A 255,057-nucleotide genomic window follows, 5' to 3' on the forward strand; every position below is an offset into this window, starting at 1 on the left:
CGGAAAGAGATGGTCGAGGTGGAGACGACAAGCTACCGCAAAGGTTTTAAACTTAGCAGGTGGCTGACTTGACGTGAGTTCCCCCAACTCGACCTCAGTGTCATAACCACTTCGAGGATCACAGAGGAGATGTCCGTCGAAGCTTCCTGAGATCCGGACTCCGAAGCAAAAAGTGACGGCGACCTGTTCGATGATGATGAGGAGACCGGTGCTGGTGAGAGCCGCATGGAGACGGATCCTCCTGCCGAAGCCTCCAATAAGGGTGAGGAGCCCCGAAGTGACTAGATGCCTCTTTTCTTGGACCCCTTCTGTACAGCGAGCTTGGTGTACTGTAAAAATTTTTCCTTTTTTTTTTTTGTACTCGGCATGCCATATCAATGAAATACAAATATTTTTTGCAATCCTTGTGCAAGAATCTCTTTTTTTTTAAGTGTAGATAACTCCCGAATTGGCAAACTGAATCGAATAGTAGATTTCTAAGTGTCGGTTACCCCGAACTGTCGAGCAAACGAGCTGGACTGCGAATAGGGATAACTTCGCATCACTGTACACCAAGGTGGGCGGACACTGTAGGGTATATACCCGACCTGTCTGCACACGGGCTACTCGCTTAGGTGTCGGTTATCCCTTTGTGCTAAGCCATCGGTCCTGACTTCAAATGGGATCAACCTTTTGTTATATGCTGAGGTGGTCTAGACATAGTAGGGTTTGTACCTAAACTGTCTATGCCTCAAGCAGGAGAACTGGTTTGCCTATGCCGAAGAGGCGACTAGGACTTGTTTGCCTATGCCGAAGAGGCGACTAGGACTTGTTCGCCCATGTCGAAGAGGCGACTAGGACTTGTTCGGCCATGCCAAAGAGGTGACCGAGACTTATCTGCCTATGTCGAAGAGGCGACTAGGACTTGTCTGCACATGCCGAAGAGGCGACTAGGACTTATTTGTCTATGCCAAGGAGGCGACTTGGACTTATTGTAGTGTCGAGGTCTTATGTCAGCTCGACATCATGGCCCTTGGGCTTTTGGGAGTGACTCGCTGTCCTCTTTCCAGTTCGATGATCACAAGTAGTACCTTCTTAGGTTGTCGATGTTCCACGCTCGAGGTACTTGCTTCCCTTCTAGAGTCTCGAGCTCATACGTATCTTCCCTAAACACCCGTCTTACTCGGTACGGACCTTCCCAATTGGGCCCGAGCTTACCAACGCCTGGCTCAGCTACCATAACCTTCCGAAGAACTTGGTCACCGATGCGAAAGTGCCGCTTTGACCCGGGCGTTATAGTACCGAGCTACTCTCTGTTGGTAGGCTGCAGTCCGGATGTACGCCAGGTCTTGTACCTCTTCCACTAGCTCTAGGTTGGTACGGAGCTCGTCATCATTCATCTCTTTGTCATAGGCCTCCAAGCGTAGTGTAGGCACCTCGATTTTTGCTGGGATCACCGCTTCAGTGTCGTAAGTGAGGTTGAAAGGAGTCTCACCTGTGGCAGTCTTGATGGTAGTCCGGTCGGCCTAGAGTACATTGGGCAGTTCGTCTACCCACAACCCCTTGGCTCGAGCTAAGCGAGCTTTCAATCCGTGAAGTATGGCTCTGTTAGTGACTTCTACTTGCCCGTTCACCTGGGGGTGTGCCACCGAGGTGAAATTTTGTTGAATTCCCATTTCGGCACAACAATTCTAAAACATAATATCCTCGAACTGCTTCCCATTGTCAAAGATGAGTACCCGAGGTAGCCCGAAGTGAAATACTATGTTCTTCCAAAAGAAATTTTCTATGTTGCAGGCTGTGATTGTTGCCAGAGGTTCAGCTTCCACCCACTTCGTAAAGTAGTCTACTACTACAACCAAAAACTTCCTCTATCCTGTCGCTGGCGGGAATGGGCCAAGGATGTCGATTCCCCACTACGTGAAGAGCCATGGGCTAGTGAGGTATTTCAGATCAGCAGCAGGTCGGTGGTGGATGTTGGCGTGCCTCTAACACTTGTCGCACTTATTGACGAGCTCGAGTGCATCTACATTCACCGTGGGCTAGTAGTAGCCTTGCCGCAATGCCTTTTGTGCGAGAGCCCTGCCCCCCAAGTGTCCGCCGCACAAGCATTCATGGGTGTCACGGAGTACGTACTCGGCCTCTGAGGGTCGCAAGCAGCGTAAGTAGGGGAGTGTAAAGGACCTTCTGTATAGATGTCCGTCTATAAGGACGTACTTAGCTGACTGACGCTCTACCATTCAGGCCGCGTTGCGTTCTGCAGGGAGGGCCCCGTGAAGCAGGTAACTCACGAGTGGGTCGATCCAGCTCAGTTCTGCTTGTGCTATAGGAGCGACCTCTCGTGCCCCCCCCCCCCCCCCGAGATTGCTAGGCCTAGGTAAGTCTTGTATATACATGGTCCACATGGTGTTACTGCTTGTGCTGGCTAATTGGGACAAGGCATCGGCCTCAGCGTTCTCGGACCTCGGGATCTGTCTGATGAAGTAGGAAATGAAGCCGCACAAGTAAGCAACCATAGTGGGGTCGCGGGCTTCATACTCACCGATGACTTGGTTGACTAGGAGTTGTGAGTCGCTGCATATGATGAGGTGCTTTGCCTACATTTCCCTTGCTAGGGTGAGCCCGATAACCAATGCTTTGTACTCTACTTCGTTATTTGATGCCGCGAACCCAAACTGGAGTGTGTATTCCAGCTTCATACCGGATGTCGTACTCACTTAGTTCGATAGCCCACTTCGTCAATCTGCTAGACACCTCGTACTTGAGTAGAACCTGTCTCAGAGGTTTGTTGGTGAGGATGACGATGGTGTAGGCTTGGAAGTATGGACGAAACTTGCGAGCTGCTATGATTAGTGCGTACGCTAGTTTCTCGATCTCTGGGTACCTGGTTTCTACGTCCTTTAAAACTTTGCTAACATAGTAGATGGGTCGCTGGACCCGATCTACCTCTTTGATTAGTACCGAGCTGACCACCTCGTCACTCGCGGAGAGGTACAACTTTAATACATCCCCTTCCTTGGGTCGAGTCAGAAATGGGGTGCTAGCTAAGTACAGGGGTCAGAACTGGGTACCTGGTTTCTGCGTGCTTCTGCAGTCCACTCGAAGTCTCTACTCTTTTTTTTGGCTTTAAAATAGGATAGGCAGCGATCTGCCGACTTGGACATAAAGCGGCTCAGGGCGGCTATTCGGCCAGTCAGCCTCTGAACCTCTTTTATTTTGCGAGGTGGTCTCATATCTAAGATGGCCTTTATTTTTTTTGGGTTGGCTTCAATGCCACATTGGTTGACTATATAGCCCAGAAATTTACCCGAGGTGGCCCCGAAGACACACTTGTTGGGATTTAATTTCATATTATATTTTCGTAAAATTTGAAAAACGCTTTGTAAATCATCTAACAAAAATTTTGAATACAGAGTTTTCACAACCATGTCATCAACATATCATTCGATTTTATTGCCGATTAACGGCTCAAAAATTTTATTTACAAGGCGTTGAAAGGTTGCCCCGGCATTTTTTAGTTCGAAGGGCTTGACGTTGTAGCAATACAACTCGAGCTCAGTTATAAAGGTAGTTTTTACTTCATCAGCAAGGTCCATCCTAATGTGGTTGTAACTGGAATAGGCATCCAGGAAGCTCAACAACTCATGCCCTGAGGTTGCGTTCACTATGCGGTCGATCTTGGGCAGTAGGAAGCAGTCTTTCGGGCAAGCTCTATTCAGGTCGGTGTAATCGACGCACATGTGCCACTTGTCGTTGGCCTTTTTTACCAGAACTGGGTTAGCTACCCTGCTCGGGTAATGGACTTCCTTGGTGAAGTCTGCCGCTAGGAGCTTCCCGACCTCTTCATCGACTACCCTCTAGCATTCCGGGGCAAGGTTGCGCTTCTTCTGTCTAACTGGCCTGACTAAGGGGTCGGTATTTAATTTATGAGTTATAATCTTGGAGTCTATTGCGGGCATCTCTACCGCAAACCAGGCAAATACATCTAAGTTTTTAGTAAGAAGCTTACCAACTGAGAACGAAGTGGCTCATCGATCGAAGCGCCAATCTAGAGAGTCCTAGCCAGGTCATCAGTTGAGACCGGTATGTGGACCGTCTCCTTTGTTGGGGCAGCTCGCTCATTGGCATACTTTGCTGGTTGCTCGAGCTCGAAATCAGTTGCTGGCTTTGCTTTCCCCTTGAGGGCATCTACGTAGCACTTACGAGATTCAAGTTGGTCGCCTCGCACAACTCCTACTCCATAGTCCATTGGGAACTTCATTGCCAGATAGTAGGTGGATACTATCGCACGTAGGACGTGCGTAATGGGCCGACCTATTATGGCGTTATAGGGAGAGTGAGTCGCGACCACTAGAAATGTGTGCTCGAACCTTGCGATATTTGGCCACGTGCCGACCTTTACGAGTATTGTGACTCGCCCGAGAGGTCTGACCTCCTTGCCGCTGAAGCCTACCAGGGGAGTATCTGCCGGCTTTAGGTCATTTTTCTACAGCTGCAACTTGTCGAAAGTGTCCTTGAACAATATGTTTGCCGAGCTACCCGAGTCCACCAGGATGCGCTTGACTTCGAAGTCGTTGAGCCTCAGCTTTATCACTAGAGCGTCGTCGTGAGGATAATGGATCCCGCGTGCATCGTCCTCTATTAAGTAGATTGGTTCTTCAAGCCGAGGTCACTTTTGCGGGTTCTCCTCTTCATTTTGTAGTTCGTGGACTGAGGTTCGTCTGGCTGCCGATGTACACCCTACGATGATGGACCCGCTAGTAATCATATTGATTACCCCGTGGATCGGTCTCTCCTCGGGCAACTGTCGTGGTGGCTACTCATTCTGCCTGCTAGTCTCGAGGGCATTCCTTCTCTGGTCCCCCTGTCGGTTTGCTTGCCAATTTGTCTAGCCTCTCTCTTCTCACTGTACAAAGTTTTTTAAGTATCCACGGAGGATGAGCTCCTCGATCTCATCACGGAGGTTCCTACAGTTCTTCGTGCTACGCCCGTGGTCTCTGTGGAAATGACAGTAGACATTCCAGTTTCTTGTTATAGGATCTTCCCTCAACCTGTGAGGCCATTTGACGAAGGAGGAGTCCTTGATGGCCATTAGGATTTCTCCTCGCTTAACGTTGAGCGATGTATAGTTCGTCCTTTCAACAGGTGGGGTCCTGAAGCGTCGACCTGATTTGCGAGTTCGCGAGGGAGATCGGCTTCTGGATTTGTTTCTTCTCCTGCTCGGGGACTTGCTCTTTCTTCTTTTGTGTCCGCCATTACCTGTGTCGTCATTGTCTCTCTTTCTTTTTTCTGTCAGGTTGTCAGTCTTCTGGTTAATTTCCTCTTCGGTGCCGATGAATTGATCAGCTATCTTGAGGAATCCGGTGATGTCTTTCGGTTTTATTGGCCACCACATGCCATTTAAACTCCCTGTGAGTTATTCTCTTCTTAGCTGCCGTGAGTCTTACCGCCGGGTCTAAGTCTGGGATCTGCAGGCAGGTGTTGTTGAAGCGCTTGATGTAACTTCTAATCGACTCTCCTTCTCTCTAAACCACGTTGAGGAGGCTTTCCTGCGACCTCGAACACTTCTTGCTGGTAATGAAGTGAGGGGTAAACAAATTTGTGAACTGCGACCAGCTCTTGATCGATCCCGGCGCGAGGTTTCGATACCAAGTCCGAACTACCCCTTTAAAAGTGGTGGAGAAGACCACACACATACAAGACTCGTCAGCCCCGGCTAGGTGCATTTGGGAGTAGAAGGAGTCCACATGATCATTAGGATTGAAGGACTCGTCGTACTTGTCCAAGGGAGGCATATTGAAATCTTTGGACATCGGGGTCGCCAAGAGCTCGGGAGACAAGGGAGACGACCTGAAAAGTAGGGGAGGAGCGGCCTTTGTAGCTACCGAGCTCGCTTCTTCCTTACCTTTAGCATGCCCTTCTTGTTGGTTCGGTCTTGCTGGCTGGTTGTTCTGAGCTAAAGTACGGCGTGCCTTGCGACGTCTTCGCTGTTGCCTCTTTACCGGCTCGGCATTGGTGCTGCTGATTTCAATGTGTTCTAGCACCGTTCTGCCGCGAGGTAGCTTCTGGTTCCTTGTGTAATTCTGGGGCTGGCTATCCTGGACAAAGAGGCCCTGTCTTGAGTTCGCGCCCCGAACTGGTTACCATCAAGCGAACTGTCGTTTTCTTGCTGCAAACGCCGAGGTGCTGCTAGCCGACTTGCAAACACCGGTACTCAATCAGGCCGACCTGTGGTACCTCATCGGGCCACCTGGACCTCAATCACTACCAAAAGCTGAGTTTTCACCCAATTCTCTGAGCCTCAAGTAATTGCATCCTCAAGCAACAACAACAACGCTTGATCGAAAGAACCCCCCAGGGGGGCAGAATCAAAATGCCCAAATGAGTTCTCGCAGTCATGCCCAAACAGAATCTCCCTAACTATGAGGCCACCCCCATAGGTTGAGCCCTACGTGCTCTCTACAAGAGTTGGCAGCCAACAGAATGTGAGGCCACCCTGTAGGTCATGCCCTCCGTGGTTCTCGTGGGAGTTGATAGCCATCAAATTGTGAGGTCGCTCCGCAGGTCGAGCCCTCCATGCTCAACATGGGAGTTGATGGCCAGCAGGTTGTGGAGACACCCTCATAGGTCAATCCTGCCGAGGTGACGAGGTGTCTGTAGGTCGAGGTGCTAAGAGAAAAACTGGACCGTCAAAACTCCGCCGACTTGAAGACCTGGAGACCTGCCTCCGCTGACCTGATGACCTGGAGACCCGCCTCCGCCAACCTGGCAACCTGACGACCTGGAGACCTGTCACCGTTGACCTGGTGACCTACTTCCGCTGACCTGGCAACCTACTTCCACCAACCTGGCAATCTGCCTCTGCCGCCGACATGGAGACCTACCTTCGCCGACCTGGCGACGACATACTCAGCCCAAACGAGCCTTGCCAACCCTGTTCGCGAGATTGCCCCTACAGATCGAGCCCTTTGCGGCTTCCGTGGGAGTCAGCGGCTAGTAGACTGCAGTCACCCTTGCGGGTTGAGCCATTCAAGGTTCTCGTGTGAGTTGGCAACCTGCAATTAGAAGAGCTTGCCTCATAGGTTGAGCTCCATGTGGCTTATCGTAGGAGTAGATGACCAGCACCTCCGAGAACTAACACAGAACAGCCATGGCACCAACCCGCTATTCAAATGCCAATAGTGACACACGTATTACAAGAGGAAGCCAAACCTTGAAATATGTTGGTAGCAGGCCAAATGACCTACAATAAAGCTACTCCCTTCACTAAGCTAATCTCAACTCGGGAGTGGGGGGCAATTGACGAGGGCAGATTTGGCCCTCCATTGACATCATGACACATGGCATTGTAGAATAGTTGGATAGCATCCCAGCATCACTTAGGCGATGACTTGCCTTAGCCAAAATGATGGAGTCCCAGCTGGCGACTTGGTGACCTGCCTCTGTCGCCGACTTGGCGACCTGCCTTTGCTATCGACCTGGTGGAAATCTAGCTTGCGACCTCGTCTACAACTTAGGGCGGCTAGCAACAACTCGTCCAGGGCCGACCTATGGTACCTCATTAGTACCGGCCGAAGTGACTTCAATGTGAGGAGCGACCTCCCTCGAAGGCTTTCCGACCTGATTAAGGTCTAAGTGGCGACCTGCGAAACATGTTTGCCAACCAACTCTTCATGCATCCCGTCACTCTCGAGTCTCTCGGAAGTCAGTTCTTACACCGAATGTTCCGGAGGAAACCGAATAAGGCGCAAAAGCCGACCTACATGCACAACTACCTCCGAGGACTTCAGACCAATTAGGCACATCTTCCCAGAGATCTTGGACATGGTGCGTGATGCCCATGCCAAACAATGCATATATAAAGGCCTTACCTCCAACCTCAGAAGGTAGATACGCGCGATTTGTGCTTACTAGCTCTCTTGCATTCAAGCATTACCTCACTTACACAACTAGCCACTGACTTAAACATCGGAGTAACCACGCCAAGTTAACAACCTCGGGTTCTCTATGCTTTCTCTTCTTGCAGCTTGACTCGCCAGCCAAACAACGGACGTCCGAACTGTCATCTAGCTAGAAACTCTAGATCGTGCACCATTAGGGACCATTAGCCTGTCTAGGCTTACAAATTAAAGAAGAGATGAGGACTAAAATATCAGTCCCCCAATAGAGATCTTGTAGGCTAGAACTTGATGTAATGAATTGTTGGTATTGAAAGCACTCTCCAGTCTCCACCAAATCAAATGATATATAGATCATGGCTTCAGAAATCAGAATTTTTTGGGTTATCAAGAAAGTACTTCTTGAATTCTGAATAAGTTGAATGGGTTAGAGAAATTACAAAAATCAAAACCGATTAGCAACACGCCCAACTTTTCGACAAGGCCAAGGAAAGAATCAAATTAAAAGATAAGGAAATAGAAAGAATTAATGATGATAATTCTGTAGAATCTTTTGAACTTGTTTCATCTTCCACATTTGGGTATTGGAGTTAAATCGAATATATCAAGATGATCTCAAGACGACCCATGTTCACGGCAAGTCTCATTGTCGGCCGAAGCAGTAGCGCCGATCGAAGTCGATAACCACACCAGGAAAGGCCGGTGGTGCAACAGGGACAAGACCTTCAACTTTTTTGGATTTGATTGGACATATGCCACCACCATTGTTGGGTCTGTTTGTACATCCTGAACGTTCAAAAGGTGTCACTGGGCATTGCTGGAGGGATTGAAGCTGAAGCACTGTGTCTCCATCCGGAAGTCTTGTTGCCACAAGCGTCTGGAAAATTGAAAGCAAGATTATGAGAATGGTAGCAATTCTGAGGAGAGAGCTTCTACGAAAACCCAAACCCATATGTTTTCTAAACAAATAAGTTCAAGTCTTGGGTTGTTTGTAATGGGATTTTCTCGGTAAAAGAATGGGGCTCAATATCTGACAATTATTGAACGAAAGAACATAAAGAAAATAGAAAAAGTTTATTAGAGTATTTTGGTAATTTAACATCTTTCATAATGTCAGTTAATGACTAAAGGGGTATTTGTCATAATGTAAAAGTTAAGGGAGTCTTTATTACAAATTAAAATATAGGGGTCTGTGTCATTCAGACCTGTTCATGGGCCGGGCCGGGCTTTGACTTTTTATTAACAGAAAACTGTTAGGCCCGAGCCTGAGCCCGGCCCGACCAACGGGCCTACAATTTGGGCCCGAGCCCGGCCCTAATGAAAAGCCCGAAGCCCAAGCCCGAGCCCGAAGCCCGACCTAATAAAAGAAATTCAAAATTTTCTGACATTTTCTATTTTAATTTAAATGTTTTTTCCCCCTATTTAAATGAACAATGGATCTACAAGTGAATCAATGACCTCAAATCAAAAAATTTATTCAAATAGACATCACATAGGGTTTTTACTTAGGTTTAACTATAGGTCGGGCCGGATTTACTTAAGTTTAACTATAAGTCGGGCTCGGGCCGGGCTATTTTAGCAAAGCCCGAGCCCGGCTCGAATTTTATGCGGGCCGGACTTTTTGGCCCGAGGTTAAGCCCACGGGCCAAAAATCCTGTTCAAGCCCGTCCGGGAGTCGGGCCGGGCCGGGCCAGCCCGTCGGGCCACCCGGCCCATGAACAGGTCTAGTGCCATTGAACCTATAATCCTTGTAATTTACCGAGATAATTAGATTGCATCCACCTTAAAAATCTGAAATTATAATCTCCTCCTAATCCACTAGTAACCCTCCTATAAACCGCATTCTGTTTATGAATTTAACATGAATTTACGATCAGGATTCATCCAAAATAAAATTTTTAAGGATGGACTTAACAATAAAAACCCCTATTTTTAAACGGTGAATCCTTATCACTGTCAGGATCTAAACTTATCTATTTAGTATTTATTATTTAATAGGATTATTGTGTATGACAAGATCGGATAAATCCACTCCATTTTATGCATTTCCATTTCTTCAGAGGCTATTATGTATTGAGTATTGAATGAATCATGTTACGGTGTGGAATTTAATGGGATCAATGTTGGCTCAACCTCAATATATGAAATGATCATATTCGTATCTGCCATCATTCCTGGTCATTTCTTTATCGTGAAAGGGTGCTTCGCAATTTAGATCATAATCATATACCGTGATGGGTGACGGACCCACTACTGATTGGCGCTATTTTAAAAATAGGGTAAATTACATATGGGTATCTTATAATATGGGGTAGTGACAGGTAGGTACATGATTTTTCAATTATAACTCTCAAAAATAAACACCTGGGCCCATTTAATATTATTTTATTAATTAAATATTATATAATATTAAAAAATACTTTTTTCGTATATTCGAATGATCTGTAGAATGATCATTCGATTATTAATTGATGATTTAATTATGTAGAATGATCTAAAAATTACACAAAAAGGTAATTTAATACAAGATAATTATCTGTAATTTACCCATAAAAATATTTGGCCTTGGATTTGGGGCGGGATGCAATGTTGCATTCTTCAAAAGATGGGAGGGTATTCACGAATTGCAATTGAAAGTTTAGATACATATTTGTGATTACTCCAAATTACAGGTTACTTGTATGTAATTTATCGATAAGAGCAACATGGCACGATATGATTCATATATATTATTTATATTTATTATATATATATATATATATTTATAAAATATTATATAAATTATAATTATATAATAATATGTAATATATAATATATTAATAAAATAAATATTTTTTAATTTTATTATACTAATTTATTTAATTATTATATGTATAAACAATTTTATACACAAAAATTATATAAAATTAAAATTCTAAGTTTTTTATCAATTTTTTAAATAAATAGCGTTGGAGTCCACACGGGCGTAGGTCGTGTGCCGGGCCGTGCCGGCCCACTTTACACCTCTAATCGAAAGTTCGGTAGCGGAAGTTTGAACTTTGAACACGTCGTTTGCTTTTGCTTTGGTTCTTTCCTGCTTTCTTCGTCTGATGACGACGACGATGATGATGAATGACGACAGACGAAAAATCAAAGCAAAAACCCTATTAAAAAATAGTATAGTATTAATATTATAAATGGAAAGAAGGCGTCTGTGTTTCCTCTAATCTAGTAGAACAGGTGGGAGACGGAGAGAAAGCAAGATAGCAGTAAGAAAGAGGGAAAATGTCGAAGAAGAACGAGCCGGCGGTCGGTATCCCGGTACCGCACCCACAGCAACAGCAGCAGTGCTATTATGTGGGAGAGAACCCGTATCAGGCGGGAATGATCCCACCTAACGCCGTATACGACGATCCCAAGGGGATTCCGTTGCAACAGACCATCTTCAGGGATACCCCCGCTCCATTCTCCTGTGTCTATTGTGGCAGTTCCGGCCTCACCACCGTCAGGTCTTTTTCTCAATCCCTCCCTTCTCTCTTTCTACGCTTTTCCTTGTGGCAACCCCCACCTCTCTCTCTCACGATATAAATATTATTAATACGTATATGATTGATCGTCTTAACATTAGGATTAGCTTGGATCTCCAAACAAAATCTTTCGGATTGAATTGGTTAATTGAAACTGAAGGAATGACTCTCGATCAGTATCTGTATCTATTTTAGGAGTAATTGTGTAGATTCATAGTCGGAATTCTATATAAAGATTATGCTTAGCGTTCTCGATTGCGATCGAAGGTGTGCTGGTTATGATCATATATATGTGCTGAAAAACCTAGAGGGACAAACCAAACCGAGATAAAAACACTACAACCCAAAGGAAGGAAGCAGTCTAGTTAGGGGGACCTGCTCTCACCTATGTGCTCTGGCCTGATAAGGCAAGTGAACACCTAAGGCACAATTAAGCATCGTTTAGGAGACCAAAATACATAAGTATTATCTAGTATCCTGTTAATCATTAATCTGTCAAGTGTCAAACTGCAAGTCTTGTCTTTTTTTTTTTTCTGTAAACTGGATAAAAATATAACAAATTAAATGGTCAAAAGAAATTCCGTACAAATAATAAATTAAACGGCAATGATAGTGAGCGTGGAGTCATGTGTTTTAGGAATAAAATGAAATAATTTTCAAATAACTTCCTTGGTTCAGAGTAAAAGAAAGATCCCTAATTTCAAGGGCTAATTACACTTAGGATCCAAAAGCTCATACGAAATATAAAAGGGGGCAGAAATTACCTCACTAAAACCACATATTTTAATTAACGAAACAATTGCTGATAAAAAAAAAAGGTTATATCTGTAGCACTCGCCTAGCTGATGGTCCTCCAATATTGCCTAGTCATTTACATGGTTAATGCTTAGGTGGCCCTTTGCTGATCAAAAAAAAGTTTGGGTGGCCCTTTAACAACAATGGAACAAACACAAAGATAAGACAAGACCAAACTATTATAGAGGCTCTCCAATAAATGTGTCCTTAGATAATTGTCTCAGTATTAGAATTTTCTTGAAATTCAAAAGTTGACATTTCGGATTCAACCAATTAAAGAAACTGTGTAAGAGATGCAGTATTAGTTTAAGTGCATGCAGAGCTCTCAATTTGTTTCTGTTTACCAAAATGAAAAAATAAAAAACTGGATCATTGGTTGGTTGTTCATGCTCAAATGTATCTCAGTGTTCAGCCATGGTCATCTTATCAATAAGAGGAGGTACATTCATTTCTCCAATAAGAAGAGGTCTTGTCTCTGTTAATGCTATTCATGCAATGCAAATTGGGCAATGGCTATGTAACTAGAAGCAAATGGGCTGCATTTGGATCTTCGAAGAACACTCATTTGTGATAGTTGTTATTGTTTGCATGTGATGTCCTAAACTAATAACAAATGATACAGTTTGTGCTTAGGCTTTTCTATGGCATGTCATGGTTGTTTGTCTATGGAATGAGGAGAAGCTAGGTTCTGCAGTGTTTGCATAAGCACTTATTCCAGATACAGGAAGGCTGAATAACTTGACTTAGGTTTTTAGCATTCATGGAACCATTTGAACATATTTAGAGACAACCTTCATATTTCACCTCCCAAGATTATGGCAGGATACTCAAATGATGCAGCCCTAGATAGAACAGAATGATGGAACAGTACTTCTATATCCAGCCCTAATAATTGTGATAAGGCCTGGTTGAGTTTGAAAAGAGAAGTGGGTTGCATAGGTACTATGCTTTCAGCATCTGGAATAACTTTAACAATCCATATGATTCTTTCCCTTTTCTTGGAGGCAAAATATAGGATTTTTAAGAGAAGTATGAACAAACTTGGTTTTCAGATTGTACTCTGCATCATCTAATTATTAGAATCCATGGGGCAAAAATATAACAGGTAAAGGGATTACAGATGAGGACAAAAAACTAGTAATTGTCAATCGATAACAGTATTAAAAGAAGGAAAGTGGATAAATGAAGAGCACAAATTATTAATGGCCAAAAAGTACTTTGGAAACACAAAAATACTTGTATGTACTAACGTTTGTTGTAAATAGGGCACCTTTTGTCTAATGTTAAGAATTGGTTCCTGGATATCTGTGAAGAAGACTTCTATTGATATTGCTGTCTATTCTGTCTTAGATGGAGAAAATATATTTGTAATGTAGGTGGGGCACCTTTTCTGTAATTTGTATCATGTTGCTTGCTTTTGAGTGGGATTTATCTGTATACAGTCCCTCACTGTATTGATAGGAATGCCCCATTGAGCAAGTCATGCATGTATTGTCTATTCTTGTTATTAAAGAAAAAAGGGTACATTTTGTCCATTCACTGAGAATGTGGGATGTCCAAGTCAGCACTCCTGTGGAAAGCCCATCATTGATGTAATTTTATCCTATACTCATGGCAGTGTTTTCCTAAAGAATCAAATATCTATTTTAAATGGGGTGGAGAAAGAGGAAAATACTAACATGTTAGACGGGAAAAAGAGATAAAGGGCAAGGTCAGAAATTACAAAAATAGAGGGCAAATTGTGGGGGTGAAACTGTCCTTTCATTCAAGATAGTAGAAGTTATTGTGTTATTCATTAAATAGATAATTTATAAGATATAAGATATGTATGTTTTTTATGCACGTAGTCTTAGGAAAAATATCTTTTTAACAAAAGAAGTGTTGTCATTGTTTGTATATGAAGCTGAAGTCATCGCATTTGCAATTAATGATTTTTATTTGTAGCCTGTAAGAATTAATATAATAAGTTAGTTATATGAAAAATTTTCATGCACATTGTAATTATTTCTGTAGGCTTCTAAAATTTACTAGTGCGTCCAAGAGTTTCCATTTTAATCCACCACTATCTTACAATAAGAAAAAAGTGGTAATTCTATGAGATACTCTTGGAATCACCTAAAAGTAACATACTTAGAAGAGCTTAGGAACTTTCCCCACTTTCTGTCAAATGACTGGGTTTGTAATTTACCTACAGACCTTATACTGCAATCCCCATGATTGGTTTCCATTTTTTCTACAATGCATTGTTACACTGACTGCCTAAAGGACTGTTTTCTTGTTGTGCCCCATTATGCTTCTCACAGAAGAAATTTTGTACTTCTGTTTCTGGGTCCACCTTGGCTAGACATTCTTCTTCAACTTTCAGAGGTTAACTAGTTTAATCAGAAAGCAAGAGTAGTACTATGTCTCTTAATGGTTAATAAGCTTTTGTTTTTCATGCATTTAAACTGGAACTTGCATACCTTTTGGGATGTTTGGAGGTGGCAGTCACTGCTTCAACAATTATAATTTTCATGTTCTTTTTGGTTTCTGAAAATGTGAGATTTTTTTTGTCATGTAGATCAAAACCAAGTCTGGCAGCTGTTATAGGTTGCATGATGCCAATGATGCTTGGTGTATGCTTCCTTTGCCCTTCAATGGACTGCCTTTGGCACAAGTATCACTATTGTCCAAGCTGCAAAGAAAAGGTTTAGACATATTTCCAGTTTATCTTTTTCTTCATTTAATTCCATGTTTTCTGCAGCAATTACTGGCATCTTTTTTCTCTTTAGTTAAAGCTTCTAAAGTGAAAGTGTCTTCTCCATTGGGTGTTATAGGTTGCTGATTTTGAAAAATCAGATCCATGTGCTGTTGTTGATCCTTCACAATGGACCCAACCAAGTTTTGGGGTGCCTGCTTGAAGATTCATCCATTGGTTGTACGGTGGTGATGTATGGAGTTGTGTGGGCTATCTTTTCATTAGAACCAAAATGACTCTCTCGTAGTAGGGAGTGTGGATTGGATTAGCTGTATGAATACTTCTTCAAGCTGGGAAAATTTTAACCTCTCTGTAAAAACTCGTGGTTAGAGTCGTTTACACTGATGAACAAAGTTGTTGCATATTTAATTCAGTTAATGTATACCAGAGTTTTCTCAGAGTGATACATCAGCCGTGTTTTTACTTATCCAAGGACCAAGGAACTAGGATGGTTAATTACCTTTTTGTAAAAAAAGTTGCCTGCTCTGCCATAAAATCAAATAGTTAACTGACATTCCATTTTTCCATGCAGCTGCTTTATTCATGTTCATTGGGTACATTATCGTATATAAGAAATCTTTGGCTGTCCACACTCGATAAACGACAGCTCTCTCCATGTGACATGTCAGTGCAGTCATGCCTTCGGCACTGTTAGTGTTGCATGGGGTTAATATGCACTAACGAGTCAGCAGCACAGGCTGTCCAATGTAACAGTCATTAGTTCCATCCTGCACCGAGTTTGAGTTTGTGAACTAATGTAGCATTCATGCAGGGAGAACCCTGTTGACAGCCCGGGGTGCCAAATTTAGACAGCCAAATTTTTGGAAATTCTCGATCATAATTTAGAGGCTTGTGTTATTTGATTTTTTGACGTACCGATCATTCTTTCTAGACCTCATTTTCAATGATTGTGGTGCTCTTTGTGGCATTAATTCATTATTCATTTCGCATATGATTTTAGGCACCCTACACTTCTCTTTGGCGACGCTTCTTCCTGAAAGTATACCCCTCTATGGTACACATTTTAGACAAGTAAATGAAATTATACCCCCCTCCCCCCTTTCTCCCCTTTTTTGTGGATAAAAGTTTGATTCGGTGATTTTACTGGAATCAAACTCCAGGTTCTTGATTAGAAATGTAAATACAAATACCAGGAAGAAAATGCAGTTGGACCGCGGATCCTCTTATAGGTCTTGGTTTGAATAATTTAGATCAGATATAGAGTGCGTAGGGGAGGCTAGGTTTCAGGTTCCCTTGCCCCAACTTCTGGTCTCCTAACCAATGTGAATTGCTTTCTTATTGTAAGTTCCAAAAGCAAAACAAGATCAACTAGTTTGAAAATAAATTAGTTCTTAAGGCTGTGTTTGGAAATGATGCAAATAAGTGTGAATGCCAAATATGTAGAGTGTAAAGTGGTTCATATAAATTGCAAAATTGGGTTAGTTTTGCACTGACAAATTTACCTTCTTGCCATACAAACTTTTAGCTGTAATGGATGCAAACATGAATTCTAATAAAGCATATGCTTTTTTTATCAAAAGCCCACTTCTTTTTTATTGATGTATTTTTACATCTTATTATCAATGCAAATATGCATTGGTCTGTCATTTGTCAATGCATAAATGTAATGTTGCCAAACACATGCAAAAGTGAACCAGAGTTCAAATTTACCCTGAAACGGGATTTACATTCCATTTGCATCATTTCCAAACGCAGCCTAAAACAAAATTAAAAACATAGAAAACATGTTTTTGATCAAATATGTGTTTTTTGTTTTCAAAACTGAAATAAAAAAAAAACACATTATTGAATTTCTAATTTGAAAAGCATATTTTCATCTGCTTATTTAATATTATGTTCCATAAACTATATAGTTTCTATATTACAAAATTTGTTTTTATTTTAAAAGCCATGATTTCAAAAACTTGTTTTTGAAGTTCCATTTTGTTTTTGTTTACCACACACATAAAAACATGCTTTTCTTTTTTTCTTTTTTTTTTCTTTGGGACAGATATGACAGTTTCAAAAACAAATAAAAACAAAAACATTCATGTTGTAGAACATCCCCAATGTTTGAAGTTCCATCATTGCTCACGTCCATGTACTTAGTTGATTAATCCAGTTCAAGTGATCAACTAGTGGTAGGATACAATTGTCTCAGTAATGGGTTTTGATCCCTTTCTTTAACAGCTTCCAGACTTCCAGTATTCTGTTTTGTAAAGAAAAATAACATCAAGAGAATGGGAACTTATAAGCATATAACACAATACCCAATTGTTTGTTGCAGTTATGAACTTATAAGCATCATGGGTGGTACCACATAAAACAATTAAAGTAGAAATGTCCTCTATTATAAGAAACATCATGCATATAATCTTTTTAATGTTTCCTCCGCACTCCTTCGCACATAGCTCAATTTTATGTAAAAGGTGATAGAAACATTTGTAATTAAATCTATCCAACCAAATAAGGTCAATGCATATATGTACTTGGACTCTAAACTGTTCCAAACACATGATGAATGAAGGTACAACTAAGGAAGCGTGGAGGCCAACTTACCTGTATAGCACAAATGAATTATAAACAATTGAATTCTAAGCTACTTATTAGTTCCAGTGTGGCCATAATCTCCAAAGCATATAGCCAATGATGAAATGCCCATTTGGAAGGGTTGAAGTGCAGCAGCATCTAAATTTCTGAGGTGGGTCCTATGCGAACAGCCTTTAAGCTGTGTTTGGTTAAAATATCTAGAGAGCTGTTAGTAAGGTTTAAACTTTAAAATATCAGCACATTAAATACTAAAAGTTGCGTATCAAGTATTATGATCAACATGCAACATTTGAAAATTGAAACCATGTTGCAAGACTCAGCTCAGGACCGAACGGTCGGACCATGAAAATCAGGAACCAGTTGTCTTTACAGGTCCCAGTTAAATTACGGTTTTGGTGGCTTCTTACTCACCCAACGAGCAAACCATATGCCAGTTGACCAATAAAATCAGGAACCGTGGTGGCTTTTGACTTTCCAAGGTGGGCCCAGACAGATAGCTTTACAAGAAAATTCCGGATTGCAGCCAAAGCAGGTGAACCGTGAACTAGCCTAGCTGAATCTTCATCTCAGCTGAGCCCTTCCTAATGAGCCCTAACATACGAGTACGACAGTTCCAGAAAATCTCCATCCAATGAAGGGGGAGGAGAAAGATTCAGCCCTCCCGTGTTATATTCAGGAAATGGTACACGTCCAAGGGTATACCGTATACATGATCATTACTAAAGTTCCATCCATTCCATCTCTTCACTATTACCGGTTAAAACTTAAAAGATCGATACAAGTACAAATTGCACTGATATTAAACTCATGAATGATCACCCATGATGGCTCATGCCGATTCTCCATGTATAAGATATAGCCGTTGGGTTGGAGACGCAAACCTCTCAAGTCAATCACTAAGACACTAGCACGCTAACAGCTAAAGTTTAGAAATCTAAATACGTCTTAGATTCCGAAAATTTTCAATACGTCCGGACTCCTGAGTTTCTGAAAAGAAAACCAAAGAATAAAGATAGTTGGGAAATCGGGATTGTGGATTGTCAATGTCTTCAACCTTGATATCCAGCCTCCTAAAAGAACCACGCAGAAGTTTGGCCCTGCCCTGCAACCCATTTATAATACTCAACGCTTTTTCTTGCTTCCCTTTGCAGCACTTGATTTCGATGGAGTAACAATCAGATACACGAACAGGACTACAATGGATATCACCGAAACCAATGACCCGTACTTTGCCAATAGCCTCTGCACTTTAAAAACGATGAATAAGAAGATTTAAAAAAAAAAATGAAATCATTAAAAATCAACAGGCATGACTCTCACCTTTGCCTGAGAGTGCGCCGACCCCAACATGATACCATGAAAAACAATAGCAAATTGTCAGTCAATGCAACAAATAAAAAAGCAATTAAGAAATGATTTGATATAAATCACTTTATGAATTTACCCATTCGAACTTCTTTTCTGGAGGTCTGTCAGCAAGGATATCTAAAGGGAGTACTGGAGTTGAGAAAGCCTCCTAGAAAAACAAGTTATCATAGCCAAGAATTTATTAGGAATTTGTAACATGGAACGACGTCATAAAGGCATTCTGCAAATGCCAAACCTGTAGAGCAGCCTTTGTGGGGATGCGGAACTTGATGACAGCTGGTGCACCATGGAACATGCCCTTCACTTTGGACTCCAGAACAAACGAGTGAGAAACAAGAGAACCACTGCAAAATTACATATATTAATTCTCAGAGAGAGAGAGAGAGGATGGAAAAAGGAAAGAACTCAATTAGGACAGGTGGGTCACTAAAAGAATGACAAACTCACGCATCAAGCCTTTCCCATGACTTTGAAGTGTTACCACTGACCAGATCAAAGACATCTTGAGACCAACTATCATCGACTAAACTTACATCATATGCGGTCCTGAAAAGGGTTACAATGGAACAATAATATATTAGCTAATGTAAGTTCCTAAGCAAAAAAAAAATAATAATAATAACAACAAATATAAGATTTGAGAAAATTTGATGCCAAGCCATGATGCTTAGCCATGATGCTAAACCATGGTGACATTTTCAAATCAATAGCAATGATGCTAAGCCATGGCTACAAATGATTTTAGCCATATGGATCAACTACTTTGCGGGTGGTTCCATTCGGGCACCAGTTGTAAGTTTAAATAACAAAACTTAAGTAGGAAACTAGCCTACAAAAAGGGGTACAAGACACAACACAGCTGTACATCATTCTTTTAGTACTCTAATAAATTTTGATTGTTTACTGATCAAAGAAAAAAATTCCAGTGGACATGCCATTCAACAAATGAGGACCCTGTATCCTATTTATTTATTAAAATATGAACAGATAAGTCATTCAATTCAACCAATTCAGCAGTCAACAAGCATCCCCCAAGTATATTTAAGATTCAGTATAATGCTCAAAATATGAAGTTTTGTGGCGGATTAGCCACAACTTGGTGGAAACAAAGTGTCTCTGTGTGTGTGAGAGCACGTGCATGCACATGTGCAAGTCAAGATAGGTAAAGATTTAAGCATAAATAATCTTATATTATAGTAAGCAAGAAATCAATCCTTGACTTGCTTACTATAAGATTATTTATGCACATGCACATGTGCAATTCTTTCAAGCAAGAAATCAACTTAATCTCTTTGGTTGCAGGTGGTCTCCTCAAAGGATGTACAAAATATTTTTGAATGAAACTACTTCAACCCAAGAAGAAAAAGAGGTAAGATGATGTGAAGTGTAAGGGTAGCCACTCTTTGGATGATTTGGGAAAAAAGAACTGAGGAATTTTCAAAGGGGAAAGTAAAGCAAAGGAAATCTACAAGAAAACATTCTGATCAGGGTGGCAAACCGGCTAAAAACTTCTACTTTATTTGCAGATTTTACAGTAAATGATATGTAAGCGGGTGGAACCTCATAGCCGATTCCTCATCCATAGTTTGCTTACCTCTCTATGACTGGATTCCTTCTCCTATGACAATGCAAAGTTAAGAGTCACAGTACTTTGTTGTAAGGCAGAGCCTGCACTATAGGTATATGGATGGCCACAGGTACACCACCCGATACAGTAGTCCATATTGGTTTATTCCACACTAATGATTTGCAACAACACTTCAAACAAGCCTCCAAGGGGGTATAAGACTAGCCTTTTCCAGTCTCTTGAACATTGAAATCAAACTTGAAAGAATGGCTTCCATTGCTTACACCAGAAGCAAGTTTCAGTACAAAATCTACATTATGGAACCTCATCACTGCAACTAGATGGTTTACATAATGTTTAATCAGAAGTGGCTTCAACTGTACCACTAATTCCTCAAGGAAGGATTGCAGCCTCTTTTAGCAATTTTTATCAAGTACAAATTTTTGTGAAACCTATCAGGATATGGGCAAAGCTTAATGGATTTCCCCTTCTAAGTATAATCCACCCTGCAGGTATTAGTTATCTGGCTCCAGAAGTATAAATCAACAAAAAGTTGTTGAATATGCCCCTCATGTGTGCATTCTTTTCTTGAGGAGTGGAGAAAATACCATCCATTTTCTTTTGACTAGTCAGTATGCTACTCAGGCATGGAACCACTTTTTTCTTCTTTTCAAGAGTGTATGGCTATCACCATCCAATGTCTTGGACTTGTTTTTTTTGATAGATTCCAATGTCTTGGACTTGCTCATTACAAATTTAATTACATGCCACAGGAGGCAAAAAAGGCTATGGCATTGTACAAAAGCAGCAATTTTATAAGAATTGTGAGGGGAGAGGAATGCAAGAATCTTTGAAGACAAAAAGCCTGGGGTTGGCTCAGTGATAGATCTCACAATGGTAAGAATGGCACATTGGGCCTTGGCATATAAGGATTTGAACACATCAAGGGAGCTGCTATAAATAAAATATTAAAAGGACGGCAAATTGTAGCAGGATACCAAAAAGGAACCAACAAATAAGTGGGGAATGGAAGGCACCTAATGTGGGAAAGTTGAAACTCAATTTTGATGGATGTAGTCTTGGTAACCCAGGGGATTCAGGTTTAGAAGTGATAAGAGACCACAATACGAACATTATTCTCAGCATTTCAGGGGGCAAGATTGGGGGTTGTAAAGGAGAGTCTAGAATGGGGATTACCTGTGCTAGGAGTAAATTTGTAATTTCCTCGGTTTTGTCTTGCGTCTTGTGTATCTGGCATGTCACTCATAAATTGGGTCGTCAGGAGATTTTAAATTTATTAATACAATCACTTCTGTTACTTATCAACAACAACAACAATTCATATGCAGACTTCAAATTGAGTACCATGTCCGTGCTGTAAACTGTCTACAGCACCAGTAAGTGATCTTTTACACGTTGGAGTAGAGAAATGATTTAAGGGCCCATAGCTTAACAGTAAGCACTGAAATGTTTTAAAACACGGAGGTGTGACGCGAGGCATTCCACTACCTAGAGGCGTTAGGCGTAGTTCAGAATGCAAGAGGCGTAAACCTCCGAACACAAGGAGGCTTACGCCTCCTTAAGAGGAGGGGGGTTAGGAGGAGGAAGGGGGGATCTCATTTTTTCTTTATTTTTAATAAAAATCTTTTATTTTAAGAAGAATAAAGATGCATGACATTAGTTGAAAGGGGGGGGGTCTTGTCGAAGCGGAGCAAGACCCCCCCCCTAACTCAAAAAAAAAAAAAAAAAAAAACAAATTGGGCTGCATCGAAAAGGGGGCAGTGGGTTTGGGGGCGAAGCCCCCTAGCCGAAGGGGCAGGGGGCAAACCACTTTCTTTCCCCTTATCTTTTCTTCCCTTCCCTTTCCTTTTCTTTTCTTTCCTTTTCTATTTTTTTCCTTCTCTTTCTTTTTATTTCCCTTCCCTTTCTTTTCTTTTCCTTTCCTTTCCTTTTTTTTTCTTTTTTCTTTTCTTTTTCTGTCTTTTTATATACGATGTGCATGAGGCATACGCCTCTAGCATGACTAATGAAAAAAGCGCACGAGGCATACGCCTCAGAGGTGTCAGCGCCTCTGGCATACACCTCAGGGCGTTTTGGGAGCGCCTCGCCTAGAGGTGCGCCTCCAGGCGTATGCCTCCCATGCCTTTTAAAACACTGCACTAAACATAGTGGAATGACAACAGGATCCATGTAGCTGACCCCATATAATTGGGACAAAACTTAGTTGAGTTGAGTACATGTCAGAGGTATAAAGGTGACCTCTCTAGGAGGAGGGAATGAAACAAAGGTCTAAAGTTTCGAGAAGGAACAAGATTCAATCATCAAGGTGGTTGGAGATCTTTTGATAGAAAATGTAGATAAGAGTAGAAGTCAAAGACAAATTGAAGAGAGTATGCAATAATGCGATGATCTTTGGGGAGTTTGGTACTATAAATGAAAGGTTGGCTCATGAAGAAGCAGAAATGAAAGGTAATACAGATTTGACCAGGGGAGAAAAACCAAGGGGGAAAATAAGGTGGCAGCTGATAAGCAAGGTGTTGATAACCTTCTGGTGAACAACTGCAAAGTGCCTAATCAGGAAGATTTAAGCATCGCTTGTTATCAGAGTGATAGATGGAAAGTTGGTTGCTCAACCAAAGGCTCCTGGTGTGGTGCTAGGCTTCAAATAATCACAATTTCTGTTTACTTAAGAAGGTTGATATCATAGATTTCGGCATTGATGGACATTCTAAATGGGAGTCTGATAATGGAGTTGTAAATTGTAATCAGTAATTTGGGGGGTTGACTTGGAGTGGAGAAGGAATAATTATCAGGGTATAGTTTCAGAAACAATTCGGATTGGACTATGAGATTATGTTGAAATTTTTGCTGGACAGCTGGAGGGATAAGAATGTTGATTTGGGAAACAAATTAAGAGACAAAAACAACAGAGCCTGATTCATATTACAAAAATTTTCTACAGGATAAAATGTTGTTTCAGTGGTGTTGAGCCATGCAAAAAATTCAATGGGGCTTACAAGAGGATGAAGGGTAAGAATATTTCTCAGAGGAATAGTACTACCAATGATACTATACTGCAAGGTAGATAATGGTGGCTTTCTACAGGATAAAATGTTGTTTAAGTGGTGTTGAGCCATGCAAAAAAAACCAATGGGGCTTACAAGAGGATGAAGGGTAAGAATATTTCTCAGAGGAATAGTACTACCAATGATACTATACTGCAAGGTAGATATATGGTGGCTTTAGTTTAACTGTAGAGGGAAATAAAAAGAATGAATTAGTAAAGGGGGAAAGACTTAAATATGATCAAGACAAGATCACTAGCAATATTATCATTACTTAAAAGATAAGATGCCAGAGAAGCAGAAATGATTAGCAGGAAATGTTTTGAAGGAAAAAAAAAATAGTAGCGAACATGGCCACTCAATGAAAAGATGGATGTTTGGGTGAATGAGAATGGAGAAAATTCAGAAGATGACAAGAAAGTAGAGGAAAATGAAGACAAAGAGGATGTAGTAGGTAGTAGCAATTGGTAAAGTATTTAAAATTGACAAGGCAAATTTAAGTAGGATTGTAGAAAGAGAAGTTGAGATCAACAGGTAGCATTGGGAGGAGTTTGGGTGAGGAACTGTGGAGATGGTGTGAAGTGTGCATAACATGAAGAGATTATGAGTGAAGATGGAAGGATGGGGAGGGTATATTGTTGGAGGCAGAGCATCATTGTCTGGTTATTGTAAATGAAGGGGAGTGTCTACCTTATTAGGGTAAAGCCACATCTGTTTGTTTTCTTTTTGGTGATTTCTTATCTAGAATTCTTGTACTCTTCTTTTATTTTAATGAAAATTCTTCTTTACTTTCAAAAATAAGCACTCCATAATTTAGACTCCACCTAGATTTCAATGCAAAGGAATGTGGTCCTCTAAATAATTCTTTTGGCACCAAGAACATGCTACATATCAGAAAATAGCTGATTCAGCATAAATGCTGATCAATAGTATTGTAAATGTTATAAGTTATAAACAGTTAAAACTTTTAAGACAGGCCAGTGCTCTAGATAATGTAGGCTAGCTTGAGGACCAGATAGTTGGATATTTCCAATCCTAAACCATGTTCTGCACCTCTATTTGCTTTGAACTACCCCTCCCCAAATCCTCCTCCACCCTGAAATCCCATTAACACTTCCAGAAGAGATCCATTCCCCTTACAGCTATAGCCAAATGTCAGGATTCTTTGACCTCTCTACTACAGCTATGAATGCAACTTCTCCCTCATTTGGATCACAAAAAAGGTCTTGGGATGTATGCAAAAGCTTTTCAGTAAAAAACACTTCTAGGGGTCCCTTGGTTGTATTAGTATTACAATCCCCTCCGAAAAGGCTATAGAGAGATAAGTAAATAGGTAAACCATCTTTTCCCCAAAAGCTGTACAAATAATTTCCTAATAACCTTGTACAACTTCTTGTGTACAGTTTCTTATTAGCTTTAATATAATGTACTATGCACACACAGCTACTAAACAATGGATGTAGTTTACTAGGTAAACAATAGATTGATGCAGGCTGCAAGTTGAAGAAGGCAAAGAAGAGAGTACAAAGAAGGCTGCAAAATGAAATTCCAACCTAACAAAATGCTCATATTTCAGCGGAGTATACAAGGGCTTAACTCAGAGTATCATAATTAAATAAATGAATTATTCCAATAACCAATATTCCATATATGGAATTGTCAACAAAAGTTGTAGGCCTCACTTTTTGAAACCAAGCCCTTTAAGGATTTACTAGGCCACCATGGCAAATGTAAATAATGTATAATAAGACAAAATCAACAAATCCAGCTCAAATAATTTCAAGAAACAGGTAGTCAGCAGAATTGAGAATTCCACCTCTTCTATATGTTTTTCTTTCAGGCAGTCATCTCTCAATGATTTTACAGATGGTATAGACTTCATAATGCATGTCTAGGGAGATCTATAACAGCATTCCATTTCCCAGAGCCAAAGAGTGTTCAGAACCCTAGCTCCCATTTGCTTTTAAATAGGCAATTGAAGGGGCACAACGCTATCAAGGCGATAAGACTCCAGTAAACCCCTATTCCCTATGAAATACGGAACACTTGATGCAGCCCCAATAAACTAAGACCACCATACGAGAAAAGGAAAAAGGAAAAGTTAGGAAGAGAACAGAACCGAGATCGATTGCAAGAAGATGTTCACCGAAAGTTCGAAACAAGTGAAATTACCAGGAACAAACAAAGAAAAATGACAACGACTCAAGTGGTAAAAGATTAACAACCATGGAACCAAAAGTAACTAATACAAAAAAAGGAATAAAAATAACAGAAGCATTTTATCGTATTTACTTAAGAAATGCTCTTTTCCCAAAAGCCCCTCGAAAAAAAAAACTATTATCCTAAAACGGAGGATAAAAGATGAATGACGCCAGCAATTAGATTCATAAACCCTAGATCACGAGATGCACTGTAAACCAATTATTGCAGAACTTGAATTCAGAAGAATACTAAAGTGGAAAAACTGTAAAAATTTTAAAGCTCTTTTCTTTAGTGAGATAGTTCACATTTACAAATAAACAAAATGGACAAGAACAACAGAGAATTCACCATAGAAAAAAAAAAAAAAACATACAAGCCGACCAGATCTACAGAAAATGACGGATATTACTAGAGAAAGATCGAATTTAGGAAAAGAAGAAAAAAGGAGATTCTGAAAAAACATACGCAGATCCTCGGTTGTAGATGTCGATGGAGACAGAGACTCGTTCAGCACCCGATTTGAGCCTGGTGAGGCTGGCCTTCTTGCTGGCAACGATGAAAGGAGCGTCTGAGGTCGCAAGAGAAGACGAAATCAGGAAAAGAGCTATCAGAACAAAAAACATCAGAGATCGGCTCGCCATGGCAATTGCTTCTCTGGCTGAAATGAATCGGAACTCGGGTGGATCCTAAGGACACTGGGTAAACGGAACAGAACTGTTATAGCTCTGGTATGGTCTTGCAGATGCTCAGTCAAAGACTCGGAGTTGGAAGTCAGTTGTTAATTCACCACACCAGGATTCAGTAAACTACCCTATCACCTAAGTTTTAGAAAATGAACTTATACACCCTTACTTTACAAGATTGCTTTAAATTACCCTAAATTTTCTAACAACTAACTAAATCTGCCCCTATCGTTATAACACCATCATATTCCGTCCACATGTGATTAAACATTCAGTGTTAACTCTTTTTTTTTTTTTTCTCTGGAACTTTGATGGGTAATGAAATTTTTAATTAATGTAACTCAAGACCCGTTCTTCTTCTTCAAAGCTCCTCTATGGCGGATGGGTATTGACAAATCAAAACAAACATAGCCTAGGGATTCCTGGAGCCTTATCGTCCCGACAATCGACCATCTCACTGTCCTCAACTCAAATTGTTCAGAAATGAGATCAAATCCGTAGGAAAGAAGATAGAAAGGTTTGTTTTAATCCCAGTAAGCATCATGTTTTTACTACTAAAGCATTAATTTTAACTGGATACATTCAGAATTTCTTTTCTTCCATTCAGTCCAGATTGAATAGATCGCTTGGTTAAATGGCACTAATTTCTCTGTACCAGTTTCAATATCTAGCTACCCCATGGAAACTAAAACAGCACCTAATGGAAAAAGAGTTGCAGTACTCTCTGACCGGTCTTTTTCGAAGGATCACACAGATGACAATTTCAATCCCAACACTCTCCCTATTGTCTAAAGGGATTACGATCAAGAATGTGTGGGGACTGGAGAGTCCCAAGTTCAGTTGTAGTCAGCTGGGTTGTTTACGAGCGAGGTTTAAAGAATTCATCACTTACACAGATTTTTTTCTCTCCAATATCAAACTTTGTGGTGAGTTCCTCGCCATTTTCAGAACTGATTAGTAGTAAAAGTAAGACTGGTTCCTGTTTAGTTCTAACATCTCCTACACCTCTCCTCTCTCCACCATGGAGAGTGGTTACGGATGACACCAGAACGTAACCGGAACTAGTCTTCAAGCAATGATCAGTATGGGTTAATGGAATGACTGGTGGCTGCTGTTTAGAATTAAAATTTTGAAGAATAATGAATGATAAATTTAACATTTCAATCTTTAATTCTGTTAAATAGGAATAATTTAAGAGATTTTATAAACAATAGGTGTACAAGTCTATTTCCTAAAACATAGTGGTAATTTAAGAGATTTCTTCATACCTTATTTAAGGTAAATTATAAAAACCCCCCTCTATTATAGACTTAGTGACAATCACCCCCTTAAACTTTCATTTGTGACAAAAAAACCCTCCAAACTTTCACTTTGTGATAAATACCCCTCCACTAGAGTTCTTAACTTCAAAAAAAAAAAAAGATTTTCACTCAATTGTTTAAGATTTTTTAAATTCCCAAACTACCATTATCTTATTTATTTGAACAATTTATGATTGGATTGGTTTTCTAAATATAATATTGAAGTCCTCTTGATTGCCCTAATACATCCTTGTAGATTTCTAATTGGATATAATATTTCTATGAAACGGTAGAGGTCTTTTTTTTATAATTATAAATTTAAGGTTTCATTTGTTTTTTCTTAATTTATTGGAAAAAGGAGTAGATAACTTTTATATTATTTTAAGATGAAGAGAGACATTCATGTTATGATGTTAGTGAAATGAAACAAGAATTTAAAGAAATTTATTTTTCTATGTTAAAAAACGATTCTTGTTATTTAACTGGTTTCATTTAGAGAAAATAAAGGGAATGTATTTTTGAGTCAACAAGGGTTTAAGAGAAAAAGACAAAAAAAAAACAAAATTAGAAAAGTTCATTTGAGTATTTTGGTAATTTAATGTATTCAGTCATTTGACTTGACTGCCAACGGTATTTGGTGAAATTTCAGGGGTAATTGTCACTGACCCCATGGTACAAGAGGTCTTTGTAACTACCCATTTTTTTATTATCCCAACTTAATTTAACCTCGGCTCAGTTTAGAAAGAATACAAATACAAATATGTAGAGTGTAAAACCTTATGCTTTGTATTATTTTGTATGTATTTATATAGTCCATATTTGTATTGTACTTTTTCCAAACTGAGCCTTTGCGTCAAGACCACTCTGTTCGGTTTTCGGTAAGTTACTTATCCGGGTAAATACAGTTACCTGGGTAAGTTTTCCTGGGAAACACTTACCCGAATAAATGCATTTACCCATGTTCTTTTATTTATCATATAAATAAGGCAATGACCATTTTAGCCATAAAAATTTATTATTAAAAAGAGTATTTTTGTCCCGTTCAAGTGTTTGCAACTTTCCCCCTAGGTGGGAAAGTTATTTATCCACCTAGGAGGGGAAAGTTATTTACCCACTTAGGAAATGGGTATCACTTACCCGGGTAAGTAGTACCCAGGAAAATAAACTTTCCTTGGTCCCCACATAAATCTGAAAAAATAACATGGGATTCTTGGTCACAACTTTCCCTCCTCCTAGAATCCGAAAAAAGAACGCCCCCTTGATGTCAATATGCATGGTCCAATAAGAATTCTTTGAGAGATCTAAATTCGACTCAATATCGAAGGGATATATAAAATATAGATCCAAATTTGATTTGTTCACAAATGAAGATACATATAGATCTATATAAAATTAGAAATAAAACAATATATCTATACCATAAATGAAAATAGGTTTGTCTAAATCCAAAATCTCACTTAATAACTCTAAAACATTTTTTATATAGAAAATTGTCTTATATATACAATTGGATTGGATCAAGCAATATCCAAATTGGATCTGATTAATAAACAAATCATATATTTCAAATACGATTCAATATAATTATGGCCAAATGCATGTCTTAATCAAAGAGTTTGATTAAATTTGAGTTCGAATGAAATGAATTGGATTAAATTTAACCCATTTGTAACCCTATATAGTAGTAGGGATACAACTTGGGTTAGGTTGGACTGAGATAACCCCTAATCCAACCCAAGTTGTTAAACCTCTAACGCCAATCCTAAATCAACCCAACGATTGGATTGGGTTGCAAACCAATTTATTCACATCTTTTTGCTTAAAAAAAACAAAGAAAAGTCATGCCTGTGTGAAAATAAAGATAAAATGGTAAAAAGAAAGCTGGTTTAGATTTTGAATTCTTTTACTATATTTCTTTAAATATCTTAATCCAATAATTAAATTTAAAGATTAAAATATTTGGATAGCAACCCTTTGCAATCATTGATAATTAAAATATTCGATTGAGGTTAACTACATATAGTAACGAAGTTAAAAGTGATTTAGGGGAACCATAGTTAAATATGTATTTATGCAAAATAAATCTGGTTCAGTTTTGGTCAGGTCATAAAACTCCATAATGCTTTACCCACTAGAAGTAAATTCCATAAAATTTTTCATTTCTGTAATGACACATGCCCTTTTTGTGAGTCGGTTATAGAGATAATGGATCATTTATTTCTGCATTGCCAATTTTCTAGATTGGTTTGGTTTGGCTCCTCTATGAGCTTTAGGCCTGATTCATACCCCATACCCGGAGAGAAGCTTATCAGAATGGAATTTCTGTTTTCAGGTTGGGTGGGCTAGGATTGAGCATTTGTTAAATTTTGAAAGGGCCCACCAGCCAAATGTAATGAAAAATCTTCAAATCGCCCACTTGAAGGTTATATTAATTACAAACTTCCCAATGCCACCATGTAATGAAAAAATATCTTGTCACCTATTTTGTGTTCATGTAAAACATGATTTCAAGTATCACTTAAAAAAAAGGAAATGTGATTTCAAGTCCTTCACCAATAATAATAAGTTAGATTTACACAACACAAAATGTTATCCAAGTTACAACATTTGTAACAATATAATATAGGCGAGGAAAAAAAATATGTCAATGGGTTGGGTCTGGTGCGCTCAACCTGAACCTGATCCAATGGAGTTGGGCCAAGGTGGATCAATCATTTAACTAGACCAATTTATATATCCATATCTCCTTGTGTTGGCTCAAGTGACATTGGTTAGTTTTTACAACAGAATGATCATATCAAATATTCTTCACATGTTTAATCCTCCTATTTTTGAGGAAACAGGCAGTTAAATTTGTCCCCAAAAGAAAAGAAGACATTCAATTTACACTAAATTTAAGAAAATAAAAGTAGGATATATTGTTGCTCTTACATGCCAAAACATCCAAAAATCTTAAAAATCCTTGCTCATTTACAAGAATTATACTAAAACAATCTCAAAGGCTTCATTTCAGGAAGAGGTTTAGACTTAACGAACACTTTATAAACCTAAAATTGTTCATTAGATATGAGATTTAAGAAAAAATGGTAGTATTGTGGAAGAAATGAAGGTATTCTAGTTTTTCTGCACTAACTTTGTATTCAAGGCTCTGTTTGTTTGCACTTTGCACTAAATGCAATTTTATTTATACTAGGATAAATGCATGAGAATGCAAATTTGAGGCCACTTTTGCTTTAGGTTTTATTTCACTTTTCCTTCGGAATCAATTTTACTTCATCCACAATACAAACAAACAAAATAAAACAAAGGCTGAAGCAAAAACAAATCAGAATTTGCACTCCCATACTTTTGCACAAGTGCAAAGGAATCTGCATCGGAAACCAGATAGGCCTAAAAGAGTCTTGAGGTTGGATGGGCTTATTAAGAATGATATTTAATAGAATATCTAACTTAATTTGTATGCATATAGGTAATTTTTGCAACAAATATTAGAGGTTGAAAGTTGAAGACTTTAAAACTTTACCAAAGTTTTGTTGGGATGTGTTTTGTTGGCTGGAGATCCAGATTTGCACATTAGTTATATTTGGGAAAAAAAAAAAAGAAAAATAGATAAAGGGGAGGAATTAAACATTCTCACCCATCTTCCTTCCCTCTTTTTCTCCTTGAACTCTTTCTCTTTTTTCCCTTTTCTCTTTCTTACTTTCTCCTCAACTCTCTCCCCTTCCCTTTCTCCTATCCAATCCCTCACATTATGCCACATAAGCAAGTCTCACAACCAACATCAATCAATTCTCAAATCATGAAACAAAGAGAAACTTGCCAAAAACCAGTTAGGTATAGGTAAAAGGAATGATTTACTTCTTCCTTCTTTCCAAACCCTTCCCTTTCTAATATCACAGACCTTCCCTAAAGCTTCCCCTGTTACAGACTTCCCAATTCGTGAAGAAAGTTTTAGTTAGTCGGGTCGATAAAACCCACTTCTAAAATACTGGTGAAGAACATGAAGTAAACAGGTCATGCATGACCCTATAGTGTATGGTATACCATAGCTCGACCCATTTCTACTTAATTAATTTGTATTTATATAATTAGTTTATTAGTTACATGGTATATTAGCCAATTAATTAATTATTATAAATTACTCAAAATGTTATTACATTTCCAAAAATGTGACATTAATTTATTAGTTAAAACTTGTTTTTTTTTTCTAGAATTAAGAAAATAGAGTTCACAAAAAATGGTGATATATTATATAAATAATATACAAAAAATATTATATTAGTAATTAAATGTTTCAGTTATAAATAATTAATTGATAATTAATATAATAAAAATTTTATTTGATTTTAATATATTTAAGTTATTTAAAAAAGTCTTGGGTTGGGCCTGCATTTTGTGTCTAGGCCCAGAACTACACTAGACCTAGAAATTTCTGAGACGGAGCCCAATTCTACCTCTCTCTTCCTTATAGTTGAAGTTTGATTTAAGACACGAGACCAGATAAATTAATAACCAATCAACTCCCATCATAGAAGTAGTAACCAATCATGTTGGTTTTCATAAAATAAAATTCAATCATGGGGGGTTTTGATTGGTCTGCCTAGTATCATGTCTTATATATAGATTTTCCGTTGATTTAACTTTATCACAGAAAGTCATAAATTATCAATTAGAAATTTCTTTTTAAATAATTTGATATTTATTTTTTTAAATATCATAAACTTAAAAATGATTACTTGTATTCAAATTCGGATATTTATGAAATTGAATTAGATCATATTCAAATTTGAATTCAATTAATTTATTCAATATGAAAATTTCTGAATTCAATTAATTAAATATTCGAATTATTTAAATTTAATTCGATTATATTGAACCTCAAATTTGAAATCGGATTTTTAAATACCATTGACACTTATAAATAAGAATATGAAAAGTGAAAACAGTTCATGATAGCAGATCCGGAGTATCCCGACATGGGTCCAAACAGACGGTCCCAACAATCACTATGGGTTATGGCAGGATGTTCCCGACATAAGTTTGTGGACTGATTGCACAAACTTATGATGTTACATGTGGCGATTTAGGTGGAATCCCGAACATGGCCGTGCGCAGTTGAAATTCCAAAATGCATTGTAATGCATCCTGGAGCTGAATGATATTAACTTTACGACTCGGATCGGATCCAATTAGTTTACAAATTTGAAATTTGAACATGTAGCCAATGCTATTGCTATTGCAAACAGCTTTAGATGAGTCTGGATATCCTGCCCATGAGAATCCTGCCCACCCTTATCGTAATTATACATGGAGAACATCTCATGGGCAGGAGATCCGGAGTTGCTTTAGATTCGTCCAATTCATCGATGTGGCTAATAATGTCGCATTCAATGCAAATTTTACGCAGCCTTCTTTGACATCAACTCTGATCTCTCAGCCTTCTTTGGCATCAACTCTGATCTCTCTAACTAGGCATGTAGGTAGGTAGGTAAATGCTCCCTAGCTATTAGCAGCTTAAGAGTTAAGACATACGATCTGGGAACATCGATTTATAGATGGTGTTTAGTTTATATCATGGTTTCCAAAACTAGATCGGACCTGACGGTCGGACTGGAAAAACCGGGAATTGGTTACGTTCATTTGACCAGTTCCGTTTTTCCTCAAAACTATTTTTTTCTTAAAATCGTTGATTTTGGTCAGCAAACCGCTGAACCGGTTGGTTAATCATTCAAATCCTTTTGACCGTTTTTTTATTTTTTTAATTTTTTATTTTTTTTCAGAATAGTCCAACTGTTCGACCCCTAACCGGTAACCAGACCCCTGATCGATTCGGTTTTAAAAACCATGATTTATATTATCATCTTTAAACATGGTCTCTTTGCATCTTTCCCTATGGGTGCAGTTTCAAAGGAATTAAGGGTCCGTTTGGTTTACAGTTGGAATTGGAATAAAAAAAGTCTTTCCCATAGTCTGTTTGATTCAGATAGGAATGGAAATAAAAATGGGAGTGAATAGGAATGGGATTTCATTCCCAATGGAGGGACAGGGAATGAATATTTCCTTAAATGGGGAAATGCCATTCCAGCAAGAGTGAAAATGGGATTTTGATTCCGCCCAACCAAACGGCTGGAATCAGAATAGTCCATTCCAATTCGGATTCCAAACCCCTATTCCCATGAACCAAATGGAGTTTAAATATAATTTGTTTATGCAAAACACCAAAACCACAAAAAAAACGAAGACAGTACAGAGACAGTATGTACATGTATGTATGTCAATGCATTATACATTGCTGCTAAGAATAGGGATGCTTTTACGGAAAGAAAAGGGGTGCATGTTATGCAGGCTGGGCTGGGTTTAAATTCAACCCAGACCTAACCCTAAGAATTGGGTCTGAGGCCCCAAGCCTGAGGTCAAGTCTGAATTTTTCAACCTTAGCCCATTAAAAGTTGATACACTTGGGTTAGGTTCGGGTCCAGGTTATGTATGGGTTGGCCAATCAGTTCACACTAGAATTTGATATAAATGTATGCATACATGCATGCATAATGTATGTTGTACCATAAAAAAAGTATGCATATATGAATGTAAATGTGTCTATATATGCATATATGTATATATATAATCAGATTGGGCTCAGACCAGGTTTAGGCTATCTGAGAGTTAGGCCTGGGCTTGGACCCAGCCCAATGACTGAAAATCTAAACCTAAATTCATGTAAAATTGTAGGCTGGATCAATCTAGACTTAGATTATGCACACCTAACTAATAAGCAATCACTGAGTCTCACTTGAGTTTTACTTTACCAATTAAACAACTCATAAGCTAAAAAAAAATTAAGCATTTAAATGCTAACATATATGTGTCACACATGTACCTCTTATAAGGATTAGACAATGAGGCAGTAGTGCATGTGGGCTCTCTAACTATTTCAATCTTTCACCAAAGAAGAAAAAATCTAGTATGAGGGGCAAGAGGTTGTCAAGCTAGCCAAGGAGCTTGCCTATGAATGGCACAAAACCAGGGCTGGATTGAATTCCAATATTACATGATGAGAGACCCTAATTAGGAGGACATAGGCAAGTCATCCTTGGCTACCAAACAAGACTCTCATCTTCATATTAGACCTTTCTTCCTCTTATTACATCCTTCCAGCTTCGTCGTCCCTCCAAGGCTCCAATGGGATACATGCCAAAGCCCAATGGTACACCCCCCCCCCCCTCTCCTGTTAAATTTATAACCAAATAAGTGGTAGAGAGAGATGAGATTCCTATTCCTATAGCCACATACATTTGGCAATTTAGCATATACCTAACTCTTGTATCATCCACAACTTGTATTCACGCAATACAACCACTAATTATTATCAACTTTTGAAATCATCTGAGTGACTCTAATTAAAAGAATATATTCTCATGATATGTTGCAGGGACCATTTGCAGCCATGCTCATCTCAAATGTTTCAAGAGATAAAATCTGGATTGCAAAAGGAAAGAGACCAGCCATCCCACTTTAATTTCTGTTGTAATATTATTTAGTCCTCTAGTCTAAATTGCGCATTCAATCCCCTTTGTTTGTTGTGTACGTAATTGCAAGTAATGAATATGAACCATTTTTTTGCTCTTACATATAAACATGGATTATGTGTGTCTTTTAACTTATTCACATTTCTGCACTATTACTGGAAGGGTTACTAACTAATTAAGGAGGGAGACAAATTAAATAAAGCTGGTACAAAATTGGCTCGATATAACTTAAACTATTGTTAATAAGTGGGACGTCCAAGGGTAAAGTGGAAAAATGGTCGTCTGGACGTCAAGCCAACGCAAGTATGCAATTATGCATGGCAATATATGGTAATGATACAGAAACATCAACCCCCCAGACCCAATTTCACATGCCGATCGACCTCGATAATACATACTTTAACCCTTTGTAACAAACTTTTGATTTCTCCTCCCAAACTGTTAATGTGTCATTCTCATCATGCATGCATGTGTCCAAGCCATGGTTTAATCAAATTCCAACTCACCAATGGAGGCCGGCCGAAGCAAATGCCTTTCTCGATGTCGATGGGAATTGGGATTACTCTTAATTTGTTTGCCAAAGAATTGCCTCTTTCCTCCATCCTGATTCGAATCGAGGGTCCGTAGGGTGATTCCCAAACCTCTGTCAATATCCTGTTGGGGTGGCTTGCAGGACTGAGATGGGTCCCTCGAGCATTGTTGTCACCGTTCATGCAACATTAATTAATTGTTGTGCATTACTAATTAATTAATTAATTTTGTATTAATAGAGAAATTAAAACAATTATACTTGGACAATGATTTCCTACTTCACCGAACAATGTTCTTCTTAGTTTTGATTGAATGGATTTGCATTTGCCTAAAAGGCTTCAAAAAGAAAGAAAGAAACCACAACATACCCTCTATAGAATATTTTATAAGAGAAAGGCTTGGCTGTTTTAGACAAGTGCTTTCTCGACACCTTATCTCATTGAATCCCTTACTTTTTTTTATTATTATTATTATTATTTAAAAGAATATTGATTAAAATTACACTTTTACCCAATATTCTTGGTAACGTGTCATGCATAGGATGCTCACGATTTCGATAGCCATACCAGTGATTTGGAGGAGATCTCTCGAAAAGTATTTAGTGCCCATTTTGGTCAACTCTCCATCATCTTTCTTTGGCTGAGTGGCATGTATTTCCAATGGTGCCCGTTTTTCCAATTATGAAGCATGGCTAAGTGATCCTACTCATATTGGACCCAGCGCCCAGGTGGGGTTTGGCCAATAGTGGGCCAAGAAATATTGAATGGTGATGTGGGTGGAGGTTTCCGAGGAATACAAATAACCTCTGGTTTTTTTCAGATTTGGCGAGCATCTGGAATAACTAGTGAATTACAACTCTATTGTACCGCAATTGATGCATTGGTCTTTGCAGCGTTAATGTTTTTTGCTGGATGGTTCCATTATCACAAAGCTGCTTCGAAATTGGAATCGTCACAAGTTATGCATCTAAACTCTAGTGCAACCTCCAGTATCTATGTTTAAAGGGATTCTTTTCTCTAACCAAAACACAATGTTGTAATTTCAAGACACAACATTATGCCAAACTTCTTCGCTAAAATAAAAATTAAAAAAAAAAAAGCAAAGGAATCAAATAACACGAAGCTTTCCACGTTCCCATCTTTATATATCCTTCCGCCTACCACGGAATAAAGATAAAATGGCTACTTTTTAATCCAATATAAACAAATAAATAAAAGTGTTATATTTGTCGCAACTCGCAAGAGGATGCTTCCTCAACATTTTCCGTATGAGTCAGCATTGCTTTACGATTCCCCAATGAAACACGGATACATCAACTTTATAGAGCCTGCAGAGGTTTGATCTCTCATCTCGCCTCCTATTTGGAGGGGTGTCAAAAAATATTTGGATTATACGAAAAATTAATATTATCTTTAACGGTATTTTGGATTTTCAAACTGATTCAAATTCAACTCAGGAATTACTTTTACAATTTTGCTTATATGTAAAATCACAGGAAAATTAATCATTCTTTTTTTGCCTATGGTGGAATGTCTAGGAATTGAAGGAGGCAAAAAATGTTTGAAATCAGTGGAGGAAGCTGAACTTTTTACCATCTTTCAAGGGATTTTTGTTGTGCGTCAATTGGAGAAATCCAATATTTTGATTTGTTTATATTCTCAATTAGTTGTTCATGCACTTCAAAATAGAACTTCTTTACACGGTCGATTCTTTAGCTATTAATAGGAAATATAATGTTTTTGCACATCAAATAGCTAATTGAAGTAAACATATTGCACAGGATCAATTTTTGCTACCTCAGTATCCTCCATCTATATCCACTACACAAGACTTTGTATTTTGCTCCTTCTGTTAATACAATACTTTTAACTTTCAAAAAAAATTAATAAATAATAAACTATTAGGTTCCGCTAGGGGTGTAAATGGACCAGGTTTGGATTGAACCCCATCCAAATCAAAACTAATTTTATTGAATGGGTTGGACAGTCCAATAAAACATATTAAATTGGACCAATCTAGATATAATGGTCCAAAATACTTATTAGACTAGATTGAACATGATCCATCTATAATGGATTCATATTGAACCAGAGAGGGTTGGAACAATATCTGGTCCATTAACAACCCTAGCTCTCACTATTTATTCTAGGGCAAGGAAAACAAAAAGTTGCACAAAATGTTAGCATTCCTTTGATCGGGAAAAAAACACGTACAGATTTGTATGATTAACATTATCTAATTATTCTGCTTTTCTCGTGCAAGGGCCTCTCTTAAATGGGACTGCTTGTTGTTGGCCCTTGTTCTTATGGAATTCACATTGGTGAGTGGTGACCCACAAAGCACTCCCCTTGTTGTTGTACTTCTGCTTTTTCACAATGGATGATTCAGTTATACCTCTTATTTTGTTAAAAATTTTTGAATGTTAAATGAGGTGATTTGAGCATCCATCATGAAAAAGTGGAACTATGTACTTCTAAAATAGAGCAAAATAAAACTAAGTCCCACAGGAGCTCTAAAGCACATTATTGATGAGAATATCTCTCAATGACAAATAGGGAAGATGTTTCCAATGCACCTGTCTGTGGGGTGCCAATGTGAACTCGTTTTTTTCTGAAAATTCATGTGATAATCTCTTGTTCTAAGTTGTAACTACCAATTCCTGCATCTCCAGACCCAAAAACTTTATATCCATTTAAAAATATTAGGAAATGGTTTGAATTTGACACACAAAACCAAGAGTTGCAGTCTAATGGCAGAAAAATTACAAGGCCTAATTAATTACTTTTTCTGTTCTGCGAATCCGATTGAACAAAATTAATGACAACTGTTGACAAGACTAACTCTAGGGTTTATGATTCGGTTAATGTTTAAGATGGGATGCCACTCTCACCATAAAACAGATCAAAACTTTTCTTTTTTTTCTTTTTTTAAATGCGTTATGAGCTCCTTGATGACTGAGTATAAGTTGGATTTATTACTATATATTAAATAATTATTTTATCCACTATTTAAAAGACAAGGTTACACGTCATTCAGTTCAGTCACATAACCCGTGATCAAATGTCCCCTAATACAAATATCAGCTTGGACAAAAGTTGCAATCTTGACCCTACATTAGAGTAGAAAAAAGTTGTTCAGATGATGCCCAAATATATTGCTAGTTAAAGCCATTTTCTTTTGAAAACAAATATAATAGAGCACTAAAAATAAGAAGTTGCAGTGATAATGGCAAAATTAAAGCCATTTTGAACATTGTTTAAAGTTATCTTTGCACTACAAATTTGTATTTGTATTCCTTCCAAACTGATCCTATCAAATTTTTATATGGCGTAAACTTGATTCTTAAGCCTAGTTTATCGGTTGTATGAATTTTATTTTAAGGCATCTCATCAGAATGGAATAACAAGATGTCATCCTATGTCACCACCCTGTGGGCGACCATTTTTTTTGGTATTCAGTGCTATGCATCATTAATAACTTACCCCTGACCCAATTTTTCATAAAGTGCTAGTTGCGGGATTTGATTCTATATCAACTCTGTAACAAACCAGTTAACACACCAATGAGTCAGCCCTCAGTTGGTTTATATATACCAAATGAAGCTTTATTATATGATTAGCGGGGCCCAAGCAATGCATGGGATGGGGCACCCCTCCTTGTCCCTTGTCCCTTGTCCCTTGTCCCTGTAAGTCAAGACATTCTACTCCATCCCCACCCCGACCCCATTGGTGGGGCAGGTTCGGGGCAAGGCACCCATTCCTCGTTAGGGATGGGGAATTCCTAAATTTTCCCCACCCTGAGACAACCACCTAAAAAAATCTAATTTATGGGTCTTTTACAAATAGGATTATAAGAATTTTGGGGTATTTTATAAATGAAATTATGGGATCCTAAGGTTACAAGAATATGAGGAAAACTTAGAGATATTTTAAAAATCAATATTAAATCTAAGGGAATTATATGCAAACCCCATCCCTAATTTGGGGCAAAAATATTTTCCTTGTCTTTGCCCCATCCCCATTTAAGATTTGAGAAAACTTGCCTCGTTCGGGTTGGGGCAGGGTAGGGCCCCAATTTTACAGAGAAAACTGTCATCCCTACAATTCCAATACTTTTTAATAACTAATTAAATAACAATAAATTAGATCATTTTAAAATAATTTCCAAAAATTATTGAAATTGCTATAAATTAGTAGTAATGTATAGTAAATTAATTATTTACAATAACAATAAATTAATGTAAATGACTTACTATTAATCAAAGTAAATGTAATTATAGTAAATTAATATAATTATGGCAAATTACATTATTTTTAATTAAAAGTAAACCATTTATTGTTAATTAATGTAAAACCATGTATGATTGAAGTCAACCAAGTGGTCTAAATCGGTGTGGATAGATTTAATTATTTTCCTAAATTATTTAATAATTAGTTATCGAAATAAAAATAATGAATTGTTATTTAAATAGTTATGAAACAATTTCTATAGATTAATTTCATAATTTAATTTTCCTAAATTTTTAATAATTATTTAGTTGAATAATAATGGATTATTATTTAAATAGTTTCGGAGAATTTTTTTTCATAGATTAATTTATTAAGTTTTTAATTATTTATTTAAAAAATAATGATGGATTATTAGCTAAATAGTTTCCCTAATTATTTGATAATTGTTAACTATAATTATTGATTTTATAGAAATTAGTAAATAATGCTAATTAGTAATATCTTTTATCAATAAATTATTATTGTAAAAATTTAATGAAATTTTATTAAATTACAATGATTAATGCTAATTACACTAAATGTTGAAATTTTGAATATTTATTAATAACAAAAAATTATTAAATAATGGATTATTTATAATTTTTGGTGGATTATTAAATTATTTAATATTTATTTAATAATGAATTATTTCTGAAATAATTATTTCATAATTTTTGGTAGAATATTTTCCAGATATTTTTAATAATCTTCATAACTAATGTATTATTTAACAATAGATTATTATTTAAGAATAGATTATTTAACTATGATGGAAGATGCCATGAATATATAAGAAACATCGAATTCCCCTTATTCCCCTCTCTTTACTTGAAATCACGTCTATAAATATAAATATTGTTTGATTTGGAAAACCAAATCTTAATACATTATGGCCCTATTTTTATGGGAAAGTGGAGAGAAGAGAGGGGAATTAGAGATACAAGAGAAGGAGATGATAAAACATATATTGAGCTAATTAAGGAGAGAAGTTAGGTTGTTATAGAAAGTGTGTGTGTGTGAGAGAGAGAGAGAGAGAACCCACCGGGAAGGGAAAGGAGTGAAGAGAGAGGGTGTTAAAATGACAAATTTGGAGTGATGAAAAGGGGAGATAAGAGAGAGTCAAAGAGAATGCAAGGTTGGGGTAATGGAGCAAGGAGAAGCAATGTGACATGGACTGTCTTACTATATATAAACTCAAAAGTGAAACTGATTATGTCTCGATACAAACATTAAAAAAAATATCATATTTATCAATTTTCTTATATAAATTTATTAATAGCTATACACCCTTTTTTCTTTCGTTATAAAAGAATTGGGTCTACTGAGTAGCCAAGTGAGGTCATGGATCCAGTTTGGCCTAGAAATGGGCCTCAGCTCAGGACGATCGATTTGGGTAGTATTTATTATCAGACTCGTCATGTTCAGTTGAAATATCCTTTTACATGTCCTTTGAACAACAAATTAGGCCTAAACTAATACCATACTATAAATGAGTAGAAAACCTAAAAAAGTCAAGGATTGAGGGTAAGAAGTTGTGTGCATTTTTAGCTATTAGAGAATAAATACATATTCTGATACTTCATCTTACAGCTTAATCTTTTTTGATTGAATGGTTCTTTAAGATGGTATTAGAGTCCATTTGATCAAGTGGTATAATGTTTGATCATCGCTGCCCAATTATAATAAATTAAATTTCAGTATAAGGTATGAGTGGGCTTGTGCTTGTTTGTCTATACTTCAAGATTGGTGGACTTCCATGATAGGGCATGTTAGAGAATAAACAACTTAAAATGTGTTCTGTAATGCGGATGAGATTTTGAACACACCACTTTGACATAAATGAATCTATAATACATCACTGTTTACAGACACTTTATATTGTGAATAAACTATCCACATCCAAAGGGACATTTTGTCAGATGTGGTATAGATCAATCCACATCATATGTATGGAATCTATACATCTAACATATAACATGTGAGATAATATATGCAGTCAATCAAGTATAACAAAAGTTATTATATTTTATAAATAAGATAAATAATAAAATACAGAATACCTCTGGTTAAAATAAAACAGCAATATGTATTTATTAATAAATATAAAAATATAAAAGTCATATATAACAAATATTGGAGGATAAAACATATCAAATATGAATTTATTTAATAATAAAAACTCATTAAAATTTAAATAAAGGGTTAATAATTAAAAAAAAAAAAAACGATGTGGCTGGGCCTCATCCACAAGAAAAGCCCATGGCGAAGATTTTGGAATTTTGATGGGATTGATCCACGACATATTATGGATGAAAACAAAAACTGAACACTATCTTAAGCTTTTTGGTTAATAAGCATATATAAACTGTAAAGATCATGTATACCAGCTTAATTATGTAACCTTTCTTAATGAGGAGAGAGAGAGAGAGAGACCCGGGGGGTGGGTATCTTGCTCTCCCCCCAATTCGATTGAGGGTGGGACTTGACCTCCACTACAACCAGGCAACTAACTATAGACTGGTGCAGGCTAGCTGGCACTTTCATGAAAGTTGGTTTGTTGGCCTTGATGGGATCGGAAGAGCTGAGAGTGATGGCAATGCAAAGGACAATGGTAGTGGCTGTTGAAGTGGTACATTAGTTGGATTACCAACATTCGTCGGCTAGTCTTAAAAAGGCCATTTTCATGTTCTACATCTTAAATTCATTTGGCAGACTTATTTTTTATTCTTTTGAAATTCCAAATAATTACTTTTTCTTTTTGAGTTAGATGGGGCTACACAAAGGGTGGGGAGGGCAGCCCATCCCCAACCCTAGTGTAGGCGCATATGATCCAAGTCTCCAAAATACTTGAATAGCCAAAGGTTGAAACCTAGGTACATTGGTTGGATAGCCAAGATTAATCCTTTGTTTTAGACAATTTAGGGTCCATTTGGTTTGCATTCAGAACCAGAACTGAAATTATAATTAAAATCCCTTGAAAATGGAATTAAAATGATTTATTCCCATAGTATTTTTGGTTCAGATAGGAATTGGAATTAGAATTAGAATAAACTGGAATGGAATTTCTTTCACAAGAGAGGAGAAGGGAATGGCCATTCCCTCAAATGGGGGAATGCCATTTCAACAAGAATGGGCTATTCCAACTCTGATCCTAGACCCCTATTACCACAAATCAAATGAGCCTTTAATTTTTTTTTTTTTTTTTTTTGTTGATGTAATACATATTATCTAGATGGCCTGGATTTGGGGATTAACTTCTGAAATTATTTGGACAGGTTAGAGTAGTTGAACTCGTTTTGAAGTCTAGAGCTTGAATTTATTTAGCTCAGACATTGTTGAAATTTTGGTGCATTATTTGAATGGTTGAGCATAATTGAAATCTGGTATATTACTTTAATTGCCAAGTTGATTCTTTGATGTTAGGAATCTATTTTGATAGCCTAAACTTTTGGCTTGATTTGGTACATTTGGCCAATAGGTTATTTGAACCTTGGTATATTACTATGATGGTTTAGATAATACACCAATCTCAAAAGACCATTAATCTTTGAGTTAATTTGGAAAATCTTTATGCATGGCATGCAGTTATCAAGAATTTGAGTGATTCACATTGTTTAGTATCCCATTTGGTCATTTCTATGGCCGAGAATACTTGAAATCATTGTATATCGCTTGGATATTCAAAATTAGTTGATTGATTTTGAGTCACAAGTTCAATGACCCTAATCTTTGGTTAGAAGTTTGATCATGGCTGATTAGAAATATGTTTCTTTAATTATAATACATGGAAAGTTGACAAAATAATTTCATAAAACAAGAGAAAGGAATTCTAGGGCTTTTTCCCTAAAAAGAACAATCACCACAAGGGAGCCTTGCCTCGAACCAAGATACAAGAATCTGTTCCTAAAACCACTTCACCCACGCACCCAACTCAAACAAAACAAAAGAAAAGAAAAAGAAGATAGAATTACACATATCTTGGGGAAGGACAAACAAGGCAAACGAGGTATGGATGTATTTCTTGGATGGAAAGGTGATGCATGAATATCATGCAAGTATTACAAACAAGCACAAAATAGTTAAATGCCACAAAAAATAAAGTGCAGACTGCAGGGGGTTAAAGTGTCACACTGCTATCCACAAAGTATGAGATGAGACCACGGTGCCCCTTTATATACAGACACTATGGTGCTCTCTTTCAGTAGGCACCGGACAGAGAATCTTACAATAGGGAGTGACCTCCCCTAGCTAGTAATGTGCAATTGTGCATTACCCTCTTATAAATTATGCCAACATGTTTAAAGCCTCTTCGATATCAATTATATATTTTATCTATCCCTTATTCAACCATATTGGATTTGGATCATCCCCACTTTACTGTATCGGTCCGATACTTGTGCTGCCTTCACATCAAAAATGTAATTCATTTATTGAATTGGCATCAATTCCAAGCTGGCACCTACCCCAAATATATTTTGAGCTTATAAATTCTGATCTTTGGGGTTATCGGTCATTCTCCATTTTTTATTTATGTTTGTAAGTAGGAAACGCACATCTCAGTTGGGCTTGAATTACCTGAACCCACCCAAAGAATAAAATTATAAAATAAAAAATTGAATATATATATATATATATATATATATATATATATATATATAAGTAGGAAATTCACAACCTTGATCAACCCAATGATCCAGTGCAATCTGGCTCAACGCTCAATGATGGTGCACGATCTGGTCACTCTTAACTGGAAGAGGCTACGCTCCTAGTTGCCGACGAACGAGAGATACCTGTGAGGAAGAAGATGAAGGAACCTGGTGGGAACACTCCGATGGTTAAGTTACTAACCAGATTGAAAGCTGGGAGAGAGAGAGAGAGAGAGAGAGAGAGAGTTGCAGAGAAATTAAAGAGCTAGAGTGATGATCACGCAATACCTTCGCCTCTGGGGGTCGAGGTCCTTATATACTAGTATCCTGACATGTCAGGTACAACCACTTCTGAATCTCTACTGCGGCGATCTGCTATCAGATAACGGCTTGGAGTGGCTGGCCGTTATTTGTCAGAGTTGAGCTGGTGCGCGAAGGTGATCGTTGCAGAGTACGGTCCTGCCAGACAAAAAAAACAGCCTCCAGGGTTGGCAGGTATGGTTGTCAGGCAGGAACCCCCTGCGATACGCCGAGCTACTCTGCCTTAAGCTACCTTACACCGAGCTGCTGGTGATATGCCGAGGTGCTTCTATCCGAGGCAGGTCTCCGAGGTGGCCTACTTAGGTTTGGACAGGAGTGAGTTTATTCTAGCTAGGGAGCTGACAAGCTTAACCCGAAGTGTCTTCAGTTCAGGATGCTCCCTACTTAGGAGAATCTTAGCACGGGGTGCTCCCTACTTGGGAGAGTCTTAGTTCGGAGCAACAGAGTATTATCTTGTAGCGAGCTGCCATTCGTGGCGAGCTGTCAGGTAGGGTTATAGCAAGCTCGTTACGCTAAGTTGGAACGAGCTCGTTAAGCTGAGTTGTCACTTATGTCGAGTCACATCCACGTGTCCCCTCATTATGAAGTCGGACCAAATCACCCTCCATCACTCAACTTGGTGGGTGGGGGTTTAATAGAACGGGGCTTGAGCTGGTCATCTGCTTGGTTGGGATGGGCTTTAGGCTTACGGCCAAGTGATAGAACAGGTTTAGCTGCAGAACCGGTCTAGCCTGCCCATGGTGCCCTTGGCCCTAGCGAGCCAATTATATAAGCTACTTATTTTGTTTTGCTTTAAATGCATAGAAAATGAGGGAAGCAAAGAGGTTTATATATATATATATATAAACTGTTTATGATTGATTATTCTTTTTTTTTTCGAAAAGGAGGGGAGTATGGTTTTTTTTAATAACACAATACACTAATTTTTCAACATAGGTGGAAATAGAGGAACTCAATTTGCGTCTTTGCTGGGATTATTTAGCTAACATGCCAAGTGAGTCACCACTCAGGGGATGTTTGGAACCGTGGCCGTTTTTCAAAAAAAATAATGCCACATCGGATTTACATAGGCGTTTCAATAAATGCCCATGTATCTCATTGTTTGGTTCAACCAATTATTAAAAAAATGGGCATGCCTTGAAAATCGGGACCCCACTGATGCATGAAAAACGATGATGAAAATCACCTTACCAAACAGCATAATGTTGCTCACTGCCTACGTGGTAGAAGCATTTTTTTGTGAAAAACGGGTCCTGGAAGCATGGGTGGTTTTTCTTGAAAATCGGTCCCAAAAAGCGCCCACGCTTCCAAACACCATGTCAGTTGGCATGGAAAACAGGGTTTGGACCTTTATTCTTTAGTAGGGGTGTCAATTGGAATGGATTTGATTCGGTCCAATCCAGTCCAATATGAGTTCATTATAAATGGAACAAGGTCCAATCTAATCCAATGAATATTTTGGACCAATTTGGACTGGTCCAATTCAATGTTTGGACCGTCTAATCTCTTCAATATCATTTTGATTTACATTGGTTTCAACCCAAACCCGGTCTATTGACATCTATACTCTTATCTTGCATCAATGGACCAGATATTAGCTTAATCTAACCCAATCCAATATAAATTTATTATGAGCGGACCAAGTCCAATCCAATCTAATAAATATTTCGGACCGGTTTGATCCAATTTAATATGTCTTATTGATCCGTCCAATCCATCCAAATTGATTTTGGACTGGACGGATTCCAATCCATTAACACCCTTACTCTTTAGGATGGGGCTGAGTGTTGGCCTTGTGAAACGGACCTACTACGTAGGCTTTTCTCTGATATCAACAAGAACCCAACTAATGTTGTTTTGAGTTCGCATCACCGCCCCACCGTGCTTCGCCTCATACGATGTGCTACTGACACCTGTCCAGTCGCACACGGTGGGGCGTTTCCGCGTGCGACGCTAACGTGACAGACGTTAGCCCCGCCAGTTAGCCCCAAAACCAACTCAAAAGTGCTGGAACGCGCCCCCGAAGCTCTTTTCCCATATTCGCGCCCCTCCTGAAGCTCAAATCGGAGGAGAGGCTCTGACCCCCGTTCTCTGCCCGAGCTCGGATCTCCGCTCCCATCTCCGATACCGGCGAACGCTTCGGTCACAGGTAAACTCTAACCCTTGTTCTTTGTCTGGGGCTTTGATTTTTTTCATTAAACCCTCTTTGATGTTTTATTTTTCTTTGACTTTTTTTACCCTCTTCCACCTCCTTCTCCGGCACCGGCGATCGCTCCGGCCACCGTCATCAGGTGTTGGAGTGTCACACTTAGAACTGAATTCAACATTTTTATTATGCAATGGCTATTAAAAACTCATTTAGAAAGTTGTTTGGTTTACAGGTTTTGGCTATGGCTATAAACTCCATCCAGCTTAGGAAAAAACGACAGAAGGAGAAAGAGAAAGTAGTGCAGTGATTGGCTATGGCTACAGAAAGCTGAATTTTCAAACTTTATTATTAATTTGTATGTTTTGGTACAGATACAGAAAGCTGAATTTTCAAACACTTTATTATTAATTTGTATGCTTTGATACAAATGTTGTTTGGCTATGGCTATGAACTCTCTCTCTCTCTCCTCTTTAGCTTTCAAGGGTATATTAATATATTAAACACAGGTTTATGGTATAGTCCAAATAACTAGCCTAAAGCAGAGCATTACAACTATCTTCCTGTCTTAGTTAAACAGAGGCTGGTCCCATGAAGAAGGATCAATTTTGATGAGCCAAAAAGCAGTCTCCATGCTGGTACAGCCCACTCCAATCAAGCCCCCGATGCTTCAATCTGCAATATCAACACTTCTTATTAATGTTCCATCTACATGATAAATACGACTGTTTTGAAGTAGTTTAAAGAATCCAACAGAACTACGGTTACTGTCACAGAGCAAGCAGAATCCTCAATCTTAATCTAATACATGGTAACAGTAGTGTCACATGGATTGGAGACCCAGATCAAATTATGGGTTTCATAAAATCTAAAGTGACATCATGGTTATTAAACAAAAAACCATATTAATCTAAACCCATGTCAGAGTCTTTTTCTTCTTCTTCCTTCTAAGAAATCTGACTCTGCTTCTTGATATAGCCAAAGTATACGTAAATGTTGACAGAGATATATTGAACCTTCTCTTCATGGCGTTCATTCAATAAAGTATCATCAATCTCAGGATCGCACGACTATTTTGCAGATTAAAATAACATATTACGAAGCTTTACAAACTATTGTTTAAGAAAACGCAACTAGAGAGAGAGATTCTTGTTTATTTGTTGCAGAAGTTCAGAATATCATGAATAAAAAAAAGGGGGCATAAAAAACTGGTATTCGTACAAAAGTTGGGATCCCATCTCAAGTTCTCAACTCGATAATGCCTCGTCCCAACTATATCATGAACCCAAATTTGTTACTTATATCATACTTTCTTTTTATATGAAATATTCTTGGAGAAGTATTTCTCCCATTGGCGTTTTCATTAACTTGGTTCTCTTATCTTCTTTTGGTTATCAAGAAAATGAGAAATCTTATTTTCGGACAGTTTTGTTTCCTGATGAGGGTAGATTTAGTTCTCCACTAACATCATGACACGTAGCATTTCGAAACAAATGAGGGACACCCAGAACCACCTAGGCGATAACTTGTCTTAGCCAAAATGATGAGTTCTAGCTAGCGACCTGGCACTATCGCCAACCTAGTGACCTACCTCTAGTGCCGACTTGGCGACCTGCCTTTGGTGTCAACCTGGCGACCTGCCTCTAGCGCTGACCTAGCAACCTACCTCCGCTGACTTGGTAGAAACCTAGCCAGCGACCTCGTCCACGACTCGGTAGCTAGCAGCACCTGGTCCAGGGCCGACTTGTGGTACATCGTCAATATCGGCTGAAGCGACCTCAAAGTGGAGAGTGACCTCCCTCAAAGGCTTGCCGACCTGATTGAGGTCCAGGTGGGGACTTACGAGACGTGCTCGCTGTTGATTTCTACATGCATCCCATCACTCCCAGGTCTCTCGGAAGTCAGCTATCACACCAAATGTTTTGGGAGAAATCGAGTAAGGCGCAAAGATTGGCCTACGTGCACGACTACCTCCGAGGACTTCAGAGTAGTTAGGCATGTCTTCCTGGAGATACCGAATGTGTTGCATGATGCTCACGCCAAACAATGCCTATATAAAGGCCTTGCCTCCAACTCTAGGGGGGAGATGCGCAATTTAGTTCTCGCAACTCACCAGCTCTCTCACATTTGGCTATCTTAAAATCTCTGATTCACTAACTTAAGCATCGAAGTGCCCACCCCGGGTAAAGCAACCTGGGCACTCTGACATTGTTTCCTTAGAGGTCGCATCAGAGCCACCTCTCCAGCTCGTCAACACTCAGCTAGGCAACAGATCCACCTCTCCAACTCGTCACCATTCAGCTAGACATCAGAGCCACTTCTCCAACTCGTCACAACTCAGTTAGACATCAGAGCCACTTCTCCAGCTCGTCAACACTCAACTAGGCAACAGATCCACCTCTCCAGCTCGTCACCATTCAGCTAGACATCAGAGCCACTTCTCCAACTCGTCACCACTCAGTTAGACATCAGAGCCACTTCTCCAGTTCGTCACCATTTAGCTAGGCATTAGATCCACCTCTCCAGCTTATCACCACTCAGCTAGACACCAAAGCCATCTCTCTAGCTCGTCACCATTCAGTTAGGCATCAGAGCTACCTCTCCAGCTCATCACCATTTAGCTAGACATCAGAGCCACATCTCCAGCTCGTCACCATTTAGCTAGGCATCAGAGCCACCTCTCCAACTCGTCACCATTCAGCTAGACATCAAAGGCACTTCTCCAACTTGTCACCACTCAGACATCAGAGCCACCTCTCCAGCTCGTCACCATTTAGCTAGGCATCAGAGCCACCTCCCCAGCTCGTCACCACTCAGCTAGACATCAGAGCCATCTCTCTAGCTCGTCACCATTCAGTTAGGCATTAGAGCCACCTCTCCAACTCGTCACCATTTTAGCTAGGCATCAGAGCCACCTTTCCAGCTTGTCACCACTTAGTTAGGCATCTTGTCACCACTTAGTTAGGCATCAGAGCCACCTTTCCAGCTCGTTACCACTCAATTAGGCATCAAAGCCACTTCTCCAACTCGTCACCACTCAATTAGGCATCAAAGACACTTTTCCAGCTCGTCATCATTCAGCTAGGCATCAAAACCACCATACCACATTCCAGGTAGGGATTATTCAGCCAGGCATCCGAGTCACCTACTAGCCGGGAGCTGCCAAAATGCACATCATCAATTAGAGCTGTCTACGGGAAACGTTACAAAAGGCTATGTCCTCACCCAATTCTCTGAGCCTCAAGTAATAACATCTTCAAGCAACAACAATAGCGCTTGATCGAAAGAACCCCCTAGGGGGGCAGAAGCAAAGTGATTAATCCAAGTGAGTTCTCGTAGTCTTGCCCGGACAGAATCTCCCCAACTGTGAGGCCACTCCCATATGTCGAGCTCTGTGTGCTCTCTGCGAGAGTTGATGGCCAATAGAATGTGAGGCCACCGCACAGGTCAAGCCCTCCGTGGTTCTCGTGGGAGTTGATAGCCAACAAACTATGAGGTCGCGCCGCAGATTGAGCCCTCCATGCTTTACGTGGGAGTTAATGACGAACAGGTTGTGGAGCCACCCTCGCAGGTCAACCGTAACATTGACCCGCTATTTAAATTCCAACATCAACACACATAACAAGGGGAAGTGAAACCGCTTTCAGCCTGAAGGACCCCTAAGCCGACCTGAAAATATGTTGGTAATAGGCCTAAGGACCTACAACGAGGCACAAATCTACTCCCTTCATTGAGCTGATCTCAGCTCGGGAGTAGGGGGGCATTTGATGAGGGCAGATTTGGCCCTCCACTAACATCATGACACATGGCATCTTAAAACAATTGGGTGACACCCGTAACCACCCAGGTGACAACTTGCCTTAGCCAAAATGATGGAGTCCCAGCTAGCAACCTGGCACTGTCGCCGGCCTAGCGACCTGCCTCCACCGCCGACTTGGTAGAAACCTAGCTAGCGACCTCGTCCACGACTCAGGGTGGCTAGCATCACCTCGTCCAGGGCCGACCTGTGGTACCTCGCCAGTATCGGCTGAAGCGACCTCGACGTGGGGAGTAACCTCCCTCAAGGGTTTGCTGACCTGATTGAGGTCCAGGTGGCGAAACTAGCGACCTACGAGACGTGCTCGCCGTTGACTTCTACATGCATCCCATCACTCATAGGTCTCTCGGAAGTCAGATCTCACACCGAATGTTTTGGGAGAAACCAAGTAAGGCGCAAAGATTGGCCTACGTGCACGACTACCTCCGAGAACTTCGGAGCAGTTAGGCAAGTCCTCCCGAAGATCCCGGACGTGTTGCATGATACTCACGCCAAACAATGCCTATATAAAGGCCTTACCTCCAACTCCAAGAGGGAGATGCGCAATTTAGTTCTCGCAGCTCTCCAGCTCCCTAACATTTGGCTATCTTAAAATCTCTGATTCGCTAACTTAAGCATTGGAGTGCCCAACCCAAGTAAAGCAACCCAGGCACTCTGACATTGTTTCCTTGCAGGTCGCATCAGAGTCACCTCTCCAGCTCGTCACCACTCAGCTAGGCAACAGAGCCACCTCTCCAGCTCGTCACCATTCAGCTAGGCAATAGATCCATCTCTCAAGTTCGTCACCATTCAGTTAGGCATCAGATTCACCTCTCCAGCTCATCACCATTTAGCTAGGCATCAAAGCCACCTCTCCAGCTCGTCACCACTCAGCTAGACATCAGAGCCACCTCTCCAGCTCGTCATCATTTAGTTAGGCATCAGAGCCACCTCTCCAGCTCGTCACCATTTAGTTAGGCATCAGAGTCACCTCTCCAGCTCGTCACCATTCATCTAGATAGCAAAGCCACTTCTCCAACTCGTCACCACTCAGACATCAGAGCCACTTCTCCAGCTCGTCACCATTTAGGTAGGCATCAGAGCCACCTCTCCAGCTCGTCATCACTCAGCTAGACATCATAGCCATCTCTCTAGCTCCTCACCATTCAGTTAGGCATCAGAGCCACCTCTCCAGCTCGTCACCACTCAGCTGGACATCATAGCCATGTCTCTAGCTCGTCACCATTCAGTTAGGCATCGTCACCATTAAGCTAAGCATTCAAGCCACATTTCAAGTAGGAACCATTCAAATAGGCATTCATACCACATTCCAGGTAGGGATTATTCAACTAGGCATCCGAATCACCTACTAGCCGGGAACTGCCAAAATGTGCATCATCATTTCCTATCACTCTCCATTGTTTTCGTTCTGCCTTTTCTATCTTAATGAAGAGAGAAAATTAGAGGTCAAAGAGGAAATCTATTTACCTGTTTCGACCCGATTGTCTTTTCTCTTATAGTTTCCAAAGTTGTGTGCGCACAAAGACACAGCAAAGACATGCAGGGGCATCATTCCTTAGTTTTTTCTTCATAGAGCATTGGTTTCTTGAAATGAAAAACACTCCAACACCTGGTGACGGTGGCCGGAGGGATCGCCGGTGCCGGAGAAGGAAGTGGAAGAGGGTAAAAAAGTTAAGGAAAAGTAAAACATCAAAGAGGGTTTAATGAAAAAAATCAAAGCCCCAGACAAAAAACAAGGGTTAGAGCTTACCTGGTGACCGGAGCGTTCGCCGGTGCCGGAGATGGGAGCGGAGATCCGAGCTCGGGCAGAGAACGGGGGTCAGAGCCTCTCCTCCGATTTAAGCTTCAAAAGGGGCGCGAATATGGGAAAAGAGATTCAGGGAGCGCGTTCCAGCACTTTTGAGTTGGTTTTGGAGCCAACTGGCGGGGCTAACATCCGTACGTTAGCGTCGCACGCGGGAACGCCCCACCGCGTGCGATGGGACACGTGTCAGTCGCACATCGTGTGGGGCGAAGCGTGGTGGGGCGGTGATGCGAACTCTGTTGTTTCGTGCTTCGTGACGTGGAGTCGAGAGATGTGAATGCGTGAACAACCAGCTAATGAAGGAACTAGGCCTTGGTTGGATAACATGGCTAATTAAGGTTGACCTACTGAAACCTTCATCTGTGAGTGCCCTGTGTGTTTTTTCTTTTTTGCTTGCTTTGATTATTACTTTACGTTACGTTTACAGGCAGCTGGTTAATTATAGTGAGTTAGCAGTTAAAAGGCTGCTCCTGTGATAAATAAGATTAATCAGTTTCACTGTATAATAACTTGAGCGGCCTTTTTGGGCTTTTTACCCTTTTCTGATTTTAGCAGCTCAGCTCAGTCTCAGATGAAATTTAGGTCTGACAACAAACACATACTCGTATGTATTTCATGGACCCGAACTGTTAACCTTTTTTGCTACTCTGCTTACAACAGATGAATAAGCAAAAAGCTCTAAGATTATTGGAACATGTCAAGTCAACCATTTTACATTTAAACTCTCACATTTATCCAGGTTGAGGGGGTGGACAGGCCTTAAACTAACCCCACTTAACCAGGTTTAAAAAAAAAAAAAACTGATAAAAAAAAGAGAATACAGGTGTCAATGGACCAGGTTTGAATTGGAACCAACTTAAATAAAAACGAATTCGAACAGGACGGTCCAAACATTAAATTGGACTGGTCCAAAATAATCATCAGACTGGATTGGACCAGATCCATTTGTAATGAACTCCAATTAGACCAAATCCAGTCTAACTGACACCCCTACTTCTAACATTGTGCTTGTTTTGATAGAAAATAAGAGGTTTCTCTACCTATCCCTTCAAACCAAAACACAGCTAGAGAGAAACAGGTAAGTTAAATGAAAGCTTCCTAATAGTTTCCAGGAAGGAAATTAAAGACACTCAAAAAGTTAAATCCGCGTTGCTTCGAATTGAAGCATAATTAGCACCAAAGCAACATACTTCTGTTATCGTTATTCATGTTTAATTCGTTTTAAACGAATTTTGCCCGGCCGTTTATGAACAGGTAAGCAAGCAACATACATACTGGTGTGGTTATTTAATATTCCAAACCCAAAGCAGCAATGGCAATATTAACACCCTCTTCATCTTTTGTGATAACTAATTAAAGAGTGTTTTGATCGAATCTCTTCACTTTCTATTCTCTTCAAATAACAATGAGGCAATAACTAACATTGTTGTCCGACCCAGTCAGCGATAACTGTTTAGTTAGTAAGGAAATTAAAGAACTTAGAAGTTGGAAGCTGGGCCCCACACGGAGACAATCATTCAATCTCTCTCTCTTTATCGGATGTCTTTGGAGTTTGGGCGGACATGTATTAATTAATTTAAAATATAAATGATAGTGTTAATAATTATTGGCACTTGGCACTCCCCATGGCCCATGGGCCCATATCCAAGAGTAGGCGAAGTCAACTAATTATTATATGAAAACATACTAACAACGAATGAAAGGTTGATATCCAAGTACCTATTTGTGTATGAATTTTTATCGTTTATAAGTCACAAAGGTTTCCTTTCATTTTGATATTTGACTCATTGTTTACAGTTTATGAACAACCATGAAAGGCGCGTTTTTGTTTATTTCATTCTATTTACTCGAACAAGTAACCGACGACCTGGCTCACTCTGGCTTCAGACTACTTCAGACTTCAGTCCAGGAATCCAATTGAACGTTGAATTACGTTTTGTTTTTCCCTTTCATTTATTTTTTATTTTTTATTGTGGTGAAACAGAAACAGTGAAATTTGGACACGGAACTTGTTTGATACGTCTTCTACACCTTGGCTTTTCACACTACATATCTAAAATTGACCTTGATGCCACAGCTACAGCTACAGCTTGGTTCTGACTTTGGCTTTTGGTACGAACTACGAACTACCAAGGTCCAAAAAGGACGACGTCATTACACTTGTTTTTCTGAAGCACACTACTGTATCTAGATTTCAGATTCCGAACCCAAAATTCGCAAGCCCTAGCAAACTGCAAACACCCCAGATATTGAAGATATAAATGTCTCAACTCAACTCTACCCAAATGGTTCTTGGATGATAATGATGTGATGGAGCGAAAGGAATGAATCAACGAGGGGTCTCATCTTTTTTCCAGCTGGGATTTCCTTTACCATGTATGGCCAAGTTAGCATTTTTATTCTCATTACTATTTTTGGTTGAATGAGGCTGTTGTATTATTATTTATGATGGGTGAAATCAACACATCGATCGCCGGGTGCCACATCACCTCGGATACCACAGGACCTGCATGAGAAACCTCCGAAAGCATTGTCATTAGAACGGGTCTATGTATCCTCAAGTGACCTCGCTAGATCGTCTACAATGGTCAAATCAAAGTCACTCAACACATCAGTTCCACCTCGAGCCTCTCGAGATATCAGGCAACCCAAGCACAAATTGATGTTTGAGTAGAATGACTCCGACTTGCCACATCAGCATGGGGATGCATTTTCCATGCAATTAACGTTTTTGAGATCCTCGGGAACATGTCCAGCAACTGACGGAAATGACAAACGGTTCATCTGGAGATCGCTCCCATGAACCCTTAAAAATCCATACATCAAGATCCATTACTTCTGAGAATCTTAAGAGCATTTTGATCATCCCCCAACTCTATAATAGAGGGGTGCGCCTTCAGAGAATACATACTCTGATAAGGTATTCTAACTCTCATTGCTTTCTAACTTTCCTTCAACCCATCCAGCTCGACACTAACTTAATCGTAAAAGCCTCCTTGCCTGATGTCACAATTTAGACTCTTTCACATCCTCTATTTTGCAAGGTTTGGGCCGCTCAATGCTTTCACTGGAAGCTCTCCCAGCTTATCAATCATTATCAATTTCCATTCTTAATTAATAATTTTTTAAAATAAAATATAGATAATACCAACCCAACATGGCGCCAGCCCCGCTGCCTGCCTCGTGCCTCCTCTCAATTCAAGAAATCAAGGGACTGGTGGAAGAATCGAGGTCGTCGTCTCTTTAACTCTTTTTTTTTTTTACTTATTGGTAATCCAAATGTGCAGTGAGTAACTAATAATGAAGGGAAAAGGAAGGGGATTATTTTGGGCTGGCAGTTGGCAAGCAGTTAAAACTTAAAACATACATCCACCTCCCCGAGCCCGAAGGCGGCAGGCCTCGCCATATACTCCGAATCCGAAGTGAAGTTTAAAGAAGGAAAAGCGAAACGAAACATCATATGCGGCAGCAATTATGTTGTCTCATTTCTAATTGCCTATTGCGGTTCCACCTTGCCATTTTTCTTTTTGCATGTTTCTTTTTTTTTTTTTTTTCTAATCCTCTCCCGACTAACACCGTTTTTTCTATTTTTTTTCTCGCCTTTTGTTTGGTCTTCTTCAACCCCCTTTTACATTATTATTATTATTATTATTATTATTATTATTATTATTATTATTATTATTATTATTATTATTATTATTATTTATTAAAGTGCGAAAAGGGAATTTGAGACGTTGCCACAACTGTTGTAGTGAGATAATGATTTTAATAAATACAAAGGTTTAATTTGGCACCTATGAAGTAATAAACAGCTTCCTACCGTAACCAAACACATATAATAATAGCAGGGGGATTGCCACTACTGTATATATCTATATATAAATGGGCCTTGTAGCTATCACTTACCATCATAATACCTAATGTGAGTTATAGGCGATTAATAATTCCCAACCCAATGAATTAATCAAGTTTGAGGGGGAGAGAGAGATTGAACAGGTGAAGAATATATGAAAAATGATTAATGCTCACTCAGTATATGATAAAAATAATACTTCAATGTATCTAATTTAATTACTTAACTAATAATACCATTAGTTTTATTTTTTTGAATTTAATGGCATTTGCTGATTTGGCAGGTTGTAACGGACAGCGGTGACTTGGAATCGTTGGTAAGTTCTCTGACTGAGATGTAGGGAGACCTGCGATCGAATCCCGCAAAAGGTTGGACCGGCCTTGGGGGCTTTACAACCTTTACATTGGGCAATTATCCAGGCGTGTACTATGGGTTACGTAACTGAACACGTCAGTCAATCCCAGCCCTTTATCTTGCCCATCGTAGAAAAGTTATTATGAGTCGTTTACTTTTTCAAAGATAGAAAAAAAAAATAGCATCCCATCATCCCATGAAATCAATCTTCAAGCTTTAGAGAAAAGGCAAAAGTCCCATCAAGACATAGCCGATGCAAAAAAGGTGAGGAAACCTCCCCTCTCGGTCTCTCTCTCTCTCTCGAATTGGGATCTGCAGCATCTGCTACTCACATCGACCTCACAAATACATCAATCCGTGTACTGGGAACATCTCCCATGAATAATAATCCATAAGTATCCGTGTTTGATTCAGCTGAGCCAGATCAGAATGTAGTGAAGAAAATGAAAAGAAAAAGTAGAAAAACAGGAGGAACCGAGGAAGCGAGTAAAAAGTCTAAACGGCTAAAAGTTGCCAGTTGCCATCCCATCATCTAATCTAGTAGTTCTAAAATGATGATCCAATCATGATACACCACGTCTGCTTCTTATACATGGGTCCTACGGTTCATCATGACGTGGCGTTCCTTGATTGGCCCTATCCTATATCCTCCAGTTTCCCATAGAAGAATCCAACTGTTCAATTAGAGTAGTTGTAGTACTACCACTACTCAGCTAAAAGCCTAAAACTAATAAGACCCCCTTCCCTCTTCTTCACTCCGATTCCCCAGAATTGCATTATTATTATTTTGTTGATTCTTGTCTTGTCGCTGCCCGGCAGTGCCGCTATTCATCGTCTCGTCTCTCCTCACTCTTTCCTCCTCTCCGCCCTTCTATTCCTTCCCTGATCCCTCTCTCTCTCTAGGTCAGACTACAAACCCTAAATTCCCTAATTTGCTAGTCTATCCCAGAATCAAGTGAACAACAATCATCATGAAATTACTCGAAACCGACCATCTCCACCTCTCAACCCAGCTAATCTCCTCTCTCATGCAGGAGATACCCCATATTCAGATCTTCAGAGGCAAGTGGTCTATAATCAGAAACAAGCTAGAAAACCTCCCAACTCAACTTAAAGATCTCTCCGACTTCCCCAACTTCTATTCCAACCCTCTCTCTCTTGACCTTGTCCAATCTGTCTCCCAAACCCTAACCGACACTCTCGCCTTGGCTAACAAGTGCAGAATCTCCGCTTTGACCGATGGCAAGCTCAGAACCCAGAGCGATCTCGACTCAGTCGCTGCCAAGCTCGACCAGCACACCAGGGATTGCGAGCTCTTGATTCGCAGCGGCGTTCTTCAGGACACAAACGCCGGTCCTGGGTGCGCCACCACGACGACTTCCAAGCGTGAAGTGGTCCGAGTCGAAGCCAGAAACTTGATAACTCGTTTGCAGATCGGGAACGCGGAGGCTAAAAACGCTGCCATGGATTCCTTGCTTGGATTGCTCCAGGAGGATGATAAGAACGTCCTAATCGCCGTCGCACAGGGTGCGGTTCCAGTTCTTGTTCGGTTACTTGATTCGAGCTCCCTGGAGATCAAGGAGAAATCCGTTGCGGCGATTTCGAGGATTTCGGTTGTGGATTCCAGCAAGCATGTTTTGATTGCCGAAGGGGTTCTACTACTGAATCATCTGATTCGGGTTCTTGAATCGGGAAGTGGGTTTGCAAAGGAGAAGGCTTGTATTACCCTTCAAGCTCTCAGTTTCTCCAAAGAGAATGCGAGAGCCATTGGGTCTAGAGGCGGGATTTCTTCTCTTCTGGAAATTTGCCAGGCCGGAACGCCTGGTTCTCAGGCCTTCGCCGCTGGGGTGTTGAGAAATCTTGCTACATTCGCCGAAATCAGGCAGAATTTTATCGAAGAGACTGCGGTGCCGGTTCTTATTGCGCTTTCGACCTCAGGAACTGCAATTGCCCAAGAGAATTCGATTGGGTGTTTGTGTAATTTGGCTTCCGAGGATGACAATTTAAAGCTCTTGGTTGCTCGAGAAGGTGGGATTGGGTGTCTGAAAAATTTCTGGGACTCGGCTCAGACGGCTCGGAGCCTTGAGGTTGCAGTTGGGTTGTTAAGGAACTTGGCGTCTTGTAGGCCCATTGCCGACGTTCTTGTTTCCAACTGGTTCATATCTCGGCTTGTGGGTGTGTTGAGTTGCGGGGTTTCCGTTGTGAGAACCACAGCTGCCAGAGCCGTGTTTGTGCTTGGGTATAACACCAAGGCAAGGAAAGACATGGGAGAATCTGGATGCATTCCCCCTCTGGTTAGGATGTTGGATGCCAAGGCGGTTGAAGAGAGAGAAGCGGCTGCAATGGCCTTGTCGTCTCTATTGCTCCATACAGGTAATAGAAGGGTTTTCCGCAAGGACGAGAGGGGGATCACCAGTACAGTTCAGCTTCTCGATCCTTTAATACAGAATTTGGATAAGAAATATCCAATCTCTGTCTTGGCTTCCATCGTACAGTCTAGAAAGTGTCGGAAACAGATGGTTGCCGTAGGGGCTTGTGGTTATCTGCAGAAACTTGTTGAGATGGAGATTGATGGAGCAGTGAAACTTCTCGAAAGCCTGAGTCGGGGTAAGCTATGGGGCGTATTTGCCAGAACATAAGACGATGAAAGAGTTATGGAGACAACCATCATGGATAGTGTTGGGGTGATTCCTTTGTTGATCTGTATGTACCATATTTTGTGTTTCAATTTACAATTTTTGCTCTGTTTTATTGCTCTTCCTAGTCTTGGTTAGGAAAAGGTAAATGTTGTTATCCACTTACCCTAATCGCTGATGTATATCTCTGTGTAGAGTTAGATTCTTGGTTTGTTCACCAAACTGGATTTAAACTTGTTTTTCCTTCCTAAACACCCAATAAATAATTAGTAATATTGTGTGCCTCCTTGGTTTCATGCTTTTCTTTTATACCATTCCTTTACTACGCAAAGGACCAAGAGAATTGAGTTATTTTTTCTTTTCCATTCTGATCTTGATGGATTAGATTTATATAGCTAAACGGGTAAGTCATCCCAAATGTTGGAGAAATTCATTAAAGGAGTTCGATTTAACTCCATTTTTTTCGGGTAGAAGATATAGCTCCAATTTAGATATCCCTAGTTACTGTCCATCCCGTCAGGTCCCAAGCTTTTCGTGTGTACTTTACCTTTTATTCCAGATTCTGTTCTTTGTGTTTGCCTGTTTGTTCGAGGGGATTTGCAAATTAATGACTTGTCAATAAGGATCAAAAGATAGATTAAGAATACAGAAAAGGAGCTCCAACCTCTGATACACTGGGAAGATGTAAGATTGATTTTATTCTACTCTCCAACATGATCTCTTCTTTGTATGTCCAGTCGACATTCAGGTCAAGTGTAGAGATATTAACTCGTGTTGTGTCTTGTGTGACTGCTACTTGAAAGGATTATTATTGCTTCTTGAAATGGAAGCAATAAAACCTGAATATGGTTAGCTGAAGCCTTCTTTTCAGGTTGTAGAGAGAAAAATGTAAATGAGCTCATTTTTTTGCATAAAACCTGAATATGGTTAACACTCTGGAAAGGATCCATTTTACATGGAGCTGTACAGATGATGTATATCTTAATTTTTTCTCGAGTCTGGATGCTTTACTGAAATTGTTCAATTGAGAAGGAAATTTTGAACGTCCAGTGGAATTACATTCAGCACATGACATGTTCAGACGGTTAGTTCAGACCCTTCTTGGTGGATCCACTCCACCTCCAAAATGGGTTAGTATTTGAAAATGGTGGGTCTTTGATCATGTGAGTCTGTCCTCCAAAGTGCCAAACACACACCATGCTATTATGTTAGTTGTTGTACATTTAATAGATGGAAGCAACAAACTCTTGTGTTACACTGCAGTGCCACCCTGACTAATTCAGAGCCAGAAACAGAGCAGAGTATCGAGTGCTTGTTGGATTTTGTTGAAGTATATGAATTGAGTTGTTGGCAAGTAACACAATTAGGTGAATCGAGAAAACCTCCCTCCCTATATGCGAGTCTGGCACAACCGCACAGGTAATTTGTCTCCAGAGAATTTCTTTACCTCACTATATTCCAGTGTCCCTCCCATCCCATGGGCCACGGTTTACATGGATCATGGATGTGGTATCTTTCTGGCTAATCCGACAATGAAAACCACAATACGTTGCTGCCGATGTTCTTCTGGAGATCCTAACTTCCACCGGGTTAAAAATGGTCCTTTTTAAGTTGTTTTGACTTATTTATGGTCTTAGTAATGAAAATTTTCACACAGTACATTCGCTAGCTTCTTATGATGTGTAGGGGCGTCAACGGACCGGTTGTGGGTTATACCCCATCCGGACGGACCAATAAAACATATTGAATTGAATCAATCCAAACTTAATGGTCCAATAGACTAATCCATCTGTAATGGATTTATATTGAATTGGGTTGGATTGAATCAATATCAATATCAGGTCCATTAATTACAGGTGTCAATGGGACCAGGTCTTGGTTGGAACCAATCTAAATTAAAGTCAATTTGAATAGATTGAATTGTCCAGACATTGAATTGGACTGGTTCAAAATAGTCCAGAGTTGAAAGTATTCATCGGATTGGATTGGACTTGATCCATCTGTAATGGACTTATATGGGACCAGATCGGATTAGACAAAATCCAATCCAATTGACACCCCTATTGATGGGGTCATGGCCATGGATGTCTATACGGACTGGAAAGGGGCAAAGTATGTATTGGGTTCTAATGATGTACAATCTGGTGCTCTCGGCTAGTAGACAGCTCGGTTGTTGGGCTGGTAAGGTTGTCTGGTCGAGCTACAAAAAAAATATATTAGAGTGTCTGGGTTGCTTTGCCCGGGATGGGCATTTCGATACTTAAGTCGGCGAGCTAGTAATTGTTTGCAAGAAAGCAAGAGAGTAGTGGTTAGAGAGCTAAAACGTGCGTACCTTGTGAGGTTGGAGGTGAGGCCCTTATATAGGTAAACTATTGTGAGCCTCACAAAATGCGTCTAGGATCTCTGACTCATCTAGTTCGGAGGTGGTTTTACGCCTAGAGGTACGCTTATCCAATCTCACCCGAAGCGGGTTGGGTTATAATCGGCTCTTCTGGCGTCACATCGTGACCCCGAGGAATTCAAAGGCAATAGCCCACTAAAGGGGGAGGTCACTCGGCACGTTAGGCAGGTCGCTAACCAGAGTTGGGTCAGATCAAAGGGAGCAGGTCGCCTATTACGCCGACCTGAGGTCTCGCCTAGCTATTCGCAGTTCAACCTACTGGAGTGGTGTCGAGGTCGTTGATGCAGCTATGAAGAGTTCGAAGTGCTCTTGGGTTCTGCTTTCGTGGTGCCGAGATGTCACTATGTCGTTCTGCAATGCTACATGTCACGATATTATTAGAGGACCAAATTACCCTTCATTAGTTGCCCCCACTCCCGAGTCCGACGTGATCAGTCTAGTGAGGGAGTAATCTTAACCCGATGTGTTTTGGTTTGAGTTTCATCCTCGATCATGGTCCGACCAATGGCTTGAGATTGGGTTGGTTCGATTGGTCCAACTTAGGGAGTGGGAAGCTATCCTTTGGGTAGCCTCTGTTGAGGTTGGTGTAGTCAACGCACATGCGCTATTTGTCGTTAGCCTTCTTCACGAGCATTGGATTTGCAATCCAAGTCGGATATTGGACCTCTCTAACGAAGCCTGCTGTGAAGAGCTTCCCTACCTCCTCATCCACTACCCTCCACCACTCCTAGGCGAGGTTCTTTTTTTTTCTGTCAGACTGGTTTGAATTAAGGGCCAACAATCAGCCTATGAGTTATGACAGAGGAGTCTATGTCAAGCATTCCTGCTACTAATCAAGCAAAAACATCTAAATTATTAATTAAAAACTTAGTAGTTCAAAACGTAGAGGCGGGCTCCAATCTTCACTACCTTCATGGAGTCAGTATCAGAGACTGGCACTACGAAGGCATCCTCCATGGGGTGAGCTCTCTCGTTGCTATTCTCCAGAGGTGGCACCAAGTCGACGCTGGCAGTTTACTTTCCTTTGCCTTTGAGCGCAGCCACATGGAGGTTGGAGGGTTCAACTCGACTGCGTTACTTCAAGTTGAGAAACTCGACCTCCCAACGCTAGTCAGTGTGTCGAACGCCATTAACTGCCGCGATGAGTTGGACGGTCGGGTCGAGGTTAGAGATCTGTAACCACTCCAGTTTGAACCGCTTGATGTAATCTTGGAGCTTCTTGTTGGCTCACTGGACCACGTGTAGTAAACAAGTTGCCGACTTCGGGCACCGCTTGCTCGTCACAAAGTGTGTGGTGAAGAGGTTGGCAAACTGATTCCAACTCTTAGTGGAGCCTGCAGTCAGCCCAAGTACCACATCCGAGTTGTGCCCTGGAAGTGGTCAGGAAGGCCATGCAGAGGCTTGCGTTGTTGGTCCCGTGTAGCTGCATCAAGGCATGGAAGCTATCAAGATGGTCGACTAGGTCGGTGGTTCCATCATAGGACACGAGGCTGGGGGCCTTGAAATCCTTAGGTCGTGGGGCCATGAGGATTTCCATGGCTAGTGGTGAGGTTCAGGTCACCGACTATGTAGATGAGGTGCCAACTTAGCTCACCTCCTTCTTTTCTTCCTCTTTCTTCTCCGCCTCCTTGTTGCCATTCGTAGCGAGGCGGCTCCTTCCTGTATTGCGGCATCCATGTCTGCAATGCCTTCTTCGAGACCCTTCAGTAGAGCTGGTAGCCTCAAACGCCACAGCTTGGGTTGATTCCATAGCAGGAACCTGATTCTGGTCATCATGACAGCGAGGTGGGTCCAATACTTGGTTCTGGTTCTGATTCCTATTCTGGTCGCTAGGTTGCTAGTTCTAGTTAGCATTCTTCCTCGTGGCCAGATGTTGTTGGTGATGCTGTTGTTTCGTCCCTGCTAAGGCGGCAAAATGACTTACCCACGTTCTCATTTGCAAGTCAATCCCACAGACAAACTACACAAGCTTGTTGAACTGGTGACCATCAATTCCAACAGGAACCACAGAGGGCTCAACCGATGGAAGAGGTACATTCACAATGGGCGGAGGGCAGTTAGGGTTTTGCATGACATGGACGCCCGGTAAGGTTAGGGGCGCAGTGAACTACTCGATAGTAACAGAGGGGACGTCAGTATGCATAGTGTGCTAGTCTTGCCCCCCTTTGACTGCTTCGTCAACACATACGTTGTTGTTGGAAGATGCCATTGAGCTTGTAGTTAGAAAGGGAGTGTGAGAATACGACTTTTGTGTAGTGTTCCCATTGACGGCACCAATTGATGATGCACAATCTAATGCTTTCTGTTGGCAGATAGCTTAGTTATCGGGCTAGTGAGATCGCCTAATCGAGCTGCAAAAATAACAGGTCAAAGTGTTCAGGTTGCTTGACCCGGGGTGGGCACTCCGATGATTAAGTCAACGAGCTGGTAATTGTTTATGAGAAAGTAAGAGAGCTAGAGAGCTTAGAGATCCAAACCGCACGTACTTTGTGAGCTTAGAGGTGAGGCTCATTAAACGCGTCTGAGATCTCCGGCCTATCTGGTTTTGAAGGTGGTTTCACGCTTGGACGTGGACTATGCGTAAGCGGGTAACACTTATCCAATCTTTGCCGAAGCGGGATGGATGGTGATGAAGGGAAATTTGGCCCGACCTCGCGATCGCCCGACACGTGGTAAAGACAAGCAGCTCGGGACAGTAGAGCGCCCGAAGCGAACATCGGAAACAAGTCCAAGCTCACTACCGAGCCCGAACTCCAGACCACTGTACTGAGTCCGAGCTCCCTGTTAAGAGCGAGCTCCCTGTTAAGGGTCCGAGCTCCCTAAGTAAGAACTCGAGCTCCCTAAGTCCGAGCTCCCTGTTAAGAGTGAGCTCCCTGTTAAGAGTCCGAGCTCCCTAAAGTCCGAGCTCCCTATTAAGAGCAAGCTTCCTACTGAGAACCCGAGCTCCCTGCAAGGAGCACGAGCTATACTGGGCCCCAAGCCTCACAAAGCTGACCCGAGCTGGCCCATGGCAGCTCGGAACACTCCAAACCGAACTCAAGACACCTCGCTCGCCACTCCAACACTTCACTTCCGAAACACCAGGCCGACCAAACGTACCCGACACCAAGGACGTCCGTATCCAAGGGCGACGCGCCTGACTGATTTGGGATCTGACGCCTGACAGCCGCATTTCAAACGGCTTCCTGCTACCACCACCTGCAACTGTCGTCACTAGCTGCAGAGACGGCTCCGACAAAAGGAACAGTGGCGGTTCTGCCCGGCCAGAGGAAATGACATCCGAACTGGCAGGAGTTCAGAAGTAATCATGCCCGACCTGATGAGAGCCTGGAAGTGAGTGCGCGAGGCGGTTATAAAAGGCTTCTACCCCCCAGGAACGAGGTATGCTAACTTTCGCGCTGTCTGGTTTATCTTGCCTTTGAAGGATTCTAACTTGAGCTTCGGAGCCCTTACGCCGGGTTCTCCCCGGAGCTTCCCTTCTCCTTCCATTTCAAGTCCCTGTTACTCAGTTCAGAAGCAAGATCATCGACAGCTAAGACCGGCCAGATTGCGCACCATCAATTGGCGCCGTCTGTGGGAAACGCTTCAAAAGGCCTCCCTCCAAAACTTTCATACCCTTTTCTTCTTCTCTGAGAAACTCAATACTCATGGCCTCATCCAGCAACGCCGGACGCGGCACAGAGACAAACACCACCGGGGAACAGCCCCAAGTTCCCGTGGTGTGTGTTGGGCAGTTCACCATCCCCCTCTCGGTGGATGGAATCCCCAATCTGACTACGCCACAAGCAGTGGCGCCTGTAAGCCTACCTTCCGCAAACATCCCCTTCCCTCTTCCCATCGAGACTACCTTCACTGAGCCAACCGCCGTCCCCCTGGCAGCTAGCCAAAATCGGTTGGACGACTTAATGCAGTGCATGCGGGCAATGCAAGCCCAGATGCAGCAGTTCCAGCAACACCAGCTTCACCAGCACCAAGTGTTGCACAACCTCTCCCAATACCACTATCAACAGCAGTTCCCCCAACTGACACCGAACCAACCACTACTTCCACCGCGCCACCCTGCCCCGAAGCCAGTCAAGGCCTCTCCGCAGGATGGGCGCCTCCACCAAGGAAAGGCCTCTAGGCCCCTGAATCCCCCAAACAGCCAGGCCTCGTCCCCAGGCCGGAGAGAAAGAAAAGTCATCCCCGCCTCGCGGCTCACAGGCGGATCGGGAACCTCGCCCACGAGGTCGGCACCTCGGGTCTCCAAACCGAAGTCCCCACTGGTGGAAAACCGATTCGGCGCACTGGCAGCAGCGGACTACCAGCACTCCGAGCCCATCGAGCTCGGCAACACGGAGGCCAGCAGCGCCAGTACAAGGCCCACTCAGCAGCGAAGGCGCCGTCGAAGTCGACGAACCGCCACCCGCGTCCTATCCGAGCTCAGAGGCAAAGGCGAGACGAGCTTGGACGAGGTAGGAGTTGCCCCGATTCTCTCAGTTCCTTCCCCCCTCGCCTCAGAACTCCTGGCAGTCCCCTTGCCCAGAGATTTTAAGCTCCCTCCCCTAGACAAGTATGACGGGTCCTTCGACCCCAACGACCACGTGGACGCTTTCCCGTCCCAAATGCACCTCGCTAGAGCCAACGAATCATGCATGTGCGCGGCCTTCACCACCACCCTCAAGGGGGTAGCCCGCACTTGGTACAGGAACCTGGCCCCCGGATCGATAAAGTGTTGGGCTCAGTTCGTGCAGGTCTTCACTGCACACTTTGTCACCAGCAAACGGTGCCCCAGAGCAGAGGAAAGCATCTTCGGGGTAGTCCAGAGGGAAGGAGAACCCATACGGGGCTACATCAAGCGATTCAATGAGGCATGCTTACAGATACCGTGGTTAGACCCCGCGGTGCAGCTCGCCGCAGCAAAAAGAGGGGTGACGCACAAGGAGTTCAAATGGCACATGGTAGCCAACCAGCCCGCGACCGTGGCCGAGTTCCTCAAACTCGCGGACAAGTTCATGAGAACGGAGGAGGAAATCAACCAGCGAACCGAGGGCGGAAACGAGAAAAGAAAGAGGGACGGCGAGCCCTCTAGCTCGGCCGACCGAAGAAACCCGGCCCGGGACCCAAAACCGAACCAGTCGTTCTGAGCTCCCCTGCCAGTTCGGACGGATTACACGCCCCTGAACACGAGGCGGACCGAGATCCTAATGACGATCAAGGACGCCCCATACGTGAAATGGCCACCTCGCCTAAAGGGAAATCCGAACGAAAGAAACAAGAATTTGTATTGTAGTTTCCATCGGGACCACGGTCACAGTACCGAGCAGTGCAATAACCTCCGAGACGAGATAGAGGGGCTCATCCGTCGCGGATACTTAAGAAACTTTGTACAGCACAACAATAATAGCAATAAAGCGGATCAGCCGGGCGAACACTTAAAGGACGCTCCCGAGACTAGCAGCAGGCCTGCCGAACCGATGCAGCGACAGCCTCCGGCAGAAAGGCCTGTTCGGGGAACCATCCATGTAATTGTGGGAGGTTCGGTGGTGGCAGGATGCACATCAGCGGCAGCCCGGACCTCAGTTCGCGAAGCAGTCCTCGAGGAGCGGAACCCCCCGAAAAGGCCGAAGACCGAGGAGCCGATCCTCTTCACAGAAGACGACGCGCGGGGAGTTCGCTACCCTCACGACAACGCACTTGTCATTAAACTCAGGATCAGCGACTTCGAGGTTAGGCGCGTGCTCGTAGATTTAGGCAGCTCGGCGGACATCCTCTTCAAGTCGGCGTTTGATCGGCTACAGCTGCCAAGGAGCGAACTAAAACCTACAAGCACTCCCCTGGTGGGCTTCAGCGGGGAGGAAGTCAGGCCCCTTGGAAAAATAACGGTGCCCGTTGAAGTCGGCACGTGGCCTTGTGCGGTCAGACTCAACCACGATTTCCTGGTGGTCGCGACCCCCTCCCCATACAATGCCATAATAGGACGGCCAATCACGCATATCCTGCGGGCGGTGGTCTCCACCTACTATTTGGCCATGAAGTTCCCTACGGACTTCGGTGTGGGGGTAGTGCGGGGCGACCAGCTCGAGTCCCGCAAATGCTACGTTGCCGCCCTAAAGGGCAAGTCCAAGCCGGCCGGCGACCTCGATTTGGAGCGGCCTACGGAGCAAGGCGAAGAACGAGCCTCGCCAACAGAAGAAACAGTCGCAATCCCGACCTCACCTGCGGACCCAGCTCGCGCACTCCAGATTGGTGCTTCTGTCAAAGAACCCCTACGGGCCGAACTGGTAAGTTTTTTACTCCAAAATTTAGATATTTTTGCATGGTCCGCGCCCGATGTGCCCGGTATTGACCCTAGTCTTATAACTCACAAACTTAACACTGACCCTTTAGTCAGACCCGTTAGACAGAAGAAACGGAACTTAGCCCCGGAGCGCTGGAAAGCGGTCGACGAGGAAGTCGAAAAGCTCCTCGCGGCAGACTTCATAAGGGAAGTCAATTACCCGAGCTGGGTGGCCAACCCTGTGCTGGTGAAAAAGGCGAACGGCAAGTGGCGCATGTGCATCGACTACACCGACCTGAACCGAGCTTGCCCAAAAGACTGCTTCCCCCTTCCTAGGATCGACCGCCTAGTGGACGCGACCTCGGGACCTGAATTGCTAAGCTTCCTGGATGCCTACTCAGGCTACAACCAAATCCGGATGGACCAATCCGACGAGGAAAAAACCAGCTTCCTAACTGAGTTCGGTCTATACTGTTACAAGGTCATGCCCTTCGGGTTAAAAAACACCGGGGCAACCTTCCAAAGACTTGTAAATAGGTTGTTTCAGCCCTTGATCGGCACAAAGATAGAGTGCTATGTAGACGACATGGTCGTCAAAACACAGTTTTCACAAGAATTAATACAAGACTTAGATTCTGTCTTCCAAATCCTGCGTCAGTATAACATGAAATTGAACCCCAACAAATGTGTCTTTGGCGTCACCTCGGGCAAGTTCCTGGGCTACGTTGTCAATCGACGCAGCGTCGAGGCCAACCCAGACAAAATAAAAGTCATCCTAGATATGAGACCACCTCGGAAAATAAAAGAAGTCCAAATGCTAAACGGCCGCATAGCCGCTCTAAGCCGCTTCATGTCCAAGTCGGCAGATCGCTGCCTACCCTTCTTCAAAGCAATCAAAGGCAAAGGGTTCGAATGGACCCAAGACTGTCAGCTCGCGTTTGACGAGCTAAAAGGCTACCTAGCCAGTGTGCCAACCTTAGCTCAGCCCGAGGAAGGCGAAGTCTTAGAACTGTACCTCTCGGCTAGCGACGAGGTGGTTAGTTCGGTACTAGTAAAGGAGGCAGACCGGGTCCAACGACCCATATATTATGTGAGTAAAATCTTGCAGGGAGCAGAGACAAGGTACCCGCAGATAGAAAAGCTAGCGTATGCCCTGGTGGTAGCAGCACGGAAACTCCGCCCGTACTTCCAGGCCCACACCGTCATCGTCCTGACCGACAAACCTCTGAGACAAGTTTTACTCAAACCCAAGGTTTCCGGCAGGCTGACGAAGTGGACCATCGAACTCAGCGAGTACGAACTCCAGTACAAGCCAAGAACTACCATCAAGGCCCAAGCCTTGGCAGATTTTATCGCAGAATGCACGTTTAGCCTCGAAACCCCGGAGCCGGTCAAGCCTGAGATCCCCAGTTCGGGCAAACTCGGAGCTCCCAAGCGCGAACTGGGATGAGGAGCCCTGGATCCTTCACGTAGATGGCTCCTCGAACCAACAAGGCAGCGGGGCTGGAATAGTGCTACGCGGCCCGAGCGGAACAAAACTGGAATACGCACTATGCTTTGAGTTCGCGGCATCCAACAACGAGGCGGAGTACAAAGCACTGATTGCCGGGCTAAACCTAGCGCACGAGGTCGGAGCAAAGCACATGGTTATCTGCAGTGATTCCCAGCTCGTGGTCAACCAAGTTACAGGCGAGTACGAAGCACGCGGGCTCACTATGATTGCGTACTTGGCAAAAGTAAAGGAAGCTCTGCTCAACTTCTAGTCACACTTCATCAAGCAAATCCCGAGGTCAAAGAACGCTGGGGCCGACGCCCTGTCCCGACTGGCTAGCATGAGCCACAACGCCAGGAGAACCATGTACGTAGAGGACTTACCTCGGCCCAGCATTCTCGGTGGGGCAGAAGAGGTCGCTCCCGTCACCGAAGCAGAGCCGAGCTGGATCGACCCACTCGCGAGCTTCCTGTTAGACGGAACCCTCCCCGCGGACCACAACGCAGCCAAGAGGGTGCAGCGCCAGGCAGCCAAATACGTCATGATAGACGAACGGTTATACCGACGATCCTACACGCTCCCCTATCTGCGATGCTTGCGCCCAGCCGAAGCCGAGCTAGTACTCCGCGACATCCATGAAGGCTTATGCGGCGGACACCTGGGGGCAGAGCCCTCGTCCAAAAGGCACTTCGACAAGGATACTACTGGCCAACGATGAAGATAGAGGCAATCGGGCTTGTCAGAAAATGCGACAAGTGTCAGAAGCACGCCAGCATCCACCATCAGCCTGCCGCCGACCTCAAATACCTCACCAGCCCATGGCCCTTCGCCTAATGGGGGATCGACCTCCTGGGGCCATTCCCACCAGCGACAGGCGGAAGAAAATTCCTAGTGGTGGCAGTAGATTATTTCACAAAGTGGATAGAAGCTGAACCCCTGGCAATAGTTACAGCCCGAAACATACAAAACTTCTTTTGGAAGAACATTGTATGTCGCTTCGGGCTACCTCGGGTACTGATCTCCGACAACGGCAAACAGTTCGAAGATATCAAGTTCCAAGAATGGTGCCGAAGTATGGGAATTAGTCAGAACTTCACATCGGTCGCACACCCACAGGCAAACGGCCAAACATAAGTAATGAATAGAGCCATCCTCCGCGGACTGAAAGCGCGATTGGACCGAGCCAAAGGTTTGTGGGCAGACAAACTACCAAGTGTTCTATGGGCACACCGAACCACGGAAAAAACCGCCACAGGTGAGACCCCCTTTAACCTCACATACGGCACCGAGGCAGTAATCCCGGTGGAAATCGAAGTACCTACGTTGCGACTAGAAGCGTACGACGAACAAACAAACGAGGGCGAGTTACGCACCAACCTCGACCTACTGGACGAAGTGAGAGACCTCGCACACATCCGAACTGCGACCTACCAACAAAAGGTAGCTCGGTATTATAACGCGTGAGTAAAAAAGAGGAACTTCTGCGTCGGCGACCTGGTTCTCCGTAAGGTCATGGTGCCCGAACCCGGTGTAGGGAAACTTGGACCAAACTGGGAAGGTCCCTACAGAGTAAAGAAAGCACTCACTGGGGGAGCATACGAGCTCGGAACCCTAGAAGGAAAACGAGTACCCCGAGCATGGAACGTTGTCAACTTGAGAAGGTACTACCTATAGGCCACCAAGTACCCCGAAGACATTTCATGTCAGAAAACGAATTGAAGGACCGAAATGGTCAGTTCGGCAAAAAATATAGCTCGATGACAGGACAACCAGTACATGAACAAAAAGCCATTTCATTTCAGAATAGATGTGTACATTCAAAAAAAAAAAGGTGTACATTTCATTTCACAAGTCAGGGGCCACTTCATCAATATCAGAAGCCACTTCGACAACGCCCGAAGGACCTGCCTCCCCCTCGGAGTCCGGTTCGGCATCCGCAGCATTAGCCATCTCATGAGTGATGCGCGAAATGGATATGGCGCTGGTATCGAGGTCGGGGTACGTATTCCGGATCATCCACCGACTTAGCTTGAAACCCCTCCTGTAGGAGTCTACCATCAGATCATCGAAATCCGGCGAAGCAATGTAATCACTGACAGACTTCTTCTTCGCGTCTTCGATGCCTTGAGAGAAGATCTGAGTCCTCTCCCTGATATCCTCCTGAAGATACTCGACTTGGTGCTCCAGGTCCAGCTTTATTTCCGCCATACGCTTCACCACCACTCCCATGGCCTCGGCATCCCTCTGAGACCTCGCCTGCCTAGACCGCGCAAGGCGAGCAGCAGCCTCAGCAGCACGAGCATTCTCCTCGGCAGTCCGAGCAGCCTCCTCGGCAGCTCGCGCCTGCCTCGAGCATTTCTCCACCTGGTTCACCAAGGCGTGAATGGAAGAGTTCACCTATCAAAGGAAAACGGGATCAAAGAAACGAATAAAAGAATAAAAGCCGAGCTCTAAAGAAGGGAGCACTTACCACCATGGCATGAGTAACGGCACGGCAAGCCACTTGGTGCAGTGGGAGCTCGGTCCACGCCGCAACTTCCTCGGGAAACATCCCCTCCTTACTCCGTTGAAGAGCATGAACAGGCGACAGCACGCTCCTGAAGTCCCCCGGGGCCTCCGAGCCCGACGGCCCAGCTCGCATATGGGCAGACTCGGAATAGGCGGGAGCCCCGTGTGTGTGGTTTCAGCATACGGAGCCCCCGCCAGCTCCTGCATACGAGGAACCATCTCGGACTCCTCTGCCGGATAATCAGGCACCTCGGGCTCCGCACCCTGGGATGGCTCGGTGCGAGCTCGCTTAGCCACCCGCTTTCTCCTCTTCATGCCCTGGAACAAGTGCCCACCTCGGGTCCCTCGAGAGTCCATCGTACCTGCGAAAAGGAGTTCGGCATCAGTAAGATACGTAAAAGAAGAGCAAGACAGGATCACTAGGGAAAGAACCTACCCGAACTCAGGCCCGCAGCAATAAGCTTGGCCTCCGTCAGATACCATTGACAATCCAGCCCAAGCCACGCCCATTGCCGGAGGCCCTTCGCCGTCTCCTCATCAAGTGTGATGCCGGAATCAGGAGCGGCCATCCCCCAGCCGGTCTGAAACGGCCACCCCAGCGCACTTCGCACCCCGAAATAGTTTCGCTTCCACGCCGGGACCTTATTGGGGAGTCCATCTAAGAGCTTGAAGCCCGGGCGAGGGGACAGGTAGTATGCCCGCCTACGCCCAGGAAGGGGACCGACTTTCTTTTTCAGCATTAAAATGGAAGAGAAAATCTCAAGATCCAGAGGAAAGTTCTCGTCGCAAAATAAAGAGATCGTTCCCACTAAGTTCCTAATAGAGTTCGGGTGAAGCTGGCCGACCGTCACACCGAAGTGGTTTAGGACCTCGACAAGAAGAGGGTGGAAGGGCAGTCGCAGCCCCACGGCGAGCTGTTCCCGGAAAATCACGATCTCATCAGGACCGTGTTCCCAAGGGAGGCTGCCCGTAGGGATAAAGTAACCGTACTCACTGGGCAAGTCGTAGTAGTCTACAAGGGTTTGAAGTTCCTCAGGCATCATAGTCGAAGGGCCGAACTGATCTACAACCCGACCACGACGGGAGGTGGACGCTGACCCACTCGAAGCACCTCGGGCTGTAGGCCCGATCCCTTCCTCAGGACCTACATCGGGCTCACTTGAACTACCGAGGGACGCAAACTGGTTCGTAGAACCTACATCAGACCCGATTGAACAGTCTGAACCCTCCAAACCAGACATCGGGAAACGGAACGGGATTCCAAAAGCACTCACCCGGGAAGAAGACTGAAGCAGACCACGAAAGCTCGAACAAGCAAGGAAACCTGGGACGCGAGCTGAAAAGCCTGGACGCGAGCTGAAACTTAGGCTCGAGCTCAAGATGTACAACAGTAGCAAGGACGCCCCCCCCCCCCCCCGCGCGCTATTTATATCCACAGCGGCCGGAAAGCGACGGCCCAGATCGAAGCCAATCCAACGGCCCACAGCCGCGCTAAGCCGCACGTCTTCCAAGACCAATCAATGCACGTCTTTCCGAAACTGATGGAGCGTCACGCACGTCTTGTTAGAGGACAGGTGTCGGCACGCGTCTTCCCGAAACTGACGGGGTGTCGGCGCACGTCTCCTCGCAATAAAAGCGTCTGCAGCGCAACTCCCGAACAACTGCCGTCACGACTCCCAAACGCGCGCCCTTTTTTGAAAATCAAATTAGAGCAAGCGCGCTCGGCATGGACCAAAACCCTCCTGCTACCTTGCAAACTCCCCGCGCCAAGACGGGACCGTTGTCGCAGGGAGTGGGGGGCAATTGATGAAGGGAAATTTGGCCCGACCTCGCGATCGCCCGACACGTGGCAAAGACAAGCAGCTCGGGACAGTAGAGCGCCCGAAGCGAACATCGGAAACAAGTCCAAGCTCACTACCGAGCCCGAACTCCAAACCACTGTACTGAGTCCGAGCTCCCTGTTAAGAGCGAGCTCCCTGTTAAGGGTCCGAGCTCCCTAAGTAAGAACTCGAGCTCCCTAAGTCCGAGCTCCCTACTAGGAGCCCGAGCTCCCTGTTAAGAGTGAGCTCCCTGTTAAGAGTCCGAGCTCCCTAAGAACCCGAGCTCCCTAAAGTCCGAGCTCCCTATTAAGAGCAAGCTTCCTACTGAGAACCCGAGCTCCCTGCAAGGAGCACGAGCTATACTGGGCCCCAAGCCTCACAAAGCTGACCCGAGCTGGCCCATGGCAGCTCGGAACACTCCAAACCGAACTCAAGACACCTCGCTCGCCACTCCAACACTTCACTTCCGAAACACCAGGCCGACCAAACGTACCCGACACCAAGGACGTCCGTATCCAAGGGCGACGCTCCTGACTGATTTGGGATCTGACGCCTGACAGCCGCATTTCAAACGGCTTCCTGCTATCGCCACCTGCAACCGTCATCACTAGCCGCAGAGACGGCTCCGACAAAAGGAACAGTGGCGGTTCTGCCCGGCCAGAGGAAATGACATCCGAACTGGCAGGAGTTCAGAAGTAATCATGCCCGACCTGATGGAAGCCTGGAAGTGAGTGCGCGAGGTGGTTATAAAAGGCTTCTACCCCCCAGGAACGAGGTATGCCAACTTTCACGCTATCTGGTTTATCTTGCCTTTGAAGGATTCTAACTTGAGCTTCGGAGCCCTTACGCCGGGTTCTCCCCGGAGCTTCCCTTCTCCTTCCGTTTCAGGTCCCTGTTACTCAGTTCAGAGGCAAGATCATCGACAGCTAAGACCGGCCAGATTGCGCACCATCAGATGGTAACCAACTCTTTCGACGTGGCATCATGACCCGGGAAATTTGGAGGTGATAGCCCACTTAAGGGAGAGGTCGCTAATTGGAGTTGGATTAGATCGGTGGAAGTAGGTCGCCTCTTACGCCAACCTAAGGTCTTGCCTAAGTGTTCATAGCTCGGCCTACCAGAGTGGTGTTGAGGTTGTCGATGCGATTGTAAGTTTCCAAAGTGCTCATGGGGCTTGCTTAGGTAGTGGCGAAATGTCACTCTTCTATTCCACAATGCTATGAATCATAATATCATTGGAGGACCAAATTACCCTCGTTAGGTTCGACTAATTCGATTAACACCTAGTCCAATTTAATATTTTTTGGTGGTGGTGATTGTTTTGGATGACGATTAGTCAATATGGTGGAGTCGAGGGATTAGGGCCCAAGCCGGCCCAGACCAGGGCCTAACATGTAGGCCAACCCTTCCTTTTGCCGGGCCCACAGATACGATAGTTCATTGAAGAGGTCTCCAGTCCACATTGAACATTGGACGATTGTGAGTAGTGTGATTTATTCTTTATAATTTTTGAAAAATAATATTATGATGACCACTGTAAATAGTATTCAAGGGTGAACATGACATACATATTAAACAATCTTTATTTTCACATTTGCAACAGAAAAACCAAGAATATTTTGATAGTGCATTAATGTCATATTTAATTAATTTAACCGAGCAAGAGTGGGATCTGCTGCACTAAGTGCAATATGTGGCATGTGTCTCATTCCGGTATATATATAATCACCCCCATTAGACAACACGTATAATGAATGGGATAAGTGTCATGGCCACAGATGAAAGGCATATTACATAATTAAAGAAGCTTGTTGTAAGCTCTGCAAGGGCCAAAGGGGTTGGGATGTGCCATTGCCATTTCTTAACAATAATGATATTCCCAACAGGCGTAAAATTCCCCCTTCCCATTCCCAAGCACGATTCTTATGCCCAAAATAATAATAATAATTGTTCACAATTAGGGATTCTGCAAATTTGCTGCTTTAGTTGTTATAAATATGTTGAAGTTTGGTATGGAGAGAGTTATAAAAAGGGATTCTGTTTTTTATCTTCTCAATCTTCCGTTGTTTTTAACTATGTGCTTAGATTAATGATTTTCTTAGACCATGGGGTATCTTAGGTTACGGAGATGAGTCATTTGTGGAGGAGGTTTGTTGGTTGAATCACTTTCCTCCTTTTTTTGGAATAGGTAATTTTCTGTTTCATAAACAAAATTGCATTAGCATGTTGACTAACTCTCTAAAATTGCCTCAATTTTAGTGGTCCATTCCATGCATCATGCATGGTATCTTGTTCTTGTTAATTCTCATGCTACTCTAATACTCTTTCATATGATACCGCCAAAAGATTGTCCCAACAAGATAACGAGTTTTTTTTTTTTTTTTCATTTGCTATATTGCATTTGCGTCGAATACTTTCCAATCATAAGTTGTACTACATATGATTTTTTTTTCTTTTTCCATTTGAATTTGAAAATCAGATGACTTCTTGGTGATGATTCCTAAAACAAATTTTTTTATCCAGACACATACTTTGCCTGCCCTATTCACAAAGAAAAAGGGTTTAATAATGTGAACCCTCCATACATGTAGAAACGTATTGTTTTTCAATTCAAATTTAATTATAAATCAAATATAATCTCATTTTCTAAATCAAATATAAAAATCCCAATCAATAGGTCTCTAGCTGGTTGTTATGGGTTTGGGGGATGGATTAGGATTACTTTTCATTGTGTAGCCAAAAACAGGAAAAGGGTAAAAGACTATGTTTGGTTTGAAGGAAAAGGGTAAAAACCCCAATCAATTGATCATTGAACTTCATTACAATGGATACTTTAATTAAGGCTATGTTTGGTTTGAAGGAAAAGGTAAGGAAAGGAAGAGTAATGTAGGAAAACCTATACAAGATTTGTAAACATTTCCCTACCTTTCTTTTCCTTTTCTTACTTTTTCCTTCAAACCAAACACAAACCTAAGGGATGACTTTATGTAGTCCCACTTCTAGAAATGCCACCTAACCATCAAAAAGTTTTAGAAGAAAAGGCATTGTAAAATGTTGAAAATTTTAAGGAGTATAAACATAGAAAATGAAACTTTGAGCACAATAATACAATTCCCATGTGTTTGTAGAAGGTATCAGATAGACATTCGAATTAATCTTCTATATATTTCCACAACACATACCCAAGATTTCTTTGTTTTCTCAAACCACTAATAATCAATTTCTTTTATATCACTCCAATGCAAGGTCAAAGATGGTGTTTGTGTCTTGGAACGCACACAAACTCGGAGAATCATTTTAAACAAATAGTTGGTGACCATATCTCTGCATTTGATGTTTCAGCTGGGAAGAGAGAGAGAGAGAGAGGGTCTAAGTGTGATAGTGACGTGCAATGCTTTGTTTGGCTGCGTTTTCGAAGGATGCAAATGGAGTGTAAATTAAATCCCGGTTCAGGGTAAATTTGCACTCTGTTTCACTCTGTGTTTTGCAATATCGCATTTATGCATTGACAAATGACAGAAAAATGGCATATACTTTATTGGAATTTGTGTTTGCATCCATTGCAGCTAAAAGTTTGTTTGATAAGAAGGTAAATTTGTCGGTGCAAATCTAACCCAACTTTGCAATTTATATAAACCGTTTTACACTCTACATATTTGCATTCACACTTATTCGCATCATTTCCAAACACAGCCTTTTGAAAATTTGAATATAAATGAAGGTTAAAAGAGTCACAAGAATCTTTAAATTCAAGGTATGTTTAAGTCAATTTCTGAATCTCATAATATTTTTGAGTCATTTATCCAAAAAGAAAAAAAAAATCAAAATACTTTCAAGAATTACCAAATGATAAATGAGTCTCCTAATTTAGTTTCAAAGTGCCACAAAAAAAATATATATTCAACTTAATTATAGGTTTGACTATGATACCTGAAAGACATGACATCAGAAATGATTACAGCTCTTCAATTGATATAATAAAAAAATTGATCAATAAGGTGATTTTCATCAAAATTCAAGGAAATAATTTAATTGATTGAAGCTCTCCCCATACCATAGTCTTTCAGGTGCCTTTGTAGAAGGCCGATACATAGGGGAAAACATTTTCATTGTTCAAGAGATGGTTAGTGAAATTAATAGACGCTCTATGGGAGGAAACATAGTTCTTAAACTGAACATGACTAAAGCTTATGATAGGCTAAATTCAGATTTCCTTCAAAAAACTCTTTATAAATTTGGATTCAATGATTCTTGGATTGATCTAATTAAACTAGGAATTTGTAACTGTTGGTTCTCTATCTTGATCAATGGATCCCCAATAAGCTATTATAAATCTTCAAGAGATTTGCGCCAAGGTGATCCACTATCTCCTAGCCTATTTATAATTGCTGAAGAAGTTTTAAGTAGAGGGCTCAACAAAATTTATCACAATGGTTATATAGAGTTTTTTAAAATGCCAAGAGATATTGTCCAAATCTCTCATAATCTGTTTGCAGATGACACGATAGTCTTTGTATGAGGTCTCAGAAGAAGCCTGAAAAATCTTATGGAAATTCTTAATGTTTATGAAGAAGCTTCGGAGAAGATGCCGAGGCAAAGAATTGAGATGATCACCCAAGTGACAGGATTTTCAAAAAAATCACTCCCTTTTAAGTACCTAGGAGCCCCAATTGGAAGGAAGAAATTAAGAATAAGGGATTTTGATCCGTTCATTGGTAAAATAAGAAAGAGGTTAAAAGGCTGGAAAACAAAATTACTAACTACTGAAGGCAATCGTACTTTTATTCGGAGTGTGATTCAAAGTATGACCATTCATGTTCTGAGTACAAGTCCCCCTAAGAAAGTAAGTCATAATATTCACAAAATTTTTGCATTTCTATGGGGAGACTCTAAGTACGGGCCAAAGCACCATTGGATAAATTGGGAAAGAATCTGCAAACCCGTGGAAGAAGGTAGATTGGAGATCAGGTCTTTATTTGAGATCATCAAAGGTTTTCAAATGAAAGCCTGTTTCAAGCTAATCCAAAATGATTCTAGTTGGGCAAATTTCTTTCATTTAAGATATCTAAATGATAGACCTCCTGGTCTCATATCAAATCATATATCTTCATCAAAATTCTGGAAAGAAATATGTGAAGTCAGTGATCAGACTGCAATGAATAGCAAATGGATTGTGGGCCGAGGAAATATTTCTTTTTGGTACCACAATTGAACTAGTAAGGGTCTCCTATCGAACTTAATGATTCCGGAGGATATAATTGATTTTAAAATCTGCGATGTTATCACCGAGGATGATTCATGGAATTTCCCAGATTCTCTTAATGTTAATCAAAACATCCAAGAAATTGCTATAAATTTGGAGGTTGTAATTTTAGAAACAAATGACAGGCTAGTTTGGACTTGCACAAATAGTGAAAATTTCATAGTTGGATCAGCTTGGAATCTCATCCGATCACAGAGTACTCAAGTAAATTGGTCAAGGAATGTTTGGAATTCGGGTATCCCCACTAAGATCTCCATGTTTATGCGGCGCTTTCTTAATAAAGCAATCCCAGTGGACGTGGCTATCAAACAAAAAGGCATAATGCTAGCCTCTAAATGTAGGTGTTGCAGAGATGCTAATGAAGAATCATTTGATCACCTTTCTTCAAATGGAATCTTAGCTACAAAATGCTAGAAGTTTTTTGCAGGAAAATTTGGCATTCCTATTCACTCCATGCAACACATCAGAGATCGTATCCTAGATTGGTGGAGTATTTGCAACACTAACTCCCATCGCAACCAAGTTCTTAGGGAACGGCTTTCGATGATCATTTGGGAAATCTGGGTAGAAAGATGTAGAAGGATCTACAATGGTAAGACTATCCCTGCAAGCCAGGTAATCGAACGTATCATAAACTGGTTGGTTGAAATTGATAAAATTATCTCATTATCCAATACTGAAGACGTAAATGATTGGTGGAGAATTGGTATCCCAATCCCCCCCAAGCCCATCAGACCAAAACTGTACAAATGGGTAACGTGGCAAGCTCCTACACGTGGAAAGGTTAAACTAAATAGTAATGGGACTTGTTGAGGAAACCCAGGTATAGGAAGTGGGGGAGGTCTGATTCGTGATGAGGAAGGCACATTTATCAAATCTTTCGCAAGCCCTTATGGTTTATGCACCTCCCTTCAAGCAGAAATAAAGGCGCTTCGGGATGGAATCAAGACTTGCATTAATCATGGTTAATTATCTTAATATTGAGATTGAATGTGATAACTCTACAGTGGTAAGCCTTTTCAATTCATCCGTTATCCCATGGAGTATTCATTACTATGTAGTAGAAATTAAAAGGTTTCTTGACTTCTGCAACTTCTCTTTAAAACATGTGTACTGTGAAGCGAATAGACCAGTAGATTGCTTAGCTAAAATGGGCGGGTTGCTGAAGGATTCACTAGTTTCAACGCCATTTCACATACCCCAGATCAGGTAAGAAAGTTAATTTTTGAAGATCTTATAGATCTACCCAATTTAATAATTAGATAATCTTATTTGTATTTTCCTTTTGGGCTGGGCTGAGAGACTTAGGTTCAGAGATTTGTATCTTGGGTTTGGGGCAAGGCGGGCTATGTCCTCCCCTGTAATATCTTTTTATATTTGATATTAATTAATAAAATTTTAAGGTGGCCACTAGACCTGTTCATGGGCTGGGCCGGGCCGGGCTTTTACTCATCATTAATGGAAATACGTTAGGCCCGAGCCCGAGCCCGGCCCGACCAACAGGCCTATAACTTAGGCCCGAGCCCAGCCCTGATAAAAAGCCCGAAGACCGAGCCCGAGCCCAAATCCCGACCTAATAAAAAATTACAATTTTCCTTATTCAAATTAGAATTAAAAATTCAGATGGTTTTTTTTCCTATTTAAATGAACAATGGGCCTACAAGATGGTTTTTTTCCCTTTCTTTTACGTTTTAAAACATAGTTTTACATTCTTAAATCAAAAAATTTATTCAAATGGACATAATCACATAACCCATTTTAAGTCTAATTTTAGGTCGGGTCGGGCTATTTTGACAAAACCCGAGCCTAGCTTGAATTTATTGCGGGTCGAGATTTTTGGCCCGAGTTTAAGCCCGCGGGCCTATAAACATGTTCAAGCCCATCCGGGGGCCGGGTGACAGGCCACCCGGCCCATGAATAGGTCTAGTGGCCACCCCTCCATCTGAAACAAAGTTTGGGGTAAAAAAAAAAAATTGCATCACTTTGAATGAAATATCAATAGTGGATCGTAATTAGAATGATGATATATGCAGCGCAATATGTAAACGGTTGACCCATCCTCGCTCTACTAAAGATAGGGTTATTACCTTGTGAGGGTGCGCAATCCAGCTAGTCCTAGCTGTCAACGACCTTGCCTCTGAACGGAGCTACAAGGAGCCTGAAACAGAGAAGATGGGGAAGCTCCAAGGGAAACCTAGTATGAATGCTCCGAAGCTCAAGTTAGAATTCTTAGGCAAGATAAAACCAGATGGCGCAAAGTTCACGTACCTTGTTCATGGGGGGTAGGGAGCCTTTTATAGCCACCTTGTGCACTCACTCCTAAGCTTTTGTCAGGTCGGGTATGATTACCTCTGGGCTCCTGCCAGTTCGGGTGCCATCCCCTCTGCTGGACAGAACCGCCACTGCTCCCTTTTGTTGAAGCCGTCTCTGTGACTGGCAATGACGGTGGCAGGTAGCGGTTGTAGGTGACCGTTGAAGTGCGGCTGTCAAGCGTCAGATCCCAAGTCAGTCAGGTGCGCCGCCCTTGGATACGGACCTCCTCGGTGTCAGGTATGGTACGTTTGTTCAGTTCGGCGTCCTGGAGTGGCGAGCGAGGTGAAGTCTTGAGTTCGGATAGGGGAGTGTCCCGAACTGCCATGAGGCGGGCCAGTTCGGGTCACTGCCTTGTGTGGCTCGGGGCCTAAGGAAGAGTTCGGGCTCCTCGTAGGGAGTTTCGGGCTCCTAGTAGGGAGTTCGGGCTCCTCGAAGGGAGTTCGGGCTCTTAGTAGGGAGATCGGGCTCTTAGTAGGGAGGTCGGGCTCCTAGTAGGGAGTTCGGGCTCCTCGTAGGGAGTTCGGGCTCTTAGTAAGGAGATCGGGCCCTTAGTAGGGAGATCGGGCTCTTGGTAGGGAGGTCGGGCTCCTCGTAGGGAGTTCAGGCTCCTAGTAGGGAGTTCGGACTGCTGGTTTCCTCCCTTTGGTGCTTGTGCCCTGGGTGCGCTGTTGTGCCGAGCTGTTTGACTTTGCCACGTGTTGAGTGATTACGAGGTCGGGCCAAATCTTCCTTCATTAATTGCCCCCCACTCCTCGTGCTAAGGGTCTTGCCTTGGCGCGGGGAGTTTGCAAGGTGGCAGGTGGATTTGTCCCGTACTACAAATCTCGGATGATTGATAGCGCGAGGTGCGTTGTCAGGGTTAGTTTCTTCGAGCGCCCAAAAGACGGAAACGCGCCGACCTGCCTACAAATGCTGCCAGACGTGACAGTGCGCGCTTTATGTCAAAATCAAAAAAGCACGCCGCTGGGAGACGTGACAGCAGGCATCCTTTCAAATTTTGAAAACGTGCCGCTGCCGCTTTTAATGTGAGGAGACGTGCGCTATCGTTCTGTCAGTTTCAAAAAGACATGCGCCGGCGCTCTGTCAGTTTCAGAAAGACGTGCGCCGACGCTCTGTCAGTTTCAAAAAGACGTGCGCCAATCACGTCTCGGTCTCAGGGGACGTGCAGTCAGCACAACTGCGGGCCGTCGGATTGGCTTTGATCTCTGCTGTTGCTTCTTGGTCACTGCGGGTATAAATAGTGGGGGACCGCAGTCGCTTTGTCACTTCTGTGCTGCCTCTTGAGCTCGCGTCCAAGTTTCAGCTCGCACCCAGGCTTTCAGTTTGCGTTTCAAGGTTTCCGCTCGTTCAAGTTTTCGTAGTCTTGTTCAAGCTTTTTTCCGGGTGAGTACCTTCCTGGAATCCACCTTCTCTCCTCGATGTCTATCTTGGAATGCTCAGACGGTTCTTCAAGTGGGTCAGATGCAGGTTCTACGAACCGAGTCGCATCCCCTGATAGTCCTAGCGAGCCGGAGGTAGAGCTCGAGGAAGAGTTCGAACCCGTAGGTCGAGTCGCCTTGGGTAGTTTGGAGTCCACCTCTCGTCGGGGTCGGACGTTAGACAAGTTTGGCCCCTTGACCATGACGCCTGAGGGGCTCCAATCCCTTATTACGTATTACAATTTGCCTGGGGAGTATGCTTATTTCATACCTTCGGGTAGCTTTCCTTGGGAGCACGGTTCTGAATCACTTCGGCGTTACGGTCGGCCAGCTTCACCCGAACACCATTCGTAATTTGGTGGGGACAATCTCCCTATTTAGCGAACAGGGCTTTCCTTTAGACTTGGAGATCTTCTCTTCCATCTTAATGCTTAAGAAGCAAGCGGGTCTCCTCCCCGGGCATAGGCGGGCATATTACCTATCTCCTCGCCCGGGTTTTAAGCTTTTACAAGATCTTCCTAACAACGTCCCGGCATGGTAGTGGGACTACTTTGGGGTGAGAAGTGTGCTGGGGTAGCCGTTTCAGACCGGGTGGGGGGTGGCCGCCCCTAACTCCGGTGTTACGCTTGACAAAGAGACAGTGAAGGGCCTCCGGCAATGGGCGCGGCTTGGGCTAAAGTCCCAATAGTATTTGACGGAGGCCAAGCTCATTGTGGCTGGCTTGAGTTCCGGTAGGTTCCTTACTTGGAAGTTCTATTTTGCTCTATCTAGCTTTTTTTCTGATGCCGAACTCTTTTTGGTAGGTGTGATGGATTCAAGAGGGACTCGTGGTGGGCGCTTGTTTCAAGGCATGAAGAGGAGGAAGCGAGTCGCCAAGCGAACTCGCGTCGAGCTGCCCCGGGATGCGGAGCCCGAGGTACTAGACTACCCATCCGGGGATCCGCCCAGGGAGCCCGAGATGGCTCCTCCAATGCAAGAAGCGGCAGGGGGCCCGTATGCTGAGACTACTTACACGGGGGCTCCCACCTACTTTGGTGCTCCTGCTTACTCTGGGTCTGCTCATACGTGAGTTGGGCCCTCGGGATTGGGGGCCCCAGGGGAATTCAGGAGTGTGCTGTCGCCGACCTACGCTCTTTAGAAGAGTAAGGAGGCCATTTTCCCCAAGGAGGTCGCGCCGTGGACTGATCTCCCTCTGCACCAGGTGGCCTGCCGTGCTGTTACTCATGCCATGGTGGTAAGTCAAGACTTTTTATCGAGCTCTTTTGCTTTTATCCTTCTTGTTGTCGTTCTTTTGATCACTCGTTCTTTTTGGTAGGTGAACTCTTCTATCCATGCCTTGGCGGCCCAGGTGGAAAGGAGCTCGAGGCAGGCGCGAGCTGTTGAAGAGGCTCTTCGTGCTGCCGAGACGACTTCCCGAGCTGCTGAGGCGGCTTCCCGAGCTGCTGAGGCGGCTGCTCGTGCTGTAGAGGCCAGGCAGGCGAAGTCTCAGAGAGATGCCGACGCCATGGGAGTCGTAGTGAAGCACATGGCGGACCTGAGGCTGGATTTGCAGCATCAGGTCGAATACCTTCAGGAGGACATTAGGGAGAGGACGCAGATCTTTTCTCAAGGTATTGAAGATGCCAAGAAAAATGTTGTCGATGAGTACATCGCCTCACCGAGCTTTGAAGACCTAATGGTGGATTCGTACCGAAGAGGTTTCAAGCTAAGCCGGTGGATGATCCAGAATACGTACCCCGAGCTCGATATTAGTGCCATATCCACTTCGCGCATAACTCAGGAGATGGCCAATGCTGCTGATGGTGAGCCAAATTTCGAGGGCGAGGCAGGGCCTTTGGGTATCGTTGAAGTGCCTTCTGATAATGAAGAAGTTGCTCTGGGCCTGTAAATTTTTTTTTTTTTTTGAAATGTACTACCTTACTTTGAAATAGAATGACTTTTCTTGTGGTTAAGTGTTGGTTGTTCTTTCTCCCGAACTGAACGTATTTGCTGAACTGACCATACGTCCGATTTGTTTCCTGCCTGGGTTACCGCACTCGCATGGCCTGTTTTGGTGGTCTCTGAGATGCCGATGTCCCTATTAGTTCATTGTCTCCGTTTTGCCTTTGGCTTTCTTTGCTTGCCTGTGCTGAGGTTCCTTCGTTATCTCGGCATCCTAGCCCTTAGGCTTTGGTGGCGATTTTATCCACTTCGCTTGGTGGTCAATACGTAGTATCGCCTTAAGTTGACGATGTTCCATGCTCGGGGTACTTGCTTACCCTCTAAGGTTTCGAGCTCGTATGCCCCCCCGAGTGCTTTCTTTACTCTGTAGGGTCCTTCCCAATTTGGTCCGAGTTTGCCCACGCCGAGTTCAGGTACCATGATCTTACGGAGAACCAGGTCACCGATGTGGAAGCTCCTCTTCTTTACTAAGGCGTTGTAATACCGAGCTACTTTTTGCTGGTAGGCCGCTGTTCGGATGTGCGCGAGGTCTCTTACCTCATCCAGTAGGTCGAGGTTGGTGCGTAACTCGTCTCCGTTTGTCTAATCGTCATATGCTTCTAGTCGCAGTGTAGGTATTTCGATTTCCGCCGGGATTACCGCTTCGGTGCCGTAGGTGAGGTTAAAGGGGGTCTCTCCCGTGGCGGTTTTTTCCGTAGTTCGGTGAGCCCACAGAACACTTGGTTGCTCATCCGCCCCCAACCCTTAAGCTCGGTCTAATCGTGCTTTCAGTCCGCGGAGGATGGCTCTGTTCATTACTTCTGTCTAACCGTTTGCCTGCGGGTGTGCGACCGATGTGAAGTTCTGACAAATTCCCATATTTTGGCACCATTCTTGGAACTTGATATCCTCGAATTGTTTGCCGTTGTCGGAGATCAGTACCCGAGGTAGCCCGAAGCGACATACTATGTTCTTCCAAAAGAAGTTTTGTATGTTTCGGGCTGTGACTGTTGCCAGAGGTTCAGCTTCTATCCACTTTGTGAAGTAATCTACTGTCACCACTAGGAACTTTCTCCCACCCGTTGCTGGCGGGAATGGCCCCAGGAAGTCGATGCCCCATTGTGTAAAGGGCCATGGACTGGTGAGGTACTTGAGGTCGATAGCAGGCTGATGGTGGATATTGGCATGCTTCTGACACTTGTCGCATTTTCTGACGAGCTCGACGGCTTCTGCCTTCATCGTTGGCCAGTAGTATCCTTGTCGAAGTGCCTTTTGGGCGAGGGCTCTGCCCCCCAGGTGTCTGCCGCACAGACCTTCATGAGTGTCACGGATTACGAGCTCGACTTCAGCAGGTCGCAAGCAACGCAGGTAGGGGAGTGTGTAGGATCGTCGGTACAACCGTTCGTCTATTATGACGTATTTGGCTGCCTAGCGCTGCACCCTCTTGGCTGCATTGCGGTCTGCAGGGAGGGTTCCATCTAGCAGGAAGCTCGTGAGTGGGTCGATCCAGCTCGGCTCTGCTTCAAGGACGAGAGCGACCTCTTCCGCCCCATCGAGAATGTTGGGTCGAGTAAAGTCCTCTATGTACACGGTTCTCATGGCGTTGTGACTCGTGCTGGCTAACCGGGACAAGGCGTCGGCCTCAGTGTTCTCTGACCTCGGGATTTGCCTGATGAAGTGTGACTGGAAGTTGAGCTGAGCCTCCTTTACTTTTGCCAAGTATGCAATCATAGTGAGCTCACGTGCTTCGTACTCGCCCGTAACCTGGTTGACCACGAGCTGGGAATCACTGTAGATAACTACGTGCTTTGCTACGACCTTGCGTGCTAGGTTCAGCCCGACTATCAGTGCATCGTACTCCGCCTCGTTATTGGATGCCGCAAACTCAAAGCGTAGTGCGTATTCCAATTTCGTTCCGCTCGGGCCGCGTAGCACTATTTCAGCCCCGCTGCCCTGCTGGTTCGAGGAGCCATCTACGTGAAGGATCTAGGGCTCCTCATCCCAGTTCGCGTTTGGCCTAACCAGGAGATTTGCTACACTGGCTGCTACTTCATGGGGTTCAGGCTCTATTGGCTTGGGAGCTTCGGGCTCGCCCGAACTGGGGATCTCGGGCTCAACCGGCTCAGGGGCTTCGAGGCTAAACGTGCACTCGGCGATAAAATCCGCCAAGGCTTGGGCCTGAATAGCAATTCTTGGCTTGTACTGGAGGTCATACTCACTGAGTTCGATGGCCCATTTCGTTAGTCGACCGGAAACCTCGGGCTTGAGTAAAATTTGCCTCAGAGGTTTGTTAGTCAAGACGATGACGGTGTGAGCCTAGAAGTACGGGCGGAGTTTCTGAGCTGCTATCACCAGTCCGTATGCTAGCTTTTCTATCTGCGGGTACCTTGTCTCTACTCCCTGCAAAATTTTACTAACATAATAGATGGGTCGTTGGACCCGGTCTACTTCTTTTATTAGTACCGAACTGACCACCTCGTCGCTTGCCGAGAGGTACAGTTCTAAGACCTCGCCCTCCTCGGGCCGGGCTAAGGTTGGCACACTAGCGAGGTAGCTTTTTAGCTCGTCGAACGCGAGCTGGCAGTCTCGGTTCCACTAGAACCCTTTGCCTTTGATTGCTTTGAAGAAGGGCAGGCAACGGTTTGCTGATTTGGACATGAAGCGGCTTAGAGCGGCTATGCGGCCGTTTAGCTTCCAAACTTCTTTTACTTTCCGGGGTGGTCTCATATCTAGGTTGGCCTTTATCTTGTCCGGGTTGGCTTCAATACCGCGCTGGTTGACAATGTACCCTAGGAACTTGCCCGAGGTGACACCGAAGACACATTTGTTAGGGTTCAATTTCATGCTAAATTGACACAGGATTTGGAAGACAGAATCTAAGTCTTGTATTAATTCCTGTGAAAACAGCGTCTTGACGACCATGTCATCTACATAACATTCTATTTTCGTGGCAATCAAGGGCCGAAACAGCCTATTTACAAGTCTTTGGAAGGTTGCCCCGACATTTTTTAATCCGAAGGGCATGACCTTGTAGCAGTACAGGCCGAACTCGGTTATGAAGCTGGTTTTTTCCTCATCGGACTGGTCCATCCTGATTTGGTTGTATCCCGAGTAGGCGTCCAGGAAGCTTAGCAACTCATGTCCCGAGGTCGCGTCCACTAGGCGGTCAATTCTAGGGAGGGGGAAGCAATCTTTCGAGCAAGCCCGGTTCAGGTCGGTGTAGTTGACGCACATGCACCACTTTCCGTTTGCCTTTTTCACCAGCACTGGGTTGGCTACCCAGCTCGGGTAATGGACTTCCCTTATGAAATCTGCTGTGAGGAGCTTTTCGACCTCCTCGTCGACCGCCCTCCAGCGCTCTGGGGCTAAGTTGCGTTTCTTCTGTCTAACGGGTCTGACTACAGGGTCAGTATTAAGTTTGTGAGTTATCAAGTTGGGGCTAATACCGGGCATGTCAGCCGCGGACCAAGCAAAAATATCTAAATTTTGAAGTAAAAAACTCACCAGTTCGGTTCGTAGTGGTTCCTCGACGGAAGCACCGATCCGTAGTGTGCGAGTTGGGTCTGTAGTCGAAGTCGGGACTGCGACCGTTTCCTCTGTGGTCGAATCTCGTTCCTCGCCTTGCTCCGTAGGCCGCTCCAGTTCAAGGTCGTTGGCCACCTAGGTTTTTCCCTTCAGGGCGGCAACATAACACTTGCGGGACTCGAGCTGGTCGCCTCACGCTACCCCCACACCGAAGTTTGTAGGGTACTTCCTTGCCAAATAGTATGTGGAGACCACTGCTCGCAGGATATGCGTAATTGGCCGCCCTATTATGGCATTGTATGGGGAGGGGGTTGCGACCACCAGAAAATCATGGTTGAGTCTGATCGCACAAGGCCGTGTGCTGACTTCCACAGGTACTGTTATTTTTCCGAGGGGCCTGACTTCCTCTCCGCTGAAACCCACCAAAGGAGTGTTCGCGGGCTTCAGCTCGCTCTTCTGTAACTGTAGCTGGTCAAATGCTAACTTGAAGAGGATGTCCGCCGAGCTGCCCGAATCCATGAGTACGCGCCTGACCTCGAAGTCGTTGATCCTTAGTTTAATGACAAACGCGTCATCGTGGGGGTAGTGGACCCCTCGCGCATCGTCTTCTGTGAAGAAGATCGACTCTTTAGTCTTTGATCTCTTTGGGAGGTTCTGTTCCTCTTGGGCCGCTTCGCAAACTGTCGTCTGGGCCGCCGCCGAAGTACACCCTACTACCACCGAACCTCCCACAATTACATGGATGGTTCCCCGAACTGGCCTCTCTTCCGGAGGCTGTCGCTGCAACGGTTCGGCTGGTCTGCAGCTAGATTCAGGGACATCCTTTCCGTGCTCCCCTTGCCGACCTGCCTTATTGTTATTATTATTATCATGCTGTACAAAATTTCTTAAGTATCCGTGACGGATGAGTCCCCCTATCTCGTCCCGGAGATTATTACACTGTTCGGTACTATGACCGTGGTCTCTATGGAAACTATAGTACAAATTTTTATTTCTCTCGTTCGGATTTCCCTTAAGGCGAGGTGGCCACTTTACGTATGGGGCATCCTTGATCGTCATTAAGATCTCGGTCCGCCTCGTGTTTAACGGCGTGTAATCCGTCCAAACTGCTAAGGGAGCTCGGAATGACTGGTTCGGCTTTGGCTCCCGGGCCGGGTTTTTTCTATCGACTGGGTTGGAGGGCTCGCCTTCCCACTTTCTTTTCTCATTCCCAATTTCGGTCCGTTGGTTGATTTCTTCCTCTGTTCTCATGAACTTATCCGCGAGCTTGAGGAAATCGGCCACGGTTGCAGGCTGGTTAGCCACCATGTGCCATTTGAACTCTTTGTGCGTTACTCCTCTCTTGGCCGCCGCGAGCTGCACCGCGGTATCTGTAAGCACGCTTCATTGAACCGCTTGATGTAGCCCCGGATGGATTCTCCTTCTCTCTGGACTACTCCGAAGATGCTTTCCTCTGTTCTGGGGCACCGTTTGTTGGTGACGAAGTGTGCGGTGAAGACCTGCACGAACTGGGCCCAGCATCTTATCGACCCGGGGGCCAGGTTCCTGTATCAAGTGCGGGCTACCCCCCTGAAGGTGGTGGTGAAGGCCACGCACATGCACGATTCACTGGCCCTAGCAAGGTGCATTTGGGAATGAAAAGCATCAACGTGGTCGTTGGGGTCGAAGGACCCATCATACTTGTCCAAAGGTGGGAGCTTGAAATCTCTGGGCAAGGGGACCGCCAGGAGTTCTGATGTGAGGGGGGAAGGAACTGAGAGAATCGGGGCAGCTCTTACCTCGTCCAAGCTCGTCTCTTCCTTACCTCTGAGCTCGGGCAGGACACGGGTGGCAGTTCGGCGACTTCGCCGGCGCCTTCGTTGTTGAGTGGGCCTAGTACTGGCGTTGCTGGCCTCTGTGTTGCCGAGCTCGATGGGCCCGGAATGCTGGTAGTCTACTGCCAGGGCGCTGAATCGGTTTTCCGTGAGTGGGAACTCGGGCCTGGAGCGTCGAGGTGCTGACCTTGCGGGCGAGGTTCCTGACCCGCCTGCGAGCTACGAGGCGGGGGTGATTTTTCTCTCTCTTCGGCCTGGGGACAAGGCCTGGCTGTTAGGGGGGTTCTAGGGCCGGGAGGCTTTTCCATGGTGGGGGAGTCCATCCTGTGGGGAGGCCTTAACCGGATTCAGAGCAGGGTGCCGAGGTGGAAGTAGTGGTTGGTTCTGCGGCAGTTGGGGGAACTGATGTTGATAGTGATACTGGGAGATGTTGTGCAGTACTTTGTGCTACTGGAGCTGGTGTTGCAGGAATTGTTGCATTTGGGCTTGCATTGCCCGCATGCATTGCATCAGGTTGTCCAACCGGTTTTGGCTGGTTGCCAGGGGGACGGCAGTTGGTTCAGTAAATGTTGTCTTGATAGGGAGAGGAAAGGGGATGCTCATGGAAGGAAGGTTTACGAGCGCCACTGCTTGTGGCGCATTCAAGCTGGGGATCTCATCCACCGAAAGGAGGATGGTGAACTGTCCGACGCACACCACGGGGACTTGAAGTTGTCCCCCGGTGGTGTTTGTCTCCGTGCCACGTCCGGCGTTGCTGGAAGAAGCCATGAGTGTTGGGGTTTTTGAAGAAAATAGGTTATGAGAGTTTAGAGGAAGGCTTTTAGAAGCGTTTCCCACAGATGGCGCCAATTGATGGTGCGCAATCCAGCTGGTCCTAGCTGTCAACAACCTTGCCTCTGAACGGAGCTACAGGGAGCCTGAAACAGAGAAGACGGGGAAGCTCCGGGGGGAACCCAGTATTAATGCTCCGAAGCTCAAGTTAGAATTCTTAGGCAAGATAAAACCAGATGGCGCAAAGTTCACGTACCTTGTTCTTGGGGGGTAGGGAGCCTTTTATAACCACCTCGGGCACTCACTCCTAAGCTTCTGTCAGGTCGGGTATGATTACCTCTGGGCTCTTGCCAATTCGGGTGTCATCCCCTCTGCTGGACAGAACCGCCACTGCTCCCTTTTGTCGGAGCCGTCTCTGCGACTGGCGATGACGGTGGCAGGTGGCGGTGGTAGGTGACCGTTGAAGTGCGGCTGTCAAGCGTCAGATCCCAAGTCAGTCAGGTGCGCCGCCCTTGGATACGAACCTCCTCGGTGTCAAGTATGGTACGTTTGTTCAGTTCGGCGTCCTGGACGCGAAGTGCTGGAGTGGCGAGCGAGGTGAAGTCTTGAGTTCGGATAGGGGAGTGTCCCAAACTGCCATGAAGCGGGCCAGTTCGGGTCATTGCCTTGTGTGGCTCGGGGCCTAAGGGAGAGTTCGGGCTCCTCGTAGGGAGTTTCGGGCTCCTAGTAGGGAGTTTGGGCTCCTCGTAGGGAGTTCGGGCTCTTAGTAGGGAGATCGGACTCTTAGTAGGGAGGTCGAGCTCCTAGTAGGGAGTTCGGGCTCCTCGTAGGGTGTTCGGACTCTTAGTAGTGAGATCGGGCTCTTAGTAGGGAGGTCGGGCTCCTCGTAGGGAGTTCAGGCTCCTAGTAAGGAGTTCGGACTGCTGGTTTCCTCCCTTTGGTGCTTGCACCCTGGGTGCATTGTTGTGCCGAGCTGTTTGCCTTTGCCACATATCAAGTGATTACGAGGTTGGGCCAAATCTTCCTTCATCACCTTGTCTTAGGGTAAGACTGTTAGTGACGTAAGGAGGAACAAAGTCACGTTAAGACCTTAGGGGAATCATGTTCATCGGTGATTGGTCCCAAATTAAAGCTGGGGTTGGAGACACTTAAAAGAAATTTGACTTTTCAAATCCATGTGCTTTCTACAACAACAGCAACGAAGGTTCGCTACCATTTTCTTTCTTTTCTATTAAGAAAAAGAAAAAAAAGGGGGAAAAATAAGGATTTAGTACTTCTTAGTTGGGACTCTAGCATCTTGTTAACGAAATTGAGGTAGAACAAGAATCTCTATTACATTTTCAATTAGTCAATTACTTCAAGTCCAATTTAAGCATTAGTTTTTTGTTTCGTTTGGTCTAATTATAATTTAATTTGTACCTCTAATGGGGGTGTCAATTTTTTCTTAATTTTAAATTTAATTATATTTTAAATTGATTAAAGTTAATTGTAAAATTAATGATTTTTATTAATTTTCATTATTTTTAAATAGAATCTAAATTAACAAAAATTAATAAAATTTATTGTTTTATTGTTAGGTTGACTTTATTTTTTTTCAATTTATTAGTACTTATAATTTTGATTATTTTAAATGGACTTTAAATTAATATAGAATTAATATTTTCTTAATTCTATTCTCTTTATTAATACATTTGTATTAATGAGAGAGAGAGATTCTCAAGAAAAAGAAGAATTTTCATTAAATAAATGAATAATACAATGAGTAGGGTTATTCCTACCAACAAAATACATTCCAATCCCCTACCAACATTATTGACACTGCACATATCATCATGAAACTAGGACCCACCATAAAAGTGGGGCCTGCCATGCATGGTCTTCAAAACTGGATCAGATCAGACGATCGGATAGGAAAAATTAGTTTTTCCCCAAAACCATTAATTTTGGTCAGCAAATCGTTGAACTGGCCGGTTAACCGTTCGAACGGTTTTGACCATTTTTCAAAATTTTTTTAATTTTTTTAAAATTTTTTTATTTTTTTATTTTTTTTGTCAAAACGATCGTTCGAACCGGTAACTAAACCCCTGACCGATTCGGTCATGGGTCGGTTTTAAAAACCATGCTGCCATGTATGAGATGTGAGGTGGCAGATTTTATTTATTAGTAGGGTGTTGGAATGTATTTTGTTGGTAGATGATTTGGACTCTCAAAATGCCACTTGGCTCGATTTGGTTTTACCATCTAAAGTACCTGCTTGGGAAGGCTTCCACATAATGTCTTTGGGGCTCTAAGCCTATATCTTTTGTAATGTGGGTCCCACATGAAAATCTTAGACATGATTTTTGTTCAAAAACCTTATGCTTAAATACGTTTTTAGTGAATCAAAGAAATCAACTATTTGGTGAATTGACTTTAGTAGGCAACTTAGTCAACACAACTCAATCAAAGGTGAAGCCCCATCCTTCCAAATGGGTTTAAAGTATCTCAAATTCAACTTTTGACTTTTGGGCTTGGTTCATTAAATTATGCAATGAAACAAATTAATTGAGTAAAAGAATTAAATATACCATGAGTTTTCATAAATTGACTTAAATGTACTTGAGTTTTTAAAAAAGGCTTATCTTATTTATGGGCTGACTCGGCTATACTTAAACATACTCTCCATCAATGAAAAGGCACGGCCATTTAAAGTTTTAAAATCCTATTTTAACCTTTTGGGTAAAAAGAAGGAAAAAGAACATAGGAGGAGAGAAGAGTAAATAGATGACCAATGAACTTTCAGGAAGTTCATCCCTCTAACTTATGACTATGGGAATTTAAGTTTGATATGCACATATGCCTTCCATTAATTTGGAAAGGTGGATATCATTTGTTATGGTTTCAGACTGCATCATCATTGTAGAATTGGAATCTGTATTATTATGGACTCTATTACCATATTGGATGGGTTGGGTCTACATGGCCATGGAGAGAGAGAGAGTTTGGTTTGCTATATTGCCCACCACCACTCACATGAGTTTGAAAATTTTAAGGTATATTTTGAAAATTTGAAAGAAAATAAAGGGTAAAGGAGTCAGAAAGAAGTTATTCAAGTCTTTAAAAAACTCAAAGAACGTTTAAGTTAATTTATGAAAATTCAAGAAATGTTTAAGTATTTTGCCTAAATTAATTTATGGTATTAATGTTATGTATTTATTGTACCAAGACTAACAATGAATATCATTTTTGTTAGGTAATCATATTTCATTAATTTTTATTGTACCAAGACTAACAATAAAAAAAAAGAACAATCTAGTGCATGATGTTTCAAGATCATGTTAGGGTGTGCTTAAAAATAAGTGCTTATTTGAAATAAGTTCTTATTTGGGTCAGGACCACACCATTAAGCACTTATTGGTGTTTAGGAAATAAGTGTTTATTTTAAAAATAAGAGACTTTTTAATCCTAAATTTCTAGTTTTTTTAAGTGTTTATATAATAAGCACTTATTCAATTTTTTCTTTCAAAATTATCCCTAGTTGAATTTTAAAATACCACTTATAAAATTATCCCTAATTAAATTTTATAAAAGTACTTTCATAAAAGTACATCCATAAAAGTATTTTTGTAAAAGTGTTTTGATTAAAGTGCTTTCATAAAATTACTTCCGTAAAAGTGATTTCATAAAAGTACTTTCGTAAAAGTGCTTTTATTAAAGTGTTTTCATAAAAGTACTTTTTTAAAAGTGTTTTTGTGTGCTTTCATAAAAGTTTTTTATTCGTAAAAGTACTTTTATAAAAGTGCTTTTATGTGCTTTCATAAAAATGCTTTCATATAAGTACTTTTATGAAAAGTGTGTTTACATGAAAGCATTTTTATGAAATCACTTTTACGAAAGCACTTTTATAAAAGTGTTTTATTAAAGTGCTTTCATAAAAATGCTTTCGTGTAAACGCACTTTTCATAAAATTACTTTTATAAAAATATTTTCATAAAAGTGCGTTCATAAGTGTTTTTATAAAAGTAATTTAATAAAAGTATTTTCATATATTTTGAAAAAATAAAAGAAAATAATGCTCAGTTTGGAAGGAGTACAAATACAAATATGTAGAGTGCAAAACTTTGTATTTTGTATTATTTTGGATGTATTTGCACTATACATATTTGCATTTGTACTCCTTCCAAATGAGCCTTGTAAGGAGTACAAATACAAATTTGTAGAGTACAAAATGTTATATTTTGTATTATTTTGTATATATTTGCACTGTACTTATTTATATTTGTACTCTTTCTAAGCTGAGCCTTTGGAAGGAGTACAAATGCAAATATGTAGAGTATAAAACCTTATATCAGTATCAATATAAATACAATAAGTTGGGATATGTACGAAATAAGGCTTGAGAAGATCTGTAAATTTTGATTTTTTTTTTTCTTTCAAATTACAAGAATGCCATTTTCTCCTACCAACTCTCTCTCCCTTGCTTTTTTCTTTCAAATTACAAGAATGCCACTATTTCTCTCTTTTGCTTTTTTCCTTGCAAATTACAAGAATGTCACTCTCTCCTACCAATTCTCTCTCTCTTTCCTTACAAATTATAAGAATGTCACTCTCTCCTATCAACTCTCTCTCTCTCTCCTTATAAATTACAGGAATGCCATTCTCTCTCTTGCCATCTCTCTCTCTCCTTATAAATTACAAGAATGCCACTATCTCTCCAACTAAGGGAGACCTCAGCTCGACATCTCGACTATTAGGGAACCTGCAATCAAAGGTAGTCGAGCTCGAGCTCAAGTCTCTAATTCGAATCGAGCTTGAGCTAGACGACACATCGACCAAGATGACACCTCGACCATTGAGGGAGACCTCAGTTCGACACCTCATCAACTAAGTGAGACCTCAGTTCGATACTTCAGCAGTTGAGGGAGACTTGGCTTGGCACCTCGGCTACTAAGGAGACCTGCAATCAAAGGTCTCACAAGCCTAATCAAGTATGCACATAAGGTGTCACCTCGTCTCGGCACCTTGGTCACTGAGGGATATCTCAGCTCAGCACCTTGACAACTGAGGGAGACCTCAGCTTGGCACCTTGTCAAATAAGGGAGACCTCAACTTGACACTTCAACAGTTGAGGGAGACCTCGGTTTGGCACCTTAGCAATTGAGGGAGACCTCAGCTTCTTGAGAGACCTGCAATCAAAGGTAACCGAGCTCGAACTTCCGAACTTTTGACTCAAGCTGAGCTCAAGCTTGAGCTCAGGCCTGATAGTTTATGAGCGAGCCCCTATAATGCAGGGGCCCTTCCGCTAGTTTTATATTATTTTGTATGCATTTACACCGTACATATTTCCATTTGTACTCCTTCCAAAGAGTACGTTTAGAAAGAGTACAAATACAAATATGTACCACGCAAATACATAGAAAATAATACAAAATATAAGGTGCTTTACTCTATTTGTATTCCTTCCAAACTAAGACTAAAGGTTTTGTTTGGAAACGACGTAAATGCAGATTTGTAGCTTGTAAATCAACATTTTACCGGTTTCAAAAAATACAAACCGATTCGCTTTTGTACGTTTGATTTCCTCTCGTCTCATTTGGCATCAACGATGTAAAACAGCAGTGCACTTTTGCTGGTATTTGGAAACTTATAACAATGTAGCCAGAAAACTGCCTTCCCGTCTTCATAGCTTATATCAAAGGCCGTTCAGGTGATGACGTCTTCGGTCTGGAACCAATCAGAAACTTCAATATCCACTTCGCTGGAATTAGACATTTCTGACCACTTATCTTACATCTCCACCACTCTTTCCCATCACCGGTATCAAGAGCTGATCAGAACACAAACAGAGATTTATGACAGTAATGGAAGAAATAAAGCGCGCTGAGAAAATTAAATGGGTGTTGATGATGGAAAATGGGTTAGTCATTTCTTTTGTTGTTTATGAATTCCTTCTGGAGTTACTTTCAGGTTCTCCATGTGGAAGCTTGGTGAGAAGATCAGGGTGATGATTTCTCGAATGAGGTCGGGATCAGTGACTGTGAGACAAGGTGTAGGACTAAGACTGAACCTTACAAGGTTGCACCTACAACAAGCCAGAGTTACCATGTCAAATAAAATGGAAAAGATTATAGAGAAGAAAAGAACTACAGTGCACTAAAAGTAGTATATATTGCAGCAGCATTGAAGAAAAAAGAAGCTCCGCAAACAAAGTAGGTAACCTTACCAGCACGGGAGGTCCGTCGTTGTTCTCTCAAATCTCAAATTCTCAATCACCTAGATCTCAGACGCTCAAATCGTTTGATGAAATATTACTACTGATCAGATCTCAGATGCTAGAGACCGAATGTATCACTTGTCGATGGTAGATTTCATGAATCGGAACTAGCCGTCACACAGTGGCACCGATGAGTTCTGGTGGATGAGGGGGTAAACTCTGTCTATTTTCCATCGATGAAAAAAAGGCATGAATATTTACTTCGTTAAAATCGAAGGAGCTTTTCACCTCAAGATCGAAGTAAACTCTGACAAGGTTGCAAGTTTACTTCGATCTTGAGTGTATTTTTACATTGTTTCCAAATATATATAAATCAGGACCGGGGTGCAATAATGCACCGAATCGGCATTTACACCATTTCCAAACGTAGCATAAAGGATAAAATAGTCACAAATGCTTATTTAAGTGTTTATTGAAAAAAAACAAAAAAAAAACTATCAAACGTGAAACGCCCAATAAGAAATAAGTGCTTGAAATAATTGGGTGTCAAATGCAAATACTCAATAAGCACTTATTTTTAACATAAACACTCCCAAACATGGCCTAAATTACTTTCCTGACTAAAAAGAAAGTTGCAAAATTTTAATAAAACAAAAAATGCCCATTAAAAAAGCATTAAAAAAAATACACACCTTAACAATGAAAATAGAAAAGTTTTACCCGATTAGAAAATAACACATGTAAATGCACTTACAAAGTTACATGGGTAAGTGATTTACTCAAAACAAGGAATGGGCCCTAGGTTAATGGTACTACATCATGAAGCCAAATGTAAATCAATGGAAAGGTGTGACATCACATGTGATGTCTTTAAACCAATGAAAATATAAATAAACATGTGATATCTTTAGGCCCTGTTCATTTTAAGGTAAGTTATTTATTCATGTTTTTTTATTTTTCAAGTAAATAGGGCAATAACCGTTTTAGCCATAAAACCCTTTATTAAAAGAGACATTTTTTCTTTATTCAAATGGCAATTTCTCTCAGATGTAAAAGTCATTTACCTGCCTAAGAAATAGATATCACTTTCTTTGGTCCCCACATAAATATAAAAAAAAAAAAAAAACATAAATTTTTTGGTCATTGAAAACCAAAATGCCATCTGTATTGATGCCAAATTAATAAATCTTGATATTTTTTGGTATTTTAAGGAAATTAAATAATTAAATTACTAAACAAAAGAGAATAATCAAATGGTGGTTTGGTTTACAAATTATAATAATTGCAAAACACGCTTACATTTGCATTTAAAATTTTAAATATAAACTTTGGACTCAAAAAAAGGGGGTTCCAATCTAAGAATTTACATTTTACACCCATTACCAATAAAAATTGTTTGACAAGAAAGTAAATTCATCATCAAATAACTAAACCAACTAAATTTATATTTAATCAAAATGCACTCTACGTATTTATATTTGCACTTTTCGCAAATGAAGCTTGAAGGATTAATATGACTGTGTAATGTAAAGCGTACAGTGGAGCCGAAAAGTCGCAAACTCCATCTATGCTATATTACCCCCGAATCACCTGTCAATCTTCTCATGGTAGAATTTTATAAGAAGGAGTAATCCATAAAAAGTTAAAAACCCCTAATTTAAATTCCCTTAAATCTTACATATAGAAGTTAAAAGGGAGAAGGGGCAGCTTCCGCCTTCGGACGAGATGGGGGGGCTTGGATTCCTATTGTGTTCTTGAATTCCAAGTAACCAATTCTCTTTAGTCTTTTGTCATGATGAAATGGGAACGGTCTCACCGTGATAAACTCTCTTGTTCAATGTTCGCTGCTCATTGACTACATAATTGAAAATCGAAATGGCTTAGAAGATGAACAGGAATCAGGAGGGTCTCCTTCTCTCTCTCTCACATACACACGCACAGTGAGAATCTGATCATCATCGCTATCGTGTAATTTGCAGCATGGAGATGGGAATGGGAGAGAAAATTAGAAATTTTATAGTTTTATCATATATATATATATATATATATATATAAACATACGATAATTGTAGCCTTGTAGGTAGTAAGTAAGAAGATGAGATTGCAATTTCATGACAGCGAAGCAGAAAAGTGTGATATTTTTTAGTATCGCCATCGGCATGTGGTTGTGGATCCCACATCTACCACCCACCTTTCTCTTCTCATTCTCATCTCATCTCGCTCTCACAGTCACTCACTCTCAGACGACTAGACTCACCTCACCGGTCTCCTCTCTGTGCTGTGGAGACCGCAGCAGCTTTTCTCCACTCCCAATCTCCCATGCTTCCCATGTGCGACATTGGCCTTGAATTTATAAATCAAAGCTCTAATAAGCAATTCTACGTTCTACCAAAAAGTGGCTCTGTGTCCTTCCCCTTTCTTTTTTATTTAAATTTAAAGTCTCCAAATAAAATATCTCCTTGCTCTGTTCTGTTTGGGGATTTCGGCTCGCTTCTCTTCTCTTATCTCATACTAGTATTCCATTAACAATCACTTTCCTCCCATAGCCAAGATTAGATTTTTCGTTTTCTTATTTATAGTTTAACTCTACACGATTTCTTATTTTTCCCCTTTTTTTTTATTTCCTTTCCATTTGTTAATAATGGATCAAAACCCTAATAAGTCAAGAGCCACGCAGAGCATCATCCTTTGTGATTTCTGCAACGAAGAGATCGCTGTTATATACTGCAGAGCTGACTCTGCTAAGCTGTGCTTGTTCTGCGACCAACATGTCCACTCCGCTAACGCCTTATCCCGTAAGCACCTCCGTTCTCAGATCTGCGATAATTGCTCTTCCCAACCCGTCTCTGTCCGCTGCTCCACCGATCATCTCGTTCTTTGCCAAGATTGCGACTGGGACGCCCATGGCAGCTGCTCGCTATCCGCCACACACGAGCGTTGCCCGGTTGAAGGGTTCTCCGGCTGCCCTTCGGCGCTTGAACTCAGTTCTATTTGGGGGTTCAATCTTGCCGACAAGAAGCATGCCATGCAACTGCCGCAATCGCAGGTTTCGCAGATGGGTAGTGACAATTTCATGATGTTCCCGAATTGGGGTTCCTTGAATTCGGTTGTTTCGGATGATTCTTGGGTGTACAAGTCTGCTGCAATGACTCTTCAGGATCTGATGCTGCCCAGTGAGAATGGTAACAGCGGCACTTCCATGTACCCGAGTGTTCCTAGTGCCGATATTCCGCTGTTGTCGAAGAAGCTGAGTTCTAGTTGCGGCAAGCAGACCCAGGTGATATTTAAGCAGTTGGTGGAGCTGCTTAAGCGGGATCCGGTACGCGGTGACGGAGGGGGAGGTGGTGATGGACTGGGTCCTGGGACACCTGCCCAACAGAGCAATATGGAAGATCTGGAGTTGCCTGATGGAGGTGATGGAGCTACGGATGCCACTCAATTGTTGCATCAGCAAACACCATTTACGTCTTTGCTTATGTTGTCTACTCGGATGGATCTAAGAGAGATCAACAATCGTCTCATCGAAGATAATATTCCCTGGGATTGCAACCCCTCTGACCAGGCAGCGCAGGTGTAATTTCATGCTCTTGTTAACTCGTCATCTGTTACGAGTTCCAGTGATACTTGGCTTGCTTTATTATCTTCTATTTTTCTATAATTGTTCATTCTCTGGTTTAACTATATGGGTTCTTGAATAATTAGTAGATTTTCCTCTCTCACTCTTTCTCTCTCTCCCCTCCTCTTCCTCCTCCTCTCCTCTTTGCTGGCCTCCGATAGGATGAAGAATTTACAAAAAAAAAATAAATAAATAAGAAAAAGGAGAAAATAGAAACGAAAGCAAGCATCATGAGGAAAAAACTAAAATTTCCTTATCCAACCTATGATAGATGTTAGAAACATGGTTACATGGTGAATGTAATTGGTTTCTTTTTTTTTTTTTTTTTGTAATTACTGTCGAGGGCCATGTGCTGTCTTAGGATCCTTTATTATGGCAGTAACCAGTAAGGTTTTCTGTGTTAAAAATGCTTCCTCATCACTCTGAGATGCATGTTAAATTCTCGCTTGCCAAATGTCCTCTGTTAATTCATTCTTTTTATGTAACATGTGATCTACTGCAAAATGCCTTTTTCTCTTTTACTACCTTCATTTGTTTGTTTAGAGGGGCATGCTTAGTTTTCTTGGTTACCATCAAAAAGTAAATCCTTTGAGTCAATTTTATGGAATATTATGCAAGTGGTTATAACATGCAGCATCTGTCTCTTCTGGTTTTCGGAAGTTCTGTATTTCATTGTCACCAGAGAAGAATTATCTGCTGCTCAATCATTTTAGGAGAATTCGTTCAGTAACTTTATCCAGACAATCATGAAAGATTGTTAAGAACTGTATTCGACTATATGTAATATCTAGCATACCCATCATAGCATTTAGACCAAATACCTTTAGGCTCCCCATTATGTGGAAGTCAATTTTGTATTTCTTTACTTCCTTGCAAATATTTTTAGGGTTCCTTGAGATCCATTTCCTTTCTAAATAAAGCACATCCATTTGATAAAAGTATGTCCTTTGTGATAAAAAGTTTTCTTCCTTATTATAGGTATGGGATTTCAATTTAGGCAAATCAAGGGATCATGATGAGGCTGGCCCATTAGAAGCTCAATATGCTGCCAGTGATGCAGGATTTATGTTCAAGAGTTATCAAGACCTTATTAAGGAAACTCCTTTACCAGCTAAGAAGGTGTATGACAATATATACGACATCAGTTACTCCATGGCACATGACAATAAGTCATCACAAAATGTAAGCCACCCTAAAACCTGCTATGTTTATTTCTTTAATTGGAATGAATGTCCCAAAATCTTCATTTGCTTCTTGTTGATATGCAGCAGATAATTTACAGTCTGATGTGATGAGAAACATTGCAAGGGTAGCATTTCTAATTTGCACTTTTGTTCCTCTCTTTTTATCTTTCTGAGAGTGCAATACTAGCTTTCCTGTGTAGCATTTCTCATGTGCATCATTGTTCCTCTCATTATTATCTTTGAGAGTGCAATGATTTCTGCTCTGTACCATGTTCATGGATGGTACGCATGAGGGCTCTGGTCTAAACACTTTCTACTCAATTAGTCTACTTTTTCATGATGCACATTATAGTTATACCAATGGATGGGATGGCATGTAATTAAATGATACACATGTATGAAGAGTAATCAACCTTCTTTGTCAGACGAGAAGATGATCACCTTGTTTGGTGTTAAATGTGGAGATCTATTGCGTCTATGACATTTGACTGTTGTGCACAAAGTGGATTAGAAGGCTTCTTGCCCTTTATTTTCAGTGACATATGGTCTCAGTCCATATAATGTAATCGTCAGTACTTTTTCCGGAGCTTCATCTTATTCTTTAGAGCGGCAGGGTGAAATGTTCTTGGTTGCATTTTGCAGAATAACTCAAATAACCCAGCAGCAAGCCAAGGGCCAACAACATCTGAAAGCAATAACTTTCCATTGCGGAAGCCGTCTTCAAGTTCGAGTTTAGGTAAATATAAAACTTATAGTGGCACCAGAGATGTCGATTTCATGGAACAGTCTGTCTTTCTTAGAAGCGACACTCTGAAACCAGCAACAACTAAGGCCGACATGGAGCTTCTGGCACAGAACAGAGGAAATGCCATGCTACGTTACAAGGAGAAAAAGAAAACTCGAAGGCATGATCCACGTACTTGTACCATTTCCTTCCTTCTCCCACCCCCATGTTTGATTATATAAATCTAATAAACTTTTGCATAACTTGAGCTTACTTGCTGTTATCAGGTACGATAAACACATCCGGTATGAGTCGAGGAAGGCCAGGGCTGATACTCGGAAGCGTGTGAAAGGTCGTTTTGTGAAAGCTGGTGAAGCTCCAGATGTTGAAATAAAGAAGAGCTGAATGGATTTGACATTTGAGAATGAGCTACTTTTTGTCTTTTGCCTCTGTAAATATTTCTCTTTTTCTTTGTACGAAGATTACGTAAAAAAAGTTGAAGCAAATTTCCACTTCCCCTGACTTGAAGATTTCATATCTCCGCCCCACAGTTGGCGGGGATGTGCTGTGGGGCGGAGATGTGATCTCTTGACTTGAATGCCGTCCGATCTGATTAACTCTCTCTTTGAAAACGCCCTTAGGCATCATATTTCATTCGATTAAGAAATTGAAAAAAAAAAAAAGCCGATCAAGGCCAATCAGAAAACGCAGATACAATTTCTCAAAAGAATAAAATATAAAAATAGAATAAGGACGACATAAATAATAAAGGTGAAATAAAATCACCACCTACAATCACATTTTCAATTCATCATAAATTGCAAACGAATCTGACAGAATAGGTTTATAAAAGATTGCAAAGATTTTGTAATAGTATGATTGGAGAAGATCCGCAAAGGACGACAAAACTCTATACAGAACAATCGCTACGAAAGACAGTCACAAAATTGTCTTTGCCGAAGAACTACGAACGGAATTTACTATGAATCGCATCAGCATGAGAAACGCAAACGGACTCAATCATAAACGGTAAACGTGAAGCTACCTCCATCGGTAATGATCGCCCAATAAAAAGGAAGTAGGAACTTATTGTGTTGCATCGTGTGATGATGCTCATTTTGGCAGTTCCTAGCTGGTTAGTGATATAGATGTTTGGCTGAATAATTCTTACCTAGAAGGTGTTTTGGATGCTTAGCTAAACGGTTCCTATCTGAAAGGTGGCTTGATGCCTAACTGAATGGTTATTACCTGAAAGGTGGTTTGACGCCTAGCTGAATGGTGATGAACTAGAGAGGTGGCTCTGATACCTAATTGAATGGTAACGAGCTGGAGAAGTAGTTCTGATGCCTAGCTGAATGGTGACGAGCTGGAAAGGTGCCCTTGATGCGTAACTGAATAGTGACGAGTTGGAGAAGTGGCTTTGATGCCTAATTGAGTGTTAACGAGCTGGAAATGTGCCTTTGATGCCTAATTGAGTGGTAACGAGCTGGAAATGTGGCTTTGATGCCTAGTTGAATCTGTATTGTCCGGACGCACTGAATGAAGTCATGAAATTGGGAGTGTTCGATTCCAGGAGGGACCACAGATGGCTAGGAGAAAGTCGTGCCCACTGGGGAAGCGGGACGCTTACTTGAGTGTCCTGTGGTACAAACAGTGACGAGACTCCTAACACTGTAAGATGAATAGTAAAGTAGCCAATGCATACCGTAGGACCTTGGGGGAAGGTTGATTGCTGATCTTGCCCCTCAGTGACGTTCATCTTGATACTTTTTCCGGTGTTGCTGGAAGAGTGCATTGGGATAAATTGAAAAATAAAATTGCAACTAAAGTTGGGATGACCTTTCGATCGTTTACCACAGACGGCGTCAATTGATGACGCATGATTATTTTACTCACTAGCATTCAAACACTCAAGTATTCAGCTCGCATCCACAGTATATTACTGACTTAAGCATCGAAGCAACCTCGTCGAATCAGTTACCCCGGGTTCTCTGATCTACTATTTTACAGATTGCTCAAGCTCGTCACACAACTAAAGTTCGAATCATCTTCCAATTAAGAGTATATAGATCACGCACCATCACATCGTATTAGACAAAATTAGGAAGTAGGAACTTCTTTATTTCTCGTTAATCATAATGGTTGGGTTGGGTCCCTTCCTCAAGTGGGGCACAAGACAGAGGGAGAAAGGTTTGGCAGTGACGTGACTCTTTAATAGGACCACATGAAGAGAAAAAGGGTTCTCTCCGGAGTGAATCTAATCAATTAAAAGAGGGGAGAAGAAAATAGTTACAGCTTACAGTGTTGAAACATAAAATATTTTGGCGCCTTTGCAGTCAAATTTGCAGGGAAATTATCGAAGCTGAAGCCAAAATTTGGGTGTTGATTCTCGGCATCGGAAGCTTCAAGTTCTATTTCGCTGTAATCTTTCTTTATAGTTGAAACCCAGCATTGGGTGACGATATATTTATTGACCGTTGGTCTCTGGTGTTAAGAACTCGGTGTATTCCCTTTGTTTTTCATTATAGTGGAGAAATTTCTGGATTAGGTCATCTGGTTTTCCCTTCACCTCGAAATGTTTTACTCGTTAAAAAAAAATGGTGGCCTTGTGGTTACTTGTTTTTTTTTTTTTTGCTGTTGTGGTTTAATTGTTAAATGTTGGTGGTTGCCTATTCGATCTACACAAAAGGGGGGCGGGAATTATTTTTCTTGATTGTTGTTTGATGATATTTTGTATTTCCACGAATTAGTATCAGAATCTCGAGAAAGAAGTGGAAAAAAAAAAAGAGAAAGGAGCTACAGCAGTTGCATGTGATGGTGATGTGATCATCCTTTGTGATAATTTATGTTAATTTTGTATGCAATGACTCTATTTGGGCGGTTGATACCGGTGCTTCCTTTCATGTCACACTTCGGAGAGACTTCTTTCAATTCTATACAAGTAGTGACTTTGGCTTTAAAAAAATGGGAAATTGGCATAGAATGCAAAATTGTTGGCACGGGAGATGTTTGGTTGGAAATCATTATTGGATACAAATTGATTCTTAAAGATGTATGTTCATTTAATCTCCACCGGTCAACTTGGTGATTAAAACTATTGTAATTGCTTTGGTGATGGTAGATGAAGTAGGTGTTTGACATTAATGCCGTCTCCTCACAAAATAGTGACACATCAGTGTTACATCATAAATACGTTTTTTGGAAAATGCTTGCTATTTAGTTAGCCGTTTTTCGAAAAACATTTTCTCATATTATGCCTTTGAAATGGTGATATGGCATTAGGAAACTCCTTTGAAAACGTTCTTTTTGGTGTTTTTTCATGTAGCAACAATATGCTGATATGGCATTAGGAAACTCCTATGTGGCAGATGCAGCACCATTTTTTAAGAAAACGTCTCTCAAGAAATGGCATTGGTTCCAAACACTGTCGTAAACTCTCTAATAGCTCCTTAGCGTCTGATAGATTAAAGAAGAGCACTCGTTATGTGACACATGCAAGGCTTTGTAGAAAAAAGGTAAATGCAGTTGAAGATGGGTCTCATCATTCAGCTATAGGGATGTGAATAGATCGGATCGGATCGGATTCGAATCAGGGTATATTGGAATATGATCCAATAGAAGATCCGATTGGATCAAATAATACTCGATTTGAATTCGAATTCTATCGGTAAGTCGGATCTTCGGATCTGATCCAATCTGACTTGTTTTCTTTAAAAATTAATAAATTATTAAAAGAAACTTAAAATATACTAATTTAAATAAAGTTAAAAACAAAAATATAAGTATTTTTTAATTATTTTCATCATATATATACATGTTTTTTTATAAAAAAATAGATAATAAATTTATAAATAAATAAATAGCATATATATGTATTATATAAATATTTATATTTATAAATATATAATATATAATATATAATATATAACGGATTGGATCGGATCTTCTCAAATCGGATAGGGGTGATCCAAATCCAATCCAATTTCTTATCAGATCCTATTATCTAATCTGATCTGATCCGAAGGTCCAAACAGGTAGTGACCCAAGTTCGACCAAATAGATTTGAATCATGAAAAACGTTGAAATTGTTAGAGGACCACTAACCTAGATGGATGAACCATCGAACCATTTAACCTGTGCAGCGGTTCGCAAATTGAGGTTAGAAAAAACCTAACATTTGGCCACCAGTTTTCTGGGTCAATGGTTTAATTGTTCGGGTAAAACAGTTTTAACAGAGATTATCATAAATGTAATTATAAAAAAATATAATATAACTAAGTTGCATTACATACTTAAGAGGTAATCCTTGGTCACTATTGCCGCTAGGGGTGTTCAAATTTGGTTGATAAACCGAAAACTGAACTGAATCAAACTAAGTAAGCTAATTTGATTTGATTAATTCAGCTATGGGTGCGGTTCAGTTTTTATTTAAAAAAAAAAACGGTTCTCGGATTTCGGTTTCTATTTGATTGAAATTTTCAACCGAATCGAACTGAAAACCAAATTAATGTTGTTATTTAGTTAAGTATATTAAACATTAATGTTTTATTTTAATACTTTATGCTAATTAATTATTATATTTTCCAATGAACAATTAACAATAGTTAATTAAAACCTAAACTCATTATTAATTGTTTATTAGTCATTAATTATTCATTAATCATTAATTACTTTTGAAAATGGCCAATTTGTCAATTCCCCATTGGCATAGGGCTTTCGGAATATTTTACCTTTTAATTAATAATAGTTAATAATTAATTAATTGAAACCATTGGGTTGCGGGGCCATTTTAACTTTTCATTAATAACACTTATTAAATGCTTGTCATTTATGTGGACATAGGGTTCAATTGAACCAAATTCAGTTAGAATCGGTTTGGTTTTAAAATATAATTTGATTCAGTTCGATTAGAGAAAATGGTAAAACTGAATAATTAATTAGGTCTTCAATTTGAACCAAACCAATCAATTGTACACCCCTAATTGCCGCTAGACCTGCTATTGCAAATGGTGGTGCCACACACACACAGAGTTGGTCACCACTACAAGGAAATAAGAAATAGGAGATGACTGCCATTACAAGCCCAAGCCCTAGGTCGGTACCTCACCACTACAAATGTAATTCACCAGCATAAGGTTTAAACCGTAAACAGAGATTGGAGAGTGGAGATAGGGAGTTGATGGTCTCCTTTCTAGTAGAAATGGCAATAGAGCAGGTTTCGGGAGAGTTTTATAAATTTTAGACCCTATCCACCTCCCTAATCCTCCCAATCCGTACTTGTCCCAAAACCTCTAGTTGGTTGGATTTTGAAATCCAAACCCTCCTTGCACATGAAAATGCAAAACCCTCTCTTACCCTACCCTTCTCGCATGCAAGGGTAGGGTGGGTGGGCTTAGAACCCACATGTAATTTCCTACTATTTCATAGTATATATATGCAATAAATAAGTAAAATAACATGAACAAACAACAACATTTCCAATTATTTGATTAAGAAGTGTAAAAAACATAAACTATCAATTATCTTTCACATTAAATTTAAGATATTATTAAATTCAATACCTAATACATAAAATTCATATGCCTTCCAACAATATAAGGGTGGAGGAGGGTTGGATTTAGCTTAATATCATATCCTATCTATACAAGTTGTAGAATACCAAAACCCATTCCTATTTTCTTTCGTTTTAAAAATATAAAAAACTAGTCACTGCTTATCTTGATTAGATTAAGGGTAAATCTCTTAAACTATCCCTACTGTTTAGCGTATTGACACGTAGTACCCCTACTCTTTAGCTATTGTATTGTGGTACCTCAAGTTTTTTGACAATTGACTAGCTCTACCCCTACCGTTAATATCCGTTAATGTTCCGTCGAAATTCATACGCACGTGACACCACGTGATGTATAAATTTTTTCAAAACCCAAATTTTCCCTTCGGCCTTCTCCCTTCTTCTTCACCATCCCTCTCCCCGGCAGCAGCTACAATGAACCATCGCCACCGCTATCGCCGTCTGTATCCGACCACTTTCGCCGATGACTTCTTCAAATTTTCAAAATAAAACAGAAAAAAGGGAAAGAGATGTTGGCTCATCAAAACCCTAACCTTTCAAACCCAGAAGCTCCACTCTGTGGTGAAGACAATGTAGAGAAGCAAAAGAAGAGCAAGAACAGAGGAGCCATGAAAATGGAGGTAGAAATGTTCTTTTCCACCATGTTGAGCTCAGCTAAAAGCTCATCTGAACTCAACTTACCTTGAGTCCAAAAGGGTCTAAGAAGCAAAGCAGAAATAATGTTTTAAAAAGAAAGATGGGGGGGGGGGAGGGAGAGACTTTTGGGTAATCATGTTTTCCCTATTTTCTTTTGTTTTAAAAAGTAATCATTGCTTATATTGATTAGATTAATAAAGCTAAGAGAGACTTTTGGGTTTTCCAAGGCCTTTTATTTTAATGTATGTTACTAATACATTTAAGAGAGAGAGAGAGGGGGGGGGGGAGGGAGAGAGTAGTAATAATAATTACTATATATTAAAATTTATAGTATTAATAATAATTGTAATATTTTTAATAATTAACAGTATTAACCGTATTTAATAATTAACAGTATTTTTAAATAATTATCAGTATTTATTAAAAAATAGTATTAAATAACGTATTTATTAATTAATATAATGAAACTATAATTTATTAAAAAAATAGTATTAACAATTACAGTATTTATTAATTAACAGTAATTAAATAATTATAGTATCTTATTCATTAACAATATTAACTGTACTTTTAATTAATACAGTATCTTTAATAATTATAGTATTAGTAATTAATTAAAAGTATTTATTGAGATTCTATATTTATTAATTAATAATATTTTTAATTAATATAGTACTTTTAATAATTGCAGTATTAATAATTAACCATATTTTACGGTATTTTCAATAATTATAGCATTATTAATTAACAATGTTTATTAAAATACTATATTTATTAAAAAATATTAATATTTTTATTAATTCATTAATTAACGGTTTTTTAAATTGTTAATTAATGTAAGTTATAATTTAAAGTGTATTCTAAATATTATTTAAATTATATTTGATATTGTAAGTAATATAATTAAATTTTAAACTTTAATTAATAGTAATTATATTTAAATTATTTATTTAAATATAATTTAAGCTATAAGTAGCAGAAAATTACATTTAATGAACAGAAATTAGCCAAGAAGATAACCAAAAATAAAGTACCAATAATTTTGTCATAATTACCAAAAATTATCCAAGAAATTATCAGAAATGGATTAACATGGTTTCCAATAAATATGACAAGTTACTAAAAATTAAAAAATATAACCATTAAAATTACTTTTTGAAAATATGTACTAATAATCAATAATCTTCAAGAAGTAAATGTAATTACTTCATATTATATTTAAAAAACATTTGTTTTTTCATATAAATTATGAATTTAATAATTTAAACAGTATAATCCTTGCCTATGATGATATTACTTCACATTGTTACAATGGAAAATAGAAAAAATGTTTTTACTATTATGTATTTCCATTATTTCACTTTCACTCAACAAAGTCCATGCATCACATGAGTCCCCGCTAGTTGAGATATATACACACACCGAGTAGGGTAGAAATTACCATCCTTCTCGTCGAACCAAGCCCTAGTTGTTGTTGCATCTCTCTCTATTCGGTCTTGACTCTTGAGCAAGGTTCAAAGTATACGGCTGATACGTATCGTTCTAGGATCCCTCCGATACTCCCCTATAGTGGGTGTATCGGGGTTTGACCGGTTCAGGGTGTGGAGGAGACTTAGACTGGCCCCCCTAAACCTGTTTCGAAATAAAAAACGTAAAAAAAAGGGTATTGATTCGCTTGATATGCCCATACCGATGTATCAATATTTTGAACCTTGCTCTTGAGAAAGAAGCCTCGGCCTCATTCATTAAGGCTATATATGGTTTGAAGGAAAAAGTAGGAAAAGGAAGGGAAAAGTAAGGGATATAGCTTAGGCCCAGGCTGAGGTTCCTGGCCTAAAACATAAGCCCTAGCGGGGCTAGGCTTGATTCTGGGCCAATGTCACCCATATATAAAACATTACATATCTATATATTAAATGACATAACATGTATATAAACTTATTTTATACATTATATAATATATAATATTAATATATAATATAAATTATACATGTCATGTTGTATGTTTATATATAAAAATATATAATATAATGTAAAATAACATGTATACATATATATACATTATACATAAAATATACAAGTTTAAATATATACGGGCCGGGCCAGGCCCAAACTGAGCTGAAATGATCACCCCTATAATCCTTTCCCTACTTTTTCCTTCAAACCAAACACAGCCTAAAGGGTAAACCATAAACACCGAAAGTAAAACCACTGGTGAGGCGGTGATGTATGGGACTAAAATGTCCTTTTTTATCTTTCTTTATTGTTTTCTTTCATATTATTTTAAACATGACCCGTGAACCGTTGTTAGGTCAAACGGTTCAGTGGTTCAACAGCATATCAGGAATATTTCTACTGTTTTCACTTCTAGGTTGTCTCTTGGTGGCCACTGGCCGTGGTGCTAGCATCTCTTTCTCACGGCTTTCATTTAGGGGCGAACCCTATTAATATGGATTCGCAACCCTGGATCTTCAATGGCCGATGATGCTGAAATGTTCTCTCTTCCCAGAAAGTTAAAAGGTGATCTGCGGTTGATATGAGCAGCAAATAAATTTATTTGTTCACCTCTTTGCTTGATTACCCATGCCTCCTGTCCGTTCCTCTCCGTGCAATGGCGAGAGACCCACAGAGGAATTCAATCCCCAACTAAACCATGTAAGTGAAAATTTCCTCTTTCATCCCCCCTCTGCAAAAGCACGTTATGGTTGTTTCTCTTATTATCTTTTTTCTTTCTGTTCCTATACTTCTTTCTCTTTGTAAAAATATCTATGCCTTCCGCTTGTATTCCAACTTCCCCTTCTTAAACAATTCCTGCAGCATGCTTTCTTCAACTACTCTCCTTCTTCAATTAATTAGAGATGATTAGGTTTTTAGAGTTTTTGATTGGTTTGAATACTTCGAGCTGCGTCGCGAACTAGGTTTGCTAATTCATAAGTCGTAACCACATACAAGATTAGCTAGGCCTTCACCTTAACCCAACTTAACCCGGCCCGAGTTGCACTCACCCTCTGTTTTCTGAGTTCACGTCGTACTTGTTTCTATATTTCATGCTTCTCTATCTGTATTTGGTTTAACTATCTTGTTTCAATGTGTCCTGTTTTGCTATAATTGTTTATCATTTGGTTTAACAATTAAGGTTTGTCAAAAAATAGTGGGCTTTCCTTCTCTTTGTCTCTCATCGGAATTGATAATCAGCCAAGGGAAAGAAAAGAAAAGAAAAAGGAAGCGAAGAACCCAAAACAAGCATCAAGGAAATAAAAGTAAACTAGCTTAATGATGATATAAATTAAGCAGCAATCATAACACCTGTACAATTATAGCAATCCTATGGGGCTCTTATATAGAGAACATGATTGTTGTTTAATGATGAAATGAAATTTAGTCATCACCACACCTGTACAAATTTAAGTCCTTGATATTTCCATTGTGCCTCCGTTAGTAATGTGAACTTTGTTTCCCATGTTATTTAGAATAGGCATCACTCCTTCCTGCAGTTGTAACACTTTTCTAAGTTTCTATCTCTCATGCCTCTAGGTTCATACCAGCCATTTCGTTCAATTTTGCATCCCAATAGATGTTATTTATGTGGATGTCTTGTATTTTAATGGCGAATTTTACACGATTTTATGGAATTCTCAGCATCTACAAAGATCTCTATCCAAACCACACTCTAAACCAAGTTGAAACACCAAGGTTCTGAATATTTATCCAGAATCTTAAACCTGAATATTTGTCCAGAATGGTTTTTCTCTTTGTTTATGCTGCAGCATTTTTTCTTGGCCAAAGAAAAGAGAAAGGATCATGTAGAGATGCACTAGGGCAACAATAAACTGGACAATTTTGTAAGAAAGAAATTAAAGGATCTTTTTGGAAAAGGAAAGAAGCAAGGAAGCGATAATTGAAACTATTATTGTTAGAATGGCCCATTGGCTGAAATCATTAGATACCTTCTCACAAGTATGAATGGATGATATGCTTAGAAATTAAAAGGAAGTGTCTGGTTCATCCATAAATAGGACTGATGTCACTTCTTTATGGTATCTGCCAGAAAGAGGATTTATCAAACTCAAGATTGATGGAAGAAGAATGGGGAATCTGGGAGTACTAGGAATATAGGGAGGGTTGTTTGGGGATGATGAGGGCAAAATAATGGCATTATATTCAGGCCCAGTTGGCACGTGGGATCCTTAAGGGCTGAAGTTATGGAAATGATGGAAGGAGTGCAAAGGGAAAGAATCTTTAATATAAGAAAGCTAATTATTGAGGGCATTTCTAGATTAGTAGTGGGCTGGTTACTAAGTGAAGAGGCAAAAATGTGGAATTACAGCAATGAGAGGAAGAAGTTCAGATGGTTGATAAAAGGTATATGGAAGTGAGGATATGGTGGGTTAAAAGAAGGTGGTAATTATTCATCAAAAAAAAAAAAAAAGAAGGTGCTAATTCCTCGGCTGATACATTAGCCAAACAAGGGGTGGGGAGAGATCATCTGTTTTGGGCACAATTGTAAGAAAAAGGAACTTATTTTGGGGAGAGATAAGAGAGTTTATCTCTCACTCTCTGTATTTCTTTCTTGTAATCACTATTTACACTTGTACTTTAATGAAATATTCAGTTATTGATCCAAAAGAAATCTTAAACCTTGAATACATATTCAATTCTTTCACTGATAAAAAAATCTTAGTCCAAGTGATTGGCTTAAGGCCCTTTGGCAGCATGTGATAGTTTTGTTTTACTGATTTTTGGTTTGTGTTAATGTTATGCACATAATTCAAGTTCAAGTGTTCAACAAATAATAGCAATTAATTTTTAATTAGATAGACCTGTTCGGGAGCCTGGGGTGGGAGCAAGTTAAAGTTGTTTTGTTGAAGTAATGTAAAAGTGCTTTTAGATAGATCCTTTCAATTAGTATTTGTAGAAGGTGCAGAGCTCATTGTCACCAACCACATCTTCTATTTAGGAGAAGAGTTCCCTTCTTGATTTCCTGAAAACTATAATTAATAATTGGAAAATGAAGGTTGCTAGTACCAATGTTTCAAAACCTATATATATTTAGTTCCTTCCTTAAGATGCCCAGATGTGGATATGAATACAGACACTGACATGGAAGTGGAGCATTCACTCTGTTCTTGGGATCCAGACACATATTGGTGGGAGTATCCCATATTGGTATACGTAAATGTCATTTCTTAAAAATTATCTTGTTAAATTTGATAAAGCTTCTGGCAGTTACAAGCTTTTCAAGCATCTTGAGAAATGATATTTAGCTCCAAAAATGAAAAAGTTCGCAGATGTTAAAGTGTTTCTACTACAATGTACTTTGGTTGTATAACTTAATGCTAAGAGGTTCTATGTTAAAAGTGTTTGTGCAGTTTCTGGTGTTGCATTAGGTATGTATTGTATCAGAGACAGGTAAGCTAAGCATCTATAGGTGTTTGGGTATGATAACCTGCAACACATCTTTTGTTTTGGAAATTTATATTGCATTTTCACCAAGAATTTTAGTGTGTGCTTATCGTGAATATTTAATATCTTACCTTTTCTTAATATGGCATGTCCATTTTTGGAAGATATACTTCTTATGATTAAGAGTTATATATCTTCCTGCAGAGTTTGGATTTTAATACACATAAATCAAGGGATCATGGTGAGGCTTGTCAACAAGAAGTTAGATATGGTGCACGTGATGTCAGTTTTATTATCAAGAGCTATAGTGGGCTTCTCAAGGGAACTTCCTTGCCAACTATTGAGATGATAGACAACATATACAAGATGAATTGCTCTATAATACATGGAAATATCTCACCACAAACTGTATGTCATTCTAACTGCAGATTTATTTGCCAGTTCCAATTAATTTCATTTAAAGGTGTTCATTAATATACTAAATGACAATACCTGAATAATAAATTGGTTATTTGATAAGGGACATTGCAGGTGAGCATTCTTAATTTGCATTGAGGATTGTTTCCTTTTTGAGAGCAGCAGTGCTTAGTTACTGCCTCTGTTTCAAGTTATTGTTAAGTAAGCAGGATGCAGGAGGTCTATTCTAGGAGATCTGGACTCACAATTTGAAAAGCGTCATCTGGGAGACTTATTGGGAACAAATTGGTTTCATAGATAATAAGTTAATCACTCTGTTTGGACAAGTCAGCTAGTACCAGTGAAAAGTTTAAAAGTTTTGAGAACCCAACATATTGTGAAAACCCTGAAGAATTGAGTATTTCAGGAAAAAAAATGTACTGCGATGGGTGGGCCTATTAATTAACTGGAGGGACTGTACCGTATGAAGGTGATAAGATCTAACTGGGGGAGGGGGGGGGGGGCAGAAGAGCATTGGTAGTTCTCCTTAGGGTAGTGACCTGAGATAAAATTAACCACCTCACTATCTCTTGTTTCCCAATTTTAATATTATTGTTTCAATTTATTTATTATATTTAAGATAATTCTCTTTTGCATCTTGTTGATATTAATGGAATGGAATATGTGCAAAATCTGACACAAATGCAAGGGGCAGAATCTATAATTCCACAAGTCAGGTTTTGATATCTCCCGTGCTTCAAGTTAACTTTGTTGGACCTGTAGAATCTAAGCATCCTTAATACTTGTGCATTTATTCAATGTTACAAGGTTTATTGGTGTAAAGTCCTATTGAGAATTCCATTGTATATATAGTGACAGTTCTCCTGGAGATTATTAGTTCTTTCTTTGATTATTATGTTGATGGTTGTGTGACATTTTACAGGAAAACAACCCTGGAGCAAGTCAAGGACCACCAACATCAGAGACCAATAATTCGTGTGTACTAATGCCATCTTCAAGTTCAACTTTGGCTAAACCTCTAGACTGTAGCAACACCAAAGAAGTCCATCTAATGGAACAGCCTCTCTTGATGATAGGTGACAAGGAGCTATTAGCACTAAACAGAGGCAATGCCATGTTACGTTACAAGGAGAAAAAGAGAACTCGGAGGCATTATCTGCTCCTTTCATTTTGTTTTTGGCATTTAGTTTTCAATATAGGACCTTGGGTTTAAATTTATTCCAGAAAAATGATATTGAACATATGAACAGGTATGATAAGCACATCAAGTATGAGTCCAGGAAGATGAAGGCTGATGCTCGGAAGCGTGTGATGGGTCGGTTTGCTCGTGAAGCTTCAGATGTTGATACCAACAGTTGATGGATTTAATGTTTACCTATTTTCATTCGGGAGGGCATTCCCCTGTTAATCTATGATTTAACACCACTGGTCTACTGGCATCAGGCGGATCCATCTTGATGAAGGTTGAATTCAGTTCCACTGGCCGGCACCTTTTAGCACCATGTAAAACTCAATTGTTGTGCCAACCATGTACTAAAGTTTCGAGCAAATCTCCACTCTTTAGCTTGTTTCCAATTCCAATGTAGTGCAAAAGGGTCCAGTGTTATTAACTGAGATGAGGCCCGGTTGGACCATGTACCCAAAATACTAATAGCATGTTTGACTTCAGCCTGTCCACTTATGAACACATGTACCCAAAATACTATTAGCTAGCCGATCCAATAAGCTCAGATTATTTTACTTGAATTCTAATCCAATTGTGACATTTTTTTGGGTACCAATTTATGACCCTATTGCCCCAATAAGAATAGATTGAATGAAAACATCTGCATGTATCACTCTAAACAGGGTGATGTGCGGCTGAGCCTATCAAGCGTCACTGCGTCCGTCCTTTTGTTCTTTTTATCTGGAGTAACCCTCCGATATTAATTGATTAATAACTCCGTGTATGGGTTGTTGTATACAAAACCATGTGATTGAAGTGGATCAATATTCAGATCAAATGATCTAAAGAAATAATTAAATAAATAAAATAAAAGATAGATCGGTTAGTAATGTGTACCCTGACATTGATTTTAATAAAGAAAGTAAAGTAATCAGCTGGCGATGGTGGATGATGAATTGGGGGGGCATTACCGCATTAGATTTAGATTATACAATAGAGGGATTATTGTTACAAAGAACATAAACCAAAAGGGGGTATAAAATCTCAACTTGGAACTTGAAGTCAACCGATCGGGGTTTGTGCGTGGAAGTTGGAACCCTATCCCTGTAGTTACAAGAAAGATGGGGTGATTGGGGTTGGGGGACCATTATTCACTTTTGGGCTTTTCTTATAAAGACTAGGGACCATAATCCCTTCCTTTCGGTTTCAGGTGCCACCGTGCCGGACTGCAGTTTACATGCTGGGCTTGCTTTATCCCATTCATTTTCCCCTTTACAATTACATGCTGCCCGTGGGCCACCATGGCCCAGCATGACTCGGTCCATGGTGCGGCTTGCCCTAAATCCGCTGTGTTGAATTGGGTTTGGGTTTTGAGACCCGCGGCCGCGGGTCAACACGGTGAGGCACAAAAAAGTGGGCTGTGAGCACATGGCATTTATGTTGGTTCGGCACAGCCCGAATGGCGTTCCAACACGGTCCACATATATTAATATATATTTAATAATATCCACAATTCCATATATATTAATATTATATATATATATATATTTATATATTTAATAATATGTATATGAATTTTTTAATTTTATCATATTATTTTATTCCAATTTTATTTTATTATTTCATATATAAATAACTATATACATCAAGATTCATTTAAAAAAGTTTAACATTTTTTTCGATATCTTGTTAATTTATTATTATTATTTAAATTTTCTAAAAAAATCGTGCCGCCCACAATCCGGCTCAGGCCCACCTGGGCTCGTGCCACAATCCGGCTCAGGCCCACCTGGGCTCGTGCCACGGGCCGTGTCCAGGCCCACTTACACACCTTTAAAATAGACCTGTTCATGGGCCGGGCCGGGCCGGGCTCGGGCCGGGCTTTTACTGTGTATTAACAAATTTTTTTAAGGCCCGAGCCCGAGCCCGGCCCAACCATCGGGCCTACAATTTGGGCCCGAGCCCGGCCCTCATAAAAAGCCCGAAGCCCGAGCCTGGGCCCGGCCCGAAATTTAGCCTATATTATTATTATTATTAATGTTGAAGCAGCTGAATAAAGAGAGAGATAGATTGAAATTATAAAGAAAAGAATAATATATATATATATATTAAATTATAAATATATATTTTAATAAATATTATATTATTTATATCTTATATAATATATAAAATACATATTATATATTGAGTCGTGCCGGGCCGAGCTCGGGCCGGGCTCTTTTGACAAATCCCGAGCCCAGCCCGAAACACAGTCGGACTTACTGTGTTAAGCCCGAGGTCAGGCCCGCGGGCCTAATTATATGACCAAGCCCGGCCGGGGTGCGGGCCGGGCCGTCGGGCTACCCGGCCCATGAACATAAAAGTGCTCCGCTTGGAACTTGGAACAATTCTCCCCATCCGTCATTTATATATCAACTAACAACCATCAATGTGTAATACGTTTTTTTGGATGAGCTGAATGGTCAGCGTCTTTACGTGAGATGTATTTGGACGCACCGAATCAGATCTTTTTTTTCGCTAAAGCGAATGAGAGAGATCTATTGGTGGTCACTTGATCTTGGGACTTGATTATGACTATGAGAGTAATAAAGCCAGCCATCTTCGACGAGGCTCGGTGCTCCTACCCAGTTCATGTTTCCTCTCCTACGTAAACGCCATGTGAAAGCTTCTCGAGTCGTGAGCTCCGCACACCCAGATGGCCAGATTCTCTCCTCTCTCTCTCTCTCTCTCTCTCTCTCACACACACACAGTGGAGAAATCTATAACATCTACATTGAATCTCCGAAGCTTCTCTCCTCTCTACCTCCTCTCTCCTTTCGACAACCAGTAAGTTGTGCTAAATTTGTTCTTTGTTATCCTATCCCATTTGCTCCTCAATTTCTCCCTTTCTTAGGTTTACTATTCTTAAATTCGAATATTTGACCTTCTCTTTTTCTCCTCTTTTCATCTGTACCTCCTTCTTGTATTTATTCTTGTGATAAAACCTCCATTTTTCTATATACAGAAGATGAATTGCTAGTCATTGTTTGGTGGGCTGGTGTAGGATGCTCTGTTGGAAACATCTTTCCGTCAAGGAGGAGGATGGGATGCACTTCTTCTTCGTCCATCTCTTCCAAAATGTACACTACAGTTGGGAGGAAGAAGAAGAAGGTGAACATCCCAGAATTCACCGTCTTCGTCCCTCCTTTGCGCGTTCCTGTGGAATCGGATTTCCAACTGCCTCTCAAAGGGATTCTTCCTCGACAACTCGTCGATAGACTCTCGACACACCGCGGTCGGATTGTGTCGCTTGCAGAGGATATTGGTATAGACTTTACATGTTCGTTAAGCATGTATTAGTTAACGTACTCGTTCTATAAAGAGAAAAAGAAGAAGCTTTTCTTGTTCTTGTTCTTGCAGGTGGTCCTGCTCTTACTGAATTAAAGCGAGCTCTGGATGACTACTTGCCTGTTCTTCTTGGCTTGACAAAAGCAGGTCTCAAGATTCATCCTCTCATCTTTTTTCGGGTAATGTGTATCTATCAATCATACAAAATTTGTGCTAAATTTAATAGAATCACAGAATATGGGCTAGAAGAGTTGGTCGATTTCAAGTGGAAAATTCTACAAGATCGAAGACAAGTAAGCGTTTCCATCGTATCATTTCAACAAGATTTTTAATTGTTTTTACCACATGTGGTTAATAGAATCTCAAATTCAATGACCAGGAAGCCTTCTGCTTGGAAAACTCTTGGTTTGAAGTGCTCTCTATCATCCATATGTTAGCTGTTCTATCGCTATCAGAGGCTAATTCCTTGCTTATTCCTAAAGATCACATGGATACTTGTGAAAGGAATGTGTCAGAAGGTCTTTGTCTTTACTGGCATTCTGTGCTTTTGTTATCTATACTGTTCAATCTGTTTCTTTCTCGAGCAAAAAGCTGGACTCGCGCGATGTCCTAACCTTTCAGTGTTGGGCTCTGATTTCTCATCAACAACGAACAGAGTACAAGAAGGATGCTATTGATTTATTGCTGAAGGCATCGGGGTACTTGGAATTATGTAATCGGGAGATTTTAACTCGCCTACCATTTGAAATCAAGTATTAAAACAATGAAATTTCTTGTTCTATTTAGTATTTGGCTATAAATTTCCTTGTCTTTAGTGTAATTAAAAATTATATTTTCCAGGAACAGGTTACCAGTAGATCTGCAGAGTGGTGCTTTGGAGGCTATGTTCATCCAGGCATTAGGCCAGGTGCTTTTTTATGACTTTCTGTCTTTGAAGTAGGTTTTCCATTTGGATTGTTAGTTGTACATGGACTGTAGATGTTGGTTGAAGCATTCAGGGTCTCAAGAAACAAGTTCTTAATGCAGAATTTGTCAAAGCCAGGGGTGGAGCCAGGATTTTTTCTTAGGGGAGACCAAATGCTAATAAACATGGGGGGGCATGGCTCCCCTTCTGCCACCCCCTGGCTCCGCCCCTGGTCATCGCCAAAGTGTTATATCTACTGAAGCCTTCTTGGGCTAGGTATTTTTATGACATAATATCTCCCTGTTACCTGGCTAACCAAAAAGAAAAGAAAATGAGATCTTCCTATGATATCTTCCATAACCCATCCCCCTTTCCCTCAACTTTTTTGTTTCTTATTTTCTATCTAACCAAACATAGCCTTAACATCTCACTCAGATTTCTTGTGGACATTGATACTCATTTTACATAAACTTCAGGTAACTGAAATGCAACTAGGGATAGCTGTGGAAAGTCAAAAGGCTACTTTGTCTGTAAAGAGGAGGTTGGCATGTGAACAACTAAATTATTTTGCTCAGGTTGGCATTTCTATGAAGAGCTTCACCCTTTTAGAATGAAGAAAGATGATCATTATCATATTTTTGTGTAATGCTTTTTCTTCTGGAATTCCTTAAATGTATTACTTATTGAGTTTTTTTAGCTGGTATGGATTGAGAAATTATTGATTTAGGTACTCAGCAGAAGGATGTTTATTAAACATGAATGGAATATCAGCTGTGGGTTTCATTATTATTGTTGTGAGTCTTACAAAAAGAACTGTTTTAATGACTATATATTTCCTTTAAAGCAGCTGGAAATTTTACCTAGAATTTCTTTTAGGAAATAACATCTTGTTCTTTTTTCTTGAAATTAAACTAATCACCTTTTTTATGGCTTGACTTTCTTATGACAGCCATGATGCCACTATTATTAATCTTCTGCATATATACATTGTACTTTCACATGGATACATCTTTATTTGAATATACTGGCTGAAGAGACCACTAAATCGATTATGGTCCACTGGATTTGGTTAGATATTGAAAAATCAAAAAACATATAAAGAATATGTCATGGTCCTATCTGAGGAAAGAACACGGAATGAAAAGATTAATATGAATAAGAAACAATATATCGAGAAGGATTTGTGGAAAGAACAGAATCAGAATCAGGCATGACAAAAGGAAAATATTGGGTGGAGGGAATTTTACTGAATTAACCAACTCTGGAGATGAGTTCTCCCAAGGGCTGTTTGGATGCCTCTAGTGAATTAACCAACTCTGATGGATAGCATAGAGTTGGAGATGAGTTCTCCCAAGGGCTGTTTTGATGCCTCTAGTGAATTAACCAACTCTGATGGATAGCATATGAAAATTTGCAATGGGCATGTTTTCTGGATGTTGCAGTTAGTCTGATATGTGTCTAGCATGCAGTATCTGATTGCCAGATTTCAGGAAGTGGTTTAGTTGGATTATGACTTGGTCAATGGCCCCTCCATGGTGATGGGCTCCTGAGCGGTGGATGCTCTTGCCCTGTGACATGATAATGGAATTTTGATCAAATGAGTGGAGTTTTCTAGTCACATATGCACCTATCCATCTCCTTCATCAAAGGTTAACCTTTTTGAAAGGCCTGGCTTATTGTTCATCGAAAACATTTTATTATTATTATTATTATTTTTTTATGATCAAATGGTGGAATCATTTTTGGTGTTGTAAGGCATGCCTGAATTGGTGGTGTTCCTTGCAAGCCAAATTTGGGAGTTGCTTTCTAGTTCCTTGAACATTATCCATGGAAAATTAGACTCTTAGGCTATGTTTGGTTTAAAGGAAAAGGTAGGGAAAGGAAGGGAAAGGTTGGAAAACCTATACAAGGTTTGTAAAGGTTTCCCTACTTTTCCCTTCAAACCAAACACAGCTTTAGAGAAAGAGTACATGCTCGTCTCTTAAGCTGCCATCTATAATGATAATTCCTCTATCTGATCTTATTGGTTCAATTTTGCTGTCTCATTTACATTGGTCAGGCTCATAACAGCTTGTCTGAATGTAATATCACTCATGGATACGGAAAGAAGCATCTCTTGTTCATCAAATGGAAATACCTGGAAGCAAAGGTTATAAAATCTACCTCTGGTTCAGATCATTTTATTATTATTTTTTCATTTAGTGAACTTCATTTTACATATTCTCATTCTCTCTTGGTATCATCATTAGGCAGCAGCTTACTACTACCATGGCCTGATACTTGACAAAGGTAGTGAGCCATCTTGTCACATTAGTGCTGTTTATTGTTTCCTTGCTGCAGAGGAACTTCTAGCTGATAGCAAGAAGGCCTGCATAACATTCTCCATAGCAGCACCAGTAACCAGGTTATCTTCAGTTCCTTTTTATTTCTATGTATGGTAAAACATTGGGATACGTATATTTGTTTCAGTGGAAAACTTTTGTGTTTGTTCAGGGCCTCTCCAGTTTGGGGTGTAATGAAGCATTTGCATCAGAAAATTCCTGAGGTTGCATCGAGGAAGTCTCAGATGTATGGTTACCTCTTAGACCAAGAAAAGTAAGGGTCTTCTGCTTTGCTTCTTTCCTTGTTAACCCAGAATTATTTGGCTTCCTTTTACAGAAGATGATTTCCCCAAAGAAAGGGAAATTACAGTTAGGTTATTTCTTATTTTATTTCTTCTTTTCTGATTGTATAGGGCTCTCCAAACATTGCCTGACCTTCCTGATTTTGCATTGTCCTTGAGACCCGATGACTACAAGTTGCCAGAAATTGATCTCGCATGGGATAGTGACAAATGGGAAACCCAGGTTCAGACCCTCAAGGAGCATCTCAAAGATGTGGAAGATGAGACGGAATCTGAATGACCCTGAATAGTGAATTCTTTTTTTGTCTTTCTAGAGAATGTATACTACCTGTTTTTAATTTCGTTAGATTTTGAAAATCAAGCACAACCTGTGAACCAAATGCTTTATAAATTTAACAGATTTTATTTATTTGTCCCTTTTCTCAGTGATTGATAAATTTATTAGTTTAATTGGTCCCATTGTTGGAAACTTGGTTGAGTTGCAAACAGAATGTAATCTCTAATCATAATTCTGATAGCAGCTTAGCTGAAGGTTGATCCTTTTTATTTCTGCCAAGTAAAATGGTTACTCATTAGATCACTATTAAGGCTTATTATCCCAAATAGTTGGGGTAGCTTTGTTGAAGGGAATTACTATTAATCGAGCAATGCATTGCCATTAGCCACAGACAAAGTCCTTTTGGGCTTTTGCGCAAAAGCTGTGAACCAGTTACCAGATGATCCGCTTAACTATCAATTTGCCAAAAAGTCCACTCGACCTTAGGATTTGGTGTTAGGTGGGCCCAAGAGATGAATTATGGGTAACATGGATCATTGGGCCTTGCCACGTTTTAATCTTGGTGAAGTTATGCTTTTGTCTATTGTATTCTCCCTCCTACCTTGTTATTGCCTGTTTGTCCCGCGGTCCGCCACGATCCTTTGCTAGGCTGCTCTATCTTTGCTCTGTGAGGTATAAACCATTGACTTCTGATGATGATACTCGGAATCTGCTGCTGACATTAGTGAGCTACGTAACCCGAACACGAGCAGCAGATCCGGACCCGACTTCTCACACCGATTAAACTTGAGTTGAGTGGTGGTTTTGTCCTTGCCATTTTTTAGGATCAGTTCCAAGGTTTATCCATAGAACATGGAACCTGTTTCTTTACCTCTCAACCCCCCACCACCAAAAATAAACCTAGAAATTGATTCCATTCAGTTTTAGGTAGAACTTATCCATTTGCTCACCCCTAGCAATATTTAATGCTGGAATGGTTTATCCAAAGAACTGAGAAGTTGTTGCTTTATCTACTGGTGAAACTAGATAAAGCTCAATATTTTGGAAGAGGTGCACTTAGGGCTACGTTTTCTCAAACCTAGACCAACAAGAAGCGTAAAGCTCAATTCTAACAGTACCCTAATTATCTTCAATCTTTTCGAGATTTTCAATCCTAAACCCAACCCGTCTAGAGACTGGGTTGTGCTTAGAGGTAGGGGTGAGCAAATGGGTAGGTTTTACCCCGAACCAAATGGAACTGACTTTCAATCAGTCTTGAACTGATCTTACCCAATTTGTTATATGGTAGGGTCTGGTTCTAAATTCTTGGAACCAACCTCCAGTCAGGCCAGTTCTTGGGCCTAGGGGTTTACCCTATCCGAACCGACCCAATGAACCAACCTTGGTGGAACCTGCCTTAGAACCAAACTTGCCTTGAAATAAACCCCAAAATAGTTTTAGTGATGTGAAGATTTAAACCCAACCACTCTTGGTTACAAACGCCAGTCTCACTTGAACATTTAGTTATTTGAGTTATTTGATCATTTGTTTTTATTTTAATATACGAATGTGTACAATAAGTAATGTAAAAAGGTAATATTTACAAAATTTAAATTTAAATTATAAGTTTTGAACTATATAAGGATAATCTACATATTAATTGAGTTACGCAATTTAATCAATAAAGATAATATAAGTTTTAAAGTATATATTATATTTATTGAATATTCCATGGATAAACCCTGGAACCGACCTGGAACCACCAAGGCCAGAACCAATCCTAGAATCTACTTTCACAGGATAAATTTCGGTTCCAAAAATCTGAAACCAACTCTTACAGGGTAAATTTCAAGTTCTGCCGTGAAACCAAACTGAGCCAACCCATTCACCCCTACTTAGGGTGCAACTTGGGTGAATTGGGTTGGATTGAAGGTCAACCCAGGCCCAATCCCAGAGATGCAAACACAAGGCTCAGGCCCGGCCAAATCCAACCATATTTTGATACTACCAACCTAGCCCGAGGTTTGTTTCTTAGTGAGGCTTGGGCAGGTCGGTTTGAGTTGAAAAAACTTGTTAATATATTTTGTACAGTAATGCTTTATTGGGCCAGTTTGTGAATTGATTGAAAATATGCATTGACGTCATTAATAAAAGTATATATTTTATTCGGAAACCTCAAATTGGGCTATCTGAGACCTCAATCTAATTCCCAAACCGAATTTTAGGTCCTAGGCCCAGTCCGAAGTCCAATAATTCAGGCCCAAAGCATGCAAAACCTCGGGTTGGGCCAAAATTGTGCTTGTGCATGTAAATATTTGAGAGGACTCCACCTGTGTAGGCGAGCTATTGACAGTTGAACATATCATATCAATTAGTGAAGTGATTTAATTAATTAATTAGCGGGGACTCGTGCAGTGCACGGGATTTATTAAGCGAAAGTTAAATAATAGAAATGGTCATTTACTAAAATATCCCTTATAGTTTCATAGATTTACTTAAATTTATCCTATATTTAGCATTTTACTAAAACACCATTTATAATTTGCAATAGGTTTAATCAATCTTCCATTAGGTGATAGTGGAAAATGACAATGTTGACCCTAATGTTCATTTAAATAAATTTAATAAAAAAAATAAAAATAAAAATATCATTTTTGCCCTTAATAAGACATGGGCAACCACTATATTGGCTATATTTGGTCAATTTTGTTTTATATACAAAAATGTGTTAAGGGTATTTTTGGAATAAAAAATCATGGGCCTAATGGAAAAATAAACACTCCTTAATGAAAGGTTGATTAAGTAAATAAGTTGTAAAATATATGGGATATTTTAGTAAAATGAAAACTATAAGGTAGGTTTAAGTAAATATGTAAAACTATAAGGTGTGTAGGAATGGCAATGGGGCGGGATCGTATTCCCGGTCGGGGATGGGGAAATTTCCATCCCTAAAGGTGTGTTCTAGTAAATGAACCTAATATAAACACATAAGAGTATACAATTGTTTTATATTTTCAATTTTTTAAATAATTAATAATTATTCATATTTTATATACTACTTTTAATAAAATTTTTATAATTCAAAAATAACAATAATTAATTTTAGTTATGTTTATTCATCAAATTAATGAAACCGACCAACCCAATTAACTCGACCCAAGTTGGTCAGTTTTCTAGTATTTTAGGTTGGCTTTGGTTCAAAAATTTTCCAATTTGACCAAGTTAGATTAGTTTTACTTTGGTCATTTGTAAACCGGCCAAAATCAAATGACTTAACCATGGATATATATTAATATTTTATATTTTAAATATAATTTTTAATATGGAAAAGTGGGAAATTTCCCATATTTCTTAGTCTAAAATGTTTTATATCATAAATCTATTTTTTTAATTTATTTTTTTAATAATTACACTAATTTTTAAAATTTAATTTAATTTTTAAGTTTAAATCTTTTGAACCGACTGACCAAACCAAAAAATCGACCCAAACCTATACAACTTGAGTGGGTCGGTTTTCACAAAAGGTTAGTCAATTTCATTTGACCAACTCCCTAACCTTACCAGGTCAATTTGGTTAGATAAATAGCCTATGATCGAATCGAACCAATACATGAATACTCATAATTTCAACTAAATTAATAGTGTCATATTTGACAAATAACAATAGTTTAATCTCTAATAATAATTGAAATTTTATAGCAGAAATATACAATTATTGAAAATATATTGATAATGAAAAATCTAATAATTATAGAAATTACAAAAATACAATAAGTACTAAACATATATTAACTTAGTCAATAAATAGTTTAATCTCTAATAAATATTATTCAATAAGCTATAACAAAAATACAATAAGTACAATAAATTAAATTTAAAATTTCAATAATAGTAGTTTAATCTCCAATAATTATTGATTTTTTTAAATAAAAAACAAAATAAATCTATACATAATCATTGAAAATACATTTATCACAAATAACAATAAATAATTACTGAAATACAATAAATATTAATTTTAGAATACATGAATTATATAATAAATACAGATTAAGAGTTTAAAATTATTATTAATAAATATAAAATTTTTTGAAAGTTATTTTCTTGAATTATTACTTAATATAAGTGAAATTAGTTATTTACAATATTACACAAAAATATTAAATTATTATTAATTTCAATATTATGTTATAATTATTTTTCTATTTTTCAATTTTTTTTTAATTTATTACATAATTTCTTTATTTTAGCTATTTAAAATCAGGTTATGTTAAATATTTTTTTATTTAAAATATGTAGTAATTTGAAGACATAAATAATATGTAAAATATTTAAGTTTTAAAATATTAATTATTTTTGAATTTAATTATCCATAAAATCATAATTTGTACTATTATTACATAATTTCATCATTAAATTTGTAATATATTACATTATTATTAATTTCAATATTATGTTATAATTATTTTTCCACTTTGAAGAAATTTTTTAAATTTATTACATCATTTTGTTATTTTCACTATTTACAATCTAGTTATGATAAATATTTATTTATTTAAATATTTAAATAATCTATAAAATATTTAATTTTTTCTGTTATTTGAATTTTATTTATTTAAAGCTTTTACATATTTTTAAATATTTGAAAAACATTTAAATTGACAATCCAGAAAAACATAATTTAAATTGTCTGTACATAATTTTGTGATATATTTTATAAAAATATAAAATTATTTTTTGTGTTTTTAATAAATATCTTGAAGTTATTGTATAATTTTGTTAGAATATTTAAATAATTCTTTAAATTTTTAATCAAAGCTTTCTTTAAATAGATATAGACAAAAAGTAGGGTAGAGGATAAATAGGAATTAGAGATAATTTAGGAGAGAAACTCTCTACTAAATTAGAGAACATTTTGGAGATTAATAGGAATTAGAGATAATTTAGAAGATAAATAGGAACTAGAGATAATTTTGGAGAAAGTGGGGGATAGTGGGGGAGGTAGTTTAGGAGAACTTTTAGGAGAAGAGATTATTTAGGTTATTGGGAAAGTGTTTCTCATTGGTCATTTCAAAAATGACATGGAATTAAGAAAATAAAAAAATGAGAAAAATTCTAGACTTCCTTGTTTTAATATATATATATATATATATATAGTTATTTAAATTTTATTTATTTAAAGATATTACATATTATTAAATATTTGAAAAACATTTAAATTGATAATCCGAAAAAACATAATTTAAATTGTTAGTACATAATTTTGTGATATATTTTGTAAAAAAATAAAATTATTTTTTGTATTTTTAATAAATATTTTAAAGTTACTGTATACTTTGTTAGAATATTTAAATCATTCTTAAATTTGTTAATCTAAACTTTCTTTAGATAGATATTGATGGTGCGTGATCTGGTTTTCTCTAGCTGGAGGGTAGCTCGGGCGTTGGTTGCTTAGCTGGTCGGTCAAACTACAAGGCAAACAGGGCTTAGAGGACCCGGGGTAGCTTACTTGGTGTGGTTGCTCTAATGCTTAAGTCAGTACTCAATGTATGCGAGCTTAAAGCAAGAAGGCTAGAATGCAATAAATCGTGAATACCTTTCTGAAGTTGGAGGTGAGGCTTATATATAGGCGTTGTTCGGTGTGGGTTTCACACATCGTGTCCGAGATCTCTGGGATGTCGTTCCTAACCAAACCGAAGTACTCGGAGGTAGCCGTGCATGTAGACTAGTCTTTGCGCCTTGTTCGGTTTCCTCTAGAACATTCGGCACGGGGGGCAACTTCCGAGAAACTCGGGAGTGATGGGATATGCTTGTAGAATTGGTTGGCGAGCATGTCTCGCAGGTCACCACCACCACCTGGACCTCAATCAGGTCGGGAATCCCTCGAGGGAGGTTGCTCCTCACGTCAGGGTTACTTTGACCCGTACTGACAAGGTGCCACATGTTGGCCCTAAAAGAGGTGCTACCAGCCGCCATGAAATGTGGACAAGGTCGCCCGCCAGATTTCCACCAGGTCAGTGGAGGTAAGTCACTAGGTCAACGGAAAAGGTAGGTCGGCAGGTCGGACTCCATCATTTTGGCTAAGACAAGTCATCGCCTAGATGGTGCTGGGGTGTCATCCAACTGTTCTGAGATACCATGTGTCATGATGTCACTAGAGGGCCAAATCCACCCTCATCAAATATAGATAAAAAGTAGGGGAGAGGATAAATAGGAATTAGATATAATTTAGGAGAGAAACTCTCTATTAAATTATAGATATTTTTGGAGATAAATAGAAATTATAGATAATTTAGAAGATATATAGGAATTATAGATAATTTTGGAGAAAATGGGGGATAGTGGGGAAAGTACTTTAGGAGAAAAGATTATTTTGGTTATTGGGAAAGTGCATTGGTTGTTTCAAAAATGATATAGAATAAAAAAAATTCAAAAAAAGGAAAAAATTATATATATAGATTCATCGAGTCAAGAAGGCAAATTGGCTAAAACGCAACACCAAGAATGCAGACTAGACTTGACGAAAGATGCTAGTTTTTTTTTTTTTATTTTGTGTCTGGGTGTGTCAAGACATCTATAGAGGTCTGTCAGCTGTTTATGTTTTGCTAAAAGATCTATGAAACAATCTTAAGCACTTACTAGCTAAGAGGGGTGTAGAAGGGTCCGGTTTATTGTTCTCTAACTTCCCCCATGTGGTTAGAAGAGCTTGGTGACAAGGACTTTAAGGGTCTGTTTGATTGCTGGGAAAATTGGGCTGAGAAAGGTTGGTTGTATGTGATTCAGTTCTTCTGTTCGCTAATAATTACTTATGAGTGTATTTGGTTGAAAAACCACTTATTTCAAGTATAGGTATTTTCAATATCACGTAACGGGCCAAGATGGATCAAAAAGGAAATGAGCACTAATAAGTGCTTAAAAATAATCTCAAAATTTGGCCTTCTTGATGCATAATTTCTTATTGGTGTAATCCTCACTCAAAATAAGTACTTATTTGAATAAGCACTCACAAACTGAGCCAAGGAAAAAAAAGGCATGCTCTCCACAATCCACCATTAATGCAACGTTTGTAAGCCACAAGACAAAGAAGAGAAGAGAAGAGAAGAGAATTCAAATATCTAAATATTATCAAATCCAAAAAGACTTTTTAAGAATATACTAATAAGACAAACCAAATTGGAAAATAATCACACTCACGCGTAACCCAAATTTTAAATTCTGCAAATTGTCGTCATCGTTTCTCATTCTCTAAATAGATACTGAAAGAAAAACAAAGGAAAGTAGCACAGAAACCATTCTTTCCATGCTGAAACCGTGAAACACAAACGCAACGAGCACGTTTTAATTTATAGCATAGAAAGGAGGTTGCTTAACTCTCTATGTCTCCTCTTCAATTGCTTCTTCGTGCTCCGGCCGGTGGCTTCGTCATTGCGTTTGCCCCGACTTGTAAGCAGATAACACGATGAGAATCAGATACACAAATAGAACCAAATAAGAGCAGATGAAAGAAGCAGTAACTCGGTGGCAGAACTTGCCCACATGGTCACAAATTGGCATCCAACCAGTATGGGCATTCCCATAAACACCCACGTAACCAATTGCAGTTGCCGCAGCCGCGGCCCCCATCACCAACGCCATTACGATCTACAAATAAACACACAGAGACAACAACTTTTGAAACTTTTCCGGTGGATTTTCTTCCGTTGTTTCTATTATCTACTCAAAAATAACTAATAGAAAAAAAAAAAGGAAACCAAAAAAGAAACCCACTTACTAGATCGAGAAGAAACAGAAAGAAATAGTTCCTCGTCTTTGATCCTTTATTGTGCCCAACAAAAACTAAGAACAGGGAGACCAGAGAGATCACGCTCGCAATTCCGTTTGCATACAGGAAAAATCTACCAACCAAAAAGAGATAGCGGAGTCAGAATGCATTTGAGTTGTGTTTTATTTCCTGAAAGTTGAGAACAATAGTAAATTGAATATCTTATTTCTAAAATATTCTTCTTACACAAAAGCCGGTGAGTAGCTATATTCTGCTCTGATTGGGATGCCAAAGAAGTCTGTAGACTGTTTACTTGTGGCCATCAAGCATGTTGCAGCCACTGCGATTGCAGTAGCGGAGATTCTCAGCACAACTTGCCCTGCGATGAAGATCTTTCGTCCTCCGTGGGGAGAGTGTGAGTGTCGTCCACAAGCAGCGGCCTGGTTCGTATCCATTGAGAGAGACTGATAATACAGATGAAGAAGGCCAGCGCCCAGCGGGAGAAGAAGCAGTAAAAGAGAATATTTAATTAGATACAATGCAATAAATTATAGGGTCCTTTAATGTATATATAATGTTTATGTTATTCTTCTCATAATCCAAACCCAAATAGGAAAAAGGATCGACTAGTTCAAGCAAAACTCAAATTCCTTTTAGAGAATGAAATCATACGTAAAAGTAAAACAAACTACTGCTATAAGAATTTGGCATTTGGCTAAGGAGCCGAGAGGAATCTGGGATTTTACATTGTTGTATTTGGCTATCTGTATATACAGTTATCAAGGTTGGATGGTTGGGTTGGAGTCGGACTCAAAAGGTGCACGTTGAGACTTGAGAAGGGCATCTCACCTTAATTAAAAGGAGGAATATCTCCTGTACATTCCCTTAAACATGAGCCACGTGGCATTGGAATTGGAGTCTATTCCCTCTTTCTATAACGATGGCAAAAGTTAATTTGATTCATTTACTAAAATACCCACTTATATTTTTAGGTATTTATTAAAACTTAACTATAGTACTTTGCGTTCTACAAAATCACCTCTTAATTAAGTATATGACAAATACTTTCTCAACCTCACATTAGGAATCGTTTGTCAATGTATGAAAACTAGCAGAGCAGCCAGGCATTGAAAGCTAAGATGGAAGTTACAAATTAACTTCGGTGCTTATATAATTAAAAATACAATAAGATGAATATAATTGAATACAAAATAATAGCTAGCTAGAATGTGATAGTTTAAACAAATAGTATAGGAATTTGATATTATTATTTGTACAATTTTAAACGGAAATATTGTATTAAAATTCTAGAAAGTCACCTATGATTTGTTTTTATTTTTTTTTTTGGGGGGGAGGGGGGAGGGAAGATAGCTTATACACACCACACAATTAATTAGTCATTGTACGTATTTGAGCTGTACAAAATACCCCTTCCCAAACCTAATTTTGCTAACACAACAGTTAATTGATTTTGCTCGCGGGAGATTCATCTTAAGCTTCAATTCAACTGAGAGGAATGCTCTTGAATCTCGAACAGTAGGTGAGGGATCTTCAATTTCCAAGGGTTATTGTCTCATGCATTGGCCCACTTGATAGTGTTTCTAGAATTGCCTTCAAATGCCAAGGATCTAATGAGGAGTCTATTGGCAATCCTTATTAGATCATTAAGAAGGGAACGGATCTCGACTTTAGAGGCATTTGCAATAGTGGTAGGACCACTATAAGTCATAAACGAGAAATTACAATTAGCTGAATTGATATAAGCTTATTCATTAAGAGAAGCTAACCAGCTTAATTGGAAATCACTTAAATTACAAAGGAATTATAGAGGGAGACCAATTAGAAATCACCATTAATTGAGTTTTTCACATATATTTATCAAATAATTGAATTTTTTATTATTCATTTGTGCTATTTTAATTTTACTTATTTATTACTTATATATAATAAGAAATAATAGAACTTAGATGGGGTTCTAAACCCAATCTGCCCGTAACCTTGAATGTATGGTTAAGGAGGATTTGAATTCTCAAAATCCAACTTGCTAAGAGTTTTAATTTGGGACGGATACATACACGGTGGAAGGTTTAGGGAGATGAATAGGATCTAGAATTTACAGAACCCTAGTGAATGCATCTTTTGGAACACCCCCAGTGATTATAAAGAGCCAAAATAAAGTCAAATCGCTCAGTGTTTGGCCATTTATGCGGAAGCATAGGCAAAATCAAAGTGGGATTGGAGGTTGCCTAGTGAGAAGGTTTGTAAAATATCGAAATTTGCAGTGATTGTTCGGCACTTGTGGATGCCTTCAAGTATCGGAAATCCTGTATATATATATATAGCTGCAGAGACTTGATTTGTTTTTTCGTGAAATCCAAGCCGAGGTTGATTTTTTTTATCCTTTTTGTTTTCTTTTAAATTTTATCAGTCGAGACAAAAAAACAGTATAGCTCTACAGCGTGACATGAAGAAAACGGGGTGAATTGTTGTGTCTACTTCCCCTTCTGATGGTTGTCTGGTGTTTTAAGCAGTCTTAGTTTGGCTTGTACTTGTGTGTTGATAAGAGCTAGCCTGGTTCAGGCTTCAGTTTGAATGAAGCATGCATCTTTCATCCTTTTCTACCCAAAAATCAAAAAGTGGCTCGATGTTTTTGGCAAATGTACCCATTAAAAAGAAGGAGAAAGAAACATGCTGGCACATTGTTATCAATTTTTTTTTTTCTTGGACATACATAAGGCTGTGTTTGATTGGAATGCAAATATATTTATACTGATGAAAATCATGACAGTGCAAATGATTTAAGTGTAAATTCTGATCTATTTTTGGTTTAAACTTTAACATATTTTGTTTAATTGTAGTACAAATGAAGCAAATTAAGACATAAAGCAAAATAAAAAATCCAAAACAAAATTAAACAAGATTTTGCCTGTTTTTTAAATTCATACTAATACTGCAAATAAAATTGTACCGCAACCAAACAAAGCCTAACGTACAAAGAGGCTGGCGGGACATTTTATTGGACAGTGCTGCTGCAGGGCTACTAGGATTCTGCGCTGCTTCCGATCGAGTTCCCAATTAAGTTCCAATCAAAATTTGACAGCGTTTACTGAGAGTCCAGTTGTTACTTGGCAGCAGGTTGATGAATATAAAATAAAGAGAAACAGCAATTGTTTTTTCTTTTCTTTTCCACAAAACACACGTTTAAGGCTGTGTTTGATTTTATATAAAATAAAGAGAAATAGAAAGTTGAAGGTGAGTTACTAAAGCTGTCAATGGATCGGGTCGGATTTCAGACAGGGTATTTCAGTGCTGTCTGGTTAACCGGGACAATAAGAGACCCAGAACTGAACCAGCTATTAATCGAGACATGCAATTAGGTCTGACCTGATTAGACCCGGTTACATTTAACCCCTTTAATTAGGTGCCAATGATAATAATGACTTAAAACTATATATGTTTTTTATAACATAAACATTAAGGAAACTTTTAAAAAAAGAAATACTAAACTGTTTATATATGTTGATAAAATTTGTGTTTTTAATCATAACCGTCTTACAATTGTTTAGAAATTTGCCCTTTAAGCATAAAATATAAGAAAAAACGGGAAATCTTTATATATTATTACCTCTATATAATGAGTTCATATCTGAATTGGTTCGGAGCAGCAAGATCTGGTCTTAATTCAATTATTTACTGGGACAAAACCGCAAAGAACCAGAACCAGCATAATTGGTTTCATCAATTTATTTCTGTTGGATAGATCCGACCCTTTAACAGCCCTAATGAGTTATAAAGGAATTTCACCACAAAGCCTGCTACTTATTTAGCTACTTAGAGAAATGTACTATACTCACATCCTGACACCGAGCTACTTGGAAGGCACCTCCTTGCAACCAACAAATGGAAGGAACTCAAAGGAAGGGCGTATTTTGTGGTGGTGAGGCTCGAAAAAGGTAGAGTTGAACATGAATAAACTAATGAACCAAATTATCTGTAATTTGCCTATGTTCCTCATGCAATTTCCCATTTTAGGATCTAAAAATTAAATATGTATCATGGGATCTCCATAATTAATTAAATTGTTGATTAGTATCGTAAGTCATCAACATTCAACAAGGGTAAAAATGAACAACAAAAATTAAACGGGTGGTGACACTTTTTAAATTTAAGGAGATACATCCTTGTAAGTTGTAAACATACCAGTACTGTTTGCAAATTGCAATAAATTCAAGGCATCACCATCAACTGATCTGTATTTGCATTTGATTGCATGTGACAGGATGACAGCAAATGTTTTCTCAAATTTAAGGACATCTTTCCCACAAGTGGCTGCAGGATAATAGAGATTTATGGTTTGATTGTGTGTGATACGTAAACAGATCATGCCAGTAGTACGTAACAAGCTTAGATAGTGTGTATTCTGTAGCTAATGAAATGGTTGATCTTCCCTACCTGTCAATTACTACTTACTAGGGTGAGAGTTAAGTTGTTTCACTGCTTCCAACATTATGTATACAAGGGTAGCTCTGACATCAGTTAGGGAGGCCATTATTAATTTCTTCATGGGAGAGATAATTAATGATTAGTAATATGCTATATATTCTAATGTTTAGAATAATTGTTTTGGAGCAAGTAAACAGAGAGATGGATAAAAAGGTTTGAATATGCTTGATTGTGGCCTTGTGGGAGAAAGAACTAATAACAATTTTTTTTTTTAAAATAAATAAATAAATATAAATATATATATATATATATATATATATAAAAATAGTGACTAACTTGGGTAGGGATAGTTTTGTGCAATTATTTTGCCTACCATTGGATTTGCGGTACAAATCTGAACTGAATATAAATTGTGTCACCCATGCACGTAGGGTTTTCATATTTTTCTTTTTTTATATTAATTATGATTTAAACTCTACCTGATGTGAAATTTGTATTTTTTTTGTTTCATATACACTTGTTTGCAATGCAAATTTTGCATTGTTTGTCAAAAACTGGTGCAAAATCTGACTACCTTCCTCTTATCTCAATTCTAGGTATCAGCTTCACCTATTAATTACACGCTGCATGCCATCTGTTGTAACGGGATTTAAGGTTGGACCGGACCTGATTAAGGGTTGTGGTTGTGGAGCTCATGGGCATCTATCAGCAGTTAGATCGCAGTCCCAGCCATCTTCTGTTACACAGAGGGACTCGGTGGTCAAGCAAGGCCACCAAACCAACCAATAAAAGGCGCAAGGGGGGATGCCTTTAATTTGCGTTGTAAGAAAAATCAATGAATTTAAATCTTACATTGTTTTGATTGTTTTAATTTGAAGCAAAAGTGAAAGCCTTCTACGAAATGAAAAACCACATTCTTGCATTAATTGATCAAAAGTTGAATTATAATGATTCTGAGTTGCTGAAGACGGAGACCTGCAGAGAATTATTTCTATGTAGTACGTCTGCATGAGAGAACTGGAGTTAAATTTTATTACTTGCAGTTGCGTCCTATTATCTATCTCATCACTCTCAGAGGGGGAGAAAAAAATGTGGCAAAACACCCAAAGAGCTAGGATTTAAGCTAGGTCCGTTCCTAATGCAGGGTGTTGGTGGTGGAGGGCCTGGCCTCATCATATTTGACGTAAGAGATTCTCAACTCTCAAGTCTCAAGTGAGATGATAGATTGAAAATGTGGGGCCCTCCAAACCCTTCCCTCCCTGTGCGGTGGACCATACATTATATAAATTAATAAAATAACTCCTATATATCCACAAAATTCCTAACGCCATCATCGTCAATTCATCATCATGAGTACAAGTATAACAAGCTCTAGTTCCCGCAGTCCGGAATCCGGATGGATCAATAGAAAGGGTACTTTGGGAATAAAAGAAAACAAGACAGACATCATCACTTTATTTAACTCATCATCATATAATAATATATATCAGACTGGAGATATAGAATACTGAAGTTGTTCATCATCATCGTCATTGTGTATATATGCGCATGGTAATCCCAAGATAGCAGGTTCATATAACTACTTCCTCAACATCATCTATTTAACTGACTGAAATATCAAAAACTACAAGGAACAAAAGAACGCTTGTTCCAAACTCAAACTGGTCATGTTCGCAGCTTAACTTACGCTTCTTGTATCAATAACCAAACTACCAATTAATCGATATAACTAAGAGACCAGAACTATCTACCCTGATACATGCATGTCTCCATTAACTTAAGCTATATATACTATTTTTCTGGTTCACCCTGAGATTAAGTTCAAACTCTTAAACATCAAACTGGAACCATACTGACCACAAAAAGAGAAAGGACATTAAAGAAAAGCAAAAGAAATTAACAGAAAGGGAGATTATAAACGTAGAGTGAGGTCGAGGTTTACGGGCTCAGGAGGTTCAGTGGCCGGGGAGAGAGGCTCCTCCGGAGTAGAGGCTGACTGGGACTGGGAGCCAACGGGAGATATGCCGCCGTAGTGAAACTCGCGAGGAGGAGGTTCAAGTGGCCAATACTGAAGCAACGGCGAACATGGGTAATCTGAAGACGCCTGCGTATGGAGACTACGACCCAAGTCGCTCAGTCTTTCAGCACTAGCGAAGCTTCTGCGAGCAGCTGCTCGCTCTCTCTTGTGAGCGTTCTGGTGACCGCCCAGAGCCTGAGAGTTGAGGAACTTCCGAGAACAGTAGAGACATGGGAACATGCGAGGCTTCTTTTCATTAGCCGTTCTGGAGGACGCAGGTTTCATGAAATCGTAGAGACCAGAGCCAGCCATAGTGAAACAGAGGGAGAGAGAGAGAGAGAGACGGTGTTGATGGGGGTACTCTTCTAGGGTTTATATTAAATGGGAAGCTTCAAGCGTGAAGCGTCTCTCTGGCTGGCGTTTGGAAAGCAAATTAAGACGGATTTGATTGGCAAGAATGCCCTCATTGATAAAGCCGGAAGCTTTTTTCCTACAGAGCTGAGCATAAAAAACAGGTGATCCTTGACTCTTTGTAACATTGCAGCATTGTCGTGTATGTGTGTGTAACCCTGTCTCATTTCAAGTGGGTCCAACACAAAGTATTTCAAATGTATGGCAGCAGATGAGTTTGTAAGGCATTAAAAAAAAAAAAAAGAAAGAAATTGTCTGCTTTAGCATTTTGTTTTTATTCAAAGTTCAGTTTTAGAGAAGAAGGTTATTTGGTTTAATTAGAGCAGAAAAATACAGGTAATCAGTATACAGGCTAACGGCAGGGGATCCTCCCAGCTTTGGTTTTACCGCCTGATCATGATGATGGGACGCGTATGCGGTGTAGGGTTGTTACACACACATATATGAAAAGAGCTGATTGGCCAACTTATCTCATCAAATATCTTCACCAAGAACAATAGGCGGATTGTGGATACTGGATAGTATCGGCGGAGAGAGAGAGTGAGTGGGGGGCAGAATGGTAAATAAAAGGGGAATGAAGGGTGGTCATGAATAGTAATAACGAAGGACGCGATACTATGTTGCTGAAGAAAGAAGGAAAGGACAAGAAGTGGAAACAACACTTGAGCAGAAGATGTTGTGTCGTACAGGCAGCCTCAAAACGGGCAATCTCTCTCTCTCTCTCCCGCGTTCTTCTGGACTCTGCTGGACAAACACTTTTATGATCATCATCTTTAATTAACATGGAATGGATGGGGGTTCAGTGGGTTGGGATGGGATGGGACGCAGGGACGGAGAGGACTCATCTCTCTCTCTCTTTGTTTATGGGCGTCGCCTGTGAAGGAGCGCTCCCTGTGAAGACCCAGGCAGGCCCAGGTGTCACGTACCTTCCAGTTATTGGCTCACATCTCTCAGCCAATCATCAAACGAGTTACCGGAAACGGAGAGATTCCTTCCAGACCTTTATGGCACAAATGGGAAAATATTAAGATGCCACGTCGATCGACGAGACGCAGATGAGACGACTGCAATATACTTCCACTTCACTCACACACTCTCTCTCTCTCTATCTCTATCTCTATCTTAATATATTTCTTATCTTGGGCTTACTTCCGTTTATGGAATGTACCACGTTAGCTGTTCGATTATCCCAAAGCAACATCTCTCGCTATCCGAATATTCGTGCCCAATGCCAATGGTGTAGTAGACTGTAGAGTGACCTACCCTGCCCCACCCATTACCTCAACTCAAGACGCTAGGCAGGACTCAGGAGTCAGGAGGAGTTTCTCTATTCTACAATTACAACAAGAGCGAGAACGGCAAGTAGTGGGAAGTCAAGAGAAACACACCCTATATAATTCTTTATATTTGCACCCTATATAACTCCACATTAGTACTCCATCTCTTCTAAAGTGTGGGCCGATCGAATTCAGGTTGCTTCGGGTCTTTGGGTTGTAGTTGGGACCTCACCTCAAATTATCTAATCCAACTAACTTTCAATTCAGCTAAACAACTTAATTGGATTCACTTGGACCCACTAATATACAAGACAAATAAAAGAGCTAAAGCACGAAAATCTAGACGAATTACATATATATGACTCCGTATATAACACAATTTTGTGTTATAACCAACTGAAGGTGGCTCAGTTGATAGATTCCATTTGTTGGATTAGAGGCCTGAGATCAAATTCCGCTGCCAATAAGGTTGAGGGAGGATTGATTTGGATCTCCTATCCATAAGAATTCTATCCACACTTATCCACAAAACATTATAACTGTGCATCGATAACATCTCCCCAGTTATGCATAATGAGGGAGGGGTATGGGCTACCCCCTTGTGTAGCCAAGCCACATGAAGCAAAAAGAAAAAGACATAATAATTTTATATGCTACGCTATGAATTTTGATGTGGTGCAAGTTTTAGGGCACGCCTTAGATAGTTCTTGATAATGATGTTAATTTACTTTGTTACTATCATATACATTAATCGTAGATCCAAATACTAAAAATCAATCCAATTGGATAAACTAACCAACTATATATATATATATATGAAACTTAAATCATTTTCCAACTGTTAAAAACCAAGGATCAAATTCCATTTATTTGATGATTAGAGGCGACTTCATCCATTTATCCCAAATAAGCTTACTTCCATACTTGCGTAGTAGACCTGTTCATGGGTCGGGTGGCCCGACCCCCGAACGGGCTTGAACAGGTATATAGGCCTGCAGGCTTAACCTCGGGCCAAAAAGCCCGGCCTGTAATAAATTCGAGTCGGGCTCGGGATTTGCCAAAATAGCCCGGCCTGGCCTGACCTATAACTAAACCTAAAAACCCTAGTTGAATACCCCTCTTTTTTTCACCTCCTTCCCTTCTTTTTCCAACCGAATTCTTCTTCTCCACATCCTCTTTCCCTTCTTTATATTCTTTTTTTAATATAAATAAATTTTGAATTTATATATTTTTTTAATGTAAATAAATTCTGATTTATATTGATTATTGAATAGGGAAAATTTCTAATTTTTTTTAATTAGGTCGGACTTCGAGCTTTTTATTAGGGCCGGGCTCGGGCCCAAGTTGTAGGCCCGTTGGTCGGGCCGGGCTCGGGCTCGGGCCTAACATATTTTTGTTAATGGAGAATAAAAGCCCGGCCCGGCCCTGCCCATGAACAGGTCTATTGCGTAGTAGTACTGCGGCTGCTGAACATCTCTTCAAATTGTAAATTTCTAGATGCAAAAATTTATAAGAATGAAGTGTAATAATATTAGAACACTAATAATGGCTAAATTTAGTTTTATGCTTAAAGGGTAAACTATACTACAGTCGTCTTTAATAGGTTAATGAATTAATTAAAAGAACTGACTCACTGGATTGATTGAGTTCGAGTGTACATCTATACCTTCTCCTAGCACTTAACATATTCCAGTGTAGATAGCCCTCCGCTAACATCTCATCCCACATCAAATTTAACAGGCAAAAAATTTCAGTGGTTGTTTTAGCACTAGTATTTAGTACTTAGTTATTAAAACTTGGCAAATAATAGTTCTAATTTATAAGAGTTAATGAATGAATATCATCTCTTCTCAAATGCTGTTGCACCAAGATTAATTGGTTTTCATAACCACAGCTATTGGACTCTTCTACTCAAATTTTGTTGCTATGATAATGCAAGATGTCAAAAGTAATTGAAGCCTGAATACCCAATATAATGTTTGAATAAATTTATCAGTAGAGAGTTAAACAAGTAAATGGGGCGAACATGAATTAGGTTTTAGGTTTGCGTTGCTTCTTTCAAAACTGGACCTTGAAAACGATCTTGAGACTCCAAAGTCCTGTTCAATATTTTAACAAGCTAAGCTCGATAATTTAAACCGTCCTATACGAGGCTCCCAGAGAGCACGGTTATCATTTATCAACGAGTCATCAGGTTCAGGACAAGATGGGTTATGTCTCGGCCCACCGCAGTCTACTCTATATTGTCCTATGTGAAGATAGGGGAATGGATGGGCCTGATTTGGGCTTAGTTGAATTATGTTCGAGTTCAGTTGGGTGTATGACCCAGTTTAGGCCCATTTCATCTCGAGCTTATCAGGTAAAATAAAAATCCACCTCACGTCTCGCCTGTATAAGTAGGGCCGATAATGGGCGTCGGAAGTATGTTTTGTATGAATTCTGAATAAACCACACTCAAACAAAGTAACCCAAGATTCCGTCACAGATAAAAGATTGGGACTAAGAGGCCCATTTGGTCATTCTCTCTCTCTCTCTCTCCGGCCCCCAGCGAAAATAACCCTCAGGCTCATATATTCAAACAATAAACAGGGAACATTACATGGAAGAACCTTGTACCAAAAAGATTCATAATACAATCAGGAGGAGAGCCTAAAAGTGTGGGCAACAGTGTTATTGTCCCTGTGTGTACATGAGAAATCGAGAAGGATTCAAACAATTGGAGGAGAGCCTTGCAGTCGACAACCCCTTGAAGCAGGAGAGTAAATCAGTAAGAGCTCTCTAACATGAATTTACATCTGTGCCCTACAAACACCCCACGTCATATCCCAACCGACAATTTTGGGATGTGTACGTGGGCGCAGATTTGATCACATCAAACAGGGTATGGACTAATTCCAATGAATTTCCTTCAATCACAATATAGTTCAGCTGAAGCTGTTTTGCAGCAAACATTTAAATTCAGTCACCGGTATACTTGGCCGATGAATTTTTTTATTGCATCCAATGAATCCTTCACTGGGACTTCCGGCTTTTGATTTAGGTAGTGTTAGGTGGTGTTTATCACATATTTTACTTTTGATTAATGTAATAAAGTTGTAAAAATTCCTTGTTATAGTATTTGATTGAGTAATTGAGTGAGTGTTCCATCTGGTTCTGTTTTGGGTTGGACCTATCCAATCAAAATCAATCAATTTAGATGATTTGGGTGGATCAATAAGACATGTTCAATTGGATCAGTCCAGATTTAATGATTGAAAATATTTATTAGACCGGATTTATTCATATTGGATTTGATCAGATTGAACCAATATTTGATTCATTAATAAAAGATAAGAATACAGGTGTCAATGGATCAGATTTGAATTGGACCTCATACTTCTCTTGGTGTATTGGAAGAGAGGAAAAAGGAAACACAAGATTAAAGTTGATCATCAATACTTAGAACGCTTCTGAAATATCCCACCTAAGGCATGATTTGTATGGGCTGTACGTACGACGGTACGATTTAATTTATATATAATGCTAGTGCAAATGTATATAAGTGCAAGTGAGGTGAGTGCAAATTATAAGCTAAGTTTCACTTGTTTCGATTTGTTTATGGTGCAGATGAAGTAGAGAAAAAAAAAAAAAAAAGCATGCATGAAATTACACTGCAAACAACTCTCTTATCCAGGAATTAATTTAGCATTCAACACTCGATTACTCCATCCCTGAATGTGCAGCCGAAATTGAGTACTCTCGGCTGATCAGCATCACAAATGAATTATTCATTAACTCATACTTTCATTTTCGTGTTATGTTTCACGAGCCTGCTGGATCGAAAAAACTCTACGCACATAGCATTCAACAGCACATTAATATTTTTTTACTGTATATGTACATTAAATTCATAGAGATGTTTTCATGTACCACTGAATTCCTATGCTTGGTTGCCAACTGTATTCAGAATTTGCAATCAATCTCATTGTGTGTTTCACATGAGAGAAAAGAACTCGTGCATCAAGTGATTATACACTTGATTGTCCGTATAAGAAAGTTTTTCTTTTAAAGAAAAGACAATATCGGGATTAATACTATCATCACGAGATGTTTACAATACACGGCGAGATGTTCACGATACATGGCGGGATGTGCTGTGGGGCGTTTGTGGGGCAGCTCCTTGGAAGGCGGAGATGTGAACTCAAAAATTCAAAGGTAGCTAAAAAAACAAAAAATTAAACAAAAAGAAAAAGCAATAACAACAACATAACACATGCATTTCTTTGGGGTGTTTTACTGTGTTGATGAAAAATTAGTGGGTATGGATCTATCCACACCACACCCTATGTCATGATCAATTTACACAACACCATAGTCTACAACTATTCTGAACTTTGAATAAATTGTGTGGACGGGACCAATCCACACCCACAATGGCATTTTGTAGGTGCGGATCATAAAAGTCTAATTTTTGCATTTCATATGATAAATAAATTGAAAAAAATGCATAAATAAATGAATACTAACCAATAAACATTATTTTTAATAAAAATGATAGTAAAGTAATTAAAAAATATTATTTTGAATATTTAAAAAATATTATTTTATTAAAAATTAATATTTAAATAAAATGAAAAAAGAACGAAAATGAAAAACCATCAAACTTGTACTAAAATTAACATTAAAAATTATTATTTTATTGATAAAATATTAAAAATTATTATTTTAAATTTTAAAATTTAAAAAGAAAAAAAATGTGTAAAAAAGATAAATTATATCAAAGTAATGTAAAAATATTGTAAACCAGTCACATCCATGAAATATATGTGTAATCAAAATTTTGGATTGTGGATGAAGACAATCCACAACCAACCGAACATCATGACCATCCTGTCCTGTAACATGGATGAAAATGGGTCATCCATAAAATAACCACCAAACTGAAAACCACATTAGTTGTTGGTCACTCCTTTTAAGAAAGAAAAATCTCATATAACAGTCGGAAGTCCAAACAACGGCAGACTTAGAGACAAAACGTCCTTGGGTGCCCCCACGGCCCACTGATGGAGAGTGAATACCGCAGAATGCCAACGAGAGTCAAAAGAAACACAAGAAAAGAACCATACCCGGTATACACAGCATTAAAAGACGAGACCAATTCTAGGCCAGCATCTGAAAACTGAAACCCCCGCTCCAAATTGAAGATAATTGAAGTAGTCATACTTTTGACCATCCCCATGTTTTAATAATTTCGATTGATTCCTCTGAAAGGTCAAAGTGAACAACATGACCAGGACCACCCATGCACATGGATGGATCTAATGTACCCAATACATGTCATCATCACTTGTCCATATTTCTTTTAATCAATCATAGCATTTAATTTTAATTTAGTCATGGGACGATTGGAGCTATTTGCCTCAAAATCAAATATGCTTTTTCTCTTTTGATTTTGGTGGTCAATTTCCTTGAAAAAAATTGTCCCTTTTCATTCCCAAATCCCCCAAAAGCACCTAAAATCCCAAATTCATTTAATTTTTTCTCCCAATTTCCCAAACCTATCCCATTCAAAACCAGTCATCACGTAAGTGAAATGTGATATGTTATTCTTAAGAAAATATGGGGTGATAGCTAGGCTACAAGTGAAGACACCTATATAAGACACAAGGGGAATGACTTCAATTCTCCCTTAACCCTTTTTACTATCTCTTATAAAATATATTTATTAGGGTTCGATTATTATAAGAGAAATACTTATAACCAAACCAGCTGGTATCATAAAAGTGGTAATGAATCAGATGTCATATTAAGATTCAGGGGTTTTTTATTGATTATTAAACCTCTTCAAATATAATGTTTTCATTCCCAGCATCATAGATTTTTTATAATATATATATATATATATATATATATATATATATATATATAATCTCAAGTAATGGGAGTAGGAACAGTGTGTTAAATATAATTGGGGTCTGGTATTAGATACCTGGCCTAAGTACAAAACCCAAATCCATCTTTAAATCTATATAGGCCCAGTTTGAAAGCAATACAAATATAAATTTGTAGAGTGCAAAACCTTATATTTTGTATGTATTTATATTGTATATATTTGCATTTGTACTCCTTTCAAACTGAATCATAGACTCAGTTTATAAAGAGTATAAATGCATATATATAGAGTGCAAAACCTTATATTTTATATGTATTTATACTGTACAAATTTGCATTTGTATTCCTTCAAAATTGAGCCTATTGCTCAGTTTGGAAAGATTACAAATACAAATATGTAGTGTAAATACATATAAAATATAAGATTTTTTTACTCTAAAATTTGTATTTGTACTCCTTCCAAACTGAGCCATAGTTACAAACTCTATTAAGATTTTAATAAATAAATCCTATTAAAGCTGGAATAAATTGAGTACTGGAAAAATCCTCACAAAATTGCCCTGCCTAATGAGGTCGTATTCAATGCTGATAGCTGAAAAAAAGTACTCCCTCCTATCAGTGGAGGACAATTTAGAAATATCGCTCCATTCTAGTATATATTGCAAAAAGTGAATTACAAATTTTCTTTTTATAAACTCACAGGATAAGAAAACACAAAAGATTTTAATTTGTGAGAAGAACATGGAAAACAGGGCGTACATGTATATACATTGTTTTTGTAATACCAGTACCGATTCTAATACCGACGTAAGAAAGGCAGCAAAAGTAATGTTACAACTTACATCCCGTACGTATTTTGAGACACGGAATGAGAGACAAAAGTAATCTTCCAAAACCCTCTAGTACGTGTAGATCGAGATCGAGAGAGAGAGAAAATAAAATATAATGCTTCGACTTAGAACCCGTTTATGAATTATGACGGCTTAGCTTTGGTTCATCAGCTGTAATTTTTTTAGTGGTTATAGGCTTTTTCAAGGCCAAAAGTCACAGCGTGGCTACAAGCGGAGATCGGAGAGTGCATAGTGGTCGGAATGTATGTATAGCCTTTCTCTACGATCTATCCAGTGAAATCTAATTTGGTCCTCACGAGAACGTCCTCACAGAGTCACAGTCCCTTGTAGCGTGCGTTGAGAATACTTCCCCAGTCTTAAAAAATTTTACAAGTACGAAAATCCCCAAGGGGAAGAAAAAAAAAAAATATATATATATATATATATATATATTTGGTTGACTAACTTTTAGGCATGCAAATAGATCGAATTCGAATCGAATGGGGTTAAATTCGAATTCGAAACCTATACTAATATTCGAATTCAATTCGGTATTCAATGGATAAAAAATCCCTGTTCAAATTCAATTTTGATTATCAAATCGAATATTTAATTCGATTCGAATCCGACAGTAGACCAAGTGCAACAGTGACAGTCATGCATTTCGCCGGTGTGACTAAGACGATAGTGGTGGCCGGTGATGTTAGCCAACAGTCACTCTCACAGTCCTATTAACTTGGGTTGGGAGCAGTGTCAGTAAAGATGCTGAGTTACAGAGGAGAGACAAAGGATGAGATGAGACTTGAGAGGTGGTGGCCGATAATCGGTGCTCGACCGCTGAATCACTGATGCTACCGTTGGAGATGATGGTTGCTCAGGCAATGGAAAATGTGCAGACAAGGAGAGACAGAGGAGAGGATGAGATTGTGAGAAGCGAGAGAGGAGAGACCGAGAAATAGAGGACGAGAGGCAATGGCCGGTACTCAACCTCTAAGTTGGTGATGGTGGTTGCTCGAGCAGCGTCGATGAAGGAAAGGTTAGGGTTAGGGTTTGAAACTTGAAATTGAAAGTAAGAAAACAAGAGATATGAGAGATTGTGAGATTCGAGACTCAATCAAGAGAATGAAATGAATATTATTTTATTTTTTTAACTATCTTTAACATTTAAATTTTAATTAAATTATAATATACAAAACATATATATACAATGTTTTAAAAATCAACCTGGAGGTTAAACCACTTTTGCCTCTGGGTTGCGGGTCATCAATTCAACCATCCAAGTTGAACGGGTTAGACCGCCCCACATATATTTTAAGGTATATATATTTATATATAATTATATTTTAGATATGTTATATGTATTTTTATATTTAATTTATATTTTTAAATTTAGTTTTTAAAATTTTTATTTTTAAAATATTAAAAATTGTAATTAGAGACTAAAAAAGAGTTTTTTTTCGTAAAAATAATAAGACCTTGGAACACATAGATCTCGAAAAATTATCTAAAAAAAATCACTCTAGTCGAACATTAGATTGCAAGTTATAACCTCCAAAAATTTGCATATATTAACTGTAGAATCCGCAACCCAGTGACCGAGTCACATACCGTTTTGCCTATTAACTTTAATGGCTAGTTTATATTATCAATGGGGCTCTCGATGCATCACTATCAAAACTGGGGGCTTGTGCACTTACGCGCATGTAAGACTTATGCACAATAGAAGAACACGACATACAACCAAAAGCTTAAAATAGTGAATTATGGGTCTATTCTTTATAAGTCTCTTACGTACACCTCTCATTCCTTTCCAATATGATATTCTCTCTTCAACTATTCATACATGAATCTCAACATAACTAATGTCAAATTTACACAGCCCATGACGTTTTTCTCTGCCCGGCAATACATATTCCAATGAATCATTTTTCCCTCCTCTCATCAGAAAGAGTTCAAAAGATGTGCTTTGATTTGTTCAAGAATTGTGATTTAATTTGGACACCCCTACCCTAATTGCTGGCATAAACCCGTGAAGTTTGAGTTCAAATATATAGAAAAGGGAAACAACAACCCATCACTGCTTTTATGTGTGAAAAGACGTGTTGTTTTTCTCGTATGTCCTCCTTCTGTGACGATTCCAATCATATCTGTACATGTCATTGCATTGCATTCGATGCATCACGACACGTTGACAAGGACGACGGCCGGACGACCAAGAAACACAGAGACAGTACTGTGTGATACGAAAACCGAAAGGAGGGGAAAAGTTGGCATAACATCGAAAGAGTGAAGGTATTTTCGGATTTGTGGTCATAGGATGGGAAAACAACGTAACCCAACGGGACGACCATGGTCATCTTCTGTCTGTCTACGGATGGAAGACCGACCGACCGACAGAAACAGTCCTCATCAGTCATCAATACTTTTTGTTGTGTTTTCTTGTTCCATTATCGATCGATAATGGATCATGGATCGGTAGATCTTAGAAATAGAATAGTGCTGTGTCTCCAAGTCCACACTATAAATTCGTAAGCTGCAGAGGTCGGTCAGACTAGCTTTGCTTCTTATATATGCAATAAGCTAGCCAATACCAAAAACCCTCCCTCCACGGTCCACCCATCCGCGCTCCATATTCTCTCTCTTCTCTCCAATCGAGTTGCAGGAGCTTAGAGCTTGCTTTAGTTTCTTTAATGGCACTATGGGCTTTATTTCTTCTACTTCTTCTTCAACCATCATTTCTTTTGAAGTCCTCAATGGCAAATCTCGAAGGTCCACCCACATACAAGACTACTTGTTTTAATCGATCTCAATATCTCTTGTTAGAGTACGTAGCTAGTGTTATTTATCTATTCCTAATTTTCCTCTGGGCATTTTTGAACTGATGATATACAGGTGATGCTCTTTTTGCATTGAGAAGAGCCCTTAAGGATCCAGCAAATGTTCTACAGAGTTGGGATCCTACGTTGGTGAATCCCTGCACATGGTTCCACGTTACTTGCGACGGAGATAACAGGGTTACTAGATTGTAAGCAAGCCAACCACCACTCGTTTTTTTCTCTTCTTTTATTGCTTATCTGAAGAAGTAAAGAGTACTAGAGCTCTTTTTTTCTTTTACTCTGCCGAAAAAAATTTACACCTAGCTCACAGCATGAAAATTTTCGTTTGTAATTTAATTTTTCTCCTTTTATTTCTCTTTCTTTTATTATTTATCAAGTATTTTACTTAAAAACTTTACGCCGTTGGGTACCGTACATGCAGAGACCTAGGCAATGCAAATCTTTCTGGCAAACTAGTCCCTGAACTAGGGAGGCTTGAACACCTCCAATATCTGTAAGTTCTGTTCTGTTATCTCTCAAGCTCTAGTCTTGCTTTGTTGTCATTTGTCAAATCAAACAAACTGTTTAGTGCTATTGTAAGGCTCTTTTCAGAAAGTTAAACTTGCACTTTACATAATTTTATTTGTATTCCTTCCAAACTGAAACTGAGCTTAATTGGGAAGAATATTGTAAATACAAACATGTGAAGTGAAGACTCGGTTTGTATTTGTATTTAAACTCTTAACAAACCGAGCCTTGAGACTACATTTAATTTGAAGGAAAAGATAGGGAAAAGAAAGGAACGGTAGAAAAACTTTTACAAATCTAATAAAAAAAATTTAAGTCTCCATTGAAAAACATCATTTTTCCAACATGGCCTTCCATGCATTACTGTGGCCCCAAATTGACGTCATTTCATGATTTCATCCAAGTATACGTGGGCCGGGCCACAGCAGTACTGAAATATTGATGATTTATTGCAGCTTAAGAGGAACCAAACAATTAAATAGGAAGAGTGAAATATTTGGTTAATTTGGTGATAACTGTGTGAACAGGGAGTTGTACAGGAACAAGTTGAGAGGACCCATACCAAAAGAGATAGGAGCATTGAAAAGCCTCCTCAGCTTGGGTCTCTACCACAATAACCTCAGTGGCCCCATCCCTCCCTCCCTATCTAGGCTCACCAACCTCAAGTTTCTGTAAGTTATACATACACCAACTCTCTCTCTCTCTCTCTCTCTCTCTCTTTAGGGAAAATCTATTATGCGGGAAAGATATGATACGAAAAGAGTATTTTGACCAATCAAAATACTCCCATGAAATTTTGATAAATAACACTTTGATTGTTATTAATTTGTAATTCTATTTTATTGATAAATTATTTTTCCAATATCACATGTTTTTGCATAGGAATTTGAATAAGGACAAATTCAGTCAATTACTGGTACCATATCCCTCATGGTATAATTAATTTGAGCGTTGTATGTTTGCTATAGATTAGTAGGTTCATGCACCTTTGATATTAGTTATTTTGAATCATTTTGTTATTATTTTATTTTACTTTATTCATGCAATAAAATATTTGTGTGCAATTCAAATCTGATAATAAATCAAACGAATAAGATTTCATCCAAATTAAAATATTAATAAATCAAATTTGGACCTGACCATCTAGAGGTATATCTAATTCAATCTGATCTATTTGCAGCAGCATTATTAAATTTTGTCCGGTTAAACACACATCTATAAATAAAACCCCTCTTTTTTTTTTTTTGAATAAATTGACAGAAAGAGGCTTCATCGTAAGGATGAGGCTCGCTGCGTTTAAAAAGCATTTCCGTTGCCGGGACTCGAACCCGGGTCTCTCGGGTGAGAGCCGAGTATCCTAACCAACTAGACTACAACGGAAGGTTAAGACAATGGAAACACTAGGCTTCAAGTGGAGTGTGAAGAGAGGCTGTGGGTGTGGAGGATGGGAGTCTGGATCTGTTCCCTACATAGCGATCCTCACACTAACTACCAACGGCACATCTAGAATATTTCCCATACTCCGTTACTATTCAATGGAGATGTTCCCACTACATGATGGGATGTGGCGCGTGCGAGAAGCATATACACCCCCACAAGCCACAACACAGGCCGACGAACGTATGCAAAATAACTAGAGTTTATTGTCTGTTACCTTACGTGATGGGATGGCATTGCATTCCCGCGTTTTACATTGGTAAAGTTAATTTAGTATGTGCTCAGTACCACTGCACAGTGCTCATTCATTAGTATAGTAATACCGTGGACTTGGGGGATGTGTAAGCAGGCGACTGAACGGGAACAGCCTCACTGGCAGAATACCAAGGGACCTCACCACGCTTCCAAACCTCAAGATCATGTACTTACTACTTACTACTCTCTCTCTCTCTCTATACATATATCTCTCACAGTCACAGAATCCATTCTCATAATAAAAATGTACTACAATTACTACTGTTGCAGAGACGTGTCGAACAATGACTTATGCGGTAGCATTCCAACCACAGGATCTTTCTACAAGTTTAACGAGCGAAGGTAATTAATTAAATATCAACAACTGGCACTCGATCGTACGTAGTATGTCAAAATAAAATATGAATATATACATACATATATCTTGTACTGCCTATTGACCACTAGTGTTGATTGATATGCAGTTTTGAGAACAATCCCAGACTGAAAGGCCCAGAGCTGATGGGATCCGTGAATTATGAGATAGGCTGCTAACTGATCATATATAATAGAATATGTGCTTGCTGCGCTGTTTAATTTCCTTCTTCTTGTGTGCTTTTATTCTTCAAGGGAATTATTTAAAGCAAGTGAGTTGAGGAGTTTCCTTTGTTATTTGTTGTAGTTCTATGTATTTTAAATAAAATAATTACTAATTTAGTAATCATATAGATTTTCTTTTTGTATTTAAATTATTAAATATAATACATTAATAATTCTAAAGTAGATGGTAACAGGTAACCGGACCGGAATCTCCGCATCTCCGGGACCAACATAGCAACTTAGCCAATGGTGCAAACCGTGCAATTCATTAGACATTAGTTGCTTAATTAAATAGCCGGCCCTAACCTTGATGAGGCCGGGCAATCCTGCCCATCCAAAAAAATTAGTGCTGGTCAATGGTCCTGAGGGTCAGCTTCAAGGAAATAAAATTCTAATCATTCATATCTAAAACAGAGGGAAAATGCCTATTTAAAGTAGGGCAGTTTCTATTGACCAATCAAAACCACCTTCTCAACTTGATCTGATGAATTCTTATGAATACCAGTTCATTGGTTATCATTTATGCAAATCTCTTAAGCTCTCTCTCTCTCTCTCCCTTGCTTGCTGTTAATAAATTCTTCTTTAAATTTTTAAAATGAAACATTTGACTAACACCTTGATGGTCTTCTCCTTATGGCAAAGCTTTCCAGCGGATAAAGATGTCCAGTGAAACCATTTGCAACCCAAAAACTAGATAGGATCATCTCCCTTCTCTATTGCTTCAAAGACCTCTGAATAGGTCAATAGGAAAGATCATCTTTCACCCAAAAATTAGAATTTGAGGATGCCATCTTAACTCTAGCTTGCCCCATGTCCATCTCCATCTGTGTTCGATCTTGACCTTCAACCAAGTAAAGGTTGAAGAGTGTGTTCTATTTGCAAGGTAGATGTTAAGTTTTACTTTGAAATAATCAAAAAACTTAGGAATACTTTAAGACAATATCGGGTAGAGTTGGTAAATTTTTTAAAACAACGAGATTTTTATAGTTCAGTTCACCCCAAAAATCAGAGCCCCACCATACAGGTGGGATGAATCCTGACCGTGGATCGATGCCAAATCCATTGGCCAGGATGCGGTTTATAGGGAGGCTACTAGTAGACTAGGAAGGGGCTGTAATTTCAGATTTCTGAGGTGAACTGCATGGATTGATACCAAATCCATGGCCGGGATGCGGTTTATAAGGGGGCTATTAGTAGACCAGGAGGGGTTGTAATTTCAGATTTCTGACTGCAATTTACTTATCCCTAAAACTTAATAGTACTTTAAAAGATAGGGGTTTTTACCGTTCAGTCCACCTCTAGAAACCTAGTTCTCCATTCTAGGGGTGGACTAAATCCTGACCGTAGATTGATGCCTGATCCACGGGCAGGATGTAGTTTATAGGGGAGCTATAATTCAGATTGAGGGGGATTGCAGTACAAAAATCCCTAAAAGATATGCCCTTATCGTTTCTATGCTACGGATTGATTTGATTTGTTAGCAATTTTTCACGTGCCATTAACTTTTGAAAAATTTTAAACGTCTATTTTATTTCCTTTTGGGGTAGAAACGATCAACGTTTTCAAACCACCATTGACCTGGACGGCCCGACCGTTCGGCCGGGGAACCGTCCAAGCAACCGGTTCTATTTTACCCAAAACTTGGAATCTAGTCAACAAACCGTTGACCCAGGCAGTCGAACCGTCGACCCATCAACCTGTTTAACGATTTTTGACCTTTTATTTTTTTTTATTTTTTAATTTTTCTGTCAAAACGGGCCATCCATTCAAACCAGAGGTCGGACCATTAACCCAAAAACTAGTGGCCAAAACGATTCCGTTTCCAGATCATTTTTTAAAACGTTGGAAAGGATGAAACAATCTTTCATTGGAACACAAGCAAAACAGAACAATAACTTGAAAAACTTAAACCACCGGAGTGGCTTCTAGTGGTAATGCATTTGATTTATGAATTTAATTAATATTCGCTACACATTAATCCAAATTTAACTAATTTTCTCATGCAGCAAATGCACCATAAATTTTGTCTTTACTTACTTATCTTTTTTTTTTTATCATGGGTGTTGATGTTGCCTTTGCTACATCAGTTTTTCTCAAGGCTTTAAGCTTGGTTTTAGGGGGCGTTTTTTTTTATTTTGAAAGGGGGGAAAGTTGGTCAGTGAAATTTTGGTTTCCATTAACCAAGAATCCCATGTTCTTTTTAAGTTTTTACAGATTTATGTGGAGACCAGGGAAAGTTTATTTTCCTGGTTATTACTTACCCGGGTAAGTGATACCCATATCCTAGGTGGATAAATAACTTTCCCACCTAGGGGAAAAGTTTTCAACACTTGAATTGGACAAAAATACCCCTTTTAATAATAAAATTTTATAGCTAAAATGGTCATTGCCTTATTTACATGATATTTCCCAAAAAAAAATTATCAAAATAACTGTATTTACCTGAATAAATAACTTACCAAAACGCAAACAAGGCTGTTTTATGCTCTTTCTCATATTAGTGGGATCTCAAACTAAACATCAAATTCAAAGGCTTGGCCATCAAAAAAAACACAAGGCCTCGGATCTCCCGGCACTTTTCAGAAACATCCATTAAGTCCGTGACATTGTAACAGGTGCCCAGTGCCCCATTACATGTAATGAGCATTTATACAAGTAGTGGGAGTAGGACACCCGTCACATGCTTATTTGAAATCCGGGGAAAAATAAAAGTGCAGTTCCAAATTCTGAAAACACACCCAAAAGAAAGATTGTAACAAAGTGGAATGAGTGTCAGAGTCGTGTTAAATTGATTCAATGCCATAATAGGGCAGGGCTGAAGACCGAATAACAGTACTGATGGTGTTTTATTTGTTTTTGGAGATTTAAAATTTTATTTTTCCAACAAGTATAACAAGAATTCTTAGAATTCCTTGGTGATTCTTGCTTGGCCCTGAACTCAGAGGGCAAAGTCCATTCTCTGTAGCTAATATGATAAAAGCAAAGGAGGGGGGGGGGGGGGGGGGGGGGGGGCGGTTCTTTTTTTTTTTTTTTTTTGGTGAAAGGGGGTCCGAATTTAGAACAAATGAGATAAGGAGTTTTTGGTTTTAAAAGATGGAAAGGGACAGCCAGCATCTCAAATGGATGAATTATAAATGCCACCAGATTGAAAATCCTGCGTTTGGAGTGAAGACTGAAGAGCCACATAAAAATGTGGCTGTTCTCTCAACAGGGCCTACGGCCCAGGCTATTAGCTCCAATCACTTTTTTTTTTTTAAATACTAAGATGGCAGCATCCACTTGGGAGCTACCTCACAGATAACATTGATTTCCCAACTACATCTACACCATTAAAAGTAGGTGGTCTAGACTCTAGAGATAAAGAAACCTGGATAAAGAAATGAAATTAACAAATTTATTGAAAATGTTTCTTTTTACACAGATGAAACGGGGTTAATGCCCCATAAAAGATTAAATGGCTAATTGTTGATATGTACATGGCTAGAGCCGCCTCCAAGATGGACTAGGCCAAGGCCAGTCAGCTACTGATGCTAAAGTATTTCGGATCTTTCGGAAAATGGTGCTCCACGTGCAACTGCCACCAAAAACCAACATCCATTAAACCAAACGGGAGAAGAAGAAAAAAAAGGCAGATCAAAGGTTATAGAAGTCTAGCATTTAGAAGCTGAGAACCATGAAATAGAGAAATTCTGCATCGAGAAGAAAGAGATACAGTGGAACTTACCACCTAAAAGCAAGATATGAGAGCCCGTGGTAGGAGATACGAAAAAGAAAAAACATGCCAAGGAAAAAAAGCTAACAATAATTCCTAACGGGGTAGTTTCGCCAATGTTTATGGTTTTGTTTTTCAAATTATACATAGTGATGAGCATCCCATAAGCCTTTAATGAAAAGAAGATTTGCATCGACAACTATCAAAGACAATATGAACAGTATGGCTTTATTTCTTTTCTTCATTTTGCAGTATAGCATATTCAAAAAACCCAGTTCCTTAAACAAGAAACCCTTGCTAATAGTCTTCAATAAAGTTTGTTTCCATCCAAGGAAAGCTTATATTTGCTAGTTGCTACCTGAACCATTATTATAAGATACTAAAAATGTTCAGTCATTCCACCTCAAAGTTAAACATGTTGTAAGACAGTTACACTTGTAGAACTACCATTCAAGTTCCAAGCAAAAGTTGAAGAAAACCATACAAGATAATCTGTATGAATCATTCTCTGAGTGGACAAGCTAAAGAAAGAGGAAAAAGTACTATTACTTCACCCAAAATATTTTCTAAAACCAAACCTTCTCATGACCTTACTCTTTTAGCTAAGATAAATAGAAAAGAAAAATAATTGAAGCTTAAATATGAATTTCCAAGGAGTGAATTGATCTCTAAGGTTAAATACAGTTTTTACGATGTAGGAACATCCATTCCATCAGAATAACCCATGGATCACCAAGAAAGATCCCATGACAAATCCTGGGAAGCCCATGAAGTTTGCCATCAATACCAATATATCAGTTATACAGGCCATCTACTATACACTGTCATCTCACAGAAACTGGACCTTATTAATTTAATTGGACAAAACTTATTAAAAAATATTAATTTTAGGAAGCTAAAGACCTAAGTCACTTTTGGGTGGCAATTTTTAGTGGCCCAAATTTGACTATCAGGATGTTTTCATGTCATTGGAAGGGCCTACAACAAAACACCTTTTCTATTCCAACATTTAGCATGCAACCCAATTTGACCCATAGCCCAAGTCCAAAGCCTATTCCTATAAGACCACAATGGAGAAGACTACAAGAAATGTAATATATGGAGGATAAGATACCCTTCACCAAAGAAAACGGAATATATTACAATTCCTGAGTATACACAAATGAGTATTTGTGATCCATTAGGATTCCATATTTAGATATTAAAGTTGTTATCAAAATCAATCAGCTCCCATTGATTATGAAAATGTTGGAATTTGAAGCTTTTGAACTGTCCAGTTGATCAACAGCTTCTCCACCTTCCCCACCAGCTGATCCCTATCATAAAGATTGAAGATCTTTCTTTCTTCCATCAACTCATCCATTAAGAAGGCTGAAAACATTAACCACTTCTAAGCACTTCCTATGTTCTTTTAGTTAAATTTCCATACCTCAAACCTTTTGAATGTTCTTGACTACTTCAAGTTTTGGCTCAGTTTGGAAGGAGTACAAATGTAAATATGTAGAGAGCAAAACCTTATATTTTGTATTATTTTGTATGTATTTGCACTGTACATATTTGCATTTATACTCTTTCCAAACTGAGCCTTGCTTAAGGAATATTTTCTTAGGTAGAAGATTTTTGAACCCCTAAACCTACAATTATGAATTCCTTCAAACTTAAACCTCTAACCCCATGTTCCCATGTTTCTTAATTCTTATTACGCCAACCTAATCCTATTGTCAAATCATACCACTGCTTGAAGGATCAAATCATTTTAAGTTAATGTTCCGTATCACCAATCAACAGTATTTGTATGATTCAAACAGCATGACCAAAATTGGTATATGTTAAAGCTCATTAAAAAAATCCAAGGACCACATGAGCAGTTCTCAGAGGTAAATTTAATAGTAACTACACCTAGATTCAAATTTTCAAACCATAATCTTATGAACAGCCAATAGGAAAGCATTTCTTGAAAGAAAACCCAAAAGTTTTGATTCAACAATAACATAAAGTACAAAAGATGAATTTCCACAGCCATTTATATATTACAAAATCAAATTACACCGACTAAACCCCCATTTTTCATGAACAAGAGTCATGGTATCATACAAGATAATAATCAACAAAATGAAGCAAATATTCCACAAAAGAATGCATGAAAAATCATTGTAGCATGCAAAAAAGAGGAAAATTCACACAAAAATACTCGGTCAGAACATCTCAAGAAACATAATAACATCTAAGTGTGAAAATTCAGGGAAATACCTTGCCCTCATCACCATCAGAATGGCGTTGAGGGAACACAACCCTCAGATCATTGTACAAGTAGAAGTGTCTCTCCCCCTCAACATTCAAACCATTTGTTTCAGGAGCAGATAAAGGATCAGATTTGCATCTCTGCAATGATCTTGAACACTTTTTTGAAGGACATAGAAAACGGAGATGAAGAGCATAACGCAGAACACCAGCACCGGATGTTTTCTCATTGACTTTTGAAGCACTATGTACAGATTTTGAGTCAGTTTCAAGGCATGCATCAATTGGGGTGAAATCCACCTCACATGTCTTCTGGCACTCATTGCTACTAAATTTTTCATCTTCTGTGCTCACAGCAAGATTGGAGTCATTTGCTTGCTCAAGACAGTCCCGAGATGAAAAGAACAGGGGGCTTATGTCTCCCTTGTTCTGGGATGGATTGCAAGGATCTTCACCATTATGTACAAAATCAACATAATTGGAACCTCCATTTCCTATAACTTTAGCACTTTGATCTGTAGATGTAGATCTAATGGTATGTACAATGCCAACTCCATTTGAACTGACAAATTCCCTGCTAAGCTGTAAAGGATGATTTTTCTCTGGGAATGCAGTAGACTTGGGCTCACTTTTCATGCCAAGATTACTGTTTCCTTCTTTTCCAGGTACCAAGGTTAGTTTAGAAGTGGCTAGAGTCATCTTTTGGCGCAAGAAAGTCTAAACACATTTGAACAGTGGCACATAAATTAATAGAATTTATGCAGATAGAAACACTAAAACAAAAGAAAGGCATATTAAAGGCCAATAATTGTAAATGATTTAAAAAGTTGATTCATGGAGCATAACAACAAAAAAAGAACTGACTAGACAAGAAGTGTATCCCGGCATCAATTCAATCTGTACTACAGGGAGTCTTATCTATGATTACATAATTCCATTCAAGGGAATGGGAGAAATCATTAAACAACCCTGTTAAAAGTGTATCATCCTCAATTCTAAATACACTATGAAAATAAATCTCTCAAAATGTTATATATTACAAAAAAAAAGTGAAAAAAAAAGAAATAAAAGATAAATGGCAAAGAGCAAGACATTCTACTAAAATATACCTTCGTTCCAGCTGGCATATCACTCAAATCATAGTTGCAAACGAAGGTGTGCAGAGGTGTCCTTTCTGGGTTGCTGAGGACCTGTTACAGTCAATTTAACATGTCAATAGATGAAAGTCACTTATTTATCACATTTAGTTCATTGGAAATATAAACTCTAAGATCTAAAGCAAAAAAATCCTAAGGTCCCAGAAAGAAGTGACAATTCATCTAAACATATAGATGCAAGTACAGCATCAACTGTTTAATCTGATACCTACATGAGTTACCCTGACAGCAAGAATCTCCTTTTTTTATTCGATAATAGCACAAGTATTATCAAAAGGCATTATCGAAAAAACACAAACATGGAAGAAGTATAGCAATGCTAGCAAGCAATGCTTAGTGCAAAGCAAAACCCCTGACTTCTGTACCCTATAGGCAGAAAGATCCATGAAAAGAAACACTAGAAGACGAAGGTCAATTATCTGTAATTAATATGACCAAGCTAAAATAAAATCGAGTCCTAGAACAACTTTAGATGCTTCTTAATAGACCCAAGAAACATACAGAAATTCCCAAGTAGTGAATACAAGAGAAGGAAATAACACTTCCTAGGACAGACAATACCGCAAGCACAAAACCACTTTACAACACAATGATAATAAAGCCAAGATCAATGCTTTGTTCTATAATCCAAAACAAAGAGATAACGAGCCTAACTTACTTGATGACCAACTAATTTTGAGGGATAAGAGGCTTAGTACCAGTTGAATGCGCCCTTTCATAGGGATATGCAAGCGGGTCTTGATAGCATGGGAACCATCAATGCCAAAGCTTCTGTTCATTTTTGGGCTTCTGCATTTGTTTGATTGCATACTTCCTGCAAGATCTATTGATGCATAGTAAAGTAAATAGTTATCTCCTTCCACACTAGTTACTGCAAATGGAAGCTTCTGTGATGGAGGCGAGAAGCTCCCTCCAGTAACATTTAGAACAGCTAGAAAACCATCAATTCTCTGTAATTGAAGAAGCAAAAAGAAGAAAGAGTAACATAAGATGACCATGAAAAGAAATCCAAAAAATCATGTTAAACATCAGTCAGAAGAAAATATTCCCTAAATGATTAACTGTAGATATTAACCTGACTAGCTTTTCCAGATGACAACCGACCAGACAATAGGGACTCTTCAAAAGAACCAACCAAGGACCTCCTAACGGGAACGCATTGAGATTTAAGGGATGAATCAGGACCCCAGTGCCGATCTATGGCAGTTGTACCTTCAATTGAAAATGGATCAAATTCTTTCTCCAGAATATCAAGATCTTGAAATGATTTGCTTGTTATCATAAATTCATATTCATCCTTTGCAAATAAAATGCCTGAGGCAGATTCATTTGGAGACTTTTCCATGCTCTTCGACATTAAAAAGTTACCTTGTATCTCTTTTCCCACAACCCCATGTACTCCTGCAATTTTCATTCTTTCAGAGAATTTTGGACCAAGAGGAGACAAAGAAAGTGGAGATGAGATCATCTTTTTTGGAACTATAGGTACTGACCCAGTTCGGGTTCTTACCTTGCTTGCTTCCCCATAGGAATCAACTCCTGGTGAAGGTAATAAGAGATTGTGACGTATGGATTCAATGTTAATAGGTATACGGCCATCAGCCAAAAAAATAAAACTTCTTCCGATATCATTATCCAGCCCATTCTTCCATCTCAGACAACTAGATACAGATGAAACTGGGGTATTTTGATAATCAATCTGGCTAATATTAGCTTTCTTGTGGTCTTGTGCCTCAGAAACACTATGCCCATCTCTCAGGACAGGAGAATCAACATGATCATTGCCTCCACCAATGTCTAGAGGACCGCCGTCAAATTGACTTGGATAAAGCATACCATTCAAAGGAGATAGCAATCGTTTGCGGACTATTGAACCGTGTGGCTCAGTTTCATTGCCACTAGCAATGCCATTGGCAGCAGAGGAAGGAAACCGAGATAGTGAAGTTTCTTCAAACCCACTAAAGGAATCCAGCCCACCCGATTCAAACCCCACAATCCTTGAAAAAGGAGTATGAATACTCTGTCCAAATTTAGGAGCAAACCAACCATTTCCTTCCTTTGCACCAATTTTCAACCCATGAGAACCAGATGCACTGTTGATGGTGCTTTTATGCATAAAACTTCCATCTGAGCCTTTGGACAGCTCTAGTGTGGTTTTCTTCTGGAAATCCCCAAGGGAAGAAGTGCATGGGAAATCCACTGAGACCCTATTGACTGTGCTTCCTCCATGCATTCCATCAAGATCACAGCTGCTCTCACTAGCAAAACGAGGTGGATGTTGAGCAAATGTGCTCAATGATGCAGTAACTTCATCAGTAATCGTGCTCAAGGATACCTGAGGTAAGCCCATTGCTGGGATTTTCGGTAAGATACAAGTATTTGGTTTTGTGTCTTTCCTTAATTCAAATTTCCTATTCTTCTTGAGTATCCATTCTATGCTCAACTCTTAAGAAATTGTACTCAAGTCGCCCAATTCCATCAAAGCCACAACAAGATTAAGCAACAGTTCTCACCTAATTGCTGCTAGAATTAGGAACTAACTCACTAAGGGAGTAAACTGTTACCAAATCCTAAAACTACTGAAAAGGTTATCACTATTCACGACCTACCAAAGGCAACATATACCAACTACTATTCCTTTGTAATACAGCGAGACAGCGGAGCCCAAGAGAAAGGTTAGAATCCAAACCGAACGAGAAGAACAGAGCTTCTGGCCTCCGTACCAGCAGGCGTTGAATGACGGTTGATTCATAGTTGCTAGGGAACCAACGCACAAGCCTGAAATGATTGAACCAATGGAAAAATAAATAAATAGCAAAGCCCTCGGATTAGCAGATATGATGAAGATGCATGAGAAACAATTTCACATATCTTCATTTGTCTCTCATCAATAGAACCCATAAGACAAGAAGAGCTAATTAAAGTACCAAAAGAAATAAAATTTATTAGGACATGCTTTCTTATTAGAAATTACTAATAGTTACAAATGAACAAACTAAAAGAGAAAAAAAATCACGAAACTTATTCTCCGGCCTGCTATATATTGATGAAGAATGTAGAGAGAGAATGAAATGAAAAAAAGGACTTCCTTTTTCCCTGTTTATATAAATCAAATCGCGAAACAAAATAACAAAAAATTTCATAGAGAAAAAACATAGTATAGCTGAGAACGCAAGCTCATTCCTTAAGACCATAAATAAATAGAGGGAAAGAAGGTTACTTGTACGGCATGCATTCAGAAACAAAAAGAAAAGCCTAACTTCTTTCCTCATCTATGCCCAAAACTATACAAAAAATATACAGGACTGATCAACAGGAATTCATCGGTAAGGGAGAAAGAGAAAAATATATATAAAAAAAAAAAAGAAAAGAAAAGAAAACGTGGGGATACCACAATTGGATTGCAGTAGACGCACGCACCAGTAAAGATGGTGATCAAAGAAATGGTCGATCATCCATGAGCTTTTACTAATATATCTTCGGAGAAGATGAAATTTCTTACGTAATTTGCATTAGAAGTAAAAACCTTAGGTAGGAGCGGCATAAAAAAAAAAAAAAAACCCTGGTAATGGATTAATAAGTTTGTCCTTGTGGACCTGGTTGTTTGTTGTGTTCTGGCGTCTGAGCTTCTTCTTGTTGCGGTTCCCTACAGTCCCATGTCATCCTCTTTGCATTTTATATATCCCTTTTAAGTAGTAACTCCTCCTCCTCCTCTCTCCTGGTTAAAATCCAGCATATTCTCAACTGGCACCACTTTTATTTTTAAGAAAAAAAAATGTCACACGACACGCTTTCTTACCAGTTTCCCGTTTCTTCCATCCTTCCGTAGATGCCAGCAATTCATTTCCTTTTTCTTGTTTTCTCCACTCTTTTTCAAGGTAGGAACTAAAACAACTACGATTAGATAAATATTAAAATAACTTTTTATCTCTCTCTCACTCGTCTAATCCTCCTCTAATTTTTACATCGCATTTATGGTAAATTGGATATTAGTATCCTGTAATTTGAGGTTAGTCTCAATTTACCACACTAACATTAAAATGGAGGGAATTTATCTAAAACTCACCATGATTTTTTGATATTTTAATTAGCTATATTTGGTTTGAGGGAAAAAGTAGGAAAAGGAAGAAAAAGATAGGAAAATTTATACAAGTTTTGTAAAGGTTTCCCTACCTTTCTAGGCCTATAAACAATATTCAAAAATCCTAATTTGAATCTGAGATTCAGTATAATCGATTCGAATATTCCTCGAATTCGGATATTATTTTTTTACCGAATAAATTATCGGATGGAATTCAGATATATATTGATCCGATCCAATAAATATCCAAACCGATTTTATTTATATATTTATATATATCATATAAAGGTTAAAAAAAAAGGAAAAAACAAGAAAATGAGAAATGAGTTTGAAAACTCATTTCAGCCTTTTGAGTTTGAAGTCCGAACCTTACATCCTTACCTCTCTCTCTCTCTCTCAAGTTTCAACTTTCAAAACCTAAAACCCTAATCCTTTGTCACTCCCTTCGTCGTCGTCGAACGCCGCCCAAGCAACCACCATCAATCCATCACCGATCACCGCCCCTCATCGTCTAAGCAATCACCAGCCCTTCGTCGGACGCCGTTGTTGCTCATCTAGTCATCTTTCCTCTTACCTCTATCTCTCTTCTCTCTGAGTCTCAGTGAGACAGTGATTCGCCGCCCAAGCAACCACCATCACTGACGGCAGCGTCAGTGATAGCGGTTGAGCATCAATCACCAACCAAAGCTCAAGCTCAAAGTGTTGTTTCCTTCGCCGCTGCTCAAGCTCAAGCAACCCTCAACCGTCCAGCATCCCCTACCTCTTTTCTCAAGGTAATTAGATTTAGATTTTCATAGAATTCGTAGATTACAGATTGGTTAATTGATTTATTTATGAGCTAGATTTTTTAGTTCATTTTCGTATGCTAAATTTCTAATGAGATAGAATAGATTTTTTTAAGATAATGAGATAGAATAGAGTACAAATTTCTGATAGTGATTTAGATGATTTATTGGTTTTTTGGTTTCTAGTTATGAGCTAGATTTTTCAGCTTTTTTCCCCTTCTTTGCAATCAATACCGATTTTTCAGCCAATTGGTTGAATTTGAATCGAATCGAATATTCGATTTAATAATCAAATTCAAATTCAAATTAATAGATTTGATATCCATCGGATATCGAATCGAATTCAAATATCAGTATTTCTAATCGGTCTAACCTGATTCGATTCAAATTCGATCCATTTACAGGCCTAATGGGGCATTAGTGCATTACCCCAAATAAATCATCTTCCTTTGCCAAAGTGAGCTAGAGACCTCTTTTCATCTGTTTATCTCTTGTCCTTTTTCTAGAGTCATCTGCTTCTCAAGCGTATGGTCCGATATTTTTAGGCAGGCCCTTCACCTTCCATCTATGACTTATTTTTTTGATTTTCTATTCTCAAGCAGTATAGCTTTTTTGATAGGCTCTCAAGTAATATAGCTTTCTGTTCTCAAGTAATATAGCTACTTCCTATCTATCTAACATCTTGAGTTGGATCTCAGTAGCTTGGTATTTTATTTGGCAGGAAAGAATTAAAAAAAAAATATTTAGTGACAAAATTCCCTCTCCAATTGGAATTATAAGAAGAATAATGTCTCTTTGTAAAACTGGTTGTCTCCTGTCTCTTTTGTATAAACATAGATCTTTTTTTTGGGTGCAGCCCATTCTATAGTTCAAAGGGCCAATTTTTTTGTTGTTGAACTGTTTGGGTGGTATGATCCGTCGTTTTGGTTGGATCAACATCTTTGTATTTTGTTCTCTTGAGTTTAATTAAGTTTTCAATTTTCAAAAAAAAAAAAAACTAGGTGATAGGTTCAAACAAATATTTAATGGAAATGCTTTAAAATCATAAGTTTTTTTTTTTCGCTTTTGTAAACGAAACCATAAGCTTCCTTATGGGCTGCAAATTAGTACCCTGAACTTAGGTATTGCAGATTAGTACTTTGGACCATGGTGCCTAATCGTAGTGAAAAGGGATTTAAACATGGTTATTTTGGCTATTTCAAAATTATGTTTCTCTTGCCTATTCAAAACTTGAAGGATATTTACGTCCTTTTATATATCATTTAATATTAGTTAACGATTTTGAATTAAATTGACAATTTTTGAGAATTAAGGTAATACAGTGACACATATTAAAATTCGGGTATCAAAATAAAACTAACCCCAAAGTACATGATAATAATCAATAAATACTAATCTGCAATATACTCTAGCATATAGTAATGGAGTGGCACATGCTTTGTGCGTGCAATATTGTTCATACAATAAATGAATGAATAAGGGAGTTTTCAGTAGCGTGTGTCAATTTCGTGTTTCAAAAAACTAGTTCTGGAATGCAGCACACTGAATTTTTTATTCAAAAAAAACAGCATAGTGTATTCTAGAAACAAGAATAAAAAATCCATGATTCTCAAATATAAAATAACATTATTTTTTTAATATTATTATTATTTCCTATCCCATTTGATTGTCTTAATATAACACTGATTTAGCATAATTTTGTCTAAAAAATTACATTTTAAATCCCAATATTTCAGAACACAGTACTGTAAAGAATAAGAACACCATTGAGGAATAAGTAAATTTCAGCATTATCTTGGCTCAATTTGACTAAAAGGCACTTATATTAGAATTCAAGTTTGACTTTGAATCGAATTCTATTTTCATGTTTGGAGTTTGATTTGAATCAGATTCAGATCAAAAGTTCAAAAAAAAGCAGATATACTTTTATATTTTATAAAAAAGTAATATATAATCAAGTCAAATTCAAGCTTTCCAGCCAAATATTTTATTGGTTGAATTCGAATTCAAAAACTTAATCAAATTTATCCTGAACTTTGAACTCAATTAGCATTGAATTTAAACTAAATTGTTCAATTAAAGCTATATTTGATTGCACCCCTAATGGGTTCCAAGGGTATAGAACACACCACACCTATTTAAGATCTTGTTAGAAAATATTTCCCAAATAACTAAATGTAGGTAAGGCATTCTTTAGCCGAGTCTTCAAGAAAAAGGAAAAGACATAAGGCTCCGTTTGATTTGTGGGATGGGGATGACAAAAAGGAAATATTTCAAAAATATTCCTTTTTCTCTTATTTGTTTTGAGGGAAATAGAGGGATGGGATGAGAAAAATGTGGGATGTGAGATCCTAAAGACATGGAAACAGGATTGTACCAAAACAATGCGACCCCGGTGTAAAAACTCAAGAAACCACTGTTTATTGCCTTCCAGTGACGAAGACGAAACCCGATCTATTCTCCATTGTTTTCTTCACCAGATACTGGTAAGGAACCACTGTTCATTGCCTTCCCCATTCGAACAGAGGAGGCAGCGGTAGTAAGAGAATCAGGAAGCGGCAATTTGAAGAGGCAACGCAGAGGAGGCAGTGGCAAGAGAACCAAGCAGTGGTGATTTGAGGCGATGGTGGCAAGAGAACCAAGCAGTGGTGATTTGAGGCAATGGTGGCAAGAGAACCAGGCAGCAGCGACAGAGGAGGCGGTGGTGGCAAGAGAACCAGGCAGCAGCGACAGAGGAGGCGGTGGTGGCAAGAGAACCAGGCAACGGCGATCTAAAGAGGCGGTAGCAGAGGAGGCGATGGTGGCAAGAGAACCAAGTAGCGGCGGTGGCAAGAGAGCCAGGCAGCGGCAATCTGCTACCTTGCTACCATCGATCTGCTACCTTCCCTGTTCTCTATCTCTCCCTCCATCTTCCTCTTCTCTCTTCTCCCTCACCTTCTTCTTCTTCTTCTTCTTCTTCTTCTTCTTCTTTTTCTTCTTCCAACGAAGAACCAGGTTGTGACATGTTTTTCCTATTATTTTTCTATATATAAAACAACACTAGAAAGTTCAATTTTTACATTTTCCCATCCCACCCAAATCTTCCTAGAAACCAAACGGAGTCTAAGAAAAAAATGAATTCCATAAAACTTTCTACAAACTCCATTGCATGTTGCATTATTATGATGATTAAAATTAACTTTTGAAAAAGAAGCAGAAAGGAGACAATCAAAAGTTTTAAGAGAAAAAAAAAATTATTGAGCAGTACAAAATCACAGAGTATATTGGTAAAAAAAAAAAAAAACTTATGTTGAAACAAAAAAAAGGTAAAAATTAGATTGCCAGAATTGAACTGATCAAAGCTCTGCATGTTGACTCATTTCAAATATGAATCGTACTCGTTGATGGGATAACACATTTGAGAATTGTGACAGCAATTATATTTGAAATGTGTGGCTGTAGATCATGTTGGAAGCTGTATTGTGGGCATATTGTTGGTATTTTATTATTTGAAATGAAATGACTGCTATAGTTGATTACTGGGCGTGTAGCGAGAAACTCAAGCAGACAAGTGGTTATGGTTAAAGGAGTTGTGGTTTGAACTTTGAACGGACGGGTGAGGTGATAGAAAACCCGATAGGGGTTTGTGGAATTGTAATTGGAAAAGGGATTTCATGGGTCACTGTGGAATCCATCAAAGAAAAATAGGTCTCCAGTCATCACATCAGTCAGGGACATGGGAAGAATGATTCACAAGAATGTGAATAGAGATGTAGGTGAAGGTGAGACATCATACTTTCCAGATGAAGACCAGGCTGTTGATCATTGTCGATTGACTTTTCTGGATGACCAATTTTTTGATAGGGCCCATTAGTTTTGTTGGGCCCAACCCAGAAGGCCAGAACCGAACCAAGACACTTTACTAGTGGGCCAAATTAACAATTCATTTGCCTATTGGTTCTACTACTTTATCTGATATTTGTATGTCAAGTTGTCAACTGACAACTGCGAATGAGGTTCGTTGAATTTAACATATCACTGGTCCATCTATACCTATTAGATGCTATGCATTTCATCACAAGGGCCTTGTTGTTGACAGCCCAGGCTATTAAATTTGTACAGACATAATAGAATAGAGATTGCCACACAAATCTTTCAATGAAGATACTTAGACGACCAGTACTTTTATACTTGTGCACAGTAGCTGCCGCTTGGTATATATATGCTAAAATAATTTTTATCTAGGGAGAATGACGGTTCGGTCTAAGGTTAAAATTTATAGGCCCAAAGTACAGTTGGGTAGTGTCAGTTCAAAATTGATGTCAATTCATGGGCGAGCATTGATACATAAGGTGGGGGAAATTGACCTTTAGAAATTTTGTAAATATGCAGTGGAAATTAGAATTCTGTAATAGTCTGTCCATACTTCTCTATTTTATCTATGGGCGGCCAACTGTTAGCCGGACAACTTTTCTTGGCCTTTTGGTTAAGATCAAGGCTAACTAGATGTTAGTCATCTGCAACTTGGGCAGGTTCGGATTGGGATTTTTGTTAAAATTTGAATTGGCCCGGCCCGGAAATCTGAGCCCAACGCAATGTAAAAGGATTAGGTCCACGGTAGCGGCAATTTTTACTCTTCATTAGACCTGTTCATGGGCCGGGTAGCCCAATGGCCCAGCCCGCACCCCGGTCGGGCTTGGTCATGTAATTAGGCCCGTGGGCCTGACCTCGAGCCTAACACAATAAGCCCGACTATGTTTCGGGCTGGGCTCGGGATTTGTCAAAAAAGCCCGGCCCGGCCCGATTCAGCATTACATATTTTATAAAATACATAATGTGTATTTTATATATTATAAAATATATAAATAATATAATATTATTGAAATATATATTTATAATTTAATATATACATTTTGTTGTTGCGCGATCTGACTACTCCCAGCTGGAGGGTGATCTGGCTTCCAATCGAGCAGCAAGTTGGATCTATCTGCAAGACAATGGATCAGAGAACTCAGGGTGGCTAACTCGGCGAGGTTGCTCCGATGCTTTAAGTTAGTGTACTGTAATGCGAACTGAATGCTTGAGAATTTGAGAGCTTGAGAGCTATAGAGTAGAGTAATCACGCGTACCTTTGCCTTGAGGTTCCTGTCTTTATATACTGGAGTTGTCGTGGGTCTCACGAAAGAGCTCCGGGATCTCTGGGGTGTGAAGATAGAGTTTGTTCCGCTTCTGAATGAGCAGTATGTAGATAAGGCTTATCGTTCCACTTCCGACTCTAGCGGAGCCGGGATGAGTTCTCATCGTGATCTCGGAAAAGTCGAGATCTGTTATCTCATCGTGATCTCGAGAGATTTGTGATCTGTTAGCTCATTGTGATCTCGAGAGATTCGGGATCTGTTGGAGAGACCTCTAGAGTTGGTTACGTGGCGATTCGAGTTGTTAGCCCCGAGCTAATACTTTGAACTGGATTGGATGTCGAGGTGAGTTTTAGGCCGAGGTGGCTAAACACTCGAGCTCAAATGTCGTGAATTAGGCTTACTAGGTTGAGCTGTCATTCCTTAATCAGGTCATGTCCACGTGTCCCCTTCTCGCTAGGTCGGGCCGAATCACCCCTTATCACATTTTTTATTTTTTTCTTTATAATTTCTCTCTCTATTCAGCCGCTTCAGCAGTAGTAACAACATGGGCTAAATTTCGGGCTCGGGCTCAGGCCCGGGCTTCGAGCTTTTTATGAGGGCCGGGCTCAGGCCCAAGTTGTAGGTCCGATGGTCGAGTCGGGCTCGGGTCTTAGAAAAATCCATTAATACAAAGTGAAAGCCTGGCCCGGCCCATGAACAGGTCTACTCTTCATGAGTCATAGCCATTTAAAAATTTTCTCCTTTTTCTGTAATTTCTAAAATAAAAGAAATCAAAAGACATTAGAAACTTGAATTATCATTAGTTGAAATATTTATTAAAGACTTAGTCATGTATTTGATATTCATTATATTAAAAAAAAACAAGTTTAGTGAATAAAGATTATTGTTACAAAAGATGGATTCAATATCTAACATTTGACCCATGGATTGGCCAAATGATTCAATGATTCAACCAAATGGATCAACAAGTCATTGGTGAAATCCACACATGAATCCACTAAAATGAAAATCTAGATCTGGTAAAAGTGGTAAGGCGGCAAGGTATGGAAAGTATAATTTTAAAATTTATGCTATGTTTGGTTTCAGTGCAATTTTATTTGTATTAGTATAAATGTATAGGAGTGCAAATGAAAAGAATGTAAATTTTGATTTAAGGGTTTTACTTGATTCCGCTTTAGGTTTTATTTTACTTAAAATAAAAATAAATCATAATTTACATCAAAATCATTTGCAATGACATGGTTCTGTATGGCACAAATAAATTTGCATTGTAACTAAACACAGCATTAGGAACAAATTTTGTTGGATGTTAAAATTTGTTGATACTTGGAAGATGCAAAGATGGACGGCTGATACTTAAAAGCTCCAAACTTGCACATAAAGTGAAAAGAACAGCAACCACACAAAAGGGGATCCAAGACACCAATCCACTTTTGCAAAATACAAGAGGGAACTAGGGGTGCTTATGATTTGGTTAACCGAACCGTGGGACATTTTTTGAATCAAACCAGTAGTATCGGTTTTTGTAAAACCGGTAACTGGAACCGAATGAAAACTAGTTGATTAACCGGTTGACCAATTCGGTTAACCATCGGTTCGGTTCATCAGTTTTTCAATTTTTTAGTTTTTACAATATATATTATAAAAATTATATATATAATAAAAAGTATAAATATATATATAATATTATATTTTAAATAATATATATATATGTTTATATATAATACATATTTATTAATTTATAATATATAATATATAATATACATAATATATGTATACCGGTCGGTTTGATTAACCGACGGTTTTTTATATTGGTTAACCGAATCAAACTGGTACCTTCAGTTTTTTAAAAACACCAAACCGACCGGTTTTTTTTTTTTTTTTTTTGGCTCACCCCTAGAGGGAACTGCTAAATCTAGATGGGGCTGAATATGATTGGAGGTTTCTCGACCTTCCAAAGTATCTCATTTATCACGTTTTAGCTATCATTATGGGATAGACTTATATAGAGGTTTCCACCCAACGTTCCCTTCCTTATTCTGAGGTGCATCTTAACAAATTTGAATGTTTGAGGGAAGACCAATTCAAAGCCTCCCCAAATTGAGACAAGTGTCTCATTGACCAAGGATCTAACCACTTGATCATCCAGCCTAGAACAAGTCGTGTATATCCACCGACACAGTAATAGTTGTAACTAGGATCCAAAGTAATCCAATAACATCAATATATCTATGCTAAAACATTTTCAAGTAAACAATCAAATAAATTTCTTTTTATAGAAAATAAATAAATAGATAATAATTTGAAAGAAAAAAACAAGTGAATGATTGTGTGTGAAAGTATTATATAGAGATAACCATAAAATAATCATTTTCCATGAACATGTGACTTGTCACATGGTTATTGGATATTCCAACATGTTGAGGATTGAACAACGAACTATGGCCACTCTACTATCAACAATTCCTCTATGGTCTCAATGACTCTTCTAAATTTTGTAGTTTTTTAATTACAAAAATAAAATATCAAATATAAGACTACTTAAATTTGCCCATTCAATTCGATGTCTTTCTCGCTAAGAAATTAAATCCAAACTTTCTTTTTTGGTAAAAGAAATTAAATTTAATCAAATGGGGCATTTTGACATGATGCACGGGTAAGGGGATCAATTAGACCGGATTTGGTCCAATCAAATCTGGTGGATACTTATGACCATTTTGGAGCTGTCCAATTCAATGTGTTGGATACACTACGATACACCACCATATCAATGCATACCGTATATTATCGTTTGATATGGACCGATACGAAAGTGACCCTGGTTTCTACAAATGAGCGCCTCACAAAAGAAGTGTTATGATTACTCATGTTGGTATATACCCAAGCACGTACCTTTACAAAGCCATTTCTTATTTCATGTTCATAAGTGTAATAAATTAATTTTTATTAAAATTAATATCTGCATGCAAATGAAAAAAACAACATACATTTATTTCCAATAACTCCAATTACAAATTAAAAAGAACAATATTCAAAATTAGTATTTTATAAATCAACGGAACAAATAATTTATAAAATCCATATATATATATATATATATATATATCAAAAAAATGAATTTTAATTTCAAAAATGTATACAAATAAAATTGATAATTATTTTTTTGAGAGTAATAATAGAATAATTCTTTTAATACTTAAAATTGATAAATTTGCACATGAAATATATCTTTAAAATTTTATAAATTATTAGTTAATATTTTAATTTGCATAAAATAACACTTTATTTATTACTTACAAAAATAAAAATATTGTTTACCAAACATTTGAGAATTAATTTTTAGTTGATTTTTTTTTGTTAATTTTAAAAAATAAAAATAACAAAATAGAAAAATGATATAACAATTATAACAATTCAAATATAATAGTTGCATATACTTTATTCTTTACACTTTAATAGATAATAAAATAATATTGGGTTTTTGCATGTATTAATTTGTAAAAATCTATATAATATGTGATGATGGCAGATTTGGCCCTCCACTGACATCATGACACATGGCATCTCAAAACAGTTAGATGACATCCCAACATCACCTAGGCGATGACTTGCCTTAACCAAAATGTTGATTCATTTTCTGTAGATTCAAAACACAGTTTATTTTCAAAGAATTCAACATCTTTAGTTTCAATTATTATGTTGGACTCTAAGTCTAGAAGCCTATAGGCCTTGCTATGTTCTGCATATCCAACAAACATACTTCTCTTACCTCTGAGTCCTAACTTGGTTCTTTTAGGATCTCGAACTCTATAATATGCTAAGCACCCCCACACTTTTAGATATGCTAAATTAAGCTTTCTTACTATCCATAATTCATACGGGCATTTGTTATTAACTCTAAAAACAATTATGTTATGTAAATGACAGGCTGTTAGGAGTGCTTCCCCCCACAGGTTTAAGGGTGCATTAGCTTTTAACAACATGCAATTTATCATTTCTGTAAGTGCTATACTTTTTCTTTCGGTCAGGCCATTCTATTGAGGGGTATAGGGAGCAGAATACTAATGTATTGTTCCAAATTCTTCACAGAAAGAATTAAACTCATTTTTAAAGTATTCAGCACCCCTATCACTTCTAAGGATTTTAATTTTCTTTTCTAGTTGATTTTCAACTTCAGTCTTATGTAGTTTAAACATGTCAAAGGCTTCATCCTTAGTTCTCATAAGATAGACATAGGTGTATCTAGAAAAGTCACCTATAAATGTTATGAAGTATCTCTTACCTCCTCTAGTTAATACACCATTGAGTTCACATATGTCAGAATGAATTAGTTCTAAAAGTCGATAATTTCTCTCAACACTAGGGAAAGGTTTCTTAGCCATTTTAGATTTTACACATATCTCACATTTTTCAGTTGATTCATTACTATAAGCAATTATACCAAGTTTGCTCATGTTCTTTGTGGATTTAAAATTCAAGTGTGTTAATCTATCATGCCATAAAGAGAAAGAATCAACAATATAAGCAGCAACTTTTCCTTCATTAATACTTAATTTGAATATACCATTACAACCATATCCCTTTCCAACAAACATCCCATTCTTGGATAGGATTAATTTGTCGGATTCAAAGACAACTTTGAATCCCCTCTTACAGACAGGATTTACTGAGACCAAGTTCTTTCTAATGTCAGGAACATGGAGAACATTCAGGAGAGTCAGTGTCTTTCCAGAGGTGAAGTTCAACTCTACGCTGCCTCTTCCAACAACTTTGGCACATGTTTGGTTTCCCATCTGTACTTCCTGGTCATCAATCACTTCTTCATATGTCTTGAACAAGGACTTGTCCTTGCAAACATGGACTGTGGCGCCTAAATCAAACCACATCCAGAAGACGATTCTGCCATGTTGACTTCAGTAATCATGGCCACTAGATTGTCTTCTACCATGTTTGCAGACTTGCTTCCGCCTTTCTGATGTCGGCAAACTCGGGCATAATGCCCCTTCTTTCCACAAACATAACAGGATCATTTGTTATTGTTGTTATTCTTGAAGTTCCCATCCTTCTTCTTTACTTGTAATGTAGGGTTATTCTTCTTCGATCCATTTTCTACAAAATTGACCTTAGAGCTCAGCATACCGGCCAGGGTCTTATCCCTACTGTCTCTAATCCGAGACTCTTCTTCAATACCAAGGTGTTGCTGAATTTGCTCCAAGGTAAGTTCTTCAGCCTTGTGTAAAAGCTTATTCCTATAATCCTTCCAAGAGGGTAGAAGTTTGGCAATGATTGCTCCCACTTGGAAAGATTCAGAAAGGATGATGTCAATGGATCGAATCTTGTTGATTATCACCTATAGTTCATGAACTTGCTCCAATATGGGTTTATGGTCGTTCATGGTGAAGTCAAAATATTCTGCAATAAAATACTTATTCGTACCTGCTTCTTGCACCTTGTATTTGAATTACAGGGCCTTCCAGATTTCTTTTGGAGATGTAAGTTCCTTGTAAAAGTTGTAGAGCCGGTCTGATAAGGCATTCAGTATGTGTCATCGGCACAGAAGTGAGCCATCTTCTCGTTTTGCTCTTTCCTTCTGTAGTTTTTCTGAGTCTTTGTCGGTGGGTTTAGAAAGTGATTGCAGATTCGGGTCCAGCAGATAGTATAGTTTTAGTGTAGTCAGAAAGAACATCATCTTATCTTGTCATTGGCTGAAGTTTGCTCCATCGAACTGGTCTAGTCGAACAAGATCTTGGTTCATCATCTTGGTCGAAGTCATGCTTGTTTCCACCTCCATTGCAGAATAGTGTTCTAAAATTATTGGAAAATGGGGTCACTGTAACTTTGGAGGAGAAGCTCTGAGGCGCGTCTGAAGACACTATCTTTAGAACGTTATTTGCCCCCACTCAGTTTCACTGAGTTTGCTATTGAGTTACAGGCAAATCCGTTCCCAAGATATAACAGAGCCTTGGACGAGAATCTGCAACCAACAAAGTTAAAGAAGAATCTTGAGAGAAACATTCTCTGAGACTGTAGCAGACCGAACTGAGAGAGAAAGAAAGTGGATTTCGAAAATGTGTGTTTTTTAAGTCTGATTCATGCTCCTTAAATAGTTTATGAAGATGTATGAAGAATATGTAGGTTTTGGTTCAGAGAAGGCACCTTGAACAGTAACAATTTCAAACATTGTGATTGTTTAAAAGGTAGTTAACAGTCAGAAGTGCGAGCAAAGTGCGCTTCATTGTGCCACACACACGCGCACACGCGTTGCATGGTATCAAACCCCCATACTCTTCTCTATTATTTCTAAGGAGTGTAAATAAACTCCTATTAAAATACTAAAAACAAAGCTTATAATTTTCCAATGTGGGACAAGTTCAAAACTGAGTTTTGTAAGAGAAAAGCTAATTTTTCAATCAAGTGTACAGGTGCAATTTCTCATACAATGGGATAGCCCATCCCTCAAACCCTAACCCCCCCCCCCCCAACTTGAATTGAACAGTCGGACCGTTCAATCCAGGAACCGGTCTCCAAAATGGTCCCGATCTGATTTTAAAAACCTTGTTTGAAACATAGTCAATGATATACGGGGCTGTTAATGGAATGCCCAAACTGGTTCCAACCTTCATAGGGCCTGTAGGCCCATAACCAACCCGGGTTATCTGGTCTGACCCAATAAGATCCGATTTTAATCAATGGGCCTTTACCTTAGACTTCTTGCCTCTTGTTTTTTTGGCAAACAGAAGCAATACAATGAGGAAGACACTGAAGCCATTCCTCCATACAATCTGATCCAAGCATTGACACAGCCAACAACAAATGGGCAGCAGAACTAAATAAATTGTCGATGCCTTATTCTTGCTTAAAATGTTTTATGTGTCATCTATAAAATGATACCTAATTCCAGTCTTATTATATTGGAACTCAAAATGCAATCGAGAACTGATGCTATCAATGATAGGGTCTAAAATGTCATTATATATACACACACGTTAGTGTAAGTTCATGTGTGCAAGTAAATATACAAGTTGCCACAGTTCACAATCTCAATACCGCCCTGACCACTCTATTCATGGGGTTGATCTAGAATTAAGCTACCAGATAATAATCTCCTCCTTCCTAATTGACTTTCCTTTTTTATATCTGTGTGATGAATTGATGATAGCGTTAGATCATCACTTATTCGTGATTAGATTGTGGTCCTTCTATCATATTCTCTTTTTGCCTTACCCCAAATTAGTTATTTGTAGCCCTCTTTGTAGGAACAGTTGGTGATCGAGCCCATGAGAAACGATAATAACAACAACAGACGTTGGGTGATCCCAACAACACGTCTATCTAACAGGCCCACTAACGTTGATTACATAGCCCTCTAAAAGATTGTCGGGTTGGGTTGGGTTCAATACTTAAATTGGTGACCTACCTCCATCAAATTTGGCCCTTATGATAGACGTAGCTAAGATGAGCCTACTAAATTGGTGGACATCATATACGTAATACGCTGTGACCATTGGCCAACATTTTATTTAACGATTTTCCGTTTATTCAGTAACCGGCCCACTCCAAGAAATAGAGAAATAGAAGAAAATCAGTGAGTGGCCCAGCAACTGAAAAGTCTTTAGTCTTTACACAACTAAACAATTGTGTTGTGTTCCTCTTTTTCACACGACGCCCATCCTCAATTCCTCGTTTTCCATAGGGAAAATCACTGATGGATACGGAATCAACCAAGTCCGAAATCCCTGGCTAATGCTAACCGCTCCAGCCAGGAGACTTGTACTGAAGTTGAAGAGCCTACAGAAAGGGAAAATGTACCGCAGTTTATGGATAGATCATCAATCAAACGGTCTGCATTGATGGCACTGTTTGTTTTGCGAATTGCAAGCAAGAAATAGGTGATGTGATGGACAAGTCGAAAGTCCAAATCCCAAATGGTACTTTCCTAATTATATTCCTAAAAATCCGGTTTGATTGTGCAAAATCTTCGATGAGGATAAACAATAAATTAAAACGTCCAATGCAGAATTCTGAATTCCAGCCCCCCCTACTACTACTAGTCCTCTTCCCCCCTTTAAACCATATCATGTTCGTGAATTTGACATCAATTCGGGGTTATAACGCTTTTACAGACTTTTAAACATTGAAAATATTTTTATCTTTTTTATAGAAAAATATTTCCAATACAAGATTACAAGCCTGCAACACAAGTCGATTTCCTGAAATCTACTGTAGGGAGTTTCCGAGTAGGGAATTAGGGATCCGATTAACCCGGGGTTAGAGGCTGTGTTTTATATCTAATGGTGATTTCTACGAGATCACATCTATGCCCCACAAACACCTCAAATGCATATCTCAGCGTGTATTAGAAATATCTTTTCAAAGTTGTCTGTTTCAATGCACGATTGGAATATGCTGTGGGGTTTATATGTGAATTCAATTTCCACCGTTCCACATTTTGAGTTCATATTAGGGGTGGCCACGACATACATACATGAATATAATAATGATAATAATATAAAATAAAATATATAAAACTATTATGAACTCATTTAATCCATTGTTTTGGACGGTTAAGATTTGCAAAAGAGAATTCACTATCGTTAGTAATAGAATGCCGCTTTTTGGTACTTTGTAATCAGGTGGTTTGGTTCCTCAGAATCCTCTATTCAGTTTTCACTTGTTTATCAAAAAAAACCCTCTTTTCACTTGTTTACCCATACACACAAAAAAAATAAAAGAAGAATCCACTTTTCACTGAAAAGGACCTAAAACGGGGTCAAGAGTCCAAACTCACGAATTATTTTTGAGAAGTGAAGAACCTCTTTGGCTCTTTACTCTTTCTTTTGAAAAGAATGGAACTTCACCGGAAGGATTGACAAGGCTACGGAGATGGAGTAGGTAGTAGTAGGGTTTCTCTCTCTCTCTCTATGCCTCTGAGGTCCTTGTGTTTATCTTTCGTTTCGGTAGAAGATAACGTTGCAAGAGAATTCCGAAGTGGGTTCTTGATCATTTTCGTCTTACGCAATCGGTTGAAGATGGTGGACTTTTCGCGGGTACAGAAAGAATTGGTGGATTGCAACAGGGACACAGCTATCTCTGGGGTCAGCATAATGCTCCTTGGAAACGATCTCTCTCATCTCTCAGGAACCATCACCGGCCCCGTTGCCACTCCTTATGAAGGCGGTACTTTTAAAATCGATATCAGATTGCCCGGTAAATCTATTTCTTTTTATTAATTAGGGTTTTAGTTTCTATTTCTTGTTACATTTCATTAATTTTATTGAATTTTGATTGAAAAGTCTTAACTTTTAGGGTTTTAAGTGCCCTTGACCTATTCGTTGTGAAATAACTTGAGATATTTACTCAGCTTGTCTCTTGCGCTTTGCTAAAATTATGAAGATTAAGTTAGAAATACCTGTAAATTCTTCAGTTTGAGATTCTTATAAATTTGAAGGGCAGTTAATTGCTTAATCCAATCTCTTTGATTGGGAATTGGAAAAAAAAAAGAATTGTTGAGATTACTTGCTGGGATTTATTGAAGCCACTCACCCCTCTAAAACATAGACGGATTGCCTATAGGGTTATTTTAAATGTCCAAACATTGATATTTCGTCCTTAACTTCATCTAAATAAATAAAATATAATGATTCTTTATTCATGAAAAAAATAACTTCACCTAAATAAAAAAAAGGGAAAAATGTGGGCCAGACCAATTTGGAAATCAAGCAAAATCTATCCTGGTTTAGCTACAAAATGATAAGTTAATCATTTATCACAGAACATGATTTAATTCTGTTATCTTTTATAATAGGTTTAATGTTTAGTATTCGTCAGGAGAGAAGAAAATTGATTCAGTTTATGACAACTTGACAAGTAGCCTTATTAATGTTGGTCTTTTTTTTTGGCAGATGGGTATCCTTTCGAGCCTCCAAAGATGCAATTTATGACAAAAGTTTGGTATGGATCTCCTACAACAATGACTTGTCCATTAGTTTGTTCTCTTCATTTGTTTGGTTCTTTAAATGCCTACCTGGTTGCCAACTCTATGTTGGTACTATGAATCAATTGCACTTCAGAAGCAGACCATCTACTGTGGAAGGTGGACACATGGCTAGAGAGAATATTAGTGGAATTTCAATCAGAAATTTGTTAATTTATCCCGCTGCCTTAGGGGGTGTTCGACAACATGGTTGGTTTTGTTTTTGAAAACAAAACAACTGCCATATCTGTAAAAACAATACAATTTTGCTGATGTGGCAATTTTTGTCTTCAAAAACAAAATCAACCATGTTGTTGAACACCCCTTAATTTTCTCTCATCTCCATGGATTTTGCACTGGTTCAGTGCTCTGAAGCTTGAAGTTTATGTCTTTTCTTTGCCCATTGAGGGAGCTCCCTTTCCCTTCCCCCTCCCCCAAAGAAAGAGTTTCACTATTTGGTTTTTCTCATCTCAATATGTTAAACATAATGGTTACTTTAGTAGTCATGGTCTGAGAGTTTCTTTTTTTTTTTATGGAAAAAATTATGTTAAAGTGCACATGTTGCATTGTGTCATATCTTGTTTTCCATGGCACGTTTTTTCACTAATCATCTGGCTGTTGGGAGTCTGATCTCCCATTACCTATTTGTGTTTGCTCTGGTGTCTCTCCTCTGCATGCCATGATTACTACTTGGACGGTTGGACCTACTGTATATTAGAATTATTAGGATATTTAGAACTTGGAATTGATAGCAACCTCTTGTAAGTAATACTAGGCAGACTACCAGGTCCCTCAGATGGCATATCATCCAATCAGTGTGACCCACATGTAATGGAGCAAATTGGTTACAGGTTAATTTTTTAATTGTAAGAAAATAAAAAACAAAATAAAAGAAAGTTAAAAAAACAAAGTGGAAAGATGAAAACAAGAGGAATAAGGGTGCTGAATGGGCTGCTATTAGAACCAGTTGCTATTTCACCTTGCCCATATATGTTGCACTCAGTGGCGGAGACTGGATTTTTTTTTTTGGGGGGGGGGGGGGGGGGGGGGGGGGGGGGGGGTGGGGGGAGTTAAACAGGAAAATGAAATAGGGAGTACAAGTAGGGTTTCGAGAGAAATGAGATGAGAAGGTTTGGATTTATTACAGATTTTTTTAAAGAAAAAATAATTTTTTTTTTTTTATTTTGGGAATTGGAGTAGTATTAGAGAGTGATCCTTAACATCTCAGTTCAAGTTTTGAGGGGGCCAAGGACCCACTTTACTGTTTTTAATTCTGCCTCCACTTACTACTAACTATACAAATGGTGGTATTAAAAAGGGCAAGGACCCCCCCCCCCCCCCAAATATACTTGGCTCCGCCCCTGTTTGCACTCTCCCTCCCCTAAAATTAGGGCTTTATTAAGACAAAACCCCACTTACAATGCACGTTATTGAAACTGCTGAGCTTAGAATTCATGAATTTGTCCAGTCTCAAGTTTGATTTTCTACACCATGATTGTATATTCCAGTTATGAATGGAATAATTCAGTTTGACAAATTTGCATTCATGGTGATTAGAGATGGGGTTCATACTAATATGGGATATATGTGAAACTATGAATGAACATTTAATTTGAACAAGAATGAGTTGATCTGTTATGCATGAGAATTGAGATTGACACCTGAACGTCAATATGGATAGATGATGGTTTTCTGCTTCTTTCTTTGATTTTATCCTTAAATTTCTTTTCTTTTTTTTTTTTGTATCATGATAATATGCCAAACGGATATTGTAATCTATAAGCAACACCATGACTGTATATTTCATTTATGGATGGAACTCCTGTATGTGTGCATGTGTCTGTGTATGGTCATTTTATTTCTCAGTGGTCTGAGCCTCTTGTGCATGCGTCTTGTTTGGAGGGGTCTGTTTACTCTTACTTTTAGGCACTGCTATGGTCAAGGATAATTGCTCAGTTATTCATAAAAAAAAAGGGATAATTGGTCAGCTGATGAGTTCTTGCTCCACATTTCTGAGTGAAGTTGTTATCAATGATGAAAGAGCTGAACTTGATCATATCTTTTTGTCATATTTATATTTCATATGTTTGTGCTATAAAAAGATTGGTCTGCTTTTGACTTGTCTTCTGTGATGATTCATATAACAAAATTAAGTGTGTACATCTTCCAATACTTTAGGCCCAGGATGCTTAACTAAGTTATGACCCAAGATTTTTAACAATTTTTTCTTCTGCATCATCCATTGAAGGCACCCAAATATCAGCAGTCAAAATGGAGCAATCTGCTTGGATATCTTAAAGGATCAATGGAGCCCAGCCCTCACACTAAAAACAGCACTTCTTTCTTTGCAAGCACTGCTTTCTGCCCCTGAACCTGATGATCCTCAAGATGCTGTGGTAGCCCAGCAGGTTCCGTTTATGTTACCCCCACTTAATGCCCTGTGTTCATTTTACATTTTGTGTGTGTTTTCATTTACTTGGGGCACTTCCAATCTTTTCTTACAAGTTTGTAACTGATGCTACAGTATCTTCGAGATTATCCAACCTTTGTTGGGACAGCACGCTATTGGACTGAAACTTTTGCCAAGAGGTCATCCATTGGAACTGAAGAAAAGGTATGCGAAAGATTCATCTTTACCTAGTTTTTTATTGCAGTATTGATGTTTTGTAACATGGTTTCATCCTCTCAACCGAAAAGCCTGAAAAGATTGCTCTTGGTGACAGATACAGAAGCTTGTGGAGATGGGTTTCCCTGAAGGTCTAGTGAGGACAACTTTAGAAGTTGTTGGTGGTGACGAAAACATGGCTCTTGAGAAACTTTGTTCTGGCTAAAGTGGTCTTGCAGTGGCATCCATCTTTACTCGTGTCAATTTCTATATTTCCTTGAGAACCTGGAATTCGGAAGAATTTCGATTTGGATATTTACATACTCAATAGAAGCCCCCTATCATTACTCTTACCGATCTTTTGTTTCTGATTACATCTCCCTTTGCCTCCGTGGCCGTCCTCTGGACTCTGGAGTCACCACATCCATATTGTCGTAATCTAATTAACAAGCCATTTCTGCACAGAACAGTACTGTTAATGGAGCTTAAACAAAAGACAAGGAAAAATATATTTAGATAGTGTATTTAACTTTGTAGCGAGTCTATTGCATTTGCTGCAGGCTGCAACATATCATTCTCATTTCTTCGTAAGGCTCTATTTGGAAGGAGTATAAATACTCGTGTAGAGTGCAAAACCTTGTGTTTTGTACTATTTTGTATGTATTTGTGCTGTACATATTTATATTCATATTCTTTCCAAACTGAGCCTAAGTAGGAATGCATTTTAGCATGTCTTGGCCTGATTCGACAGGTGCACCCATATTCGAATGTATATCTATGCTATTGTAAAGAATCGAATACTTGATTTTGGAGTAGGTTATTGAAGATAAATTTGATCACATGTTGCCAACTTATAAGTTATATCTTTATCATTAATTGTACATGTACATATTTGAATTGAATATTTTATTGATTCAAGCTTAAAAAAACTAATCAAACTTACTCTAAGATTTGATCTTGATTAGCATACAACTTGAATCAAGCCTTATCCAATTTGAGCCTGAAGTTTTTTTTTTATTATTAAAGTTCGATTTGATTGCACCCTCATAACCTATGGTTATTTGCTGTAGTACTTTTAAGTCTACAATCTAATTGGTAAAATGTTATAGCTCTACAATCTAAGGAGTAAAAGGTCATTGGGTTCTACGTTTTTATGTGCATAATAAAATCTTAAAGATCTCCAAAATAGTTATGTCAAATATGTATGATGTTTATTTTTTGGTTAAACTTAACTTCGATTATGCACATAAAAATGATGGAATTCATTATTGTCCTCATTTAAATAAGAAATACTATTAATGATGGATTAAGATGAAACCAACACGAAATTAACACAAAAAAAACAAAAATGAACGAAATAAACAAAATTATTTTTAATAATAATGTAGATAAAATACAAAATTTAAAACCAATTTGATAATGAATTCGTTTTCTTGTCTAGGTGGTGAGTCAACGGTCCAACCTTTTCGGATCAAATAAATTAACCCATGATGTCATAATTAAATAATAAATATTTAGAAATATAAAAACCATGTAGAAAACATTTGGATACATCTTTAATATTATATATTCATCATATTAATCAAATAAAGCATTTAAGTGTAAGAAATAAGAATTATTTTATTAATAATGAAAATGGAATACAAAATTTAAGATCAACCCAAAAGCAACATGGGTTTTCTATCTAGGTGGTGAGTCAGTGGTTCAACTATTTAGGCCAAATGGCCAACCCACAATGTCATAATTAAATAATAAAAGTTTAAAATAAATAAAAATACAATAAATTATAAAAAAAAAATTATAGAAAAATATGAACACATCTTCAATATTATATATTCATTGTATTAAAAAAATAAGTGATAAATAAAAAATATTTTTACTAATGATGGAAATGAAATACAAAAAATTAGGAAAAATATAATTAGCTAGTGTCCGACTTGTGACTCTACTAACTGGTTCAAAAGATTCAATTAGCTAGGTCATTATATTGTTGACCAAGTGAATGTTTTTGACAAGTAGTTTGATGGTAAATTGACCAAAAATCTTGATCAAGTGATGGGTCAATTAGTTTGACCAAACAATTTGACCATGAGGTAAAAACGCTGATAAGAAAAACTAATGTTCTAAAAATCGACTAAAACCTTATTTTCCTCTTAGTTGAACAAATCAGCTTTTGTTATAAATTAAATAATAAGAATAAAAATATAGAAAATATTATAAAATTTATGAAAAATAAATATGGATTGAATATTATATTTTCATTATATTAAAATATGTATGAAAAAACAAAAAAGATTGTTATTAATGATGGAAATGGTTAAAATACAAAAGAAAATGAAAACAATGTCCTCGTCAACCCAATATTCAATTTGATGATAGAAATGATCAAAATGATATATTGAGTATCAACCACATGGTAAATTTCTAAAAGTACATTAAATTGTCTTTAATATTCAAAAATGTAATTTTATGAAAATTTTGGAAAATTTATTATACTTGTGTAATTTTGAAAATTTATTTAAATTTTTATTAAATAATTTATTTTCTTTTTAAATGGTTTACTTACACAATTATACTAATTTATTTTATAATTTCTAATATAAACTAACCAATAATTTCCTTTTTCCAATATTATACTAATTTATCTTAATAATTTGTGTAATTATTTGTTCAAATTATAGTTTTCCATTTACCATAGTCATTTATCTTTAATAATTTTCAATAATTTGCAATGAAAATTACATAACTTTTCAATGGTTTTCCAAAATCAATCAAATGTAATAAATTTTCATAAAATTTCCAAAATGTTCTAATAAATTTTAATAATTATTTAATGCATTTTAAATATACTTTCAAATACTTTATAACTTTTAATTTCAAAAATGTTATTTTATGAAATATAGTTTTATGAAAATATTTGAAAAAAATATTACATTTTTCTAACTATGGGGATTTATTGATTTTTTTAAATTGTTATTAAATATATTTTTTTATTTGGTAGTTTACTAACAAAATTACACTAATTTATCTGTTATTTTTCAATATAAAATAATTAATAATTTCATTTTCGAACACTATAATATTTTGTTCCCCATTTGTATTTGGTTATTAATTATAATAATAACAATAACTAAAAGTTTATACTTTTTGATAATTGTTAAATATAATTCTCAATTTTATAGAAATTAGTTAAGGAGTTTTCAATTTCTATAAAATGTTGTTAATGAGTTAATTAGTAACAATATTTATTAATTCTTGGTAATTTACTAGCCATACTAATAAGAATATTTAATTTTTGGTAATTTATTAACTTTTGGTAATAACACTATTTAATACTCATTGAATATGGGTGGGATTAAATATTAATCGTATTTAACTATTTATTAATCAATATAAATATTTTAAATGAGGGAGAGCGGATATAGATTGGGAGATGCATTTTAGGAATTGATTAGGGAGTGGGGCAACATGATACTTTTCTATTGGTTTATATGAGATACCTTAGGAGAGAGATTATAGGAATATTTTTAGGCAGTTAGGTAATATGGCTTAATGGGAGTGGTGGGAATGGGAGAGGAGAGGAAGTCAAAGAGAATGTGGGGTGGGGATAATGGAGCAAGGAGAGGCATGGTGACGGGGACCTGTAATTTGTTAAGATAAAATTAAACAATAGACCCAAATCGATACAACCCAAGTTGGTGGGTTTTCGCTAATGGTCAATCGGTTTTGAGTGACAAACTGTGGACTTTACCAGATCGATTTGGTTGGCGAAACAGTCTACAACTGAGCTGAACCAATCATTGAACACTCCTAATTTCAACTAAATTTATAGTCTAATATCTAATAAATAACAATAGTTTAATCTCTAATAATTATTGAAAATATATAGCAAACGTACACAATCATTGAAAATAAGTTTATAATGAAAATATAAAAGATATATAATAAAAATACAATAATTACAAAAATATAATAAATACTGAAAATATACTAAATTAGTCAATAAATAGTGTAATCTTAAATAATAGTTTAATCTCTAGTAAGTATTAATCTATAAATTATAAAAAATATATATAATTACTAAAAATAAATTTATAACAAAAATACAATAAATACGATAAATTAAATTTCAAAAGTTAAATAATAGTTGTTTAATCTCCAATAATTATTGATAATTGTCTATTAAATAACAAAAATAAAAATACATTTATAAATAATTATTGAAACCATATTTATAAAAAACAATAAATAATTACTAAAAATAAAATAAATATCAATTATAGTATATATAAATATATAATGAATATACACTATTATTGTAAAATTATTACTAATAAATATAATTTTGTTTATAGTTATTTTCTATAATTATTAATTTATATAAGTGAAGTTATTTACAATATTATTTAGTTATTGAAATAATATTGTTATTTAAATTCTTAAAATATTAATTATTTATTGAATTTAATAATCCATAAAATTATAATTGTACTATTTTACATAATTCGTTATTAATTTTGTAAAATATTAAATTATTATTAATATGAATATTATGAATTCTATTATAATTATTTTTCTACTTTTAAGATTTTTTTAAATTTATTACATAATTTCGTTATTTTAACTATTTAAAATTTTGTTATTTAAATATTTAAATAATATGTAAAATATTTAAAATTTTTCATAATTTGAATTTTATTTATTTTAATGTTATTACGTAATATTAAATATTTTGTTATATTATTTAGCTATTTTTAATATTTTTATTTAAGATTTATAGTTATTGAAATATTTAAATAATCTTTTATTTTTTAATGTTAAATTTTTATTATTTGAATAACATTTAAATTGAATAATTCATAAAATTATAATTTATATTGTTACTACATAATTTCATGATGAATTTTGTAAAAGTATTGAATTATTTTTATATAATTTAAATTTAGTATATAATTTTGTTATAACATTTAAATAGTTCTGAATTTTTTTAATTGAAACTTTCTTTAGATAGATATAAATAAAAAGTGGGGAGAGTATAAATAGGAATTAGAGATAGTTTAGGAGAGAATCTCTCTACTAAATTAGAGACAATTTAGGAGGAAGTGGGGGAAAGTGGTGCCACTTGGCTAAACATTAGAAAAGCAAATCTCTCTTTCTTTATGGTTGTTAGAAATAGTTAAGCATACGTGATTTCCTTGTTGGTTTAATGGGTAATTATGTGGAATTAAAAAAATAAAAAATTCAAAAAAACAGAAAATTGGGAAGGGGGTTTGAAGCAAGGAGAGGGCTGGTGATGGCGAACCAATTTTAATATATATATATGTGTGTGTGTGTGTGTGTGTGTGTGTGTGTGTGTGTGTATGCTTCCTACATTTTCTATACTAGCTTTTGCAAAAATTATGCAATCATCAGCAAATTGTAATATGGGAAGGAACAGGCGTGACACCTTGAATCCTAGTTTTTTTTTTTTATCATTCTCCTCACTACTCTCAATTAACTTTGTTAATACCTCTCCAAAGCACATCCCAACCATGTATTAGGAACATCTCCCAATGACAAAGCTGAGATGTGTATGTGGGGCATTTTTGGGGCACGTTTTGTGGGGGTAGATGTGAACTCATGGGCAAGGTTGTGTTCTAGTACCATTTGTTAGGTGACTGATAGCCTAAAATGAACTCTAGGCTTTACTTTAACAAATTATTTTACATACAAAATTACTAAAATAACTATGTTTTAATTTGACAAAAACCTCATTTAATAGTCATCTTCTAGCATTTTTATTGAGTTAAAACAGGATTATTTTAATAATTTTGTATGTAAAATAATTTATAAAGGAGTAGAATGAGTATTTGGAAAAAACTGGTGCATCAATTTAATGTTTTCCATTTGAAAAGGTGACGGAGGAAGGTTTTTGTCGATTTTCTCAAAAGTCCAGGATATATATATATATTAATAGGATAGGGGTGCTCTCTCGGTGCAGGAAACCCATGTAAGAGCAACCCAGTAATTAGTGTCATATAAATAATAGTAATTACTGATTATTACAATAATTAATTACTGATTATTACAGTAATTTAATAAATATATAATTAGTGATTTTAATTGATAATTGCTTATTATTATAATAATTTAATAAATATATAATTAATTAATAATTGCTGTTATTATAAATATTGTTAATAACTAGATATTTACTTTAAAATTATAAATACTATTAATAAATTACTGATTATTACAGTAATTTAACAAATGTATAATTAGTGATTATAATTAATAATTACTATTATTATAAATATTGTTAATAAATAGATATTTACTTTAATTTTACTTTAAACTAAAATTATAAATATTTTTATTAATAAATAATGCTAATGAGTTTAGTAATTATTGTTAAATTAAAAATAATTAAAAACGTTATTAAAAGTATTGTTATTGATTATTTAATAAAATATTATAATTACCGACTATTATTGATAAATATTGTTAATTTAATTTAATTTTGGTATTTATTAATTTAATGAATATTGTTAATAAATCCTATTCATAAATTTAATATTTAATGTTATATTAAAAACAACTAAATAATATTATTAAAGCTATCATTAATGACTATTTAATTAAATAGTATAATTACTTACTATTATTGATAAATGTTGTTAATAATGTTCTTACAATCGATGGTTTAACCGTTCTGTTCGAATGGATGGCCCGTTTTGACAACAAAAATTACAAGCAAAAACATACGAAATTGTTCTGGCCACTGGTTTTTGGGTCAACGGTCCGATCATCTGGGTCGAATGGACGGTCTGTTCTAACAACAAAAATTATAGGCAAAAAATTGAGTTTGTGAGGTCCATTAAGTAGTATCATACGTGTTATGTCATTTGAGCGTGTGACTCATACGACCTGAAAACAAAACCGTTCCGGCCATCATTTTTGAGTCAACGGTTTGACCATTCAGATCAAATGGACGGCTCGATCTGACAACAAAAAATTACAAGCAAAAAATTACATAACCATTATGGCCACCAGTTTTCGGATCGACGGTTCGAACAAACGACCCATTATGACAACAAAAATTACAAGCAAAAAATTGAGTGTGTGAGGTCCATTAAGCAGTACCATATGTGTTATGTCATTCGCGCATGTGACTCATACGACCCAAAAATGGAACCGTTCTAGCCATCGGTTTTCGGGTTGACGGTTCGACCGTCTGATTCAAACGAATGGCCCGTTCTAACAATAAAAATTATAAAAATAAAATAACAGCCAAAAACCATTGAACGGGTCAATGGGTTAATGGTTCGACCAATCGGGTCAATGGGTTGTTGACCAATTCAACGGTTTTGGCCAGGGCCGAGATTGGAGTAAAACGAAACTGGTTGCCTAGACGGTTCCCAATTAGAAAAAAAAAAAAAAATGGATGACCCGTTCTGACAAAAAAAATTATAGGCAAAAAATTGAGTGTGTGAGGTCCATTAAGCAATACCATACGTGTTATATCATGCGAGCGTTCGACTCATACAACCTGAAAACGGAACCATTATGACCATCAGTTTTCAGGTTGATGGTTCAACTGTTCAGTTCGAACGGATGGCCCGTTCTGACAACAAAAATTAAAGAAATAAAAAAATGACCAAAAACCATTGAATGAGTCAATGGTTCAACCACCTGGGTCAATGGGTCGTTGATCGATTCAACGATTTTGGCCAAAGACCAAGATTAGGATAAAATAGAATCGGTTGCCTGGATGGTTCTCAATTAAAAAAATTAAAAAAATGACCAAAAACCATTGAATGGGTCAACAGTATGACTGCTCAGGTCAATGGGTCATTGACCGATTCAATAGTTTTTGGCCAGGATCAACAGGTTAACGAGTCGATGATTCCATTCCAGCCCCTGCGAAATAGGCCCCTCCGCTAGTATATATATATATATATATATATATGAAATTTTCTCCGTTTTTTGAATTTTTATTTTTGTTTATTCCATGTCATTTTTTAAACAACCAATGAGATGAACTTTCCCAATAACCTAAATAATCTCTTCTCCTAAAATTATCTCTAATTCCTATTTATCTTCTAAATTATCAATAATTCCAATTTATCTTCAAAATTATCTCTAATTTACTAGAGAGTTTCTCTCCTAAATTATCTCTAATTCCTATTTATCCTCTTCCCTACTTTTTATCTATATCTATCTAAAGAAAGTTTGGATTAAAAATTTTAAGAATTATTTAAATATTCTAACAAAATTATATAATAACTTTAAAATATTTATTAAAAACACAAAAGATAATTTTATATTTGTACAAAATATAGCACGAAATTATGTACTAACAATTTAAATTATATTTTTCCAGATTATCAGTTTAAAGAATTTAAATGTTTTCTAGATTATCAATTTAAATAACTAAATATTTATCATAACTTGATTTTAAATAGTCAAAATAACGAAATTATGTAATAAATTAAAAAAAATCTTCAAAGTAGAAAAATATTTATAACATAATATTGAAATTAATAATAATTTAGTATATTACAAAATTAATAATAAAATTATGTAATATTTTTATTATTAATAACAAAATTAATAATAAAATTATGTAATATTTTTATTATTAATAACAAAATTAATAATAAAATTATGTAATAATAGTATAAACTATGATTTTATGGATAATTAAATTCAATAAATAATTAATATTTTAAAATTTAAATATTTTACATATTATTTAAGTATTTAAATAACTAAATATTTTAAATAATAAAATATTTAACATAACTAGATTTTAAATAGTTAAAATAAAGAAATTATGTAATAATTTAAAAAATATATAAAAAGTAGAAAAATAATTATAACATAAGATTGAAATTAATAATAACTTAATATTTTTACATAATATCATAAATAATTAATTTCACTTATATCAAGTAATAATTTGAGAAAATATCTTTCAAAAAATAATATTTATTAATAATAATTTTAAACTCTTTATCTATATTTATTATATAACCATATATACTAAAATTAATATTTATTATCTTTTGTGATAAATGTATTTTCAATGATTATGTATAAATTTATTTTGTTTTGTTATTTAACAAAAAAATTTCAATAATTATTGGATATTAAATTACTATTATTGAAATTTTTAAATTTAATTTATTGTATTTTTGTTGTAAGTTATTGATTAATATTTATTAGAGATTAAACTATTATTTGAGATTATACTATTTATTAACTAAGTTAATATATTTTTAGTACTTATTGTATTTTTGTAATTTCTGTAATTATTGTATTTTTCATTATTAACATATTTTCAATAATTGTGTATTTTGCTATAAATTTTCAATAATTATTGGAGATTAAACTATTATTATTTATTAGAGATAAGACTATTAATTTAGTTGAAATTATGAGTTGGTTTGGTTCAGTCATAAGCTATTTGGCCAACCAAATTGACTTGTCAGATTAGGGAGTTGGTCAACTAAAACCAACTAACCTTTTGTGAAAACTGGCTCACTCAAGTTGTATCGATTTGGGTCGATTTTTGGTTTGGTCTGTTTGTTCAAAAGATTTAAACTTAAAAATTTAATTTAATTTTAAAAGTTATAGTGCAATTATTAAAAAATAAATTTGAAAAATTAGATCTATGATATAAAACATTTTAAACTAAGAAATATGGGAAAATTCCCACTTTTCTATATTAAAAATTATATTTAAAATATAAAATATTAATATATATCCATGGTTAGGTCGTTCGATTTTGGTCCGTTTACAAATGGCCAAAGTGAAACTGATCCAATTTAGTTGAATTGGAAAAATTTTTAACCAAAGCCAACCTAAAATACTAGAAAATTGACCAACTCGGGTCAAGTTAATCGGGTTGGTCGGTTTCATCGGTTTGATAAATAAACCTAACTGAAATTAATTATTTTTATTTTTGTATTATAAAAAATTTCTTAAAAGCAGTATATAAAATATAAAAATAATTATTTATTTAAAAAGTTGAAAATATAAAACAATGTATAATCCTATGTATTTCTATTAGGGTCATTTATTAGAACACACTTTTAGGGATGGCAATTTTCCCCATCCCCGACGGGGACCCGACTTCCCCTACCTGATGGGGCTAGGGATGGGGATTGTTTTGGTGGGGCGGGGTCGGGGATGGGGATTGAGGTCCTCACCCCACCCAACCCCAATTATATATATTAAATGTTATTTATATTAAATCTACTATTATATTATTTATTATATATATATATATCAAAACAGATTTAAAAGATTATTTATAATTTATAATTTGTATTTATTTTAAATAAATTTATTTAAAAAATACTATTATCTAAAAACATTTTGGGAATTCGGGTCCCCATGGGGAACCCATCCCCGTTGAGGATCGGGGATGGGGTTAATTTCAGAATCAAGGTTGGGGTTAATTTTAGAATCGGGGTTGGGGATGGGGAATATGATCCCCGCCCCGTTGCCATTCCTACACACCTTATAGTTTTACATATTTACTTAAACCTACCTTATAGTTTTCATTTTACTAAAACATCCCATATATTTTGCAACTTATTTACTTAATCAACCTTTCATTAAGAAGTGCTTGTTTTGCCATTAGGCCCATGATATTTTATTCAAAAAATACCCTTAACACTTTTTTGTATAAAAAACAAAATTGAATAAATATAGCTAATAGAGTGGTTGCCTGTGTCTTATTAAGGGAAAAAGTGGTATTTTTATTTTGTTTTGATTAAATTTATTTAAATGAACATTAGGGCCAATATTGTCATATAATGGAAGATTGATTAAATCCATTGCAAATTATAAGTGGTGGTTTAGTAAAATGCTAACTATATGGTAGATTTTAGTAAATCCATAAAACTATAAGGGGTATTTTATTATATGACCCTTTCTATTATTTAGCTTTCTCTTAATAAATCCCGTGCATCACACGGGTCCGCGCTAGTATTTATTAAAATGAAACTATAACTCAAGCCCAACTGCACAATTGTTCCCAATAATTTATTATCCTCCTCGACTAGACACAACTGATCCGTTGCTCTCTGATCGTCGCTCGCTGGACAGGAGGTTGCTAGGGGTGACTCCTCCTCTTCCCCTTTTTTTTCTTCTTTCTCTCTCTATTTCCAGGGAGGCTCTCTCTCTCGAGAACTCTCGAGTTTTTTTTTCCTTTTCTTTCTATTTAATTTCTTTTGTTGCTATGTTCGTTTGTTCTTTGTTTCATTTGTTCTCTGTTGAGTTTTTCTTTTCGTTCTATTCGTTTTCCCTCTGTTTAATTTCTTTCTGTTTCTCTTTTCGTTCTGTTCGTTTGCCCTCTGTTCGTTTTGTTCGCTGTTTGTTCTCCTTTTAGTTCCCCCCTATTCCCTTTTGTTCTCCCCAGGTTCCCATCTGTCAGTTTGTTCAATCTTTCTGTGGGCGTTTTGATTGGGAGTTTCTTCTCTATAATCCTTTATGCATTAACCACCGGTGGAATCTGCCACTTGCATTGTTGTTCCCAGCATTTTGGAAGGTAGCTTTAGTTCTCCGGCGTTCAGGACAACAATAACAGTTATTTTGATGTGCTGGTTAATAGTTATAGTTTTGGCTTCTTTGCGGATTGGTTCGGAGTGGGCAGACGTTACATATCTTGGCTTATGGCTTTTAGAAACCTGCCTTGTCAGTTATGCTCGCGAGCTATGGTAGTTTGGAGATGTACTTATCCACTTCTGTTGGTAATTTTAAATTACCTTGCTTCGATTATAAATTACAAAAATTCTTTCGATTCTCCTACATTCATCTTTTTTTTTTGTTCTTATTGAGATTTGTCTTTGCATTTTAATTGGCCTTATTGATGATATCTTTTTGTATCAATATCTTGAATGAATTAAATATTTTAAGAATTAAAAAAAATGAAACTATAAGAAAAATTTTTATGATTGTCAAAACCTTCGGGAGAGATTTTTATATTTCACCTTTTTTAATAAATTGTATCACATGACTAGTGATGAGGGACTGGGCATGCATTTACACTTATACAGTTCAACAGTTGTTGTATGCGTCAGCCAAAAAACTCAAAAAAGAGAAAAAAAATACTTGAATGGCAGATGTAGTAAATATAGACAGCTCACGGCACATCGTGGTCATCAATGATAACGGTCAACTCAACGTCTTCTTTTGCAAACTTCAGTTATTTTTGACGGATGTGGGCAGTTGAGGATGTTATTTGTCACATCTCCATCTCGTTTTGACATTTATTCTATCTTACCTACCGAGTGCCGACTATTTCCTTTCCTCTCCCTGAAAATAAAGAAAAAAGAGAAATATCGTTTTAAAGTATTTAAAGCAAATCTCTCTCTCTCATTTTATTTGAAGCAAATAAAATATCTATTTGAATCTTTACCTCCGGTGTTTTATTCGAATTTGCAATTTGCTCCTTATATCTATATATATTGCCGTCGTCAAGGCTCACTTTGCTCCTTAAGTAGGGGGTGATCATTTTAGCCCGGCCTGCATCAGGCCCTTAAATTTTAGGGTCGGGTTTGGGCTTAATACTTCAAGGCCAGCTCAAACTTAGTCTGCATATATTTAAACTTACATATTTTGTGTATAATGTATATATATATGTATATGTGTTATTTTATATTATATTATATATTTTATATATAAATATTATAACATGACATATATAATTTATATTATATGTAATATTTTATATTATATAATGTATAAAATAAGTTTATATGCATGTTATGTCATTTAATATATAAATGTGTATTCTTTCATATATGAGTGACATTGACCTAAAATCAAACTCGACCCGGCCCAGCTCATGATCACCCCTATCCTTAAGCCTTTCCAAATTGAGGCCAAGCCATTCACATCACATTATTAAAGAGGAAAATGTCATATTAAAAAGATATTGATTGTTGGTCACTTGGATAACGCCAGCTTACTGCTTAATATGGCAAGGATCTATCTCACATGTTCCACCTACTAAGCAGGAAAGGAAGTCTGAATCATTGTTAATTTGTTACCCACCCCCTCCCCGAAGTTTCTTATATGATCAAGGAAACTAAATTACGTTCCATTTGTAAATAAATAATTGACTGTCTAAAAATACTGGATATATGCTAATGTAATGTATTGAAATCCTATATAAAGTGTGAAGAGAGAGAGAGAAAACTCAAAATAGATTTGATTTATTATTGAAGTATATGAGTTAGATTTCCTTATTCAACTAGAAAACATCTCACATGATTTGAGAATTGAGAGTTCACTTCACTCTACATACATACATCAATATAAAATTAAAATTTATTTATTTATTTATTTTTCTAAAAGAAAGACCATCTATGTGATTGAAGGAGAAACTATCTCATCTAATTAATATATTTATATTAAGTGAAAAAACATGTTACATGTTTCAAAATAAAGCATTTTTGTGAGCATCGTTATAATAATTCATTGAAAATTTTAATAATTGATTAAAAAGAAACTTCAAACCTAGGTGGAATATAAAGCTGGGGTGGATTTGGTTAAGAAATAACTAGCCGTATATTTGCAACTGCAAGTTGGGTTGAGATTTGAGAATTTGTTAAGTTTTCAATGGACCTCACCCCTAACTTGAGGCCGATGTGATCGAATTTCTTCAAATCAAGCAATTTGACATGCGACTTTAAGCCAATCTAAACTCAATGGATGGTACCATTCAGCAATAGGATTCTTCAATGTTCTATTAGACCTAAGTGAGAGAGTGGTAGACCTTTTTCTTTGTTAATGTATACTAGTGTAAAAGCATGTACTATGCACATGTGTATGCATTAATCATATGATACATGATATTTCGATTTAATTTTTATGATTAACATAGAATTAATCCAAAGACTAAGTATCCACTATAGATGTTATTTTCCTTGAATATTGTAGTCTCTGGCATGGGACTGGACACATGATTTGTACATCAGTCTTAGAGTTTATGGACCCCGAAATTTGCCACTAGTCTAATAAGAATTCATGTGTCGTAGGTTTGGATGACAATTTTTTTTTGGTTATTGCTTACAAACAGTTTTCCTTTTTGAAAATAATTCTGGACCACATAATTTGGTAAGGCCTGTTTCATATGTCATGAATCCTGTTAATAGTAGATTTCAAAGGGGTTGGAAATGAATTCTATTATTTGTAAAATATTTTATTAATTTATTTTTGGATTCGGGAAATTATATGCAAAATTCATCATCGCCCCATTTTTTATTTAAAGAAAAATAATTTTCTTATCCCCGTTCCGTCCTTATTTAGGGTCGAGGAAAATCCATCCCACTCAGAACGGAACCCCAATTTCACGGAAGAAATTGCCCTCCCTCGTAGACACCTATCATCCTACCGTCATATCCTACGTACAACCATCATTAAATGTTGTTGTGAGAAGTCCCTAATATACCATGGTTGAAGGTGGTGCACACTTTTTAGTTAGGACTTTTGTTGAAGGATAACCCTAGACTTCGTTGGAGTATTTTTAATATAGAAAATTGCAAGAGTCTATTAACACACTTCCATGCAAGGATAAAATATCCATACAATGGATATATTTAATATCAATGTACTTAAATAAGTTTGAATGCATTGATATATATATTTGTTTAAACATTTAGAACATCTCATTATAAAATAAAAAAGGAAAAGCAAAAAATATGAGTAACGGCCATATCAGTATACAACTATACCCATATTTGGGTATCAGGATATTTTAATCATTACCTACATGACACCTTAATTATTATTATTTTTTGTTTACATGGCACCTCAATTACTTGAAATGGAAAAAATTGTAAGGCCCTGTTTGGAATTGGATAGACTTTTATAAATTATTTTCATATTTTTAAAAGCATAAACTACAATATAGCATTTGTATTATGTACTTTATACTTTTAAAAGTATACAAAACCTTAAAAGTACGAAGTCAACTTTTTATACTTCATGGAACAGGTGGTACTTCTGCTTTTGGCGAAATTGTGTTTTCGTGTGACCACCCTTTGATAAAACTCTCGATCCTACCTCCACTAACCACTGTTAGAGTCGGACTTCCACCACCACTAGTCTTAGACCCCGAAACCATCAAAAATACAAATAGACATGCTTTTGCCAAACAGAAAATTATACTTTTATTTTGAAAAGCATATTATTCAATTTTTTTTTTATCCAAACAATTTTTAAAGCAAAAATGCCAAAAGTATGTTAGTGAGCAGGCTGCTCATAGACCGGCTAGATATGCTCTGGCCTCTGATTCTGTATCTACCATTAATCATCTAAGAACACAATTAGGCATAGTAAAAAAGTTATTATAGTTATGCCTGCCTTTATAAATTCCATTTGTAGGTGGGTATTAGAATTATATTTTCAAAATCAGGTTTGCTTTCTGGAAATATCTCTATTTATGATTAAACGAAAACCATCCCTTGTTTCATTTCAATTTTCAAATATATATTAAAGTCAATTTCAACATGAAAAAAATGCAACAAAAATAAAGAACCAAAGTCAATAAAATAATTAACTAATGAACCAAAGGTAAGAAAATAAGAAGGTGATTCAGCTGATGAGCCAAAAATAAGGGATAGGCAATTAGGCATACTTGCCTCACATTCAATCTCCAGAGTTTCAGACCACATTGCGAAAAATTCAAATAATTTATTTAACTAATTCCCTCTTTTCACACTCCATTCATCTCTTTCTATTATGACTTATCTATTTATTTAACTACTCTAAATAAACGGTCTATCCTTTTGTTATTATTATTTATTTTTTTTTTGTTTTAGGATGTCAGTTTCCAATATACAAAAACTATATTATAATATTGGATAATGCATAGAAGGTTCCTTCAAAATTAACTAAATCAATAGGTATATATATATTAATTGCAAACTGTAGAACAGTATTGGTTATTTAATATTTTATTACTTTATAGGAATTATTTATTTATAAAAGATTGATTATAAGGGGCCTACTGTACCACTCTAAAACCATGAGAAAACAGAAGTATTTTATTTATTTCATCTAAGTACGCAATTACATTAATCAACTAATAAATAGTTATTTTTTTACAACAACTAATAAATAAAGATTAGAAGTATCAAAATTGATGCCTTCTAGTTCTGGAAAGGGTATCGCAATTCACAACTCACAAGTAAACTCTGAAATATGAAGTAGGGGGGAGGGGGAGGCAACTGTAAAACTCAAATTAGAGGGAATAAGCGTGAATTGATTATAAAATAGGGGCAAATGTGTAAAAACCTCTAATGAATATGTACTTGCAGTGGTAGTTTTGATATTAGTCAAAACCAACGGCGCAGTGTAAAGAGGGAAGGAGAGAGAGAGAGTCCTGACGCCAAGCTACCTTCCTCCCGTCTGTTCTTGTTTCGCGGGTTTCCCCGAAGCAAAGCTTCCCCAAAAAGTCCACACACACACATAGAGTCGCACACACAGAGCCCACAACCTACACAGTTCCGTTTCCATTGAAATTGATCTGAAACCTATTTCACTTTTCCGTACACTCTTCCCAAAATAACCAGAAAACCGGACTCAAATAACGATCTCACCTGAAGAAAGCTGTGCAGCGGCGAGTTCAACTATAAACGCCGATTCGTCATCGCCGCATTTTTCACTTCTTCGAAATTTAGTACTAGAGGAGAACAACAAGTCCAACTTTACCACTCGCGGTTCAACGCGCCATTTTTTCCGATTAAAAATTCTTCACCTCAAACCAGTCTGAAGTCACAGCAACCGAGAGAAGGGATTGTAATTTCTTGCTTAATTGCTATTTTTAAGCTACTATGCGGCGGCACCCGAGGTACCGCTTTTGTTTTTGCCGGAGGTGAGGCATGGGTTGCATTCTTGGCAAGACAGCAGCCGGAGACGGCCAAGAACAAACCGGAGTTTCGGTTTCTCACCGGCGCACCAAGGTTGAAGAACCACCTGATGCCGCTAACACTGTGGTTAACGATGTTAGGGCTAGGAAGGAAGTAGTCCGGAGGGAGCGAGAGAGGATCCGCCGAAGCGGAGATTTAATAGCGCCGGAGCGTAGGAAACCGAAGCTCAAACAGGCGCTGATAAATCAGCATGAGTGGCCGGCGTGGCTCGCTGAGGTCGCCGGCGAAGCCATCGAAGGCTTTACCCCTCGGCGTGCCGATACATTCGAGAAGATCGATAAGGTATTGAAATGCCCTAGCTCCAAGAACAAACCAATTCTAACATGTCTTCTTCTTGTTCATCTCAGTCTGAATTCTATTTTGTTTATGACTAAGATTGGACAAGGGACTTATAGCAATGTCTACAAAGCAAGAGATCTGATTACGGGAAAGATCGTGGCGTTGAAGAAGGTTCGGTTCGACAATTTAGAGCCGGAGAGCGTGAAGTTCATGGCGAGAGAGATTCTTGTGCTGAGACGGCTTGATCACCCCAATGTGATTAAGCTGGAAGGCCTGGCCACTTCCAGGATGTCTTGTAGTCTCTATCTGATTTTCGAATACATGGAACACGATCTTGCTGGTCTCTCTGCTTCCCCAGATATCAAGTTCACCGAACCTCAGGTCCTCTTGTGTGTGTTATCGTTATTAAGTTTTGTTGAATTCACTGCATTTGCCTTCTTGTGATGCTTTCCTTATTAGGTATCTTGAAGTTGAGCTTTTGGTCGATTTCAATCTAAAGACTAATGTGTTGTACATTTTTGCTGTTATAGAAAGTCTAGGATCTTATTTGTTTGTTCCTAATCTTCCCAATTAGGCTTTCGACTTCTTATTTCTGCTTTAATTATGCTTCTTGTTCCCTTTGATGCTATGGAAGGCCATGGTGATGGGATCATTTTATTTTATTCTTTTACTTTTCCTTGGGTATAGTTTTCAATTTCGTGTATCTTTGGATGAATCGGATTAGAGCTTGATTACGTTCAATGATATAGGACATGCCTTTTGAAAATTCTCCAGTTTATGAGTTCCAGTTAAAAATTCAAACACTATCATTAGATATCTAGTATCACAGAGTAGAAAGATGTTCTTAAACATTCAATCTAGCTATCTATCCCATCCGTTCTTATGGTTATAATGGCATTCGACCAAAGCATTCGACCAAAGAGGCCTCCAGGCCAGACCAACTGTTTGGTTGTTCTTTTCTCCAAATGTTTCTCTTTATCTTGTTAGTTTCTTGTCGAAACAACTGTACTGAACTAAAAAAGAGCTTTATGGTTTGCATGAATCTAGATATGCCAGTGCACTCTTTCAAGGGCCGTCAGATTGCAGGACCTAAACAGTAATCTGACAAGAAATGCATTGTTAAATGAAATGGTAAAGGATGAATGAACCATAGCAAAGAAGAATCTCCATCTTTATTGGTAAATGAAATAATAAAGAAGAATATTACACTATATGAACAAGACTAAATTGAAAAGATCCTTAATCAATCTTTTCCTCATTCAAAATTCCAACTTTCCTACTGCCAAGTTGTTAGTAACCAAGTATCCTCCCCATTGAACATTAGAAATCTCTACCACCTTGAAAGAGAGGTTCACCTTTTATTCCCAACTTTCCTACTGCAATCGTGTGATGTTTTTTTATTTTTTTATTTTTTTATTTTTTTTTTATAAGTAACAGATCATTAAAATTTATTGAAAATCATAAAGAAATGCATTGTTACAACCATCCCACAGGGAGGTGTGAGATGAAGCCTCACTGTTAGAACAGAGCTAGAACAGAATTACAATTGCGCCCAATACAACTGATCCCTAATCACCCCTTGCTAGCCTAATGAATCAGCCAAAGCAGTGGCCTCTCTGCCCACCCACTGTATACTTTGATTCATCTGCTGCGTTTGAAGGGATGAGAGATCCATCATATGGATAGTCGAACCCTGCAGGTAGGTAGGGAGAAATTTCAAAAATTTTTCTCTCCCATGTGGGAATCACATTCCCTGTTTTAGAAAATCTTCATTTTCAAGGATCAATCTTGAACCTAAACCGGACCAGATCTGAAACCAAAAGGTAGGAGAGGGTGGTACCTGATACGAAGAAACAATATCTCCCAATGAAGGTGTTCACACCCAAGGAAAACTCCAAAGACTGCTCCCACTGAAGATGACACAGCGTAGGGTGGAGCAGAATTAGCAGGTTCTTCACAAGAACCGAATCCTTCAACAAGAATTCGATGGAGGGTATGTGAGCACGGCTTCAAATCAGTTTTCCTCCAAAAACTGATATCAAGAACCCTTTTTGATCGCTCCTATAGTGGAGTACGAACTGGCAATGCCGGCAGCAGGAGGAGGGCGCAAGAGCAGAAGATGGCGCAGTCTTATTGTAACTGTCTTCTCTCTTTCTGTGATATGGGATCTGTTATGTTGAGATAAATGGAGGTTCGCCCTCCTCCTCCTTTTATAGCCTTAAAGAGAGCTCCTAATCTCATTAGGAGTTTCCTAATTCAAATCTGTATTTGGATCAGGGTTTCTCTTTAAGAGATAAGGATAAGCCCTTATCTTATCTATAGATTAGATCAGCCCTTCTAATCTTATTAGGAGTTTCCAAATCCAAATCTGTATTTGGATCTGGACTCTCTGAGTCGATAGGGATAACTCCCTATCCTATCTGCTGGTCCAAATCCCAGATCCGCCCCCTTCTTTAACTAATCAAATTAGACCAGCTCGATTTGGGCTTTAGGTCCATTAAGTCCATGTGCTCACTAACCTTCCAGACTGCTGCTCAATTGGGTTTCCTTGTATGGTGTGGGACCCAAACATTGATCTACACATCAGCCACATGGGTTCAGCCTAACCTCTGTTACAAGGCCTGGCCGAATTCACTGTTATGGGCAGTGAACCCCTGAGCCCATCACCATGGGCTCTTAACGGGCCCAACACTTACACTAAGTGGTCCCTGGGCCAAGCCACCTTATAAAAACCTAGGGACTGTGGGCAGATGCAAGATTAGCCCATCAGGTACTACCCTCAATGGTCTTACACTTAACCTCTCAGCCCATAATGATCAAACACTACCCGACAAGAGAGAACTTCTCCCTCGACTGCAAGGAACAATGCTGCACTCTCTACTCACATGGATCCCGGGAATTAAAACCTTTTGCAAACATTTTGAAACCGTAATATATATGTATATCTTTATATAAATATATTTTGCAAAAAACAAATTTCAGCGATTGAAATCGGCTGCCAGCAGCTTTGGTTTCCATCAGAGAGTGCATCCCCGATCATTACCTTTGTCCGACAAAGGGGCTGATCCTGTCACTATGATCACCCACTCAGATGAATTCTCAGACTGTCCCAACATACCCAGGTTTTGACCCCCTCTAAGGATCTCACTGATTGACATATCAAAAACAGCCCAATCCGACACCTAGTGCAGTATCATAATCGAGTCTAGGGCTCAGGTGTAACATTCCAGTTTTGCCCATCAATCTCCAAGGTCCAGGGCAATACTGGAATTTTGGTCCGGTTCAGGGTTTCAAGAAAACCCACACTACATGTACCTCAGGTCTCACCCTAGCAGCTGAGACAAGCCACCCCAACCAACTTGGCGGCACATCAGTGTCAGCCTTGGTAGGATAAATCTCCCCAGACTTGCCCAACGGCTGTGAACATTCTAAACTAACACGAGTCTCATATGTGTCAAGTTTAAGGGTATTACACAGAAACACACCATAATAACATGAATCAAATATGTACTTTATTCATTTACATTAAATGTCATAAGGTACATCATTCTGATTGAAGCTAAGGGCATACACTGTCTAATAGCGTTAACCACTGAAACTTCTTCATTTCATTTCTATAACACCAAATCACCGAGTCCGGATCTCTCAACCAACCTACCACCACCTTGGTGCAATCATATAATGTGTTCTGTTATTTTTTTGGGGGTTGCAGTCAATTGGAGATTTGGTGATATTTTTCAGAAATTTAATTTATGAATTTATTTTGTGGATGGATATAATCTCTTCTCCATCTGGAGATAATTATCTAAATCCAAACTCTTAAGTACCTTCAACTTGTTTAAGCTTGGCAATTTCTCAAGAGACAAACCACACACAGATAGGAAGCCCACCATTGGCATACTATCCAGAAGCTGATGTTTTCTTCAAATTCTCCTTCTCTGGCAGGTCAAATGCTATATAAAGCAATTACTTTCTGGGATTGAACACTGCCATAACCAGGGTGTCTTGCATCGTGATATCAAGGGTTCAAATCTACTTCTTGACAATGAAGGAATTCTTAAAATAGCAGATTTTGGATTGGCTTCTTTTTATGATCCAGACCACAAGCGGCCCATGACTAGTCGAGTTGTCACCCTTTGGTATCGACCGCCAGAACTTCTTCTAGGAGGTACTTATTATGGTGTTGGTGTTGACCTTTGGAGTGCTGGCTGCATTTTGGCAGAGTTGCTTGCTGGGAAGCCAATAATGCCAGGGCGAACAGAGGTATTTTATTTTATTTTTCTTTCAAAAATCTCCCCTTTCATCTGTTAATTATAAAAAAAAAAGATCTCCTCTTTCATCTAGTAGTTTGTCACTCCAACGCCACCTCTTGATGAAACTGCTTGCATATGGAAGTAGATGTGTTCAATCCTTTTCTTTTTGCCACTACAACATGGTATGGATGGTTGGACCTTGTCTCCCTACAAGCAGTGTATGTGCTGATTGGTAGGGGTTCCTTTGATTGAAACCTCTCAGGTGTAACATATTGAAATAACTGATCTATTAATGATCTAACTTTCTTATCAATAAGCTATATTTTTGGACCTTACAGGCATGCTTCTATTGTCTGTCCAAAGGAACCCAATTGATCTGGTATGGTTGTCAGGCTGCAGGAGGCTTTGGGATTTGGTCCATTCAAAGTAGCACTAATTATTTGGAAGTCTAGATTGATGGGCCCACCCAACAATTGCTAGTGGTAGGGCCCAACATCCATGGACACACAGTTATGTCCTATTTCCTTTTAAGCAAAGGACCACAGTATCATCTATGTTCTGTCTCAGGAATTCTATTTATGAATGCTGCGTTATTTTTAATTTACTTTGATTATCCTCATCAATACAAATACAAAAATAACCAGCCACCACTACTACTGCTATGATGATGATATTGGTTTTATTCATTGCGTACTAAAATTTGATACTGATCATTTTTAGGTGGAACAATTGCACAAGATTTTTAAGTTATGTGGTACCCCATCACAAGAATATTTGAAGAAAGCTAAACTTCCACATGCAGACTTCCTTAAGTTACAGAAACGACTTGACTGCTGTATCAGAGAAACTTTTAAAGACTTTCCACCTTCTTCATTACCCCTGATTGAAACTCTTCTTTCGATTGACCCAGATGAACGGGGCACTGCAACTGCTGCTCTGAATAGTGAAGTGAGTATTCCAATCATAAAATGCTAAATGCTGGCATTTTTTTTTGATCAATCTAAATGCTGGCATTTTGAAAGCTGTATTTTATAGCTGGTGTTTATACCTTATCCTAATGTTTAATGTCTTATAAACTTGGCAGTGGTCTACTACCTCCCTTTGTTATGCTTGAAATATTTGATACTCCCTTTTTAGATTAACAAGATGGTTTATGGTGATACTTCATTTTGTTATTCTAATAGTGTTTACTGTTTTATGAACTTCCTAGTGGTTTCCCACTTTTTCTATGCACTCATTGCCCTGATACATTACTTTGAATAGCCACAATGTGGGTATCAAAGTGGTGCCCATTTCAGTATTCTTTTATTGTAGCTTGTTTTGATGTTCTTTTCCTAAACCCTAAATCTCCTCTTCTTCTTAGAGGCCCTAGAAAAGCCTCTTTATACCAACTGTCGTCACTATCTCACCAATTCACACTCTCCTTGCGGCCTGTTTTGTTTGCTCATCCTATTTTTTCAAGATACCAAATTATTTCTTTTCAACTTTTAAAATTTGTATATATGTAGAATCTTTTAGCATTTTCCAATCTCTAAAGCTCTCTGAAATCGTAACTTTCCCTACAAATTCTAGACCATTCTTTAAACCTATTTCCATTCTTTGACACTTTAAGTTGAACTGTTTTGAATTTAGAAAATGCAGTTTTTTCTGTTTTTTCTTTTTTAGAGAGAGTGAGGGGGGGGGGGGGGACTCATTTAGATAGTAAACAATCACTGCCAGCTTCCACAGGGTTGCCTAACGAGCTCCCATGGGCCCTAGCCCTCTCCTGTGGGAGGGAGAGGCACTCCTAGAGAACTCATGACCGTGGACCCTTTTATTCTTTTAAGGGTAACAGAATAATATTAAGAATACAGAATATCGAACTCTATTCATGAGAAGATGTACGATTTTTTTCTCAGGTATGGAGTTCTCACCATAAAAGAAGGCCTCTTCACCACAGAAAAAGCACTTTTGTTGGCTACTGAATTAAACTCTTTAGAAATCCTTCTAATTTGCGTAAAGAATAGATCATTCCAATCTCATTTAGATAGATAGCCAATTGATAATGGCTGCAGTAGAAATCTGCTGAATTCAAAAATATGAACAGAAAAAGTAGTTTCTTGAAGAGGGAAGGAAGAGAGAAGAAGAAGAAGAGAAGAAGAAATCTTGAAAAGAAAAGAGAGCAATGATCTGGCCGCCCCCTTCACTTATTATTTATACTAAAAATATAAGAGCAGTACAAAGACAACTATGCCCTTATGGGGCGTCATAACATAAAACAACATATATAAGACTCAAAAACATAATAAAATTTGGACTTACATAACTACTGTGGTCCCCACCTCCTATCTAACAACTAACATAAAACATCTACTCATAAAACAACACAAAACTGGTTAATCTTCAACACTCCCCCTCAAGTTGGGAGTAAATGTCACACATTCCCAACTTGCATAGATCATGCTCAAGCTTGTTCTTTGCCACCTCTTCAGCGAGAACACCAGCCAACTGCAACTCTGAAGAGACATAAGGCAAATAAACTTCTCCGGCCGTTACCCTTTCTCTTATGAAGTGTTTATCAACTTCAATGTGTTTTGTCTTGCCATGCTGAATTGAATTGTGGGCAGTATTGATTGCAGCCTGATTGTCACAGTACAACATCATAGGTTTTTCTGCTTTCACCCCAATCTCACACAAAAGATATTAACCCAAAGAGGTTTTGAGACACCATGAGCCATGGATCTACAGAGGTACACACTCCTGATGTAAACCTCCTACCTTCTAAGTACCATGCCTAGTCTGCATCTGTATAGGATTCTAGCTTCAGAATTTCATGATTTGAGAAAAGAATGCCTCTGCCAGGGTGTTTTTATAGATATGCAAGTATTCTCTCAATAGCTTCCCAGTGCTGAACCCGAGGTGCATGCATGTACCGACTCACAACACTGACATCATAGGAAATATCTAGTCATGTCATACTCAAATATAGCAATCGGCCTACCATTCTTTGATATCTCCCCATATCTTTTACCAGCTCACCATCCACAGTATTAATTCTATGATTTGGATCAATAGGAGTATTTGTTGGTTTGCTCCCCAGCTTCCCAGTCTCCCGCAGTAGGTCAAGTACATACTTTTTTTTATGAGTAGTCAAGTACATACTTTCTCTGAGAAATGAAGATCCCATGCTTGGATCTTGCAACTTCAATCCCCAGGAAGTATTTGAGCTCATCAAGATCTTTGATCTCAAATTCTTGCTGCAATGATTTTTTGAGATCATCAATCTCCTCCAGATCATTTCCTGTAACCACCATATCATCCACATACATAATCAGAATTGACACCAGAGCATCTCTCCTCTTTATAAAGAGGGTGTGATCAGATTGGGTTTGAGTGTACCCAAAACGGATAAGTGCCCCTCTGAACCTGTCAAACCAAGCCCTAGGTGATTGTTTCAGGCCATACAATGATTTTTTGAGTTTGCGCACCTTTCCTTTACCAACATTTTCATAAAAACCTACTGGAATGTCCATATATATCTCTTCCTGTAAATCACCATTGAGGAAAGCATTTTTAACATCAAGCTAAAACAAGGGCCATGAATAGGCTGCCAGAGATCAAAGAATACGAACTGAACTCATCTTAGCTACCGGTGCAAAGGTTTCCAGATAATCAACACCATAGGTCTGAATATACCCTTTTGCTACCAACCTTGCTTTGTACCTCTCTATCTTGCCATCGGCCCTGTACTTTACAGTGAATACCCATCTACATCCGACTGTCTCCTTGTCTGGAGGGAGATCAACTATTTCCCAAGTTTGGTTTTTAACCAAGGCTTCCATCTCTTCTTGCATGGTTGTTTTCCACTTAGGTTTGGAGAGAGCCTCAATAACATTCTTGGGTATAGACACAAAATCTAGGGAAGAAAGGAAAGCTCAGTAGGAGGGTGATTAGGCACTGTAGGAAAGATGGTGTGAAATGCAATGGACTGTACACTTTCTCTTCCCTTTGCGAAGTGCAATGGGAAGATCAAGGTCAGTGGGATCAGCTGCAACAATGGTGTTAGATACAGGAACATTATCACTAGAAAACACAACAAGGTTAGGCTCAAGGGGAATACTTGGAATTGTATTTGTTGAATTTGAAGCTTCATAATGACTGATAGAGAGTGGTGTGGGTTGAGGATGTGTGGAGTCAACCATCGTCTGCCGGCGTTGATATTTCTGTGAGGCTGCTCGTAGTGGCTCAGGCAATGAAATTGATGGATGTGCTGGCAATGAAACTGATGGTGCTGATGGAACTAATGGAGGCACAAAAGAAACAGGAAAAGGAACAGATTGTAAGTTCTCCTCCCCAAAACTCTCCCCCTGAGAAGAACCACTCGAGAAGGTGGATTCAAAAAAGGTAACATCCATAGTGACAAATTTGCTCCTTGACACAGGATCATAACAGCAATACCCCTTTTGGTTCTAAGCATACCCAAGGAAAACACATTTCTTGGCCTTGGGATCCAATTTCTTGCGATGGGAACCAAGAATGTGAACAAAGGAAACACAACCAAAAACCCTCAAAGGTATGTGAAATATCTCTCCATCTGGAAAAAGAAGGCTAAATGGCACCTTAAACCCCAAAGTCCGTGAAGGAACACGGTTAATCAAATGCACGGCTGTAAGAACTGCATCTCCTCAGAAATGCACAAGAACTGAAGCACACACCATAAGACTTCTTGCCACCTCCACAATGTGTCTGTTTTTCCTCTCAGCTACTCCATTCTGTTGCGGTGTATATGTACAACTGCTCTGATGGATCATACCATGCTCCAAGAAATATGTGGCCAGGTCCTTCTCAAAATACTCTCTGACATTATTTGATCTAAAGGCCTTAGTTCTCACTCCAAATTGTGTGAGAACCATCTCTTGGAACTGTCGTACCAAGTTAGGAACCTCTCATGATCTCATCAAATATATCCAAGAAAAATCATCCACAAACAAGAGAAAATAACAGTATCCTCCCATGGAAGGAATATGATATGGCCCTCATACATCAGTGTGAACAATATTAAAAGCAAAAGTACTTCTTTTATTACTTGGTGTAAAAGAATGTCTACAATGCTTTTCTAACTGACAACTCTCACACTCCAAGGTAGATAACTGAACAGACTCAAATAACTTTGGAAAAATTTCAATGAACTAAAAGAAAAATGTCCCAAGCAATTGTGCCAAAGCATAATCTGACTCGTTGACTCTGACCCACTGCTACTGCTACTGCTAACATGATGGCTTTGATGTCTCGGAATCTCATCTAGAAGGTAGACACCATTCACCTCACGACCACTCCGAATCATCTTCTTTGACTCTAGATCCTGCAAAGCACAATTACCAGGAAGAAAGGTCACTGAACAATTCAAATTTTGTCAAAAAACTAACAGAAAGTAGGTTGGTATGAAGTCTAGGGACATGTAAGATAGAAGATAAAGTAATACCATTGGTTACTCTAACTGTCCCCTTCCCAACAATGGGAATATGTGAACCATCTACTGTAGAGATTCTGTCTCTACAGAGCACAATTGATAGGAACTGAAAAGGGTAGGGACATTAGTCATGTGCTCAGATGCTCCTGAATCTATAATCCAATGAGGTCCCTCCTTACCTGAAGTGGATGCAAGATTTGTTGTTGCATATGAACTACCTGTATGTGCAAAAGAAGTGGTGTAGTTGGTTCCTGCACTCTGCTGTCCATCTGGAAGGCTAGAACTAGTTGTATCTTTCTTACTCATAAACTGTCCAAACCTCTTCAATTCTGTTTTCACTGTTGCTACTGCAATGGATTCCCAATCAGTTTGGAAAAGAGGGGCTGAAGAGTCTCCTGTAGTGGTCACATTTGCATTTCCCTTCTTATTCCTTATCCAGGTAGGTATAAGATTTGGATGAAGCTTCCAACAAGTATCTTTGGTATGCTTAGGCTTCTTACAATAATCACACACCAAGTCCTTATCTTTCCTTCTAGTCTTATTATTCCCCCTGTCTCCATTCGGCTTAGGTTTGGTTGTACTAACCATAGCCGACTGGTCAATGCCAGGCTGTCTCAGCATGACATTCATCCTTCTCTCCTCTCTAGAAACAAAGGCATAGGCTTGAGAGAGTGTCGCACTCTCCCTAGAAAGAATATGCTGCCTAGCAATGTTAAATTCAGAGTTCAGCCCTGCCAAGAACTCAAAAACCCTATTTTTCTCTACCAGTTTTTGATAGGTTGCTGCATCATTTACACTTTCCCATACCACAATTTCGAAGTGATTTATTTCCTACCAAAGGGTTTTTAGCATGGAAAAGTACACTGCAAGGGGTTTTTCTCCCTATTTTATACTTGTTACCTGATTCCTTAACTGATAGGCTCTGGCTACATTTTGCTTCTGAGAGTAGGTTTCAGTCACTCCATCCCAAATCTCCTTAGCAGTATTAGCTCATAGGATTTTTTTTTTCGATATGAGGTAACATAGAATTACACAACCAGGACATTACCATGTAATTCTCCTGCACCCATCGGGAAGAATCTGTATCGGGTTTCTTCTCCTCCCCAATGATGTATCCTAATTTTCCACGGGCACCAATAGCCATCTTGGCTGATTGTGCCCACTCTAAATGATTTGTACCATCAAGTTTTACTGTAGTAATGATTCCAGACCAAAAAATATCACTACTACTTCCAACACCCATTCCCATGGTATCGGTGGATTTCACCTCAGTACTCCAACTCTCCATCTTACTTAAAACAGTTCAACAGTAAGAAAAAAATAGATTGGAGATCTTCCAAAATCAATTCAATATCACACACACAGAAACCAACCCTTCTGGAAGAAGAAAACCCTATCCAGAGAGAAGAGTGAATCGATCACTCTAGGAGGCTCAGAAAATTCCATAAACTTAACCACCCTCTTCAGAATAACAAAAGAAATCTAACAATATCTGGGCGCCCAAGATCGGATAAAAAACAAAGAGTTCAACTTTTCTGGGACTCTTCCCCATACTCCAGTTCTTCCCGATTTTGATGCCGAACAGTAGATCACCTTCCTGATGACTAGATCCCACCAAAAAATCCAATAACCGGACAATCTATAGCAGATCAATCAGCCCTTTGTTACTTCATACAGTTAGCCGATCTAGGGCTGCATGAGAATGCTTCAAGAACCCTAGCTGAGGCTCTGATACCAAGTAGAAATCTACTGAATTCAAAAATATGAACAGAAAAAGTAGTTTCTTGAAGAGAGAAGGAGAAGAAGAGATCTTGAAAAGAAAAGAGAGCAATGATCTGGCCGCCCCCTTCACTTATTATTTATACTAAAAATATAAGAGCAGTATGAAGACAACTATGCCCTTATAGGGTGGCATAACATAAAACAGCATATATAAGACTCAAAAACATAATAAAATTTGGACTCACATAACTACTGTGGTCCCCACCTCCTATCTAACAACTAACATAAAACATCTACTCATAAAACAACACAAAACTGATTAATCTTCAACAGCTGCTTCCAACATTTTGACACTATATGCTAGCACTAGGCCTACTGTTTGGCCATAGGCCTCTTGGATTGGTGCTGACTGAATGGTGCTTTTTTTTGGCAAATTTAGGCCTCTTGAAGGTGACTAATTTAATTGTAGAGGGTGATTCAAAAGTGGTAATTAGCTGGCTATTGAATGAGGGGAAAAGCTATTTGGGCATGCAGAAATCTTAGAGATAAGGATGGTAATGTTTTGTCATTATTCTTGGGTCCTGTGGGAGTAGGGGATTCAGTAAGGACTGAATTACTCACTGCAGTACAAGGACCCAGATTGCAAATGAGCTAAGAGTGGAGAGCTTGGTGATTGAAGGTGACTCTAAGATGGTGGTGGGATGGCTGAAGGTTCCTGAGTCTATTTCTTGGCGCTACAGGAATGAAATCAAGAAGTTCAAGTGGTTAACAAGAAACATGAATGTGAGATTACAATGGGTGGGGAGATCAGCTAATGCTATGTCTTACTACTTAGCCAAGCAAGGGGCAGATAGGGATCAGTTGTACTGGGCTCACTTGTGATTTGTTTTATTCAGTTTTGATTTACTTTTCTGTCTGTTTATTTTCCTATTTAGGAGAGGTCGTAGCTCATGCCTCTCCAAGGGTTGTTTGTAATGCATGATTCTATTGATTATAAATTCCTTATTTATCCATAAAAAAAATCTGCTCAAGTTCAAGTGGTTGTCAAGGAATCTACAAATCAGAGTTCGGTTGTCTGCAAATAGTTTAGCTGACATGTTAGCCAAATAGTTTAGTGAGAGCTATGCTCCATTTTGTATTCATTTATGGATTTCTCTAAACTGTATATTGTTGTACTTTTAACCTAAATTAATATATTTTTTGTTGCTGATCAAAATAAATCGTGATGCTCACACATGAAAGTAAAGCACATTCCTCACTCCTCAAGATGTCTTATTATGTGTTTGTATATGTATATGTACCTATTTGATGCCTTATATACTTAAATCCATTTTGACACATTGTTAACATTTGGAACTGCTTAATAGCTATTAAAAGGTTTGTAAGAATGTGATAGTTTTCTCTAGAACTCCTTACATTCTGAAATCCTTTGCTTATGCCATAATTCATTCATTCATATGCCTTTCCTACCTAAAACTATACTCCATTTGTGCATATTTCTCTACTTTTTCTCATATTGTCCTGGCCTCTTTCCTTGTGCTTGTGTTTTTAACCACTTGTATACCTATACTCCCAACTGAGACTCAAAAATTGTATTAGAAAGTAATATTTTGCAAATTGAAGTGTATACTTTTTCTCATTTTAGATGAGTTGGTACATCTAATGCCCTGGCCTCTTGCCTTGTGCCTGTGTTTTTAAACGCTTACACACCTATACTCCCAACTGAAACACACAAATTTTATTAAAAAGTAGGGTAAAATATAAAAACCTCCCCTGCAGTATTGAAAAAACCTGCAGTTACCGCCCTTTTATTATTGTCTTGGACGGGAAACGTTGCCAAATGTAGTAGTTTTCAAAAGTACCCATTTTACCCTTATGTCTATCAATTCATATGGGAATTTATTAAAATGCTCCCAAAAGAATTTTTCACTTTTAATTTTAAAAAAAATTCCCCAGGTAAGATTGAAAAGAATGAAGTAATTTTATTCTGTAAAAATATCAGGTCTAATAAAGTCTAAAAGGGCAAATCTGAGATTTTGAATTATATTGAAAGATGCCTTAATAAGTTGTAAGGTTAATTTGTAACTCTCCATTACTGGGACACAGATGGAAGGGAGGTAACTGCAGATTTTTGTGAACTACAGGGGAGGTTTTTGTTAAAGTGAAACCTTTAGGGGAGGTTTTTGTGATTGTCAGAAACTTCAGGGGAGGTTTTCATATTTTACCCTACAAAGTAATATGTTGCAAATTGAAGTGTCTAGAAAAGCTAGGGGCAGGCCAGAAAGGACATGGATTGAAGTATTGAGAAATGATTAAACGACTCGTGATTTAATAATAGCATGTCAATGAATAGATGGAATGGTAGAACAGGATCCATATAGCTGATTCCCATATAGTTGGGTTCAGTTCATTTCAGTTCTCTTGACATTATTATATTTTAAAAATTCTATTGTCCCTTGCTCCTCATAGGCCCTGACAGATGACAAAAAGGGTCAAGTTTCATTAGACATTTATTTCCTTGTTTGCTAATTACTTTACTGGCCAGGCATCAATTGTTCCAGCTACTGACCGCAGGAAAGCTCACTGCCTTCCAAATAGTTTAATATGCTTCCATGCCTTGGATAATAGAACCAGTGAATAGAATAGATGGAAAACCAATTCTGGAGATTATTTCTACAGGGCACAGACATTTCTTAAGTCATGCTCCTGTGATCTGTTGTTAATTTCATTCATATGTGCTGTCCATTGTCTACATGAAGAAGAAAACTTTGATTGGGATATGGGGTGACCAAATCCATCTCCAAGAGGTTGAAGTGTTTGACCCATGACCTAGCCACCAAAATTGTACCTGAGCTGACAACATTGCTTTCTGGTCTTCTCTAGCAATGATAAATCTTGCATTTTTGGAATTAGCTAGACAGATGACGTTAAGGTCATTAATGATGAAGTTGGAGGCTTGGAGGGTACAACTGGAGTCTTACTTCCCTTTGGAAAAGGAATGAATGTGTTTTTCCCTTATTTTGGTTTTTGTTTTTGAGAAGGTAATGTATTCATGAATTTGTGTATGTTTTCGGATTTATTTATGCATATTAATGTACAACCAGCATACAAATCTGTGAATCAAGGCAAAAGTGCACTGTTTATCTATCTGTGCAACCTGTATGAGGAACAACCACTAGTGCAATCCTGGATAAAGTGTATCAGTAGTAAAAGAAAAACTAAATTAGGTAGGAAAAAGTTAATAAAAAAAATATTAATTGAAAAAACAATTTAGAATCTTACATATGAACAACCTCTGGTGTTATCCTGGATAGAAAACAGGATCACAAGGGAAATTCTTTTTTTTTTTTTTTTGAGCAAAGGTAAAGTATAATTGTATTGATGTAAAGTTCCTTTGTACAAAGAGAAGCTGTACATACCAAAACAGAAGGACCTCAAGAAAAGGTCATCCTCAAAAAATTACAATCAGAAGTAACCACTTTGAATTCAGTATGTATAGACAAACCAACTTCTAACATAACTTAAAGCCAAACTGATGACTTCAGCTTCAGTAGAGGTTTTAAGATCAAAGACCCTGCTGTTACTTTCTGTCCAAACCACCCACATAATTGCTAAGGGGATAGAAGACCAGCAAATCTTTCCTTTCCTAGTCATCCCTCGGATCTGCCAAGCCTCCAGGCAGGCTTTAACAGAAGCTGGCATACGCCAGCTTAACCTCAGACTGCTTAAGAAGTGGCTCCAGATCTTTGAGGCAAAGTTGCAGTGTAAAAACAGATGGTTTGCTGATTCTGCATCCCCTCCACAGAGGCTGCACCTCAGGTCACTACAGTTAAAACCTTTTCTTTCCAACATTTCTTTGGTGAGACAGTTCTCTAAAGCTGCCCCCCCATATAAAAAACTTTACTTTTGAGGGAGCCACTGTCCCCCAGATGGCCCGGCTTGGGAAGAGGATTTCAGAGCCTCCCCTTATGGCTCTGTAGAAGGATTTAACTGAAAACTCCCCACTTCTGTTCCCTTTCCACACTAGAGAATCATCGGGTTGCAGATTCAAAGCCTGAGACTGAAGCAAAGCTAGGAGATTCCCCATCTGCTGAATCTCCCAATCATTGAAGTCCCTTCTAAAGGCTGGGTCCCAACAAATAAGCATTATCCCTTATCACAAATGTATCTGCTACCAAGGCTTCTTTATCTTCAGCCAAACTGAACAGGGTGGGAAACAGATCCTTAAGGGAATTCTCCCCAGTCCAGGCATCCAACCAGACCGTAATCCTTCTCCAATTCCCTACTTTGAAACCAATTCCCCATCTGAAAAGGTTTGAAGCTTTGCAGATTCCTTTCCATAGACTGCATCCATAGGTCAACATGGGTGGACCACTACCCCAACCACTTTCGTCCAACCCATATTTTTTTTTTTTATCAATAACACTTTCATTAATTCATCAGTAGAAAATTTACAAGTGGAAGACAAACACACTTATCTTCCAAGAGTCAAAGAACTTCAAGAAAGGAAAGAAGAAAATACAAAGATACAAGGACACTAACATTACAACTTAGCCCAAAACAAGGAATCCCTTTTTGCCCCTTGTTTTGCTAAACCGTCAGCTAGGGAATTAGCTGATCTCTTAATCCAACATGTCTTAACTTCCATCTCCCGCACCAGCCATTTGAATTTCCTCTTCTCATTGTTATACTTCCAAAGATCATTTTGTTCTTTGGTCAGCCACCCTATCACCACCTCTGAATCCCGTTCAATTATAAGTTTCTTGATGTTCAATTCCTTAGCTTTCCGGGCTCCTTCCATAACTGCACATATCTCAGCTCTAAGGGAGTCACCCACTCCAATTGGGCCTGAGAACAAAGCGGAGATGACCCCATTTTCATCTCTAAAAACACTCCCGATCCCTGATTGTCCCGGGTTTCCCCTACTGCATCCATCAAAGTTTAATTTCAAGAATCCACTAGGTGGGGGGGTCCAAGCCACACTCATTACTGACTTGGTCTGCGTGCAACTTGCAATTTCACCCCACTTCCTCAACATGTCATCCACAGTGTAATTTGTGAATATTTCCAGAGATTTCAGCCACTGTACTGCCCTAAACTGTATGATAGTCCTCAAATCTGCTGTCCCTCTCTGAGTTTCTGAGAATATCCTAGAGTTCCTTTCTTCCCACAGTGTCCAACATACTGCAGCCCTTAGTCCTCTCCACATTGTCCTTCCCCTTTTTAACCGCCACCTGAAGGAGGGGGCAAAAAGGCCCTGCATGTCTGATGGGGGATTCCAGCTGCATCCAAACAAGGAGAAAGCCCAAACCCACAACGACCTCGCGAAGTGGCACGACACCATTAGGTGAAAACCAGTCTCCCCGTCTGCTTTGCACAGAACACACCACTGAGGTGAAAACCAGTCTCCCCATCCAACCCATATTTTTCTTCTATTACTTTCCTCTAGAGGTTGTCAGGTTCAGCAGCAAACCTCCATAGCCAACTTCCCAGCAAAGCTAAAAAATCTCTCATCTTTTAGCCAACTTCCCAGTTTACAAGATGATACTTGTGTGAATCCTTCCACCCTCCCGCAAAAAGTCTCTCATCTTTTTTCTAAAACCTCTATCACTTCCGAGGGGATAGGAAAAAGGGTCATGAATTATGTTGGCAAACTTGTTACCTTTAGAGAGATGCCTTGCTTTCCAAGTGGTCAATTTCTGATCCATTCTTTTTATTATTGGGTTCCAAATGGTTTTAGAAATGCATTTGGCTCCCAATGGCAACCCCAAATAAGTCTGCCAGACGCCAGATGTTAGAGACTTCACCCACTACCATCATCTCACTTTTTGCTAGATTTACTTCCAGTCCTGATATAATCTTAAACCAGAAAAGAATGTAATTCAGATTCAGAACTTGCTCCTCTGAAGCCTTACAAAATAATACTATAAGAGTGTGTCATCAGCATATTACACAACTGGAATGGCAGCCCCATTGGGCTTCACCTGGAAGCCCTCCAGCTCCCTCTCCACAGCTCTATCTACCAACTTGCTTAAACCTTCCATTACTATTAGAAAGAGAAGAGGAGACAAAGGATTCCCTTACCTCAAACCTCTAGAACTGCTAAAATTTCCTTTAGCTGTCCCGTTTACAAGCACTGAGAATCTTGGGGTCGAGTAGCCAACTTTCATCCAACTTCTCCACTTAGAGCCAAAGTGCGTTCTTCTCAACAAATAATCCAAGAAAGACCAGTTAACATGGTCATAGGCCTTCTCTAAGTCAATTTTGCAGATTATCCCACTCTCTCCACTTCTTAGTCTTGAGTCTAATAGTTCATTAGCTATGAGAACTACATCATGAATGTGCTTGTTTTGGACAAATGCCCCTTGGTACTTGGAGATTAATGAATCCATCACCTTTCTTAATCTGGAGGCCAGAACTTTGGATAGGATCCTGTAAACACTTCCAACCAAACTGATTGGCCTGAAATCTTTCAGCTCATTAGCTCCTTTCTTTTTAGGGATAAGGGAGATAAAAGTTGCATTTAAGCTTCTCTCAACAGCTGCAGAATCGTGGAATTCCTCCAGCACCCTTAGTAAACCAGCTTTAAAGAGCTCCCAGAACTTTTTAAAAAACAGCATTGTGAAAACATCTGGGCGTGACGCCTTCTCCCCTTCCAATTCTTTTATAACCTGCTTTACCTCTTCTTCTGAGAAGGGTTTTTCCAAATCTGAAGCCTGATGCTCAGACAAACAGTCAAAAGATCAAACCATCCAGCCTTGGTCTTCTCTTGCAAGGTTCCTTGAACAGCTCTTTATAGAAATTAACAAAGGCATCTGCTATGTCTTCCTCATTAGTCACTACCCCTCTTTCCAATTCCAGCTTTTGAATGGAATTAACTCTCTTTCTTGCATTGGCCACCTTGTGGAAAAAACAGTGTTATTGTCACCTGCTTTCAACCACATTATCCAAGCTCTTTGCTTCCTTTTGACTTCAGCTTGGTGCGACAGAGTATCCAGCACCTTCTTAGCAGTGAGCCTTTTCCTCCTTTTCTCCTCGTCCAAAGACCCACCACTCTCCTCCGCATCAATGTCAGCTATTAATTCCAAACACTCTTCCCTTTTTTTCTCCCTCACTCTTCGAAGACAACTTCTGCCATGCTTTAATTTTTCCTTTCAACCATTTCAGTTTTTTGAAGAAAATATGGCTAGCTGAACCTTCAAAAGAACATTCCAACCACCAACCTTTTGATATTTGTCACTAAATCCTCTGAGTCTAACCAGCAATGCTCCAACCTGAAGGGGTGTGGGTTCTTTTTCAAACCTCCCATCCTCAGGATCAGGGGGATGCGATCAAACACTACCCTTGCTTCCTGATTTGTAAAGGAAAATTCTTGAAAATCATTAATTCCTTCTCAACACTGTGGCTAAACTTAGATAGGCAATCAGTGGCACTATTAGCCTTTCTAAAGTCTAAAGCAATGACAAAAATTTGCAGGAAAACACTTTGTGAGGGGTTGCTGTGTGACACATTCTTTTAGCAGGGAAACTAGATGGCTCAGAACAGGCTACTTTGTTGTAGAAAGATTTTACTGTGAAATTTCCAGATCTCTCCCATGTCCACCTTCTATCTTCCTTAGACCTGTCAGGTTTCACTTTATTGATCTTTGCTGAATTCTATCCCTGATACTACCTCCCAATCATTCATGTTTCTCCTAAGGTGTGATTCCATACTCCTGAATAGGTGAATTATTGAAAGAGAATACCTCTGCAACCAAGCAAATCCTTGTTCTTGACTATCTTGAACAAAGCTGGAAGCACTTATTTTAGAGGCTGCTCCCCACACCATGCATCCTCCCAAAACCATATTCTTGCACCATTCACCCTCATATCTAATTCCTTTGTTGAATTCAGGGTATGATTTTGAATACCTCTACAAACTGTTTGCCCATAACTCCATTGGCTTCCCCAGTTCCCAACTCCTATTTGGTCGGGCTGGGTTTGTCAGGTTTGTCCAACCCATTAATGGCCCTTGATTGAGGAGGTTGTCACTCGTAGAATTAGAGTAAGATGGGCAAAATGGAAGGGTGCATACCAGTATTTCGGATTAGTTGAGCGTGATGGCAGTTCAGCTGGCTGTGGAACCAATGATAATATTCCACATCAGTAATAAATTCATGGGCCACAGTGTGAAAGGTGCAGGTCCCATGTAATTTTGTTACTTGTGTGGAACATTATCATTGGTTCCACAGCCCGCTGAACAGCGACCGCATTCAGCTAATCCTTCCTCACATACCACTAATGCAATATGGAGTCTCATGTGATCGGAGAATACCACTAATGCAAATTTTATAAAATGGTTGTAAGGCCAACGATGTTGCATGGAGTAGAGTGTTGGATGATCAAGAAACAGCATATCCAAAAAATGAATGTAGAAACTGGAAATGCAAATATCGAGATGAATGGGTGAGAAAACTAGAATGGATAGGATCAGAAATAAACTTCGAAAGAACCTAGAGGCTATAATAGAATGATACAATGATGGAAAGTGAACTAAAGATTGTTTTGATCACACGCAAAGAAGACCATCTACATCACCAGTAAGAACATGAGTTGAAGTGGTAAGAAATGATTTAAAGGCTCATAATGCAACGGATATGGCACTGAAGAGAACAGAATGGTTGAACATTTAACCATCCGAATATGGTTGTGACAAGGATTAGATGATGGTTATGATGGCATTAGATGTACATGTATTTAAAATGAAAAAGAATGCTATACCAATTTCAAGCATAGTTATCACATTAACGAATATGGTATGGTACCTAAAAATCTTTGACCAATTAGAAACCTTGTGAATTTGAATGAACACCAGTTGCTTGGTTACTGATTAGATGATACCTGCTGATTGGTTATCAGTTTTTTAGATGTCATACCTTTTTGGTACCAAAGTTGAACTCTTATAATAGTTATTGTTAAATATTTATCTAATTTGTATCTTAACAACTCTTATTGAATTGAATGACTTTTCAAGCTGGCATGATCTTTAACTAGCCATGTGTTCCTAGGACAACTTAGAGATGATTAATTAAATTACGTGTACTAAGTGGCATACTGTAGTTTTTGGCAAGTTTTGAGGAACACTGTACTGAGTCTACTGACTGCTAAATGTTAGTCTTCAAGTTTTAAGCCAAAGCATAACTATTTCTTTCTTTTCCTTATTTATGGAATACTGTGGATTCTTGAAAGGTTGTCCTTTGAAGCTGTTTGTGTATTTTAATCATTTGTACATGATCTCTGCTGCAGTTCTTCAATACAACACCTTGTGCTTGTGAGCCATCAAGCTTACCAAAATATCCTCCAAGCAAAGAAATGGATATGAAATTGAGGGATCAAGAGGCCAGAAGGTTTCGTTTAGTATTATATATATCGCTGTCCATAATTTCTATGTTCACTTGACAATTTGACAACAGATCTTTTATTTCTATTCTATAGGCAACGGGCCCTGAGTAGGAAAGGAAATGCTGGAGATGGCATGAAGAGAGCCCGAGCCCGTGATCGGGGTGGCCGGGCAATTCCAGCACCAGAAGCAAATGCTGAGCTACAAGTGAACTTGGATGTATGTGTAACATGTTCCATCTTATTATCTTCATATGTTAACTATAAAGATTATAACTTTTTTCCTATTTTTAAGCAGGATAGGATCCTAATAGGATAATATGATGCCTAAATTGTAGATATAGCTACCATTTAGGGGTTGAAACTTGAAATCCACCATGTAATGAATCTGACCTAAAATGATATCTTTGATTGGTAGTCAATTCATATGGTCAACTCTAAACATCTGATCAAGGGCATTTTTCTGGTGGGCCTAACCCAATTTTCCATATGGTCGCCATGTAATGAGTTTGCCCTTGTTTAACAAAGTCTTTTAGGTCAAGACTCGTAAATTGGTGGGCCTAACCCAGTTTTGCATCAAGAATCCCTTGCAGATAATTGTTTCAGTTTGTAAAACCCTCTTTTTCCCCCTTATGGATTGAGGTTCCTAAGAAGGGACCAAAAGTATCATATTCCTTGACATTGCCCTTGCAAACTGTTTGGAAGATTCTACAAGCCTGAATGGTGTATATTGTGTTTAATGTGCTCTCGATTTAATGTGATTGCATTTGCTTCATCATTTCTTCTGTTTGGTGGATTGCAGCGATGGAGATTACTAACACAAGCAAATTCTAAGAGCAAAAGTGAGAAGTTTCCGCCCCCACATCAGGATGGAGCACTTGGGTTTCCATCAGATGATATATCACGCAATGGGCCTGTATCATTTGTTGTACCTGATACTTCTTTTACTTCTTCGGTTTTTGATACAAAGGAGTCACGTCTAGGCATCTCTCATTCTGGCCCCTTGAGGAATAGCGCAGCTGCAGGGGGCCCTTCCAGGAGGCGGCGAAATAACAAAGATCTCCAAATTGCTCCATCTCGGATGTTCATGCGTACGTTCATGCCATCGTCTATAGGGCTTTCCATGGATCTAAGAACCAAGGGTAAAGAATCTGTTTCCGAAATTTATAGTGGTGGACAATAGAGGTCCAAGGTTGCGGAATAGAATTGTTGCACTTTTTTTTTTTCGAGGGGGAAAAGGGGGGTAAGCGATGCTTCCGCTTCACTTGAAATTAGATTTCCTCATTCTTACACATTTGTTAATATTCACCCTCATAAGTGCTTGGTGTATAATCCACACGATAAAAGCTCATATCTTTGTAATTTAGATGTCAGTCAGATGTGTATAACTGTATATCATTTGGAAGCAGGCACCGGCTTACCGTCTTGTTTATTTAATTATTCGGTGCTCTTTTTTTTTCATTTTCTTCGCAGCTTTGACCTCCTATTTCCTTGGCCTATGATACCAGGTGGCGATTCTCTTTTATTTTTGGTGGCCTTCGATTGGCATGAGGCCTGGCATTCTTAACAAAATATAAATGTAGATCTATAAGTTGGTCCAGGGCCACCAGGCCTTGAGATGTCATGGAACCACTAGAAAGATTCAAGACTTGTCATGAAAACCAAGGTAAAATTTATGTTTAAAAGAGCGCCCGTGGCCCAAGGGTTAAGGCGTCTGACTTCTAATCATGCGATTGTGGGTTTACCACCAAAAAAAAAAAAAAAGAAACCAAGGTAAAAACAAAAATAAATATTGCAAGGCTCATTGATATGCAAGTATGAGACCAAAATTGCTCATCTGATGGAATAGGCAACAAAAGACGATTATTCAATGCACTGATGCCGAGTTCTCATCATAAAATTGGCAACAAAAGATGAAGATTAAAACAAGAAACAAATTAATGCACTATCATATATCATATTTACAGGCCCCCTCCCCGAAAAAAGGAAAAAAAAAAGAGAGATCCGAAACATGGGGTCATCACACTTGACTGGCCAAGGCCAAAATCAAGGGGAATTGCACAATTCCCAAACGCATGCACGTGCGTCAACTCAATCGCCACCTGCACCAGTGGAAGATTCTCAGAATCATAAATATAATAACTTGTAGCTTTAAGAATGTACAATAAGCGAGTAGAACAAAAACAGAAATACATACGTTGGGTAACCAAACAAAATGTATCACCTACTATGTTCAAAATTCAAAGGAAAATCAACAGGTGGGGTTTCTCAAATTACCTCTGATTTGACCACCTTGGGTAACCTCTGAAGTGGTTGATGCTGGCTGGATGTTTGTCAAGGAAATAGGTGTCAGAGGAGGTGAAGCAACTTCAGTGTTATCTGTGTTTTGAGGAGTTTCCAACAGCTTGGCCATGTGCAATGCAATTGCTCTCTGGCTGCTAGATGGTATAGAGAAACTCCTAGGGATGACCGAAGGAGGTGTTGGAAGTGGAGATGCTGCATTTGAGGCCATCATGGGCTTTTTGTTTGATATAGAATGGTCTTGACTTCTCGCTAGCAAGGGACCTGAATAACCAACAAAACCTGAGGGTCTTGTGAGCTTGTTGGGTGAGCTTACTGGGGGTCTAGGGAGCTCATGCAGCTCACTTATCTTGGGCGAAGATGTGAGAGGAGGTGAAGCACTTGGGGATACCTTTGGAGGTGAGGATGGTTGGGGTATTGAAGGCCGGGTTGACCATGGTTTACTCGTTAGTGGACCAGAGAAAGCTTGTCTCTTCACCTTTTTAGTATCAGAAACAGCATGGGAATCAGACTGTGGTACTGAAAGCCCCTCCCGCAGTGGAGGGGGCAACTTGATGGAGTTATTATTAGAGTTACTTTCTTTAAGCACCGACTGCACTTTTGAAATGCTGGATCCTGACAACTTCTCATCTTTGGAATCATTTTCATTCTTCCTGGGCTCCAACGGGGATGAATGCCAAAGATTGTGGATGCGTCCACCCTGGCTTGTTGGCATTGTTTGGCTTACTGGGTTGCTTGTTCCAGAAAGCATTGCTGGAGTGGGTAGTACATAAGTGTGAAACTTTCGTGTTGATGGTTGCGACCTTTCAACTGGATCAAATTTCTTCTCCGCTAAGATTGGGGCAGACTGGCTCCCTGCCTTGGGTTCCCTAACAGCATGGAGATCTCCTTGGCTTTTATCTGGATTTTCCTGCAAATATACCAAAAGAGAAGCATCAAATCTTGGAAGCTGGAAAGCATTTCCTAATCTGACCTCAAAAGTCGCAATCCTATAAAAGAAACAAAGTTGACCTGATCTAAAAGCCTATAGCTACAAAGCTACATTGAACAAATTAAATTTAGTGAATGTGCATGTCTCTGTGTTTCGTTTTTTTTTCCTTTTGGTTCTTGCACATATCTAGAGGTCAGTATGCTTGGAAGAATGTTTACCTGTGCAATTTCCACTGTTGGCAATTGTGAAAATGAAAGGTTCACCTGATCCAGCTGCACAGTGAGTCAGTACATAAGATCTATGCTTTGGTAAAGGTGTGGCAAAAGCTGAGGATAGTATACAATAACAAACAAAATGCCACAAGAATACTGTAAGCTTTCATGCTAATTAACATTTAAATAACTGTAAATAAGGAAGCTATAAATAAAAGAAAGAGTGATTTTCATATGCCAAAATCATTTATGAGAAAATTTACTGAAAAAAAAACATCCATGCAAGTTTATCTTTTGAATCAAAGCTCTAAAAATTGTAGTCATGTCCTAAAATTTTATGAGATGTTGAACTGAATCAAATTGTGAATAATGTTGTAAACTGTCAAAACTAAAATTACCCTCTCTTGTCACATGTCAGTAATTGATACCACCAGTCACCAATTGCAGACTACAAGTGATGAATGACCATGCATGCATAAGAAACTCTCATATGTGGTGTCACATTAAAGCCATGCAGTTAACTGATCTCACTTATTGATAATTATAATATGCCAGTACATACTGTTTTTACATAGAAGACATTAGCAATCTAGTCCATGCATAATTCCAGGCTTTCAGCAAATTACTTGAAAAAGGACCTCCATCCCAGCCAATGGAATTGAAACATCATAATCAAATATGATCATATATACTACTCAAAAAAGCATTCTAACAGCTTTCCATGACCAAGGGGGGGAAACCGCATTAAAATCTCACCTCCATTGAATCCCTTGATGTTGCAACAATATCTTGATTGCGATCATTTTGGCCATAATCAAAACTCAACTCTCCATCATCATTACCATCATAACCATCATCATCATCAGCATCCTCCCCATCATCATCCTCAAGTCCACTGAATTGGTAATCAATATGTTGCTGTTCGGCTATCAGTTTTACATGTTCCTCAACCGCCTCAAGAGATTTAACAGCCTTCCTAAAGAAGCTCAACTGCTCTCAAGCATGCAGTAAAGCAGAGTATATCAATTCTCAGCTAACAAGAAGAGTCCTGACATCAGCAAGTAGCAGGGATGAAAAGTTGAACCTGAGCAGCATGATGTCGAGCTGCCTGTGTCAACAGACTTCGGGACTGTCCTTGCTTCAATGATTTAAGACGAAATACAAATAAAGTTGCCTCCTCATCATACTCATCATGAGCTGCTTTCAGCTGCTGTGGAGAAAAACTTTCCCCTTTTGTGCCTTTTGACCTCCCCTTCTCTCGATGTGCCATCATCATATATTCATATAGATTTCTGAAGAACACATACCCAGTCTGAGAAGAAATTAACTTCATGGCAGCAGAAAACATAAAAAGGAAATATTCATACCTTTTCTCATCACACTGACGCTTCATATCCTGCATCAGCAAATAAGAGAACCACATAGTGTATTAGCAGGATAAATACTTGAACAACCAATGTCAACCCTATCATTGGAGCAGAATTCAAACAAGTAGAAATCAACTACAAAAAGAACAAAAACAGAGAAGAAATTGAACATTTCATAAACAAAGATCCAAATTCTCTGGATCTGACCAACCGAGAGGTGGCTATAGTTTTCAAGGCGCCAAGGCGAGGCTAGGCGTTGGAATTTTAAAATGTTAATGTTATTGAGTTTTTACTTTATCTATGCTTTTCTAAGCTATTTTATTGGTTTTGTGTGCTAACTAGCAAACATGTACACTAACTATTAACTCTATAAATCATTCAAATGAGTATAAATTTCATATAACTAGCAAGCATGTACACTAACTATTAACTCTATAAATCATTCAAATGAGTATTAACTGAAAAAAAAAACAAAAAAAAAGTGCAGGAACTAGGAAGGGAGGAGAGGAGTATAGGGGCGGAAGAAGTATAGGGGATTAGGAGCAGGGAGAAGTATAGGCCCCTGTTTTTCCAAAAATAAAGGGACTGAGACTATCGACTGAGAACAATCAGGGGTGGAGAGGAGTATAGGGGCAGAGCCCCTGTTTTTTCAAAAAAAAAGGGAGACTAGGACTAGCGACTGAGAACAATCGGGGGCGGAATCTAGGGGCTGTGGAGGAAGAAGAAGAAGAAGAAGAAGAAGAAGAAGAAGAAGAAGAATAAGAAGAAGAAGAAGAAGAAGAAGAAGAATAAGAAGAAGAAGAATGAGTGGAGCTGTGGAGGGAGGAGTCTAGGGGCGGAGCCCCTGTTTTTTCGAAAAAAAAGGCAAAAAATGACTCAAGCTGGGCTGGAAGAAGCAGAAGCAAAAGAAAAAGGCTGAGGTGTGATGGAGTTGGGCTGGGGCATGAAGTCTTCGGTTCTCCTCCCTCTCCAATCAAACCAAAAAAACCCTTATGTTATGCATAAATAAAAGAAAAAGGCTTTGTATTGTTGTCATAATAATAAAAGGATAGCATGTAACCGGTTTTATTTTAAAAGAATAAAACATCTAATAAAATATCAAATAATAAATTAAAAAAATTTCTTAGATGTATGTAGGCGCCCACTTAAGTCCCTAGGTGGGCGGTATACAAAATCCGGGGCGTTTGGGCGAGGCGACCATGGAAAACCGCCTAGTCGCCTTGACAACTATGGAGGTGGCTCATTGGTATGTTAGCTGGTTTGTTCCAACATTGACGCAGAATCAAATCCCGCAACCACCGGTTTGGGGAAAAAGGAGTCAAGGGGAGGTTATTAGTGGTGCATGGCGCCAAATACCAAAAAAATTCTCAGGATCTTGAACAGGGAGCACATCTGGAAGATTGCATGCAAAAACTTGTATGCAGTCTCAAGTTATAACAAGATGTATGCAATCAGCTTATGTTGTTCCTTGGGTAGGATAGACATTCCATTAGAGAAGCAAGGTCCTTGGCATACAGAACAAATATTTCATTCGATCGGATAGCAAGCAGTTGGGAATGCATATAAAACCATAGCAAAAGTCCTGGCCAACCAACTGAAGGAGATGGTATGGGAGGTGGTTTAGGTTGACCAATATGCAAATTGGCAACATCTTGTGGCTAATGAACGTCCAGAAGAAAAGGTAAGGAAAAATGGGGGTGGTGTTCAAAATGAACCTACAGAAAGCATATGATAGAGTAGATGGACAGTGTCTTCCTGGAAAATGAAGATAAAAGGCTTCAGTAACAAGTGAATCAGATGGATTCAAGGTAGAATTAGATCTGTATGGTTCTCAGTCATGAATAATGGATCTCCAGAAGTCTAGAAGGCTAATTTAAGTCATCCAAGGCCTTCAGCACATTGCCCTCTATCTCCACTCCTCTTTCCCTTTTGCAGATACCTTGAGTAATTTCATTAACCAGTCTAAATTAGCTGGGTTGATAGGTGGGTTCAAAGTGGACAGGTATAGAGTAGAACACTCCCATGTGAGTGTATGGAAGGGGGGAAGGCTAGCGACTAGAAGGTTGAGAGTTTTCAACAGGGCTTTCTTGGGGAAATGGTTATGGAGGTTTGGGTTAGGGAGAGAGGAGGAATACTTGTGGAAGAGGGTGGTGGTGGGGAAATATGGGGTGGTAAGGTTGGGTTGGGAACCTAGAGAAGTAAGGTCGTCATATGGGGTGAATGTATGGAAGGGGATTATGAGTTTTAATGAGGAATTCAGAAGCCTAGTAAGCTTCTCAGCAGGAGATGGTTCAAGAATCAGGTTTTGGAAGGATGATTGGAGTGGGGTAGGCAAGCTGATGGAGTTGTGCCCAAGGTTGTATAAGCTGGCTGAGGCTGAAACTATCTGTCTGCTATGATAGAAGAGGAGATCGGCTGATATGGAATCCAAAATTCAGACGGCCTCTGCTGGATAGAGAGGTGGAGTGCATAAATTTGTTGGGAAAATTAAATGAGGTGAAGATTTCTCCTCAGAGGAGAGATGAGCTCTGGTGGAAAGAATGCTCAAATGGCAAATTCTCAGTGAAGTCATGTTATCTTAGCACTTTGCAGAAACAGTTTGAATCCAATCCAGTCAGAGGGAGTATGGGGAAATCCGGTTCCCCCAAGGGTAGAAGCATTTGCCTGGCTGCTGGCGATGGACAGTATTCTAACAATGGATCATCTAAAATCAAGAGGCTTCAGCATGGCAAATAGGTGTTGTCTTTGTGAGGAACAAGAGAATCTTAGACATTTGTTTATCAGATGCAAGTATGCTAATTTCCTATGGAGACTGTTCACCAAGATGTTTGGGGCACCTGATTTTATGCCAAATTCTGCCTCAGAAATCTTTTCAGCCTGGCCGAAGTTAAGAGGGAATCCAATAAGGCTAAGGTATTTTGGAGCCGCATACCCTTTGCAATATGTTGGAACTTGTGGAAGGAGAGGAATAGAAGAATCTTTGAAGCCAAACTCTATAACATGGATAGGATTGTGGCCTCTGTAAGCAAGCCGGTTGCTGATTGGGTTATGGTTCATCCAGAATTCAGACATATCGATAGAAGGGATCTGGGGGGAAATTTAGGGAAAGTGCTGGAATTTCAGATCTGTAATTTTGGAAATGTGTACTGAATGTGAGCTCTGTATTCTTGATTGTAAGGGGTGATGACTCATCACCACATTATCGAGGAAGTGGAACACTTACAAAACATATTGGATTGTGGACTGTGGAGTAAAATAATGCCAACAAAATACCTCAATTTTCCAGTGAAAGGTAATCTAAAATAATCCTAGTTTTGGGACCCTGCCATTCAAAAATGCGAGAAGTAGATAGGCACCTACGGAAGAAGCTATATCTCTAAGGGTGGAAGATTAACTTTATCCAAAGCTACCTTGTCGAATTTACCAATTTACTACCTACCAATGTCCAGAGTTCCTGCAAGGTGTGAAACTGCATTGAGCAATTCCATAGGAATTTTCTTATGGGATGGAGGAAAAAAATCTAGTTAAGTGGGAAATAGAATGCAAACCAAAGAGAGAAGGAAGCCTGGAGAAGGGTTATGGGCCCAGTTAATCCTTTTTTTTTCAATTTGACAGGTATGAGCCCAATTAATTATAGCAAGCATGGAATAAACACAAATGAACAGAATAGTAATCTTCACTTGGGTAGTTGGCATCATATTAAGTTTGGTTTATCTCCTCCTTCCTCAACCATCAAGTTTGGTCACCATCTTAACCCCTTTCTCTCCAACACTTTGCACCACTCCTACCCCCTAGTCCCCCCCCCCCACCCTCTCTCCCAGCCACATAGCACTCTTTACTCACTCACCCTCCATTTCTGATTCCCTCCCTGGCAATCTTCATTACTTTCTAATTTAAATTAGCAATCAGTTGTAACTCATAAGGAAGATACAATAACAAGAATTTTAATATTTTAATTATATAATGTAACACTTACATGCACAACTAAATTTCAAATTTTAATAATAAAGTAACATTTTTGAACTACTGTTGACCCGGACGGTCGGACCATTCGGCCCGGGAACCATCCAGGCAACCGGTTCTGTTTTACCCTAAACCCGGAATCTGGTAAAAAACCGTTGAAAAGGTCAACAAACCATTGACCCGGGTGGTCGAACCGTCGACCTGTTCAACGGTTTTTTGACCGTTTTTATTTTTTAATTTTTCTGTCAGAATGGACAGTCCGTTTGAACCGAGCGGTCAGACCATCGACCCGGAAACCAGTGGCCAGAACGGTTCCTTTTCCGGGTCGTTTTTTAAAACATAGTAATAAAGAACTGTTAGTAATTGACTGGAACCATCACTGGATAAACAGTTTGGACTAGTCAATAGTTCAATTGTCCAGGTTAATGGTTTGCTAACAGCTAACCAAGTTAACAGGTTTTCAACATTTAATGGATTTAAGATTAGACCAACCCATTTTCTGTTCTGGGTAACGGATTGACTGGTCCAACCTTCCAGATCAATGATGAGTTGAAACATTGGTTGCATCCATCGCCCCTGTTGAATATCTCATTCTTCTACACCACCATTTTTTCATCAGTAATTATACAGATTTATTAATAATATGGAAGAATCTGATACAAGGAAAACAGCCTAGCACCCCTCTTGGTTTAGGGCAGCACTTGCTTCCCACCCATAGCCTCCCTCCTCACAATGTTTTGGCCATCTCTTCCTAGGGATGGGGTGGCAGAAGGGTTACAGATAATGAATTACATTGAAAAACTTTATTTTCTCATGTTTGGTCTTGCCCTTTTCTTTGGGATAAGATTTCCTATGCACCTTTATTGCCGTCTTCTGTTTTAGTAAATATTTTCTGGCAACACAGAAGAAATGAAGAAGGCAACTATTTTATAAGAAGAAATGGAAGAAAAAGGTGATGCAGCTTGCTAATAGCATAAAAAAATTAATTAAACTATTCCTGTATTAAGAGGAACAAACCTCTACTGTTCGAAGTTCATTGAGAAGAGACTCTGATGGATTTGTAATTGTCTGAAAGATATGAGAGCGCTGATGGGAAAAAAAAAAAAAAAAAGCATGAGTCATTACTAAGTCCAAGTCTAGGGTATCCTTCATATGTCTTAAAATGATGGCATGCAATTGATAGCTCACATAATTATCAACAAGTTTCTGAAGTTCAAACTGCACTTTTCCCAGCATTAACAGAACTCTACCTGGATACGAGCAAACATGGTTACAGAACAATTGATTGGAAATTATAAAACATCCAAATAACAAAATGACTGAAATGCTATTAAGAAAAAAGCATTCAACTTTCAAATCTAATGGGTCATTTGATAACAGCTTAAGTGGCTAAACCAAAAACATTATCACTTGTCTTGTAGTGAATTTTTCTTTAATTCTGTACGAAGAATGGTCACAGTATAGTACCACTCATAGTTTTCAAGGTGTCTAGGCGATTCTGGGCGCCACTGGGGCGCCTAGGCGTCGCCTAGGCAATAAAAATTTTATAATATAAAAAACTGACTTTTGGCTAGTTTCCTAGTTTTATATACCATTCAGCATGTATGTTAATTGAAAAAATAGTAATTCTCTTTATTAAGAACATCAAATTTCCTCTAAAAATGTGGCAAATCATCACATCTAAAAGATAAATATCTTTAACATATATTAATTTCATTATTTTCAAAAATAATACTACTATAATAAGTATTTAATAGAGCAAATTCATATTAGTTAGCAGCTAAAGAAGGTTATTAACTTTCTATAATAAATATTCATGACAGAAAGTAAAATAGAAAAAAAAAAACAAGATGGAGTTTCTGTTTTATTTAATTAGAGAGAGAGAGAATAGAAAAAAAGAACTTTATTATAATAAAATGTATTAACACATATATTAATAAGATAGAACAATATAAATGATATTATAAAAGGCACCCGCCTTGTCATTTTTGTCGCCTAGGCAGGCGCCTAGTTGTTAAAAGTCAAGGTGTTTGGGTGAGGCGCCCAGCCAAGGGTGCCTAGGCGCCCTGATAACTATGGTACCACTTGAGGGAAAAACTAGAAACCTTTGCTAACAATTATGAAAACCAAAAATGAAATAACACACTTCCTTTTGTTAGTATAATTCATAAAGACTCATTGATGTTATCATACCTCAAGGTTCTCATTGTCAAGAATGTTTTTTTTTGTTAGAACTCGACAAATTAAATATCTTTACCACTCAGATACGACACTGATTCTTCAATCTATGAAAATATTTTTCATGAAACGTTATTCAACATTTGAATTCTTCAAAGTTAGAGGCAGATATTTGATATTTCTTAGTGCAAAACTCATGTTTACAACGCTGATAAGGAAAGAGCATAATAATTTTTTTATGCATAACAATTAGAAACAAGATTTGGATCTTGTGCATAATAATTCTTTTATGATACACAAGTGACATTATCAAATTTCAAAATATGACGGTTTGACCCAACACAGAGGTCATCAATATTTCGTTGAATCGTGAAAAATAAAGCTTCTCTGGATTCTCTTACCAAATTTTCTAAGGTAGCAATCTTCCAGATGTGATCGTCAATCACAAGTGACATTATCAAAATTCAAAATATGACAGTTTGACCCAACACAGAGGTCATCAATATTTCGTTGAATCGTGATAAATAAAGCTTCTCTGGATTCTCTTACCAAATTTTCTAAGGTAGCAATCTTCCAGATGTGATCGTCAATCACATTGATTCACCTGTTAATCATTCAAATGTTCACATATAGGTTGCAACAAAATAAAATCTTGATTCACTTACCACTGTCTTCATCATCATTCAAAGCAGTTCTCTCAAGCAAACAAGCACCCATTTCCCGCAGTGACTCTGAGAATTCTGAAATAGATAAAATAAAGTTAAATGAATTCTTAAATATAAAGTTGTTGCCGGAAATTAAGGTAGTCTACAATCAAAATAGAAACAGGAAATGGGTACATAAATCATCATGATCTAGTTCAAAACTTAAAGTAGGACTTTTAATTTGGAACTTGAATAAGTTCATCATTCCTTCTCACTCATCTAAAAAAGGTTCATCACTCCTTCCCGTCCCATAGATCATGCCATCCATGGTTATTCTTGAAAATTTCAGAAGTCAAGTAAAGTTTGGATAAGTAATTCCACTTGCAAGTGCATCAAACCATCAATATCACTTGAGAAAGCAATTTCTTGGCCAGAATGGTAGGATTATGTGGAGATCCCTGAAGAAAGTTGTTATTTGAGCAGTCCAGGAAGAGTTGCGTATTAGAATCTTTGGGTACAAGAATAGACCTGTTGGGATCTGCCCAACTCAGGAGCTGCTTCCAGGGAGCTCTGCCTCCTAAGAAGGAAAATGGAGAATGGTTATTCTTGTTCAATGTGAAAGAAGTGAGGTGAGCTCTATTTATCTTGACTCGCTCACGTACAAAGCACTACTATAAGAGCTGATTCTTCTAATGGTCTTGATTCACATCTGATAACTAACTCAGATCTGCCCTTGCTGGCATGGCCTACGTGAATACACATGATTCAAAGAGCTCCCGTGCCTGGTAGAGTACCCAAGGTTCCCTTGGTATCTGATGGGCCCTAACAAGGGCACAACCTCCAGATGTACTAATCAAGCTGATCACTATCAGAGTGTCTTACTGGATCCATGAAATGGAATAATTCAAGGATACTAAATGTACCCATCAGTTCAAGAATGGTGCCCAGCTCCTAAGTGCACCCGTCTAAGTCCAGTTGATTGTTCTTCAGGAAACCAGGGCCATTAGGCATATTAGATGCATTCAAAGATTGTTAAGGGGCTACAATTTCTATATATATTTAGACCTACTGGAAATAGGGACTCAATTTGAACCTTGGGAAATGGAAATTCAGTGATGTGATAGATTTGGAGATTTCCTTTGGAAGAAGATTAGAATATGGCATACTGTTATCAAGAGCATTCATAGCATGTCAACAAATGGTTGGGATGCCGGATTTTCTTCTAGGGTTGCTTCTACCTCTCCTTGGAAAGCTACCGATGGTACCATATTTGATTTCCCTTCCTATAAGCCTATCTTCCCTTTTGTTTTTAAAGCTAATTCTAGGTTGGTGTTGGATTTTTGGTTTTCATAGGAATCTTAGAGAGTGAAATTTCTTCAATGGCAGAGCTGTTAAGTGCCTTAATGGAGTTTTAATTGATTTCTCCTCCCAAGACAGCAGAATCTGAGCAGTGGACCTACTGGGGATATTTTTTTACGCTCCTTTCGACAATTTCTGTAGAGAAATAGCTAATTTGTTTGTGATCCCACTGGTTATCATTCTATTAAATCTTTTCTTTCTTTCATTTTGGCGGAAGGGGTATTCCTGTCATTATAATCTCTTTTATTTGTTTACTATAAATAGCAATCTTTGGGGCAGCAGGACAGATAAGATTCTGCACCCCTTCTCTTATTTTTTGTCTTCTCCTCTTCTTCTTCTTCTCCCCTGTTTCTCTTTTCTTTTTCTTCTGTTTTCTTACCAAAACAAATCAGATTATCTTTGAGTTCTCATATTTCTGCACCCCTGTTTCTCTTATTTCTGCAAGTTTAGGATCAATTAGAGTTTTCATGTAGGTCTGATCCAGCTGGCTACATGAGAATTTACTAGGCCTGGAGATTACAGCTTTAATCACCTGATTCTTGGAGATCATTGGAGATTACAAGAGGTGCCCAAGGTATGAGATCTTGGAGAATTACCCGGTGATAAATAGGTAAGTTTGTGTTTTAAGGTTTAAATCAGTGATTGGAAATGGCGCTTAGATTTTTCTGGGTAGGTTTCATACTTTTATTTAGATCGACATATATCAGAAGTATTTTGAAATCTTCTTTTTTTTTTGAAGAAGTATTTTGGAATCCTCTAGAGGGGGCAGTTATCAGTTTTAGGTTTTCTCCAGGGCTGATTCTAGGGTTTCAGCTGGAGGGTCATCAACTACTGGCTGCAAACAATTTCTTTCATCTGTTATTCTTTTTTTCTTGGATTCCAGGAAAGGTTTGTGAGTTGTTTCTGTTTTGGGGGTTGTTGAACAGCTCTTGAAAGGACTGGTTTGTGTGGGAAAGAGTCAAATTGTGCTGTTTTTTACTAGCCTGTGATTCTCTTGGCATGTATTCAGCATGGAGATAACTGGCAATGGATCTAAATCCTATGGGGAAGGACTTGTGGGGACTGGAAGTGTTGTTGACAGCAATTCCTTTCAAACTACAACGGTAAAAATTTGATGGAACAAATTATTTGGAGTGGGCTCAATCGGCCATGATGGCTATTGGAGGAAGAGGAAAGCTGGGATATGTGACAGGAGACACATACAAACCAGCAAAGGAGAATCCATCTCATGTTAAGTGGGTTCAAGAAAATTATCTTGTTATGACTTGGTAAGGAAATTTGGGGTAATGTGAAAGAAACTTATTCTCATCCCCTTAATGTTGCTAGTACCTATGATCTAAAACGTGAGGTGAGAACCTTAAACAGGGAGAGAAACCTGTATTAGTTTACTTCTCCACCCTAAAATCATTATGGCATGAGATAGATTACTTGGAAACAATTGAGTGGGAGAGCCAGAAGGATAGAGCAACATATAGGAAGCTAGTTGAGACAACATCGTCAGTATCACCTTATCTCAAGCCTACTCCATAGTACATAGTGAGGAGAGTAGAAGGAAGATTATGATACAGATTCCACCTCCTGAATCAGCTTTAGCACCTATAAAGTTGAAGTTGGAAGTGATAAGGAGAAGTGAAGGATTCTGAAATGGGGATGGTTGATGATTTGATCACTCAGTTAGGGGAAGTCTTTCTTGATCAGTCCTGTAGAGATAGCAGAATTTGGAAACCTTCCCCTTCTGGTTTTTTCAATTGCTCTTCTTTCTATAACATTTTGCTTCAGACCTCTAACTTTGTAGGGAACTTTCCTTCAAAGGTGAGGGTAGCCCTGTACCCCCTAAAATTCAGGCCTTTTGTTGGGAAGTGGTACTCCAAAAAATCAACACCTTGGATTTATTGCAGAAAAAGAGGCCAAATATGTGCCTCTCCCCCCATGTTTGTTGCCTCTGTTTGGGTTCCGGTGAGACAATTTCACATTTACTAATCTCATGTCCCTTTGTGTTCTTTATTTGGTCTTGGTTCTCTTCTCTCTTTGGCTACAGGTGGACTCCCTCCTCAAGCGTGGTGAACCTCTTTGATCCAACTTTTTACAGGCAACCAACGGTTCGTGGAAGGATTATGTGGAGAGCCACTAGAGCTGTTGTGTTGTGGTCAGTGTGGGAGGAAAGAAACAATAGGATCTTTAAAGGCAGATGTAGATCCAAGGAAGAGGTTGTGGAATGAATAACTACTAAGGTTATCCATTGGTTGAAATCCTGTGATCTTTTTAAGGATTTCTCAGTTGAAGACATTTATAGAAGTTGGGGTATTGTGGCATCTACTACTACTTCCAAAGCTATGATACAGGAAGTTTGGTCCCCACCGGCACAACAAAGGGTGAAACTGAACTTTGATGGAAGCTCTATAGGTAATCCAGGCCCATCTGGTATAGGAGGTGTTTTCAGAGATAATGAAGGCAAGATAATGGCTTTGTTTTCAGGTCCAATAGAAGTTGGAGATTCCTTAAGAGCAGAAATCTTGGCACTACATCAAGGTGTAAAACTGGCCAAACGGTTGGGGCTACAGCAGATTGAGATAGAGGGAGACTCCAAGTTGGTAATTGGGTGGATGCAATCAGGGCAGCTGGGAATTTGGCAATATAGACAGCTGATAAGGGAAATTCTTAGCATAACAAGGGAGGTGGGTGTTTGGTTCAAGTGGATAAGGAGATCAGCAAATGGTTTTGCTAACGCCCTAGCAAAACAAGGGACTGCAAGGGAGAGTCTTTTTTGGGCAGTGCTGTAATGTTTGATGTTTATTGGATCAACCTTTTCTAATAAGGGTTGAATTCTGTATTTCAGGTTAATTTATCTCTAATGAAAGTTATCGTTTCTGATCAAAAAAATAAGGAGAAGTGGAGGAGGAAAAGATGGAAGTGTTTTGTGTCTATTGCAAGAAACCAAAACACACCAAGGTCTCACAGGTTTAGACATGAAAGCTCATTTTAACTTGTTGTATCCTAATAAGAACCAGTTCACTATTCCCCTTAAGACCTTGAGTGCACTTGCTTTGTTCAAATCCTTGGACTAACCATTCTAAATTTGACCCTAAGGCAGTTAAGTGTATTATTCTTGGGTATGCACAAAATCAAAAGGGGTATTGCTGTTATGATCCTGTCTCTAGGACTCGTTTTGTGTCTATGGATGTTACCTTCTTTGAGAATGTCTGATAGGACCACTTTGAATTCTGAGAATCTGAGCTGGTTCAAGGGAGCTCACCCTCCTGAAATGGACGAGAGAGAGGAAGAGAGGAAGAAGGGAGAGACAGTAGAAGACTAAAGGATTATTCCATTTCATGCCTCGAATAGATGGGGGGTTACAATTATTTATACTCTCTCTTCAGTCTCTCCTGCACATGGACTAGACTGTGACTGCTAACTAACTGGAGGGACGTGGCCTCCTCACGTAAACGAACCTCAGTGGAGGTTGCACATGGGTGATCAGGTGTTTCTCTTGTGTTGGGCCTGGTTGATGTGTGTCTTGGCCTGGGTCTCATGTTGTGGGCCCGAATGGATAGTTGGAGCCTATCAGTCCCACCCTCTTCAAGAAACACCTTGTCCTCAAGGTTGACATGGGGATACTGATCTTGTAGTTTGTCATAGTCCTCCCAAGTGGCAACTTCTGGTGACAAGTTTTTCCACATGACTAAGGCCTGCTTGTGTAACTTTTTGTCTATCTTGACCCCCCTTACATTCCTGATTTGTCGTGGTTCAACCAGTATATCCCCGTCTTCTATGAATTGTGGAAGGGTCAGGCTGACCTTAGTTGTAGGGCTTAGGTAAGGCTTCAGCATACCAACATGGAAAGTCGGGTGCAATTTCGCGCAAGTAGGAAGCTCCAATTTGTAAGCCACCTGTCCCACTTGTTCAATTACCATGAATGGGCCAAAATACTTAGGAGTTAGCTTATGCCAAACTCGTCGAGCTACTGAAGCTTGCCAGTAAGGCTGGAGCTTCAAATAGACCCAATCCCCAACTACCAATTCAAGCTCCTGGTGATTGCGGTCATAGGCCAACTCCATGCGCTGTTGTGCTCTCTGCAAATGCAATTTAAGGAATCTCGATATTTCATCTCTTACGTCCTCAATGTGCAGCCCATAGTTCCATCCCTCGATCCATTTTTGACGTACATCTCTGAAAAGTGTGTGGATATCAGCTGTTGTAAGGGACCTTCTTCCATGGAGATCAAGACACCGAAACAAATATGTCAATCCTCCCGGTGTATCTTTGTTTTCTAGGGCCAAAACAAAGTCAAGGAAACTTTCAAAATCCATCTCCCGTGCATTATCACCACCACCACCATTTTTGCCACGCCAAACACGTTTATCAAATGCCCGCTCCATGAATAAATCTGTCAATGTACCATCTGCATATTCTCAATGTCCCATTCAAAACTTTATCCAGAGCAAGAAACATATCACATATCAGTTGTGCAGATGATAACTGGTTTCAGCTTTTTCAGTATCAGTGACTTCTTCCTCACTTTCCTGGTGTAGTTCCATGAGTTCCTGGAGGCAATTACTAAGTAGTACCTTCTTTAGGCATGCTTTACCTCGCCTATGAGGATCACAAAAGAAGAAAAATTTGTGTGCAGCTATGCAGCAGTTCATTTGAATAAAAGCTGCAGGCCTACCTCGTAGTTGTGCCAGATTAGGAATAAGACCTCTAATGTAGGCCTCCATTTCATGAGGGTGAAGGAAACCATCAAAATCCTCATCAAGCTCGCTCATATCAATTATCGCCTTAGTGAGGGAAACTGTGCACATCACATTAAGGTAAAACAACAGGATGGAAATTCTTCCAGACTCATCTTTCTCAATCTTTATAAAATTTAAAGGGCTGAAAAACCGCCGACACCTTGGACCTATTTGCTTCGTACATACAGAAGAAATATGGCAGAAATCTTCATATTTCATCTTCTTTGGTGAGAGCGTAGCTGAGGCTGAGACAATGACAAATCTCTTCTTTGTAGCAACATGACGAGCACTAATTAATCCAACTCCAAACTGCCTGAACATACTCAAAAAACCAATATCCACCCAGATATAGGATATGGCACCACTGGAGATGCTAGAATGGACAAGGTGAACAACGACTACATTAAAGATGCTTGGATTCTCACCATCACCTATCATTTCCCCCTTTCGTTGTTGACTTGTGTCTAGAGGTCTTGTTGGAACCAAAACCCAAATCATTGAATCTGCCTTAGCTATTTTGGCATCATTGTCAATGATCGAAAGAATCTTCCGACATCGTAAGAACTTGGTGGATACAAGCACGCGTCCAATGCGATCTTCGTGGTCGAAGGTTCTGTGACCACCGGGCCTAACTCCAACAATGAACCAAAACTCATGGTTGTCACTAGGGAGCCATGGAAGAAGAAAAAGAACAGGGATCTGTAAAATTGGAGGGTGGACAGAGACGGGTTTCAGGTGGCATGGTGAGATAGGTCGGATTATGGTTGCCGCCAATGAAAATGATGACTAGAGATTGAACAACTAAGACGGACCTGGGTTGGGTATGGACAGGCTCGATTTAAGTGAGAGAGTGAGAAGGAAGAGAATAGGGACCAGGGGTCAGGCTACATGGATAATGATGGATAGGGTTATAGTCTTCACACTGCCCTTCTGTACCACCTCCCCTATTTTGTCACCTAACATCGCTGAACTCGTTGCTAGGGTTGAAGTCTCAACTCCTGATGATGATCTCGTTGTCGTTATTGGCTTTCCAATGCTCTCAATCAGCTTCGATCCTCCATTTTCTCCGAAATGAGTGTTGACGGAAGGAGCTTGGCAACTACGCTCTTCTAGAGAACCGACCATTGTGCCAAGCCTGTCTAAAATCATCTTCAGCTCGGCCAGAATTCCTTTCTGATTCCTCAGACTTCCCTCAAGACGACTGAGACTGCCTTCAAGCCTTGTCATCCGCGCATCCATGGATCAACCTGGCTCTGATACCAATTGATAGGACCACTTTGAATTCTGAGAATCTGAGCTGGTTTGAGGGAGCTCACCCTCCTGAAATGGACGAGAGAGAGGAAGAGAGGAAGAAGGGAGAGACGGTAGAAGACTAAAGGATTATTTCATTTCATGCCTCGAATAGATGGGGGATTACAATTATTTATACTCTCTCTTCAGTCTCTCATGCACATGGACTAGACTATGACTGCTAACTAACTAGAGGGGCGTGGCCTCCTCACGTAAACGAACCTCAGTGGAGGTTGCACATGGGTGATCAGGTGTTTCTCTTGTGTTGGGCCTGGTTGATGTGTGTCTTGGCCTGGGTCTCGTGTTGTGGGCCCGAATGGATAGTTGGGGCCTATCAATGTACCTTATTATCCTAAAGTTTCATCTCAGGGGGAGAGTGGTGAGCAGGGTATTTTTATTTTTGCTTAGGAAGTCTCATTGCTTATTCCAGTCACTAAAGGGGAGTGTAATGAGATTTATCAAAAAAAAAGGGAGGGGGCATCTAATGAAAGGGAATTGTCAAAAGTGCAAATAGTTGAGGGTGTTTCACATACGATGGTGGAGGCAGGTTGGTTCTAGTAATTAGCAATTCAAGCCAGTTCCAATCTCCTCTATGGCACCAGATTTAGGTGCTACACCCCCTTTATCCACTACTGCTGCAGATGACATACCTGCTACCACCACTAAGCCTTAACCTCCCTCAGATGCTCACAAAAGGGAAGCATTGTTTCACCTCATCTACTGCCCAATGCATCTCTCAATTTCTTTCTTATGACCACCTTTCATCATCAGATAAATCCTTTTTGGCTTCCATTGGTGTTATACCTATTCCCAAAACAATGCAAGAAGCCCTAATGATGCCTAAGTGCAAGGAATCAATGAAGGTTGAGATAGATGCTCTTGTAAAAAAATGATACTTGGGAATTAATGGATCAACCAAATGGGAAGAAACCTATTTAGTGTGGATTGGGTATTCACAATAAAATACAATGTGGATGGTTTAGTTGAAAGGTACAAGGGGGGTACACACAAACTTATGGTATTGATTGGAAACCTTTGCACCGGTCACTAAAATGAACACCATCAAAATTTTGTTGTCACTTGCTACAAATTTCTCAAGGTCGTTGTTCCAGATGGATGTTAAGAATGCTTTTCTGAATGGTGCCTACAAGATGAAGTGTATATAGAATTGCCACCTAGTTTTATGATACAGATGCTAGTAAGAAAGTCTATTGACTGAAGAAAGCTTTATATAGTCTGAAGCAATCTCTAAGAGCATGGTTTGATAGATATATACTTGCTTTGGAAAATTTTGGCTATGTACAGGCCTAGTCTAATCACACTCTTTTTATTAAAATAGGCTCTGCCTTGACTCTCCTAATTGTGTATGTTGATGATATTGTGGTGACAAGGAGTGGTACTGATGAAATGAATTCCCTTAAGCAGTTACTTAGTCAAGAGTTTAAAGTAAAGGATCTAGGTGAGTTACAATATTTCTTGTGAATTGAAGTGTTTAGGTCCAAGCATGGCATATTTATCTCCCAAGGGAAATATGTCTTTGATCTCCTAAAGGAAACTAGAAATTTAAGGGTTAAACCCGATGATACACCTATTAAGCAAAATCATAAGATAAGTATAGAAGAAGGCCTCTGAAAATAAAGGTATGTATCATTTATAAAAAAGGGTATGTATCGACAACTTGTGAGAAACTTCTCTATCTTTGCCTAACACACCCTGACATCTCTTATGCTAAATCATGGTCTTGATGAAGTAATGGCAGGTGAATTAGTAGAATTTGAAGAGGGTAGGATAGGCATTGCTCTGAATTTGGAATCAAATAATGTTGGTGTTGTACTAATGGGTGATGGTTTGATGAAGATGTGTTGTTAGGTGCTCCATTTTCCCATTGAGGCCGAACCTAAACCTGTGCTCGAGAGATAGTTGTCCATACACTGATAAGGGAAGTATGGATTCTCGAGAAGAGAGGAGTCGTGGTGGTCCCCCCCCCCAGACCGCCCGGATCCCACGAGTGAATAGAAAGTTGAATCTACATTGGATCTCACCTGAATCGCCCCATCTATCCTCTTGAGGAGAAGTTTGGTTTCAAACTACGGTTCAAACAAGAGGAGTACACCATGCTAATGTGCCTTTGTTGTTGAAAGAATACTAGCCTACTTGAAAAGGTGTCTAGGCCGAGATATAATCTTCAAGAATAATGGTCATATGAAGATAGAAATATGCACCGATGCAAATTGGGCAGGATGTATTGATGATAAGAAATCTACTTCAAGGTAGTGGGCTCTTGTTGGAAGAAATCTTATTTCTTGGAGTAAGAAACATAGTGTTGTTTCTCGCTCCAATGCTGAAGCAGTGTATAGGTCTATGGCTAATGGTGTAGTTGAAGTGCTATGGCTGAGATCCTTACTTGAAGAATTGGGAATTGAGTATGAAAGATCCTTGAAGTTGTATTGTGATAACTAGGTTATCATTAACACTACTCATAACCTAATACAGCATGATAGAACAAAACATATTGAAGTGGACCGACATTTCATTAGAGAGAGAGAGAGAGGGAGTTGCTTCTCAAGAAGTATGTCTTCCTCTAATATACAATTTGCCAATCTCTTCACCAAAGCAGTCACCAAAGTCAAGCTAGAGACAGATTTACGCAAGTTGGGAATATTGAATATCTATTCCCAACTTGAGGGGGAGTGTAGAGAAATAGCTAATTAGTTTGTGGTCCTGCTGGTTTATTTATTATTTTTGTTATTTTTTGTTGTTAGCTATTGGTTGTAATGTTAGCCATTAATCTTTTCTTTCTGGCAGGGGTAGTCCTGTCAATATAGTCTTTTTCATTTGTTTAATATAAATAGCAATCTTTGGGGCGGCATGACAGATTAGATTCTGCACCCCTTCTCTTATTCTTTTTATCTTTCCGTTTCTTCTTCTTCTCCAGTCTCCACTGTTTCTTTTTCTGTTTTTGCTGTTTCTTATCAAAACAAATCAGATTATATTTGGTTACAGTCAACTATTTCTTATCCTCTCCAATCCAAGTATCTATTTTCCAGTTGGAGCCATGTGGAAAAGGCCAATTCCACCTAAGATTAGAGCTTTTTGTTAAAAGGTTTTCCACCTTAATATCAGCAATTGTGATGTTCTTCGAAGGAAGGGTTGGTATCTTTCTCCTAGTATGTGTTTCTTATGCAAGGCAAGCTCTGAAACTACATTTCATTTACTGATCTCCTGTCAGCTCACTTCTAGGCTTCCTGCATCTGGGAAGTTTTCTTCTCCCCTTTTGGTTGCAGGTGAAATCCACCAACTGATAAAAGAAGCTTGTTCTTGGACTTTTTTCCAATCAAATCCACAAGGGCAGTAGTCTTGTGGTCTCTATGGGAGGAAAGGAATTCTACGATCTTCAATGAAAGGCCTCTCACCAAAAAGGCTTTCATTGAAAACAAAACAGTAAAGATTGCTCATTGAGTAAAAACCTTAAGGGTCCGTATGGTTTGCAATTGGAATCAGAATCAGAACCAGAATCGAAATTGGAATGGTCCATCCCCCCACCTGTTTGGTTCAGGTGGGAATCGGATTCAGAATTGGAATCAGCTGGACTGGATTCTCATTCCCAAGGGAGGGGGAGGGAATGGCCATTCCCTCAGATGGGGAAATTCCATTCCACCAGGAATGGGAATGGGATTCCAATTTCGCCCAACCAAAAGGTTGGAATTGGGTTGCTTCCACAACTACAAGAAGAGTACCTAGAGCATGGACGTGGACTTCTCAGCAAAATATTCCAAATAAAACTCAATTTTGATGGTTGTAGCTTTGGGGATCCTGGCAGACTGGGTATAGGTGAAGTGTTCCGAAATCATTATGGGAACATATTGGCTATATATTCTGGTCCAATAGGTCAAGGAGATTCAACCATAGTGTAGCTATTAGCTGTCCTGCAAGAGTTGAGAATAGAAAAACAGCTAAATTACAGAAATATAAGCTGGCTACAAAATGATACCTTAGGAATTTGGCAGCATAGGAACACGATGAAAGAGGTAAGGAGTCCGATTAGAGAATTGGGACACCAATCAGCAAATGCATTAGTAGAAACATCATCCAAGCCTTATCCCAACTATATGGAGTTGGCAACATGAATCCTGTTTTGATGTTTTGGCCAAGCAAGGGGTGGGCAGAAGCAATTTGTTCTGGCTATATTGTAATTTTCGTTTTCACCTTTTGGGGGGAGCTAAGAAAGTTTATCTCCCCTCCTCTCTTCGTAATTTCATTTAATGAATCTCATTCAGTTATTGATTAAAAAAAAACATGAATGCTGTTTTGTCTTTTTTTTTATCAGCAACTCTGAAATGATTTCATTAATTAGAAAAAATTACGGATACAACAAGAAGTTGTGAAAGAAACCAGCTTTAGTAAGCTGACCCAAAACAAAATTACAAATGAGTCCAAAACATGTGTTCTTTGAACCCCTTGCTTAGCTATGCTATCTGCCAACCTGTTTTGTCATTCCATTCTGTTTAATGTCATATCCATTGTTAAATTATGAGCACTTTAATTATTTCAAATTACTTCAACCCACCCATATCCTTTATGATCTAGCCCTAGCCCCTTCAACATGCAACAGAACAATTCTTCACAAAAAGATGGAGTCAATAGGTGAGTTCAGGCAGATTCCCACCCACGTGGAGAAGACCTTTGAAGATCAAGGCAAAGCATTTTCTCTTGGAAAGCTTCAGGGTGAAAGGGAAGGCAGCCTTGAAAATTAGAGATATGAAAATGGCAATGGTATTCCTGGTCGAGAAAGATGTGATTACCTGGTTTAAGGATTTGGTTGGGAAAGCAACCAAGCAAGTTGAAAGATGAAGTGTAAGGGCTCAACAGAGGAAGATCCGAAGATGGTAGGAGGTATGTGGCAGAAAGGAGAAGGAATGCTAAGGGAAGCTTTCTGGTGCTCATTGAATATTTTGGAGGAAGGAAAATGCAACTAGTTTGTTTCCCACAAGGAAATATGGCAACTGTTGGAAGGAGATCTTAGGTGCTTTGAAAGATTTCATGCTATGGATGGGAGAAATGAAACAAGGATGGAGTCAACATAGGAAATTCAGAAGCCAAGCAAAGAATCTGCAGGAAAGGAGGAGAAGCAACGGTTTAAAATGCAACTAGTTTGTTTCCCATAAGGAAATCTGGCAACTGTTGGAAGGAGATCTTAGGTGCTTTGAATGATTTCATGCTATGGATGGGAGAAATGCAATAAGGGTGGAGTCAACAGAGAAAATTCAGAAGCCGAGCAAAGAATCTGCAGGAAAGGAGGAGCAGCAGCAGCAGTTTAAGAATATGGGAGAGCTATCAATCTAATAGGATAACCACCAATGCTGCCAAGGTTGATTGGGAGAAGAAGCTAGTAGTGGTTACTGAAGAACCACCAAGAGACTGAAGGAGAATTGCAGATGGTGTTATAAGAGGCTTAAAGTTGAAATCCACCATAATATTAACCCCTTTCGGGAAGTGTAAGGCTCTCTGGGAAGTGGTAGGTAAGGAGGTTGGGGTTGATGCAACATGTTTTCAAATGCAGTTTGATAATATTACTGTGTTCAGGTGGAATCCATTGTCCAAAACTCTGCAGGTGGAAGACAGAGTTGTTGATCAAATCTCTGGAAATTATAAGTATTTTGATCCATTTGTTTCTCTGTGCAAGGCCCAATTGGATGGTTTCTTTGTGAAAGATCTGCACTCGGCCGCTGTTAGTCTAAGCCATGTAAGACCAGAAGACGTTCCCCGAAAGGTTGAGGTGTTGCAGATGGGGCATTTTTCTCTGTTTGGCTGGTGACAGCCATTGAAGCTTCTTTTGGGTGTGAAGGTAGGAGAGAAGAAGAGAAGGTTGAAGAAGATTGGGTAGACAAACTTAGGTCTTCTCCATGTGGGAAACTGGGAATCTGTTTCAGGTTATAGGTTTGCATGGGCTTCGGCTGTGTATACCCCTATGTACAGTGGCTTGTTGTACATGTTTTATGTTTCTGTTAATGAAATTATACTTTACTTTTTCTTAAAAAACAAGGGATATGACAATGGGATTTCATTGTGTGAGATTATCAGCAAATGCATTATCAGATGTTTTTGCTAAAGAAGGGACCTTTCGGGAACAGTTATTTTGAGCTGCTGTGTAATTGTTTAGTCTTGGAGTAACTGTTATTTTAAGGGAGGCTGCATTCCGTGCCTCTCTTTGTGCTGATTGCATTCCGTGCCTCTCTCTATTTTTAGATTTTTGCCAATCTTTATAACATGCTCATTTTAACCTAATTATATTTTAAACATCTTCATTCCACCACCAAGTTTCTTTAGCACTTTTCCCGTTTTCCATTTTCCTTTAGATTATTATCCTAAAACATCATTTGCTAACTTTCTTTATGCAATTTGCCATTTCAAGCCACATCTCATTAGTCTTTACACATAAATCCCAATTTCCTTCTACTATCGACCTATCTCTAAATTGTGCTAATTTTTCTCCTTTTAGATTTTCCCACTTAATTTTTAGACACCTATTTCTCTTTCATTTCCTAATGCGCACATCTGCCACAACTGATCTATGTTGTGTAGTTATCCCCTGGGATAACTTTGCAATCCTTACACATCATTCATTATGTTCTATTAAGGAAAAAAACTATTTGACTTATGCTTGATCCAATTTTAAATGTTCGCCCTTCTTTTGGGGAAAAAAAAAAAAAAAAAGCATTTACTATTGCCATATCATAATACATAAGCTACTACAAATTTTAAGATTATATCTCCTGTTTCATTACATTAAATGTGACTTATGGGAGATTTTCTTTAAAAGGTGTTTTAGAGAGTTACAAGTGTTAAACAAGAAATTACATACCATATGCACTATTTGCTGTTGCAGCAGCTGCAGAAAGTAAGCTATCATAACAGTTTCGCATGTCTTGCATGTCCTAATAAACACAACAAAATCAAACAAAGAGATTGAGAAACATTCTGAAAAAGCAAAATGATAGATAAATAACTTTATAAAGCAAAGAAATATATATTTATTTATTTTTTCAACTTTGATAAGGTCATTCTAACATGTAAAAAGCACAGGAAGATATTAGGACATTTCCCATTTGTGATAAACTGGGCATATCCCTGGTGAAGAGGCAAAGAAACCACAATTTCTTATTAGAGAAGTCAAAACATGGGGGTGCTTTTGTCTTTTAGGCTGTGTTTGGTTTGAAGGAAAAAGTAGGGAAAGGAAGAGAAAAGTAGAGAAACCTTTACAAATCTTGTGTAGGTTTCCCTGTCTTTCCCTTCCTTTTCCTTCAAACCAAACATAGCCTTAGGGCATGTACTCTATTTTTGATCAATAAGACATGTACTCTTTGAGTAGTGATTAGGGGTGTGCTCCCTTTATAAAATAAAGGATGTGCCCAAATCATACCCCAAAAGAACATGATGACCTAGAAGGATGCTCCAAAATCATTCACCAAAAAGTATATCATGCTCATTATCAAAAAAAAAAAAAGTATATCATGCTCCCTTTATATAAAATATCATGACCTAGAAGGACCAAGCCGTGATAATAACCTTTCTACACATTCATTTCTTTTTACTTTTCTCTTTACTGTGCCTTTTACCCTTTTACTCCTTTTCATGTTGGTGGGATAGAATCTCGCCTCTTGTTCCACATGCATTACCATTAGTTCAGGTTAAATATAAAGAATAAAATCCAGGACAATTGTCAAAATTGATTACTTATCTCCCAAATACAATTTACCATTTTCAATTTAAACTTCATATTCTCTCATAAGTCAAAAAAGAAACAAGCAAACACAACTGCTAAATTTCCGTAATTTTTTAATAAGGAGATTTCAATAATATTTTCCTTGGGCTATCTTGGCATGTCAATAAAGGATGAGGCTTGGATATAAGCAAGTTGAAAGCAGTGAACACAGTGCTCCTAAGCAAGTGGTTCTGGAGGTTTAATGACGGAGGTTTAATGACCAAGATGTCCCAAAGAAATTTTTTCAAGCTGGCCAGTTTTTCATGGAAGCAGTAGAGTTGCTTTCCTTTTGGCGTCTGTTGGGAGGTTTGGAAGTAAAGAAATAAAAAAATGTATATTTGAAGGCAAATAAAATGACAAAAAAAAGCTTTGCTCAGTGATTGGGAATTGGCTTTTATATTGGAGTTCGATTCTACCAGAATTTGAGGGTGTCCAAAAAGAGTCTTTTGAGTCTGGGTTTTGGTCAATGTTGGAAATGGATATTGGGGGTCTTGATCTGTAATGCTATTTTTTTATTCTATTTTTTTTCTTTTTTCTGTCTCGTGATCCCTCACTCTCATCACATCGTGTTTTGTACTGTTCTTTGATCTTCTACTGAATTTTCATTTTATTTGTTATCGAAAAAAAGTATAGAAGAAGAAATTTGGGCTGGGAATGGTCTGCACTATGGAATGGAATTGGAAAGTCATACGAAAAATTTATCAAAAAAAAAAATCAAATACAACGTTGGGAATGTGTTCAAGATATGGGCTGATATTTGGCACGATGAGACACCATAAAAGGAGATCTCCCATCAATTATATGCCATAGCTCAAAATACAGATGTATTGGACATGGAAAATTACGAAATCCATAATGGAATGGTAGTTTGAAATGCAACCTTCAGAAGAAATCTTAATGATTGGGAAATAGCCTACATGTTTGAATTATTGCACAAATTATAGTGTATTGTACCCTGTCCAAACCTTGAGGACAAATAAGTGTGGATGCTGGAAAGGCCTGGTAAGTTTGCAGCAAGATCATCTTATAAGCAATTTAAGGCCACAACGCCTACTAACTTCCAGCCTCCAAAATATGGTACTCAGGAGTACATCAAAGGTAGCCAGTGGCCTTCCTGGTATTAAGTCACAATTGCAGCTACTTCGAGTAGATGCTCGACTAAAAAGTCTTTAAAAAAGGGGAATGGAGTTGAACAGCAGGAACTGCGTATTGTGTAATGCCATCAGCAAGTCAGTTAACTCACTTGTTCCTCCATGGGAAATTCTCTGAGAAACTATGGTCCAGGCCTCCAGGGGTGGTTACTAGATTCTCAGAAGGAAAAAAAAAAAAACCCTGGAGTTCTGGCGAAGGAAAGGAAGCAGAGAAGCAGTAGGAGCCTCAAGTGTTTCCCAAGGAGATTCATCTTCAGAAAAGGAGGGAGAGCAGCAAGAGATCATCTCTCAGGCACTGGAAGCTGGTAAGAAAGGCCAAGGGTAGGGAACATCTCAAAGTTGCAGAAAACCAACTGTCCTCCGCCAACGACCAAAGCTTCTTCCGCTCTGGCTTGTTGCCTGCTGGAGGAAGTGGAAAACAATGCAGCAACCAGTGTTTGTGCAGCAGTTCTCGAGGAAGGGAAGATAGTCGGGGAATTGGGTTTGGCAATGGTCAAACTGAAAGAGATACAAGATGATGAGAAGGAATGTTCAAAGGAAACGGAAGGTCTGATGGCGGGAGTGAGTACAATGGCAGGTTAAGCAAGTGAGCACTAGGTAGTTGAAGTACGGGCTTCAGGACCTTCAGAGCTCAGAACAGGGGATACAGGGACAGCTATGGTTGAAGGAGAAGAGAAAGTGGAAGAAGAATCTACAAATGACAGAAACCCAGAGAAAGATACTGGAAACACAGAGGTAAGTTCTCCGAGCCCAGTTTCACCAGTCGACTCAAGTAAGAGAGGGGGGAAGAAAATGGTGGGACGAGAAGGAGGGAGAGACACTCATAAAAAGGTTTATAACAGGAGAAGGATATTGAATTTATCACATGAAGTAGGGGAGAAGGGAGGAAGAGTGGGAGAAACGGAAGAGGGAGGGGAAGGGGGAAAAGGGGACAGGACGGTTTCAGAAGAAGCTGGGAAAGATTATCAGGAAGATTCAAAAGCTAATTCAAAATGGGGCAGTGGAAATCAACAGATTGGTGGATACTGGATAGAGAGGTCAGGGTAGGAAAGTCTCTTGGTCTCTTCTTCTGGGGAGGGGAAGGTTTTGCGAGGTTAGCTTTTGAACAGTTTGAAAAAATAGAAGAGAGAAGAGGAGAATAGAAGAAAAGAATGATTAGACAAAAATAAAGGGTGGGATGAAGAAGGAGGAGAAGAGGAGTATGCGGATGAGGACAATTGAGGATTTGAAGGAAGAATTCATAAACCAGAGGCTGTGCTGTTAAAGGAAACAATATTGGAGAATTTGATTTAAAAATGAAAAAATGAATTTGGGGAGGAGAGTGGTAGTTCGTAAGTTCTCAGGGGGTATGGTTATACCAACCAATTGTAGCAGCAGTGGGAGGCTGGTAACAAATTAGCTTTAGTCCCTCCAGCTTTTGTCCAAGATGCCAGATTTGACTTGCTATAATTTTCTTGAGTATTCTTGAATTGTAACCATGTCATGTAGAACCTTTTCAGCTTGCAGGTGTATTGGTGTATTGGACCTGTTGGTGTGTCATCTTGACACCAAATCAGTCTGTAATGTTTCCTCTTTTATTTTAATGAAAGTTTTTTCTTTATTCTTCAAAAAAAAAAGGTGATGAACATTTTGGTGTTCTGTGATGCTTCCCAGGCTTGGTTGAAGCCTTTTTTTCATGGCTGGCAGCTTAAGGATCTGAGCAAAGAAAGTATGACAGTTTGGAAGGTAGCCCCTTTGCTGTTTTTGGGCCATGTGGACTGAAAGGAATCAGTTATTTGAAAATAAAAGTAAAACTGAAGAGATGGTGGCAAGAAAGACACAGGGATTGCCATACTCATGGCTAGGGATTCAGGGGAAAACCACATACTTCCTATTTTACAAAGGAAAGTCTGTATATAGTAGGGAGAAAAAGAATTCAATCCTTTTGTATATTTTCATTGTACAGCTCATTGGAGCACATGGGTGTTGGTGTATTTTCTTCAAAAAATAAAGGCATATAAATGATAAGATGTGATAACAAAAGCTCAATTTTCCTGCTTTTGGCACCTAAGAAAACTGGATTCTTCAAGGACTCCCCAAATTCCAATGCCACAAAATAAAGGAAATGTAGTTTTTTCATTGTTAAGTACTTGCTGTTTTTGAGACAGGAAGGAATTTTAGATTTTCCAAGGGAAGATTCCAGAGGGTATTAATGTAGTAAAGAAAATTTTCATAAACAAGCAAAACCATTGTGGATATAACATTCCAGAATAGCATGTTGATGTAGTTATGTTCTTCTTGTCCTATATCATCCACTATTCAGGATTTTTTTCACCTTGTTCTTTTGCTCAACTTGGTTTATCCCTCACTCCACAAGGGATGGTTTATCTTCTTGGTCAATATCAGGTTAGAATCAAGTGGTGGAATCTTATGGAGTATGGTCCTGTCTGCTTTTTGTCAGTGCATTTGGATGGAGTGAAATCAAAAAACTTTTCAAGCAAAAGAGAAATCTGTTTCATAAAGATGCTAACAGCTTTGTCATGGATTGCTCTTTAACCATCTACCAATTCAATTCTTTTTTTATCAATAACTCAACCTTTTATTAATTAATATAATGGAAGGTACAATACATTAAATACAGTCGGACTGTGAGAGATAAAACCTCTACAATGATACAATCAGATCCCTTACAGTTGTGCCCAGAAAAGTGAATCTTTCTCCACCCCTTGTTTAGCTAAGGCATCTGCTACAGAATTAGCAGATCTTTTAACCCACCCTACCACTATTTCTATATCTCTGGTTAGCCACCTGATCTTCTTCCTTTCATTGTTGAAAAGCCACAGTTCTGATCCCCCATTTTGTAACCAGCTAATCACCAGTTTGGAGTCTCCTTCCACAAATAGCTTTTGGATGTTCATTTGTTTTGCCTTTTGAATGCCTTCCACTACTGCCAACACTTCTGCTCTCAGGGAGTCTCCTTCTCCAACTGGCCCCGAGAACATAGCGATGAAATTGCCCTCCTCATCTCTAAAATTACCTCCAATACCTGAAGGTCCAGGATCCCCAAGCTGCTACCATCAAAGTTAAGCTTGATCTACCAATTCAATTCTTTCAGTAGGGGATATTTTGTATGTAAATTGGGTAATGTTTTGGGCGTAGACGGTTGCAGACTGTACTGCTCATTTTGTTCTTGGATTTTATACATCACCACACTTTTGCCAAATTAATGAAATTCTGCAGTTACTCACTAAAAAAAGTTACTATTCTTCTTCACTGATTTAATTGAAGAATTGAATATAGCAGCAATTTAATCAATGAGAAAGCCTTTATCTCATCACATCAGAATTCTTTATGTTCTTCAAATTTATTAGCTTTACCAAAAAAGAACAAATCTGGGAAGATATCTTACTTCAGAGTTCAGATAAATTGGCCTCTTCATATACCAGTCAACCCCCATAGCTTAACTTTCTCCATGATCCTTCTCAATCCTTTTAAAGGATCCCCCCTCATTCTCAAGATTACTCAAATCTCCACCAGTACACCTCTCTCTTGAAATTTCTGCATATGCTTATTTATATTAAATAAAAAAAAAAAACCTTCGAATTTTTAACTATGGCTATGTTTGGAAGCGATGCAAATGGAGTGTAAATCCCAGTTCAGGGTAAATTTGCACTCTGGTTCACTTTTTCCTGTGTTTGGCAACATTATATTTATGCATTGACAAATGACAGAAAACACATTTTCCAATAAATATTTACATTGATAATAAGATGTAAAAGTACATCAATAAAAAATAAGTAAATTTTCATTCAAGTGGGCTTTTGATTTAAACAAAAAAAAGGCATATGCTTTATTGGAATTCATATTTGCATCCATTACAGCTAAAAGTCTGTTTGGTAAGAAGGTAAATTTGTCGGTGCAAAACTAACCCAACTTTGCAATTTATATGGACCATCTTACACTCTACATATTTGCATTCACACTTATTTGCACCGTTTCCAAACACAGCCTATATTTCCTCTCAAAAAACCCATTCATTAAACCTCTAACCTTCAAAACCTAGAAACCATACTTGCCTACATATCTCCTACAAAATACCTAACTCACAGCTCTACCTTTATCCAAGTCCCCATCAAATTTCCCTTGCTAGACAAGACAAGTGGTTGTAGAAACTAAAAAGGTTGGAAGAGGGCAGCAGCCACAGATAATAATAATTTATCCCTTTCTTGTTTGTTAATTATTCCATGCTTAAGTCCCTGGATCAGTATTGATTCCAACACTTGGACATCCAGTAAGGTGAAGTGATTGGAGTACATATGAGAGTCAGGTACAAATCATCGATTTCTAGCATGATCAAACCATGTGTCTTTTTTATTGTTCAAAGATCATCAATTATTCTCCTCGTTGTCAAGTTTCTAGCATGATCAAATACCAAGTGAGATTCAGGTACAAATCATCGATTTCTAGCATGATCAAATACCATGTGCCTTTTTTATTGTTCAAAGATCATCAATTATTCTCCTCATTGTCAAGTTTCCTCTGCTGGTTTCATGAGATAATGTGAGGTTACCAAGTGACATCTTTGGCATTATCCTAAATATAAGATCACATTCATCCACATATCTTAAGGGAGAGCACAACTCAGCTCAACAAAGCTTTACCCAACTATATGTATTTGGCCACATTAATCCTGTTCCTTCATTCTGTTCCATTCAGCGCCATATCCATTGTTTAAATATGGGCCCTCAAATCATTTATTACCGCTTCAACGTGCATCTTCTCTGGCCCACCTCTACCTCTTCCAGACTCTTCAACTTGCAATAGGTCTAACCATAGATGATCTTCTGTGCACATGATCAAACCACTTAGCCTACTTCCCTCATTCTATCACCTATAGGGGCTACTCCTAAATTCCAACAGATATGGTCTGTGGTCATTTTTTATCCTATCTATTCTAGTTTTCTCATTCATCCATCTCAATATTCGTATTTCTCCTACCTTCATTTCATGGATATATTGTTTCTTAACTCGTCAATATACATTTGGGGCAGAGCAATATTGTCACTCTGTGAGAGAAGCCTTGGGGGTGATAAATAACCAATTGTCCATGAGGAACAGATGAAAAGCACAGAAAAGGAGAAACTATTAGACCCAGAAAGCCCAAGGCTAACCAAGGGAGGACATGGACCCGATAGGACAGATTATCGTACCAGACCGTTCATCCTGAACTGGGCTTCAATCACAAACCTCACAGCGCAGTTGCAAACTTGCAATAGATCCAGAGGAATATTTCGCTAGTAACTTAGACGTCCGTAATCCAGTCAAAAGAAATGAGAAAAAACGATAAATAGATAGAGAGAGAGAGGGTGGGGGAAAAGCATGAGAAGTTAAGGGAAACGATAACGAGAAACAGAGTGTTTTGAGTTTCTATGGTTGCTGTTTCTAGTATTTTCTAAATGACAGTGTCCTGATATTAAAACACTAAGGATGAATTATGCTCCGTTAAACCCTACAAATTCCGAGTAGGCGATTGTGTTTTCATGCTTATCAAACAATTACGCTGCCAGTCTGAGAGAGCATAAAGACTGTAATAAATGGAAAACCTAGAGAGAGAGAAAGCGATAAGACAAGAAAGAGAACCTGAGATGCCTGGGCGAGCTCATCCAACTGTGCGGAAGGCTGGTGATCTCTTTTGCCCTTGGCATCAGTCTTGTTCAGTGTGAATCCTCGCAGTTTCTTCAAGGATTTCATCGCTTGCCCTTTCCTCGGCAAACCCTCCCCTCCCCCCAAACGGAACCCCAACCAAGGACGAGATAAGATAGAGGAAGAGAGATCCTCTCTGTGCGGCGTATCGGAGAAACTCGGGGAGAGCGTAGCTGAAAACCAAATATCCAATCGATCTATGTAAACTCCATTTGAGATGTTCTTTTCCTGTTTTTAGGTCAAACCCACAAAGAAAGAAAGAATAATAATAAGAAGGGTAAAATATAAAAACCTCCCCTGAAATTTTACTTTAACAAAAATCTCCCGTAAACTTTTGGAAAGCCCAACCCAACACATGCCTCCCTTCCCTCATTGACCACACGAAAAACATTTGACTTATTATACATTAGTTTTTCAAAATACCCACTTTACCCTTATATATGATAATCATATAAAATTTGCTAAAATAACCCTAAAAGAAACTTCAAACTGAATCCCCCATTTGATGTCCTCTTTCTTATTTTTCAGTCACCCATCTATCAAGTTTAGAAGAAAGGCAGCATTCAGTGAGGCCGGCTTCGGTCATTGCAAGCCCATGCTCACACAGTTCGAAAAGCCTCTTTCAAACTTCCATTGAAAGTATTTCGCTATGAATAAAGTACATAAGTACATAGATATTCTCAATGCAAGGCTGTAAAAGGTGTTTAAATAGACCTTGCACTAACTGAAACCGATCTCACATTCAGTCACCATAGACTTTCCCACCCTCAATACTTCCTTTTCACGAACCAACTCATATGAATTACCAAAAAAAAAAGAACCAACTTATATGAAGAAATAATATGTTCCGCTGTAAAGTTTGAGACCTAAATCAATCGCATGTTTGAAAGATATGACATCTGAGTTTTTCATAGAGGGACCTGAGATGGGTATCCAACTTGTTTTCGAGGTCACAGTCATGGCCAATTGAACTATGCAACATCTCCTCTAAAATCATAGCCAAGCCTCTCTCTCTCTCTCTCTCTCTCTAATAGACCCTCGTTTTCTCTTTGATATCATTTTAAGACTCGGCATTTTAAACAGATAAATTTACATATCACTTTTGCAATTATACCAGAGAGATCCCCCTTATCCATTTCATGCACTAAAATAAATACCACCAAGAGAAAAGAGGGTTAAATTTTGTAAAGCTCTTTCTCATCATATGATCAACATCTCATTGCAACTCTATTATAATTCAGTGGAACAGAGAAAAAAAATACCATGTTGGTTTTGTTGTTTTTATCTTTTGTTTTCCAATCAAAATCTCTCATTTTATTCTTATTCCATAGCATGATTCAAAACTCAGGAAAAACCTAGTTGGATCATTGTGCTTCTTTTATCTCTATTCACTATTTTCTTAATTGGGCTTGTTTGGGCTTTTGTAGAAAATAAGAATACCACACTTGCAATCAACTCTTTATCAGAGGAGCAGTGGTGTAGGTCTTACTGTCTTAGGCTCTGTTTGGTTTTGGGAAGATTTGGATGGGATGAGAAAAGATGGGATGGGATGGAATGGGAAAATGTAAAAAGGGGGAGAAGTTTACGAAGCAATCCACTATTCACCCTCATCCTCCTCTCGACCGAATAGAGTGGCGACTAGGAAGAGAAGCACAGATCTAAACAAAGCGACGACTATGAAGCAATCCACTATTATTCTCTCTTCTCCTTCTTCCCATCTCCCCCCATTTTCTCTCTCGCTCCATTTCGTCACTACTGTTGCAAGTTGCAGCGGCAGTAAATCTACATGTCCCATCTCTAATCTCTCTCTCTCTCTCTCTCTCTCTTCTTCGTCTTCTTTTTCTTTTGCTTTGTTTAGAAAATCAAGAACATAAACATGGTGAGACAGAACCTGTCTAGATTGTAGAAATGGGTAAGTCTGGTTGCGACTTCCCAAGGAAAACCAATAGTTCATGATGGTGCACAATCCGGTCGGTCTTAGCTGCCGGTTACCTCGCTTCTGACGATATCGGAGGTGCCTGAAACAAGGAAGAAAATGGAGACTTCCAGGGAGGAACCCGGTTGGAACACTCCGAAGCTCAAGTTAGTGCTCTTTATAAGGCAAGGGAAGTGAGAAATTCTAAGGCCAGAAAGTGCAAGAATCACATACCTTCTTCCCCTTGAGATGGGGGCCTTTATAGTCACCTTGTATACTTACTCCCGAACCCTTGTCAGTTCGGGTATCACAACCTCTGCCAAATCGGGGGTCATTTCGGGTGTCAGAACCTCCACTGCCAGTTGCCAGTTCGAGTGTCATAACCTCCATTGTTCCTTGTCAGGGCCGTCCCTGCCACGTCTGAGATGGCGGTGGCAGGTGGCCGTTGGGGGGTGGCTGTCATGTGTCGGGCCCCTAATCAGTCAGGTGCGTCGCCTCCATGTACGGGCTTCCTGGGCGTCAGGTATGGTTGTCAGGCGATTTGGGGCCGAAGTGGTGTGCGGGGTGAAGTTTGTTTGGACAGAAGTATG

At 38.8% G+C, this 255,057-nt stretch overlaps 12 protein-coding genes, 2 long non-coding RNA genes, 1 other non-coding gene and 1 pseudogene across 24 annotated transcripts; 9 read left to right on the forward strand and 7 right to left on the reverse strand.

The window, feature by feature from the left end:
* The first annotated feature begins 11,045 nt into the window (after nucleotides 1–11,045).
* Nucleotides 11,046–15,321, forward strand: GILP (GSH-induced LITAF domain protein). Its single transcript, XM_010252267.3, has 3 exons — nucleotides 11,046–11,365; nucleotides 14,739–14,865; nucleotides 14,995–15,321. Exons 1-3 carry the CDS (start codon nucleotides 11,142–11,144, stop codon nucleotides 15,076–15,078), a joined length of 435 nt encoding a protein of 144 aa, XP_010250569.1. The 5' UTR covers nucleotides 11,046–11,141; the 3' UTR covers nucleotides 15,079–15,321.
* Nucleotides 15,322–18,237: 2,916 nt separating this feature from the next.
* Nucleotides 18,238–26,448, reverse strand: LOC104592784 (translocon-associated protein beta (TRAPB) family protein). The gene is made up of 5 exons (XM_088902260.1): nucleotides 26,133–26,448; nucleotides 19,281–19,379; nucleotides 19,069–19,177; nucleotides 18,910–18,981; nucleotides 18,238–18,707 (listed from the first exon to the last, which is right to left on the reverse strand). Exons 1-5 carry the CDS (start codon nucleotides 26,306–26,308, stop codon nucleotides 18,588–18,590), a joined length of 576 nt encoding a protein of 191 aa, XP_088758386.1. The 5' UTR covers nucleotides 26,309–26,448; the 3' UTR covers nucleotides 18,238–18,587.
* Nucleotides 26,449–46,836: 20,388 nt separating this feature from the next.
* On the forward strand, nucleotides 46,837–47,500 carry LOC104592785 (uncharacterized). The gene is made up of 2 exons (XR_734450.3): nucleotides 46,837–47,092; nucleotides 47,325–47,500. It is a non-coding gene; the product is annotated as an uncharacterized LOC104592785 (long non-coding RNA).
* Nucleotides 47,501–47,629: 129 nt separating this feature from the next.
* On the reverse strand, nucleotides 47,630–52,769 carry LOC104592786 (uncharacterized). The gene is made up of 3 exons (XR_734451.3): nucleotides 52,657–52,769; nucleotides 52,374–52,515; nucleotides 47,630–47,764 (listed from the first exon to the last, which is right to left on the reverse strand). It is a non-coding gene; the product is annotated as an uncharacterized LOC104592786 (long non-coding RNA).
* A 4,837-nt stretch (nucleotides 52,770–57,606) lies between these two features.
* On the forward strand, nucleotides 57,607–59,837 carry LOC104592787 (ARM repeat superfamily protein). The gene has a single exon (XM_010252269.3). The coding sequence runs from the start codon at nucleotides 57,889–57,891 to the stop codon at nucleotides 59,554–59,556; it is 1,668 nt and encodes a 555-aa protein (XP_010250571.1). The 5' UTR covers nucleotides 57,607–57,888; the 3' UTR covers nucleotides 59,557–59,837.
* A 39,637-nt stretch (nucleotides 59,838–99,474) lies between these two features.
* LOC104592788 (zinc finger protein CONSTANS-LIKE 14-like) lies at nucleotides 99,475–103,280 on the forward strand. 2 transcript variants are annotated; one of them, XM_010252270.3, is made up of 4 exons: nucleotides 99,475–100,821; nucleotides 101,845–102,048; nucleotides 102,693–102,955; nucleotides 103,062–103,280. In XM_010252270.3, exons 1-4 carry the CDS (start codon nucleotides 99,892–99,894, stop codon nucleotides 103,177–103,179), a joined length of 1,515 nt encoding a protein of 504 aa, XP_010250572.1. In that variant the 5' UTR covers nucleotides 99,475–99,891; the 3' UTR covers nucleotides 103,180–103,280. The 2 variants fall into 2 exon arrangements, with proteins under 2 accessions (XP_010250572.1, XP_010250574.1); XM_010252272.3 differs by having other exon boundaries at nucleotides 99,476–100,821; nucleotides 102,693–102,966.
* Nucleotides 103,281–111,363: 8,083 nt separating this feature from the next.
* Nucleotides 111,364–116,483, forward strand: LOC104592789 (uncharacterized). The gene is made up of 4 exons (XM_010252273.3): nucleotides 111,364–111,637; nucleotides 114,590–114,793; nucleotides 115,725–115,951; nucleotides 116,053–116,483. Exons 1-4 carry the CDS (start codon nucleotides 111,566–111,568, stop codon nucleotides 116,159–116,161), a joined length of 612 nt encoding a protein of 203 aa, XP_010250575.1. The 5' UTR covers nucleotides 111,364–111,565; the 3' UTR covers nucleotides 116,162–116,483.
* Nucleotides 116,484–118,678: 2,195 nt separating this feature from the next.
* On the forward strand, nucleotides 118,679–123,230 carry LOC104592790 (Endosomal targeting BRO1-like domain-containing protein). 2 transcript variants are annotated; one of them, XM_010252274.2, is made up of 12 exons: nucleotides 118,679–118,793; nucleotides 119,011–119,271; nucleotides 119,367–119,441; nucleotides 119,529–119,587; nucleotides 119,674–119,812; nucleotides 119,950–120,046; nucleotides 120,135–120,201; nucleotides 120,675–120,773; nucleotides 122,258–122,347; nucleotides 122,448–122,602; nucleotides 122,692–122,793; nucleotides 122,933–123,230. In XM_010252274.2, the coding sequence occupies exons 2-12, from the start codon at nucleotides 119,049–119,051 to the stop codon at nucleotides 123,099–123,101; spliced, it is 1,275 nt and encodes a 424-aa protein (XP_010250576.1). In that variant the 5' UTR covers nucleotides 118,679–118,793; nucleotides 119,011–119,048; the 3' UTR covers nucleotides 123,102–123,230. The 2 variants fall into 2 exon arrangements, with proteins under 2 accessions (XP_010250576.1, XP_010250577.1); XM_010252275.3 differs by lacking the exon at nucleotides 118,679–118,793 and having other exon boundaries at nucleotides 118,955–119,271.
* Nucleotides 123,231–130,180: 6,950 nt separating this feature from the next.
* LOC148800902 (CASP-like protein 1F2) lies at nucleotides 130,181–131,570 on the reverse strand. Its single transcript, XM_088902251.1, has 3 exons — nucleotides 131,086–131,570; nucleotides 130,849–130,972; nucleotides 130,181–130,718 (listed from the first exon to the last, which is right to left on the reverse strand). The coding sequence occupies exons 1-3, from the start codon at nucleotides 131,292–131,294 to the stop codon at nucleotides 130,500–130,502; spliced, it is 552 nt and encodes a 183-aa protein (XP_088758377.1). The 5' UTR covers nucleotides 131,295–131,570; the 3' UTR covers nucleotides 130,181–130,499.
* A 16,572-nt stretch (nucleotides 131,571–148,142) lies between these two features.
* On the forward strand, nucleotides 148,143–151,483 carry LOC104592791 (leucine-rich repeat protein 1-like). Its single transcript, XM_010252276.3, has 7 exons — nucleotides 148,143–148,457; nucleotides 148,581–148,713; nucleotides 148,947–149,018; nucleotides 149,560–149,703; nucleotides 150,819–150,890; nucleotides 150,995–151,066; nucleotides 151,189–151,483. Exons 1-7 carry the CDS (start codon nucleotides 148,379–148,381, stop codon nucleotides 151,256–151,258), a joined length of 642 nt encoding a protein of 213 aa, XP_010250578.1. The 5' UTR covers nucleotides 148,143–148,378; the 3' UTR covers nucleotides 151,259–151,483.
* TRNAE-CUC (transfer RNA glutamic acid (anticodon CUC)) lies at nucleotides 150,340–150,412 on the reverse strand. Its single transcript has one exon. It is a non-coding gene; the product is annotated as a tRNA-Glu (tRNA).
* A 3,192-nt stretch (nucleotides 151,484–154,675) lies between the features above and the next one.
* On the reverse strand, nucleotides 154,676–162,145 carry LOC104592792 (uncharacterized). 7 transcript variants are annotated; one of them, XM_010252277.3, is made up of 6 exons: nucleotides 162,010–162,145; nucleotides 159,489–161,191; nucleotides 159,112–159,363; nucleotides 158,366–158,446; nucleotides 157,266–157,973; nucleotides 154,676–154,877 (listed from the first exon to the last, which is right to left on the reverse strand). In XM_010252277.3, exons 2-6 carry the CDS (start codon nucleotides 160,761–160,763, stop codon nucleotides 154,821–154,823), a joined length of 2,373 nt encoding a protein of 790 aa, XP_010250579.1. In that variant the 5' UTR covers nucleotides 160,764–161,191; nucleotides 162,010–162,145; the 3' UTR covers nucleotides 154,676–154,820. The 7 variants fall into 7 exon arrangements, with proteins under 7 accessions (XP_010250579.1, XP_010250580.1, XP_010250581.1 ...); XM_010252278.3 differs by having other exon boundaries at nucleotides 161,834–162,069; XM_010252279.3 differs by having other exon boundaries at nucleotides 161,805–162,058.
* A 14,906-nt stretch (nucleotides 162,146–177,051) lies between these two features.
* On the forward strand, nucleotides 177,052–181,835 carry UBC27 (ubiquitin-conjugating enzyme 27). The gene is made up of 5 exons (XM_010252282.2): nucleotides 177,052–177,603; nucleotides 178,299–178,347; nucleotides 180,618–180,777; nucleotides 180,894–180,983; nucleotides 181,093–181,835. The coding sequence occupies exons 1-5, from the start codon at nucleotides 177,318–177,320 to the stop codon at nucleotides 181,198–181,200; spliced, it is 693 nt and encodes a 230-aa protein (XP_010250584.1). The 5' UTR covers nucleotides 177,052–177,317; the 3' UTR covers nucleotides 181,201–181,835.
* Nucleotides 181,836–197,321: 15,486 nt separating this feature from the next.
* Nucleotides 197,322–220,443, forward strand: LOC104592794 (Protein kinase superfamily protein). Of its 2 annotated transcripts, XM_010252283.3 has the most exons (7): nucleotides 197,322–198,184; nucleotides 198,278–198,562; nucleotides 202,127–202,444; nucleotides 203,155–203,382; nucleotides 218,890–218,990; nucleotides 219,079–219,202; nucleotides 219,785–220,443. In XM_010252283.3, the coding sequence occupies exons 1-7, from the start codon at nucleotides 197,855–197,857 to the stop codon at nucleotides 220,163–220,165; spliced, it is 1,767 nt and encodes a 588-aa protein (XP_010250585.1). In that variant the 5' UTR covers nucleotides 197,322–197,854; the 3' UTR covers nucleotides 220,166–220,443. The 2 variants fall into 2 exon arrangements, with proteins under 2 accessions (XP_010250585.1, XP_010250586.1); XM_010252284.3 differs by lacking the exon at nucleotides 202,127–202,444.
* A 352-nt stretch (nucleotides 220,444–220,795) lies between these two features.
* LOC104592795 (uncharacterized protein At2g33490) lies at nucleotides 220,796–252,807 on the reverse strand. The gene is made up of 11 exons (XM_010252285.3): nucleotides 252,490–252,807; nucleotides 244,820–244,892; nucleotides 230,600–230,674; nucleotides 228,945–229,006; nucleotides 228,774–228,842; nucleotides 223,794–223,822; nucleotides 223,511–223,718; nucleotides 223,183–223,416; nucleotides 222,433–222,486; nucleotides 221,260–222,193; nucleotides 220,796–221,084 (listed from the first exon to the last, which is right to left on the reverse strand). The coding sequence occupies exons 1-11, from the start codon at nucleotides 252,598–252,600 to the stop codon at nucleotides 221,074–221,076; spliced, it is 1,860 nt and encodes a 619-aa protein (XP_010250587.1). The 5' UTR covers nucleotides 252,601–252,807; the 3' UTR covers nucleotides 220,796–221,073.
* On the reverse strand, nucleotides 235,166–237,894 carry LOC104593243 (uncharacterized; annotated as a pseudogene).
* Nucleotides 252,808–255,057: the final 2,250 nt, after the last annotated feature.

Source organism: Nelumbo nucifera, chromosome 3, assembly GCF_055504915.1.
Source record: "Nelumbo nucifera cultivar China Antique chromosome 3, China Antique-T2T, whole genome shotgun sequence".
Taxonomy (NCBI): Eukaryota; Viridiplantae; Streptophyta; class Magnoliopsida; order Proteales; family Nelumbonaceae; genus Nelumbo; species Nelumbo nucifera.

Excerpts from the sequence above, each read along its gene's own strand:
- GILP (XM_010252267.3), top strand. The coding sequence starts at position 11,142 with ATGTCGAAGAAGAACGAGCCGGCGGTCGGTATCCCGGTACCGCACCCA. Across the intron at positions 11,366-14,738 it reads TCCGGCCTCACCACCGTCAG|ATCAAAACCAAGTCTGGCAG; the intron begins GTCTTTTTCTCA and ends TTTGTCATGTAG. Across the intron at positions 14,866-14,994 it reads GTCCAAGCTGCAAAGAAAAG|GTTGCTGATTTTGAAAAATC; the intron begins GTTTAGACATAT and ends TGGGTGTTATAG.
- LOC104592784 (XM_088902260.1), bottom strand. The coding sequence starts at position 26,308 with ATGGCGAGCCGATCTCTGATGTTTTTTGTTCTGATAGCTCTTTTCCTG. Across the intron at positions 19,380-26,132 it reads ATCTACAACCGAGGATCTGC|GACCGCATATGATGTAAGTT; the intron begins GTATGTTTTTTC and ends AACCCTTTTCAG. Across the intron at positions 18,708-18,909 it reads CAGAAAAGAAGTTCGAATGG|AGGCTATTGGCAAAGTACGG; the intron begins GTAAATTCATAA and ends TTTAAAGTGCAG.
- LOC104592787 (XM_010252269.3), top strand. The coding sequence starts at position 57,889 with ATGAAATTACTCGAAACCGACCATCTCCACCTCTCAACCCAGCTAATC.
- LOC104592788 (XM_010252270.3), top strand. The coding sequence starts at position 99,892 with ATGGATCAAAACCCTAATAAGTCAAGAGCCACGCAGAGCATCATCCTT. Across the intron at positions 100,822-101,844 it reads CCTCTGACCAGGCAGCGCAG|GTATGGGATTTCAATTTAGG; the intron begins GTGTAATTTCAT and ends TCCTTATTATAG. Across the intron at positions 102,956-103,061 it reads GAGAAAAAGAAAACTCGAAG|GTACGATAAACACATCCGGT; the intron begins GCATGATCCACG and ends TGCTGTTATCAG.
- LOC104592789 (XM_010252273.3), top strand. The coding sequence starts at position 111,566 with ATGCCTCCTGTCCGTTCCTCTCCGTGCAATGGCGAGAGACCCACAGAG. Across the intron at positions 111,638-114,589 it reads TCAATCCCCAACTAAACCAT|AGTTTGGATTTTAATACACA; the intron begins GTAAGTGAAAAT and ends ATCTTCCTGCAG. Across the intron at positions 115,952-116,052 it reads GAGAAAAAGAGAACTCGGAG|GTATGATAAGCACATCAAGT; the intron begins GCATTATCTGCT and ends ACATATGAACAG.
- LOC104592790 (XM_010252274.2), top strand. The coding sequence starts at position 119,049 with ATGGGATGCACTTCTTCTTCGTCCATCTCTTCCAAAATGTACACTACA. Across the intron at positions 119,272-119,366 it reads GTCGCTTGCAGAGGATATTG|GTGGTCCTGCTCTTACTGAA; the intron begins GTATAGACTTTA and ends TTGTTCTTGCAG. Across the intron at positions 119,442-119,528 it reads TCTTGGCTTGACAAAAGCAG|AATATGGGCTAGAAGAGTTG; the intron begins GTCTCAAGATTC and ends ATAGAATCACAG.
- LOC148800902 (XM_088902251.1), bottom strand. The coding sequence starts at position 131,294 with ATGGATACGAACCAGGCCGCTGCTTGTGGACGACACTCACACTCTCCC. Across the intron at positions 130,973-131,085 it reads AGCTACTCACCGGCTTTTGT|ATTTTTCCTGTATGCAAACG; the intron begins GTAAGAAGAATA and ends TTTGGTTGGTAG. Across the intron at positions 130,719-130,848 it reads TTCTGTTTCTTCTCGATCTA|ATCGTAATGGCGTTGGTGAT; the intron begins GTAAGTGGGTTT and ends GTTTATTTGTAG.
- LOC104592791 (XM_010252276.3), top strand. The coding sequence starts at position 148,379 with ATGGCACTATGGGCTTTATTTCTTCTACTTCTTCTTCAACCATCATTT. Across the intron at positions 148,714-148,946 it reads GATAACAGGGTTACTAGATT|AGACCTAGGCAATGCAAATC; the intron begins GTAAGCAAGCCA and ends CCGTACATGCAG. Across the intron at positions 149,019-149,559 it reads CTTGAACACCTCCAATATCT|GGAGTTGTACAGGAACAAGT; the intron begins GTAAGTTCTGTT and ends CTGTGTGAACAG.
- LOC104592792 (XM_010252277.3), bottom strand. The coding sequence starts at position 160,763 with ATGGGCTTACCTCAGGTATCCTTGAGCACGATTACTGATGAAGTTACT. Across the intron at positions 158,447-159,111 it reads TGAAAGGGCGCATTCAACTG|GTCCTCAGCAACCCAGAAAG; the intron begins GTACTAAGCCTC and ends TGACTGTAACAG. Across the intron at positions 154,878-157,265 it reads CTGATGGTGATGAGGGCAAG|TTGCACGTGGAGCACCATTT; the intron begins GTATTTCCCTGA and ends TTTTGGTGGCAG.
- UBC27 (XM_010252282.2), top strand. The coding sequence starts at position 177,318 with ATGCCTCTGAGGTCCTTGTGTTTATCTTTCGTTTCGGTAGAAGATAAC. Across the intron at positions 177,604-178,298 it reads AATCGATATCAGATTGCCCG|ATGGGTATCCTTTCGAGCCT; the intron begins GTAAATCTATTT and ends TTTTTTTGGCAG. Across the intron at positions 180,778-180,893 it reads ATGCTGTGGTAGCCCAGCAG|TATCTTCGAGATTATCCAAC; the intron begins GTTCCGTTTATG and ends CTGATGCTACAG.
- LOC104592794 (XM_010252283.3), top strand. The coding sequence starts at position 197,855 with ATGGGTTGCATTCTTGGCAAGACAGCAGCCGGAGACGGCCAAGAACAA. Across the intron at positions 198,563-202,126 it reads TCAAGTTCACCGAACCTCAG|GTCAAATGCTATATAAAGCA; the intron begins GTCCTCTTGTGT and ends CTTCTCTGGCAG. Across the intron at positions 202,445-203,154 it reads TAATGCCAGGGCGAACAGAG|GTGGAACAATTGCACAAGAT; the intron begins GTATTTTATTTT and ends GATCATTTTTAG.
- LOC104592795 (XM_010252285.3), bottom strand. The coding sequence starts at position 252,600 with ATGAAATCCTTGAAGAAACTGCGAGGATTCACACTGAACAAGACTGAT. Across the intron at positions 228,843-228,944 it reads AGAAACTTGTTGATAATTAT|CGCTCTCATATCTTTCAGAC; the intron begins GTGAGCTATCAA and ends TTTTCCCATCAG. Across the intron at positions 222,194-222,432 it reads CAACAGTGGAAATTGCACAG|GAAAATCCAGATAAAAGCCA; the intron begins GTAAACATTCTT and ends GTATATTTGCAG.